Raw genomic sequence first — 288,358 nt, 5'->3', positions numbered from 1 at the left:
ATGTATTTGTACACATTGGTTGCGAGTGTTTTGGATCATTATAGCTATATGCCTCTTGTGAAGTGTAGGTGTTTGCATTCCTGACTTTCACAGAGCTGTGAGGGCTTGGAAAAAATAGTCTCTGAGCTAGCTTGTGTTGAATTGTGTGTGTGTACGGCTTTCTTTAGCAGAACCAGGAATCTTTGCCAAGCTCTCGGGTGATGAATGAGCTTGATGAAAGTAGAGGATGTAAAGGTTACATAGAAGAAGGAAGGTAGATCAGTGCATGTTTCTTGAAGGTTAGCTTTAGGGAAGTTCAGGGATTCAAGCATTATTCATTGGGTTCTGCGTATATTTATCATGGGCAATTATTGGGTGCATCACTGCTACCTTTAAAGTGCTGTGTCCTCTCTCCTCCTTCACAGTAACCCAGGACTGTGTGGTTTTTTTTTTCCTCATTCTCCTGTGGGAAGATAAAGGTTGTGCCCTTCCTATAAAGATCATGAAAAGGGTAATTTTCCCCTCTGGTTTTCCTTCTGTACTGCTAAATTAGAGACACTAGTATGACTCCTCTGTAGAAGACACAGCTCCGCCTCTTATTTCCACACTTCCTATACATAGAAAATCCACTTTTCTCTTTCTTGGGGAGCTTGGGGAGGTTTCTTTAGTGTTTGAAAATGAAACTTCATTTTCTTTTCCTCATGAGACGACCCAGCTTGATCTTTTGGCTACAGTGGGAAGGAAGGAGAGCAGTGCTGTAAAACATTCAGGGCAGGCATCATAGCCTTTTGATGGATGTTTCCCGAGTAGTTGAGTAAACAGCACTATTCAGCATCATTGCCTGGACCCCAGGTTTGCATTATTTTATACCTTCAGAGTGACTTTTCAGATTGGTTCTAAAGTTACCTAGCATGAATTTTAAAAGATAGGGCAGAAAAAAGGTGTAAGTAGACCACGGAGACCAGGAATTGTATAAATTTGGTGTTTTTTTCCAGATTCTTTAGCTTTTACAGTTATTGAGGTCATTCTTACTGAAGAAGTCTCTAGAATTTTACCCTCTTGTAGGGTTTATCTTCCATATGTTTGACATCAGTGTGAGTGGGATTTCACAAGTATCTCTTGTTGGCCTTTGGACACCATATTACTTAATCTTTTCATTCTTCCTGTGGTCAGTTGTAGTGGAGATTTGATTCTCCTTCCTCTTCACTGTCTCTTCTATAGAGCTTTGTTGTAGCATTTCTGCAGTGCTTTGGTCTTTTACGCTAGGAATATTTTCCAAGTAGTTCTGGAATAGCTAATACTGATTTAATCCCGACACTGTTGGTAATGGACAACTTGTTTACATAGATTATTTGATCATAAAGCTGCAGAACAGAAATATTCACATATTATTTCTTATAAAAGCAGTTCAGGTCTTTATTGTTTTTTTGTTTTTGTTTCTTTTTTAACATGTGTGCACACTTCCAAATACTAGGTTTTCTAAACTATGAACTGTACAGGGTAGCAGGCTTGCCATTAGCTGTGTTTGCTTGTTTGTCAGCAGTAAATAGCAAACTAAATATTAGACTGGAAATGGCAAACAAAAATTGAAAAGGGAGAATATGTGATACAAACTCTGGCTTCTCGGGAGGTGAAAGGAAAAAGGGAAGAAAATAAAATATCCAGATTTCCCAAATGTACATTTAATCCCTTTCTTGTCTCTTTGAATGTATTATAGACTGCAAATTTCTATTACCTCATATTCCTTTGCCTTTCCAGCTGCCTCGCTTTTTATGACACATGCTGGATTGAAATTAAGAGTAAGCTTTGTGACTCCTCTAATCTTTTATTTCATATTTGCATATAAAAAGTAAGTATACGGCCCCAAAAGGAATGCAAATATTGCATCTATGTCATAATAGTGTTAAGACATTTAAGAAAAAGCAAAAATGGATTTATGATATGCTATAAAACATTTTATTGAAACAGCTATTTATCATTACAGATATTAATTCAAAGTTGTAGTCAGCCGAGTGGTGTTTTTGGAGATTGCATACTAGGGATGAAGAGAAATAAGCCTCCCTTTTGTTGTAGGCTCCCTTTATGACAAAAATGGACTGTCTTGCTTTGTACTGTAGTCTACTAAGATATCAAATCGGATTTGCTTATTCATCTGTGTAGCAGTTATACTGTAAAATGTTTTCATCCATGTCACAGAACCATTAGTAACAACAAAATGCTGATATGTTTAATACTACAAGGCAGACTGTCTCACAGTTCCTGTTATTCTGAGAACTGTGTAGGGTCAAGGACACTCTTGTGTTCTTTTAACATTATTTCCATATTCTTTAAATGCTTTGCAAATTTATTTAAGTCTTACTTGGGTTTTCCTGGTTTTAAAGAAAGAATCTCATCCTGAAGAAACTTCATGTTCTCTTACAAATTTGTTTTAAGATAAAGTGACAAAAATTGTCTCCCCCAAGGAATTTCCTTTCAGTTAAAAAAAGAATCTTACAAGAATTACTTTTTGATAGGCTTTTCTCCAGGGCTTGTTAGCTGTACAGAAATCTGAGTAGGTCTGGTTATCCTATGAAGATTATGTTTCATGTCTTAGACTTTCCAAACTGCTTACTGCCTGTATCTTGTAACATTTTTGTGGTGAGGTGTACTGGGTAAATATTCCTGCAAGATACATTTCTTTTATGCAACTTCAGTACATGCTTACTGGTGAGTACCCTAAATTAATTTGGTTGAGTAGATCCACCACCTGGGGATAATGTAACCCTGCAGTGAGGAAGAGAAACATTAACACTATACTGTTTGTCATTTCTCTGTCCATTCCTTGGGAGTTGTGTTGTTGATCATAACACCAATAGTAGTAAAAATGCACAGAGGATCTTGTTGGGTGACAACGCAGTAGCATCTTCTGTGGTCTTTGTTTTCCATTTGTGCCATTGAGATCTTGTTTCTCATGGCAGTTGTATTAGGATTTGTATGGGAGAATCTTAGCTGCACTGTCCTGTCCTTGTGTTTTTCTTAAGCATCTGCATGGAGTCCCCCTCTGGTACATGAATTCTTATGGGGAAAATGGCTTCACTGTTCATTGAATCTCCAACTGTTGCATTTTTCTGGAAAGCATCTTTGACATCTGGCAGGGTATGCCTATAACAGCTAAGCTAGGGTGAGGGTAGGGAGAGAATCGTTCTGTTCTGATCTTTGCATTACCTGCAGACTTCACATTGACATTTTTCTCCTTTGAGGTGGAAAGGGACCACCTGCATGTGTTAATTCGATGACAAGTTTTGACTGCTGCAGATGGAGTGAACAGGATTTGACCTAGGAGCATATGTGTGAAAGGTGATAGAGTCTAGTGCCTATTCTTTGGGGACAACTGCTTTACCATATGATGAATGTTCAGCCAGTCACTCTTGATAAATGTTGTTGCAACTGACCCAGAACTTTTTTTTTGTTTCAGTTCCTTTTATAATCAGGGAGGCAGAAGCATTTGCTTTGATCAGTCATCTTTCTATTTTCTTCTTCCTTTACCCCCAGGTAGCAGCTTTTATCATTTCCCACAGCTCCATGCATACAAACACTATAAACAAGTAGTAAAGTGTCTGAGTCATCAGATGTAGTTCCTTGGGGAGTCCTGCAGAAGAGAAGTAGATCCCGATTTCTGGTGCTGTTGCTGTGTTTATGTTAAGAATCCCATGACACTGATCTGGTACTCGTTTATAAGAAACAAATTCATAACCAGATGAAGTAGTTCAGGAAAATCAGAATATTTGTAATCTTCTGGTGGATCTTTTATGCCTGCTAAACAACAGATACATATATAGCAGTAACTCTTTCCCATTGGGTTTTAAAGCAAAAGTGGGAAATAACTGCTGTCATTAACAACTACTAAATTTGCATATTTATTATATTATGCCAATGAAGAGCAGGACTGTGAATAAACTAATGTTATAACTGACAAGGGATGTTTTCTGGCTGGTGCCTTATGTAGAATCTTATTGCTGTGACAATTGCTGGTTTAATGCCTTCCCAAATGCTGCAATTTCAAATAGCTTCTTCCAGGGAAGCATCCTCAGAGAATTCCCTCCAGATTTGATAGCTCCTGCCATAACACAAATTACATTTTTTGCCTCCATTTGTACTCAGTGCTTTTTGTATTAGAAAACAGTATCCAAAGTCATACACGGGTGAAATACGGAAACATTCAGTGAAAGGTCCATAAAATGTGCACAGGCTATCCTCCTTCCAATCTATTATTTGCTAAGATAACCTTGCAAACTTGTGATGCGTATGTATTCCAGATGTTGTTAATTGTTTGTATTGTTGAAAGAGAATTATCTAGGAGTGTAAAATAAAGTCATCATCAACCCAATAAATCTTAAAAAAAGTACTTTTTATGTCCAGAAAGCATGAAGACAGATGAAGCACACTCATAGCACACTAGTGCAGCTGAAATCAGATTTAACATCAATATCATATGGTCATCAGAATCTGGTGTACTGTAAATTATTAAACCTAATCCTGACAGTTGTCCCCTGCAGCTTGTCTTAAGTAAGTGATACGAACCTTTAAACAGACAGAAGCCCTTGGCTTGTAATAATTTTGTAATGGCACTGAGCGTGCATTGCCCATGGCAAGGGCATTGACTTAAAAAGAAATCTAGTGAAATCCAGGATAGAGAGAAGAGGAAAAAGTAATACATATATCGTGTCTGAGATTTTTCTGATGTAAGTTGAAATTTACATGTGGCAAATGGAGCAAGAGCTGCAATGATAGATTTGCTACATATTTCAAGAATTCCCAGTATTGATGTTGGTTTATGTCGCTGGGAGAGCTCTACCAAAGGACATGAATGCTTTGGTCACCCGTTTGTAGTGTAGTAGTTTTTGAAGGCCAGCACTAATATGACATCTCCCTGTCCACACTGCTGTACACCAGATTGTCATGTTATCCATGTGGTGTGGAAAAAGTAAAGGCAGCTCTTTTCAAGTCTTCTGTTTTGAAGGGAACACCGCTCTATTTTTATCGTAATATTCATATCGCAGTCTAACAGACAGCTGTTTCAGAGCTTGCTTGACCTATAATGTCATCGTTGCCTTTTAAGAAGGGGTCAGTTAAGTCATTGCCTAATGCTATAGCTGATGATAGTTATTGGTAATTAGAAGCACTAGTAGCTCCAAAAGATACATACGTACCTGATGTGATCTTCATATTCATCTTCAGGACCATCATCCTAGTCTGAGGCTCTTGAAAACAATGCTGTTCTTCACAAGAGGCTTCATGTGTCTGTATGTGTGTGCACTCTCCAGACAGGTAAGTTTTTGGTTAGTACCAAATATCACTACGTAAATTTGCCAAAATAAGTTCTCACTTATAACTGGAAAGAAAAATCTAAAATAATGAAATTGTGAAATATGTGGTTTTCTAATAAAATTCAGGACTTTCCCCTATTGTTTGCCAGAAGTTTTTTAACTTGGAGAAACATTTTTTCTACGTAAAATGTAAAACTGCTTTTATTATGTGAAATATGCAGCATTCACTATGACTAACAAATGCCGGAAAACAAACATAGATCTTAACAGATAGAGATGGGCCTTTGCCAGTGCAGAGTGAAATCTATGGAGGACCCTGCAGAGTCTGGCTTGCAAGTGTGTGCAAGCAGGCACTGGGAAGCATTGTTGAACTGTACTAATGAATATATGGACCATAGCTCTGTTTACAACCTGAGGCAAGAATTTAGCTGGGAAAGCATTAAGGAATATGTTACCTTATAAGTAGCTTATTGATTGTTACAAGACTTTAATGAGGTTAGCAGAAGGAAGACAAGAAGGTTGAGATTACTCTTAAGCTTTCTAATTTGCTCTGTTTGAGTCCCTGGTAGTAAAAAGACAGCACTTGACTTTAGGATCATTGTTAATGAAACAGGGTAAAATGGAAAAGATACGAAAGAGTGAAAGTCAGATCTAAAAGTAACGATCTCAAATGTTATATTGGGCCACATATTTTATCTTTAATGGGATGATAAAAAATTAAGGCTATTGAAATGTAGTACTATGGAATCATGTATTTGTGGTCTAGCTCAGTAAAAACGTTTTTATGTACATTTTGGAATTTTATATATGTTAGTACTTGTACATCAAGTTGGGACTGCTGTCAGTGCTGTAGCTTTTCTTATTTTTTAAGTCAGTATGTTTGCACATCAACTTAATTTTTGTTGAGGTAGTAATCCTATATTAATTATACTTCATTTGAATAAATACCTCAAGCTCCTTGACTTCTGAGCACACAGCTTCTAAGAACTGACGTAGCACAAGTGCTACATTAGAGATAGGCTGAGCTTGAGATGGGAAAAGAAACTTTTTAAATGTATGGATAGCACTGCACTATTAACTAGAAATGTGTTCCTCTCAGTAAAGATCTCTAAATTTGATTAGGCAGAAGAAATCTTAACCAATATTCAGTTGATTCTTATCTTTCAAGGGAAACCTGTTGGTACCATAAGGGCATCTTAAAAGTATCTCTGAAGTTAAGACTTGAGTTAAACAGGTATGGAGTGTTTATCCATCATGCCGGATTTCAGAAATAAGTGGAAGGAAGTCCAAAAATACAATTAGTAGTATTTAAAGAGAGTAAGTGTATGATATGCCTTGACAGCAAATCCAGCAGGTGAGAAATGTTTGTTGAACTAGAAAATTATCGAGCATCCTTCCTACTTCTATTAAATTTGACATGGTGTGCCTGAATGTTTGCAAGCAAATTGCTTGTCATTGCCAAACCCAAACATGTAAAAATAAGTCAGGTCCTCAAAATCGTGATCAACTCAAAATTTTAAAGAATATTATTGGTGTTTTTTTCTTTACTTTTTGGGAATATGAGATAATGTGCTGCAGACAGATCATCTTTGTGGGTTATTTTAGGTTATTTTTAGCCAATATAGGGTTCAGAAACTTTAAAAGATAAAAGCTGAGGTTCTTAATGAATTATTATAAAGAATCATGTTAAGGAAACCCGCCGAAAAGAACATGTATATTCTCAATGGCTTGCACTCAACCAATTGGTGTATTTTTTTTCCTTTTATAACACCTTGGTAATGTACTTAGGCTAACGTTGTCTCTTTATCTAGATTACAGTATTCAAACATTTTCCAAAAAAATTTGTTTGATTTGTTTTGCACCTCTGGGCATAAAAATTACCGTGGGAAGCATGTGTCAGGGAGAAAGGTTGTGGAATCTCAGCTATAAATTGGGCTGGTGTTAGGGAGTTTTAGCAGTACACTAAATGTGGGCAGACAAGCTGTAGAATAATGCCATCTTCCTGTGGCTTACTTCTCCACAACCTTGTTATTTATGTGAAACAAGCAAACAAATAAATAAGAAAAAAACCAAACAGGGTTCTTTTTGCACATATGTTTTGTTTCCGACAAATTTATCGGAGAAGAAAGCAAGTCAGAATTTCTTAAGGTTTGCTTAAGGTAGGCAATTCCACTCAATGGAACCTGGTTCTAGCTTTAGGGGCTTAATAGATATAAATGACTTTTTCCAAAATTCTCATCTTGACAAAATGATTTGGCAGCCAAAATTTTGTATGTCCACAATATTAGGCCTCTAGGAGATGAAATACAAACCCACATCTCTCTTTTTTAATGCATGGATTCGTGCATTCTAAAAGTTGAAGACCATGGGTATACAGAAGCTATGATCAGTAGATGAAACGCATTCTCTTTGAACAAATAAGAAAGACCCATTTTAATGATATGAATAAAAATAACTTGCTAACAAGCAGATTCTTACAAAATAACCTTGTCCCCATTTGTTACAAAGGACTTAAAGCTCTGTTTTCAAGTGGAATGGAATTTTCAGAGTAAAATTCTAGGTTGTTGTAGATATTGGGACCTCTGTTATTTGCGTGACGTTTTGTTTCAGTTTGCCAACTTAAACACCAATAATCAAATGGCTGCAAAACAACATGGCTACCCAGAGTGCGAGACTAGTTCAGTGAGCCTTTTAATATCATTGTATTTTCTTTAACAAAAATGGAGCAATAAGTGGAACTGTGATCAGAGGGTGACAAAATAAGAATTTATTTTTCATAAAGATTTTATGCTGTGTGTCAAGGGAAGAAGAGGTTATGTGCTTATTTCAGCTTAAGTACATGCTTTGAGCAGGGTTTAGACAGATGACCTCCAGGGGTCCCTTTCAAAATAAAATTTTCTCTGTTTTGGTTGCTTGATGTATCAACAAAGCGTGTCTGTATGCATCAAACAAAGTGAAATCATATTTCTGATATCTTTGCAGACAACAGTATATACAACTGCAAAGAACCAGCATTTAGTAATATAGTAGTACAATGTTAGGGAATGTTCTGTTGCCTCCAGAAGAATTCTGTACTTGCATATTAACCTATCAGAACAGTTCATGGAGGTCCAAAAAGGACACACATAGACCGTGCTCCTTGATATAGTAGCAACAATTGTGGTAGGTTGTGCTAGCTTTCATGCATTTGTTAATTTAGCCTTTACAGGGTCTTCCCAGTCCAGTATCTGTTTAACAAAGCATAATATTGACAGTCATCTACTTCGTTATCCCTTACTCTAGACCATGGAAAGACACAATCTTGTGCACTTCTGCTCAACCTGCTGATGGGCTTTGATAAAACCTTTCCTTGGTAGTTGATATACTTTACAGCCCCTTGCTTAGTGAAAGACTTGTCACAGAGTATGTGAGTCTGGAATCAGAGTTTTGTCATCATTTATCTTGGACAGGAGTCTGCATCTTGGATCCTGGAAGTCTTAGGATGGGTTTTTTCGTTCATTTCTAATGAATTTCAGCAAACTGAAGTGACTGCCAGACTCTCTGCTTACTTGAGACTTGTGTGCATATGAATACTTTACTGAATACCAATGTGAAGGACAGTATAACCAGTCGCCATGTGACATAGGTCTGTAGGTGGTATATGAATATGAAATTATGTCAATGAGCTAAGGTTACTTCTTTTTCTCCAACACATCAATAAATAGAAGTATTACATGTGCTTAGAGCTCTAATGTGATTATGTCTCCACAGGATACCAGGATTTAATGTGTTGCGTAGAAAGTTTCACATATAGTATTATGCTCTTGCTTACTGTATTTGCAACCACCTGGAGGTATTTAAAAGACACGGAGATGTAGTGCTGAGGGGCATGGTTTAGTGGTAACTTGGCAGTGCTAAGTTAATAGTTGGACTTGATGATATTAAAGGTCTCTTTGAACCTAAACGATTCTATGACTCTAAAAATAACATACATTTCGTTTGGATTTTACAAAAGAAAAAAATGTTCGTTGATAGTCATGAAAGAGGTTTCACAGTTAATGAGGAGCATTGTAGAAACATAATTAGTCAGATGATGATCTAGCATATGCAGGTAGAATCTAACAATATTAGTGTGTCTGAAACAAGTTAATTTGGCTGCCTTAATTTATGTTTCGTATAATTGTTATGACAGAGAATGTAATCCAGTTTGATTTTAGTGTCCAGGAAGCCCAGAGAAATTGTCATCGTTTAAAAATTGACAATAGTTCAAATCAGTGAGATAATTAGCAAAACAGGGTCTTGCAATATTATTCTAGCCTCATTTTTCCAGAATCCACAGTAGTAAAAATTCCCAGGAATTTTGTAATTTGGTTATGATCATAAGCAGTCTTTAAATTGGTTTAGAAGTGAAGTTCCAGGTTAATGTGTCCTATTGCATCCTTTAGGCTTCTCTTTTTTTCTGTATTCAGTTCTGATAACACTATATACTGACAGTTCTTGTAGATACAAAGGAAAAAGCTATAAGGAGGGCAATGACTAGGTTCATCCTAATGGGTAGTTGCCAAAATTACTGCAGGTCATTGCCTGTTCAAATGAAAACCACAATATCTTAAGATGGGCATTTGAAAGTAGTAACGTGTAAATATTTTTGAAACATTTAAGTGTCTATGCCAGCATTTGCTTTCAGAAGTGCCACCTTTCATATGCAGATCCATTTTCTTCTCACTTTCCTTGCAATGTAAAAATAACCTATCTAAAAGAATTGCAGATTCTATATTATAGGACTTAAGTAAGCTGTACTCTGCAGACAAAATAACCTGCAGTTAATCACTTTCATTCCTGCCCCTTTGCTCAGTAGCAATGTGGTTATTGTAGTTATTGACCATCTTAAAAGGCATTATTCTGACACTGTGGAGCTCTCCAGGTATTTACAGTAGAGCCTGCAGTAGCTTTTCACGTGTGGCCGAGGCTGGCAGCTGTGTTAGGTTATGTAGTTCAGTAGCTCAGTTTTTCATGTTGCGTAACGTCATCATTGGTTGCAGAGACTTTTTCCCAAAGAATCCTGCTTTGACTGAAGCACTTAAATATGATGGAATCACAGAAACTAGTAGGGATAGCTGGTGCTCAGCTGACTTTGAAAACCCGGTCAGTTATTTACTGGAACAGAATGAAAAAAATCAAGTGGTTGTTATGGGAATTTTAAAACTTGTTATAAAAACATTTGGCAAATCTTATTTTCCCTAAGATAGGAAACCATCTTCTTCCATTGGTGCTCCCAAAATCTTCCCCTAGGTAACTGATATAGAGGACTAAAAGTGAGGGTGCTATGTTTGCATGTTTGATAAATACTCCTGCAGACACAGAACTTGAAAGATTTTTGTGCAAATGTTCTGGACCAGCCAAATTTTTATGCTGTCCTTTCTGAAACCATATATACACACTGTCCTCCACAGGTGCTGCCTTAATTTCTCTCTTCAGCCTTCAGGTGGATGGAATTGAGGTGAGACTGAGAGTATATTGGCACAAAAATAAATGCGTCAGGCTACAAATTCTTACATCCACAATTGTGGTGGAAAATAGGTTTTCTTAAATAGGAGCAAAGCTTGTACAATGCCTCTGTATGATTGGGATGTACTCTGCAACAGAGAAATGTTAACGCTTCCTGTTGCTTTTAAAATCTGTGCCTCATTTTGACTGTGGCTTTCAGTCTTTGGAACAAATGCTTTTGTTCCACAACTCACTCAATCATCTGGATTTCTTTAGTTGTTGTATTATACCACCTGGAATGGAAAGAAAAGGAAATGTTTACTGAAAATTGCTATCTGCTGGAGGTGGATTCTCAGATCTACTTTTCTTCAGGCAAATGTTGAAAGTATCTTTGTAAAGATTTTTACAATTTGTAGGTCATTGACAAGTTTAATCAATACTAGTGTGGAGGCTTTCAGCTGGGCATTTTTGCAAAGATCATTCAAAGTGTGAGAGCTGATAGAGAAGTCTCTCGTGTATGTTGTGCTAGATGGCAATGTTGAAGTTGCTCTCTGTGTCTTAAAGCAGACACTGATATGTTTAAAATAATGCATGTGTTGAACATAAGTATGGAAAGGGCTTTTTCCATGTGCATGTGTTTTCAAAAGAAATCTCCATTGCTTTTAGGATAGAGAGTGCTCTGTGTTGTGTGGCAGTAATCAAGAGGAACAGTGATCAGTCTCACACGTAACAGTCCAACCAGATGATCAACATGCTTCGTCAACTGACTTCAGCTGTGGAGCACTCGGGAAGAGTAGGGACTTCTTTGTCTTTCAGAAGAAGTATTGTAAGCCTGTGAACCAAACTGATCATCTGCTCTAGCTTACGCAGAAGGTATGGTGATCTGTAGTGTATCCATCTCAAAGCAGTATTTTGCTTTCTTGCTATTTCCTTTAAACGGTGTAATCCAGCAGAAAGTGGAAAACATGCTGCTGAGAGTGAAGTCAAAGCATATGATGAGTGCAACTCTGCAATCTGAAGCATACCTCATGGGGAGTTTCTCTTTGTTAACACAAAGTGTAATTTATGTGTAAAGATGAGGGGAGTTCTAATTATGCATTTTCTGAATATGATGTGTTATAAGATCATTGACAGCTAATTAGAAACTTCCAGACTTGTTCAGCATTCAAAGACCTTTGTATCTAACCTTATGTAGGTTCTGTTTTCAGTGACCTTTAATAAAAAGCACACCAGGACTTTAGAGGATTCAAAATGTTGACTAGTTTCCTCTTGCACTAATTCCTTTAGAGTAAGAACAAGAGCTTTTAGAAAAAAAAAGTTCAACAATTTAATTCACTAACCTGACATGTATACATAAATATATAAAAAGGATATTGATAGCCTTTATAGAGGATATATAGGAAGGATAGAAAGGATTTATAGGAAAAGATATAAAAGCACATATTTCTCCTTGATAAAGTTGTTATCCTTCTATTTGATAAAGTTGTTATCCTTCTATTGATGTTGAAAGAACAAAGTTAAAAGCTTGTCAAGAAGTTTTGGTTGGGACATGGCCGAGACATCACAGAGAGTACCTAACCTTGAATAGGATGTGAAACAAAACAGTGTGTCTTATGTGTTCTTCTGCAGTTGCTGCCTTAGACATAAGATAACAAAATATATAACTTCTGGACCAAAGTTGAGCCAAGAGTATATCCTAAACTACCCTTGGGTAATTATAATGCTAAAATACACCCCTTTGTGAATAATGAGCATGCTAATCTCCCTAAAAGTTTGGTCATGTTAAGGTCATGTTAAACATGACCTTAGATACATATGTATAGTTAGGAGTGGTGAACAAATCATTATTAACCAACCTGTTTTTTATCATTATAAAAGTTGGGTGGTTGGGAACATATGTGTGCTGGCTGTTGCTAAATGCCTGGCACCCAATTCTGCAGAATTGATATAAGTATCTTGACTCAGTGTGTTGATTGGCTCTTACACACTGAGTGAAGAACCCTTATTTAGGGACAACTTCATCACTGTTCTGTAGCTCACATAAGATAGCCTTGCTGTCTTTAGTTCTTGGTTTTGAGGTGGCCATTCCTTGTTTTCCTAACTGTCACTGAATAGTACTGTAGGTGAAAACTTCAGAAGTACACAAAGACTGAGGAACCAATTTCCCAGCTCTGGACACACTACTTTCAGCTTAGAACTAGCACATTTTTGCTGCTTGAGTGGCTCCTGCTGTTAAGAAAAGCTAGCACCGTAGCTGCTTGTCACCCAAACGAAGTATCCAGTAAGATTTTGGCTAATAGTGGTTAGTGACATGTACTTAGTGACATCACTATGGGGTAAAGGAAGCAGTCATGGGTTTTGAACGAGGCTAGGTGCTTGAATGAACTAGTTGACACTGCAAAATTCACAGTATGATTATTTGAAGAATGTATTACCCTCATTCTGAAGTGAGGTAGTATTATACTTATATGATATAATAATAATAATAATATATAGAGTATATAATCATTATATGAGTATTACTCTGTATTCAGGACACTGCAAATAACTTATTCATCAGTTTATCCAAAGAGTATTATGAAATATGTTCAATAAAATGTTCGTGTAACATTTGATTGGCCTCAGTTCAGAGTAGTAATGTCCTAATTTACAAGAAGGGTAAGGAAATAAAACCACTTCCACATGTTTTGGTTGATGCTAAATATTAGGTATTAAATTTTGCCAATACCTTTGCTACTTTTACACTGTGCTTAGTGAAATTTAATGTCCGGGGGCAGAGATGATTACAGGCTGACATGTCTGAATAACAACCCTTCCAGTTTGATACCAGGTCAAGTAATCAAATTAGGATATTTCAGAGGATTACTAAGATTTTCATTTCCTCCTCCTTTGATGTCACTTAGAAAGTGGCTAACAATTCTAGCACATCAAAATGTTTTTGAATAATGTTTCTGAAGGCTTTTAGAGTCTTAATTTGAGTGAAACTTGGTTCTACTTTGCACAGGCTGTAAGACTATTCAAACTCATAAGGCTTTTTTACTAAAAAGCTTTCTTTGATAAATGGTTATTTTTATCAAGACTTCTAAGTGCATTAAAATGTATTAGTCACATGTCTTGTTCAGTACTCATCGCTGAAATATTAGCTACTCAGGGCTGAGGTGATAAAAAGGTGCAATGCACTCGAATACTCAGTAGAACATTACTTGCTGTCATGGTACCAGGTTTCAGGGAGAGTTCAGTCAAGGAAAATTCAGTCTGTGAAAAAAAATCTGCCAGTCTATCCTTCCTTTTTTATTAAGCCACTGAACATGGAGAACTGGCTGGTCAATCTCCCCACCTATTTCTGGGCTTAGGTGTTAATTTAAAATAATTTTATTGAATCTACATTGACACCATCAGTGTCTGAATTCACAAGAGTCACTTGGAAACTCAGCTTATCCTGTGCCCTCTGTAATGCTTCAGTGTCTCGTAGTCTAAGAAATCCTATGCTCAGTTGGAGGCCCTGTAAAGTTTCTGCATGAAAACACTGGACATAATTTAGTTTTCTGGTAGCATTAAAGTAATGAATCAAAGATGAGCATAAACGTTGAAGAAAAGGTTGAGTTCTGCAGCTGAGAAATAAATGGTACTGATGGATGCGCTCTGTATTTTTATTATGTTAAAGAAAGCAGATTTCAATTTTTTTTTTTTTCCTTTACCTTGACAGTTCATGCGAACTGAGAGACTTCACAATGAAGCCTTTTTTTCTCCTGGCCTGGCAAACACTGACATGCATTTTTTTAAGAAAATGAGTGGTTACGATTTGTTTAGGCAAACTATTTGCTGTGGCCTTGTAATGTGTCGTACTACTCCAGTATTTTCCTACAGAGAAGACAGCTCATGTTTAAAGCCACAGACGGACTGACTGGTCAGTGCAGAATAATAGAGATGTAATTGGCATTCATCCATGAAGTCAAAATAATAATTTAAATTTTGTATTTTTTTTTACTAATAGCATTTAAAAGTATTTTGCTTAAATGTTCAGAGTAATTTCTACAAATACAGTCCTCGCTGTACTAATACAGCAAATTCTTCAATGAAATATTTCTACAGCTTGCCATTAGCATTGATATAAAGAGGAAAAAGAGGTAAACGTCTGAGAAGAAAGCTATAAAGCAGTGTCTTGAGACTCCCCAGAAACAGGTACGTGAGAGCAAAGTAAATTCCAGCAATTCATCTTCCGCTTGTTAAATGTATATAAAGAACTTTAAAAGAAAATTGCAAACTTTTCTCTCATCCCATAAGGCTGTAAGTTCAGAAGGTAAGAAAGAAACCTTATCATGAAGTATTTCATTAAGGATTTGTATACTCAATGACACTTCCAGAACTGTGTTTTTCCTCACTGGGATACAGTCCTAGATATCTTCTGTAGATTTCAGGGTAAGAAGAGATTTATTTCTCTTAATACATTAAATAAAAGACTCATTAAAATTAAAAATTGATCATATTTGCCAAATCATTCTCTTTAAATATGTTTATTATTTTGTAATAAGCAGTAATATTCACCAGTTAGTCTGTGGTGTGTTAGAAGTACATCATGGATGTGTACTAACACTACTGCTGCAAGTGAACTATGACATGTCATCTTTAATATTATGCTGAAAAATTTTGAGTGCTGCCATCAAGCATCAGTTTGATCTCTGTCTCATTAACAGACCTTTCTTAAGATGTCACTCATTCAGGTTTAATGGGAGGAATCATTAAATATCCTTTGTGTAGTGGTAGTTGAAATGGTAAGAAGCCACCAGCTGTGTGGGAGGATCAGTTAGAATTTGCACTGTACCTGATTGATAGATGAAGGTTTGCACTGAATGTGTGCTTGAAGCTCTATTTTTGCTCATCTTTGAGGGAGAAAGTGAAGACAGCCAGTGGAGAATGAGAGAAGTCATCTGTAGTAATGCAAAGGATTATCTCCCCAGGAGAAATGGGGATCTTTCCATTGTAAATAGACAATTTTATAGCAAAGAAATACTTGGCTTGAACAATCTATTGCTCCAGCTGAAGGAGCCAAATAATTCCCATATTGGCTAGTAACTTTACTTAAATAAATGAGGTCAACCTCTATCCTCCACACTGCAGCCATGGTTAACTGAGATTTGATTGCAGAGCTGGAGTTGGAACCTCTGTCACATCTCTGAGTCTGTCTTGACTATGTTGTCTGCTTTATGGCCAACTGGAATTTTTCTGCTAAGGCTCTGTCAGGCTATGTCCTAGTTTCAGAACAATATCTTCACTATGTTTCGGTCCCCAAGGGCAGTATCTGCACTAGATTTAATTAAAACTGGGAATGCTAATCAGCAGGTCTTCCTGTAACTGTGAGATTTCTAAGACCTTGACTGCAGTCACTGTCCCAAAGTTAAGTAAGTTTTACCTTCTAACATTGTGGGAAACAGAAATAATGCTCCTGGATTACAGATCCCGGAGTCTGCAGTGCCAACGTTCCTTACAACTGAAACTTCTGAATACAGCGGCTTCATTTGGGGATAGTATTTCTTTGAATACCTCAGTGTAAGGGTTGCATAATTGAATTCTATAACAAATACATTTGCAAAACATAAAAATAACAGCAAGATTTTATACTGATGAATATGTGTAAGAAAGATAAAATGGACCATGAATAATTTAATGCCCTTCTTTGCAATGAATTAGATCACATCTGTGTCTCAGAGCAGATAGATACCTGTTTCAAGGTACTGAGACCTTAACTAGGCAGATTTCCCTAACCAGGGCATGTCTGTTGTCCTTATGGCCTATGCAACTGGATCTTCTGCTCAGAGTGTGTATTATAGGAGGCAGGGGGAAGTAGAAGCATACTCAAAAGCTGGGAGGCAGGTAAATGTCCTGAAGCATAGCGGTTGCAAGTAATAGTTGAAGTCAACAAGGGGAAGAATTACTTACTTTGCTGCTTTAAAGAAAGAGGAGAGGAGTGAGGAAGAATGAGTCAAGTGGAAATAGTAAGAGGTAAACGTAAATGCCTAAATTTGTATTGCTATGATGTTGTCTAAGAGTACAGAAATTTCCTGAGTTATATTTTACTTCGACATGAAGTTTCGTGTTTATATTTAATTTCTAGGAACCCAAGGGCAAAGCAAAGCAATTAAAATGTTGAAGACTTAAAAATAAAATTCAGAAGCCTCAAGTAAAATACCTTTAGCTGATTAGTGGTACAATGCCTCTTAATGAGAAATAAATTAGGATTGCATTATTTCTTAGGAGGCTAAGGAGAGGCATTAGATATCTGCATTGATAATAGAGGGCTTAGAAATAATCTAACACTATGAGCTGCTTTTCTAGAAAAAAATAGGAAACTTCTGTATGGCCTAATGCACGGATAGGAAAAGCGGTAAATTTGTAAAAGTCCTTTCACTAAAAAGCTTATTATGAGGTGAATTTTAACATAGTCCCATCACTCTTTTGATCTGTTTAGACTCATCCCTTTGATATGTATCCATGATTCTCTATTTTTGTCAAATCGTTAGTTTGTCTTGAAGTCTGATTTTAATGCAAACTAATTTATATAAAAAGTGCAGACTGTAAAATTTAGAATTAATTTTGAATGACCCATATATAAAATACTACCTCCTGTATTTACCCACAGCAAACAAAATTCTGTTAAAAACAGGGTTCAGAAATACACTTTACAAAATATTTCTTCTCAGTTATCCTATTGTGGCAGTGTACCAAATGAAAGGAATAAGAAAAGTTCTTGATTGGGAAGATTGGCAGCATTTACGTTTTTAAATCAATTGAATTTTAAATATGCATTTATTGTCTGGGTTAAATTGCTACACAGTAAAAAGGAATGCTGTTCTCTAAACCATAATTGGTCTATTTCAGCTCTCAAATTGGGTCACAGTAACAGCATTCTCCATTCTTTCTCTCTTTTTCCTCGCTTCCTTGAAAAAAGTGATTGAAACTCTTAATCACTACTCTGTTGAAGCAGTGTACTCATAAAAATACTATTTTTCATGAAGGATAGATCCTCTTCCTTACCGCTGTTTTTGATGGTATTATATTGTAAAACACCTTGAAGAAGAATGTTGAAATCTGCAGTCTGAACAAAATATGCTGAAAAGCACTGAATGAGTACAGCAATCCCAGTTATTGCTGGAATTTATTTTCGGTAATGAACACTTCACCTTCTGTATGGGACTGTGTTAAAATGAAATAAATTAGAATGATTAATCTTACACTGTTTTACAGTCATTATATTCCTAAACATTCTTTCTAGTCAAAAAAGAAGGAGCTGGGGGAGGGTGCAGAGGAAATGACAGTACTGGGCTACAAGGCTCATGTGCCACATATTACTTCAGTTATATCTCAGATTTCTCTGATAATTAAATAGATTGGGTAGAGTTTTGTAGAAGGTCACAGCTGTTACCCTGTGAGTCAAAGCAGGGGTGCTTTGCGTTGGCCTGCTTTTTTACTGAAGTATGAGCATGCTTAAAAGGGTATGATGGGATCCGTGGAGCTGTAAGGAGCTGTACTGCCCTGGTTTGAACACAGTGATCAGGGCAATTGGGGAACGTACCTGTATGGTATATATGATGTATAATATTAACCAGTATTTATGTTGTTGATAACAGTGAAAATTTATTGATGTTGAGTTGCTGTGAGTATCTGTGTTTGACAAATGCCATATAGACCAGATTGGGCCACTTGCCAGCAGAGGTCTAGTCAAGTAGCCTGCAGGAGCACCCCACGTATCTAAAGAGTGTCAGGGAGAGGATGGTGCTAACATCCAGCTCAGGATGGTAGCCAGTAGCACATGACAGGTTGCTTCCCAATTCTGTTTCATTTCTTCCCTGTGTCTTTATGTTCTTTGACAGGCCTTCAGATTCACATCCTGCTGGATGGAAGGTGACTTCATGGGATGAAAGCTCAAGCCCTGACCTGCTGACTTCTGCCCTAGCCTTACTGCACTGAGTCTCACCCATCCTATCTTAGATTTGTTGTATAACTATGAGATAAGTCCACAGGTGTGGGAGAGCTTGAAGGGAGGTGGTGGCAGAGAAAACAGAGTGAGGAACTTCACAAACAGTGTCTATGATGTATAATGTTTGTACCAGCTCTTATCCTGCTCCTGCTGTTGCGGAGGGCTGGAATGAAACCTGGTGGGAATGGTGACTCCTTTCTGCAGCTTGGAAAAAGTGAAGGAAAAAGACGCAAGGGGAGCACCTATAGTGGGGAAGTCTTCCTATCCCACCTCGATTTCACTCTCACTGTGGGGAGGGTTGTAAATTAATTGCTAGACCAGTGGAGGGTAGAAGAGGTTGGGTAACCTGGATGAACTGTGCTTCAGTAGAGTAGTGAGAGTAGGAATCTTGGTAAACCCAAATCAGAGAGTGCTTGCTCATAAGCAGGGAACCTGAGGCATTATTGTCTTTAATAAGTGTCTGGATTAAAGTTCTGCTTTCTGGAATGGGTTTAATGTATGATACTCTACATTTCTTTGCAAATGTATGTGCATGTACTACTCCTATTGCATGCTTCTTAAGCACAGAGCTGTTGCTGCAAATTCTCTGCATAGCCGATGATCTGGGAAAAGGTACATTTGTGTATGGAAGGAGCAAGTGCTTTCATCCCAAAGACATCCCAAATCAAGTTGTGGTGCTGGCGTTGTTTAGACTCCAAAGCTATAAAAGATACCAGACGCAATAGTAAGTGTTTGGATGCTTATCATGTTGGTATAACCAGATCTGTGATTGCTTTTTGGCTTTAATTGTCCTCTTTGCACATAACAGCATTTTCTGTCATTACAGCCTAGGGCTGAATGGCTAAGACGACCTTTGTGTTGCTGCATATTTACGTTTTGATTCAAAATGAGAAATGAAAATACTAAATGTGAAAAAATATGAGTAAGAAAGTTAACCAATATTTTTAAAGTAAAACACATAGAATCATAGCGTGGTTAGAGCTGAGTCACCTAGATTATCCCAGTAGTCAGTAGAGGCAGCTTCAGGGACAATTCAGTCCATCTAGCTTAGACATCAGTTGCAGGATAGGATGAATTACCTGCTGGAGTTACATATCTCCCGATATAGGAAGGAATCTCGTTGACCAGACTGGAACACCAGCTTTTACACAACTGAAGTGAGGTGGCTCCATCTCCTCCTGATGGGTTATGACAGCCCAAGACATGGAATTAATAGAAGGGTAAGACTAAGTTCAGCTCAGCTTCTGTAAAAAAAGACAAACAATTCATTGTCTTTGCGCTGTGTGTCTTGTTAGCACCCTCTTGGCTTCAGTGCTTGCCCTGTGCTGGAATAACCATGTTCTTCTGTGGTAAATAGTATCCTTGTCTCACATGTATCCAAATGCAAGTCATTAGTTTCCCAGCTGGTGTGCTGTTGACACATTATGCAGAAAATTTCTGGACAGGCAGGTTGCCATACGTAGGACTGCTGATCTCGGTTCATTAGAGCAGTATGAATGAGAGACCTGCCTGTATTTCTGTGCCTTTTTTATGTGGAAACGGGTGAAAAGGTTTTGAATATACTTAGATAGCACCATTACCAGTCCGTTTAAAGGGCCACATTGTAATTTTTAACAACACTGTACCTTTCTAAACAGTGTTCAAGAAAGACAGGGATATATTTAGAAGATGGATGTTTCAATTGCTGGCTACCCAAAAGTGACACAACACCACTATAATTTTAAATAAGATGAGGCTTTAATGGGTCTCCTGGAGAGAAAAAAAGCTCTTTATTAGTAGAACTGTACTAAACTACCTGCTTTTGACAAAGTACTAATGGAGGCAATTACTTCTAGAGAAACAAATGAAAACGTCAATTAAAAAAAAGTAATGGCTCTCAGAGTTGTGGGTTGTGTTGGTTTTTCTTCTTATTTTTCCTTCTTAAGAGAAGTGTGGGGTATATTTTTCATATTGCTTGAAAACCTCTTGGTTTGTCTCTGTTGCCTTAGTTCTCTGGGTTATGTCCCGTGTTCCGTCCCGTCGTGTCGTTCCCCCTGTATCTGCTGCATCAGCATTGGATTTCATTTAGACTGGAGGCTAATTTAATATTCTGGTCTAATGCTTTGCCTTTCTCACATGTTTAATTTTTCCAAATTTTTTTTTACAGAGCATCTTCCAATGAAAAGGTGTCCAAAAGCTCAGCACCTGCAGTTATTAGCTTTGAACTCCTTAATCTTCAGACAACCAAGTAACAAACACTAAAACCCTTTTATGTTGGGGAGAATGGGATTAGAATGGGTGCAAACTACTCATGAGACCTTGCTCCCTTGATTGCTAAAACAGATAATCTAAAAAACTTGTTTGCAAGTCAGCTGTTAGTTGTGTGGAGCGGACAGTGTCCATTGTCCTTTCAAGCTGCCACTGGAATAAACTTAAATGTGGTGATGTGGCAGCTGCCACGTGGCTGCTCGCTGTCTGGGTGAATGGAGCTGTAGCAACAGATTTACATCTTGGGCCTTACGTGCCTGGCCATAAAAAGGTTTCTTGTATTTGCTCTTTTTTTAGTAAAGGTCTCATATATTTACCTATGAAATTTGCCCCTCTGCTGGATGTTACTTTGGTAGTGGTTCATGGCAACTGAGACCAGCACGCTAGCAGCCTAATCCACCTGGCTTTGCATTTCCATACCGGCCAGTGATGTCATGTCTCATATCTCGGCATAGAGGAGGAAGTGAAAGAAGTTCCTAGTAACTGTAGAATAGTATTGAAGTGGAAATTTCCTCTTTACAATTCCCTAATGCAAACAGGCATTTCTACGTGGTGACTGTTTATCATGAAGTAACAGGTAATGGCAGGGTTTGTTTGGCAGGCAAACTTTCTGGTAACTCCTGTATGTGTAACTGCTTCCCTTGCTTTAAAGGATATTGCTGCGTTCAAATGGTAGTCGCAAAGATGGCTTAATGAGAGCATCGAGGAAAGCAGCTTATTCACAGCATTAACATTAGCTGAATCAATGACGTGTTAGCCTGCAATGGCTTGTACAATGACATACGTCCTGTGGAATGGTGCATTTTTGAGCAGTGAAATGTTTAGTTTTTAATGCTTTGTATATTTGCTTATGTTAGATGTGTCTCTTAATTATTTGCTCTCATAACAGAATAAAAACAGCTACTTGAGGATAGTGTCTGGAAAAACCAGACACTAGAAGACAAGTCGCTGTGCTGAGGTAAGAAAGCAGTCATTGAACAGTGAACACAAGACATTCGGTCTGCAGCTAGGGATGGCGGAAGAGACTTTACGACTTTACCCATTCCCAATATAAAATGTGATTAATTTTTAACAATACACAAAGTGTTCATTTTCTGTCTGAAAGCTCCAGAAGTTGAATACTGTAGTCCTGTCAAAATACTGCCTCTATTACAATTTGCAAGATTAGATGCTGGAACCAGATGACCTAAAGGCAAGTAGTATGCAAACAGGGGGCAAGGCTTAACGACCTTTGTGGAAAGATTTGGAAGAAGGGTGTTCTTGAATTTGTTGCTTACGTGGAAACTGGCAAACCGAGATTGATCTCAAAGACAATTTTTAGTAGATTGCCTCCTGTTCATAGGTCTCCACCTCAGATTGTACTTAATTATGTAGTATTTGGGTTCTTTCAGAGGTTGCTCTGGTGTCCTAATATGAATTTTCCACATTTAATAAGTAAGTCATCAGGGGTTATCACAGCCTTTTAGCTGCTTGCAGGAAACAAAAATGAATTGTGGTCACTTGATTTTTTTTTACTCTCTGCCCAAGCCCTTGAATCCACAGAAATGCACGAGGACTCACTTGCTCTCTATTTCATCAGCAGTTAGAACTTTTAGTGACATCTTGCTTTAAAGTCAGTCATATCCTGACAGAGTTACAATTCTCAGCCCTGCTGAAAATACAAAATAACATCCTCAGCATCAAAAGATGTTTTCTTACACGATAATTAGTGTCTCCATGGGTGGATTGTTTCATAATTTAACATAATATGAATTATTTTTCTTTACATAACCAAGATGAGGCACTGTGACCACAAGGACCTCTGCCATTTCAAATTAGTTAAGGCATCAGTATTAATGCTAAATTAGCCAATTATGCTAAGAAAAGTGATCAAATGAAATTTGTTATTTATGCTGGTAAAAAAGCACATTCATATTTTATTTTTTAATTCTTTGCTTCATAAGGTAACGTCCAGCAACACTATGGTTAAAAAAATCCTCATGATTGTTTTGTATAAGTTCTGAGTTGTCATTCAAAATAAGAAATGTTTTGAAAGAACGTGCATTGTAAGGGAAATAATAGATTTTTTTTTTATTTTCCCCACGATCTTGCATTTTAGGATGCAAAAAGTTTAATATGTGCACTAGCTTAGACTGTGGTGGTCAAACTAAGACAATGGCAAAAGGACCAATTACTGAGATGCTGGACACCCCTTCCTATTTCAGGTTAGTGCAGGGAATTCTCGATTCACTGAAATAAGGCATGGGCTCAAAAAGGTCCAAATACTACAGAGGCCATTCCCTCATTTTAGCTAACGTAATGTCATCCGGGCTCATCTATCTAGTGCCGTAGACAATAACAGAAGGTATGTTACTTAGCGATCACCTGTCCTCACAACAGGTGGGACAGAAATCGAAGCCAAAGCCTACATAACGTGTAGCTACACAACACTCTCTTATCTTCCAAAATGCCGTATAGGACAAGATTTAATAAAAATCAGCAGCCCAACTTCACCATCTTAAAAAACTCCAAACTGAAATCAAAGCGGTAATATTTTTACACATGAACATAACGAGATATTCTTAGAAATCACTACATAAAGGAAGAATTTGGGATATAAAGAAACCTTTATTTTTTTTAACTGAACTTCAGCTTTGTACTTAAGTGATATTTTCATGACAAAATCCCATAGAAATTCTTATGGTGAAATGACACTTGAAAAAATAATTTAAAAATAAGACTTAAAATTATGCTTATATAAACATTTATTTTGTATAGTAGTACACTGTAACTTCAAAAATAAAATTTTAGAACACTATATACTGCTATTAACATTTTCATATTTGTTGGAAGACTTTCTCCCAAAGTTATGCTTCAATCTCCCAAGTTTCATATATTTAGTTAAATTCTATCCCTTAATAATCAGGCATATTAAAAAAACTGTTTAAACTTTTCCTCCATTCAGCTTTACAATGTTGTGCCAGAGCAGAGAGACTATTCCATGCTCAGACTATCTCGGGTCCCTCTGCTGAACTTCTTCAGCGTTATGATTTAAACTAACCTAAAAGATTTGATTCATAGAGAGACTGTTCTTTCCTGTGCAAAACATAAACTAGCATCATCTAATTCTTGAAATTGTTAATTAGCTGTGATTACTAAATAGCTTACAGCTATATAAGACCAAATTTTAGTAGTCAGTGGCTTAAAAGATATGTAAGTACACAAGTTTTTAAAACCAGCATCCGAACTAATGGGTGCTTAACTTCCAATGAAACTGCTGTTTGGGTACTTAGGTACCTACCTATTTCAAAGTAATCTAGCCTTAGGTTTTAGTTCTCATTTCCCAGATGTTCCCTTGAAAACAAGACTGTGAAAGTGTTCAACTAAGTGAAACCAGGCGGAGAATAAAAGCAAAATAATTTTCTTTCTTTCTGAATCAAGGTTATTGCCATGAGACGGCAGTCTACATTTGGTCCTGTCCATCTGCAGGTACAGCTGTTTCACTGGTGCACGGAAATGCTACAGAGGTAATTTTAGAATCTCACAAGTCTCACAAATCAAGCTTGAAGGAGCCTCCTAGATAACCTGTTGTGACTAAAATGTAATGAAACTGACTCTTCAGCACAGCATTTCAGGTCTCTCACCATATTTAAATATCTGTAATATCCTCTGGGGAACAATGTTGCAAGTGAGTATACATAAAAATGCATAAAATGCATTAGTTTTTCCACCAGTACCGTTTGTGTTCTTTCCTCTTCAGGTGCTAAAGCCGCACTATTTCTATTTCTATAACCCGTGCCACAGGTTATCTAAAGTGGTCAACTACTTAAAAAATAAAAATAGGTATGTGTTAATTACATGAAGTTTTTTTCTATTTAACAGTAAAAACATCAGATATACTTGCTAAAAAAAAAAGAGGTGGATTGCAGCACATACATTTCTTTTTAAATAATTTATTTCTAAAGTGAAGAAAATATACTTTTTAGGGTTTTCACCATACAGTATTGTAGAATATTACAGTAAGGCACTCTTACATTGCATTTGAAAATGAAAGCTCTCCCCTTGTCTAGGAATCAACAAAGTGACTTCTGATAACAGTATTCTGTACAGAATATTCTCCCCATGCAATCATTCCAACTTCTGAAGCTGTAAGCAAGAATATATGTTAATTGAATGGTAGTTAAATTTCAAAAGGAAAATAATTGTTCCGCGTTTAGTTTCTGTCAGTGGCATCTATATTAGCTTCATTTATAGACTCTTCATTACATAATAGGATAGGATATAACGGAAACCTAAGTTGTGACTGCAAAACAGAATGTGGTTGCTCTCCTATTGCTGCTGGCTCTGAAGAGCTAAGAAAATGGAAGTATGGGAAATGGGAGAAAATACAACCTCTAGGTAACAAGATCTGATCCAGAGATTGCTAAAAGTCAGTGGGAGTCTGTTGATCTCAGAGTTTTTGAGATTTGTTTTTATTGAGTAAAAAATGCCTCATTTATATTGTCCAGAGTGTAAAAGGAATGACTAAATGTATTGATTTTAGAACACCCTCTCAAATATAAAACTAAAATAGACTTTGAGTTAAGGGTTATCTAGAAGCTACAACTCTCACTCTTTGATGCACTTTCTCTCTAATAAGAAAGTCTTATCTGGAAGCAAAGTAAAAATTCTCAGAACAGTTTTTTTTATGATACATTACCATATTAGTTCTGCTAGTCTGCCATATTCCTCATAGGTCTCATTTTCAAAATGAGAAACATGTCAACAACTTCCTTGTTATTTAGGATGATGACAAATTGAGAGCTGTTTGGGGGCACGACGCACAATCAGAACTCTGTATCTTCAGCTTGGGGAAACTTTCTGAAACTGTTTCTATTTGTCTAATATGGAAAAAAAAAATCACATCATTTGACACAGCCTAATTTTGCTTAGCAAGCATATCTAGCAGCTCTTTCTCTATGCCTCGACTGCTCAGTTCATTTAAACTGTAGTATCTATGAACAATCTTTTCATCTGTGACAACCACCACTCGAAGCCCATGTGTATCTTCTCCCAGCTGACATCCTATTGCTGATGAAACCACCATTTCCAGTCCTCTGTAGGAGCCTCCAGCATTCCTGTGGTAATGTCCAGAAAATACAGCTTTAATACCTGTTGAAAAAAAAAAAAAAAGAAAAAAGAGTATATATTTAGTTAGCAGTTGCAGTATACATATAAACTGTGATTACAATAACTGCTGAGGTTATATGCTGAGGCTTACACAGCTGTTGGGGTTGTACAGGAGGTTCTATAGCAAGTACAGCTACAGGTGTCATATTTACCTTCATTCTTTAATGGTTCATAAAGCTTAAAAGTAAACCATTTACCTGAGCTTCATTTTAAACAAATAATTATTAAATAGCAATAAAAAATTCTAATAGTAATAAATAATAAATAATTAGTAAAAATGTTATTCTGCTCTACTAGTTCTGTTTAGGGTTACTGAACTCTGACTTCTTTGTGCTTACTGCAGGGTGTGTTTGTCATTCTTGGCAAAAGCACCATCTAGACAAGATGGCCCAGCACCCTGTCCAGCTGAATCTTAAGTGTCCAATGATGGGGAATCCACCACTGCCCTGGGGAGATTATTCCAGTGGCTGATTGTTCTCATTGTGACTTTTTTTTAAAAAAAAAACCATAAATGAGAAGATCATTTGTAATCTTTTCTCAAAGACATTGGGGGGGGGAGTGGGTATCACAGATGGCATAGAGCCAGGTACATCAAAGAAACCTAATAAGCAGAAGAGGTTGTGAGTTATAATAAGAGGGGAAGAAAGATAAGAGCAGCCAAAAAAGGAAAGGTTGACAGCCCGCAAGAGGAGTCAGGCTTGGTAATGACATAAATTAACATTTCTCTAGTATGGGGCACAAACAAGGTAGGCTTATTCTGATTTCCTCCGTATTTTTAATGACTTAAGGCTGTTCTTTCTTTTTTTTTTTAAATAAACTATTTATATTTTGGACTGTATTGGAGTAAAAAAAATCAATCCATTATAAACTTGAAAAGAAAGAAATACATTTGATCCGTTGCAGGAGACAACAATATGCTGTATCAAAAATTTCTGGGTGGTTGCATGCAAGTATTATTCAAGCTTGGTCAGAAGAAGAAAAGCTAAATGACAAGCAGCAGGTGAAGAGGACAAACATACTTCATATTTAAGGCTTTATAATGTACTTTGAAATCCTTGGCTGAATCACTGTCTAACTCATTAGCCAAACGAATGTTTAAAGAAGTCTAACCATTCTTCCCCTCCTCTCGGAATACAGTAATTTAACAAAAAATTAATTAAGTTTGCAAATGCTGTCTGATTTTGACCAACTTCTAAAGATGATCCATATGCCAGGTCTGCTTTCTTGCTGTGCTCCTCAGCAGCTATGGTATTTCTGCAGAAATTTTGAAAAAATTTCAAATTAAATGAAATTATGTCATCCTCGCCTCCAAACCAGTAATTTCTACTTTTTGTTTCTTCTGACTTGCAAAAATAAATAAGTTGGTAGAAGCTGTATTCACTACTCTGAATGGCCGTTCTGATTGTCTTTACAGGTCAAATTCATGTTACCAAATAGATAATTTTCCCCTCCCCATTTGAAGTTTTATAAATTTTAATCAAATAATTTTATTACTACAAAATAATGAAACCTTGTTTAGTCTCACGAGTCACAAAAGTAAAGAAAAAGTCATTTTGGTGCTAAGTACTTGTCTTTCATGTCAAAGTTTGTAAAACCATTTGCAACAGAGTTGCGAACCCAGCTTCTTCCTAAGAGCACGCTGTCACAGCCAAGCATTTCATTTCCGGGTTATGCCAGCATCCTTCACTGTTTCCCCATTCTGTGCACTGTTGATAGATACAGCTGAGCATCATAGTCAACAGCATTTATAGTTTGGCAAAAAATTATTCATCAGTTTTCTTGCTAATTTAAGATGGTGCATATTTTATTTTGAATGAAAATACAGAGTTAGTATAAATAGCTAATTTTACAAACAGCTTTTGGGATTAATTTTTGGCATGCTCAGTCTAAGATCCTTGGGTTTCAGACTATTACAGCTTCCTGAAGCTGCATCTAATATTATTTTATACTGTTGTGAAACAGAAAAATTACTGGATTGGATAGCTGAAAATACTGGGAATTTTGTTGTTTATCACCAACTGCAAAACATGTAAATTCATTTTATGTTTTGTTACAGAACATGTTTAGATCTGGTGTTGATTAACGATACTATTAATGACAAATAAAAAAATTTCTAATGCACCTAAAGGATTTAGGTCTAATTTCTCTATTGAAATACAATAGGTTGTGTGTTCCTTACTCATAATGACACTTTGATGGTTTTACGTAAAGCATCTGAAAATACATTAAGTTAATACTGAGCGACTCAGAAACCACACTACATATTCCCTGACAACTATGACTAGATAGCCAGCAGGTTATCATCAAAATAACTGGCTACTTAATGAAACTGAAGCTTTCCCATTATTTTGCTATGTTGGCTAAAATACTGCTGTGCTAGAATAGAAAAATATTTCGCTGGCACTATTCTGTAGATGCTGTACCTTGCTGAACATAATTTCTGTTTATATTGAAACATAAACTAACAAGCAAAGGTCTAACATGTGCCTGTTCCTGAGAAGGACAGCAGAGAAGAGTGAAGCTTCGCACACAAGGGGATGAGCACCAGCAGTTGTGGGCCGTGTGAGGTGCTCCCTGGTGGCACTCCTTTCCTCTGCACGCAGCCAGAGCCTCGCTCACCACCCCAGGCTAAAAGCTATCCCTTAATACGCAGCACTGATAATTATTACCTTTAAACCATTGTTTTTATCATTACAGAATAATGCACGAGCCTATAAGGACGCACAGGGATGGACACTGATGGCAACACCAAACTTCGTATCTTATTTTTCATACATTTCAGTCATCTGCCATCCCATGCTTAACACAAAAGGCAACACGCATATACTTACTCCTGTTCAAGCGGTGAGCTGGAAAATGGGTAATATGTGAGATACTATAACCTTAAATGACATTTAAAAAAAAAAAAAAAGCAACAACTGATTTTGCCTTCAGACAGCAGAAATTCTGGAAAAGAGTAGCAGCAATTTAAAGGCAGAGAGCTGTGATTAGGAACAGGCTGTAACTTTACAAGGAAATCGTTATTTCTCTAGCCAGAACAGCCTTCCACCCTTTCTCCTGCGGTAGATTTAGACCTCTCTCAGTGATTAAATGAAAAGGGAAGTAAGTGAACCTGTCTGAAGACAGTTGGCTACATCAATCCTTTGGTTTTGCAGGAGTGAGTGACTTGAAGACTGATATAAAATATATAAACTAGGCTCAAAGTATAGTTAAAAATTAAGCACCTTGGAAAGCAAAATATGAATTATTCTGCTGTGTGCCTGGTAAAAGCTACACAGGCTTTCATATTTCAAAATCCAAAGATTTCTCAAATAGTGAATGACTTAAGGTGGAAAACAGAGAATGAAGTTACCTTTACAATGAATATTGGTATATGGTCATTGTCAGCTAGAACTTGTCTGTTATCCTATTTTAGTTTATCAGTACCAATTCTCTTCTCTCAGTGTAACTTGCTTATCTATCTGGTGTATGAGTTACACTTCTAAGTAAGTCAGCATAATGACTCCGAGAGCTTGCTCTGACTCAGCTGCAGGAACCTAGCAAAACAGTTTGGGTTTTTTTTATTGGGAGAAACCCAGTCAGAATACCTCAAAAGGTGATGGTGGAATATAAAAGCCCTGTGACATAACGGGCTCTTTGCAGAGATTCTGTACTTTCTAGATATTATTTGAGTCCTTAAAATCATAACATAAAGATGTTTTACAACTGATGCTACAGTCAATTTGAGAGTGAGCAGTCATTTCTCAACTCCTACCACATTGCAGCAGACAATGACTGTCTAATGTAACATACGTAAGTAATTCAAGCAGCAGAACTAAGTGTTTCTTTCTTTCTCATTATATGCACACCTGTCCAGACCATGAGGCTGCACTTGCCTCCTCCACCCCCCAACCTTTCTGCAGTGGCAGACAGAATGTGCCCATCTAGACCTGCTTGTGGCATGGCTGGGCATTCTCTTCTCTTCCTTCCCAATACAAGAGCAAAACAACATTATGGGAACTTTACAAATGACATCCTGCTCGTTAAAGTGGGGCCCATTTTGCCTTGTGGCATCGTCCTTAAAAGAGCAAGCCGTGATGGGGTAGGAGAGGATGCTGAGTAGATGAGGCTCCTTACTGCAGCCTCTAAGTTAAGGCATTGGTGGGGAGGACGTAAGACACATGAAGCTTAATGTTACCAATTTGCTTTCAGCTGAGAGCCGGCTGTAATGGATCCACGTATGTAGCACGTTCGTGTCCTCCAGGCGCTTAATAAACAACCAATGGTCTCCAGCGACATTCTAGATGCCTCTCTCAGGCACACATCTAGCATGGACATGACTGTATCCTGATCTTCCCATGCAGAGTTAAGCGGCAGCTAAATGAAGGATCAAGGACTGAATATTTAGGAACCTGATGTTTGGCCTGCTTGATCACTGCACCAGCTAGATTTGTAATATACCATTACCAGCTTCCAGTAAGCGACAGTGCTATTACAGTAACAAGTTCTTTTCAGAATTTTCCACTTTTTCTGCAAGTAAGCAAAACTACTTTAGTCTATGAAAAAGTTAGGAAAAAGTACCAATCATAAAACCATAGTGAGGTGTAACCCATGTGACATACTTTATTAGTAAAGGAAGTAAGTGCTCTCCTTTTACTGGAAGCATCCATGTTCCTAAAGTAGCATCTTCCCACCATTCAGAGAATTTAACCTTTGGAATTAAAACATGAACAGAAGCCAAGAGTTTGTGTCATCATATACGTAAACCAAACCCCAACATACGGTTTCGGTGTAATTAGAGAAGGACAGAGGATACAAAAGTAATAAGCAACTTCAGTTATGCTGTAAGAAAAACAAAAATCTCCTCTTGTCTGAGAATTCAAAGGAAGATTTTGAGAAACCCATCCTCGACAGCAGAGAGACACTAGGTAAAAAGCTTGGCGCATGAATCATGCAGCTTTTTTTCTTCTTGGGCAAATACTGTGACTTCACCACAATTACATTTCACATGCTAACTGCCTACACTCAAGAAGGTATTTTGGTATGGAACTGAAGTAAAAGTGATTTGTAAGCAATGCAAATATGATACCTGAGACTAGAGAGGATGTGATTTAAAACCTCTTTTATGCCCTGTTGGCTGTAGGAGGCAGATGCTGCCTAAACAAGCTGGTGTTTATGGGTACCGTTCATCCAAATTCCCCCTTTTAGCATATGTATGTCATTCAGATCCTAATTGCACTAGAGGGGTGTTCAGTGAAATGCCCTTGTGGATCTAGCTGCTCAGTATCAGCCTCTGCTAGAATTTACTATCTGCTTTAGATACCTCGCTGTGAAAATTTTGCCCAGACTTAAGTTTTCAGGTACTCTTTATTTAGTGCTAGTATTAATTCTCGTTATTGTTGTGTTACAATATGTTACATCTTGAACAAAACCAGGTCACTGCTGTGTATTGGTAGAAGTCTAACTGATGTTGTTCTTCTTCAATAGCACTTTTTTGTTCACTCAACTGTATTCCACTCATTTTTGTTCGTTAGCATAAGAAGCAAATTTGAACCAGTCAATGCAATACTAAGATGACAAGCAGGCAATTTACTTTGCTCTTGCTTTTGATCTTAAACATAAAAAGAATCTTAGAGATGTATGCACTCAAATTTAATTTATTCATTTCAGATGTTTTTCTGAAGTAATTCTGTCAAGTTGCTAGCAACCCCTTCCCCTCCCCCCCCACCCCCCTTTTTTTTTTTTTTTTAAACTGTGAGAAAAGAACAGTGTCCTGGCAGGCCTTGTTTTTATAGCTGGCTTTAAGGTATCCTCAGGTCAGTTACATGTATCCAGCTATACACAAAAAGGTACAGTCCCTTCCCACTACAACAACAACAACAAAAAACCCCAAAAACGGTAGAGCAGTGATTTGTTTTGAATGCCTGGTTTCTGAAATAGCAGTTGGGAAAAGCTTTGATATAAAAGCTGTATGAAATACTAAAGAACTGCCGTGTAAATAAATGTCCAAAGGATGGCACCTTCACAAGCATTCATTATTTCATTTTTTATGAAATACATAGTGATTTGAATTTAAATGTGACTGGAGGTTTCATAGTATCCATTAACCAAAAAAAGCAGGATCCATTACTGCAAGCCACTATTCATACCTAATGGATTATTCATTAAAAGAGGAAAAAAAAGGATTAAAATCAGAATGAAGTAAAAAAAAAACTGTGCAGATAGTTAACTATAAAAAAAAAAAAACAACCAAACAAAACCCCAAACCAAAACAAACCACATACACTGCCTCTATGATCATTATTATCTTATGTCAGACTGCATAACAATACAACAGTTACTGAGTATCTGCTAGGGAAAAAAGACCCAAACTTCCAAATTCATTTTTGATCAGAGCAGGACTGGAAGCCCCAGACTCGGGATGGGCACCATCCAGCCTTGGACACCAGGTCTGCTCTATCTGTTCTAAAACTGCATTTGGATTAGGAAAACACCCAAAACTAACGAGTTTCATGCCTGCACACCAAACATGAGTTTTCAGAATCAATCTGCAAAAAATTAGTGTCTTCATAAAAAAAAGTTTAAATACAGGAATTGATTCCAATTTTGTAAACCAAGAAGTCCTCCTGCCAGCGTGCAATTTACCATCATTTTCTGATCAAGCACAAAAAGTCCCTTTTAGTTCTGATCTGACAAAGCTGAATCAGAAAGACAAAAAGATTTACTGTTTCCAAAGATCTGATCATAACTCTTTTTCCCTGTAGAATAATGCACTCCTACTAAAGAATGAAGTAAATAACTATTATAGTAAAAATTCTGTGAGCCCAAAGCAACCTATTTAGCATAAATAATTCATGACATAACAACCAACCAAAATGTGGATTGTTCAAGAGTCGTCTGTAGAGATGTAATACTTATATACATTGATAAATCTGAGACTCTTCAGTAGCTTGACCGTGAAATGAGTAAATAAATACTTTGTTTTATGCTAATTCAAGCACTGCGTTATGTCACTTCAGACTGTGAGGCTACACAGTGGCTTTGGCCAGGTAAGAGGTAAGTGCCGAGGAGGGTAATTAATAGCTCCTCCTGTAATTCAGCATGCTACCTTTGATGCTATCTGTATGTTCATTCATAAGCAGAGTCTTTAAAGCCCAACTTGCTTTTTCAAAAATTTCAAACAAAATTAATATTTTTATTTGGATACCTTTTTCCAAGTCAAAAACATGACATGAACACTTTCTTCATGGTTTCTATTGCAGACATTTCTCAATAGAAAATTCAAAAACACCTCTGAAGACTTTTTCCTACCTCCCTTGTTTCCAGTGTCTGCTTTCTAAAGCCAGCTCTCCAAATAAGTAGTCATTGCAAGGGCAAGCTCTTGTTAATTTGCACCTTTCACTGTTTAACAGCTCTAGTAAGGTGGACAATTTTTACCAGCATTTCCCTTTTTCTCTTGGTTCTCTCCTCAAACATTGTGAACCAAACCAGCACACCGTATTAAAAAGGGCTTCTCTTACAGAGGTGGTGTAATGCGTACTGTTAAATTGACTAATAGGGAAACTGAGCTAAACGAGTATCTGAGATTTGCTTCATGGAAAAGATCGGTACAGAACGGGATGAGCAGGCCAACCAGGCTCAGGAGCAACTGCACGTACACAACCATCACACCCTCGCAGACTGCAGCAGCTCTGATTTAGAAGACATTATTCTTTGTGATGATGACCATCTTACAGCACTTCTGAGTTCCCAGACAACCCAGAGCAAAACATTTGAGCAGAACATTATTCTGAAAGAAACCAAGTCCTATATGAAATATTCACCGCCTCTTTCAGGTCTGGTGATAGCGAAAAAAAATTGAAAGAAACCTTTAGCTACCCCAGTGTTGTTAGCATGCTGTTGGTTTTATTTCTGACAAGAATCAGATGAGAAAATAGTTCAATACGTGACAAGAAACTACATACTGAACATCCTGCAAAAGGCAGTTTGTTAGCTGGAGAAGCTAATGTTATTTTACAGAATTTTAAAAGCGCAGCATCTTCTTCCCACAAAGTATAGTTTATCACTCAGAGAAACCCTTCTAAACAACAGTTCTGCAGCACTGGGGAAAACGGTCAGCCTTATTTTGACATAATTGCACTGTAAGAGGACAAAGGCATTTAGCTGTGTCTCATGGATAATCCCCCTGAGAGTGATTACATCCCAGTCGTAGCTTATTGTGCAGTTGCAGTCCCGTAATTCCCAGACTCTTCTCCTTCACTTGATACTCTACCGCTGTTGTATTCTGTAGCATAGAAAAGCGCAAGGATGTGGAAGACTGGGTGTGTTTTCAACTCCATTTGGGGCAGGAAAGAAAGGGCACTATGGTCTGCCTTCTCTAAGTGGACTGGCAACCACATCTATTTTAATCTGTGTTTTGACCAGCTTTTCTGTTTAAGGAATAGTTAAGTCATTCTAAACCGTCCCTATTTTAAAAGTGAAACGCTACCCAAGTCATCTTTTTGCTTTATTAGACAGCAAGTATATTGCATAACATTATGCTACTGAATTGTAATGTGATTTTTTTAAAATTCTGTATTTTTTTCCCTTTTTCTCTGTGCTCTTTTCTTTTATTACATAAACATTATTAGAAATGCAACGGCTGGCCTTCCATCCTTCCCCATTAAGACAGGGCTGAGGGGAGAGAGGCGTTTCCTATGTGAGCGCGGGGGGTTGACCATGTCCCTCTCCCTGTGGGAGAAATCACCCCTAGGCCATGAAGACCCTGTCTGTGTAGGGGCATTCAGGATAACGTGACACCTGCGTCCAGTGACTGGAAGCACATGCATCCTATGCGTGCTGACTAAGATGCTGGTTTAAAAAAATAAATTAATAAAATCAGGCGTGCTCTTTGGAAGATCACTCAGCTTACACTGTTAAAGTATTGTCATAAGCATCAAACGTCTTCCCACAGAGTGGTATTTCAAGAACAACGTGAAGGAGAGACTTGCTTTTTACTGGCAAGATTTCCTCTACCAAATTGTGAATGTTGTCTCCAGCTTGTGGTAGTCTGAGCTCTAAACACTGGCAGAGTTCAACAGCTTGTAAGAATAAAAGAATTGTAGTGTAACATTGTACATGACAATATTAATGAGATCTGAAGTGACAGCACACACTAGCTTGCTGTATGAAAGACTAGGTGACAGAGAGGAAAAAAATCTCCAATGCAACAGTAAGATTTTGCGAAATACATCTCTTTTCCTAACTTCTTGAGAAAATTTGGTATCTGCTAGTTCAATTCAAGAAATACAGACTGAGCCCCAATCTCAAAGGAAATCTAGTTGCAATGATTACAGAAATCCAAAGAGGTTAAAACAGGATGGAAAACAATGCACCCACATTTACCTTGAAATATTAAAAATAATTTCATAAAGATACATGCACCTAGAGAACAATTTTTCTCACACAACCGGATGATACTGCGCTGGAATTCAGACTTGAACTAGTTTAAATTCCAGGGCTGTCTGACTCCAATTTCTACAATGACACTCACTTCCATGGCTTGCTTCCAAAAACCCCTGATTTCAGAAGAAGCCGTTGTCCAACTCTAGTTCCTAATGTACAAAAACCATTTTGAGGCAGGTTTGTTGTGTCCAAAATGCGACTGGCCTAGCCACAGTTGGAAATCAAAGTGCTCAACCCAGCACTACGGGCAGTGTAAAAATATAGGAAGAAAATTACCAATATAAAAATAAACCAAAGAAAAGCAAGCACATTTTCCAAATTAGGAAGAGAATGCCTGTAATAATCAGCATCGGCAATCAGTAGCAAGCTTTATTTAGCCTGAGCTTTCAATTAAATAAACGCTTTTCTCAGCAGAAGCAAATGTGACTGTAAGAGAACGCAAAGGCTAAATTAGTGCAATATGAATGACATAATAAATATGTAATGGGTACAGTACAGACCTTGCTTCTCCTCCCATGTGCTCCCTAAAGAATTTGGGGAAAAAACGTGGTTCTGACTGACCAGTGAAATTTATCACATAGTCCAGATTATCACCCTTTAATTGCTGATTAATGAACTATTTTTTACAGTAACTGCAGACTTGAATCGATGTTCACTGCATTTCATTTACAGATTTATGCCTCTCGATACAGACTACAGATGAAGTGCAAAGCAAACAAAAGGAGGCGTTTCTTCATATAGCTGTGAAACGTGAAACTCCCTCCCGCAGACCATTGTGAAAGCCGAGTTTTCAAAAATCAGCTGAACAAATCCATAAAAGAATCACTAAACTGCACTATATTGATAACATTAATATGATACAATAAGTCCCCGAAAGCAAAATTGTTGGACATAGGAAAAGTACTTGGAAGAAATACCATTATGTGCTTTGCTGTCATGTGCTCTTCCCAAGGGTTTGGCTAGTAGGAGAAGCAGGACACTGGGCTATAGGGATTGTCATTCTGGTCTAGTTACTCTACTTTTATGTTAGCTGTTCAAGTTTAATGATAAAATTAGGTTTAAAATAGAATTATGATTATCTAAAAATCACTGCTTCACTGGCCAAACCTCTCGCTCAATCAAGGAATAAAGAAAGAGGATATACTAGCAAAAGCTGATCCTATATATATTTGTTCCCAAAACTGCAGAAGCTAGAGAGGAGCAGCAGTAGAGCTAAAATGGAAGCAAATAAGTGGACACGCATTTCTGTGAAGAAATGAAATCATACTGAGTGAAAAAACCGAATGTTATCAATGCTCAACCCTTCTAGAGTTTTCAAAGGCAGGAGAACAAAATAAGTAGTATCCAGGCACAGGGAGATGCTACTATAAGAGACGTGTGTACACCCACACACATGTATGCGTAGATACATATTTTTTAAAAGGCAATGTTTCTGGCAAATACAACCATTTAAGTCACAAGGATAAACTGATCTCGAGCACTTCCCCTGGAGTATCAGGCACAAACTGGCTTTTCTTTCTTCCTTTCACTTGCAGCATACAGCTGTTTTGTGAAGTGCTGAACAACGTGGTTGGTTCAACTGTAATACCTGTTCTCAGAACAATTTTGCACTCCAAAATGATGTTCTTTCAGCTTCCCTACAAGAGCACACATTAACCATAGGCATTTTTTGCCGTACCTTTTTTCTCCCCTGGGCAGGTGGTGTGCATCATTTTTTCAAGACTCCAGTGCTACAAAGCGAATGATCGTATTTAGTAGTCTTTGTAAACAAAATCTCTTGTGTGGAATTGAACTGATTTTATCTCATTGCAATTTGAGAGTGCTCACATCACCCCATCTGCCACGCAGGTGTTACAGCAGCAAACAAAGATGAGAAAGCATCAGTCACAGCACTGTTAACAACTGTTCAATGCTCAGGCAGTTTTCAGACCCCCTTCTCAAAAAAAAACCAAACCCCAATCATTTAGCACCAACAAAGCTCCAGTAGAAGGAAACAGTCCCACCAGTAGGTGTCAGGGATCATTACCCTCCATTTCATAACCTCTTCAGTCAACCTTAAATAACAACACTACGGAATTATTTTGTGTAGCCCTTTAGAGGCTCTGTGTTATCTTACCTTCTTCATCACACGAGTTGTGTGAACAAAATAGAACTGAGTAATTAGAATTTACAGCGCATAGCACCATAAGCATCTTAATAAAAATATCCCATATACTGTTTGCAAACATGATCCTGCAAACTTGCATGAAAACTCTTCCTTAAATTCGCTTTGTAGACTAAAAAATCCAGAGCTTGACGCAACTGGTGGTCAGTGGGTCTGTGTAAGTGGCAGACAAGATAGTAGTTTGCACAGTATATCTATGTCAAAAGTATTTTTATATAGGAGAACACTGAATACAGCTATATAGAGAAGGATCTTAGTCTCACTTGTTTTTCCTATATAATCAGAGGACAAACGACAGGCCAGAGGGTGATTCCAGACCACCTAATTAGAGAGCTGGCCTAAATAAGCCTTTAGAGGTCCTGTCTGTTGAAGGTCACTCTGTACTTCAGATTAACTTTTGTGAATGCCTCTTGAGACCTTTCAGTGGAATTTTATTTCCTGGTTTTGCTACTTTTCCCATTTGAAAGTGAAGCTTTCTCATAGACCGACACAAACCCCGGCTTGCCATGTGATCTGAGGATCAAAAAGCAGTTTTTTATCAACCAAAACTACAGCCAGTGGAGAAAATAGATTTAAAAAAAATATCTAAGAACAAATATTACTTAATGTCATTATAAACTAAACTAAATAAATGTATTTTGTACTTGCTGCTAAATTTCTGAAAAATATGTCTATACCTGTGTGTATCTACATGCTAAAATTACATTATCATACCTGGGGAACAGTCTTACACTGTTCTTACCCAGTGACGTAGGAGATATCAAATTTGGTCACTCTACCTGCACCACAAGTGCATAATTTCAAGGTTGAAAGAGGCTGACCTAAATCACTGAGGTTGAGAGTATTTAAATTATCTTAAATGCTGACAAAGCGACACATAAGACAGCACTGAGATTACTCACTCAGTGTATGGGCTTTGCCAAAATCAAGGTCTCAATGGCAGGAAGAAGAAAATATTACTCCCTTGTCAACTTTGATTACACAACAAAGAAAATAATGAAACATAGCATATGTTGTCTGGTAAATTTTAGATACAACAGCTTTCAGCACTCCATGCTTTAATTTTGTGCTCAAATGTATCTCGGCTGTGGATGTTCAGAAAGCTTCTTTTCATACTACTCTCCTGTCATAACATTTCTAAGAGGAGAATGTAGGTATCACACTCTTTTAATAAGTAAAGGTGTTAGAAGTTACAGCACCTACAATCACAAATATAATGAAAAAATATGCCATTTAATAAAGTTAGATTGTTATTTTTCTCCATATGTACAAAAGGAGTATTTTTAACCACATCAGAAAAACTGCTTTGAAGACTTTTTAATTAAAAGAAGCTGGAGACTGCAGGGAATTCCCTTCTGTCTTTCATATCTATTATCTAGTGATTCTCCCTTGGATCTCTCACCTAGATAGATCTACTCTTCATCTCACTCTGAACCAAAAATTCTTTTCTCAACTTTGTTGGTGAAAACCCAGCTATTAATTTAGGTTTTATTCAACAGAGCTCTTAAACAAGTTCAGACATTTGCTTAAACGTTTTAGTTCATTATGGCCATTAAGAAACATTTATTGCTACATTGTGTTAAGTAATGTTAAGTAATTTCAGTGTGTCAGTGATACTTCTCAGGACAAAAAGTCTTTAAAGGATTGTCCATAGCTCAACAAAAACACCCATACTTTTCAGGTCATAGCAAAAATTTTAACATCCAAAGAAAATTATGCTGGAATGAGATATGCAAGAAGTAGTATGTCTTCTATTACATAAACTGCTTAATTTAAAAACTAATTTATTACTTACGTTTGTCAAAGACTTGTGACATGCAGACCAGATTTTTAGCTAGACCACTACCTGGATTCCTTATTTTCCCTAGAAACCTTTGAGCCAACTTATTTATATCAGCACTATAAAATTCTTAAAAGCCGAATATGCACTCCACGTAGCAGAGTGGAGTGACTCAAGCGGATCTCACAGATGAGAACGTCAGGTCAGCTCATTCACAGTTCTTGCACACAGGTTTTTTCTGTACCTAGCTTCTGTGCGTAGAGGAGGCAGAGCTCTGACAGTTGAGGCTAAACTTTCAAAAGTTATACAAATATGCTTTCAGAAATGTATTTTCATTTAAATGATAAACTATGTTCTCAACTGAGTTGATTCTCACTGTCACTGAAATCACTTTTTCAAGGACAATACTTGTTATAACGCATTTAAAGAAAAAATGGGCTAGAAGGATTTCTTAGACGTGCAGCTTACAAGTATGGTTTAACTTTGCATAGTAGTAATACATATTTACAAGTGCCAGATTTTCAATTTATAAATATTTATCATAAGGACATGATTTTATCTTTAATTAGCCCAACTGTTAAGGACACTTCTAATGTGAGAAATGTAATTCAGTATTTCGTACCAGATGTAGCCTCTACAGCTAGTCTTTTATCTCTGCTTGTAATGAGCGGATACTTAAACCAAAAACATTATGTAATATGTAAGTGATTAGAAGAGAATAACTACAGAAGATCTGGGCTCTGAATTTAAAATAATAACTTTCAGAAGTTGCATACCTCACTTTAAAACACCTGTGCGATATCACAATACTTTAAGTATCTGATTATTTCCTACACGTACCCATATGAATTTCTTTGTTCATGGGAAGACCTGAATTACTAGATTGTCCTTCCTTTCCTGTCTCTCTCTAACCAGATGAGTTATGGCTCTGTGTTTGATACTTATTCTAGAATAAGTATAAACACGAAAACTGGGGTAGTAACAGGTCTGATCCTGGGTTATCAGCAGCTGAACTATGATGCCCATCTAATAACATTGCATTGCCAAACATAGCAATCCCTAAAACATGCACATTATACCGAAATTTTTCATAATTACACAACAAACCTTCAGAGTGGTTGGAAACACTGAATCAGAGAGCGAGAGAGCAGAAGGGAGGACCTGGTGACAGGTCAGGCAGTAAGAATAGTAGCAGCCTGGTGCAGTCATTAAAAAGGCAGACTTACTTTCTTTTTCCAGAATAAACAGTTTTACCAAATTTCTAAATTAAGTGCTGTAGGGGGTTAGGCTTCTTAAACTGCAAGTCACAATTAAAAAACAGCAACACTACCAATGCAAAGTAGATAGGGATTTCGTTAGCAATATTCTGTGTTTTAATCCTCCAAGAATGTATGAAGTGAACTGGGGGATAACCAATTTCATGTCTAATGATATGCTGAAATTGATTATTCTTTGGGAAAGCAGAGAGTTGGAAAGTAAGTGGTGTCATTGCATATCTGTGCATCTATCCTACCACGATAACTGCCTGTTTGCAATCCACTGATAACATTTTGTGGTCTTACAAAGACTGTTGTTCAGTTGAATAATAAAATGGAAACAGAACGCACCCGTTACTAAGGAAACTCAGAGCCAACTTTTGATTCAGCTAATTTTTCTCAGCAGTCTGAACTGCTTGTTCTCTGTATTCATTTAATTAGCAAAATGTTTGATTATGGGATTGTGAATATTACCTATTGACTCATTTACTTATTGTAAAAAACAGCAAGCAAAAGATCAATGTTTTAACATAGTCATGAATGAACCAAACAACATGTCATTTTGGGAGGATTTTAAGTGACGGGAAGGAACGACACAACGAGAAATGATGGAAGGAAGGTACAAATGGGATCTTGGCCCAGACACGAGTTTGGGAATTTCTGCTGCAGAGTTGTCTTGCATTTGCTGGCTTCCCCCTCTTCCTTTCCCCATCATTTGAAGCCTACCCAACTTTTGTTTAAGCATCTGGATACACATTAGGAGAATCAGTCTGAAATATCACTTTGAGAAACATGATAAGGCAACAATGATTGTTATCGACTGTTTGAAGAACCCACAACAATTTATTGTTGTTTAGACAATTATTCTATTACCCGATGACCTCTCCTCACCTGGGAAGGGGAATCAGGGAAAAACAAGGAAACACAGAGGTTAAAATACAAACAGCTTTTATAGAATAATACTAAATAACTAAAATTAATAATACTAAGGAACCAATATTGATCCTGATACCAATATAAAATATACAAGGATTATAATCAGCCAATTATATCAGTATGAAACTCTGCACTCCCAGCAGTGGACAGCGAATGTCAGAGTCTGCGAGCGCTACAGCTTCGGGAGGAAGGGAAGGCCTCAGGGGCCGGTGTCGGGGCAAGAAGTTCTCAGGATGGCAGCCATCACAGAACAGAAAACTCCTCAGCAAAATTTCTAATTTATATTGAATGGGATGTTCATGGTATGAAATAATCCTGTTGGCCGGCTTGGGTCAAGTGCCTGGGTCTCACCTCTCATCCCCACACCTGGCAAGCTGAAAAACACCGAGACCTTGAAACCCACGTACCATAGCTGGCTATAAAGTAAATATTTTCATAAATTCAGACACTAGAGTCTTCTAAAAATGCAGTTTTCCCTAGAAGAAACCTCACTGAAAAAGGAAATTACTGAAAGAGAAATTAATCCTATGTTGCTCAAACCAAGACAACGATAAATGTTACAATGTTAACATTTTGCATAATCTTGTTTACCTCTTGATTCATTATATTCCCAGTACTGTGTTACCAAATGTTAGTAAACCACCTGGATGACAGAAAACTCTAGAACAGAACTGCTTTGTTTTCCACATTAATGCTTATTTACTGGAATACACCTGTATGGCAATGTCCTTCTGCTAACGTGCTCTCCAACGAACTAGGATGTGGTTTTAGCCAACAGTACATAAGCAGTCATTTAGCTGCCCAACTTTCCAATAGCAATACTTTCCACTATATTAACACTAGCCCCCAAATTAAAAAAGATATTATGAGGTATTCTCAGCATGTCTCCTTATGGGAAAAAAACCTCACTTGCAAGTCTGGACTCTGCAAATATATCAGTCCCCTGGAGAGCCCTCAAATAGCTGTGAATTTTGGCCCCACTGATTGGAAACAGTAGGAGATTCGGAGCTTGGAAATTAGGCTGCTTTTGGATGAGTCCAGGCTTAACAATTATACGGTAAATTAGGAACAGTATCATAAACAATTTGCATTGTTCAGTAATCCAAATAACGTGCGCTCTTACAGATGGAGAAAATGACACTCCTATGACAGGCTGGCAGGAAATTTTGAGGGAGTAGTACACCCCAGGAACCTGAAGGCAATTAACAGGAAACACCAGGAGCAGTATGGAGGAGTAGCTACCTACTGTGTCTGTCTCCAGGGCGTTCAAGTATCAGCAAACAAAGCTAAGGGATTTGGTACAATAGACTTGTTCAGTGCATGGTCCACCCGCCCTTCATCCCGGAAATGGCCCTGATTAGTAATGGATAATGCATTGATCTTAGCAGAGCAGGACTCTCTTTAACACTGAATAAATCTGGAGTGCATTACGCCCTTGGTTTAAAATTGGCTCAGTGTGGGAGAAAACCTCCAAGGTAATTCTGAATTCTGTTTCCATGTTTTATGTAAAACATAAATTCTGTACTTTTCTCCTATGGTAATACCTGATCTTCCTCTCCTTAGGTGAGAAAAACTCGGGTTGTCTTATATCTACCAGTATTCGCAAAATGGAATCCTTGCTATTTATTTTAAAGAGTTTTTCACTTTTAGTTTTTTATTTTTCACTTAAAGTAAACATTTTTTGGGGTACTTTTTACAGGTGGTTATTCAGTTGATAATTTTGACCTATGGGGAACAATGAGGTTTATAAGCAATATCTAAAATTCCTTAAAAACAGTAACATTTAAGTTAAATGTATGTTGTCTGGCAGCATAGCCATTAAAAATTTGAAACAAAAAGTCAAAAGAGGAAAATCTGAGAAAATACCTGCTTTATGAAACTTCTCCATTATCTCTTGACGAACTGATTTTTCCAAGTTGAAATAATCGTGGTCTTCATCAGGTCTTCTCAGAAACAGAGGGATATGTTGAAATACTATTATATGTTTGCATTTATGTTTTTCAGCAACAGCTAGTTGCTCATTGAGCCACACATCCTGGGTTTGCTTTAACTCGGGGCATTTGGAAGAATCAAAGTATAACTGAGAATTCAGCACAAGAAAGAAAACACCTCCAACCCAAAAGCTGAAGTAGTCATCTCCCCAGTTCTTGCAATAATTATCTATTGTTTCTCTTGTTGGAGTATTGCCAATATCATGATTTCCACTGACGAATACCAATGGGATATCCTGGTCAGTGTTCTTCAGAACATTCTTTAAATCTTGCTCTTGGTCCTTTCTCCATTGAGTTCCTACAGAAAAAAAACCCAAACACATTTTAGTGTTTATACTTTTTTTTTTTTTCTATCCTCATTGTTAGCTTTTGTTTATGGAACTATGCACAGTAAGAAAATATTCTATATTAGATGTGATCATATATTATGCAGAGATCTAGAATACATCTTCAGTTTAACACTGTATGTCCACTCAACCCTTTCCTCCCCACATCTTTCCCTCCCTTTTCAAGTTCTCAGCCATTTTCAATAACTTGCTTTATTAAGAAAGGCTCTGGATAGAAACCAACAAATAGCATAGCCGTAGGTGATATAACAGTGTTTTGCATCAAAAAATTTAGCAGGCTGATTCTTTTCATCTATAGACTGATGATGTGGTGAAAAAATGCAGCAACCTTGGATAGTAAAACAACTTTACACAAGGGTAAAAAACGGGTCAACCTTTCGTTTATGTTTTGTGGCTGTGCAAAGGAATTAAAGTTGGGGTTTTTTCATTACAAGAACTACTTTAACAGCAAAAATATAATTAGTGTCTTGTGGTGACTTGTTTATATGATGAGTCTGTTTTAATAATAAGCATGGCATTAATTTCAAAGAAAGGTAATTGTGTACTTTGCTAGTTTTTCCTGCACCTCTGTTTTTATACTAATATGCATACCCAGACAGTTACTCTTCTGTCTGGCTGTCAGAAATTTGTCCTTGTCTAGGACGGTTTATCCAATTGCTAGATTAATTTACAATTCCTGAAAAAAAAAAATTAGAAAGGATTTTTTTTAAAAGCAGTTATTTTATTCTAATGATGACAGAGATTTTTTTAAGTTTTCTAAAGAGCAATCGTTAATCAGAGGCCATTGATATGTTTATTATTCATGAATTAAATTGAACATTTATAAATTGTATTTTGTCCTATAATACATAACATATATCTAACACAGGCCCATTTCACAAATAACAGTTGCATTTTTTTAACCAAGAAGTTGTAACAAGAACTCCGAAATCAGATTTATAACATACATTAGCATACAGCTCTATGCAAATCAAGCATCATGTATTTTTTAAATTGTGTTCTATTTTTGTAACTATACATATATATAATATATAGAAATGTATTAGAGGGGGTCCTGTAATGTAACTATGAGGTAAGAGATTTTTTTCTCCATGTTTCTTCAAACTACTCATGATCAGTATGTTGACAAACACTGACCCTTAGCAACTACTATTAGCGAAAATTTCAATTCCACTTCCATACCGCTATAGATACAGGCTTAAGTACAACCTGCTGTTATTAGAATTCTACAGCTTTAGAACAACACTGGGAAAAAAAAACATATCCATGTTATGCCTAAATTATGTCTATATGTAAAGACAGATGTGAGATTTTATATGTGGTGCATCAAGTCAAAATCCACAACTCTTGTGTTTGACTGCTGTACAGGGTAGAAAGTTATTGTAGCAAAATCTTTGAGTTACTTGAGAAATACTGGGCATATGATACCCAGTGGAGTCTAGAAAGTAGCGGACAGCAGATCAGTTTGTGGGGTACCAGGACCGTGGTCAATTTAGGCTGTCCTTCCAGTTATGGCAATTATCTGTATTAATACTAGAAAGAACAGGGCAGATGACGTCTCATGTTACTTGGAGGAGCTGTATTTTAAAAAATAAAACAAAAAATGTAAATAAACCTGGCATACTGTTGTTCATGGGGTAGGGAATCCAGCTGAGAAAGCTGCTTTTCCTTCCGCTCCCTACCTTCCTATACAAAAAGTTGGAAATTTCAAGCTATAAATATGAAAATGTACAGGGGAGGGGAGTGGGGAAAAGGCGAGGGAGAAGACTCTGTTAAGATATATGTAAACACATTACACCATGTTAATCTCCATGCTATCACTTTGGGAAATTTAGCTAACAGTTCCAGAGTATAAAGACATTTATGCATAAGTTACAGAAATAATTTGTAGAATTATGTATACCTCTTCCCAGTGGTGAAATTCAAGCTCTAGAGACTAACACTTAGATTAGATTTGTCGACAGCAGGGCACTGGTTCCCTCATTTAATGCAGTATTATTTCTATAGCAACAGAGAGATATATTCAGTGTTTTATAGCAGAAAACAGATTGCTCAAAATGGAAAACAAGGTCTCTGCCCAAAGAGTCTAGGAAATCATACTAAGTAAAGATTATTTTAGGACAATTGTATCTTGGCTTGACCTTTCCTTGGTAGAAGGTCAAAGCAACTTCAAAAGATGAGAAGCCCATGGAGATAAAGGTGGGAAAAGGCAGAGTAATGTCTCTGTACTCTTTGGGTGTAGCGCTGGAGAGGAAGGGCTAGGATGTACGCACTAACCATGAGTTGGACCACAGTAGCACACACTGTTTGTGCTACATGGAGCCACTCCACTGAAGGGACCTCCCTCTAAGTTTACAACTGAGGTAAGTAATAGATAAAGAAGATAAAGAAGAAGAGATAGAGAAGTGATAAAGAAAAGAAGGAAGCCATTAGAAAACTACAGTGGTCACTGTAAATATCCCCTTTAAATCTCTACCAGGCACAGAGCCGGTAGAACACTTTTATTTGATGACATTATTTCTTCAGCTTAGACAGAGGTTTGCTGTAGGTGAACAGGAAAAGAATATAATGCCAAGAGGCAGTGTAAAAAAATAGTTTGGAAAGTGTCAGGGTAGATGTAACTGAAATTAATTTCTGTTCTGTTTATCCTGGCATCATGTGCAGTGACATTTTTAAATCCCAGGCTACAATAGTCTGTCTTTATCTTAGGTTCTGTAAATACAGTCTTGCCCTGAGATAAATGACTTCACAAATTAATAGCCCATAAAGGGCAGTTTGGCTTTTATGAAAAACATGGAAGCGAGAACTGTTGGTAGTGCAGTTGCCTACAATTTTCCGCAGCCTCCCAGTCTATCATTTTTCGAAGCTGGGAGACACGAACAGGAGCATAAAGGTGCAATGTCAATGCCTCTGTTACAGTGCATCTTTCTGTTGTATGTTATATCACTATTTGCCTAAACACTTCCAATATTCTTTCCTGCATCGTTTAAAGGAGTCAAGACAACCTGCCTTCACTTACTGAAAGAGCAAATTTCAAGAAAGAAAGTACTTTAAAGTGTTTTTGCTGAAGCTTGCTTCAGTCAGCAGAAGTAGAATTCACAGATTATTCTGCCAAAGAAAGAATCCTTTAGCTACTAATCCACAGTAACAGTTTCCTTTGGTATTCCACAGAATAGAGCACCTCTGTAACCAAGTGTTGGTTTGGTTTTTTTAATGCACTAGCTATAAAATCAACTTCAACTTAAAGCACTGTTTATCCCCAAAACATATCTCTGCCAACTGCAATTTTTGCATCTGAGAAAACTCTTCACTTACAGTAACCTCCACCAACATTGTAACTTTTGCCCCCAAAGTATTGCAAATGAAAAATTAGCAATGAGCGAACAATAGCACCCTGATATGAATTAGGAGATGGAAAGGGGGAGGTTATAATGGTATTATTAGGTGGCACCCCCAGGTGTTTCTGTGCTGGTGTTAGGAGAAGAACTCCAAGTACTTCCCCCCAGGGCAGGAGAAGCCTACCAGCCCCTGCGAGGGGACATGGGTGGGAAAAGCAGGGGTATTGGCCCAGATCTACAATTCGTGTTCATCTTCCACGAGATGGAAATTCTAGTGAGGTAATCCCACTTCTTTTAACAATCTGTCCTGGTCATAAATAAAGCTATTGGTCATAAATTCACAGAGAAAAAGACCATCAGAGGTCAATTACTCAATATTATGTGATGACGCTGCATTTCAGAGAACTTTCTACTCTCCAAAGATCATCTCAGAAGTCACTTTCAGGGATCTGGCTGGCACAAGCTGTCTCTGCCGCAGGGCAGAACTGCTGCAGCCAGACCTGTGATACTGATGTCGCTGCTGTTTCGAAACCTCCTTTTGGAAGTGGGTTTTCTCAGGAGCCAAAACAATGCCTCTTGTTTACCTGTTCTGCAAATCTTGACAGACAGTACTGTGTCATGGTTTGCTACAGCAAAGGCTATAGACATAAAAAAAAATATGTGAACCTAACATCTGGCTTTAAAAGTTTGGCAAGGGGGGCCCTAACTGAGCCAGAGCACATATTAACATCCCCACTGATGCTTTGCAGTAAGTTGTTGTGGTCTCTGTCTCTGCAACATCTTTGCTCAGCTTAGGCTGAGGACCAGGACAGGCACTTTTAGGATGAAGCTACCCAGATGTCTTCAGCCAATTTAACAACATGCAAAAAAGCAGCACCATCATTACCTGGATTTCTAAAATACTTGGTCTCAGCATTTCAATGTATCTTAAGTGTCCCAAACTTCAGAGGAGTTGCAAACACATTCTTTTTAAAGGAACAAAAAAGCACAAATTTTCAGTCGGAAAAAGAAGAAAGTTAAAAAGAGAATTGTTTACTATGAGATTTTATGTGATCAACACTCTTGAAAAGACCTGATGTGACAACTGCAATCTGCCTAACGTTTAACCCGAGAGACTGATTATCAAAGAACAAGTAACAGCTAAATTGTAGATTAAAATACTATACAAAATATCAAATAGAAATAGTAACTAAATCGGATAAAAGCAAAATAAAAATGTCAAAACACAACTGATAAAAATGGAATTTATAAAAACATTGGGCCCGTTCCTTCTGTAATTTATTATGATATCAGAAAAAATACTCTGACGTAAAAGACAAGTAATTATTGTTGGAAACAATCACATGATTCTTATAAACAAACAGAAGACAGATTTGTGCATTTTCCTGGGCCTTACAGTGCATCACAATTGCTTTAATCAAAGAATATAATTATTTTGGGCACTTTTTTGTTTTGTTTTGTTTTTCATCATGACTGTCTGCAGTTGCTCTACTCCTTGTGCATGCCATGTAGAGGAGCTTCCCTAGTAGTATTCCCTAACTTTCTAGACAAGAGAAGAGGGGAATCCCAGGCTGTATTCACAGCATGCTCCTTTTGTAAGCATGTCTACGGAAACAAATTCAACTGCTACTTCTATTCTTCAGTAGGAAAGCAGTCACCTCCTGTTCAAAATAGGATTGCCTTTCATCTGTGCTGTCGTTTTGGATACCTGGCTGTTCTGGTACAACTAAGCTCCTGCATCATCCCTCTCAGCATCTCTCAACTGACCCCCTACCCAGTGACAGCCCCATTGCTGCGCCTGTCACTTGGACGACAGCACAGGCCCAAAATCAATGGTTTCATCAAGATCAGAGTGTATCTTACAGACTACTTCTGCAATTACGTCTTTACTGCATCTAATTTTTACACACTACCATAAATAAAAGTCTGAGTTCTAATCTTGTCACATCTCAAATACTGATATACAGTTTTCTCTGATCTTTGCAAACACAACCCAGCATCCCTTCAAAGCACAGATGCACATAGATCTTTCCCACCCCAAAGCACTGACACTACTCCTAGCCATGCCGCCTTCTTTCCTAACCTTCCCCATCTCACCAATATGGGCGACTCCTCTTTATTGTCATGGCCAAATTCTTCCCCTCTTCTCAGCTGTTTACGTTACCATCCCATAAAAGAAAGGATTCTCTCATTGTCCATGAACACTTAGATCTTTTCTTTCTACGCCAGTGCCTGTCTATTATCACCTTTTCATAGCATCCTAGGAAAAATGAATGTGAAGTGGAGAGCGAGGTGTTTTTTTTTCTATCAGGCCACCCAGTTCACTCTTACTGCTGCCCCTGTTAGTCTGTCCTCTTCATTGTTTCTTGTTTTAAACTTAAAGTTTCCCCTCTAGCATCTGCCATAATGAAGTCATGCAATACACTGCATCATTCCAAATTACACGCAAGAATAAGCTGATCAATTTTAATAAACCCAGTATGGTCATGTTCTGTTTTTCTGGCTTAGTCTGTGCTATAATAGCTAAAACGTCTCCTCTCTCTTCATTAGCCATATATATTTCTAATATTCAAATAGCCTGAAAACAATTTTATGATGTGCAGAAAAAATTTATTACACAGTTTAAAATAATGTAAATATTACCATGTTAACTACTGGACAAACTGACTACTCAGTCTAAGTTATAAAGAACCTCATCTCATTAGTTCCACTGAAAAGCAGGAACTGCAGTACTCATTTGTCTACAGCTGTAAGCAACTGATTTTTTCGGTACATTAGAAACAAGTAATAATCTGTTCTGAGACACAAAACGTGATCACAGTAAAGAATTTCCTTGCACAAAAACACAAATTAAATTTATTTTATAACTTTGGGCTTTGAAACAAGAGGAAAATTTAACTCCGGTTTTAGCTAATATTTAACAAAAGTAATAAAAGTATATGATTTGAGACAATCGTGTAATTAATTACATCTCAAAAATTTTCATATAGAGAGAGTTACTGTCAACAGGATTCCTTAGTTCAGCTGTGGACTGGACTACAGATCATGGTCTTGGTCTAAAATACAAATAAGTATATACTTGCTGAAGATTAAATATTTGGTTCTGACAGCCGTATAGTTTCTCTGCAGTATGAGATCACAGTGTATCGTCAAACATGCACAGAGATTCTCTCGTGCTTCCCTACTCTTGGGCTGATTAGAGAAAATTAAATTTCATACTAAGCAGTTTGGAGGCTTTGAATGCTCCATTAGGTTTTACTAGAATCAGATAATTACTATTAAATGTTTATTTATGCAACCACAGTGACATTTCTTGAAATAGGTATTATTAGATGTTTGACAAATAATGTGCTACTTACCCAAATTCTTAAACATTATTAATTAACATTAGCATAAGAGTTTGGAGAAGAAAATAGCCAAGAATCCTTTTGGTTTGGGCTCCATCCTACTGAGCAAATCAAAGTTTTTGACAGGTTGCAACAGCAAAAGAAATGGCTGCAGTGAGTTTATTTAGATTAAGCTACCTTATTGTCAGGAAATTAGTTCAAACTTAAACACTGCTCATGTTATTTCAGGTGACAGTACAAAAAAAGCCCCACTGATCAGTCAGTGACATAGTTATAAAAAAATGACCTCACATTCAACAAATGAAATTTTTACCTACACCTATATACCTATGTATAATGTATAAACATTTCAAAGCCACTCCTTCTACCTCGACTTAAGAAGTCAATCTGTGCCTTTTCTACTTCGTGCTCTATTATAAATCTCCACTGACAAAGATTCAGAAATTGGGATTTAGCTGACAATTTTGCTGAAACCGCATATGACAGTAGAATACAGCTGCCTCCGCCCCAGCTGTGCTAGGCTGATGGGAGGTAAAAAAGCTACGGGAGTTAAAAAAGCTACACAAACTTGCTTTTGTTAGTAAACCAAGCAGCCAGTTCAAATGGCAAAAAAGAGCAAATATAGTAAAGGTGATGACAGACTTACAGTCATTTTTAAAGCTGGAACCATATTTTAAGATACCATATTTTAACCTGCTCATATGCTCGTTACACGGACAAATCAATCATCTGCATTCATGCTCTATGCCTTCTAGATGGGAAAGGGAATTTATTAAAGAGCTGTTATATTTTTAGTTAAAATTAAAACCTTACAAAATATCTCTTTATATACATGCTTCCCTTAAGCACTAGCAGAGCAGCTTAATTTTATGTGGCAAGTTGCTTTTAAAATTTAGGTTCCTTTCTTTTAGCAAAATGGGTTATTTAACGGTAGTTTAAAAGCAATAATAAGAGCAATTCACAGCCAGATTTACTGCTGTAAAATAATTTTTGGAGAAAGATATTAAGCATTATCAGGCATTTTTTTTTCCTTTGTAGAATATCTTACTAATTTGTTGTATATAACGTTAAGAATTTGTATGGGACCTGACATTTCTCTGTAATTTATTCAGTTCACAAATGTATAAATGGCAGCTTGTGCATTTGCATGCAGATTTCAGCATTACATTCATATCACATCTTGTGTGCAAAACCCACCAGCAGCAAATCTCCAAATCTCCCAACAACCCAGTTATTGAAATGTGAACAAGTTAGTTCATATCTGATGTAATAAGTACAAGTACACCAGTCTGCCTCCTAGAAAGCACATCAGGCTGAATCAACTGCAAAACAACTGCAAATTTACAAGTTTGTACATTAAACGTCTGTGAAATATTTCCTAAGAAGGAAGAACATACACATGCAAATGACCGTAGACTTTACCAAATATAATAAGAGTTCTGAAACTCAGTATTATCCCAATATTCCTTTTTAGCAGATCCACAACCAAAAGACAGGTAGGACTTCCTGGGAGGTACCAACTTCAGCTGTTACTGAAACCAAGTATTTGCTGACCTTTCCCGGTCAAGCCCAGAACTGTTTTTTAAGTAAGAGAATTTAGGTCATTCACAATAGATTTAAAACAATAACGCTTTGAGTAGGAGCATTTGCTATGGTATGTGCCTTCCCCTTGACTTAGAAAACTGAACAAGTTAAAAGATTTTTCTTAGAGTTACCCTTGTGTTCACAATTATATGCTGCAGCCTATGCTTTAAGGTTTAGTATCTATAAAAACTACACTTTTGGAGTGTACACTAATGCACTCAATATTTAACAGAAACAAGAGACAGTAATATTCTGGATTGTGGCAGTTGCACGTGAAATTTGGGCACAGGAAGGAGGCTCAAGATAATCCAGTTCTTAACTCTCTCAGGAGAGAGGATGCCTTCATTTTACAGTGATTATAAACAGAAATGAAGCCATACCGCTGTCTGGACACCAGAGCCATCAGCTCTGAAGCTGTCTATTCCGAACATAAGTAACTTTGCTCTCTACAGCGTACATGTCAGAACTTATAAGAGGTACTGATTGTATAAAAGCCAGCATGCCCAGTTCGTCTTGTATCCTGATCATCAAATTGTCAAGCAGAAGTCAAATGGAGAAGTGCTGGTTTGAAAATCGTGTCCCTTAATTGCTGCTTAAATATGAACTCAAGAGTCCCAATATTTGGCACCCGCTTTTAAAAATCTTGGTGCATATAATCGCCTGTATTATTTTATGAAAAAAAAAAAAAAACAACCCACCCTTTGCACGGGATAGGGTACATAATTTTGAGGCGACACATAGCCAGCAGTTTTGCTTTTCACGTAAAGCACGTAGTGGTGCCCAAAATTTTAATTATTCAAATTGTACTGAGATGCTTTATTGAGGCTTTACAGAGGAGTTAGAGTGTTAGTGAAAAGTGCAGAATCTATGGGGGGAAAAACATGCACCAGAGATGCATACACACACAGAGAGGACTGTATGCAGTCATGGGGAGTCGGCTGGCAGGTAAGAAGGCCCCAGAAGAGCTGTGATCCCTGGAAGCAACAGGCAGACAGCAGGACAGCCACACATCCCAGCCAGGCAGGCAGGGGCCCAGGATGCTTGAAGCAGAGAAGGAGAGCAGGCAAAGGGAGAGAGAAATAGGGAGGGACACTGAAGCAGCCAGTGCACTTGCATCTCCAACAATCTCACAGTGATTCTGTTACAGTGACATCTCCCTCCCAGCTTCGTGACCTTGTCTTTTTACAGGATACCAGACTTTCTACGTAGTCAATACCTTTTCACCACTGCATGTGGCATGGTGCTCAAGGGCACTGCTTTCCCTAGCTGCAGCAGGTGCCCTGCCCTGCAATTTGGCTGCTTTTTTCCCCCATTATGCTGAAAGCAGTCTTTTTCCAGCTCCCAAGGCTGCACTGCCTCGATGACCAGTAACAGACCATCAATGAACTGCTTATAGTTTGGGGACCTCTGTTTTCAGCTTGCCTTTCTATTGTCAAGGCCTTTCCCGCCAGTCCATGTTTAAACTGTTCGCAGTAACAACACACACCTGGTCCCAAGCTCCAGTTCGCACAGCAAGTTCCCATAACAAGCTGACAACAAGCCCTACAGGCAGGACTGCGGCATCGCAAAGTCAGCCCAAAGCACACTAGCTGGTGGCCTATAGGTAGCAATGGCAATACTCTTCTGACTGTGCTCCTGGGCAACAATGGAATTCCCACCTATACGTGACCATTCCATAATTGCCCAGGATAATTAACATCCCATCTTTAACTTGGGAGGTCCTGAGCAACAGGAAAGTATGAAATGGCATTCCCAAAGGATTAGGGGTTTGCCATGGGTTTTAAATTGACACTGACCAATTTACACCTGTAACTGGCTGTAACGCACCCATGGAACAGACTACGGAAAACTGTACCTATAGGTACCATCTCTCTGCAGAAGATTGGTGCACGTCACAATTCACTTTCTCCATCACGATCAGCAGACAGTTGTTCCCTCCTGTTGAGCCTATAAAGTTGTATTACAAACATAAGACTATGTATCTTCTATGTTGCCTCAGCATATGGATCTCTGTAGGATTAAACAGCAGTTGTTGCTACACTGCTATTCTTTTTAGCACATTTAAATTTTACAGACAGACATGGAAAAAAATGATGTAGCTGCCTCAACTGCAATTTAGACATCGAGACTTTAACAATCTCCTTTAGCTGCAGCCTAACGCCGTCCAGCTCCATAGGTGTACCCCTACTTTCTGTCTCAAAGTTCTTCTGACACTTTTTGTTGTGCTCACAGCCTGAAACATACATTAGTAAAACCATAAAAATATGGTAAAAACAGTAAAAACAAAAATATGTAACAGACACAATCCTGGAAGATCTTACAATCCAACTATGGCTCCATAGAAAGAGCAAGAGACACAGACAGCAAGCACACCAAGGAGAAGTAAGAAAACATTATCAAATATGACTGCAGCTCCATAAAGCTGACTGAAACAATTAATCAGATATTTTAACTTGTTCCATTTACAAAAGAGACACTTATAAAAGCATGTACGTTTTATCATGCTGTAAGGTACCAATATTCTGACCAACTCCATGCTGTTACCCTACCATAGAGAACTGTCCAGGCTTTGATTCACATTGGTGGGTTAAACTAAAGCTATCCAACTATCTAAAAAGTTGGACAAAATTGAGAACTATCCAGTAATAGCCTCTGTAGACAAGCAATTTTAAACATTGTATGATTAGTTTTGTTGAACAACACAGTTAAGTTTTAGATAATGGACTAGTTCATAACATCCCCCTGCACACGTTTCCATGCAATGTCATGGTTGGTAACAACCCCCTCTGTTTTCTTCTGCTGTACCATGCAGTCTAGGACAGTTTTGTTTGAACTCAACAGCTTCAGTTTAACTCTCTCCAACCCCTCTCTGTTCCTTAAGGTGCAAGCAGTTTGTGTCTGAAAAAAAAAATAATCAATTTATGCCATTTTTACTGCAGCGTACCATACTGAAAATACTTAAAGATTTGAAATGTATTTCTGCATGTATGTGAATGGATGGATACATGCAAAAATGTATGTATTAGCAAATAAAATAAGGACAATGTTTATTCTACCAGGCAGACAACTATTAAACATACATGACAAACCTGTCTAATGTTAATGAAACATTTTTAATAATAGAATACAAGAAGTTAATGAGTGCTTGCTTGTCTTTAGCCTGGATACAAAATTAATATTGCAATCATATGCATTCTACAAAGCCACTGTCCTTCCTTACAGACCCTTTTACTACAGCATTACAACCACTTGAAATAATACCGAGTATCTTGGAAAGACTGCAAGTATTCCAGATATTCTGGGGCAGAAGGAAAAGCCACTATAAGAACAGTGTATATCAGTTAGATATAATGTATTAAATGAAGCTTGTTCTTTTCTGTGCAACAACCTTTTGGAACCAGGTGTACCAGTTTGCCACTGCCAAGGTCCAAAATGACACAAAGCAGCTCTTAACTCCAGCAAACAGGAAAACAGCTCCTTGCAGCTTCCCTCCCTCCCCACAGCCTCTGCCTTAGAGGAGGGAGAATGCAGCACAAGTAATTCAAGAGAGCTAAGAAAGGTAAGTTTTAAAAAAAAGTTACTAGAAGTGTCTGAAATGAGGAAGATCACTTTAATATTTTTATCAGCTATAAAATGAATACAAATATATGCAAAAAAAGCCCCACAACACCAGACCTTGGTGCATGAATAGGCACTTGTGATCAAACTGGAAAGCAAGATGGACAATTGCCTCTGAAGCTAATGAGAGAAATGAAAGCATAGGCAGATTAATTAAGAAGGAAGAAGAACCATCACAGTTAATTCATTAGACAAGTCAGGAGAGTAGACAACAGAATTCTTGTATTGGAATTCAGTTTATTTCAAATACAATGGCTTAGTCTTCTGCCATCACTTCAAAAGCTGTCTACATTCATTTTTTTCTATGCAAATGGATATAAAAAAACAAGGTGGATCCTTCAGAGAAAAGACCATTGAAATAGCAGATGCAAGTGATGCGGGCATCCTCCTCCTCCCCACCTCTCAGCAGAACAAAGGAATTCTGAAGTAGAGCACAACACTCGTGGCTCTGACCTGTCAGACGCTGTTTCCACTCACCTTAGAAGAGCTAAAGGTTCCTTCACCAGAATTGTTTCAGAAATGTGCCATAAGTAACATTTTAAAAGCCTTTAATTAAAAAATTTAATAATATAAAACAAAGAAGAAAAAAAATAAAAATTTCATTACTCGGTCTTAATTGACTGAAAAGGCTGATGTCAGATTATGTAGCACTGAATGACCTGGGCACGAAACGTGTATATTAGATTATGCCTTCACTTCACTAAAGGAATTGGCACAAGTATTCACAGTGTACTTCAAGTGCCATAATACTCAACTCTAGTGATTTCAATTCCTTCTAATTAACATATACACACAAATGAATCTAAAACTGCAAGCATAAACATTACTTGCTCACTGATCCATTATCACACAGCTAACAGATCAAGCTTAATCAAGTTCTATCAGTTTTTTTGATTATACACATTATTAGACAAGTCTCGTTTCATTTAGTCTTTAAACAGCTACGTTTTATTACAGTCAGAGCTAAGTAAAGTTTGCAGGAGACATTGTCTTGTTCTTTCACCCATGTAAGCAGGGCAATTAATGAAAAATAATTAAACACCTGGTCTAAAGCTACATCACATAAAACACTTTTCTGGTTAGAACCGATGTTTATCAAGTTACAGACAGCAGTAGTATTAATAAAAAAATGCTGTTTAAACAATTTCCTCCAAAGGAATTCAGCCACAAAAATAGCTGCTAGATTCTCAGCTTAACAAAACAGTGTTTCTCCACGGCTTCAGCAGGGTGACCTTGGCTGCAAACAGCTGAGTTCTTTGCTGTTGTAACAAAAGATGCTCAAATGCAGAGGCTGTTTCCTGGACACCAATCTATACTCGAGGTATGGGATGAAGAAGGGAGCACAATGCTTCATGTTAAACTGAAAAAGTTGTGGATGCCCCATCCCTGGAGGTGTTTAAGACCAGGCTGGATGGGGCTTTGAGCAACCTGGTCTAGTGGAAAGTGTCCCCGCCTATGGCAGGGGGGTTGAATTAGATGATCTTCAAGGTCCCTTCCAACCTAAACCATTCTATGAAACAGGAGAGGCAAGAAAGAAGGCAGGGGAGTTTGCCCTCAATGTATGGAGGGAGCTATTCTATGTAACAGACACCATGTTTGTTGAGCTTGTGAGCCAGGACCAGAGGAGAGGTCAGCCACCAAGAGTGGGATTTTGCTACAGACCACCCAACAGGGGCAAAGTAGTGAATTAAGTCTTCTATAAACAACTTGAAGTCTCCAGATCACAGACCCTGGCCCTTACAGGAGACTAACCTCCATGACATCTCTGACAGCAGTCCAGGAGGGAGCCCGACAACCTCTTGACACAGATGGGCCAACCAGGGCCAACTCTCCTAGTCCTGCAACTCACAAACATAGAAATGCTAGGGGATGCGTTAATCCCCAACAGCCTCTGCTGTAGCAGGCACGAAAGTGTAGTTCAAGATCCTGAGGGTAGTAAGGAAGCCAGACAGCAGGTCTGGGGGGTCAGGACAACAGACTGTCTTATTCAGGGAACTCATATATAGGATCGTGTAGGAAGCAGCTCTGAAAGGCAAGAGAGTTTGAGAGAGTTGACAGTTGTTCAAAGACAAACTCCTCCTAACACAATAATGGTCCTTCCTGATACTGGGGGGGAATAAAGAAGTAGACTTTCAGGAGAATAACTTGGCTAAACGAGGAAAAAGGATGTAAAAGGGAGATGGAAGCAAAGATGTATCTGAAAGGAAGAACATTGAAAAAGAACCTGGGCATGAAGGGCTGGTGTTGGGAAAACCAAAGCTCACTGAGGGCTGAAACTGGGGGCATGATAGGCAGCAAAAGCTTCTACTATTACTTTAGCAATAAAATAATTAACAACGAAAATACAGGCCCACTGCTGAGTGAGGCAGTGACAAGTGACAAGTACTCAGTGCTTCTTTTACCTGTCTTCACTGAAATGTTCTCCCAGAGTTAAAGGAGCAGAGGAAATATCAGGAGTGGAACATGATTAAGCCAAGTATCTCCTGAAAAATTCCAGCCCAAGCAAGTCCACGGGACCTGGTGGGATGCATCCAAGAGTCCTGAGAGAGCTGGCTGATGTCACCATGAGCCACCTCTCCATAATCATCAAAGGGTTGTGGAGTTAGGATGTTGCAGTCTAGATGAGTGGAGAACTACTTGGGTAAAAAACTGTCTGGACTGTTGGGCTCAAAGGGTATTGGTTAATGGAACAATAAGGGAAGTTGTCATAAAACAAAACAGAAGGCTCCAACTCGACATGAGAAAAAACACTTTCAGAAATAAATTTCCAGAATTTTAGAAAAATGCAGCGAGACAAACACATTATCAAATCAACAATATTTTGCATTTTGCAGATTACCATTTTTGCCATACTAAGTTACAGTACACTAATTTAATGCACACAAATGTCTTCAGAAGTAAGTCTCATTATCATGGTGTATCTAGGTTTAAGTATTGAGTTTATAGAAAGTATTTTCAGTAACGCAGTTGCACTATAAGGTATTGCTTAAAATTCTTGATTATGTACCACAGTATTAGCGTTACCAGGAATAGATATCCTATTCTTGATTATGTAATCAAGAAAAACTTCTGAAAATAATATTCAGAGCACAAACTACTTTTAATCAGCAGCTAAATACCAAGATACTGGCACTGATTACTTCGTTGCTCTAATGACATCTGTAATGGATTCCAAGTGCTGTGCCTGATTGCTTCCCAGCTGATCAGGATTCTGTTCATCACTTCTAGCTGCTGGAATTCTGAGATTTCTTGGAGTTCCTTTGCAAAAGGCTTCAATGTTGCTTCAGCTAAACAGCTACAGTGTGCGCTTTAAAACAGTCATCATAAACTTCACACTTAGCACTCCATGATAAAAAGTATTAAGAGAAGAGAGGAAGATCTGGGTTTCCCCCCCCCTCCCCTTTTCTTGACAGGCATTGATTATAAAGCAGTATAATCCAAAGAACTTGACAGATATTGGCCAATGGATCATAAAATATAGCTGAACTTCAGTTGACCATAGCTTTCTTCAATAACCGTGCTGCAATAGTAACTGTGATACGCTTTCATGAACGCTGATGTTTTCAGTTTTAATATAGCTGATATACTCAAGTGATTTAAAAGGCAATTTGAAACATTAAATAAGATGCATGTACAAGCCAAATTCACAACTGTTAGACTTAAATCAATGTCTTGTCTCATGTCACTTCTGATTTTTGCCTACTGAAAAAATGAATTTTTAATCCTTCCTTTTATTGAACTAACATGATAAGGGAATTGACATAGCAATTACTCTTGGAGAGACTCCTCAGTCGAGAAGTATGAAATGATTACAGTACCATTCTTCTACAGACATGCACTACATAGGTCTAAGCATCCTTGGCTAGAACAGTGAAAATACTTAAATTACTCCAGGGAAAGAAATACGACTAGTGGTCTTCAATTCTGCAAACATTCATATGTTCAAATTATCTGAAAACTATTGGCTTAGATTCTGTTTGCTCTTTTCATTAACTTACAAAAGACCTCTTACAATTTCAAATTTTTGTTGTAACAAATAAAGTACTGGCAAATTTCAATATTACTCTTATAATTTTGAAATGGAACACTTTCTAAAATTTTTAAGAGTTTAATCAGTTGCTGACAGGTTTTTCTCTCATGTCTTCACTTTAAGTTATGATTGTTTGAATGGATTATGTAAAGACATATAAAATCTCAAGCACAGTATTAGTACTGGAATTAATGGAGAGACTTGTGCCATGTGACAGTGGAATATAATATCCTGCTTGTTATTTGAGTCATAATGGGTGCAGAAATACACTAGCAGTTCAAACACATACCCATGTAAAAGAAGAAATTTAAGAATTCGTTCCTCCATGAGAAAGAAGTCACCTAGAGTTTAGCAGGGAAAGTGCCAGAAATCTTCAGAATGTGACTGCAGTAATTCCAAGTTTTTCAAAAACTTTCACTGCAAGGCATGTGGAAAGTTTTCATTTCTAACATCAGAGGATTTCTATTTTGATAAAAGAACATGCAGCAAACAAGATCTTATAAGGCCAACATCTTGGCTTCTTAATGCCAGTGCCTTGCAATGCCTCGTATAGCAACAGCTATTAACACCCCAAACCAATGAAATTGTCAGTAAGTACCTTGGTAAGACACTTTTAAAACAGGATGTGGAGTTGCCTTGCTTTAAAATATATTTTCTTTAAAGTTTCTTTAACTCTTTTTGGATTTTGAAAGAGTTTCTATTCCAGAAGCTAAGTAAGCGAGAGCAAAAGGTAGGAAAAAAATCCTTTGCAAAAACTATTACTTCTAAGTGTTACTAGGTGATCTGTAAGGTCCCTTCCAACTCTCATCATTCTATGATTCTATGATAAATTCTTTTAAACACACACACAAGTTTAGAATTATCTTCTGTGAAGTATTTTTCTGACTCCGCGTTTCTGTCTCCCTTGCTGTATCACACGTCTCCCTGCCCTTCTAGGCAACTAGTCAGAGTGTTAACCTGCATGGTAGAGCAATTCACTTATCTCTCTCTCATCAGTTGAGACAGAAAAACAAATGGCTGACTGTAAAATTGTACTTATATGTACAATTTGTTAAATTGTACTTATATGTTTACCAACTCATGGCACAGCAAGCCATTGTATAAACACAAAGGCAGTAATGAAATAAATAATTGATCCAGTTGAATATTCTAAAATTCCTTTTAGTAGTACATTTCCTTAACTATTTTATATAACTGTATGATAACAAAGGTTTACAAAGTATTAGAGAACATAATTTCAATCAACAAGAAATTATTAGGTGAATTAAAATATGGTGGCTCAAGTGAGGTAATCAAAATCGTTTAGGCTGGAGAAGACCCTTAAGATCATCAAGTAATGAACTGCTCTATTGTGGTTTCTTGGAAATTGCACTAGGCTGATTCAAAATATTTATACAATGCACAGCACACACATCACCCAATGTAAGTGATCTCAGCAGTACAATACATTCAGTTTCTTTTACATGCTTGTTAGCAAAATGAATATATGATAATGTTTTGCACAACCCTGACAGGTTTGTATTTAAAATACTATGGAAGTCTGAGACATACACTGCTAAAAGGGATAATAATAACTACAGAGATCCATTACTAGGAAAAAAAAAAAAAAACAGGAAAACTGCCACACGCAAGACATTTATTGTATCTAGCCATGCAGTGCCCAGTAGAAGTCAGAAGACTGATGGCTCTCTGTAGCTGGCACTTACTCTCTATCAACAGAAAAGCCTTAGAATAACGTTGCTTAAAGTCAATACAGATAAAAGTACTCAGAACTCTGCATTGTTTCATGAGCCTTTGAGAAATACCCAGGTAAAATATTAATTTAGCTTCCTGGGTTATTTAAATTTGTGAGTGAAAGATCCTTTTCAATAGGAAGTAGAACACCTATTATTTGTCCTGAAATTTTCTTCCTCTTACAGGGGATACTGAAGAAAACATATTTGGAACACTTACACAAATTAGAAGTCTTAATTGAAATACTTACTAAAACTCTGCTATAGGAAGGCCATATGATTGTTAGGAAGAGATTATTTTATGATTCTGGGTCAAACCTGTACTTCCAAAATTAATGGAAGAACATAAACCAATAAAACAACTGCATAATGGCAAACCAAGTTAAGATCAAGCTACTGAGGTTTTACACAGTAGGTTCTATCAAGCTTAAATCTGTTAGTTTTTACACTTTCCCACTCTATCGCCAAAATCCATGTTCTGGTCAAAAGAAAGTCTGTAGCCTATAAATAATGTCAATCAATTTGACTTGTCAATTTGACAGCTAAGGTTTTAAAATCCACTTTGTGGAACACTGAAGGAATTAGTGAAAAGTCTCTAACATGCTCAAAACTTTGCTGTGCAAACAAGAGCTAGGAAGCATCACCTCAGACGCAAGTGAAGTGCAAAGTACAGCGTAGCATAAAGCACACAGGACGCTACATTTGCAAGCTCACTTGGTGGACTGTTATGCTGTCAGCTACATAGCTAAGGCTGTCTGCAGCTCTGCTTCTTATCAAGGCTAAGAAATGTAAGACATTGCTTAGAGCTGCTTTTGAGACCGCTTGTCAACTGGCAACATCACTTTTTAATTCACTTCCAAGAAAAGTATTTATCTTCTTAAAATCGAAACTATTACCAGCCCGTTTTAGAGTTGTAACTGTTAAACTTTGTAACCCACCTTTCTAGATGGTATGTTGTTCTTCCTCTGACTGCACACAGAAACACACTGATCTTGGAGTCTCACAGCAACAGGACAGAATGCTAAAACTTGAACTTCCTGACTTTTAGCATTTTAAGACTTTAAATATTGAAGCAGTTGAATTTACTAAGCATTAGAAAGCCAGAGAATTTGGAGCGTCCATCAGTACTTTAGGTACTCAAAAAGCCAGTTACTTTTTTTGTTCTTTTCTTAGTGTTTTTCCTCCAATCGCTGGAGTCCCTATTTGTCTTCTCAAAGCAATTTATTTAGAAAAAAAGAGTTGTAACGTGTCTTATCAGGACTTTTATTTCAAAGAAAATTTCCTCAGGTCCACTGAAGAAAAAAGCAACTATCAAAAGTACAACCCTAAAATGAGTGATACAGGAAGTCAGATGAAGAAATCAGAGTAACATCTCAAGAATCATCTACAAAGCACACTTTTTTCCCCCAAATACCAAAACAGTAGCATACCAAATCCTGTGAAAGAATATTATGAAGTTGAGGAAATTAAATTAGCCTCGTTGCTAATTTGAAAGACAAAGAAAATGGAGTTACAATCCCCATTTTACACTTTTAATTGCCTTACCTGGCATTCCATGGATAAGGTCTCCGCACAACACGAAGAACTTGGGTTTAGGGTTTAGTTTGTTAACGGCCTGAACTGCTTGCTCTGCTAATTTGATTTCTTCTCCCCATTCATCATCTCCATTGTTAGTGTCTCCAACTGCCCAAGCTTTCATCAGTCCAAACTGAGGATCTGCTCCTTGGATGAAGTAGAAGGGCCCTTTCCATTGGTACTCATCATCTAAGAAGAAAAAAGAAAAAAAAAAATTATAAGCACTAGAGAAACTTATAACGAGAATGAAAGTTTCCGTGCATCATTAAATTGATTGCTTTTCACCTAAGTTAGTAAGCTGAGCCCACTTTAATGAAAGTACAGAGTTCTGTAGTCATTCATATAGGACAAATGTAAAGGCAGAAGTACAACATTTTCCTCTAATGGGTAGCTGCAATAAATGAAAGTATATTAATCTAATTATACCACATGGTAACTAGAGACTGATTAGAGGAAAAGTATGTGAAGAATTCAGCAAATAGTGCTGGAAATTACAAGACTACGACACAGCACAAGTGTATAACATTAGATTTCAGTCAATTCTTTAAAGACTCCAATTATTGCTTCTTTAATCAACATACACAACACATTTCAGATTTTATGGTTCCAGTAGGCTTGTCCTTAAATTATTAAGGAGTTAAATGCTTTTTGTTCTTATACTTTCAGAAAGAAGTTGAACATAGCACATTCTTTGGAGTTAGAACTGAAGCTACTCAACAGGAACAAACAAGAAATCCAGCAACATCAGTTAGCAGCAACAATGAAAATCCTAACTTAGAACTGTCAAAATTGCTCCCAAGACCTATGATAAAAAGGTAAGAACTGAGAAAAAAAAACTTCCATTGGTAGAGTCAGTGCTGACAGAAGGTACAACAGAATTGATACTGCTACAATTTTCTTATATACTTGTTTCTCTGATACTATAACAAGTACCACAAAAGAAGCATGATATGTAAGACTACAAGCACATTAAGAAAAAAAATCTCAACATTGGGCAAATAAAGCAATAGTTGGCTATAAATTAAAAACAAAAATGAGTATCCGTTTCCTAGACTTGTCTTTCAAGTTGGAATTAAAGTATAAACACAAGTACACTCTGGTTTCTCCAGCTGTCTAAATGCATTCATTCACAACCTGAATATTTCAGTTTGACAGCTGTATTTGGCTTAATCCATTTAGTGTTATTGGGTTTAACAGCATTTAAACTGTTAAAAACTCACTGCCTACATCAATCTATATTTGAATCTAAAAAAAAATGATACAGCAAATTATTTCAAATTAAAATATAATCCAGAAATATACTCCCATATTATGTCAGTCTGATGTGAAGTACAGTTTGAGGCAAAACTAATCTTCCAATAACAGTACATAAGCAAGCAGCATATCAACCACATGGGTTTACTTTTGGTTTTCTTTTATGTAATCAAGAACAGGAGCTTCCTAGTTTGCAAGAAGGGGAGTATGGTTCTTTCAAGGAAGATTAGAAAACAGAGGTCAGAATTCATCTCTTGCACCATGGATATAGATAGGCTGGGGTGGGGGAGAAGGAATGTGGGCAACTCCCGAAATCTGCTTGCAATTGTCATCTGTTGCTATGGCATCAGATCATTTTGCTAAATGCAAGCTTCTACATTTTAGTTTAAGTAACATTTAATTTCTAAACAAAATTATTTATAATCTATTAATTCATACCAGCATCACCTTGTTCTAAATCATAGAATGGTTTAGGTTGGAAAGGACCTTGAAGATCATCGAGTTCCAACCCCCCGGCCATAGGCAGGGACACCTCCCACTAGAACAGGTTGCCCAAGGCCATGTCCAGCCTGGCCTTGAACACCTCCAGGGATGGGGCCTCAACAACCTCTCTGGGCAACCTGTTCCAGTGCCTCACCACCCTCAGAGTGAAAAACTTCTTCCTAATGTTTAATCTGAACCTGCCCTCTTCCAGTTTAAAGCCATTCCCCCTCATCCTATCGCTACATGCCCTAGTAAAAAGTCCTTCCCCAGATAAAATATATGATTTTTATTTACAGACAGAAACTTTTAGCCATTCATTAACTTTTAATTCTGAAATGAAATTGACTTTTCCAATTACATAACTTAGTCAAAGAAGTGAAATGATCCTTCTATCCACAAGTTTGCAATAGAAGTCTATGGAACCAGCTGAATGACACAAAGTAATTAAGGTTTTTCTTTTATGTCTTGCATGGCAAAACATGACCGCCATAAAAAACAGCTTACATGCTGCATCAAAGGCATAGTTTGTGCAGAGAAATCAACTTATCACAGTATCACAGTATGCTAGGGATTGGAAGGGACCTCAAAAGATCATCTAGTCCAATCCCCCTGTCAGAGCAGGAACACCTAGATGAGGTTGCACAGGAAGGCGTCTGGGCGAGTTTTGAATGTCTCCAGAGAAGGAGACTCCACAACCTCCCTGGGCAGCCTGTTCCAGTGCTCTGTCACCCTCACTGAGAAGAAGTTTCTTCTCAAATTTAAGTGGAACCTCTTGTGTTCCAGCTTGAATCCATTACCCCTTGTCCTATATATAAAACTATATATTATAGTTTTTATAAGTGAAAAGCAAACAGTTAACAAGAACAAAAACAGTTAAGGAAGCTTGCATTAGAAATCCTTTATGACCTATGCAAAATAAAGCTGAAAAAAGGGAAACTCTGCAACAGGAACTTGTTTGGGAGTAGTGGCACAGTCCTCAAACTCATTAAATGGGGAAAAAGCTCAGATCTTTGAACAACGTGGCAGGATTTTCAACACCTGTCCCTTTTACACCACTTCTGCAGACAGTATTGATAGCCAACGCTGAGAAAAATCTACTTGGTTTGTATCGATTAATCTGAAGCCAGTAATTTTTACCATAGTAGCCTAAGCAAAATACAGAGAGATTTATTTATTTTTACAGGAAATACTTAGAGAAGACAGCTAGTCTTTGTTTTAAAAGCCTGTATTTCAATTATGGACATATTGTGTTTCCCTCTCCAGAGCCCCAGGGATGGTGTCTGGTGGCCAGAGGCAGCTGGAGCACCTGCAGCAGGCCAGGTAGCTGTCAGGCAGGCTGGCTGGCACAGGCAGCAGGACTGGGCCAGGTCCCAGGTAATGAGGAGCTTCACATACAATGCCCCAACAGTGAGAAGCGTGGCAAGCAGACAGTGCACTGTCAGGGAGCATGCAGAGCTGATGCAAGACAAGTTGCAAGGCCAAACCAGGGGCTATTTAATATATGCTTCATGGATATTTTTTCTTCCTGCCTTATATTCATGCCAATACAGTAGCTCTCTAGGGTTAAGCACCTGAATGTTTCCAAGACTGTGCACAGATGCTCTTGTTTGAGTGGGTGAGTGATGGTCACGTGAGGCAGAGAGAGAGAGACACTGATAAAATGAATTTGCAAAGAGAAGTTCAGTGCACAGACAGAATCAAGAAGTGGCAGAAGAAAGGAGAAACAGAAGATGCAGGGGTGGAGGTGAAGAAGAGTGGGGAGAAGAGGAAAGAGATAGGAGGTGGAAAGAGAAAGGAACTGAAAATGATGCAGAGGTATAGGCCACATTCCCCTGTAGGAAAGAAAGATAAAATGAAGGAAGTGAAGCAGGAACAACAGAAAAGATCCAGGAATCGGGGCTACATAAATAACATTTACTTAAAATGTTAGTTTAATTAACTGGTCTTAGTCAAATAATCAATAATTAGTCAACAGCTATTTTTGTGGTATTTGGTAATTTATCAAATAGTTACAAAAAATAACAGTAAGGTTGAATAAATATTTTCTGCCTTTGTCTTGTTATTTGATCACTCCATCTAGAAACCCTATTTTAAAAAATAATCGTAGTACTTAAGCTAATGGAATTTGTTTTTTTATTTATCAGGCGGTACTTACTGATTTAGTTTACTTCTTACTGATTTTGTTCCCCATGAAACAAAATAATATATGGACACTCAGTCTAAACTTACAACTTAAGTCTTTGTTTATCAGAGACATGCTTCAATTACTATAAAGTACTATAAATAAAAGCAGAATATCTTTAAGAGAGCTGTATTGGTACAACACCACCGGTGCAAACTTGTACCCGCATCAGCTCTTAAAGCTGTTCGGAATTCAGCTTATCCAGGAAATAATTCTTAATTGGTCTCACTGGCCTGTCTGCAGACGAGTTCACACCAGTTTTTCCTTATCTGTGCAAGGCATAACAACAGTCCAGCTAAAGTTTAAAATGTTGCAACTAGTGCAATTTGGCTAATTTTGCCTAAAACTCCAGGAGCAAGCCTGCGTGAGTGCTCTTTCAACAGACCAATATGGTAAGAGGGTAGCAATGAGAAACAGAATGTAAAAACATCTTCCACTACCATAGATGGATCCAGAAGTCTTTTGGCTAACAATTAAAGGATTTATCAATGGACTGTGTTCAGATAATTATTAACAAAACTTCTGTACTCTACTTCTCTCCCTTACCAGCTGCTTGTAAGCACCCTCAAGCAGAACAGGCACTGCAGGCCACGCAAATGAAACTCGTCTGCTTAAGCAGTAAGTCAGGCATCACAAAAGATTGTTTGAACCATTTTTTTGGACTTTGCACTGAATCACAAGAAGAGTGTTCAGACAAATCATTCTGTTGCTATGCTAGGGGAATGCTAAAGTCTGGCAGAGGGTTAGTAACAAACAGCATCGGGCACAAGTGGTGGGAGGGGGAACAGCTGTTTTTGCAGTGATCATCTAGCCGTGATCCAGGTCCTAGATGTTACTCCATAAGGTTTCAATTAAATAACGCGTACAGCTGCTTTCTTCTCTTCAAACATAGCAAGCAACAACTTTTATCGGAATGCCATTAAAGGCATCCTTCTTGCTAGGAGTTTAAATTTTCAAGCCTTTAGATGCACTATGTAGTTGTATTAGACAAAGTGTACGGTAGGTAAAGCAACAGAATGTTAGGATTCAATTAATGAACAATTTTTTGTGCTTTCTCCCTTGCATCGCAAAATTGAACGGAGCTGAGAATGCCTGCGCATTGGCTCTTCATCCCTATGAGCATAGAGGCTGTTAGCAACTTTCTGAATTTACCACAGCAACAAGAAAATTCAAAGGCCAGTCAAAAGTCAGCACATTTCAGATAACTGATGTACATGCGGTTTCCATTTCTGAAGGACAAATGATGTCTGGAGCTGCTCTTACACACTGAGCCACACAAAACTGCTATTCCAAATCCATTTTGTTCCCAGGCCTCCTTAAGAGAAGCACAGCTGATCGCCACGGAGGAAGTCCAACTTCAGAACACATTGTTATGCCTCAGTTTCAATAGCTTCCCACTCTTTTTCTGTTCCCATGCATGCCAAGGTACAGAGAGAGGATCAATGCAATACATTTTTAGTAGCATAGGATGAAAAATGGTGCCAGCTTCTAATTTTATCTAAAGATTAATTCTGTGAAGGGCCAAAGTCCTCAGCAGCAATTCACAAGAGAGAACCTAAGCCATGTATTGTGCTCATGCACAAAAAGACACTTCAAGGACCTAGGTGGGATTTAAGCCAAACTTCACCATTTCTAGAGGACAATGCCTTTATTTCTTCCCTTTTTGCTTTTCCTAATTTCTCCTCCCTTTTCTTCTCCCCTCTGCAAGGACCACAAACACACATATATAGAGATTGCTCATACAAACCACTGCAAGCTGGCCTCTGACAGCCATAGAGTACTGGTTGGATTTCCAGTATTTCCCCGGTGGGATTTTTTTAAAAGTACATTGGTTGTTTTCAACAGTACATTGGTTTTCTTCTTCCTCTACACTCTATGGCATTTCACAGAAACAAATTAGTTATATGAAGTTCCTCCAGCCCATAGTCTCTCAATAGACACTATTGCAGCAGAGGAGAATGGACGTGGACACATGCCTAGTGCTTGCTCAGTATACCATGAGCAGTAATAAATACAAAAAATGCCCTCATTCTCGTGTTGGGTTTGCCAGGGGAATTAATTTCACTTATCTGAAAGATCACAAAATAGCAGAAATAGGTACATGGTCCCCTGCCCTGAGCTGTCTCTGCCTAGAAAGTGTGCCTGTGACTCTTTCTAGGTAAAACTGGACAAACCCCACAACCTTGGTTTTCTAAAGAAACTTTAGGCAGGATGGAAAATGGAATCTTTTAAAATGAAGGCAGTATTAATACATCATAAACAATACAAAAGGCAAAAACTTCTTCCTTGCAATTGTTTTGCAGTTTACCTTTAAAGGAATTTGTCTTCATTCCTCTCAATCCTGAAATAGCTTGAAAAACAATAAAGGACTTGCACTAAATCCTTAATAATTCCTTGTTTAACATCAAAACATTATCAATAACTATGGCTTCAAAACCACCATTGTTATTGGCTGTATATCCAAATAGTAAAGATCTCAATCTAATGAAATATGCACTCCTTTCAACTGTATTTTCCATGTGTAACTGAGAGACTACCGAAGATATTACTGTTGAGGGTTCTGCTGAATGACCACGGCAACCCATTATGGAAAAAGCAATTTTATTCGTCAGGGGGAAAAAAAAAAACCAAACACGTCAAAACAGGTATCAAAATACATTTTTCAGAGAGAAAATAAAAACCTTTAAAAGAGTAATTATTGTAGAAATGATGTACAGTGAGCCTAAACTACAGAGATAATGTTGGTAGAAACACTGACAGAATATAGTTTCTCAAACAAATTAGGCAGTGCTACTATTTTAAAAGATGTACTTTTAAACTTCTTAGATAACTATCAAGGTAGGAAATGCCCCCTCAGATGCAGTTTATTTGTACTGAGGGCTACAGAATGCTAAACTGTAGTCATGCGTTTATGCCCACCCCCAAATTTAACATGTAAACTCATTACAGAAACTTTACAGCCCAAGACTGTAGGTGTGAAGGGGGGTGGCTTGCATAATGACAAGGTGAAGTCACAGAAAGTTGCTCAAAACCCACGTAAAAATTTGCCTAATTCATATGAAAGTTGGAGACAGTATTGGGAATGGAATATGCTAGCTGGGAAGCAGTTCTGATCAGTGCTCAAAAATATTACTGTTGAAGAGCTCTAGAGCAGTAATCATAATGTGCCAAGATCCAACACTCATGTGAAAGCAAGAAAAAATAAGAAATCATAATTTCAGAGGAAGGCGAATTATATATAATTACGATGCTTTTAAAAAGTGCAAAAATCCTGGAAGGCAGCATGGAAACCATGCAAAGACACTGTCCCAGAGGCTCAGACCATATGCACAGCTTTTACTAAGAACTTCAGAAAGACCAAAAAGAATCCAGACTGACAAAACAACATCAGCAGCAGCCATAAGGATGCTAGTAAGAACAGGACAGCATCCTTCAGGAAGCTAAAGCATCCAAATAAAGAAAACAGGAAAGATTTTACACACTGGAAGGGTAGGTACAAAAGTCCAAGAAGTCAAGCTAAAAAAAAGTGAAGAACAATTGGAAATAGCACAAATCCAAAAACTAATAAAGCCCTTTTTAGAGGCACTAGGAGCAGGTAGCCTGCCAGACAATCACCAAGGCTAACACATGTTCCAGACATGCAAGATGCACCCGAAGATAAAGGCAGAGCAGAAAAACAATGTAAATTTTTCTATCCATGTTTATTGTGAAGGAACTTGTGAAGACCTAATGCCAGAATTCTTCCTTACAAACAGTGCATCAGATCTGTCTCAAATCAAAATACCAGTAGATGATTCAATAAATAGACATGAACAATAACAAACCACTCAGATTAGGTGGCATCCACGCAAGAACTCTAAAGTAAAAACAGCTAACCCCTGGGGAGTTACTGCCTTTGCACCAGAGGAGCAGGAAGATGGCCAGCATCACACCCACATTTAAGTAGGTTCCCTGAGCAATCTGGTAACTACTGACTGCAAAACTGGCATCTGTACAGGCAACTTAATGGAAACTGCAACAAAGAAGATAACTACTGCATTTACTCATTCTTCAGAAAGAGTAATCAACAGCTTTTACAGGGAAACAGGAAAACCACTTGATACTGTCTCCAAGGGGTATCTGACAGTTACTCACCAAAGACTCTTAAGGTACGAAAAGTCTTTGGTTGAAATATGAAAGTAAGTCCTTACATGCATAAAGAAAAATGGTAAGAAAAAGAAGCAATGGACAAGACACACAGATCCCACCTGAATCTGTACTGGAACCTATACTGCTCAACATATTCAAAACAATCTGTAACAGCAAACTGAATAGCCAGGAAGTGAAATTTGCTAAAACTAAGCCATTCCGCAGTATGAAAACAAGCCCTAGTTGTGAAGAACTGGGGACAGACTTCACTACACCGTGAGTGTTCAAGAAAGGGACGCAGAAAAGTGCAGGATAGCATGCACAGGAGAAACACCAGCAGCTTCATAAAAACAATGATAGTTCTAGCAAGCGCTACAAAGAAAATCACTGTAACATTCAGTAATGGCAAAAAAGCAGAGAAAGGAACAGAGAACAGAGCAAAATTAAAAATATGAGAAGCAACTGAATAAACTGAAACAGTTTGCGAAAGATTGCTGAGGGAGGCATGACCAAGGACCATAAAATCACATGTGGAACTGTGGACATGAGTATGCAAGGCTGGTTATCCACCCCTTCCAGATAAAGGCTTTGGAACCATTAGCTAAATCTAGCAAACAACAGGTTCAAAACAGAGACACTTATCAACCATTTAAGCAGAAAGTACTATCACTTGTTTAGTGCTGTACGTACTTTCACAGAAATGCCTTGCACAGCATGCTATTGGCATACCTGGGACAAAAAACACCACCCAAACCAAAAAAAACAACAACAACAACAAAAAGCATACACACACGACTTTTTGGAAGAAGTAGTGAAGACAGAATTTACCCAAACATATGGTCCTGTTTCTTCACTAAAATACTAATAAAAGTAGCAGACAACTGAAGCATAATTTCACACAGGTAGAAAAGACAAATAATTTATTAAAAGTAAATCCAAAGCATACAGAGGTCTCTTGCCAACAAAGGAGGGTATTTATGCACTGTTTGCTTCTACGCTCCATCAACTACATGGATAATTTAGAGCCCTAACCTTGAGCTTCTGCTTCACATGTGTCACATATCAAGAGTAGATTAGAGCAGGTTACAAGTAGAACCTCTACATCATGTGAAAGCAGACTGAACAAATTACTATTAGGGGACAGGGTTTGGAAGAGTGATTTTGCAGAAAGGGTAGTAAGAATAAAAGGAAATTAAGCTCTCAATGGTGACTCTCAAATTTTAAAAGAGAGCAGTGTGCCAAGCCATAGTACTGGTAGCGTTTTGTGTAGCTACCAGTTTAACAGAAGGAGTGAAACCTAAAGACTGAGGAAAACAACAAAACAGAGAAAACTGATTTTCATCTTAAATTGCAAGAAACTTTGCTTCAGTTTTATCAGCCCTTGGTTCTGTTTTTTTCCCAATCATTTAGTTATTAAAAGACTGTGTTGAACTTTAGCCTCTTAAGAAAGAGCCAAGTAAATTATTGACAAAGAAACATTGTACCCGAAGATGGTAGCTGGGCTACAATAGCCTAAAGAGTCCTGAAAAAGATTAAAAACAACCAGTCGGTAAGACACGTCTCAATTAATATTTAAAGAATACAAAACAAGAACACTTCAGGAGAAAGACAGACACCTGGAAAACAGATACCCAAAATCACATTTTTTTCTTCCATGTTTAAGGCAATTTTCAAGAAGTACTTAAAGCTTTTGTTCAGAATTTTTTTACACTGCTGTTGAACACTCCTTTTGTTACAATTTCACTATACGGTTGATATAACTAGATGGCTTGTCTGCCATCTGTCCCCTCCACAAATGCTAGGCATTCTGTTCCAAACCTACCACACCATCTGCAATTAATAGGTTGCCAGAATGACTGTATACATATACTTCACATGCTCAGAGTTGGTGATTTTTCTTTATTTGGCAACAAGCAAAGCCAAATATTTCCAATGAAACTCAAGAAAATACCAGAAAATTGTTGGGATTGAATAGCATTGCCCACCTCACCAAACTAACACCATTTGTAATTTATAAACAAATACAAGGAAATAAAATACCTTCCATATGTGGCAATAGAAAAAGATTTTTTAACACAGAGCTAGTTATGTACCTGAAAAACCTAGGCATACTGCAGAACCTCCACCCTTGGGAGAATTTTACAAACAGGTGACATACACACAGATATTCAACGTACTCTTCTGTTGGTGCAGCCACAAGACAAGAACCAGCAGTCAGCAGGTGGCTGCCATCTTAGGCGTGGCAGCAGCCTCGTTACCTCGTTCACCTGGGAGGAGGTAAGTCTAGAAGCACATCTCCAATGGAGGTCACCTGGGCACTACCAGCCGAGGGGGTTAACAGTGCTGCCTCTGCACAGAGTGGAAGCGCCAGGGGAGGACCTAGCTGTTGACCTCCACCCCGAGAGGCTGAAGCACCTTGAAGAAACTGGGATTTTACCTTGTTGTATCCCTTATGGTACACCTGGCTTTCTTTTAAGTAACATAAACAGTGAGCTACCTGTAACCTGTTAGGTCACCCCGGTAGGTACAAACACATAATAGCATAGTGCTGGCACTAACAGTTTCACAAGCTACAGAGATCAGGTCTAGCTGCACTGATAAGCATTTTAACGCGAATCTGGTGTTGGACACCGCTGGCCTCTTCTCCACGGGCGCCGGAGCCACCCGCGCTGCGGACAGGCGGCGGGCAGGGCCGCGGGGGCAAACGCTTCAACGCGCCGCTGCTCCCCAGCGACCGCGGTAACAAACTTCGGAGGCTCCAGACGCGCCCCGGCACAGCAGCAGGAGGGCAGCGAGCTGCCACAGCACCGCGTTCAGCCGAGCGCCCGGCAGCTGCACGTCGAGCGCCGCCGGCTCCCCCGAGCAGGGGGCTCCCTATCACGGGCTTCCTGGCGCCAGCGGACGGCCCAGGGCCCCGTCCCAGTCCCGCCGAGCGCCTGCCCTACGTCTCCCCCTCCCCGGCCGTAAGCGCTCCTCCCGCTGCCGCCGGGGAAAGCCCCGGGCCTCCCCTCCGCACGCCCCTCCCGCCCGGCTGCGCGGCGGGGAAGAGAGCCCGCCGGAACCCGCAGCCCGATGCCGAGGTTCCGCCAGGCGCTCCCGCCGCGGCGCAGGCCCCGCGGCGCGTACCTTGGCGGAAGGCGGTCAGGGTCCTGCCCCGGGCTCTCAGAAACGCGTCCCCCTCCGCCGCCATAGCTCCCGCCCGCCGTGTGGCCGCTGCCGAGAGCCGCCGCCCGGCCCCGGGCCGGCGAGGGGGCGGCACCACCTCCGCCGGGGGCGGCGCCTGGGCGCGGGCGGGAGAAGCCCCGCCGGAGGCTCGGCAGCGGCCCTGAGCAAGGCGGCTAGCGGCAGCGCGGTCGGACAGCTAGGGAGGGAGAGGCTCCCCGGGGAGAGGCGGGGGCACGGCCCCGGGCGGGGGTGTGTGGTGCGCTGCGGGGTGGCTCCCCGACGCCGCCATGTTGGGGAGGCGGCGGGGGCCGGCGCGGCGAGATGGCGGCCGCAGGCGGGCTGGCCGGCGTGCGGTGAGAGCACAGCCCCCGGGAGGGGGACCGGGCGCTGGATTTTAAATGAATAATAATAAAAAAGGAATATATTTCCTTCATTTTTAACTATTTCCTAACCTGTGAACTGAAGTAAACTGATGACCTCTAAAAGCGTTGGTGGTCTTCATCTGTACTGCGGGTCATGTTCTCGAGGTCAGATTTCACCTCGGCGTTAGTTGCACTCACAGGATTAAACATCACCACCAACTGCTCTTTGAAAAAGAGAAAAAAAAAAAAGTTACCTGAAGAAAGCAAAGGCCCGGTGTCTGTGTGCCCCCAGCGCCTGCCCTCGGGCCTGGCCCTGCCTTGCCCACGCCTGCAGGTAGCCTGGTGGGCACCTACCATGGCCCATGCGGCTTCCGTTGCTCTCAGCACCAGGCTACACAGTTCGCTAATAACTGAAATACATAAATACTGAAAAGCATTGCAAGGCAGTGTTTTCTTAATCTTTTCTGGCCTGGATTCCCTTTTTGGCCTAACAATACAGAAAGGAGAACACAGCGGTGCTTTTCCATTCAAACAGGCAGGGCCCCGTTACTCGGCCCTGAGTGATGTGCACAGTTCCAAGTGCCTCTTTATTCATTTCATTAAATCTATAGCGAAGCACTAGATAAGGTTCCTGTCACCAACTAAAACGTGTTCCAATGGCTGGATTATTTTTCCATCTGTAAAATGGGGATATTATCCACAAACGAAAACCGTTTCATTCCTGCTTGTAAACTGCTTGATGATCATTAGATGGAAAGCGCTAGATGAAGGTTTTTTTATTAAGTCGTTTTTGTCAATTCCCCTCTTTATGAGGTAGCGTTTGGTGCATTAAGCAAGTAAATACTAAAGTGTATTTTTGACTCTCAGGTGCAGCTTACCTAAATATCCTAACATCATCAGTAGGAACAGGTGATCGTGGTCTAATGCTGGAACCACTCGTGCTAATAAAGAGCAATTGGCTGAATGATCCAAAGAGATTTTTGATCTATTCCATTTTCTTCTCATCTGCTTAATAGGGCTGGGCAGTCATATACCAGAATATATGACTGCTGCATGACTTCAGCTAAACTCAGGATGCATTTTGCAAGTGAAATACCATCAAGATCGAGCCAAAAAGAGTAGAGAGAACATTCCTGTTTTGGCAAGACAGCATACTGTGGTTCTCTAGCACGGGGACGTGAGCTTGTGATCAGCACGCCTTTGTCTTAACCTGGATGTGTTGCTAAAGGCAACCAATTTTCTTAAGGTATGCACATCTGAAAAACTGAATCAGACCTGGCAGAGATGTGGATTCTAAGATCTAGATTTACCTAAATCTCTGTAATTTCACAGCTCTTTTTTTCTGGGGGGAGGGGGAACTCTCTTCTAGAAAATTCTGTTTTCAGTACTGTATTTGATCTCTGCAGGATGGGTCATGAATGAGCCTGAGGATGCTCAGCTCTTTCTAGATGATAAGTATGGTGAGTACGCAGTGTGCCTACATTGTCTCCTCTTCAAATGGAATCTTATGATACTACATCAGCTTGAGTAGTGTCTACTGTAATAACGATGTCAGAAGAAATTTCCATTTTGTAACTTAAACACATTTTCTGGTGATTTTGCAGCCTGACTGCAGAAGTGTTTTCATCTGCAGAAATAAAAGAACATTTGCATATAAACGTGAGAACTGCGGATGGGGAGTGTGTGTGCAGGAGGGGGATTTCTGCTCTCTCCTGCTTCCTTTTCTCTGCCAAATTTGAAGTATGCATTTTTGAAGCCAAGATCATGGACCAAATGCTATGCAGCTAAACTCATTTTACTATGACTAAATCTTTTTAAGTTACTACTGATCTATGTTAGTTTAATTATAGATTTTCATGGACTTATTCCAGATGAGGCCTAGATAAAGCAGCAGAATGTTGTCATAGGACTTGATTTGTTATACCAAGTGTCATGAATATAATGACACTGAATAAATAATTTACAGTATCACATGTCTGGTCTTATTTATAGACTATAAATTGAGAATAATTTTACTAATTTAAAAAAGTTAGTGTGAGCATGCAGAGAAGAATATACCGTTCTGGAACAGCATGCAGTATATTGAAAATAAGATTGATAAAAACTAAGAAATGGAGTCTTTGAAAAGGAATTGCTTATATAAGGTTTAGCTTAGTAATGACTGATTTAGAATTGTGCAGATCTGAGGAGTCCAGATCTTCTAAGACTTATTCTAGTATGCATTAGATCATGCTGCCAGTCCTTACAGTTCTTAACAACTTGGAAGTTCTGAAAAATCCAGTAGCAGACACTCTACTTTATTTCTACTGCAATTTAAAGTATGATTGTATGCACTTTGGGAGACCTAGATAAAGTTCTAATAAAACGAGTACGTAATTCTAAAATTTACTATATCTGATGAGCAATTCATACAAAGAGCAAAATAGTCAAAGCATTGGTTGAAGCAAGAAAGCCTTTCTCTGTTCTCAGCAAATGACAAGAAGACAACAAATTGCAAAAATGGAAGAATACAAAAGGTGAAAAGGACAGAACAGGGTTTCTCTAGACATTGGAAGTAAAATTACAAAGCACAGACGGATATGCAGAAACGAAACCATTTTAATCTTATACATAGAATAGAATGACTATCTCCCATCTGGAATTCAGGAAATCCGATGAAGGTTGGAGGTGTAAACAACACACACAGTATTATCAACATCTGTTTTCAGTGCACGCTGATCTATATGAGTCCTTGAAGGAGAAGTTAGAGAAAAAAATGGGAATGAATAAAACCTGATGATATAAAAAGGATCACATCATTGTATTTGTTCAGAGACAATATGGACTTACACACGCTGAAAATAAATTATGCATACAATGTATCAAGTCTGTTTTCTATTAATCTCTTCTTCTAGCTCCCATAAACCCTATAACAGGACAGCATTCCTAACAGATGTAACATTTTGGAAGGTTTGGCATATGATATCCCTCCTATTCTTCTCCCCAGAAAAGCAAATGGATAAAAATTAGTAAGTTTTGAAAACTTACAGTAGTATCTCATACTAGCCTACTCGGTCTCTGTCTCCTGTGCCATCACTGAGAGTAAAAAACTCCAGGATGACTATGCCAGTAAAAATAAATTGAGCAATCTGAGCCTAAACCATTACAGACTATGGTAAAACCGAAGGACTGCTCCTTTGACATTCTGTAGGAACATAATCTAATTAATACACTAAGGAGTGCTTATTAATGTTACAAAAAAGGTCCTGTTAATATTTGGTCTTGATACCAAATGGCTTTCCATTTTCAAAGACCTCACAAAACAATATAAAAATATTAAAAATGTTTTGCACAAACCAACTTAAAAAGATTGGTTGACCAGGAACAATATTTGGTTGCTAGGAAGGGAACAATGATGACATTGATTATTGCCACAGTTAAGAATCCACAATGTAATTGATTTTTATCTGACTCATTTAGTGTGGGCAGGCTCCATTTGTTCAAGAAACCTGTAATATATTCCTTGAATCACTGTAACTATGAGAGATATAAAAGTTGATGTAATGAGTTAAACACACTATTTAACTCAATTTGTTTTGCACACTGAATTCCCAGTTCTGACACAGATACAGGTTCCACTGATCGTTTTTGTAAGATGCCTCATTCGTTTTGTGTGCTGCCAAATATTCAAGAGTTCTGCTTTATTCGGGGTGCCTCTGATTTTGGATTTCATTTTCAGGTACATTGAGTACTTGCAGCTTTCATTGAGTAATTGAGACCTGGGCTGCCAGCAAATTCAAAAGTCATGGCCTATAATGACACCAGCTAAACTAGAAGCAATTTTTTGATCTAGGGCATATTTTTGACACATTAAGTGTCTACTCCTGAAGAGCCATGGACGTTTGGGTTATGAGTTTGTATTGAAACTACTAACACAGAAAAAATGGAGTCCATCAGGGCTAGAGCTAGGGGAAAAAATCAAGGCTTTAATTGAAGTACCTGCTTACAAAATTATGCAGAAAATTTGTGATTGACTGCCACCTTATCCTGAACTATGTAAGAACGTTCTGACTTAAGTGTTCTCCAGTATTATTCCAGTCAGAATTGGACAGCATTTACCTGCTATCTAAAGTTTGTGATTCCTGCTGCTCATCAAGACCTGTCCAGTCACAAATGGAAGAGAATTAGGCATATAAGTAGATTTGAAGAAATTATTCAGTATATATATATACACACACATATATATGTGTGCGTTTTTACAGGCTTCGGGTATATACTATGGGACTTGGTCTAGGAAGAAAATAGAGATTTAAGAGCTTTTAATTCACATCTAGATATACAATTTGGACTTGTTGGACTTTTCTTATTTTTAAACAAACAGATTTTCCATTAATGTACAAGCAAAAGCAGCAATCTGGCAGAAGAAGCAGTATTTAGTTTATGCATCTGTATGCCTGACTTTCAGATTCCTTTCTCCTTCTTTGCTGATAAATGACATCTTATTAGGAAAAAAAATAAAAACCCCAGATGATCACTAGTCATAGTTGCTATTTCTGCAAAAAAAAAAAAAAAATCAGAGAAGCATCAATCCTTCAAGTATTAAAATTCAATAAACAATCAGAGCACTTAGATGTTTTTTCAGCTAGGCATACAACAAGGACATTCTTGTTTTACTGTTACATTGGTTAACTCAAAATGCATTGCAAATGTACTGGGCAAATCCCTTTGTTTCCTTGCTCAAAGCAGAAAATTATTTTTTAGATTGGAAAAACTCATTTTTACATTACAGGTCACATGCAAACAATTTGGGTTTTTTTTTTGAAAAAAGGATACTTCCTTTTTCTTCCTTTCTTGTATAAAGAGAATTAATCCTCTTTCATAAGAGGGGGAATTTTTTTTTTTTGGTCACCTAAGTTTTAGCAGGCAGACTCTTTGCAGCTCACTTGTTTAAACAGATATATATTTGAGAAGCATGTGTACATCACCATTCTGACCGAATAGAACAAACAACATAAAGAAATGCATCAGATTACTCTGAGAAAAAAAATAGTCTTAGAGATTACAAAAATACTGTGAAAGAGGAACCATTGTCATACCACTTTGCAAAGTTGTAGTGTCTGCTACAGAGTGGTTTGACACCACGGAAGTGGTGTCTGTGTAAGCGGAAACTGTAGTTATACATCAGTCAGGCAAGTAAACCCTTTTGTTGATTGGCCTTCACAGGTCCCAGAATACCACTACTCTTCCATCAAAATACAGTCTTACCAATAGATTGCATCAGCAGTTGAGACAATCTTTGCTGCCTTAGAGAATGATTTATGTCCACTAAAGTCTTCATAAAACTCTTCTACACATTAGTATTCACTAATGTTGTGTGCCAGGTTTTGCATGTGAAATAGATCTCAAAATTGACTTTACCATCTGTAATGTCACTAATATAGCAGTCACTGAACTTCCTGAAACAGGATGACTATGAAGGATGCATCCATTTTGCCACAGATTTCTATAAACAAAAATGTTTTTCAGTAATTAAAGCTGGAGATGAACAAAGAAGGTACTCCAGGAAAACCACAGATTAATTTAAGCATAAATGACCCATTTAAGTTTTTTTTTCACTAAAGTAATGACTGAAGAAAATTAGTTCAGAGACCGATGAAGGATGCTGAATAGGTAATTATTGCTATTACAAACCTCTTAGTTTAATTTGTAGGAAATATGATTTGAAAATTAAATAGTACTTGATTTTTTTATGTTTCAGTGTGGACTCCCTATCAGCTGTGTCTAACACTTTTGTTTCTCAGTATTTCAAAGACCTTTCCTTTTCCATTAATGATAGTATTAGATAACCAGAAAGATCCATCTTTCAACAGTATTATCTCAGCAATAAATTACATTTTCCACTTCTCTCAGGTTCCTGGTCTGAAGATCTGTAGGTGTTTTACAGGCCTTGGGTAAAAAGAGAGAAAGATCAAATCTGGACACAGGTACAGGCACACAGAGTCTGATTTATGACTGAAAACATAACATGCACCACAAAGCTTCTGCTTTCAAAATTAATAATAGATGAGGACAAGACTGTATGCCCTACAAGGCAAAAGTAATCCACCTGTTTTGCACTAGCCCTTCACTTCAACTACTCTCCTCCTTCACTGTGTTTGCAATGATTTTTTTCAGATTTCTTCCAGTTGTACTTATTCATAACAACCAAGTCTGTGACAGCAAGCACTGTGTGTATTCCCATAGTGGGGTTCCTTTAATATTTTAACCTTCCAATATTTTGTCAGATCCGTTACAAATGTAACGGAGTCCGATGACCAAATATAAAAAAGCAGACTTTAATTGACGATGAAAAGTGGCTTTCCCACTCTTTGAATTTTTTCTGGTTTTAAAATAATGGAGAACTAAAATTTTATTAGTGGAAATATTGCTTGGTCTTATCAATACATTCCTACATTTGCTGAAGGGTGATCACAATAAAGATATGTCTCCTGTACAGCTGGCAAAATAGAAATTAACTGAAGTGTCTCTTCTCCAGATGACTTGGAACCATTAAAGACATTTTGATGTTTGCCTCTTGGTTGCAGGCATGTGCAGTAGAGAACACATAGAAGCTATATGTTTTGTACATATTTTTAGCCTTCTGTAGGCTAAGAATGAAGAGTGCTACGTTCAATGCTTAGCAAATTTACTCTGTGGAAAATTTACCCAGTGACCTTGCAAAATGAACTGCTCCATCCCTTTTTGTTTCAGACACCCTAGCTTTAAAATCAGATAAAATTATGAGCCTACTACTATGAAGCCTAGTCAGGCTTGTTCAACAAGCATGGTGTAGTCACAGAATGCTGTTGTTCCAGAGTGGGCCTGAGAATGGGAAAATTACATGCCAATCCAAAGAAGTAGAGGTACTGAAGGCCATTTGTCTATAGGGATGCACTCAACAAGCAGAGATGTAACGAAGCATGTTTAACCATGGCATGTTGACGACACCCATTTGACAACACAGTCTAGTTACAAACCTATGGTCTTAAACCTATGCAATGGTCTTACTTTGTAGACTAAGCTACTGGGATGAATGATAAAACAGGAACATCCTAAAAATAGTGAAGCACGATTAACATTTTTGTTGAACACAGTGGGATGGATTCATCAACCATAACAATTTTTTGAATAATTAACTGTGCTGAATTTTTCATTAAAAAAGCACAACATTCATACGGTGTAATTATTACAGTGTGAAACACGTTTGAATTAGAACAAGAGAACTTTGTCATTGGGTAGGTAAATTCATAGTGTCAGGAAATGTTCTCCTCCCCAGGTTCTAGGAATTATGTTTCTAACATTCTCTTGCAGCACACAGTACAAGCTACTATTAATAATATATCTATAGCTGAACATAAGGTATGGAGGGAGTATTTAAAATGTTTAATTATTCAAATGAAGGAATTAATTGACTGTGCCTTTTTTGCAGTTCCACAATATTTCTAAACATTAGAAGAGCTCAGCATGCTAGGAAGAATATAATAAGTGCCTGGGAGGAAATAAAAACTAAAATAAGTGGAAACTGAAAACTTTTCTAATAACTAAAGCTATGGCATACACACTGTATACGGTGTCATTTGGAGTTATATGCATAAATCAAAACCATGATACATTCCCATGTATTTGGGCTCCTGAATGGAATGAAATCAGGTAAGAAAAATATGAGCTTATCATTCCTAGTGGAGTGTAGGCTGGTGGTGTTTGCATATTAACAACCTAGCCAAGGCTCTTGCAGAAATGGCAAGATTGCTGATTGGTGTTGGTATTTACCAATTAACTTTAATATCAAGAAAATATAAATTTACTTTTACTGTCTTTTAATTAAATCTGTAGCACACGCAAATTCACAATAAGATGAGAGGTTATGCACATGTCTCTTCCCTATAAATCTTTTTAATTTTAGTATCTTGGCATGAATGGAAGAAATCTTTCCAGGGAAAAGGTACATCTCATTCAACTGCTTATAATTGTAGTACAAGGCTTTGATCTTTGGTGTTTAGGCTTAGACTTTCATGGAGTGTCTCCTTACTCCCATTTCATGATGAGTTTCCTAACTCAAAATGTTTTCAGAGAATGCAGTCACCTTTTGGGTTGCAGATGTCATAGGAATTATATTGTACTCCAGTGAAAACCTTGAAGAAAGGCCTTGAATGTGAACAAGTAATCACTGATTGGAGAGCCAGTGGAGTATATCTAGTGTTGGTGTAGTATTCATACTTGTCCTGCCACTTCAGTTTTGAAGAGCAAAGTGAAGTCCAAATGATTCATATTTAGGCTTTCTGTGACAACTGTCAGCAAGATGATATTCTGTTCACCAAAGAACATCTTCTTTCTTTTTCTGTTCTTCCTCATATTAATCTGAAGTAGCTTCTTCATCTCTTATTAATGGTTTCTGTTAAATAAACAAAACGAAAACAACAGAAAGAAAACAGGGACAAGTTCTTCTTATGCTGAGAAGATGAAAGTGGGATTCAGAGTCCAGATTCTTGAATTGATTAGGAAGAGGCACCTTCTTGCTATCTGCTGCTAGCTATTTAACCTCCACAGAAGAGCACTGGGTGAGACAGACCTTCAGGTTCATCCTTCTGAGGCATCTAACCCTCTACATGTCCTATAGAGAGAGCTTATGTATCTGAGTCTGTATTTGAGATTCTTCTCCGAAAGACAGGCATTATGGAAAAAGAGTTAGAAGTCAGGCATTTGGAACAGAGTAGCCAGCTTTGGGGAAAAAGCCTATCTATGTATATACAATGTGTGTGTATATATATATACACACACAGAATATGTATATAATATATAAAAAGTGTGATTGACTAATCTGATTCAGTAGGTGAAGATCTTGATATACTTTGCCTATTTGACATAAAAAATGTGATGTAATACTGTATCAACAAGCTGCACTTCACTACAATAATTACTTCTGTATATGACAAATTTCTTTTATTCCTAATTCAAAAGTGATGGTACCTTTTTACCTTCATCAGTTCTCAGCCAATTTTAACCTAGTCTCCTCTGCCACCATGTTTGATTATTTCTGAGAAAAGTATTAACGAATTCCGAATTGGTGAGAATTTGCCAGTGCTGAACTTTTGGCAAAATAGCAGTCATTATTATACTTCCAATCTTACCTAGATGGAGATCATCACATTCCTTGTTGGAACAGGCTGATGGGATAGCAATTATTCTGTTTGCCTCTCTAGAAATCTTGAAGGCTAATTTGGCTCAAGAGAAGGTCCAACTTAACTGGAAACCAGGCTGATTTACATATTCATTTTTCAGGCAAGCTATAGTGAAAGTTTAAATATTGTTAAATATAAAATGTATAGCCACATGGCCTTGTTTGAGGTAAAACAGAACCAATTTTCTTTTCAATAATCTTACTTTTCAGTTAAGCCTCTTCTAACTCTCTGAAATTAATGGCATGTTTTTCAGACCATGTCCACTTCTAGCAGATAAGGTCCGATGTTTACAGTGAATACTAAGGAATGGTATACTTACTGCTATAACAACTAAGGTCAGCTAATTTTGTTATATGTCATGTTGGAGGGTTGGAAGCAGAAAAATGTAAAGGGGTCACACCTATGGGGAAGAGCAGACAGAACAGGTGAACCAAAACTGACCAACAGGGTATTCCATCCCATCATGGTCAGTATAAAAGCTGAGGGATCAAAGGGTCAGCTCTCTTTCTTTGCTGGCCAGTGTCCAAGGAGGACTCTGTTCGTCTGTCTTTGATCTTGATCTGTGCATTCCTGAAACTAGTTCTTCAGTTCAGCTCCCATCCATTGCTGAGTCTAGTCTGGAACTTTCCCGGAAACATTTCATTATTTTCTTATTAATATTATTATAGTTTCTTTTTATTATTTAATATTTCATTAAAGTAGTTTAGTTTCTTTTCAACTCATAAGTCTCTCCCTCTCTCTCATTTTCTCTCCTCTACTCTGAATGGGAGAGAGAACAAAGAGAGCATCTGTTGTTCATTCAGTGGCTGGTCCAACCCAAACCACGGCACCATATAAACAAGTTATTTAGGCAAGTCAGCATATTTTCAATCATCTGGCAAAAAGGATGCTAGAATCCATGCAGAGAATCAGGATAACAACTGTGTATAACTTTTGTCTGCCCTAAGCCTTCTTTTGAGAATTTATTTTGGACTGAACTGTCTTTTTTTATAAGGCTAAATTTTTTGCCCAGTGCAGGTTTTGTAAGCCAGTATTGCCAAACTGTAGTAGGGATCCTCCCACTGGGCATTTTTAGGCATTGAGAGATCTGTACATGGTCTGTTCCTGCACTTGATATGCTACAGTACTTCAAGTCCGTCTACTGTAAATAAGGGCAGGACAGGAACCTTGTCTAGGAACAGGCTGGGAAGCCCTGACCTGAAGAAGCATCTGTTGCCTTGCTGTCAGCCAGAAATAATGATATCATAAGCAGACTGGTACTGGAATTTCTAGTCTTTCCTCTTGGCTTCCAAAGGCAGAAGAAAGCTGTAGTTCTGGTGTTGCACTCTATTTTTCCCCTTCAGCTCCTCATTGGGCAAACAGGCGACCTTTGTCTTAATAAAAAGAGTGATCAGTTTTTTACTAACAGCCAGCAGAGAATACTTGCTTCTAAGACTTCTGCCAGGTTTGCTTAATTGGACTCTTTGGATGAAAAAAGATAGCATAAGGCTATGCTTCTAGTCTCAAAGCTCTGATTTTCACACTTTAGCACTAATTTGCTTCAGGATAAACTTTGGTTAATCAGATTTCTGCAACTCAAGCAAATAAAGAGCGAAATTCACCCTGGCTGAAAGGAGCCCTGGTCCCATTTAGAACAATTAGAATTTAATCTACCAATATTATCCCAGTACTTACTACTTCATCCAGCTTTTGAAATATAATTGTTTTGGAAGCTTCTAGGTATGTACACAGATAAAGTGTTTCAGTAGCTAAAATCTGTTCAAAATTAATTTCTCAGTGAAAAATGTTTTATCCTTAACTCCTAATATTCTGAATAACAGATTTATAAACCTTGCAGACTAGCATCTGGTTTCCCCATAACAACAGTTCTTCCACTTACTCCTGAGAATACCTTGTTCTACTTCCGCAGGTGAAAGCTCTCCACCCTATCCATACCCACTCAGACTTTGACTTATAATGATGCTGCCTGTAAGGACACAAAGTAGTGTGAAGTGCAATAGCATTCTTGTACAATGCAGCTATTAAGAATTTGGAAACTGAAAATTGCAGTGCTTACTATTTGAAACTTAGAATTTAGTAAATATCTTGAGAAAGGTTTTGTGAACCAATGAGATTGCTATTATTTTTCACGTTTCCTTTCTTGAAGGAAAGAGAATTGCAATATTTCTGGGTTCTTACACAGCATAGTCTAGCAAGTATTTGTCTCATCTTCTAGATAAAAAAAAAAAACACAACAAACCAACAACAACAAAAAACAATCCCAAAACAAAACAAAAAATTAATCCTTGTATAAATCCTATGTAAAGAGAAAAAGTGCAAGGTAGAAGTTAACTTAGAGGACTTTCTGTTTGAGCTTCTGAGCAATAAATCTCACCTGAACAAACATCATAATACCGTTCTGGGTAAAACTTGCCTAACATGACTGAGCAGACAGAGAGGTATATAATTTTTTTTTTTCCAAGACGAAGAACTTAACATTTATTTATTTATCAGCTAGGGTTTTAGAGGAGTTTTTTATCAAGAGAATAACATACCATATGGGTGTAATTTCTGAAAAAGTCATGCACCTCTCTCATATAGTCTAGACTAAATCAAAATGAAGAGAGCGTTTTGCGGTTTCTGCAAGTAAATTCATAACGACCAACAAGACTCAACAGATTTTTAGGACAAAATCATAAACTTGTTGTGGTGAGCACCATGATGTGTGTGGGAGGAGGGAGAAGTGCCAGCTGGATCCATCATCTATCTTGGCAATTATACTGTGTTCATCACCATGGTATCAGAACACCTTTACAAGCTCTAAGAGTAATCACAATAAAGGATCTCTAGTTTCTCCTCATGTCCTAGGAGGGATGGCTTTGTTATTCTCATTATTAGCACTGTGGAAAAGGTAAGTGAAAATAAGAGATTTTACATTTTATTCTTAAGGAGCTGAGATTTGTAATTGTTACAATATCTTCAGGGAATGAACTCCACAGCTGTATGACAGCTGCCAAGAAAATTTTATCAGTTCATGGTCTAGAGATGACTCTTCTTGTGTCCCAGAAGAATGCAGCTACAGTGAAAGGTCATGAAGTCAGCGAGAAATAGCCTTCATCCTCTTACACTGTCAGGGCACAGAAAAGTTGCTTAGGATGGATGTGGGCAGGAAGGTAGAAATAAGGATTGTTGAATAGACTGCTGATTTTGATTGGCTTCCCTAGTAGGGCAGGCAGCTTCCCTCAGCATATGTGCTGGAGAGCTGTCCTTATCACTCTGCCAGCACACCATGCCTCCCTTGGGCTTCAGTGTACTGATGGACATAGAGACCAGAGTGCAGTTTGAATAAATTTTGAGCAATATATAGCTATCTGCACTTGAGCCTAAAGGTGCACCATATGCGAAAATATTTCCTTAACTATTTCCAAATTCTCTCATCCAATAGGCATCAGAATGTGGCCCTTATCATTGTTAGTTTTGTCTTTTACTTTTTCTTTCTGTTTTTGTTTTGTTTTGTTTTGTTTTGTTTTCTGTATCCTTTATTGTTAGATTTTGGGTTTGCTTTCATTGTGAATAACGCTAGTATTATAAAATGACCCCATTGAAACAAATGGAATTTTATGTCCTATAAAGAACATCTCAATGAGAATAAACTTATTAAATCTTGGTTCCTCACAGTGGAAACTTCACTCCGTTGAATTTAATTGTAATATTCCTCTTAACTCCAATGAGTCAAGACTTTGTCCTTTGCATACAGCTGTCAATAAGTAACTAATGATAAGCAACAGATCTAATACTAAAAAAATCCTTTGCAATGAGATGAAAAGACTGAAAACTGGACCCAGGTTCAGGCTTTGCATGAAGGATCTATTTCTGATCCTGCTGTGCAAGTGTTTTTTTTTTTTAACTTGAGCTAAACAGTATGACAGAAACAAGTGATATAATTGGGTATTATGAGATATCTGCTCTTTTTCACTTATGGTCATTTTATGTGTTGAAATACTTGCATTGTTTATGTAGGAAAGTGATCCTATTGTTCAGCCATCTAAATTGTCTGTTTCTTCATCATATTATCAGGGCTCACTTCAACTGTTCCAGTTTGCATAGAAATTACATGCAATTTCCTTTTTAATTTTGTTATTTTTTCTTTTTAAAGAAGAACAATCACTATATTCACAGGGAGAATTTGTTAAACTGAAAAATCATATTTAAGACTTCAAGGTGTATATAAATTGACTTTAAGGAGGCCAGCTTTCTGTCAGGTGTGTGGGAGTGAATGACAGACTAATTCCTACACACAGCCAAGAAAATTGTGAGTTGTCCTTTTACTAAGTATTCAGTTACAACTGGCCCTATATATATGTATTATTTCCATATTATATAGAAGTATTCCTTTTGCAGCTTCTTTAAATTTTACTCCAATGTTACTTGCCTGTATAAATATACAGATCAAACAATCCATTCTGAAAACTGTACTGTCAGGTGCCAGTGTTTTGTATTAAAAATGTGTTTAACCTTATTGTACTCTGCAATAATCTCCTATATATGTGTTAAGGAGCAGATATCCTAAATATGTTATTAACATTAGCTTATATTTAGCAGGTTAGAGATAATCTGCTGATTTAAGTAAACACTACAACAAAAAGATAGCACTAGAATCTCCTGTCAGCATCTTTTTGCACCACTTCTCAAGACTCCCTGATGTGCATTTCACATTACAGTTAAAATCCTTTTATTTGACCTATTATTTATCCAGCTGTGGGATCACTGCACTTTCACAATAATAATAAAAAAACAACTCTAGGCAAATATATGTTACAAAACCACAAGAAAAAAAATTATCAGAAAATGTTCTGCTGCACATTATTTACTTTAAGCATTTACTTTTCAGTTTATTATTGACAGGATGCAAAGAGCAAGGAGATTGGATTGATGCCTTTTCATTCAAGACAGGTATAGCAGAATACCTAAATAGATATTCTAGATAGATATTCCATATATGTAGGTATAAGAGAGTTGCACAGTGCTGAGAAGTGTCAGTGATGAATCCTGTTAACATTATCAGAATGCTCTCTAAAAAGAAAACATAAGAAATGGCATTTACTTTTCCACCTTGAGATCTTCATGGTTTTTTGACCCATCTGTCAGTATACCTGGTTGATAGATTATTTCTTCTCACTGGCTATCATGCTAGAGGACAGAGAAGCAAATCCCTTTGGAGCCAGCTTTAGTACCGCTCTTTACATTGGCTGTCAAGTGGAGTCAAGAAGGGACAGTTGTTACCATCTGTCTAAAAGCGTGGTCTGGAACCTATATATGTATTTATGCACATCAACAGTTTTCCAACATATGTGCCTAAATTTAGTCTCTGAATTCATTATTGGGCTTTCAAATACGCGACCCGGTTTTCAGAAGTACTGACCACTCAGACATCTGGTGATTTCAGTGTAAGTTGTGATTATTCAGCATCTCTTGAACAAAATCACCCAGTGCAGTTTCCATTTTAAATCAGTGGAAAGGCAGCAGTTGAATTTAGTAGATACTGAGTTGGCCTGTGGATATTTAACCTTTGGCAACCACACTTGACAGTCTTGGCCAGGCATGGTAATCACAAAAGTGAATCTGATAGTCACATGAAAACTGCGGTGTCATATAGTATCAAAAAAGTATCACAGAACTCGGACCATTATTACTTCTCTGTACCTCTTATTTCATCTGTCTTGTGACTTACTGTTTTAAAATCCTGAGCATCTTTTAACAGTTAGCATCCTTTAAAAATGGAACTATCAGAGAAATTTTCTTCATAAATCTGAAAGTTCCTACATCTATATATTATTACTATATGTAAGATATACATCAAGCCTTGGATGGGCATGTTGTGACAATGATATGGAGAGACATCATTAAAGCTTATTATCAGGGAAGCACACTAAAAAGGTCTAATGTTCAGTAAGAACTTTTGATTTTGGTTGCCTGACAGTACATTTTGGAAGACACGCAAAATAGATGGTGGCTAAAATCTTTTGTTAGTTAAGTAATACAGCAACTATACATTTCTGTGAAGAGCAAGTTCTTCACTTCTGAGGTTTACAGCTCACTTCTATAGCACTTGAAGGTTAATAGTGCTAAAACTGACAGACAATAACCGACTCACTGTTATGCCTTCCTCCTGTTCTGGCTTCCATCCATGGATGTTCCAGGTCTGGGCTGGCGAATGTGCATTCTAGACTAAAACTTGTCTACCTCTTAATCTCAGTTACCGAGAAGTTTTTGGAAGAGGTATTGGTTAACCAGCTGCTCTAGCAGACGCCAGAGTCAGACGGCAGAGGATTAGAAATTTTTTTCTGCTATACGTCCTCTTCTATGTCTAAGCGCAGCTCAGGCACAGTATTATACTGACTTTAACCTTGAAAATTTTTAATGCTATTTTAGGTATATTTAGAAAGGCTTCCTCTCTACCTTTAAAAGTTGAACTCATGGGAACAAAGGTGGTTGGATTTTCAGTTGGAAGGATACAAAAGCAGTTCCAATTTTTTTGATCCTCTGTAGCTTTTCTTTTCTTTTTTGTTAACAAGACATAAGGATTTTATTGGCATGAGTTTGGAATGATCTACAAAGTCTTCTTTGCCAGTTGCAGTAATCCTCAGACACCTGGCCAATCATTTCAGATCTAAATTCCATGGCAGTCTAATTTATAACAAGCAGAAATATATGTTGTTCACAGGTACTTGCAATATTCTTACAATTCAAAAGTAACATCAATTTTGCCAAAGAGAGAAACTGACTGGCAGTTTTCCTTGTTCAGAATCAGAGGAATAGCTGTGCAACAGGCAAACCTGAGGGCACAACTTGTTTTTCAGCTATACTGCTGAAAGCTGCTTTAGACATTTTGGCACTTTTTTTCCCACTGCTGTATACTGAAGACGTTTGCAGTATACATGTGTTGCCTCTTGTATATTTGCAAGTGCGTCATTTAACTTCTAAATTTATCAGGTTTTTTCTGAATTTCCTTTGAATTAAACTAAAGCTACAAGAACTCTCAGAATTTCATTAAGTCCACTCCAAATGTGAATGCTATTACTGCCTGCCCCAACCACAGCCCATGCAATTACTACAGTTGTGATTTTACAAGAAGACTGAAGAGAAAAATATTAGGTGATAAATGTAATTTCTACATTGTAGAATTGCAAAAAATTATCTTCCACCTCAGTGAGCCATGAAAACAAGTCTCTCATGTTTTGTCATTCATGAAGCACCTCTTAGTTCATTAAGATCTCTTTGCTATGTGCAAAGTGTATTTTTTTCAGACGTGATGACAATAACTAAAAAATGTTCAATGTTTGTAAGATGTTCTAGTTAAAGTTTCTATGAACTCATGATATTGCACGAACAAGCTCATTCTGTCCTAGCCTGTATGTGCAAAGGTTAGTTTAAAAGATGTGTGCTCAATAATTATAAAAGGAGAAGTATATTTAATGTCAACACACTGCAGGCTGGTATTTCACACATTGCTGCACTGATATGATACTAATGATTGCAGTTATTGGCGAAAAGAACAAAGGCTTATGAGGTGTTAGCTGTGTAACTAAAAGAAAGGTCTAGAACCAATTGCGTTTTAACCAACCATCAAGCCTAATACCAATGGAAAAGCATACTCCTCATAGAGGGATGACAAAACTTAGTAGAAGCAAATTGGGGTGGGTGGGCTATGCTGATTCAAGAATGTAGAGGTGTTCAAAACAAACTTCTGTGTTGTGTCATTCAGGGCTGTTTACAATTTTTGTAAATCATGGGACTGTTTTCAGTACCTATAAACCTCTTGTCGCTTGTAGCCTCCTTGTTAAACACATTTTGCTTCTTCAACTCGTGTCTACTAAGGTATTTCTTGCATGTCGCAAGCTACCTTGTTGCTCCACAGCAGATATCCTCTAACATTTAACTGTACTTTTAACGACTAGTAATAGCAAACATGCTGCCAGTTGGCCTGCTATTCTAGAATCATTGTCTCTTTTTTTTTTTCCAGCTGCGATACATTTTGCATCTATACATCCAAATATTCCATTACAGTATGAAATAACTATCAAGGAAACAGACATTGACTGCTTCAATCCAGTTCCCACATGACATTTCTTATCACAAAATACCTTTCACATCAATACTGCCTGAGATCAGGCCTGTCGAGCTGCTTTTTTGACAGATTTTCACAGCTCTGGAACGTCTGTTGATTGAGCTATATGCAGGAATTAAGAATTGGCTAGAAAGCTCCATTGACTCAGTGCTCAGCGAAGGACTGTTCTCTCTAGCAGGTAACCAGTCCCTGGGAAATACTCAGAGGTTGCATCAACATTGTTATTATTAACAAAAATGAAATATAGAATTTGGAACATGATAATTGCTATTGCCCTATATGTTCTAATTGTTCTATATTCTTCAGATTTATCACCACCTCAAATTCAGGTTAACTCATTAACTTTCTGTCCTAATTTTCAAACTCTCTTATTTACATAAAAAAACAGCGAGAATCAGTTCTAAGAGTATGTACAATTAAACACAGAACTGAACATGTATAATGCACACATGCATATATACAGTATAAGCATGCATGCATTTATATAACTTCCACTGAAACCTTGCTATACCTTGCTACAGGATTTATCAGAAAAAAAACACCTATTTTCTAGCTTGAAGTTGAACAAGCATTGCCATTGATCCACATGTGAAAGTCTCAGTGAAAACAAGTGAAAGACATTAGAGGAAAATACAATAGGAATACTTAATTTTATATAAGGTCTGTGCTTAAAATTAAGTATTTCACTTAACTAAATGGATATACACTTGAGTAAAGACAACTCTGCAGGTTCTAGTGGAAACATTCATCTTCTCAATTGTTTCAGAAGCAAAATACATTCCTTACAGGATAAAACTATAGAAAAGTAGGTTATTATTACTTACCTTAAAGCAATGTCAAAAAGAGAAGTCTTGAAAGTGGAAGGTGATGGTGCTAAACTGGGAAATCTTTCTTGTCTCTCAACTTGGTAAAGACAACTGAAATAAATCAGAAATTTATTGACTGACTTCGTTGAGAAAAGCTTTATTAAAATTACATAATGTCCCAAGGTGTGCCTCAGTGCTGTGTGTAATACTAATTTCTCTCAACTAGTTTTCTTGTTTCCATTACTATACTTAATGGTTTTATATTTTGATCATGGAGGTGTTCTTACGACTACATGCTATGAAGCTATTAAAACACAATGCTGCAGGTCTAGTAAAAAAGGTTCATGCCCTAGTCTAGAAAAACTCTAGTTCATTATTAGAACTCTAAGACACGGTACAGGTAAACTAACTTCACTGCTAATATGACTAACAGGCACAGAGAGCATAACAACTAGAGTAACTCACAATTAATGAGGGTGACATGATTTATGGCTTCTGGGTTCTGTGGGTCTGATTGAAAGTCTTATGGTGCCCCAGGAAACATTTTCTTTTAAGGAGCTTCAATCACCCTCCTGTTTTCCCCAGTTCTGGGCTCTCATTCCAAGCACATGCCACTTAGGGTCAGATTCTGATCGTGTGGACTTGAATCCTGCAAATGTTAGATTCTAGCCTAAATCCTTTGAGATTTTTTGCTATAGGGGAATTCTTAAGGAAAACCCCAGGAACTCAGCGAAACAAGAAACTTGTACCACAGTTAGTCAGGATTAATAGCCCATAAAATAAATCATTTTTTGGATGTTATTATTTCTGCACATGTATAGCACTAATCATGCAAAATATTTAAGCAGCTTTTTAGCAGTCAGATCAACAGGGAAACTTGCATAATCTTAAGCGCCTGACAGGACTGGACCTTAAATGTCTCTAGATGCAATAATAAGTATGGAACAGATTCATTTTGTGCAGTATTTTCAGCACAAACTGCATCACAAAGTGTTAAATAATAAATAATAGCAGAGAGAAGTATACACAAGGGAGGAATGATATGATTTCAGAGGAGACTTGAAAGGGGATGTTGATGAGGTAGAGGTTTTAAGAATTAAATATTAAAAACCGAGAAGGCTGGTTTTGGCTGGGACTGATTGTTTTTCTCTGCTGAGAAATAAAGGGGCTTTCTAACCTACCTCCTGGACAAGGATGGAAGGCTTACTGTCAAACTGTTCAGTGGAATCATCACTGTACTTAAGAGTCTATTTTTAAGAGAAGGCAAAGGATCGCAATTAGCTAACTACAGCCCTCTCCGATTCCAAATGTCTGCTTTGTCCTCTGCCTCACCTTTCTGTTTATTTACCACTTAACAACTCGACACAGAATTGGCCGAAGTTCCTGAAGTGTGGCGGCAATATAGCCCCCTCACAAGAGCAGGTGGGAGAGGCCATCGCGGAGCGCCCTCGCACCAGCCCTTCTCCCCAGAGACATCCACAGCCCGCAAGGCCAGAGCGAGGGTATCACAGACGTGCCCCCGAGGAACGGGAAGCTGCTTGAACCACCAGCCCACGCTGTTAAATCACGGCATAATGGGCCTATTTCCTACATTTGGTGGCAGCATAGTATTCAGGATAATATTATCGCTACTTGCACAGGTTACTGCCAAACCAGAAGACGGAGATGAGAGAGTTAAATAACAGGGATGGGGAGTGAATCACTAAAAAGTCTTTCCCAGAGTCAGTTCTCTGTTTTGGGGGAAGTTATTTTAATTCTGTGTCTCGCAAACAACCCGCAGCCTCACTGTGTCCTCTGGAGCCAGCCTGACTGACATTATAACAAGATTTTAAAATAAAAGATGTGCAGGGGCAGCTCCCGTTTAGCAGGCATATAGGTAGCCCCGCTCTGAAGCACGCAGTACCGGTAACGCTGTACCTGTGCACGGCGCGCCGGGCTGAGGGCAGCGCCCGCTCTCGCCCATGGTTTAGTGGCGGTGCGGCCCCATGGACACCGCTCCGCCGGGAGGACCTGCCCTCGCCTCGCAGGTAAGCGAATCTCCGGAGAGCGCTCTCCTGTGAGGAGAGCAGTCACCGGGAGAAGGAGCGCTCCACTCACCGGGCCCCGCCGCCCCGCTTTCCTCCCCCGAGGCGCCCACCCCGGCCGCAGCCCGCGGGGGGGCTCTGTGGGGTCGAGGCCGCCCGACGCCCCCGCTCGTCTCCCCCGCTCTGGCCGGCGCGCGCCGGCCGTTACCCCCCTCAGCGCGGCGCGGGGGGAGGGGAGGCGCTCCCGCGCTTTTGGAGACGCACCTGTGGGGAGCGCCCGCCTGGGCGGGAAGTCTCTTATGTAAGGGATGGCGGGGAGCGCGGCCGGCCCCGCGGCGGGGCTGAGGGGGGCGAGGTGGGGGCCGATGGGAGGGGGGAGCGCCCCTCGGAGGGGCTGCTCGGGATGGGGAGGGTCGCTGGCCCCTCAGAGGGACTGACTTTGGGGGGGGCGGGCAGGTCGGCGGGCGGCCCCGGGTCTCTGTCGCGCAGCCTCCCGCGGGCGCCTCGGCGGACGGGCTGTGCTCGCCGGGCTGCCTCGCCCTCGCTCTCACCCGCACGGCGCCCGCCAAGGCGGATTCCCCTTAGGCGGCAGCCCTTCCCCGCCGGCTGGATGCCGCGGCGAGTCCGTCCAGCCTCCCGCGCTCTGCCCCGGCAGCCGTCGCCTCCCGCGGGCTCGCCCGGCTCCGGGCGGGGCTGGGCGGGCGCCGTGGCTGGCTGAGGGAGTTGTGCGAGAGACCGCGCCGGGCTCCGCGGGGGAGCGGAAGGTGGGTGCCCCCGGCGGTGCGCGCCGGCACCAGGCGGCGCGGAGAGGCTCCTCGCTCGCCCTTTCTCCCCCTTCCCGCCCCTGCAGCGCCCTCCTCTCAGCCCTCCCGCCTCGTGGCCCCCTCCACGCCCCTCTCCCCAGCCCGCCGCGCAGCGCGCTGCCCCGCGCTCCCGCCGCCACCTCCACCCCTCGGTCCTCCTTCTCCTCCTCCTCCTCCTCCTCCTCCTCCTCCTCCTCCTTCTCCCCCCCAGCTCCCGCCCGCTCCCTCTCCCGCGCACTCCACAAGTGCCGCGCGCTCGCTACCCCGGAGCGGAGCGGCGAGGGGCTGCGGGCGCTGCCCGGGGGGCGGCGGCCCCGGCCCGGCCCGCGTGGGGCTGTCCGTGGTGCTGAGGGCGAGCGCGGGCTGAGCGGACGCCCGGCCCCTAACGGAGCCCCTTTATGTTCAGCCCCTGGCGCAGCGCAGCATCCAGCAGCTCGAGCGGCGGCGGCGGCAGCGGCGGCAGCATCGCTGAGCCGGGGCTGGGAGGCAGAATGGAAGGCTTTATTCGGCTGCTCTTCGGCTACTTGGTGGCAGACCTTCTCACGCTGGTGTGTCGGGCTCAGGAGAAAGCTGGCCAGCAGCTGGGGAGCTTCGTGGTGCTCTCGGGAGGAAACCGCTCCAGCCTGGGGGAACAGCTAGACCCCTCTGAGCCACCTCCCAGCCCGGACTTCTGCAGGGGCTACTTTGATGTGATGGGGCAGTGGGACCCCCCCTTTAACTGCAGCTCGGGGGAGTTCATCTTCTGCTGCGGCACTTGTGGCTTTAGGTTTTGCTGCAAGTTCAAGAAGACGAGGCTGGATCAAAGCACCTGCACAAACTATGAGACGCCGTTATGGATGAACACTGGGAAGCCTCCTTCCCGCATAGACGACCCTCTGCACGACCCTACCAGGGATAAAACCAACCTCATCGTCTACATCATCTGTGGGGTTGTGGCAGTCATGGTGCTGGTGGGGATCTTCACCAAACTAGGGCTGGAGAAGGCGCACAGACCCCAGCGGGAGCACATGTCCAGGTAAGGCTGAGCGCCAAGCAGCAGGCTCCCCTTCCCCTCTCCCTCCCCTCCCCCCCCTTCCTCCTAAGGAGAAGAGAGTAGCCCATGTGTTCCTGTTAAACGAACAACTCCTGCCAGGCAGGCTGCATTGCCCTGCAAGGAGACTGAGAGAAACCAACTTTGGAGAGCAGAGCTCCTGTGGTTCCCCAAGCCCAGGTTATCAAAGTACATGCATACTGAGGAAGACCAGAAATAATTGTATAGTCTGCACAGACAGTCCATTTTTATCCGCAGTGCCTGACCCTCTCCCCAGCAAGATCCAGCAAGTGTTCCCAGATATACTGTGCATGAATAGAAAAACAAAAGATCCTGAAATGGGCAACACTGAATTAGAGAAAGCCTGATGGGTTCCCTCTTCCAACTGTTTCAAAGCTTGGAAAATGTTTTTACTTCTCAACAGAAGGATGTAAACAAATGTCATCTCACCCTCCCTCTCCAGCTGCAAAATGGTTTTGGCAGGACCTTCCCTACTCCCCCAACCCTTGCAAGTGTGTGAGCTATTTGTAAAATTTCTAAGCTGTGAAAATGAGCCAGGGTGGAAGGGAAGAGGGAGACACAAAAAGGAAAAAGCTACTGTAGAATTTCTTAACAATTTTTTCAGTTACTGTTGAGAGGTAAAAAATGGAATATGAAAGTCATATCTCATACATATATGTGTGTGTTATAGCCATTACACTGTGGATACAAGACTGAGTTATATCAAAGAGAACCTCCCCCACCCAGAGTTAGGCATGCTGTGTACTGTCTACTCCAGATACTGTCTGCCTAGTGGTGGATAGGCAGGTGGACAACTCAGGACAGAGCCCAATGGCTTTAACAACATATTCCAAACCACGATTGTCACAGCAGTTCAAAATCAAGGCATAACACATTTGTCAAGTTTGCAGTCTGTCTGATTCTTTATGCTAATCCCAGGCACATGAAAGTGAAGCAGATGGGGGAAAGGCATTAAAAAAGGCAAATAGCTCCATTAAAGAGTCAAAATAGATTCCAGCATATTGGGCAACTTTAGTGATGAAATGCAATTAAAAGGATAGCTTCTACTGGACATGCAGTGTGGCAGAAAGTTTCCTCTTGCCTTAACTGATAATGGTGTAGTTCGCAATCTTTGAAGCTTAGATGAAGAGTCATCCTTTGAAAGATAGTGCAAGAGATCAACTCAACACCTGGAGCCTTATTTTTAACTGAAGTTTCTGCATGACTTTTTGATTAACTGCTTATCCTGAAATGAACAGAGAAAGCCACAAAAATACTCCTGCAAATGCATCACCGGTTCACTAACAATTACTTGCTATTTATAAACTTGCTGGTATGGTTATGCTTTTACTACTGAGAAACAAAGCACATTGCAGAAATTTTAGTCAACTTAATGTTGTGTCAGTGATACTTCTGCAAAGATGGTTTTTGTTGAGCAAGGTATAATAATTCTTTAGACATTTTGAATATTCTCAACTACTAAATTGAGAAAAAGAATACATGGGTCCAAATTTCTTTTTAAAGTCTTAAACTACAGAGTTTGTTTGGAAAAAGCTCTTCCTTGCTTCAGCCTCGTTCTGTAGTGTCTTCATGCAGGCAAAAAGGCAGGGCTCATAACAGTTACAAAACCCAGGGCACAGTGAAGTTGTAGCCATGCCTGCTTATATATGGCTTAGATAGGTCCTGTTTCTACTAGCAGAAATATTTGGTAACTAAAGTACAGGTGTGAAGTATTCTGAAGGATATTCTGTCTTAGTTTATTGAAATAGAATTATAGGAGATTGGAAAATCACTCTGAAATCCTTCAGTCATGTATGCACAAAGATTAGGTTTCTGAAGTGGTTCTTAGAAAAGGTCGTCTGTTACCCTGATTACTTAACAGTGTCTGAGATCTTGTACTTTTCTTGCCACAAAAATATTCAAGTCAGGATTATATAGAAACTTGGAAAGTCATGATCACATGGAAAAACAGTCACCCACTCAGTACACATAATAGCTAGTCATGTTCTGAAAAAGCAGCACTATAGCTTTTTTTTTAAAAAAAGTTCTCACACTCCTATTACAGCTGTGGGGTGGGCTTGCCATTAATTTGAAAAGGAATTAGATGTGTAAATCCCTTCAGCAATCTAAAAATCTGTTCATTGAGTGAGGAATTGAAGTAACCTTTTTGTCCTCGAATGTGTGTTTAACTAAAATATTCCATCCTAGCTCATTTTACACGACTAATGTTCTGAAAAAAAGGCTGCAATGCTTAAGAAAGAAATAATTCATCCATTTAAAACGTTAATAGTACCAACAATTAAAATAGTATGTAGCCTATATTCATATTCCTCTTCTTTTATAACACACATCACTATAATATAAAAAAAAACAACCCAAGCCAAAACAAAAAAGAACACTTTCTATGTTTTTTTTCTGTACAGAACCTTATTAATAAGCAAAAATGTAATGCACTGAGAGTGTTTGGTAGGCCAAACCAGAAGTACTAAGTGTTACTCCATTTCGGCTGGCAGCAATAAACACACAGAGGCTGATTTGTCATCTATTTCCTCATCTAAGATTGTCTCCTTTCCCTTCCCTAGCAATGGCTACATGAAACACTTGAATCCTCTTCATTCCTATGAACAAATTCACCTATGGAAGGGATGGTACTGCTTATCAAAAAGACAATGCATAATGTAAACTGTTCTTTTTTTATGAGGGCTGATTTTTTTTAAAAGAGTGGAACAGAATGCAACTGGTGTAAGTTATATATTTCCATTTTTGATTTACTAAAAAGATTTAAAAATACGACCAGAAGCCTGACACGTGGGAATAAGAACATGACTTATAAATAGGAAGCAAAACTGTGCCACACTTACTAATTTCTTGCATTATTTCATCTTGCAGTCAGTGGATCTGCTGTTGAAGTAAGACATTGGGGTGTGTAAAAGTGGTACAATGTTAATAAAGGAAACTTCACAGGCTTGGCGAGTGTAGTTTCTATGCACTCGCCTTTCATTACATTTTGTTTACTGCTATACCAAACCAAACCAAGAACATTTCATTAATTTCCCCGAATTTTCCTGAAATATTTGGTAATGAAAAAGCATCAGGGAAATGTATTTACTTAGTGAAAACAATCCATAGGAAAAAATTTCTATTGGGCAAGTTCTTTTAGGGAAAAAGAGTCAAAATTTGTCCTTTTTTAGAGAGGTTGTTACTTCCCTTTGTTTTGAGAAAAAAGGCCAAGTGTGGCACTGTTGACATTTTCTTTCTTGTTAGATCAGTGCTTTTCAGTAAAACAGTCTCACTGTTGGCATGGAACTGTAAATTTGGAAGATGAAAATGGAGAGGGGAGTACAGCATTAACTCTATATGGCACATTTTGCTTTAGATATCATATGATAATGTTTTGTTTATATCATTCTTTTCATTTTTAAATTTGTTACTTGACATTAAAAGGAGATAAATATATCCTTCAGCTACAGTGTCCAAGAACTAAGCAGTAATAGTAGTATCCAAACAGAGTAACTCTTCCTTTGCCCTCCTGCTTTCTAAGAGAATAAGGGAATAAGCTGGTGTATGTTATCAGATAAGGCAAAGGAAATGCATGTGGCAGTATTGTGCCTAAAAGGAAACAGAATTGATTTGCCTCTTGAAGCAGATCTAGAAGCTGTTAGGCATATGAGGGCAGCATGGTCTTGCTGCTTAAGCCTACATCAATGGGAATTCCAGGCTCCGTCAGTTAAAGTGGAGAATCCTCACTTGAAAATGAGTAGAAAAGTGAAAAGCTTTACTTCTGTTTCATGGAGGATATTTTTCTGCAAATAAAACTGCACCTTTTCCCTCTTTCCTGATCCTTGTGGAGAAAGTGCAAACAAACCAAGAACTGAAAGGACAACGTTTACTATCATGCTTGTATGCTATAGCTCCTGTTTTTTTGAAGCAGTGCCTCTGACAGTATGTTAGCAGCCTTCCAAATATTATGAACCATCTGAGCTCTTCTGTCTTCCTTCACAATGTGCTGAGCTCATGAGTTAAGTCTTTTGTTTGTCATTTGAAAGGCATGTACCTGGGGCCAAAAATAGTCTGACTTGCCCAAATCCTGAATCCTATGTGTGAATTTATTTCCCTTATGGGTTTTAACCCAGTTTTGGAGGCAAAAAATGACAAGTGACCTTTCATGAAATAACCTGCATTTCAGCTTCTTCAAGCTTGTACCTATAAGTCAAATGCCTGGCTCCATATGCTTTATAACACCCAAAAATAGTATTACATATCCAAAGAGAAAAATCTTATGGCAAGAGAAATGTTGAAGTTTTGTCATACTTTGGTAGTTCTGGGCAATGAACTCCTATGTAGGTAACATTTCTCCACTTTTGTAATACTGCAGTCAGTATCAACACACAGGACCTAATGACAACGCTACCTGATTAGAAGGTTATCTTGTATTTTGCATTTCCTTAAAAAAATCATTCAGTATAGCAAAAGTATAGATAAAGACCCTCTATGTATACATAATTTTTCAATGTGACTCACTCTAACGATTTCTTCAGATAAGGAACAAAATCTATGTGACAATATTCAGGTGAGACAAATGCATGAAGGTATTATAACAGTCTGTTGGCCTATGTGGAATTTCTCAAAGCAAACTTCTATTCAAGGATTTCCTCACGTACTGGGACGCAAACCTCCCTTTATCCATTTCATGATATGGGCAAATCCCTAAAAGAACAAAATGCAGGTGCAGCATTTCCTTTGTACTTCAGTGATACAAGCTGCTACACATTTTTAACTCTCCCTGACATCAGTGGAAGATAAGGACAAGCTCTTTGTTATACGAGCTATTCTGCCCTGAGAAGATTGTACAACTTTGGCTAACACAATATAAACATAGGTGCTGTGCTGTTAGAAATAGTACTTGATGGTGAGCAGTTCCTTTTTTCTTAATATAGTGGGAGTTGGACAGTTAATTCCTTGAAAAGCCATCCTAAAATGGTAGAAAACTTAGCTGGCAGTTTCACAGACAGGCAGTAGTTAATCTGCTATCATATGGGGTGTTATTTAAAGTCTACAGTGAACAATATTTGCCATCAGATTAAGAGCAATGAGGAAAGCATTTCTGAAAACCCATTCTCACAAAGTTGGGAAATACTAATCTGTGTATTAAGAGAGCTCACAGTTTTAACTCCCACAATGAAGTTAAGAACTTTAATTTGCTTTTCTTCCCTTCTCAGAAAAATGTGTTCACTTGCCTCTGGAATTAGAGTTAATATTGATGTCAATAATTTCCTTTGTATAGAAACATATTTGCATAAATTGACAAGATACTAATGGTTTTGATCTCCACTTATTTTAAACTGTATTTTGCAATATAATGCTTTCTTTTTGCATCATTTTCTACATACCTTTGTGAGATCTCTTCTATTGAATTTTTATTATTCTGCTATGTAGGCCAGCTCTGCTATTTCTGCTGTATAAGCATTGCTTCAAATGGGAGCATTGCTCTGATACCATTAATCATTTGGTTACTGTCTTCTGACCTTTTACAGTATCAACAGAGTATTCTGTAACATGTTGATCACAACTGTAACTAATATTTTAATAACATAATGCTAGCCATAAACACAATGAAACATCAGTATCGTTCAGCTGCATACCAAAGCAATGTTCCTGCAATCTGAAAGCAAGATCCAGCTCAGGATTCCTCTCTGTCTGTAACTTAAGTGACGCTACAGTTTAATATTTAAAAGCACAGTGCTTCTTGATCAAGAAATCATCATGTCACAGTGGAGGAGCTAGATGGCACTTGCCATGGGTTTCACCAGTGAATGTGCTTATTTTTCTTCATTTATTAGTTCATAAACTAATCTTTCTTGATGCAGTATCTGGGACACTGTATATAATTTTGCAGAAAATTAAACTAAACTGGGCACAGTGCCCAGAAAATGCATCCATTCCCTTAAAAAAAAATAGCTTAAGGGGTCTAAAAATTAAAACTAGTAAAACAAAAAGGAGGCAAGTAATGGTCAGTGATGCATTGACCTGAATAGAAAAGACTTGCGTTGAACCCTGAAGACACTGGTAACACATACCATACCTTTCCTTTGCCTAAGGCAACAACTTCTGCAGGTGGGCCAATTATTTTGTATGGCACAGTAGGTCAGCAAGTGGCTATATGGCATATGCCTAAGGGCTAATCCTGCTCCTACAGAAGTCAGTGGTAAAACTCCATATCCTAGAAGCACAGACAGAGTTAGATGTTGCCATGCTGAGAGTTTCAGAGCTTAAAACTTAGTCACTAACTCTGGATCCACAAGGCTGACACAGGTGTGTGTGCTTATCTGTATGTCTAAGAATGGACTTAGACTCAGCAGGACACTCCGCAGTGAAACTAGTCCTTAGAAAATACACCAGAGTGGGATGAATCTGTCTCTCTCTCAGATGTAGTTACTGCCTGCAGCTCTGCAGAAGTAGTCCGCAACCAGCAGCAGGTCGGGCCTGGCCTGACTGTTAGGAATCCTTTTGCTTACTCCCCTCCCTCTTTGCTAGCATAAAGCTTTCATCCTGTTTCTGGACTGGCTTCAGAGCATCAAGGAGTGTTCCTGTGCAAGCTTGGCTCCATCTTAATGACTAGGACACTCATACAAGTTAGAAAAGACATTTTTGATCTCCCCTTCTGGATGGGAAAAGCTTAAATCCCTGATCATGAAGAGTGCCATGCCTACTGGATTTCTACATGAAAATCAGGTGACCTTTCAACGTTGGTGACATTTTTAAATGAAAATGACCAAGACCACTGCATTGTGTGGTGCTCTGTGCAAATGCATGTGCAAGAATTTCTTTTGACAGGCCCCGCTGGTAATCTATGTGTGAAAATAACTAGTTTGTGAAAGCTATAGACAGGGGCTGGGTGCTGAGGTGCTCAGCTTAACCAAGATGGCAATGTTAGTGAGCACATGCAATGGCAGAACTCCACGAGTGTCAACAAGCTTAAATTATGTTCCTATAAAGCCAACACAGCTAAAGAATTTAATGTGTCTCTGTGTATTACTGCTAGCACGCTGCCTAAGACAACCTAAAAAGAGCCTTAGGTGCAAAGTCTCACAGTGAATCTGATTCCCTGATTTTGCTGTGAATGGAGCTGGTTTCTCCAGCAGACATGATGACGGACTGCATCTCAAACTAAAAAAAAACTTGGCATATATTGGTAATGCCTTACAGATTGTACCACAAGTTCATTCTGATTTTGTTTGGTTTTCAGGGCTCTTGCTGATGTTATGCGACCTCAAGGTCCTTGTACAACAGATCATATGGAAAGAGATCTAAACATTGTAGTACATGTGCAACATTATGAAAACATGGAGACGAGACCTCCAAATAATTTACGTAAGTTGCATTATAACTTTATCAGTATCTGGAATGCTGGCACTAAAATGAGCATTATGAAACAACTATTGCTGGATGTCAAATGAGGATTGACAGACGTGGGTTCTTGCAAATTAGAAATATTCTTTATTTCAGAATTAGAAATGTTTAGGATTTCCTAGTGCAAATAGTGTAACACTAAGAGAAAGGCATTTTGAATAGAAGAATTAGTTATTATATTTATTTTTAATTAGTTGTCTTGGTTGACTAATATTTGGTTTGTATCTTTGTCTCCTTCTACCTGGTGTTTCTGCTCAGCTCATCAAGCTATGCCTTATTTTATGTTTTGTTATACCAAAATCTAAAAATAGTTAAGCATGCAGCAAGATTTAACAAGATGTTTCATAGTTCTGTATCACCCAATAAGAAAGCGGTCTCATTAGGCTGTTAAATCACATCCACTAGTGAAATAGTTAAATACTTTCCTGGAGAGCACAAAGTTGTATGTGGTTCTCACTTTCTCATACTTTTGTTCTTTCTAAGGGAAATGCAAGAGGAAGATTATGATTTTAGGTTTTAAATAATATTTTTATTCTGTCTCTGCTATTACATGTTTATGTTATAGAAGGCAAGGAAAAAGTGCACCTTGGAGGTTCAGAGGAAATACAGTGACATTTCAAGTGGTTCTCAAGTCCTAGGCAACTTATTTTGCAGTCTTGTATTAGACCACAGTACAGATCTTTCTCATGCTCAGATACATTTTCCTTTTGTGATTAACAGTTCCACTGCAGTTTGAATTTGGATATATATATGTATTTTATATTCATCTATATTTTAAATATGTACGTATACATGCATACAAATCATAGATACTATATTTACAAATTCAAGTTCAATATATTTATAAAAGAAAAGGGTATAATTCAGGAAGGTTTAGATTGTTAGGCAGTGGATGGCTTTATTCTGTGCTGTAGATCAATGCAGATGTGCATTTTACTGTAAATATACTTTTACTGCACTGGTATTTGGATTTTGAAACATTTTAAGTATATGCACTACTCCTTATCTTTCTGTAATGGCAGAAAGCAGAAAATTTGTTTATATTAGCACAAAGAGCTTTATTTGGACTGCACTGTGTAGTTATTGTGAGATTTTTACTGCTTTCTTTTTGGGGAAGGGTGTAGAGACAATGGGAGAAAGAGCAGATTCATATGCTGCATGCACCCCTGATACTTGTTTTGTGGTAGAGGCTGACTGTGATTTCTTATGCGCGTGGTTACAGAGTAATAGGAGAGAATTAAAGCTGACCTCTAATAAAGATACCACGTATAGTGAAGTGTGACATCTAATCTGTCTGCACTGCTCTCCAGCAAAGTACTTCCACCTGGGCCTGTGCAGTTCTACACTGCAGAGGGGGAAGTACATACGTACTGCAGCATTACATCCCTAATGGTATAAAAACACACCACTTCTGGAGGGGAACTTCTCTCTCAATTGCTTCGCTCTCAATCAAAGGTCCTCTAGCCCCCTGGAGCTGAACCCTGAAGACACTGGTGAACTTCTGAAGGTTTAAGGAGAATAGGAATATGCACTCTCTCTCTCTTTGCTCTGAGTATAAGCTCTTTGCTCATCTCTGATCATTTTTGTGACCATGTTTTCAAGAAGAAATATGCCAAATGGTAATGAAGTTAGGATACCATCCTTATTTTCTCTTAAATGTGAAATGTTTACTCAGAATCCCAGTAAATGAAGGAGCCAGAAAGTAAAGAGATCCTTACTGCACTGATTGTATCAAGATTTTTGTAATCATCACACTGAGATATTTTGCTTAAAACTCTTTGTATACTACAATATACACATAACACAGCAGGTCTTTAAACTCATTGTTTCTTGGATTTAAATTCAGATTTAAGCCTTGCTTCTGTAAACTCTTGCATATAAATGTGACTCAGAGCCACATAGTTACTGCATCAAGGAAGAAAAAGATACATTTAATAGTACCTTAGGATGGTGGCTTATGATGACCACAGACATCTCCACCACCTCTATCTCAGAATTTGGCCCTCTGGTACAGACGGAAGAATTATTTGTGAAACAGCTCTTGCACCACTGCAATTTACAACATAGAAGCAGTACTGCTACTTTGGAGCTGTCTTAGTCCATTGGGTAATGAATAGGAGCAGTCCCAAGACTGCTTCACATGCAGCTCAGGCATTCCTGCTACAGATGGAAACCTCAGAAGCCAGCAGCTACGATGGTAACTGTTTCAGTCTTTAATCAACTTTATGGATTAAGTCAATCATTTTAGTTTGTTCAATGCAGCCCTTCAAGTGGTGAAATTACTCAAGGCGTCCTATAACCAGTATTACATACATTTACTTCATAGCAAGTAGATCATTATTCTATATTGGTTGCCATTCTATTCCCTCATAAAGTCATCTAAAACATCACTAAATAACCTACTAGAATTAGCCAGAGTCTCAGAAATGATTAAAGTCTGTTGAGAGCATGTGCATTTATGGTGCAGAAAAAAAATTTATAATGAAAAATTATTGAGACGAATTTTCCAAGTCCCGTATCTTAGCAATTTGAAATTTTATAGTGGAATTCTGAAACATTACAAGAATGGATATTACTTGCAGAAACTTTGGCAGTCCAGTGTTACCTTCTTCTAGTCCTGGAAAAGTGACAGGCTTTTTTGGATATTTTTACAAGCAAATAAACCAGAGTGAATTACGGCTTCCATAGAAATTCTATTCTAGAGCTTTATCTATACAGAGAAAATGAAATGGTACAAAATTGTAGCATCAGACACTTTGATACCTTTTTTTTTTTAAGGTTTCTTTTCTAAGTTAACCACTTTCTATCTACTAGGCATCTCAAAATGAGACGTAAAATTTGAGACTGAGGTTCTTTTCACATAGGTCCATAGATATAAAGAGGGCAGGAGGAATTTCTTAGGCATTATGTACCCCTTCCGTATTGTGTCTTTCAGAATACTGAAGACAAACTATTTAAGGCCAAACATCATTAAAAATATTCTAATTTGAATGTTCATTTACTGTTTCTGCTCTCTTGAAAAACATTTTGCTGATGCTGCCAACCCATTCTGAAAGTGTTTTATGAAGGGAAGCTCTATAAAAATGACAAACTTTGCATGATCTTTGACACTGAAACTGAGTGTGTTTTTGTTTCTGGACTGTTCGTTACCAGAGGACAAAGATTTTCTAAGTTGCCTGCAGCTAGCACAGCTATTTGCCAAAACTAGCACTCCAATGGAAGGCCAAAAGTAGAGATCTCTTTTCAGCGTCTTACAGTTTACTTGGTTTCTCCTCTGCTATTCAGAAAGGAAAAGCCATATTGGAGTTTTGGAAAAACACATTTTGGTTTTTTTTTCTTTGCCCATGTGAATCCAGACAACCTAGATGCTTTTTAGTAAAAGCTTTTTTGTCCTTAGTGGTTGTTAGTTGTCATAATTTTCTTCCAGCACTGTGCTTTACTTTTCCGTTATTTCCCTTCATACATTAGAATGTAGTGGTGCTTTGTAAACAAGCAGCAGATATCTACCAAGAATCATAGCATTCAAGTTTTCTAACATGGAATATTAAATAAAATGAAATGAAAAAAAAAAAGAGGACCTTTAAAAGTTATATTAAAAACATAAAGCCAAATGGTAACCTTCCTGCAGAATTTGTGTTGTTTTGTTCATCTCTGACTTTCATGAATCTTAAGAAAGCAGCAGTATTCAAGATTTTATTTTCTCTTCTTTTTTTCTTTCTACTTATTGTGTTAGAAGCAAGCAATTTATTTAACTTGTTGGGATCACAACACTGGTGCAGTGGGAGTCAGAAGGCTTTGTAGCTACATCCTCATTTCCAAAACGTGATTACGGCTATTATTTCTAAATCATAATCTAAGACAGCAGAGTGAAACAAATACTTAAGTTAGTGCTATCCGCAGACACTTTTCCTAATGATCAGTAAAAGCTCTGTTACTCTCTCCTCAATAATAACTAGCCTTGCACAAGTACATTTAAAGCATTTATGTAGACTCCTAAGATAAAGGTGACTTTAAAGGGAAGCCAATTCTAGATTATGGAGGTTTTAAGATGAAAAATGCCAGCTTTTAGTTAGTTTGACATGTATGGATTATTTCTTAATTTTGAATTTAACATTAAAAAAAGTGAATTGTAAACACACCAGTGAAAGAAGGAAGTGTTGCACTGCATCAAATGGCCAATTTTAATAACGGCCAAGGATTTGCAGCACACGTGATTAAAATTACTTTTTCTTTTCTTAAATATATGCAAGGGAATAATGTGTTTGCTGCTGCGTTTGATTGTCAGTTGTCCTGGATACTTACCGACTATAAATCCTAATGCCGAACACAAAGCTAAGACATTTCTGTAACTGGTGCCTTATGATAAGTTAACTTTTGTTATTTCTTTGTTTTTGTGTTAGGACAGTAAGCATTTAAATAGGAGGGTATTTTTTGAAGTTCTCGCATATTAGAATAAGCGTTCTGTATTGCGTATTCCCGTGCTTTCCCCCATTTCTGTAAATAGAAGCTCAGCCTCTGTTTTCCAGTGAGAGAAACCGTCACTAGTTTGACACTGTGGAAATACAATTAGAATTTGCAAGAATTTTTTGCAGTCTCTTTCTTCCCTAGTGAATATGCTTGTTGCTGTTGTTGTTGAATACAGTGGTCTTTGGCAAACTAATTATTTTTATGTTTAACATACATAAACATGTTTATATCAGATGATTCATTGTATCACATTGCCTAAGCATAATTCCTACTGTTGCTTATTGCAAATAAGCATGCAGGCATATTATGAAACTTTAGTAAAGAGGAGCCCTTGAAGTATATAAAACACGATAACTAAGGTACTTACACAGTAACTGTTGTAATTCATGCCAATGAATTGCATAATATTGAAGAAGTGGTCATTGAGAACGTGCATGTATTACTGTAACAATACGCTTCTGGTGACAGGGGCCTTGAAATGCTACTAAAAACCTTGTTCAGACAGAGGGCTGCAAAATCCAAAGGACTGAGCAAATAACTGTATGTTTGGCCTTGTTGGTATCTAGGTGGCTTGATTACAGTAAAACTTTTTTTAGGCTTGGCTATGTGCACGGGTCTGGCCCAGAGGAACTGGACTATGTTCTTCATAAATTTAGGCTGTTCGCCTCCTCACTGAAAAGGACAAAGTACAGTCAGAGAAACTGAGCTGTACAGACAGGGCTCCAGCCATGTTTTATGAGTGAAAAGATGGACAATATTAGTAAGTTTTCAGCCAAGAAAAAGATAGTTTTAGCACAGTGACAGAAGGAGAAGTGGAGAAGTACTGCTGATGGAGTGCTCCGAGACAGTGAAGAATGAAGGAGAATAAAATGGCTAGCTTAATTGGAGGACATACTTAGTTCGCAAGAAACTACAGTGCTATGAATGAGGAAAGGGACTGTAGTCAGTAAGTCCTGGGAATTTGTTTCCATTTAAAGGCTTAGTCTTCACTGCCAGTATGCAAAAACTCATTTTACTGGGGTTTCCATGATCTATCCAGGAAGCACTTTAATACTATTCCAAAAAATCTGATAATTTAGGTTAAATTCCTGAGCAAAAAAGCTAGTAGACTTAAGTTAACCCTGGGAGAGGGCTACTTAATACATTGTGATTGTAATATACAACAAGGAGGACAAATTCCACGTTTAAATGATATGCTTTACAAAACTAATCATCCAAGAAAAAGCCCCCACTACCATCACCGGCTCTGTCAAAAGAAATATTGTATTTTTTAAGTATCATTTCTGTTTGAGGTTAAAAGCTGCAAGCTGCTTTGTCATAGCTATCTTGAGACCACTTCTTAAACCACTTTAAATTAATTTCTAGATACTGACTTCAACTGAAATTATGCTACCAGTAGAACTTCAAAGCATTAGCAAATTGGTGATAGAATTTTTGTTAATATAATTACATCTATAGCAATGCATTCCAGAGCTCCAAAGCTTCCATGCTGGAAACAGAATTTCCCATATAAACTTAGAATATGAGGATGCATTTCTTTTGCAACTCAGTCAGTCGCTGGAAGACAGTAATGTTTAATCAGTTCTGAATGTGTGTTTAGCCTCACAATCATTAATATAAAAAAAGTTTCTAATTTAAATTCAGTTTTTAATTCAGATGCATGATGCTAATTTATGAGAAGATGCTATGAAACTTCTTGAAACACCAATGAGTATTTTCAAGGAAGTTAATTACAACCTGAGAATGAGAGCTTCTGAGTTCATTTTGGAAACACAAAGTAAAACAAGTGAAATATCTCATTTGTCATTGACTGATGTACATTTCATCAATTAACTTTTTTTAAAAAACAGGATGATTTTGAAAATGTTAATATGTATCATGCACAATAGCTTTTTATTAATAACTACACCAGTCTTCACCAAGCGTAATATGTCAGAACTCTAGCAATGCTCCTACTATACAATTAATTCCATGCCTTCAGAATCATCCTGTTGGCTTAATCTGGCAAATGAGAAAAAAAAAATTAAAGCAAATAGTAAACACAAAATTTTTGCATGAGCAAGGACTGAGGGATTGCGTCCTGGGTCTATAATCAAATAAACTGTGACCTTAACATCATTACCGATGTTCAGTGGGTTTCTTCTTTATTCTAAAATATTTCTTGTTAGATACGATTTTATTGGAAACTCTGAGAATGCTATGCATCCTACCTACAATTTTAGTCAGTGGGATACGTTCTGAACTATACTGGGTAGGTCTTCATAAGCTCTGCTTCATGTAACCATTTCCATTAGGAGTGAACAATGAAGTTTTCACTCTATCTTTCTTCATTTATTGTACAATAAGAACAATTAGATTAGATTACTGCCTTGCATCCTATCATTTACTTCTAGTCAGCTTTTAATTCAGACAAATTTGTGATAACTTAATAAAAATATTCATCAATGTAAAATGTATTTGGGAGAAATACAGTTAATCACTGACATTATCCTTTAACAGCAATAATTAACAGTATAGTAATAAAAATGATTTAAAATATATTTTTACACTTTACAGTGCAGTTATAAAGGCTGAATGATTATTTAATAAAACAAAAATTATTGTCATTACAGAAGAGAGCATTGCTGTAATAGACTATTATATAGGCGGCTTTAAGTCACACAACAGCAGACTTGAAAAGCACATATAAAGGATGAGACTAATTTTTCTGTCATTGAGTGCAGGTTAAAGTACTTTGAAACGTTGCCCAAAAGTAGAGGGATGTGTTTACCATCTACAAGATGAAAAGTTCAGTATCTAAATGTAGTTTAGCTTTGGAAAACAGTTATGTGTTTCCCTTATGATTCCACTTTTACTTCCATACTATCAGCGTAATTATTTTATAAGGATTTAGTTCCACAGGTGTTTGCTATTAGATATTGCTATGTCCTGTCATCAAAGAGTCACCTGAAAAGAAAAACAATGCTTAGAAGAATAAGCATCCTCTACTGTTTTGGCACTTTGCAATCTAAGTTTTACTTACTAAAATTTTTAATGAGGTGCTATTCCCATATATAGTACTCAATTTAATATCTAAAATTGTATTTTGTCTTTGGACAGGCACACTGAATAATGTTGAGTAACTTCCAGTGCAAAATATTCCCACTATTAAGCACAACTGTCAGCAAGATCAATCATCAATGCTTCATGCCTGTTGCAATCTTTCATGTCACTGGGATTCTGGATGTCAAAAACTGGTATAGAAGACAATGCCAAACTAATAAGAATAATATTGGGGAAAAAAAACCCACCAATAACACAGCCTTTTAATGATTGTATTCTGCCAGATTTAAGCTCCTTAAAATGAAGAGGATAGAGACTGAGCTAGTTGTTTTGTTGTTTTTTTTTTTTAATATGGCATGAGTCACCTCATTGAAAGGCAAACAAAAAGTACCTTTTGCTTTCACTGTTGGTTTGCCAACGCCATCACACAGACAAACTACACTTGCCTTTTCCATGCCAAAACAATATTGCTTTTAACTGTTGACTTACAGCTTAATCATCTCTCTAAATCCATTAACTCCCACTCTCGTATTTTGTCTCAAAAACCATAGATTTGTAACACAAATGATAAAACATAAATTCGTTAATACATCAGGTTTTGTCCATGCATTCACGTGCAAGCACTAACTATTGCAAACTGATATGTCCACAGGGAAACACATACATTTTTTATCACTCTGGCTGTGTGAAACTTTGATATTTTATTTTAGATGTTAAAGTGCTCTTATCAGAAATTTAACATTCTGTAAAATGACTTCCCTCTTCATTTTTTAATCAGTCATATGAACTTTGCCAAGCCGAATCAGTACAGTGGTTACAAAATAAAGTAAGAGAGGTTGGCTGCATACGCTAAAAAGCTTATGAATACACATCCCAGTATTACGAGGCAATTGTGATACGCTATTCAGTGAGAGATATTTTCACAAATTTCAATCTACAGTTTCAATCATAAATGTTTTTTAGTACCCTTGTTCTATGTTTTCTGATTTATATCAGAACTTTCTTTGAAATCTACACATCGGCTCTGACTCCAGTACTTTTTATCATAATATAAAGTCAAGAAGGGAACTCAGTGTGTTTAATATTTATGAAATACCTTTGTTCTTGATTTTTATAATAGACAAAACAGTTGAAAAAATTCCCTGGAACCATGATACAAAACTACATTGATAATCATTCCCAGTTGATTACAATGTGGATTTTACAGTTTTCTTACTTAGACTAATAAATTTAATCTTTAATTTTTAGTTACCACAGCTAAATAACTTTTAAAAATGCTCCACTATCATATTTTTGTTTTTAACTCATACATTTAAGACATGTGTCCGTGCACCCAAGCTGAAGGTTATAACTATACTTCTGAATCCATAATGGATTTGTAACATAATCTAAAATAATCCAATTGTCTTTTACCATCCACTCCTTACCAATTAAAGGAAACGCACATTTGATAAATAGTTATTTATACCCACACATAAGCATACACAAAAGAAAGTGTGCATGACAGAATTTGGACGCTATTGGAGTTAGCAATTTGCTTAGCTGGAAGTTTTCACAGTTAAGTGTCTCAAACACAGATCTGTTTTTTACCCTGAAAAGTTTGTTCTTACTGTGTTAGTTGACCTTTCACACTCTACAGCACGAGCCAGGGAAAAACACCCAGCCTTTCCCATGTAGACAGTTGCTCTTCCAGGGCTAATCTGATCATACCTTGTCACTTTTGAACTGCTTTATTGTTTTCTTTTAATATTTTCTCCATGCATACTAAACCTTGTGCTTCCTATTGTTGTCTCTTCTGCTGCCTATGACAAGCTGGTCCTCCGTGACTACAAATACTGTTTGATGATGCTAGTTTTTGTTGGTTTAGAAAGTCTGTGGTCAGCCATTCTGGACAGCTTATGAAAGAATACCACAACATAGAAAAGTATGGCAAATGTCTACTAGCACTTCATCTTATCAGTGGGACACTGAAGATTAACTACTTTCATCCGTAAATTACAAAATGGTAGTGGATGCAATTCAGAGGTGGGGGTAAACACAGCCTGTGAGCCTCCCAACTTAAGTAGGATTTTGACAGTGCTTACAGTAATGGCTACTTTAAGCCAATTAGATGAAATTCTGATTGGTCAAAAGTCATAGTAAAGCATTCACCGTCTTTAATAGCTCAAGGATTTTACCTAGGGGCACTACAACTCACTTAGGACCTCATATATTTCTTATTGAGGGGAATTATGTTTTTGTTATTAATCTTAAATAAGGAGAGAGATATGCAGGTAAGGGATATGCAGGTAATTTATCTTAAGGCTTCACAAAAAAAAACATTATACAGCTTAGAGAGTTCAGTGTTGGAGAAGGAAAAATGCACGTTCATTGCCAAGAGTAATAAAAGCTAGTCAGGGGAAGTGCAGTGAAAACTACCAAATAATTTACCCAATTAAACCCTCCTGAGAAATGTTTTGAGAAGCCAAGAGGCTAGAAGGAGTTTCCAGATAGCTGTACTTTGCATTTTTGTTCTGATTTCAGGAAAGTTTGGGGGTCTGCAAATGAGGAAAATGCCCATGCCCTTGGTGCGCAGGAGAAAGGGAACCTTTCGTGCTCTTCTTCCACGCTCCTCCCTGTTGGCAGCACAGCTGCTATAGTTGAACAACTGCTGTCACCCCCAGTACGCAGAGCAGGCCTATGGGAGGGCTTGTGCAGATACTGAAGTCTCGAGCTCTGAACCCTGGCATAAAACAGAATTGCAGGTGGCAGCTTTCACTTACATAAATGGTCTAAAATTTCTCTGGAACCTTATGTGAGTAGAGGACTGAGCACGGTGGAGATTTGTTTCACTGAGGCCCTTCCAACACATTTGCGAGGGGGTAACTGGCCAAGAACAGACTGACTGGTCTGCTAGTCTGGCCAGGTGGGTTTGGCCTATGTAAAACAATATGCTTATATCATTCGGCAGCATATTAATAGATGAATTCTGGAGCATCCCTATGTTAAAAAAAAAGAGGCCTACCAACAGTATTTTATAAACAACTTCCAAAAAGGAAAAGTAGTCCTTTCAGCATCATTCTCTTCCAGGAGAAAAAGTAAGGAAGCTGATGGTGGTTTGTATATTTTTGCTCTTTCTTTTATACATCTGAGGGCCCAAAGGAGTTGCTGTGTGACACGCTCTCAGCAATTCCTGCTGGGAGCTGGGGTAAGAATCAGGAATGTGATTTTTTCCTAAAAGCTTTGCTCTACCTCATCAAATGACTAATTCTAGTTTAAAGAATATATTTTGCATTTATAATAATGGATTAAGCTATTTCTAATTTTTTTCCAAAGCCGTAAGGTTGGAGAACTACATTTCTCCTATAGCAATCCAGATTCCTGTTAAAGTTTCAAGTTAATTTCTGAACAGCCAGTGGTACTGTGATGAAATGTTCCTTATCCTTTGTCGAAACAAACCTGACCACCATTTCTATTTGAACAGTTTCAAGTTTCTAGCCATAGCTCTGTAGTTAAATTGCCATTAAATACTTTACTTGGTTAAAGTAACTCCTAGAAGGATTTTTTTAAGCAAAATCATTTACATTTATGATTGATTACTTCTTTCTCATCATTTTAACACTTTATTTTTCTTTGGTTCTTGCTTTTCCTCCGTGCTTAAGGACCTCCACTTAAGAAAAGCGGTCTGTGAAAAGGAATAGTTTCTCTTGGAAATAATTGGCCCCAGCAAAGATCTTCAAGAAACCACAGAAAATCAGAAAAAAAAGCATGCACTCTGTGGGATAAGATGATTGCACAAGGTTTTTGCATAGACGTTCAACTTGAATAAAGATCGCTTTAAGAGCAGTTATGAACAAAATTCACTTATAACAGCCGTCTCCTTATTCTCTAGTATGTGTCTGGGGTTTATCTTGTGTCTGCAAGTTCTTGCATCAAAGTCAGTAAACGAAAATTTTACCTTGGGAGTCCAGTATACTATTCCTTAACCATGCAAATTTATGATTGTGATGATAGAGAGGCCAGGGGCTAAGCCTGGATAAAACTGTAGAAAAGCAGTAACAGTTACCAGAGACTTCTGAATCTTGAAGAATATGAAAAGTAAAATTATTTATGCTTCTTTGAAGATGTCCACATTTTAGCAGATATATTATAGAGGATAAGTATATAAAATACAATTTATATTATTAGGGTAGCTCTTTCTCTGACTTGTTCATTGTGTCAGTAATTTAATGCGCCTATCTAAGAATTACCTAACTCACTAATTCTTTTTCCGACTGTGATCCTACACCTCTTACTGAGGTCTAAATAACTATATGCAAATAGATTAGGCTTATTTGCTTGCAGAGTAAGCAAATTACAAGAGAGAAAAGAACACCAGTGCTGCAGGATTCTTTTCAAGTGCATACGAATGACACACTTTACAATATAATGGCCTTACATTGTCATAATCTAGCATGTTAGAGCCATTAACATTTACATGTGAAAATCTGATTTGAAATATTTATTTGCAAGCTATTTACTTGAAAATACTTTACTTTGCACTTTATTTACTAGGTGACACCATTTCTAGAAATATAGAGACATACATGAAGATTTCTCTGGAACCAGAGAGACAGAGCTAGAGTTATGCTGGAAAGTGTGAATCACCTATCTGCTCTATGCATAGGAAAAGATTTTCAGATTTTGTAAGCGTTAAAATCACCCAAACATTTTTAGAAAGGAAGACAAGTGGTCCGTGAAAATCTGGTCTCTGTAACTTAGTGCTTTACTCTGCTGAAATTGTCCACTGGAATAACACTCGCATTCCCTTTTCCTCTTTACCACCGCTCATGTCTGTCCATCAGGAAGAGGAAAGGTTGTGCCGCTCCACTCCAATGCCTCTCTATCTCAATAACCCATACACAATACCTCAGGTTCCTCTTGCGTTTCTTGATTTTGTCTGGACAAAGAATAATATTCTCTGGCTTTTTCAGAATTATCCATTCTGGTATACATATACTGACTGATTAGCAAACAGAACAAACCAAGCAAACAACTATAGAGTTTGTACGTCAGGCTTTTGTTTCCATTCAGCCATTTGTTTTCCTAACAGCTGTAGAAATGTCTCATCCTTGCGATCTCAGTAACACCAGAAGGGGCAAATGAGTTAAAAGTTACTAGAGGGAGTAACAGATAGCTAGACAAAAAAAATTACATTAGCCTTGTTCTCTTTTAAGAACAATAAATCTCGAGTTAGTTATTGAGTGCAAGAAAATGCTACAGGGCATTGTTAGCATGAAATTTGGATCCATAAATCAACTAAGTATCGAGATGCTGCTCTGAGAGCCTATAATCATCAAACAGGGAGATCTAGTCATCAGAGGTTGGGAATGCCAGGAAAACAAGAAAAGAAGGGTAGAATAATCTATGGCACGTCCCCTTCCCCATGGCTCAAAGAAGTTATCTATCAGGATGATGCCTGGTTTGTAGTGTCTAATTTTATTGTATAAGAAAGTCTGAAGGGAGTCGGGATATGTCAGAAGATCAGATCATAGAGGAAAATAGAAGCTTAAAACTTGGCAGATGATTTATTAATTGCTAATTAATCTTATTTCTACTTTACATGATATTAAGTGCATGCTAGAAGCTTCCAAGTGGAAAATCCACACGATAGTTAATGCAGTTCAAAAGCAGCATTAATCCTCCTTTATGGCTTGCAAGACTCTTGGGAAAGAAGATATTGCACAGCTTCAGGGATGCAAAGTCACTGGTATTAAGCAATCTGAGGCTAACTAGCAGATTACAAAAGGAGGAGTCCTAAGTGTGTATTTCTCTGTGTGAAATCTACGTATGTAGAAGTGGATTTGCTTTCCCCATATACATGTAGCCTATACAGAGTTTCAGATCAGTGCACCCTGGAAGTTGGTAAGCATGAGCTACTAACTTTGAGAATACTCTTCGCATATTGTTACTGACAAGTCTTTTCAGCTTTGAAGGAATTAACAGAAGAGGAATAATTTTATCTTAAATATCATCCCAGTAAATCAAAACTAGAACATACGCGCATCACAGTTCAACATCACAGGCACGACTGAATCCTGGCAGTCAGTATGTCATGATCAATACTCTTTACCATCCGAAGAATCCTTCTGAATTATTCTCATAGTAACTTGCAGCCACAGATTTCACTGGATTTGACCTGTGTGAGATAATTGCAAGCGGTATGCAGACTGCTTGCTCCAGCTTGTGAATTTGATACCAGTGACAGCTTCTAACTCTGTCATTCTCACCAGCTTTCCTTTGATTAAGACATGGAGTGCTTTTTTACATTGTACACAGGACTAAAACAGGCACACGCTTTCTCTTGCATTGAAACAAATCCTGACACCCCCTCCATTTAAAAAATGATGATGCCTTACAGATGGAGCTATGTCCACGTAAAGCAAACCTGAGGGTTTTTTTTCAGTCTGACTGCATGCAAGCTGAGTGCCTCTGAGCATCCCATTATCTTTGTGCTTCATATTGTAGAAAGGTGTTGCAGAGGCCAGTGCAGAGCCGGCTGTGGCCCAGCAATAGAACATTACCATATTTACCGTTAGATACCTACAACTGGATAGCGTAGATTGCTGCTGCCACAGCTGTCTGAAGTTGTATCCACAGCTATCACTACCAGTCAGACTGAACTAGGTTTGGCAAACTACAGTATACGCTATCAGCAAGCCTGGCAGATCCAATTCATGAATGAGGATCAGCATAGCCTTAACATAAAGAAATGCCAGATGAAAAGGTAACTCGCTCAGAGCGGATGTATTGAACGTATGGGATGAGAGAAACTGTCAAAGGAAGACTACAATGAGGAGCCTCACTTCACAAGGAAGATGTCAGAAAGCACACAGATAGAGTGGGTTTGATTTAAAATGCTCCAGAGTTTCTTTTTCCAAAAAGGATTCAAAATTTCAGAACTAGGAAGTGTGTAACACCTGGAGCTGCCTACATAGCTCACTGAACTTTCAGAACAGAGAGCTGTGTCTGCAAAACAGTCATTACCCCCATGGGTAAATTTACCTGGACTGACCATTTGGTGCTGTATAAACTTAACTCTTTTGGCAGATGTTTGGATGTTAACCGTATCCTATTTTTCTTTTCAAGCCACAGATAAATGAAAGAGAGTAAGCAAAAATGAGCCTGAAAACCAAACTCATTTTACAATAGTAATAAGAACTTAATGATTTACCCAGCTGTGACTCAAAAGCCGGCCAGGCGAAGTCTCATTCTCCACACCCCGAGGAATATCTAGTGGATGATACCATTGTTTCAGCTCAGTCTCTCTCTTTCTCTCACTTATCTCTTTCTCGCCCATCAAAGCTTTTCTTGCCTTCATGTTTGTGATTCTGCTTTTCTGTGCCTGACAGTTGTAATGAAGATATGCCACAGTTAGTGACAAGGCAAGTATTCTAGAAAAATACTGCCAGAAGAGATGAAATGAAATAGCTAATACCTGACACCGGTTTCTGGAAGTGATCAACAATATGTAAATTTATGTCATGCTCTGTAACTTACAGAAAAAAAACAACTTATTTGTTTAAAGGTCATCATTAATTAAAAAATCAATGAAAACACTTATAAATGCGTGGAAGAAAATAACTCACTGTTAAAGTGTCATTGCAGCATAAGGATCCATAAAGGTGATATGGGAAAAGACAGCATACATTTGTCTCGGTTTCAACACCAATTCTAGATGAAAAAGTGTTATGGATTTTTAAAAGCTTGAAGTTGTGCTACTAGACTTAGAATAACAAATACGAATTTTTTGAACAAGTAATTGTGTTTTCTTACACACTTTAACATTCTTAGCACTTCAAGATACTGCAACTCTATATATGCTCTATGATGGAATATGACATTCCTGCTCTCTCTCCATCAAATTTCTGAATGTAGGCCACTTATGTACAAAGTATGTGTAAGCTGCCACAGTATACATAGCAGCATACATTAATATTTATACCCCCCACATGCGCTATGTAATATGCAACATGTATAGCACATTGTATTCTCAGTGCACCATTGACATTGGATCAAAAGGGTAAGTAGAGAGTAACACAATGCATTTTTTCCTCAGCTGTGTAAGCAATCCTCATCTTGCTATCACCTCACTTTTAAGTATTAGCGGGGGAAGAACCTGTTTGTTATTAATACACCTTTATAGGAATATATAAACAAAAAGTGCCTTCTGAGAGATGCCTTTTCTAATGTTATCCTTAGTTACTCTTACAAGATTCCCCGAACTAACTCATTGCACGTTCTGAAGAGCTAAGAAGCGAAGTTACTGAACAAAATTGGTTCTGTTTTACCTCAAACCAGGACAGCAACAAATGTATTTTAGCAGCAGCAGCGTGATCTCTTCACCCGTTATTTAAATGCTTTATAACTATGGTAACAATTAACTCTACAGGCACAGAAAAGTCAAGAAATCTGTATCTTCGGATCTTAGGAATTAGTGCAAAATAATGTGAAAGTTACAATAGTATACTGATCCTGATACAAAAGTGGGGAAAGTCAGGTATTGTCTTTCATTGTCTTTGACAGTCTTTGAAATCCATCCAACTATGTTTTAAATAAATACGCTTGAGATGCGACAGTATAATTTGTGTCAGCATGACACTATAATAATTTCAGAAATATAATACAATAAACACTATCATTGTTTACATAATCAAGATATTCCCATCTCATAATCCAAGGATGCTTGTAACAATCTGTTGTATCACTTACATTAACATTATTACCTACCCTGGGTACACTGAGATGTAATTTAAAACAGAAACAACAGAGTACTGGGGATAAGGAAATGCTGATCAAAACCTTAAGGATTTCTAGAGGTCACAAACATCCCGGCAGTCTGCCAGGATCACAGTTGCTGACTAGAGAACACTTTCCAGTTTCCCTGCAACTCCAGGTTAACGCAGTTATTAAAATAAACATTTCAAAAAAATTAAGAATTAGTACTAAGCAGAAGCTCATTTGGGGGGGGGGAGGGGAGAAGAATGGGAGAACCCTAAGTTTTCTAGTATCTATAATGCTTCAAATAAGAGTACTAAAATATTTTAAAAAGTAAAATGACTACCCAGACTAATTTGTTAATCTTTATGCAATTCACTAAAGAAGTTAGCTTAGTTAAGCAATGGCGGTTTAAAAAATCAGATATAGAATCTGAGCGTACATAAAAACTCTTTCTGTTGAAGTGGACGTAGGCATTGACAAAAACATACTGTTGTGAAAAGAACAAAGCCTTAAGGGAGTGGATGGTGATTAAACAGAACGTGGAGCTAGTCACGTTTGGATGCCCAGTTTAAATACAGTCATAGCCAGCATAGCAGTGGCCAGTTTGTTAGTTTGCAGCCCAAAATATCTGTCTCTAGATTTCTAATCCTTTGAGCGTTAAATAGTCTGGAAAGAAACAGGTTTGCCAGTTTCTTAATAGTGTCAGTAACCTGTTCTCTTAAGCAGACAGACCTGCTAAAAACAGAGGTGAGAGCGTTTATTAGCAAATGTTTAATTTATGAACACATTTGGCCTTACCGAAGAAAAATAAAGGTCTTTTAAACAGAAGCATGTTAGCTTTATTGATTGACTGAATTTCAGGTGGAATCGTTACTTGGGGAACTAATTCTGTGACAGCCTGCCAGAGTAGCTGGGCTATCTGGTAAGGCAGAGTGCCTCTGCTTCCTCTTCTCTCTCACTGTTGCTACAACACGCTTCGGGCTAAAGCAATGTCAGTGCTATCTAAGTTCTCTCGCTGTGGGAGAAAAAATGGGAAAAGTGAACAGGCAAAACTGTGATCCACCAGCAATATGCTCACACTGGCCAACCTCCATCTCTGACCAACTCTTAGCTGCATGGATTCATAGCTTTTTTAAAAAAAATTAATTCTATCAGATCTATGAGAACACAGACACCCCCTGTATAATAGAAGTCCTATAATTTTACCCAGCAGCTCCTGTAATCAGCATGTGGGCTGTGAAGCCAAACTGCTGCTATCCTTCTGTACTGAGGGTGGTATTTCAGTCACTTTTTTTTTTTAATGATAAATGCTTGTTTAATTTTTTATTGACTTGCTTTGGTATCGTATATTAATACAAACCAGAAGTGTAAAATATGCTTATAATCCTGAGAGCTCTGTTAAACCCTAACTGATAGTAGGAAAAAGGAGAATACTACTAATGGAAATAGCGTATAGTGAAGATTTTGCTTTCATGTGAATGCAATTAGAGCTTTTCCCTTAAGCTAATAGGATAAGTAACTATATGAGGAAATCCACAGACACTGCAAATGTGCAGGAGGGAGAGAGTAGTGTTTGCTTGGTGTTCAATGGTCCATGTGTAATAAGCTGGCAGTTCCATCTAGTTCCTACTGGACAAATGTCTACATCAGAAATTCCTGTTTCTGCCCTCTCCCAGTTGCACATTTGGAAGTTTCAGCAGTGAAACCAAAGGCTGAATTAAGAGAGACAGGAATACATTTTCAAAGCTATTTTATTTTTCATTCTATAGATAAAGATGGCACACAACTAAATTCCTATCGCATATATGGCAGTGAGATTCAGGACATCAGTTAATTTCTTGAATATCTGTGCATGACTTATCAACTCACATGCCTTTTGCCAAATTATTCTGAGATCTATTCTGATATTCCTAAACTTTGATCTTCTCCTAACAGCATTTGCCAACCTGATATAAACAGATTAATACTGTGTCTTTTGAGAGTAATATAATTTTTTAGAGTTTTCAGTAGTTACTCTGATTCCTGGATGACAGACTTGTAATAAATGATGTACAGGATGGATCACAGCTCTAATTAATTTTTTAAAAGATGTTAAAATGATTCCTTAATACTGGTAGTTCTTCTATGGAAGATGTAGAATATACATAGCATAACACAAGCAGTGAACATGTGATAGTTTGGTATGGCACAATTATTGCTGGCATTAATTTAGGATGTCTTATTTTTGGATTTTGCCTGCACAAACAACACATCTGAAAAACAATGTTGACATAACCTCTGCAGCAAACCACAGTTACATGTAGCTCCCATGGCTCTCTATACAACCGGCAGGAGAGTGTCAGTCTTACTTTCATCCGTAATATTTTAGCTTGATCTTGGCCAGGACATGGACCGTTTTTTGCAATGTACCATATACAAACTATGGAAAAGATTGTCAGGCCCATTCCTGCCCAACTGCACAGCTTGGGGTGAGAAGGGCCAGGAACTGGGTGCTGTTGGCAAGTTCCCTCAAATAGCTAGAGCTGCACCATCCTTTTTAGGAACTGTAGCGAGCACCGGGGATTGGAGCACTTTTACAAGGAAGAAGAATAGGGTATCACTGAAGCTGTCCTTGTAACAGCAACCTCAGCCAGAGCTTTAACTCACTAGGAGCCAGGATGGCTGGCATAGCTTTGAGGCTGCTATAAAGCACATTGTGACTGAAGAAAATACAGAATTAGGATGTAAATCATGGAAATACAGAAGACTCTTCAGCTTTTCCTTTTGTTATGGACAGTCCTTAATGACAATGAGCTCTAAATACTATATATAAAGTGCTACGGATTTATGACTCAACAAAAGCTAGAAGCAATCTTGCAATCTTTTTTTTTTTTTTTAAATCTTGACATATTGGCAAACCATACAACTTAAAAAAAATTCTTAATGGAAAGGCTCTTTTAATATAAAAAGATTTCAAGCACTATATATGTGCAAAGATGATCAGAGGGTTGGAGCACCTCTCCTGTGAGGAGAGGCTGTAAGAGTTGGGGCTGTTCAGCCTGGAGAAGAGAAGAAGGAGACCTTATTGCGGCTTTCCAGTACCTAAAGGGGGCCTACAGGGAAGTTGGGGAGGGACTTTTTACAAAAGCACATAGTGATAGGACGAGGGGGAATGGCTTTAAACTGGAAGAGGGCAGGTTCAGATTAAACATTAGGAAGAAGTTTTTCACTCTGAGGGTGGTGAGGCACTGGAACAGGTTGCCCAGAGAGGTTGTTGAGGCCCCATCCCTGGAGGTGTTCAAGGCCAGGCTGGACGTGGCCTCGGGCAACCTGGTCTAGTGGGAGGTGTCCCTGTCTATGGCCGGGGGGTTGGAACTCGATGATCTTCAAGGTCCCTTCCAACCTAAACCATTCTATGATTCTATGATCTAACCCAGAATTTATACTTTTTGCCCTCAATACCTGCAGGTTTAAGACAACATTTAGCATAGTTGGAATGGAGGACATTATAATCATACATCCTCGTTGCTATAAATGGTCCCTACTATATGAAATGTGTTTTAATTTGTGGGCAATATCTTGGTAACCTAACCAACTCCCACTTTCCTATACAATCTCATAAACCTTAACCTCACCCTGTGCAATCTCTGTAATTGTTTAGATGCATAGTGACTTGTCATTTGCATCCCATGAAGCTTTTATAACAATAGCAACTTCAATTACACTATGCCACTTGGCTTCATTGTACTTCCCCCAAAATATCTTTGCCATCAACATTTCTCAGAGTGGCAATTCTCCCCAGCTTTCCAGAATTTATAGGTCACAGGTAAAACAGCATGTTCTCTGCAAATGTTAATGAGTTTACAAACTGCTGAGTATTATAATGATAAATTTGATCATATTTCTCTACTGACTTTACACAGTCTTGGCACTGCAGTATTTTTAGCTTATATCTGCTCTCAAAGGGCCCAATCCAAAGCTCATTGAAGTCAAGGAAAAGAGGTGTATTAAGATCAGCAGCTTTTGATCAAGCCTGAGACAGTCAGTGCTGTAAAAACATTATCTGCGCACATCCCTTGTATGCAACTGACATCTCCTTGCACCACTGCGAGTTACTGAATTTCATTTTCTTTGTAGCTTTCCACCTGATCAGGGAATCTATTGAAGTCCAAGCAGTCAAGGCAGCTGTCTTGAGTCAGATAATTTCCAGCTTCCTAAATAAAGGGAACTAATAGAATATCTACTTTATGCCCACATCACCGTCGTAACTCGCATGGTGTTGTGGAGGGTTTTCAGAGACGAGGAGGGCAGAGTGCAAGCAGCAGTGGTTTCTAAAGGCCTGTCCCTGGTCAGTCCTCTGTTTCTGCAATAGGCTCCCTCCCCTGCTTTGAGAGATATTTTCAGCAACCTTCTTGGGCACAGTTCACTTTACAAATTAATTGCTATACCTCTTAAATGTATCCTTTCATACCTGCAGGGGCGTAGTGCAGACTGTGGAGAGGAGAGAAGGTTGCATTGCTGTTTAGCGTCTCTGCTGACACCGGCACAAACACAGAACTGTGCATTCCTGGGCATTTTAAGATATTTACAGATAGAAAGGTGACCTTTGTTTAGAAAGTCTTTTTGTTTCAGAGGGGTGCATTTTTTTTGTTATGGTAAATGATGGCATTAATATATAGCTTTTGAAGTGCTATTTTCCTCTATGATCTGATCTTCTGACATATCCCGACCTGGCACTACTTTTAGAGAGAAACAAAACTGTTTACATCTGCTTTGTTGAACAATCTTCTATAACAAGTTAACTTAAAAATACAGGTGACAAAACTAACATTTTTCAGATAAGAATCTCCACAAAATACAGACCAAAGACTGAATATACCTAGTGGTAACATATCAGCTATCCTCGTCACTGAAAAATGTGTCTTAAACCCCAAAGCCCCTTAGGTTAGTCTTCTATCAGAAGGCCAATCACAAAATCACTAAAGCCGTGAAGGCAATTGTTCACTGTTGCTTGAAGCTATTAGTATACATGTGTGGAAAAAACCTGTTATTCAATAGTTCAGTCAGATACTCTCAATTATGTCAAACTTTAAAATCCATGTGACCTTTTTTGGTATACGAAATGATTTAAAATCTACCTTGCCTCTGACATTTAAATATGGGGGACTATACCATTCATTTATTTACCAAGATAAATAGAGATTAATGGAAGATGAACAAAGTAAAGCAGAATCTTACAGAAACAAATTAAATTGTTCGAAAGGAATGAATAAATAGGACTGCTTCTGGATTTTTTCTTTTCTTATTTTTTGCAAGTCATGAAGTTTACTTTTACACAGCTTAGGGACTAATAACTAGATAGAAGTTACTCTAAGCACTTGTTACCTCTGCCAACTATTCTCTGTTAATGAAATAAAATTTGGTAAGAGTTTTGGTATCATTCTGCTGAATGTCACTTGTGGAAAAGGTTATTATCCAACAGGACTAAACGTTACCGCATATACTAAGTCTTATGCAAGTATCAGAAACTTCCCTTCACGTTACCAACGAACAGGATTTTTGTTGCTTGGTTTAGACACTTGGTGGACTGCTTTGGAGGTCCATTGAACATTTAAATAACCGATTTTGAAGTTGAAACTAGTTTTAAAGTACTTTAGTTTGCGGGCCCTGGCATCGTCAGGTGTTTATGAAATTCAGTTATATGACTATTTTACAGTTTCCTATGAAAGCCTGCTCTCATAGTAAGAAAAATACATAGAAGGTGACTGTTTCCATTTACTGTTTTCCATTTTTCGCTAGCACTCTGGGAAAGCGAGTAGCATAAGCAGTAGTCCTTTCTATGCAAAAATAATCAGAGTGCCTCCTCAAAGGATAACGTTAATGCATCCCTCTTCCATTCCACACAGCTACATTGATGAGCTAAAATACAAAATTACCCAAGTCCTCAATATTAGACAAAACTAAAAATACATTTTCTGACCTCAGACCCTTGTATTTTTCTTTTTTCCAAAGTGTATGCTCTAGTCAGTGTAATGTAACATGTAAAAACACTCTGTACACTCCATGTACTTTCTAAATACCTGGTGAAAAGGCTTTTTGACTTTTTCAGGGCATAGGATGAATGTGCAGTGAATTCACAGAACAAGCTGTATGTGAAATTTATGAGATGATATTGATAGGTGTAATTTATTTTTTATTTACAATTTCTCTGGCCCTTAGTTTTCTTTTCTTTCCTGCTGTCTGAATTCAATATCAAATAACTTTGCAATCCCACAATGCTGCTTCAAGCCTTAAAAAATGGACTACAGCCAATGCCAATTTTGGGCAACTATCCAAAATTACACACCAGCTACATAGTGCAAAGTAACTTTCATTACCTTTGTATCATGTAGCCACAACTTTCTTTTTCTTCTCCCTATTCCCGTGAGGAATGACTTCCTTGTTTGGATTGCTCCCACCCATCTAGGAAGTGTGCTAATTGTTATTACTTCACTTCCTAACATGAAATGCATTTAAACCTATGCCAGTTAAGCGCCTGAACAGTAGTTTGATTGTATATCATGTACTGTTTGGAAATGTAAAGCATAAGCACTCTTCACGGTAGCATATGGTGCATGATCTTTTTAGCTCTTTGTTTTGAAGGTGAACTTCTGGAAACCGGTATCCATTATTTTCTATTTCTTAATGTATTAGAAATTTCTGTCCTAGTTTTGGAGATATTCTAGAGCCTACTGGCCACAATTCTGACATCTTTAAACACAACTTCATTAAGGAACTAAACAAGTCAGCAACATAGACAGCAACAGCTACGCTGGCTGTTTCAAACACGATTAGAAAGTGTGTGCCTCAGGTCTCAAAATCTTAACATTTGCAATATACCAGTCCTAATTTTGTACACACAAATAAATACCACAAATAATCTGTTATTCCAACATATACTTAAAATATAATGTATTGTATAATGAATTATTTGAGTTAAAATGAGTGAATAATTGCATTTCATGAATGATCGGTGGATTTAAAAATATTTCCAAACCAGCAATTTTTTATACCCACTTTATATAGCGATATAATTTCATAAATGGGAATATGAAATAAGCAGTTTAAGGTCATATACCATGTACTTCTGAAAAAATTTATGGCTGTAGTTTACTACATCAGTGACATTACTATCAATTCATTGTTTCCAGCTACAGTGCTCAAGGCATCATTTTCAGTACGAAATATCAGAAGAATTATAAAAGTGAAGAGGCACAAATATTTCTCAAATGATTAAGAGGCTTTTCACAAAGTCTGTAACAAGTCCGTATCTACAAAATCAATAGTCAAATGACCCTCAGACATACAACTCGAAGATTAGCTAACAGATACTCTGCTTCACAGTAACTGATACTTCATATCTTAAGAAAAAAAAAAGCTCCATGGATTGCTAACATTTCAGCAGAACATTGTTGTAAGTTAACTTCATGAGGCAATGTAACCGAAAATATTTCGGCACGTCTAATTCCATATTATACATGGCAATAGTGAATATAATCCACAAGCTGAATGTCTCCGCCCAAAGCTCTTATATTTGTGTCCAGTCCCTTTCAAGAAATAAGCACTTAGACTGGCCAACAGTTCATAGGGAAACTGCTGCTGGTTCACATGGGAGTATGCAGGTACCCTGTTCAGTAGGTGCCAGTGATGCCCATACCAAAAAGCTATTCAGTAGGTCAAATTAGGAAAGAAGTTGAGCTGGAAGTAGAAAACAAGACTTTTGGAGTAAAAAGAACATGTTTATGTTGGGTTTAAGAAGGCCATCCTGCTCACATTGTGAAACACTAGCGCTTCTCCTCCAGCTCCTCCTGCAAAGCGAAGCAGAACTTTGCTTTTTTGTGTAGATTTTGTCGGGGACTATGAGGGCGTAGTATGCCTTCCATTTATAGTACACCCACAGGTTTTGTTATTGCTCTTTTATTAAAGGCATGATAGACAGAATCATTAGCTGTGCAAATTATTTTCTTACATAAGAAGAAGAGAGTGTCATGTTGTGATGGTTCAGGGGTGACTAGCAGCCCTGGTACCACCTGCTTCTGTGTGGGTACTCCCTCCAGCTGCCAGGCCCTGCTTCTGCTGGTGGGTCATTCTATCTTTACTCTGGATCTCAACGCTTTGAAATCACCCTATTCCCACCATCTTGCCATGAGAACACAGTGAGTGGTGCCACAGGTCTCTGGCAAATCCCTCAAAACTGTCCTCTCGTGCATCCTACCGTCCTATTGCTTTTTGGAGAGGCAAACCTCAAAGTTTTCCCGCCTAGGTCCAGCTATCTCACAACTGCCATTTTTGCCATACACCATAGTCTCCTCTACAACTCTTATGATTACAATAATCCCTAGTAGCTTCTCTGAAACAATGCACTATCCCTTAACACAAAAAGCAGAGAGACCTGGCAAAAATCTTAAAATTATGCATGGTTTGTGTGCCTGGTTCATTTTTCTTAATACCTTGGTGACCCACATGCCTCAGGTATATCCCAGGAAGCCTGTGTAAGTTGTATCCTTCTATTCTTTGTGGCTGTGGTATCACCAGACAAGATTTTCAGCAATAACACGGCGCAGAGTGCGCTCATGTCAACCCCTAGCCATTTTGCTTCTCCTGCCTCTTTATTGAGGCGTACCCCCCTCCTCCTTCCCACCAATTACAATAGCATCGCTACTTCATGGCTGTCTTCTGAGTCAGACTGATGAGCTGCTACAACTTTAAAATAACTTAGCAAAAAAAAAAACCCTGTATATGTAGTTAAAGCTAGCACGGTTCCCCTCCCCTCCCCTAGTCCTCAGTGTGGCTTCACAAAATGGGGCTGGAGGAACGCCGGCACAGCCGGCTACAGCTTGGGGGTATGAACAAGCTCTTTTGTTGGCATCCCTCCATTTTTAGCTGCAGGCAGCTCATATTTCCTCTGTAGACACAAGGTTTGTTTTCAACAATTTAGTGTCCTTCTGGGTTTGAAATATGAGAGAAATAAGCCTGCTAATCAGATTTGAGCCAGGAAGTGGGCACCCCTAAATTAATGGCTATTTTCTTAAGGACTCTTAATTCTCTTAAGGACCTCTGATTTTCATTTCTTGCTGATTTCTCAATAGCTCAGAATGAAACAAAGCAAATCCATTCACATATTTCAATATACCAACAGAAGTTGCATAGTGATAAAGTAATTGTACATTAATCCCGTGTTCTTCACGTATGTATACAGACATAATAGACTAGGCAAGTAATTCTTCCTAGAAGAGCTAATCAGAGGTTTTAATTTAATCAGTTCATTTTATGTTCATCTTTTCTGTTTTGTCAGCCTAATACACATAATAAAAATTTAATCTCTTCGTTGTTTTAGTAATGTGAACCACTATTTTACAATGAGTACTTGACTGATGGTCATAGCTAAATGAAACAACATGTTTCCTTGCCCTCATAGGGATTTTAAATAACTGTTTTAATTCTATGCCTTGAATAAAATAGTTTCTTTCCTCAGCAGCTGAGGGACAAACAAGAGAAATGTGAGGCTTGTGTTGATTCCCACTCCCCCACCCCCCCAATCTTCTGATACTGGCTTAGAAATCTTCCAGTGTAAATAATTCCCAGTATACGCATAAATTGTCTGCTATGCTGTGGTTTTATTGAGTCTCCTAGGAGATCTGTGGGGCAAGTTTGGGAAAGGTAGTGCTATAAACCCCCCAAAAAAGTGATTTTTCTTTCATGGCCAATGCCTTTCATTTATGGTCAACAGAGTACTAGCAAGGTAATGCAAGCTTGAGAAACTACTATGAGGGCTATGCGCTCCAGTGCGACAATGCTTTGCCTGTCGAAGCTTTCACTGAACACACTGAAAATAAGTAAATGATCTCTCTGCTATGGACCCCATAAAAAGAACTCTTTTCCTTGCTTCCTTTAATCTTGGAAGATGCAAATATGGTCTTTTTGATTATTTTTGTCTTTTCGTTCAGTCTATACAGGCAATCAGGCAACCCTGAACTCAGCATCTCAATGGTGGGAAGGAGATATTCAGCCTTTCCATTATAATGTTTTACACGATGATGTTTTCAAAATATGATAGGTTCCTTTCTCCTCTTTTTTTTTCCTGTCAGACAAGCCTTTGTAATGGCATTTTTATAAATGTTGGTAATTTTGAACGTATGTTTATACCATCATTCATAGCATTACCATTATCACCACAGAACATACTGGTGAGAGAGCATCTTCTTTCCATAAGTCTTTTCTAATAGCAAATTTCATAAAGATATTGATTTTAATTAATTGAGCAGAGTAATAGCAGAACATTAAATGCATTTGGCTGATGGGTTAGAGGAAGCCCAATAAGCCATTTATAACTTATCCCAGGATTCAGACTAATTCAAGACCTGGAGAGCTGAAAGCCTCCTTTGTTCTGGATAAAGTCAAGCTACAAGATGCAGCCCCTCAACAAAAACAAAATTACAAACCTGCTGCGTTTGCTGTCAGAAAAGCTGCCTGCAATTAAGATCTTTGGCTACCAACACTGACAATAAGAGTGGAAATAGGAATACATTCAATGACCTTTGAATTTAGTCAGGTATCATTATCCCTCACATTTTATTTATTGCTATGAAAGAATTAAACCTGCTTGTCTCAAAAAGAAAAGTTCTTAAATATATGTATGTAGTTACTTGATACTATTTGCATTAGCTATATAAAATACATTAAATCACAAAATACTGTACTCCAATGATGTGTGTACACACATATATATTTTTATATAAATGTATATAACAATAATCCTACTTAGACTTCAAAAGATGAACTTAACTAGATTTTAGAGAAGTTACCAATCCATGGTCAAAACATGCCACTTTATAAAAGATTTTTCAAACTGTAAAGTGAAGCAAGGGAAGGGCACTTTGAAACGACGTACATATTTAAAAATAAGACACTTCATTTCTTGCTGCTAATAGGCTCTCTGTTATCTTCTAGTGGTGCTATATAAAATTGTCTCCCACATTTTTCAACCCTGATTGTAAAAATGCTATTTTTTGCTTCGGCTGGCACAAGATTCTTTTGCTCCAGCCTTTATAGATAGAACAAAAAGAACCAGCCTGATGAGAAAATTGTCCCAGTGTAGGACTGTAGAAAGCACACTTTAAAGAGTATGCTGAGAGAGCCTCACTATGCTAAGTACGAGAGGCTGTGGAAGAAAAACAGGCATTGTAGCCAGCTAGGCACTGCCACCACACTTTGGCATGCACTTTCTGACAAGCTGGAAGTCTTCTTAACGCCATGTGCCTGTCCTAGGAATACAAGGCTGTCTTTTGAGGTGTTCCTAAGGTTCTTGTTACTAAAACCAATCCATCTTAAGACAGCTTTCCAATTCTCCCCTTTCCACAGACTCTCCTCGTTACAGAAAATGCCCATAATACCAGTAAAATATGCAACCCAGGCACATTAGCTAGCTGAGCAGATTGAGACCACTGATTGTTATTTAACAACTTTGTACAGGTGCTACGTAAAATAAGTGATTTAATAGCTTATAAGAAGAAGTTAGAAGGCTTGACTTCAGTTCCTCAAATTTTTATAAAGACTTTATGCTTTCTAGTAATGCTGAGCTTGTAATCCCATTAGTCAGCTCCCTTTTTCATGGTACACTAATTTGAATGCTTTGATTATTTTTCCTGGAATATGTGTATTCTGCAGGCACAGTTTCAGGTCCTTTCCCATTGTTTCGTGTTGCTGTGCTCCTGCAGCTGGAGATGGCATTTCTGAGAAAGCAGGTGTGTGGCCAGAACATCCCCATGACTCAGTAATCTCTGGCTGCCAGAACTATCCCATAGGACTTTTGGCTGCCAGTTGTAATTAACTTTAAATCCATTATTCTTTTTGTGAGGAAAAACCCCTCAACCTTCCCAGGCTGGACTAGAGATACACCTATACAAACAGATCAAGTTTATATATCATATGGAAGGGAAGTACATAATGGTTGTATTAGAAAGGTTGGTCGGTATCAATTTAGAATATTCACAAGCGAGCTTTAAAACCCACTGCAAATAGGGATCCAATATGACCAGAGAGGGAGGAAAAGTAGTGGACAATTTTCTACAGGACACTTGTTTCAAGACTGGCTTTATTTCTGTATTGTGATGCACAACAACACATGGAGGGTCATAGTACCAACCCTTGCCATGAAGTCAATTATTTCAGGGTTTTATTGCTCATTATTTTAAAGGAGGATCTCTACATTGCTAGAACTCATTCTTTGAGATTACGACCCCATTTTTTAAGGACTGTGGCTTTTAGAGCCTTTTCTTATCTCATATAGTTAAGGTTATGCTGTCTTGTTGTCTCCTAGAAGTTGCACAAACACACTGATCAGTATTTTAGTGAGAAATTAGAGAAGTTATAAAACATGTTTGTGTCACTACCCTGGAACTGAAGTCAATGAAACAGTCCTTTTTCAGAGTGGGAAGAGTTTTCTAACTCACAGAAAAAAAAATAAATAAGGTGACATTGCAGTAACCATCCTACAGATTTCACATAATTACCTAAATATAAATCTAAAACATGCTGCATTCTTCAAAGTCTTCATACATACAATAAGCAACATACAGTCATAGAATCAAAATCTGGGGTGGAAGGGACCTTCAGAGGATATCTAGTTCAAATGCATGCTTAAAACAGGTCTAAATAGATTAAGTTGCTCAGGGCCATGTCCAGCCATGTCCAACCGAGTCTTGAACACCTCAGAGGACAAGATTCGGTAACCTTGCTGGGAAACCTGTTGCAATACTTAACCACTTTCCTGCAGAGCCGCATCCTTGCAGCTTGTGCTGTTGCATCAAATTCCTTCACATATACAAGACCTCATACTTTCACTTGTTGAATTTCTTGAAGTTCTGCTCAACCCACTTCTCCAGCCTGTCCAGGTCCCCCTGAAGAGCAGTCCCCTGCCCTCCAGTGTATTCACTGCTCCCCCTAGTTTTGTGTCATGCACATACTTGCTGAGAGTGTACTTCATCCCATTCTCCAGGTCATTGTTGAAGAGGTTAAATAACATTGGTCCCACTGCTAATCCCAGAGGGACCTCACTAGCTACTGGCTGCGAGCTGGACTTAGCCCCACTGCTTACAATACTTTGATCCTAGCACTCCAGCTGGTTTTCCACCCACCCTGACTATTTATTCCATCATTTTCTCATGAATTTGGTGATACGGAGACTATGGCAGACTGGGCCAAAGGCCTTACTGAAAATTAAGGTATACAACATCCACTGTCCTCCCCTTCTCTACAGGGCTGGAAACCTCATCTGAGAGAGCGCAATGAGGTTGATCAGGCATGATTTGCCACTTTCTAGATCCCTGCTGGCTGCTCTCAATCACCTTCTTGTCTTGAATGTCTTTAGAAATGGAGCTAATCCCCATAAAAGCCATAACTTTACCAAGGACCAAGGTGAGGCTGATCACGGATTTTATTACAGTAAATTGAGTTGTTACCGTTTCATTTGCATTCAGTGAAAAAAAAAAAAATCTAACATAGAATAAGTTACTTAGTAAGTTTTATGTACTTTAATGCTACAAGTCATTGGCTTCAGATATGGGGAAAAAGCTACAAACCTGTTTGTGCCAAGAAACATCTCACTGACTGAAGAGGGATGGAAGCAGCATATTACCAAATACACAAGATAACCGCGAGTCAGTTAATTTCAGGCTGCTATAATGGAGGTATTTTGCTACTACTGTGCAAAAATTATTGAGGTACTTTATTAAAAAGTGGATAAATTATATCCCATTTCTTTTCTGAGGATGTGTAAATAAGAAACTCGGTTAAAAAAAACAAACTAAATCCCTGTTAGTCTTTGGGACTCATCCTGTAAAGTGCTGAGCAAACACTTACTGAATAAAATGAGCCTTACTGAATAAAATTCTAATTAGAGTAATTGAGCTTTGATAACTGCTATGTCATTAAACATAAATTGGCTTTAAACTAATTGTATTTGCTTTATATTATGATTTCTATTAATGAATACATTAATGTTTATACTCTGGAAAGTCTTTTGAAGAAAATATTAAAGCCTATACCACTTAACCTGAAGTGAAATGCCCTTTGAATACAAACCTGGCATGGCACTAGTGGAAAAGTTTCCGTAAGGAATAGGGTCCAGATCTTCACTGTTTATGATTAAGAGCAGAGGAAAGGTGCCTGTCGCCTCTTTGGGCTTCCTCCATTCTAGACAAGAGGAGCTGCCTATTGCTCTGTGCAGTGCAAGCTGGGGTACGGTGTGGGGTCTCTCTAATTTGGGCCAGCTGCCACTAATCCTGCAGAGCCTATAATGCAGCCTCACTAAACTGCTGGCTCTACCTATGCTTCTTATTCCAATAGTAAACTGTGCAGAGGGTCCCAGTAGTTTTAGATATGGTGAAAGATAGAAAAATCATACAGCTGTTTTCCACTTAAAAAGCAGAACCCCCATCAACCAAAACCAATACAAAGTATGGAGGTAAGAGATGTAAACTGGTACTGAATATATCATCCCTGAACTACGCAATGCGTTTCTTTTTGTGGCACTGAGAACAAATACCACGAGGTCAGTGCTAACACAGACCTCTCCCGTTGGGCAAGTCAGGAAAACCCTATTCCTTAGCGATGCAAGGTCCCATTGCCAAGCCTGACTGGCCTTGTCTAGGGAAAAAAAAAAGGCAAACAAAACCCCAACACACCAATCCAGCCTTATGCAGTTTTAACCTGAAGGGGAACCTGAGGCCACGCATAGTGGTGTGTTCAGAATGGCTACCAACAACTAAATATTTACTCTGGGAATTCAACTTTACACATAAAGCCTCCTTTTGTATAGACGGTCTTGCCTTATTTCATTTCAGCTGCTATCAACAGACAATAGTCATAAGAATTATTTGTCTAGTTGGACTCAGAAACATGAAGCCTGCGTTGCTGTTCCTGTACCTGTGGCATATAACTTGCCACTGCTCTTTGACCAAATTATTACAATTTCTACTATAAATTTACAGTACAATATGAAACGGAAAAAAAAAGTACTAATCCTCTTAAAAACAATTCTTTTCATCGATATTCCTAATGTTGACCTTATTCATTGGAGTATTTGCAGAAGGTAAGACCTGGGAGAAAAGACCACGGACACAAACTTGTTTAAATATTGACACATGAACAGGTGTGCATTATTTTCTTGTTATTGCTTCCATGAGGAAAATGGTGCAAGTAATGAAAATTAGACAAAGTTCAAAAAGCACACAGGAATAAGAGTATTAGGGAAAAATTCTGAGTTTAAAATCTGCTGCTTTTCTATTAAAAATTATTGCCTAAGGCCTACTTCCAGGAGTCTGCATTTCCAAATTCAAGTAAAATAATAGAATTGATTAATTATATGCAGCTGACCATTAATATTGTTTCATAAACCAAATCATCCAATTTTCTGATTTAAATACGTTGAATATTCAGTGACATCCCATAATTCTGTAATGGAAGGCAAGGATACGAAGATCACTTTTTTGTCTAAGTAATTCTAAACAGCTGGCTATCTGAAACTCCATTTGTCAGACACTCACGCATTTCCAAGAGTTTACAATACCTTACAGGCTACAGGACAGATCTCACTGTTTCTGTCCTGAACATTTGCTGGCGTTCAGTATTTCTGGTAAGCCTTTCAAGATAATACTAGTTTAACTCACTAACTGATACCGCATTAGCACTGATATTTGGACTTCCAGAAATTTGGTGTCTGCTGTGATTTTGCCTAGACAACTACTGCAAATATTTTACACCATGCGAGTAGTTGCTCTGTAAACCCAGACCAAAAATTAATCCTGTATGGAGGTGAGCTTTATCTTCAGGGTTTGGCTCAAAGCCGAAGGTGAACTTCTCTGGAACTTGGGGTTTGCAGGGAGATTTTGATTTATGCTCAGCTGGTATCCTCAACCATGTGAGGAGATAAGGATGGTTATTACTGTCCAAATGATAAAGCCGAAGGTAAACAAGGGAGTCTCTTGACAAAGCAGCGCCTTACATTTTGAACTTTAAAATGGAAAAAAACCCCAAACATTGAATGTTGTCTTTATTTGCTACACGCATTTTACTTGCATAGTTTGATTACCCTCTCAATATTTTTGACAGCTTTATAGTGAAGTCTAACTCATTCAAGTCACTGCATAAAGTGGTGTACAAATGAGGGGCACCTATACGCCGGCTCCCTGTAATGAATGATGTGTTGCACTTTAGGCATGCAGGTACCTGTCTTGGAAATCTCAGGAGAAAAGCAGAGGTGGACATACTGCTTAGCAAGTCTGATGCCTTTAAATTATGCTGAACTCACAGTGCGATTTACTGCTCTGTGCATGCACCTGTATTCCTTTTAGGATGAGTTAGACTTACTGTAGACTTGACTCCCTGCTTGACTTCCAGAGATCTGAAAATCTAGGATAATATGATAAATCACTCTTTTTTGTCTTAGACAATATTTATCAGCATCTCCACAGAAACTCACTGCTAAAGAAGTTGTGAATCTCCAGACGGATATTAAGAAATAGACTGAGTTAAAGTGGTGGAACCACCAAGTCTCCTAGCATTTTTAGAATGACAATTCAGATGTGTCCAGTGGGATAAGCATACCTTTCATACCTACCGAAAGGTCAGGTTGTCTTCATAAAAAGGCTTTCTTTTCTAGAATTATGCTGTATATTCCACTATAAAGCTTTGCATAATTGCATAGTATCGGTTCTTTTAAACAAATGTAATGCAACGTAACCAAATATAATACTGTAGTTTAAGTGTCATGACTTATTTTTACTTTTTCTGCTTTCAACATCTGGCGATTTTTTCTGAAGTGCTATCGGTCTAAGACAGTGCTGGGAAGTTATTTTTCAAATTAATACCTCATATGTCAGAAATACAAAGTGCAGTTTACTTAGTTTATTACAGTGCTGTATGGATGTCCATTTAAGTGATTCTTCATGTATTCTTCAAATATGCAAATAGCATAATCCTTGTTTTTAAAGAAATAGTTATACATACTAATTCAGGATAAAAATGTAATCTTACTGCAGCCTGATGAAAAACATCAAGCCTGCTACCCTACAGTATTCAGTTTTCACCCTACAGTTTTCAGTTAAATCTGTTGACTCAACTGAATTTACAGCAGTGTAGGAAAAAACTGTGACCAATATAGCTCATACAGCATAGATGTAATAAAAAAATGGGAAATGTAAATGGTCTGTACAGTGTTCTACAAAGATTAAAGGTGGCAGAAATATATTCAAGTTCAACAGATTGTCTTATGATGCAAAATAACTTTGTACAATAGCTTAAGTGCTGAATAAAATGTTTTGCGACAGAAATTTCCTACAAAGGAAAAATTGAAGGAGGCATGTTTCCAGCGCGGGGAGCATATATTTGACATACTGTAAAACTCACAAGTATTTAATTGTTGTATTTGTAAAATATATGCAGTGAGCTCTCTGCAGTTTTCAGCCAGTGTCCTGTCTGATTACACTATTTAGAGCTAAATGTTGGAAAAGGCCCAAGCAGCATTTGCTAACTGCTCATCTATAAATCAGCCATACCTATGTGATTATCAGTAACTTCACGGGCTAAAGCACTATATGCCTTCGGAATATTTACCCCTCAGGGCTTTGCTTACACTGTAGTTACCCCTGCATGACTTCTCGCTCGTTTGCAAAGGCAGATGACTACACAACTTGTGGGAACCTCAGCTCTTGCCTAACAGTTGAAATTTGACATTGATTAGCATCATCGGTACAGGGTTTGTCCTTTTCCACTCTAGTGTTCGCAATACCCTTACATCATCTGTATTTAGGAACTGTAACAACTTCTGTATGTATACTGCTACATCGCGTTAAAAGGTCTGTCAGAATCTCACCCTCAATCTAATAGGTACAGTGTTATGTTATCACCCAACAGCACAGAGTGATAGAGAGGGAAAACTCTAGCTTTTCAAACAAAGCTGAGGACAATTTAGTTTGGATCGCAAGCAGGATCTACTGGTAAAAACTAAATTTCATCTAACCTTTGGGCATTGCACTTTGTACGTATCTTTGGGAGGAAACAAGAACATAACAGATTATAAAGAAAATAATGCTCCTGCCCGTAGATTTTCATTCTTTTATTAAAAGTGTCATGACCGGTGGATTCAGATATAGTGTTTTGTAAATGTAATTATTTTTTCATATCACTATTAGGAAAGAAAAGTAAACAGGATTCAATCTAATTTATGAGACACTTTAGAAGATTATTTGAAGCAGACTGATTACAGTGTATCAGTCTTAATTACAGCATATATAAACTAAATAATATGAAATATTAATCTCCTGTTTTCAGACCAAAGAATCAATACACCGAATGGAAGTTAATTTTTTCCGTGCACTTCAGTCAAGAAATGAAGACAGCTTTAGGTAGTTTTAGGATAGTTCTGGAATTTGACAATTCAATTAAAATCAAAATCCCATTCCTCCAAAATAAAAGCAGGAATCTTCAGAACTAAGCACTTGACTTTTCTTAATTGAATTTTTAAGTCTAACCTATTTTTCACTTGCTTCTTGCAATGCTAAATAAAAGCATAAAGAATTTAATTGAAAAATTAAATTACGGAGAATCAATTTGTGGCAGATTTATGAAAGCATATAATGGCTCTTACAGAATATTGAGCAGCTATACTTCTTACTTAACAAACAGATTCCCTACATGATCATAATGAATGATTCCAGAAGTATTACATATTTTCTTTTAGTTCTCTGGTTCTGGGATTCCCTCTTCTTATTGACACCCTAAAACCATACCTGTAAAGCTCAGCCCTGTCTTGTGCCCTGCAGAAGATTCTGATTCAAATGTAGAACTTCTTGATGCACAGGGAAGATATTCTTCATACTGCAGCCTATTTTTTCTCTGAGTTCAGGACTGAAACTCTTTTCGATAGTGTTGCCCCTGGACACTGAATACAAGTTTCAGTCCTCAGTCTCTATGATTTTAAGACTTGAAGTAATCCCCCAAATATGTTGAGGTGCTCTTTGTGCTCTCCTCCCCTGCCACACCAGTGGAACAGCGAGCACCACACTAAATGCGCTACAGAATGATTGGTCTCAAAATGCAGCAGAATTTCTTACAAAGAGAGCTAAAACATTCAGGTTTGAGTTTCTAAAAAGTACTGTATGAATCAGTAACTGAAAACCAGGATTTCACTGTGGTTTGAAGTGGTAGGGAGTGAGGCAGGATAACGCAGACAAGTTGCCAAATAGGCAAGTCGGATTTTTCAGCACAGACAAGACCCTTAAGCTTACAACTATATGAGTAAACAGAATGAACTTGGAATAATTTTCTGGCTTGAGGTCAAATGGTATGGCAGAGCACATGCCCACACAGGTAACTATTCTCAGTTCTCAGACAGAGTGGCACCATCCAAACTGCCTGCTGGGAACAGTTTGTGGCCTGTGCTGTCACCCAAGCCACGGGGGTCGGTGCTGCTGGCTACACCAAATCTGCAGAGACTGTGTAAACCAGTGAACGGTATGGGCAACTGTGTGCTAATGCCATGGCTCAGACAATTCAACATTGTCCTGTTGAATCTACTGTTACAGATTGAACCTGAAGGATTCACACTTAAGCAGAAAGGAGGTCCAAGCACATTTCAGCCAACAAAGTATAACTACAATAGCCTAAAATTATCCCAAGTTAATGATAATCTCAAGAATTTTGTGTGCAAGTTTTGTGGCTTTCTGGTACACAACATCTCAAGGTATGCCTGCATGTTGGGCCAAATTAATCAGACTCAGGGACAGCACATCTCCCGTTCTGGAGGAGATCACTGGCAATCACCCTACCCCACGCTCTAGCAGCACCAGCTCCTCCCGTGTTGGTAGAGGATTACTCTACCAACGCTAGAGTATTGTGTGGCTTCCACTGCCCTCTGGGGCTGGCAATCATGATGTAAAACAGAGATGTGATGACAGTGTTGAGCCTGGCTCCTCCAACCTGCTCCAGTCTCTTCTCCTCACATCCGTTTACTGCCCCACAGCTTCTGTGAAGGTCAGCCATGCAGCCTCCAGAGCACTAAGATTTTGTGACGAGGATTTGGCATTTAAATTGCATGTTTATTTTATTTTCAAGGCAACGTTTTTACTTTTTCTCTTTGAGTATTAGTTATTCAAAAATGTCAAAGACAGTTTCCAAGCAAAACCAAAAATAAATCTTTTTTCCTCTCTCCCTGTCTCTGTATACACACACGGCTATTTCTCTCTGTATTCTTTTCTTATACCGAGGACAAGCATACAGGTTGGGGTTATTGGTTCATTTGTTCAGCCAATTTTGCAGAACTGTCCTTGGCATTCAGGGACAAATAATTCTTTCCAATCAGCAAAAAGGAGACAAAAGAGATAATCCAATACTGCATTAGATTTGCAAGCAGTTCAAGGTCTTATCAGGCTTAAAGATCTTTTTTCAAAGAGATGTAGGGGTTTCTCAAGTAAATATATAGAACATTATAAACTTGAAGTAATAGTTATAGCAGTGGAGACAGCAGAGCAGAGGCATTATATGATTTCCTTTCAGATTCTGATGACCTTGACACTGTAATTATGAGCAAACAGTCCATTATTGTTATGTCGTTAAAAAGACAATAATTGCCTCTACATTTCTTGATTGCCAAGAAAAGGGATTTTGATACTCATTTATCAATTACTTGGAAACACCTAATACCAAGGTTAGTTCCAAATTCTGAGTTCAATTTGCTGAAAGAAAAGATGCCAGTAAATTTTCAACCTACCAGCTTTGGCCCAAGATAGGTCTTATGATAGCACTTAAAAAAAAAAAAAAAAGATGTAACTGCTATTTCCTATCTACCAACGATGCAATTTTGTATTTTTTCTGCATAATAAACAATTTCCCTCAATTAAGGGCGAAACACATCACTGATTAACATGGAAAGAATTGCAGGAAAGGAAGCAAGAAGGAATTGTTTAGAGAAAGATACAGGGACTAGGCCTGAAAGTGCCAACCATCCTTTCTTTCTATTGGTTTTAGTGCTCCGCATTTCACAAGGTTTGACCAGGGCCACATTAGTCACTTGAATTTAAATGCCTGCATTATTTTACTCCAGTTAATGGATGCCATGCTTTAGCATGAAGGCAAGCCTGAAGAGAATTGCATCAAATAGAGTGAGAGTGCAAAAAGTAGTCTAAAAACCAATCAGATCCTGAAATTAAATACTTGCTCTGTCTCCTACCTGCTAATATCTGCAAATTTTCTTTGAACTTCTAAACATAGAAAAGATCAATTTAAAGGCAATATAAACAGAGGTAGGAGTCAGTGCCTGCTCTTAATCTATTAGAATAGCCATACCTCACTTGGACAAAACTCGTATTAATCTCAAATCTCAAATTCTGCGTGAAAAAGAAAAGTAGGCATTGGGATGGCTTTCACCGCTGGCTTGTGTTGATGGCCAGCGTAAGGTCCGTGCATCAGTAATTTCTAAAGGCAGGTTTAGATGGAGCTGAACACCTTCCCTGCTGGCAACGTGAACTGGCCAGACACGAATCAGCTCCTGTCAAGAAGCTGTGTATTCCATGAGCCATTGCCTGCTACATCAAGCCTGCTGCACACACAAGCTTCTGCCATTTTTAATATTTTTTTACATAAAATGTTGAGCTTTTTTTTTTTTTTTAAGACAACATCCTTCAATTGAAACAAATGAAAATAAAGCACGAGGTGGGAGATTCTAAGTCCCCTTGTATGACTTCCCGTAATTTCCACTCCCTTTATGAATGAATCTTGCTCTTTTTCATGTGTCTATTGACATAGTATTAAACAACAATAACCCTGCTTAGCAAAAGTCTTAACCTGCAATACCAAGCAGCTAGAATTGTACCTCGTAAAACTAGCTGCACCTGCTTCCAGGGAAAAGAGGTCAATCTGCGAAATGGGTTTATAAAGGTTCGCATGCTTTTGCTACACCCCTCTCTCAGTTTATAATTCTCAAAGACATATGGAGAAGCCTTCCACCTTCAGGCCTGCATATTTGAAACACTGAAATATAGGTATATGAAATTTTCTGATTATTTGAATCGTACATTTGAACGCTTTTACCAAAAGCAGCGAAATACTGAAATAAAATAATTCTTCAGACACAGATATTGTGAGGCAGATGCACATTTGCAGCATTTTAGGGTTTTCATAGTTCCTTTGATTCTTACAGCCTGACTCAAACACTTCATGTTAGCCATGTGTATAGAGTACTTTTTAAAAAGTAGGCCTAAAGAAGAATTCTTTGGCTAAGAAAGACTCATCCAATCTTCCATTTATGAAATAAAACAGATCCTACCTCAGCCCTTTCTCTTCTGAGAGACAGAAAATTCCTGTTTCTGCTTGTAAAGAGACTGGTGTCAGAGAAGTTTCCAAAGAAACGATGAGCTGTAACAAAACATATTCCTTGTGAGATGAAGTTCATAGTCAAGAAAGAACAATACAATTTCCAGGTCTCCTGTATCAAGCTTTTCAGGTAAAACCAAATCTTCTAGTACCAAAAATAAGATTCAGACACCAGTCCTGCAAACAAATATGAAAGGAAGGATGGTTTCACATGTCAGTATTCAATACCATAAAGTTGCTAGACTTTGCAAGCACTTGCAAGATGTGAATAAGGTTTAAAAATCCCCATCCTTTTAAGGAGCAATTACTTGTTTTAAATTTGCTTAATATTTGAAATAACAAAGATTTGGCTTTATTTAAGGCGGTGGCTTAAATTGATTTAAAAGACATAAGAATACTTTTATCTACGGATTCAAAAGCGAGTCCATCAAACTCAGTGGAGATACGTCTTTTCTTCAGGCTTTGGATCAGGCTTAGTTGCCAGTTTGATAGCAAAGACAGTGTTTTTACTGAGAGCACTCTAATACTACCTTACTGCAAACAGCTACAGTTTTAAAAAAAGAATTACAACTCTGCAATGAGCAGAGAACCCTCAAAATAGCGTAGTAAAATTGTGATTCTGAGCAGATTTCTGTTGGCATGCATTCCTCTCATTTGCAGAGACTTGGATGTCAGGATTCGGGTGGGCTCAATGCTTCCATCCCTGCCATATAAAATCCAGTTTGCATCCCAAGAAACCCAGAGTTTTATCAGCGTTATGTAGTACTAAATTGTATCTTTTAATAAGCAAATCTGGAGTTAAAATCCTTGGCTTTTGCACCCACCGGTGGTTTTCAATATTACTTTGATCCTCTTATGTCCATCCAGGATCATGCCTAGGCTTTTAGTGAGCTCTTTGTTTCTTCTGCTGATCCTGGAGTTGCTATTACCTTCAACAGCATTGTTTGTTTTCACCAAAACCTGAGTTTGACAGTTACATGCTATCACAAAATCTCATTCAGCTCTTCATAAAATGGATAAGTAATACAAGCTCTGTTGAAGACCTTGGTATTTTTGTCAGCTGGTTGTAACTGTGGGCAGCTCTGAGAAGCCATGTGCCTCAAGGGCTTCCAAAACTTTTGCCTCCCCTGGGCAAGGAGATACAGTTTGTCTTAATGGTTCCAGATGGTTACTAGAGATTAGTATCGCTTAGCTATATTGCATTGAGGATCATTCTCAGAGTAGGCAAGCAGTAATTAATTGATTCCATCTCTATCTACATTTGGGCAGAGGGTGATTTATAATGACCATTGCTACACAGCAACAGAGGGCATATGATTAACAAGTCAGCTCTGATGGGCTATAGTGGTTTCGAGAGACTGACAGAACTGACAAGGCTTTCCATGAGAACATTAACATGCGAGTTAAGCTATTGCAATGAACTTACTATAGCTTGAAGTTTGAATACAGTATATGTAACCTTGCTATGCTATTCAACTGTAAGAATTACTTCATGACAAAATTTGTCCAAATACAGAAGCACTGAAAGTAGTATCTGAAACTGCTATTGTGTCATTTTCAGTTAGAAGGTCACATCACCTCAGATAAGTGAAGCAGTTTCTATTAAGGTTTACCATTTAAAATCGAACCAGAGATTCTCTGTCAGCGACCTATTTTAGGAAACACAGAGTGCACATACTGAAGTTGTCTTTCATTATTCTTTTCAGAGTACCTATTATTCTATTCTGATAGGTTATTACAATTACATAGTCATGAAAGAACAATATAATTTTTCTGACTGCTACAAAGGTTCCGGTATTTACTGTAAGCAAGGATCTTCTAGAGATCAAAATTCAAAGACTGTTCAAAACTTAGTCTCGTAACTGTCACCATATGTGGTCAGAGCTATGACCCATACCATGTAACGTTCTTATTCTGACTCATTTGCGAGATGTAAAGGACTTTATAGGATTTGCATAAGAGTTCTCCAAATTAATATTTTTGGAAGTTGTTGCCTTGGCATTGGGAAGCCCACCAGAGAGCCAAGTTCTTCCAATTCACCTGCTTAATCCAAAAAAAGATGATCTGTGGACAGTTCCTTATTTCCGTAAGGCGCTTTCTACAGTATTGAATTACATAGTTTTGATGCATTTCCTTGTTTGTTTCCATAGATGTGACTCACTGTATCAGAAAAGAAGCATTTGAAGGACAAATGCAGAACTGTTCTTGTTAGTGATAGCAGTTTTTCCTCAAAGAAAAACTTGCTGAGATTATTGCTTGATTATTACTAATGGGTGAATCTCTCCTTGTGAAGAATGGACTTTGGTTCATCATATTTTAAATGGGTCTTTCTGAATATTCTATACACTTTGAAATAGAAGTCTAATGGATTCTGTAAGTGTATTCACCTGATCACAAACCTGCTAAAAAGAGTCAGCAGAAAATTCGATACTTGAAAACAAGTTAACTATGTGAAGGCCAGCACTCTTTCTTTTACAAAGGCAAACATAGCTCATGTTATTATTTACCACTATTTTGCAGTCCCAATACAAAACAAGTGACTGTAGTATTTCAGTGTAGGCCTATCTATAATTAAAGTAAACTTGCAAGTCATCTATTCTGGTTATGCTGTAGTAACAGCTGTCAGATTGAGCAGCACTTTGTAAATCACCTCCTGTTTAACGTGCAAGCGTTAGAGATATTTATAGCTATACCACGTAAACGTCACAAAGGATGTTTGGTGATTCACAGATGACAACAAAGAACATACTGTGGGACAGACATAGGAGAGAAAGGAGCATGTTTTTTTAGACAGAGTAATTTTGAGTTCTTCACACTGTTCCTGAGCAGTCCCCAAGGGCATCGGCATCGCCACTGGACTGGACTTCCACTCACTTTGCCTGAAAACCCAGCTCTGCTGAAGCCAGCAAGATTTTTGCCCTTGTTTTTCTAAGAGCCAAACTTTCACTGATGGCTTTATGTGACAGTTAATACTATATTAGCGTAGAATAACCAAGTGAAAATTTGAGTGTGGCAGGTTTGCGTCAAGCACAATAATTCCCCAGGTTCTAGCTACCTCTGAACCATCAGGTACTGCTCATACACGACTAAGTGACATATATGCTATTTTGCTAAATATGTTGTAGACGACAGCAAAAAAACCATCCCAGGGGTTCCACCAGCCTGACAAAAAGGGGCAGGTTTAAACCTGTTCTGGCAAACTCACCTAAAACTGTGCAAAGCAAACATATTTCTAATTTGACAACTGTAATCTCTTTAATGTCAGGGTTTTCAAAACATCCAAAAAAATTTAAATAAAAATTCCAAGTCTGTCTGAATGTCCTAGGAAATGAAGCCCCGTGCTGTTTAAAGCTTGATAAAACCCAGGTTTCAAGCAGATTGGCTCCTCCGTTCAGCTTTTTGACCAGAGAAATTATCTGCTCCAAGGACCTTCATACCATTACGTAGAGAGCTAACCTTGGAGTTCACTGGTAAGTGCACAAGATAATTCAGGACAACTCACGGGTGTTTCCTTAGACTTTCCAAATTTGTCTGTTGCTGACTCCATGGTTATATGTTGACGATTGTTGGGGAAGCATCATTCCAGTCTCAAGGCCCCTAATCACACTTCGGTCTCATATAGCTTACATACTTCAGAATGTAAGAGAGATTAAGGTAGTACAGTGAATGAGAAAGAAACAGAACAGAGATTTTTTTTTTTTTTTAAATATCTGTTAAAAATTAATTCTTATTAGCTGTTTCTAACCAATAGCACATTAGTATTTGCACTACTTTCAAATCAGTAGGGATATAACATTCTGGCGCTTATGAGTATTAGAAACAATTGTTAGAAGCATTCCCTAGCCACTGAGTGAATTTAATTCTCTGTGGTTGACAGAGGTAGTTTTGACTGTAATTACTGGAGATGGCATTGCGGATGATTTCAAGGGTAAAAAAATATTTAAGCCAAAATTTACCGATGGAAAACAAACTTAGAAATAGTATCAGACCTGCAGTTCATCCATGGCCATTAAAATTTTCTTTATGATTGTAATGTAATAGAAAAGCTACAGCTGCATCCAGATCTTTTTATTTCCTTTCAACTTTAGATTTTTTTTCCTTTTACTCTTCTCTTTTACTCATGTTTTATAGCAACTCTCAGAGAGAACATATTACAATAAATTTGTCTTTTCAAAGCACCTCTAAAACCTCATAGCATTACCTGGTAGCTAATTCAAATCTAATCATCTTATCTAGCATAAGTTTGCATTGCTTGTTGAAATAACAGCTCACAGTTGCTCTTGGCCAACATAACTACTGTCTAAAAATTACAAGCTCCAAAACCACCCATAAAACAAGGCAAGAAAGAAAAACCACACAGGCTTTATAAAGGCAGAAATAGTCAATCGGATCCTAACAAAACACCATATAAATGTTATGTTTATTTAAATTCTTCACACTCTTTGAAATGAAGAGGCAGTGTCCACATATCCTTCACAGTTCATTAATCTTACCAGGATGCAACGGCACATTAATCAAAACTAGTGAAAGGAATGCTGTCCACAGCTGACTGTAATATACCCAAGATGTCTCATTGCATTTCTTTAGAGAAGCATGTTTATCCAGCAGAGCATCCTTAAGGCTTTAATTCCAAACAGGCATCCCTAGCACTTGTTTAAATAAAAATGCAAAGGATCTTTTGCCAAGAATTCCTTTGTTTTACTTAAGGTAACTTCGTTGTTGAGGAAAAAACCAAAAAACTTGGAAAGTTCTCTGTTACACCTCTTTAAATTTCACCCAGGATTTAATTTACAACTTCAGCGAGATGGGGAAAATGAGATGAAATAGAGACATCTGCTGAATGAACGTTTCACAACTAAAGAAAAATGAAAATGAATATTAGAAAATTAGAGCTACTTGCAAAGCTTGACAATTGAAGAATGTATATGAAAATACGCAACTTTGGAGCGTACCCTGGAGTTAGCAGACTAACTACAATATAGAAGTTTGGGAAGAATAACAATAACAGATTCTTTGGCTCGGCTTTCACCACTTTGACTGATGGCTAGAAATCAATACCACAGCTGCCACAGAAAGTAATGCCATTGACTGTGTGTTCATTGCGTTTTCTACCTTCAGGAATTAGATTTTTGAAGTTACGTGTGATCAATCATTGGTTTAATCATTGTTTTGTGTTTTATCAAGCAACAGCTATTGACCTTTAAAGTTTTGAATTTTTAATACAGTTTTAATTCATAACAGTTCTCTGCACTTACAGATACGTGTATTTTTCCCACACCGTTATAGTTGCAAACAGAAGCCCATATAGCAAATCTAGAACGTGCCCGTGAAGCAGCCACATTTGAAGCTTTGAAACACTTGCTCAGAACAAATACATTTTAAGTATTAATAGCATTAAGTAACATCACAATAACAAAAACCTTAGAACTAGACTTTAAAGAAACTATATGCACACTTTTAATTCTTGCCATAGCATACTCCAGGCTGTGTTTAGTTTCTTGTATTTATTTGGTTTAAAAACTCTCCCTTTCTTGTCTCCTTCCCTCCCCATTTGGAACACACATTCACTTTGCCGAAGTATGCATCTTTCCTAGGAGATCTAACTATTGGTCTTGAGCAAGTTCTAGTTACAGGCATTCCTCAAACCGTGTTAATAGCACAGTTAATGCACTTACGGTAATAAGGCATTTTCAGTGCTTTAAACAAAAGCCCAAACAACAAAACCAAGAATAATATATATAATTTTCTAGACTTTTCAGATTTAAATATAGGTGTTAAAATTCAGAATCCACTTAGATATAAGGACTGTGCTTTGGGACAGGTGTTGCAGCACTAAACTACTAAAGTAAAAGTAAAGTATAAGTTCGGAAAATACCCTACCAGAGATGAATTCTGATGATAACTGCTTCTCTGACTCCGAGTTTCTATGAACTGCTATGAACTAAGGAAACCATTGTAGGCATCCACCCAGACCCTGCAGGAAGTGCTCTCCCCACACTCCCATCACAATCCACCTGACAGATAACTGGGGCAATGGCTTTAAATTAGACTCAGCCAATCCTCCTTGAGTGGGAGGACTATGAAGTCTGTAGGCAATAATTAAATCAAAATAGCATTAGGCTTCCTCTCCTTTTACTGAGATTTGGGAGACCTTGGGAGTGAGTAGACAGACAAAACCGAGGCGCAACAGGAGAAAAACCAGTATGAGTTAAAACATATTTATAAGAGTTATATAAAAACAGGTCTGCAGTGTAGAAGTAAGGTAACATATCAGGTGTTTGGGCTGTTTTATCTGACCTTTGGAGTCTTTATTCAAGGAACATTCTGCCACCAGCATGGACTCCATACTCCCATTCTGAGTAATGGGAAGATTTGGAAACTGAGAACTCATCCTTAAAATATACATATTAGACAAAATTGGAGCATATATAGGTGTAATTTTTTTATAATTTTCTCAAAACTTTAAGGAATCTGTAGATCAATATCTGTAGGAATATTTTGTATCTTAAATATTTTTTGTATTTTCCCTTCAAGAACAAAAATAAAAAGGGAAAAAAGTATTAAATTTTAGTTCCTGTATTGTTAGGATTAACCGATTCAAAAGATGTACGTGCCAGAGAAGACTGTTTTATGGTAGGAATAACTGGATTCCTTTCCATGTTAATCTAACTGAAGAACAACTCTTTCTGATGGCAGCTCTTTCTTAAAAACTGTGTCTTAAATCCAGTTCCTCACGAAAAAAGAATTAGTAGAGCAGGAGACTACGACTGTTCTAAAAAGCAGTTCATGCACTGCATTACATTAGACTTGTTTTCAAAAAGACAAGTAACAGAATCTCTTACACTTTTTGCTGCTATGCTGTTTTGCCTCTTTAGCATAATAATAGGTGTATATATCTTATCCCTTGCAGATTTTTTTAAGGACTAGGGAGTGCTATTAAGCAAATGCAGTAAAACAATGTAAAGCAGGAGTGCGAGGAATGCGGACAAGATCAACTCCTGTTTTAGTCATATGAATCACTGTTTTCTGTTACTGAATTGTTAATCTCCAGTTTGGTGTTAATCTATTGTTTGCTAAAGAAATGTATTTGTTTTATGTGCAGGCCAGAAGAAGGGATGGGGTCAGGTAACCCATTCCTTGCCTAGTACGGGTCTTTGCAAAAGAACCAGGAGCACTTACAGCCCTGGCACAGCTCTGCTGCTTCTCACCCCATGCTCAGAACATTATTCTTCCTCCACTATTCTGTAAAAGCGGATAGGAGAGCTGTCTACGCACTAAGGAGGTACATGCTGTACCCCTTCTAAGTGAATGCAGGAAAATGTCCCTGTATGGGTTGAGTCCCCTACGCCGCAGTTGAAGCAACACGGTTTCTGCATCCGCAGCTCAACACTACACACGTGGGCCCTCATCTGCGGCCTGTTGTAGTCAATGGGAGTCACCACAGTGACTACAGTGGGCTTTGAATCCAGCCCTGGAGAGGAGTTAAGGCTTCACTCGACAGTGTAAAGAAAGGCTGAAAAACCTATGAGCAACACAATTGCTTTGAAATATTTCTTCATTAAATTCTCATAGAAGGGACTCTGGCTGTCAAACACTGTGTGGCGTAAGGAAAGAACAAGACTCTGTTTCCCAACTCATGAATCGTCTGTTCAACTACTGGGAAATAGTCAACCAAGTCCCCAGTCAACAAAAATAGTTGCTAAATAGCAAATATTACATAAAAAATCACACTACATTTAGGCACGTTGAATAAAGAAATCTATGTTTATGTGTTACTGTAAGTCTCTTGTCTTCCGATGTTGTTTTATTTCTTTACTGTATGTTTTTCTGTTTACGTGACAGTGTGCTTGTAAAACAGCAGAGATTTTAGCCAACTATTACATATATATTCACACTAATTCATGCTGATTTTTTTTTTAAATCCATATTTCAGGAAGATGAATTTTTAATATGGCTAGTACTGAATTCTCTCATATAACCTTAGGTTTTTTCATTCTACAATTTTCTGCCTTTCAGCCCTGCAGTTTATTTGTAGTTACTAATTTTATCTGCTAGTAAAACTTACCCTTAGGTCCTTTGTACAAATAATGTCTTGGGGTAATAATAAAAAATAATCTGATTCCCTTATCAGAAATGTAAAATGTTGATGTTGCTGTATGGTTGCCCACAAAAAATGGAAAAAAAATAAGGTCAGTCATTTAATGGAAACAAATATTCAAAAGAGAGAAGTGCTACATTATGCCAAGGATTTGGTTCTTGTCAAACTCCATTTGCTAAATAAAAACATTTTAAAGTGAAATGACTGAGGAAGTCCTCCTAACATGTAAGAAGTGAGGTATTATTGTTTCCCTTTCACAATCCAAGAAAATAGTTTCACTGATTTTAAGTTATTCCCTTTGCTTTCAAGCGTTGGACAAATCAAATGCATCCACATAAAACCCCACACTCATTCTGAAACAAACATCATTACAGAGGGTTGGAGATAATAGATGCAAACTATGAATACTTAGGAATTAGGACTCCAGAAACTACTTGCCAGAGGTAAAATGGTCTGCCACAGACAAAGGACATTTAAACATGAGTTTAAATTACTCACAGAGGCATCCTCAGGCTTTGTGTCTGATTCTCCTTTGTGCTGGCCAAAGATGAACACTGGAGCACAAATGAGAGTTGATCTCAGCTCATCCTTATGTATCCTCACCGGCACTCTGGCTTTTTTTCCATTTATCTAAGCAAAAAGTTTAGAAAAGTTAAGTAAAAATCTCTTAATTTTTAAATTGGAACTATAAAAATATTCTTTCCACCCACAAAGAATCTACTGCATCTACTCCTCAGCATCTTTTTGCCAAGGTATCTTTTTAGCTAGTACAAAGAATACCAACAGAAGAAGGAGCTGCTCTTCCCCACAAACAGACTAACATGTTTCAGAAAGTGAAAGCTTTTAAGAAAGAGCACACAAGTCAAACATTTCAGATCTTAGTCAGTATTGATCTTCTTGGGCTTCTTTATTTGAGGTGAAAAATGTTTTAGAAAATAAAACAATGATAAAAAAATGCGTGGATATTTATTCAGGAAACTTTTCATCAGCGCTTGCTTTTAGGTGGTTCTTGTATGGAACAGGCAAAGCAGGCAGCTGCCCAAGGCAGCAACCTGGGACAGTAAAACAGCTATTGCCCTCCTGTTTACTCTTCCTCTATCAGAGCTCTGAAAAACAGACTGGGTCTGCTAGTAACGATATGCTAGAGATTTTACAAACTGATGAAGGAAGCCATAACAGCCCACCTTACAGAATGCCTTTTCCTTCCAACGGGAGAGGATTAAGGCCGTTAGAAAGAGGAAATGAGTCAGAGTTTGAAAGGAAATTTCACGCTGCAAATACTGGAGCTTCCACGGAGAGAGGCCATTCCGCAGCGCTCGCTGGGCTCAGTAGGAGCAGCGGACACCTCAGCTAACGCCGCACCCTGGGATGGGGAATGTGCTAGCAGAAGACTAGGAGCTGGTTCTGGCAGTGTAGTCCAAATGCGTGGAGGGAGACGTGAGGATTCACGGAGGGCAGGGCTTACACATGTCTCTCTCCAGAGACAGGACTTTGGGATCTGATTCAGAGCCGAGGCCGAAGGAGGAGACATTTGCAGCAGCCCAGTGCAGTTCCCAGAAGAGGGGACTGCAGCAGTGTTTGGGATGGGAGCCTGTTAAGCCCATTTAGTTGGTGCTATTAAATCAGCTGTCCAGCACTGCCTGATGGTTTTTCCAGCACTAATTTCACAGAGCTAGGAAGTGGGAATGCGTCAGAGGATGGCTCCTCCTGCTACCCACCACTCCCGTGAGTGGCTTGGTACACCATCCTTCGGGGTCTTGGGAGGGAAAGAGGAGCGTGCTGGAGATGGGCAACATTTGCTTTTGTGTTTTTATTTTCTTTTCCATGTCATGCCTCTGTATGTCTCATGGGAGCTCCAACTGATCAGCCACAAACTCTGGCTGATGATCCCTTTAAAAGCAGTTTGCTGTGCTCCTGTAGAAAACCAGACTGTCCTTCAGGCAAAGCAGCGTATACAAAATATGATATATTTGCTAAAAATGTGCCTTTCCCTCTTTGAAGCTGCCTGTAATTACATATCTAGGGAATAGTTTGATGTTTACATTTTCAAGTGTATGGCTGGTTGTATTTAGCATAATATTTTTCATCTTTTCCCTTTCTTGTTGCACTTTTTGTGGTCATAAATTAAATTATATTATGTTACAAAAAGAATGAGGATTGAGAGCGAGTCACAGCAGCCCTGAAACAAGAGGCCAACAACCAGTAAGGCATTTTTAGGTGGTGGCCATCTCCCCTGAGCCTTCTGAAAGAGACGCCAGCTGTCTCTCTCTAACAGTTACCATTCAGGAGAGAGTCTGGCTATTTCCCATGATGTCTGATGCCCAAAGGGATCTGCTGAATAGCCTGACATCACTTCTTGGGGAGAAAAGCTGGGCAGCTGCCACAGCCTCTCCCCCCTGCAGCCAGACCAAATGTCTCTCGCTCAATAAAGCTGGCTTTGGGCCCTTGGGTTACATTCTTCTCTTGGATTTAGGAGCACAGATTCTGAAAGCCTTGGTTGGTTTCAAAGGAGGTATTCCAGATTTACACCAGTTTTCCTGTGATCGGAGGCCAAAGTGAGGTCTAGAGTACGTAAAATAAATCCAGGCTTTTGGTCTAAATTTATAAGGCTTCTTTATAAAGCCTTCAAAGAAGATTTATCCTCTGGTTAAAAATATGTTTCACTTGACTTCATCCTTGTCAGCCATTGAACAACATCCTAAAAATCTTCTTTTGCCACTAACACAGCATTTATTATTTATATATGTGTATACATGTGGACAGTACCATGGAAATACTTTCAACTATAAATTTACTGTCTTCTTTTCACAAAATAGTTGTGGCTTTATGATTTTTCTTGAATTCATTTATTGTTTTCACACACATTCTCTAAAAATTTTAATAGAGTAATTTATATTCTTTGGGTTGGTAGTTAATTTTCTTCACACAAATAGACTGTTAATGCAACTTTATAGTTGCATTGTTTATAGCTCCAAATAATGGCCTCCCAGAGCTACGCGCTGACATCGGTGGGCGTTTCTGGAGGCCAAATGTCACTCTATGTTATTAATTTTTGGGCAGTATTTTTTTGCACATTTTGGTTTTCAATATCTTAGGCATTAGAATTAGAGAACCTTAATGATGCATATTATAGTTTAAGTCTCTGAATACTTAACATATTCATTAAGTATTTGCATGTATTTCCTGGAAAAAATCCGGCATTTTTATCAGGTGCTTTAGTGGATAGTTAGTATACCTGCTATTTTGTGCTACAATGGACATCAGCTGTTTGCGACAGCATTTAGGAATCCTGGACATTTTTAAAGAGTTATGCTATTGGCGTGTTAGTAGGTCTGTCTCTTATTAAGGTTGCTTAACACTGCTTTGTAAAGGCGCGTTTTCAGTTGCAAGCACTGAGAAACTTCAGCCACGTGAGTTGTATTTTCTATGCTGTCTGCTTCAGGCTACTTATTTTTAGCTAGAGAAAGTTTCAGACAAAGCAGTTCAGCCTTTAAAAAACATTTAGTCTAGCTCAGGAAATAGGTGGGAGAAGGGCATAGGAAGTGGCAGTGGGGATGGCGAAAATTTGGAACCCAAGGGAAGGAAACTAATTTACGAGACAGTTACTGGGAAAGGGAAAGGCAGCTCAGAGAAGGAGGATGGTGGAAAGTATTTTCCTGACCAGTCAGGTCTGCATTAAAGTGAATGACAGAGATGAGTTTAAACTGGAGTCTTGAAAAGTGAGCTCACAGGGATAGAACAGAACTGGATAAGGAAGCAGAAACTGAGGAAGAAAGTTTTTGGAGAGACAGGGCAAGTCTGGGAAGTGGTTTCCAGGAGGGCTGGCTCCATTACCTTCCCATGGATTGTGGTGAGGCTAATTAGCCGGTAGTTCCCTGAATCCTCCTTCTTGAAGACAGAAGTGACATTTACTTTCTTCCAGTCCTTGGGAACCTCTCCTGATCACCATGATCTTTCAAAGATAATAGATAGTGGCCTTGCAATGGCATCAGCCACTCCCTCGGCACTCATGAGTAGAGCCTGTCAGGTCCCGTGGTCTTGTGCACATCCAATTTGTTTAAAAGCTCCCTAACCTGATCCTCTTCCACCAAGGGTGAGTCTTCCTTTCTCCAGACTTTCCAAGTGGTCCCAAGGACCTGGGATTCCCAAAGGATAGTCTCACCGGTAAAGACTGAGGCAAAGGTTATTGAGTACAGCAGGCTTTTCCATGTCCTTTGTCACCAGGGTCCCACCCAGCAGTGGGCCCGTGTTTTCTCTTGTTTTCCTTCCATGCTGATATACTTGTAGAAGCCTTTCTGGTTGCCCTTCATGTCGCTCATCAGATTCAACTCTAGGTGGGCTTTGGCTTTCCTAACCCCACCCCTGCAAGCTTGAACAGTGTCTCTATTTTCCTCCTGGGTCACCTGTCTCTGCTTCCATATCTTGCACGCATTTCCTTTATGGTTGAGTTTAGTCAGGAGCTCCTTGTTCATCCATGCAGGCCTCCTGCTGCCTTTGCTTGATTTCCTGCTCACAGAAACGGACCATTCTTGAACGTGGAGGCGGTGGTCTTTGAAAATGAGGCAGGGAAGTTGCTGGAAAAGAAAACACATCCAGAACGTTAAACGCGGCCTCAGAAAATCACATTATAGCTCTGCATCTGTCAAAGGTTTCCTGTCCTCCTCTCATTAAGCAAGGCACTTAAACCAAATCTTTCATAGCTATTCATTTCTTATTTCCTAGGTGTCTGTCCTGAGCTTAGGTTCTGATTGACAGAAACACTGAGCACTATTTATTGCAACTGGGGTGAATAATGATTTGTAATTTGAACATAAAGAGCTTTATTGTCCTAAAGACCATGTTCAGAGCGTCTCAATAGCGCACCTCCAAGTTAGGGGATACTTTTGACCTTCATTTCTCTGTGCCTCAATTAAATGCCAGCCCTTATCTCGCAAGAGTTTGTGAAGTTAAATTAATTAGTCATTGTGAAGCCCTCAGAGACAGTAGTGATAAATGAGACAGAAAAGTCTATGCGGGAACTATTTCTCCTCTGAGATGGTTTGAACAGTGAGAAACAAATAGGACTGGTGCCACACACGACATAAAAGGTATCAGAAGGTGCTGAACAGCTTTTTGTGAGAACTGTTCACCCTTGGCACCTAAAAAGGCAAGGATCCTATGGAAAATGTTCTGAGAGATTATGAAATGTGTATGCATGAAGAATATAAATACAGCTACATAGACAATCTTAAATGTTGGCACTTTCCAATATTTAAATGATGATTTTGCAAACTTTGAAGGGTTTCTACATGCAGTTGTGACAGTGTATTTGATACCTCAGCAGAGTAGGTGGTGATGTCAGAAGGTTTTGTTGTTTGTCACAACCCTTCAGTTTTTCTTTACTTCGTGACTCATATTTTTATTAACATGGTTTCATTATTAACACTCAGAAGTGTTTTCACTAATGAAACTACAAGAGTGTCTCTGGTAGTATAATAGTCTCATTAGCAATATCATTTCTTAGACAGAATACTGAATGTGGTATATAGTTAATTATCTTTCCATGTTTTTCTCTGAAGTGAAATATATATCTTAAATGGTCTATAATCACACATTTCACCCAGAGCTTACACTGTGTGCATATCTTGATTACTGAGAAAAGAAGGTAATGGAAATCATCAATATTGCAAGGAAAAATACATTTTCATTAACATAATGGAACACATTTTCTATAGAATTATGGTACTTGTAACCACTGCAGCTTTGTCACATATTTTGTTACATTCCATAATTTTCCCTGGTTTAAAGCTTATCTATGAGCCTAAGCTAGAAAATGAAAACATCGACACTCTCCCCTATTATCTTTCCAAAAAATCAGATTCTCTAGTGCCAAATTTTTAAGTTCCAACGGCACAAAGTTTTCTTCTTTCTAAAAGATGGGACATGCACTTCTGATCCAATACTTGCCATTCAGACAGCAAAGTGGGAAACTTTTCTCCTATTCACTTCAAAGAAATTTAGAATTAATGGACTTCAAAACTGAGAATTTGATAAAAATTTCGCTGTGATTAAAAGCCAGTCAAAATCATGGAGTCAGCATGGTTTTACAGCAAGCTGAGACTGAAACAAACGGGATGAGTCAGTGCCCACATGCTGCTGGGCCTTCAGGACTTCTTAAGTCCTTCTAAACATGCGTCTGTCTGACACTACTGTGAGGTTGTTTCACAACCTAACTTCTCTCCTAGCTAGAAATCGGCTTCTAATTTATCTGTTGTCAGCTTGCAAACAACTGCTTTTGTGCTGTCCCTTCTTCCTCTCTGGTATTTACTTTGCTAAAATAAGCTAAATGAGCTAAACTGTTAAACTGCCTGTCACAGAACAGACTTCTGCCTGGTCTTTTTGGAATGTCCTCTCTCTATTTCCTCTGTTTTGAATTCAACATTTTGATATGGCTGTCCAGAACAATAGTGTAGAGAAATTCTTGCAAATACTTGCCATAGAAACACTGATATTTCCCCTTTTCCAGCTGCAAAACACTTCATCTGTACTTAGAAACACTGTACCACCTAGTAAAAGTCATGTTTACCACAGCTGTGGCACATGGAGGTTTACAGGCATGCTAAATCTAGCATATCCACGTCTTTTTTCTCATCTGCTATTCCAGCACAGAAGAGGAGACCGGGACAGTGCCTTGAAGCAAAACTGTCGGGAACACAAACAATATACAGTGAAACTCTCAACCAGACCTAAATTCTTCTCACCAGAGTCAAAGCAACTCATTCTTTATTGCAAAAAGAGCAGAAAAGAGCACATAAACACATGACATACAGGAATATTCTGTAATGTTACAAATTCCTCTGAAAAATTGCTATTACTGCCTAGTAATGCTAAGAGCAAAATTGTAGAAATGAGCTTACAAGAAGCCAGTCGCATTTCTGCAGAATGCATTGGAGAGATAGGGAATGGTGGGGATGGGAACAGGATTCGAGTTCCACTGCTTCTATTTAATTTTGGGCTCTCAGGAACACACGTAGCACAGCTCCTCAGGCACCCGGCAGTCCTGCAGCTCTCTGCTGCGCCAGACCCCGCGAACATTGCCACCTGCCCCTCTGCCAGCAGCCCTGGGTAGAAACTTGTGTGAATTATTTCTTGTGCCTGGAAGAGGCTGCAGGACTAAATGCATCCTCTCCGTGCCACCTTGCAAGCACCACCAGTGAAGAAAAGTTTACGCTATTCTTTGATGTCATTTATACACTGAAAACTACTACTCTGAGTTGTGACAACTGTCAATTTTCACATAATTAAAGAGGACTCGACGTAGCAAAAAAAGATGAACATGTTTGCACTTGTGCTCGCTCCCCTCTGCCCCCTCCCGAGAAAGAACTATTTAATTTGACCAGATTGTTTATGAGGGCAAAAGTGGTACTCAGAGGCAGCTGGAATCTGATTTTTCAAGTTTTAACATGACAGTGTAAAAAATAATTTTTTCATTAAAGACAATAAGTATCTGCTTGATGTGTCAGGTACTTCACAGTCTGAGATATTGTTAAAAATGTAACCAGCCGTGCAGGTTTCAAGAGGAATCTGTATATATGGCACGCTCCAGTTGATGACAGAAATAAATCTTTTACATACAATGTCAAAGGCAGAATTCTTCAGCCTACACAGACACAATGAAAAGCAGGATGATCCTAGGTGATATTTTTAAGTCTGTACCACTATTCAGGATTATGCAATCATTCATTTACTTAAGGAAACGAGAGGTACAGAGATGAGAAGACCAAAGAAAGGGATGAGGTCTTCACAGCTGACCAGTTTATTAAAGGTACCGAAATATTGTCTGAAAAGGCCATACAAGTAAGAGAACTAGAGAAAAGTGAATTCAGTGAACCAGGAAAAATATGACTGTTTCTTTCAAGCTCCATAGTTCTCGTTTAACACTTGTGTGAAACAGTTTTCCTTTGTGGGGGCTTTTTACATTTTTTAATGAACGGTCACAATTATTTTCATTCTTTACAAAAACTACATATCCTGTGGGCAGTAAGGGCACAGTTCTCTCTTTGGGAAAGAACTCTTAAGTGTTCACAAATTTCTTTTATATAAAAAAAAAAAACACCTTTGCAAAAACATTTTGCTGCTCTCAACAGGTTTTAGTGTTGGGGTTTTTTTAAGTCAGTACTGATTTTGGAGGTTAAATCATAGAATCATAGAATGGTTAGACTTGGAAGGGACCTTAAAGATCATCTAGTTCCAACCCCCCTGCCACGTCCAGGGACACCTCCCACTAGACCAGGTTGCTCAAAGCCCCGTCCAGTCTGGCCTTGAACACCTCCAGGGATGGGGCTTCCGCAACTTCTCTGGGCAACCTGGGCCAGTGTCTCACCACCCTCAGAGTAAACAATTTCTTCCTAATATCTAATCTCAATCTATCCTCTTTCAGTTTAAAACCGTTACCCCTCCTCTTACCACTACACTCCCTGATAAAGAGTCCCTCCCCATCTTTCCCACATGCCCCCTTTAAGTACTGGAAGGGGCTATAATGTCTCCCCGGAGCCTTCTCTTCTCCAGGCTGAACAATTCCAACTCTCTCAGCCTGTCTTCATAGGAGAGATGCTCCAGCCCTCTGATCATCTTTGTGGCCCTCCCCTGCACTCACCCCAACAGGTCCTCGTCCTTCTTATGTTGGGGGCCCCAGAGCTGGATGCAGTACTCCAGTTGCAGTCTCACCAGAGTGGAGTAGAGGGGCAGAATCACCTCCCTCCACCTGCTGGCCACACTTCTGTTGACGCAGCCCAGGGTGCGGTTGGCTTTCTGGGCTGTGAGCACACATTGCTGGCTCACGTTGAGCTTCTCGTCAACCAACACGCCCATGTCCTTCTCCTCAGGGCGGCTCTCAATCCATTTTCTGCCCACCCTGTGTTTGTGCTTGGGATTGCCCCGTCTGACGTGCAGGACCTTGCACTTGGTCTTGCTGAACTTCATGAGGTTTTCACAGGCCCACCTCTCAAGCCTGGCCAGGTCCCCCTGGATGGCATCCCTTCCCTCCAGTGTGTCGACCCCTCCACACAGCTTGGTGTCATCAGCAAACTTGCTGAGGGTTCACTCAATCCCACTGTCCATGTCGCCAAAGATGTTAACAGCACCAGTCCCGGTACTGACCCCCGAGGAACACAACTTGTCACTGGTCACCACTTGGACATCGAGCCGTGCAGAAGTACTTTTTATTTTGGTCAGTCATGTTGTCTGGGAGTGACAGGCAGCTGTGGATTCCGGCAGGCCTGGACTGGGCACTGACATGGTGATACCTGGATGGCCATTTTATCTGGGAGGGTGGTCCCACGGCACCCCAGGAAAACACGCTGCTTGCCTCGCTCCCACTGGTGCAGAAGCAGGTTCTATTCGTGTGATATGGCCAGATGGGTGGGTTTGGTTTATTGTTTTGCTCCAGCTATGGCAGTCAAGTGCAGGGCTGCCCAACAGATACCCTAGACTGCACCAATCCTATGGTTTGTGTATTTTAATATCCCTTTTTCATTTCCTGCCTTATTACCACTTCCTCTGCTCTAGTCTCCTCCACAACACCCACATAATTACTTTTTTTCCCCATCGCTCCCAGCTTTGCTATATCCATCCCAAATTTGCCAATTCGGATACCATTACCTAGGTAATCTCGGCCTTTTGTGGTCTTAGTGATGGTGCCTTGCAAGATGTTACTCCCCCAAAGGTCTCCAGAACACCTCCCCAGTTATCTGTGAAGTTGGGCCTTCTGTTCCATTTCTCACAAAACTCCCCCTTAACCACGTGTGAAACCCAGCCATCCATGGTGCTTATCTGTAACTTTAGTCATTTTCTCACATGGCTATCAATCACATTCAGCACTTTCTCATGTAATGTCCAGTCATCTTCCACATTCTGTTCCCTTACCTAACCTCAGGCCAGGGCTCAGTCAGTGGCCTAGTTTTTGCTCTAATGTTGATTTCCTAAAATAGGTTTTCCATATTTCTTTTTCCCATCCTTCACTCAATCCAGACAGATCCTCTTAAATTTCCTTAATTTTGAAATCCCACTGCATCGTTTACCTTCCTTAGCTATCTTCCCCTCCGCTCAGCTGATCCACTTGTTTCCTGGATTAGGGATGTTACAGGATGAATTCTTTCTCTTCACCTCCTCCTATCAGCCTGTTAAATCTGAAGACAGTTGCTGGCCTGAAAGAAATTTAGTTAACCGCAGAAAGGCTTCGGCAAAGAGAGGAGTCTTACTGTCAGGCAGAAGCGAATGGAAGTGCTTGTCTCGAAAACAGGGGTGTAGCACTAGTTCTTCCTAGCACGCATTCTTAACCAGCTCCCACTGGCTATTCTTGAGTACAGAAGCACAGACTCTGATGCGGGATGATAGCTGTATACTTTTACATGCATATTACAGGGAAGACATACTATTGGCTTGAGATAAAAAAAATTAGGTATCCTTAACCTGAAGCGCTTTGAAACACCTTTTTTTTTTTCCCCATAAATTTCTACAATTCATGGCTCTTCGAAGGATTTCAAGTTAGGAACCCCAAAACTGACATATCCACAATAACCAGAAACTCTAAAGATTTTGTTAATAACAGCGAACTATTACAGACATAGTCTTATGTATTCCCATCACAATGCGGTAGTGAGGCAGATACAGCACTCTGCATTACAGCTTTTTGGCACTTCATATTCACTGTCTACTCAAAGCTAGATTCAGCCAGCGCTGTGAGTCTCTGCCATGCTGAGTTGAATACAGCACTCCAGCAGCAAGGAGAAGAACTGCAGAGTAGGAGGAGGCAACACAATGTGTTGGGAAGTAGATGTTGTACTGATGGGACTACTTGGGTAATTAAAGCAAGCAGGGAAACTGAAGTGATAATATAGACATCAAGATGACTCCGGTGCATTGGAGATTGCTATATTGTGTTGGGATGAGGCTTGTCATTTTCCCCTTTTCAGTGCTCCCCCTCAAATTTATGCAGTATAACAAATAATTGAGAAATTAATGATTCCAATTTCATTAAGGTCTTTTGGCTATAAGCACACATTTTGAAAGAAAAAAATTACAACTTTTGGATGGTCTGTAATGTTGCGGGTTTTGACGATTCAGAACTTTCAGTTGGTTTCATACAACTGAAATCTCAACCGTACCTACAACATTTCATATACAACCATATATTTCATTTCTCCACCCTGCTTAAATCTTCTTGTTTTTTAACAACCAGTGCATTTTTTTCCCGTTAGGTATGGATTTACCAGTGCAGCACGTACTCCCTTCTATCATGTCAAAGTGGAGCAGCCATGAGGTGGTTCTGCCTCCTATTCAGATCATCCTTCTCGGTCTATTAATTATTCAGAGCTACAAGAACATCCCCTGTGTAACTGCAGGGTTAAATTTTGTCACATTCTGAGCAAAACCGCATTAAAACCCCCACACTAAATGGAAAGTAATGCTGTTCCGTCTTAAATGTGCCTGGAATTTCACTACCATGATCTTTTTATATATTCAAATCTCTTGTTACTATCCCTTATTTACATTGGGCTGGGGGATAAAAATGGAATTGAAAAAAAGAATAAAACAAATTTTATCATCTTATCTTCAGATTCACCAGCCCAAATCTGCCTCTCAAGTTCTCCCAGCCTGCACAAGACAAGGTGGTTGGTATAGTAAGAGAAATCTCCTGAATAGAATGGCTTCAATAAGAACAAATCCAGAGGCACCTAAGGCTTTAAAACTTCATGACAGCACGGTGTTCTCACACACCTTTCATGAGGGCAACCACTGTATGGTAATGGGGATGGTTGTAGCTTTGCCTAAAGCAATCCTGTTTCTTCTCTGAAGTCAGCTAAAAGCTAGATCAGGAAACTCCGGAAAAATGGTTCATCGGTAGGCGGGAAAACTGACATTAGCATAGAGTTAGGTGCCTCGGATGAAACAAAGTGCCACCAGAGGTTATACAGGACTGGAAGCTTTGATGTAGCTGGAGCGGGGCTCCTTTGTTTTCTGTTTGTAAAAAGCTCCCCCATGGAGTTTTTGTTTGGGTTGTTAAAATCTGTTTAACTCAAAGAGCTGACAATAAGCACTTGGGAGCAAAACTATCTCTTTGAAAGTCTTTTTGTTGTTCAACTGCATTGGCCAGCCCTGCCAATTTATAGCTCTGTTCACTCTCACTGCTCCGTAGGCTGCTTAAGCAAGCAATTAAGCTTTGCTGATCACTCTGAGCATCAGAGTAGTGGAATATGGGCTTTCTCTATGGCCTAGAAGACACCCAGAACAAAACCGTTTTCTCACTCTTTGTTCCCCATGCCATGGTATTAGGCAGCTTGAGGTTTCTGGTTTTAGCAGTCAAGGGCAACTTATGCTTAGCAAGGACTTCATTTCTGACGTATCAGAGCCCTGGCCTAAAAACAAAGCGAGTATTAAAGGCAGGTGTCGTTTTACACTTAATGTTCCGTGAGTAAGGCCATCTCTGTTGAATGCCTAACGCAGTCAGCTTTGGTCACTGATCAAGGTTGTTATGTTACCCTCACATCAACTGATTTACTCATTATTTCCAAAATAAACTAATGTGGTCCCTGCCTCAGGCTCACTGCATTAGCTGCCTCTTTCTTTTGCCAGGACCTAAATGATGGGCACAAATGACTGTCTCACCGCTGGCTGCACCTTGTGCATTTAATCTGAAGCAGGAGAAAGGTTTAAACACAGCACAGGAGCCCGATAAAGTGATCCTTGCAATCCAGGGGACCTGTATGGTGGGATGCCTGCGTATCACGTCAGCTGTCAGACTGGGCACCTCCAGCATGTGATTCAACCTACAAGCATGTGCCTGTGCCGTCCCACTCCTACCTAAAGCGGCCTCACAGAATAAGATTTGGGATGTCTGTACAAGCAGAAAAAACTTTACTCTAAGGTATATGCCACAGTGTGCGTTATCAAAACTTACTAGATTTAAATGGTTCACAGACCAGGAATCTATTGGGCTAGGTTCAACGTAACAGTACAGAATTAAAACACGGTCTAGAAAGTTTACTGTTTGTTCTGTTCTGAAGGCTTCTGGGGAACTGGCGAAATCTTTGCCCCTAAAACCAAAACGACTGAAAGATAAGCTGCATGAGAGCACCTGATATTATATGGAAAAACATCTTTCAAAGAAAGGAAGCCAAACTTTGTCAAGTTTTTGAACCAGTTCTAAACTAAATATTTAGTAAATTCCATCTCTGCTAGATTTTAGACTGTCTTTTTCTTTCAGCCTGAGATGTCTAGAATACTATCATTCCAGCCAGGTCTTACGGCTTCTCCTCCACACTCTTCCCTACTCCAATTTGCGCAGGTTGCCATGGCTGGAAAGTTCGTGGGCACGGTGTAAAGAACAAGCATCTCTTACTTGCTTTGGTACCAGTGCCACTTTTTTCCCCAAAAACCAGTAACAGAAAGGAGTGATTGAGAGTGAACTTTCTATGCTGCAATTCTCTGTGTAAATGAGCAAAAGGGCCCTTTGATTTTGTCTCTGTGCTCAAGTTCCCGTACAGATTTTAAGCATAGCTAACTGCTTTTACTCTCTTGCCAGTTAAAGAACCTGTTCCCCCTGCAGAAGACACTGGATGGAAAGTCAATACATAGCAGTTGTTTGAGAAAAACAAAGAAATTTTGCTTAATACAATTATTTTATACTGCTTTTATCTACCAAGAATGGCAGCACTTTTAAGAACATTTGGAGAAGGCAGGAGGTGTTTTGTGGGAAGTAGTAATGAAAAATTCATGAAGGATTAAAAATAGTTGGATTTTTTTTTGGTTTAATTCAGAATCTCTTTATATTTCCCTTCGTTTCCTCCCCTATTTATATTGAATATAAACAAAGAACTTGTTCTAAAAAAGTTAGATGAATGGGAGTGAACGAGAGTGAAATAAGAAATAAATCCAAGCATTTCTAAAGCAGGTGGTTAAACTCTGGCCCCTACATCCATACTTAAGTGTCAAAGTGGTATGGTTTGTTTAGATATTCAGACCATCCACAAATTTATCCACAGTTGCAAGGAATTTGTAGGTGATGAATTCCCTGAGAATCTGTCCAATTTCATTTTTTACCTGAGAAATGATGGCCTGAGACGTTGTAGTTGCATTTAGCTTTATCCAAGCCTTGCGCTGAGCCCACACTCCTTCTCTTTCACAACTGCTTGAATAAAGTGTTCCTACAACACAGGGCTGGGGAGGCTATAGGGAGAGGAATAGAGAAAATGCAAGAACAAATAATCGATGTTATTCTGAATCATGTTATCTGGAAGATGTCTTCAGCTGTAGCCTGCTAGATGATACCAAGAGGAGCACTTAAAGTGCAGTTCTCTAGTGCTGGCACCCTAATGCACTCTTTTACAATTATTCCTCCCAATTTACCCAGGCATTTCCAAGCTTCCCAAAGACTGCAGAAATGAGGTAGCAAGAGACCAGAGAAAACACTGCTGCTCCTTAAAGGCATGTAAAGCCCCTAAAAGAAGACTGCCAATACATTTTGAGCCAGGTTTGCATGATGCCAGAGTCTAGGGTGACAGGACGACGTCTGAGGGGTAATTTCCAAACTGCTGTCTTTTTCTATGACTGCACCTGGGCTTCTGCATCATGCCCAGTGCGGTTAGGTCTCCGAGGAGCTAGGCAAACATGCCGTCTTTCTCCTAACTTTCTTATGTTAAAATCAAGTTGTATTTGGTCACAGTGGCCCAAAATAAAACTAAGTATTTGGTAGTTTCATATAAAGCTGCAATCAAAAGAAGAAAACTTCCTATTCCTACCTTCAATGACTATTTCTCTGGTAACACGTTCAAGGATCTTTACAGACAGCTATGAAAAAAGAACCCTGACTTAGGATACTCTTTCAACCTCTAAATTTCAGAAAGGTTTCAAGGTTAATATTATTTTTGCTTGTTTTCTTTTTCTCACTATAAATACGATGAGCAGAAAGATGTTGCCATGGTGAGATTTTATAATGTACTTAAAAGCACTTGTTACAGTTATGTACCACAAAGCCGCTTTCACTTATGTGTGAATTGTAGATAGATGAAAAATCCCCCCAAAGCAGCAGATAGTCTACTGTCTCGCATGTTTGCAATACTTATTTAAAGTACAGATGTCACAAATATTTTCACAGCCACTGTATAATTTGAAGACCCATACATTTACAGCCAGAAATGAGGAAAATGACTGAACAAAATCAATACACCTTACGCCTAAAGTGTCATCATTACCTGAAGTCCAGCTTTGTAGAAAGCTGAATTACAGATTACAAATGAAAAATAACACAGAGCCCTTGCAATCCAAATTATCCATTGCTACACTATGTGCTTGAGGACATTTTTGTGTAGACCCATGTGAAATACAATGGGTTTGCTTTGAGCACTATTTTGCCACTGCAAAAGGCAGAGTTTTCACGAATTACTGAGGTACGGCATCACAGATCCTTCTCTCAGGAAAGCAGTAGCCTGGGGGCCAGCGCTGCTCTTCAGTTAAGTCTGTGCAGCTCTGAAAATAGCAGGCTCTGGAGCCTGGTGTTACGGTGTTACCGTGCTCTGCCTCCTGTCCGTTTGACTTTCTTACTGACATCTGGAAGCATACCTGTGGGCAGTGTGCCCAGGCACTGCTGGTGGCTTCCTCGTTCCCTTGACGTGCTCAGGCACATGAGTACCCAGCAAGTTCTAATCTTCCTTGTGCCTGAGCTTGAAGGCTCGCTGGCCGCATAGCTTTTAAGTCTGAGAAAATCCTGGGGCTCATCTTAAACAGATAACACGAGCTTGTGCCCTGGAATTCCTCCAAGAACTTTAGAGCGCTTAAATGTCTGGCACACCTGTAGCATGTCCATACTGCTGATTTGTCTGGGATAGAGCTGAACAGCTCCCACTAGAGAGGATAAACTTTAATTAACATCTTTTTTTAAATGGATGTTTTAAGCAGACACAGTAAGGCCTTCTCACTAGCCCCAGAAGGAAATATAACCCATCCTGAGCTTATCACTAGCTGAAATAAAATGTCACACCATTCTGAGTCCAGTTGGGAAAGGGGAAACAAAGCTCAAAATAGTCTTTTCAGAGCTGGATACAGTTATAGACTGAAGAGGGCTGTGCAATTGCTTTCTTGATGTGTGAGTGCTAGTGTGTGCCAAGCAGTGCTACTGGAAAGAATTACCTCCCTGAATTTCCAAAGAAGTGCCTCTTCTGAGGTTATGGGCTCAGCTGCGCATCCGCGTGAGCTGGGGCAAGAGCAGAAGGCAGCACTTCTTACACAGGCCACCTCACCTCGGATAGCATTTTGCATAGCTAGAGAGAAAGGCGTCACATTGATCGCCTTCGTTTCACCAGCACTAACTCTTGGCTCCACGTCGTCACAGTGAGGCAACCAGCTTAAAATGCCAAAGTACTGAGCGAAAATCCCTTCAGTAACCCACAGTCTTTCACTGCCAGAATCGGAGGCTTCACAAGCTCCAGCAGAATTATGGTGATATACAGAGTTTATGTGGATGATGTATCCCCCTGTACCAAACTAAAATCCTGTGTATACACACACACATACAAATATACACACACATAATGTTGTCTACTTTATGATATATAATATTGCATGTATATATATCTGGAATTTACTCAGATTTCAACAGGTTATGTAGACTTTTGAAACCAACATTTCAAAAGTAAACACTGCGCTACAGCTTAGAAAAAGTGAAAAAGGTGCTAAAGAGACTTTCAGTACCACCCTAAAACTGTAGGATTTTTCTGATAACATTTCTAGGGTTGCCTGGTCTGTATGCTGTATTTTAGAGTTCTGAAATAGTTGAATTAAAAAAAAAAAAATCAAATCACTGGTTACAATCATTTTCAATACTTATGAATCATTTAGTTCAAAAGCGGGTACTCAGTTAATGACTGTATGGGATATACCTCCTGTGAAGATAAAACCTAAACACTAATTATTGTTAATAAGTTGTGTTGTATAGTAACATTAAACGTCCTCCAAAGGATTACAAGCGGGTTTAAATATTCCTGAATGCCTGTGATCAACTGTGGTTCCAGTCACAAAGCGACAGGGATTGTTCTGTTATTGCAGTCCAGTGACATGAGACAAAAATGTGCTCAAAAGCTAATAGCTAAAAAGAACAAAACTATAATTTTAGTGGTAGGGATTGTTTTACTTGTATATGATGGCTCTGCACAGATACAGTAAAGTCATCATACATGAACGTAACCATCCATACAAAGACAGCTACTACTATAGCTACATCCATAGGGGGATGTGGCTTTGCTGGTACAGTTCACTGGTACTCCCATACAAGAAGACTGCTGCTTTGTTTTGGAAAAGCTTTGGTTTCTACATAATATTTAGCATTTGGAATCTGGATAATTACAAAATATTTCTATCATCATGCACTATGGCCTTTGACCTTTCTTCTGCTGGAACCAGTAAGAAAACTGGTGTGGACCAGTCCTAAGAAGTCAAGGCATAGGATGAAGGCCTAAGAGATCAGCTCAGATTCTACTACCAGACAAATATGAAGTGTTGCATTTAATAACAATCTTTGTCTAACATAAATGAGAGCACCAAATGTGCCTAGAAAAATGAGAGTCACAAATCCTTTTAGTTTTCAGAATATATTCATATACCATTAAGAAACCCTAAATGTATTTTTAAATATTGTCGGGACATCCACAGTTTGAGACACAACGTTTATCTTCTGTCTTTTTACTGACAATAATAGTGTGGCAATCATTTTTGCATAGTATGGGAAAGACATTCTCTATAGCAGATCTGTAGAATAATTATTTGTTAAAAAGCTTGCACATATCCCAATAAACTGCTTTGAACATTTAGTATAAAAAATGTAGTACTGTGAACTTTGAGAAACAAAGGAGGTTCATGTCAAACCAAGATCAAGAGTACCATCTGATAACGTGGAGAGAGACCACAATAAGAATAACAGCAGCCCTTCTCTTAAATTGTCCTAATTCACCCAAATCCGCCGTCAGTTTTATCCCCGCACCCACCCTCCCCCCAAAAAGTTAAGGAAACATGGCTCATAGCTGTGCATTGTTGAGTCCAAACACACTTTAACTCTTCCTGATTATTTGCAGCCTATGTTTGGTCTGAATAAATACATTTATAGAGTGCTGTAGCTAAAGCAATAGGAAACTAGATCATGCGTTTTGAAAGCAACAGGAAAATATTTTTAAAATTCCATCTGAACACACAAATAGTAACTAGCAAGAAGAAGAAAATACAAGTGAATAAATTGAAAAAAAAGAAAGAGGAAAGATAAAGTGACAATAATGGTTATGTAGAAGAAAACTATGCTCAGCAGGATAGGAAGTTTTCAAAAGTTCAGAACTTTGTATTTCTTTATAAAATATGTATCAGCTGTAACAGCCCATTCCTAGCTACATGCAGCTGTATTTGAAGTATTAAACCAAGGACACTTTGGAGTTACAAAAGAATAGAAACAGAAAAGATCTTCAAAAGTGTGAGTTGATATATTTTATTTATGGCCATGAGTCTCAGAAATGGCTGCATTGATTTTTTTTTTCCAAAATTTTAAAATAAGTCACTTTTGAAAGGGAACCTTCCATACAGCAACAGAGTTCAGCAGTTTTAGTAGGCTGACAAACGGTCAGTGGAACTGCCGTTACACCCCAAGCTGCACTGTGGTGGTTCAAACCATTGCAGCAATGCCCGGCGCTGCTACACGCACCACCCGCCCGGTCTCACGCTCAGCCTGGAGATCTGCATGGTGTCTTAGTGAAAAACAGCCTCTTACTCTCATTTACAAACTACCTTCAAATGATACCTTCTGCGTTCTGACTGCCAAAACCACTGAGGTATAGTGAAATTGAATTACGGGCTAGGATTTAAATAGTCTGTAATTTTAGTCTTACATTTCCAACTTCCTACCTAATCCCTCTAACACGTACTTGCCAATGTACCTTTGTCAAACTGGCTGTGGGTCCAGCTCCTCAGGAGGAGAAAGCATGACACAACCAACAAAAGGTGAAAGGACATCTCTCTCTTATGCTCCATAGGCCCTATTTATCTCTCATGCCCTCTGTCCCTCTGGAGGAGAGACGAGTGAGACAATCCCTAGTTCATTCAAGGTCCTTACTAATGTGTCTGTGAAAGCCCTCCCTTCTGCTCTGTGTGCCAGACTCTTTAATGTCTCTTCTTCCTCTCTGGTGGAAGAACGGCACCTATACAAGAACATGAAGACAAGAAATAGCCTTGTGGAAATTAGAACAGCAAAATGGAATACAAGTTTGTTCTGCATTGCAAAATGCAAATCATATTTTAACATTACTGTTGTTTTAAACCAATAATCCCTTTTAAATAGACTATTGAAATAACCGTATATATACACACATGCAAACACATGCAGAAATAGAAAAAAGGAACACGTTATATATAAAGAAATAAACCACTCTATCTCAGGCATTCACTTTTTTCAATTGCTTAGACTAAATCAAAGCCATGAGCCATAGCATCTTATATACAAGTATTTATGGATACACTGTCTATTTTCACTGTGACGTACGTGTACGTTTTTGTACTTGTAATTTCTACACATATGCATTAGATATGTGCCCTATTTTTATCCTGTTGTACAAGTAAAGGAAAAGATAATCACGAAGCCATTTCCCTGACAAATGAAACAGACAGAAACATTATCTCTGCGGCCATCCATCTTGTGTGTTATTTGGCAGAAATGGAAATGTTTTTCAATGTTGCCTTTTTTTTTTTTTTACACTGTGTTTTAGCAATTTTAAAGTATTTTTACAAGCGGAAAAACTGCACGTTTTTTTCCCCGTGTTTCATCCAGTGTGTTGCAGTGGGTTTCCATGGCTACGGTATGTGTGGTTGCCGTGGGGACGGCGGAGCAGTAGTTGGCATTGGCTCCCGCTCCGCCGATGGCTGTGGCTGAGGGCAGAGTCTGGAGTGAGAGCGATGTGCACACCGGAATCTAACGCCCGAACGCAGAAGTGTTTTCTTTGTAATATACAAGAAGTTTAATTGAAAATTAAGTGGGTTCTTCTTTTGAAATGAGTTACGTGCTAGTGGATTAATTTTGCAGGAGCAAGAGAGTTCTGATTACAGGGAGACAGGAGGTATGAAGAGATGAATCGAATAAAAGTGTTGCGATGATTCAGTATCGGTGCAGATTTCTGCATTGAAAGCTTTGCCCATTTCTATAGTATTGATTGAAACAAGGACTACAATGGAATGCTGCTACCAGAACTGGGCAAGTGAGCAAAAGCATATTGGAAAGCATACAGAAAAGCAATAGTACGAGAGTGTCGGTTGCACTGCAGCAGCCCTTTGAAACGAAAAGGCTGTGGAACGTCGTCCGCCACTTTTTACGCAGGAACTCATCTCAGAATCAATCTGTAAGGCAGCAATGCTCTCTCTGAGGTTACCTCCAAGTACACCAAGCAGGTTAGCATGTGATTTTGTAAAATGCACTAAATATTTGGTATCTTCAAGAAACTTCATCTTATCAAACTGCTGCATAGAGAAACACGTGATTCTTTCTTTGCCCTAAGGTTTTTTTTTTTCCTGTGAGCAGATCTGTTTCTTCCACTGAGTTTTAGTGGATAGTAAACTGTAGCTGGATGGCAAACTCTTGGGGAAGACATTATAAAATCAAATGCAATGAGCCTTCAAAATGGCTCGGGACTCCTAATTGCTCTGACAATACTCTGGCATTAAGATAAGTAATAACAACAGATTGGAAATGCTTTTGAGCAGAACAAGGAAAAATAACGGCTTCAAAGGAAACGGATAATGAATGCTGCACTAATAGAAGGTGTCTCAGCTGCCTCTTCTTGTGAAAAAAAAAAGTTATTATACAATTTCTCCATCTTACCCAAATAGACTGATTCAAATAAGAATTTGCATCGGGTGACAATAATCAATGTTTATGTCTCCAGCCTCCTTTACAGATGCCCCAGAGTACAGTACAGTACAGAATGAATCTCTACTAAGAGCTACGAAGACATTCCATGAAATCATTGCAAGTCATTATCAAGTCAGGATTTTGCCAGCCTTCTAAACCCATCCTGAGTACTGGCACAGCTGCATGCTGTTGGAGAAGCATTAGAATATTTACTTATTCTTTAATCCTTGCAAGCACCTCCCCAGCAGTATTCCTGAGGTCTTCACCCTCATTTTATCATTTCCACTTTGAATGCACACTGCTCACTAGATGGTTTCCAAAACACACAAAAGGTGTGTCCCTGTTTGAGGAGCTTGCAACTGAAAGACAGATCCTTTAATCTATTTTCGAGGAATCGACACCGGACAGTTTAGACATAGTTTGAGTTTGAAATAAGAGTCAAATTAATTCCTTATCATTAGAAAGCCCAGCACTACCATTGTATCTATGTTGCTAAAGTTGGAGTTTTGTTCTTTTTATATCTCATATTTTGGCTTTGACAAGCCAGCGTAGTTCTTAGAGCAATATTGCAGATGTCCTTTGTGCAACATGACCCAGTCTCAAACTCTTGCATTGCCTTTGGCAATCAACAGTGAAATAAATATATACATATGACTCAGTATTGTAACTGTGACTAGTGTGCTAACCTCACTCATTCTTTCTGTCTGTCTATCGTAGTTATTTCTAGGGCACCACACTATCTGAATGCTAAAAATTGTCCTTGACAGGAGCTGAACCCACACATGCTCAGTTTCTGAAGAAGCAGTCTAATTTCTGGCACCAGAGTGCTAGTTCTAATTAGGGAAGAATAAATCTCTCTAAATAAAGTAATTGACCAGCACGCTAGCCCCACACTTGAAGTGGGCTTAAACCAAAACTTGGTTGCAGTCTTCAAATTCTAGAAGCTGATTCAAATTTTTCATTTTCCCTCCCACCCCCACAACTCATTTTTCCATTTTAGGATCAGGGAGGGGACCTAAAATACCATCAAATACATATTTCTGGTAGGTCGGAAATGAAGAAATACAGGAAAACTGAGGAGTAGTGGGCTGCAACCCATATCCTGCAAATTTTATCTAACACTCCATGTAATTGGGTAGTTCTCTGGACATTTTTTAGATCCTCACATTGGTATTTCTTAGCAAACTTAAATTTGGGAATATGCTCAGAATCCTAACTTGTTTTATCTTTGAGAATAGCAGACACAGGAAAATAAAAAAAACCCACCATGTTTGGCAATAAAAATAATTGGTACTTTATGTAGCATATTCCCCTAAGTTCAGATATGTTCATACTTTGATGATAATGGAAACATGAATGGAAAATGGGCAGAGGCTTGTGCTCTTATAATTTTAGTACGCTCTAAAAACAGTTATGTGTGTGTCATTACAGAGGAAAATTACTCAGCTTCACAGACCTTGTCTTCACTCAACAAAATGATTTTTTTATTGCAGGGTTAACATATGAAAGATTTTATGTGTTATAACATTATTGGAGAAGGGACACTTGTAGCAGGGGAGGATAAAGCAGCATCTCCTATTTGTTTTACAGCAGAAATGATGTGCTTGGGTCATTTTCATGATGGGTTCGATGCTTATTTATTCTGTAGAAAAGGCACACCTTTTCCAGTCTATACACAAGTAAGTGCTGTCCTAATTTGCACGTCTAGCAATCATTAAGGAGGAAATTTTGTGCAAATAAATTGCCATTTTATGTACCCAATGTGGTAATTAATATCACAGCTGTACATACAGTGTGATGATTTTAAAAATAAAACCACATATTCTAAGTCATATTGAAGGAAAGCTAGTCATTTTGTTTACAACTTAAAACCACTGAGCAACGTTAAACACCCGGCTTGGCTGTAGGTATGGGCTCTTTCCCTAGACAACAGAGAGAGATGGAGTCCTTAAAACTTTGATTGGGAACTGGAGCCGTCTTTGGAACGTACTTGCTAGATGTCCAAAATGATTGCTTTGAACCTGCCCCAGATTTTAACCTGTGTTGCATGCTCCTCTTGTTATTTTGTAACCCTCCGGTATTGTTACAATGAAATGGCAGCAGCAAAATGACTTAAGAAACCAGAGCTGTTACGTTCTGATAAAATTTTTGAGAGCGAGTAGGGAAATTTTCAGTTAATAATGCATACAAGTATAGCCTATGGAAAGAAAATCCAATTTTTGAGGTCAGGGCTAATAAACAGGCAGATGTGGATATAAGAGGAAAAAAGAAGCTTTTCTATATGCGTCACAATATATTGCTTGATAATGATCTGAATTTGGATAGAAATTGGCTTTCCTGGGTAATCAGGAATGCAATCTTTGCATGAAATCCACACAGTATTGTATTGCTATTGCAGTGATAAAGTACCTCTGTACTGCTTCATGCCTGTACAGTGAACTAGGCTGAAATAAGTCCTGCCTTGTTTACGCACCTCCAGGAAAAGCTACCCGTAGCCTTATCTATCCATAGCCTCAGTTCATCAGTTTACAGGTTGCTCATTTCTAATTTTGGCCAAAGCCCAGGGAAGCTGATGCCCAGGGTTACTTGTGCTGGTGCTAGTGGGCTTTTCTGTAGGTCCCAGGAGGAGGAAGAGAATTAGAACAGACGTAATTTACCTCATTTTTCACTTTCATCACTTTTTTACCTTCACAAGTTACTTAATTTTTTTCCAATTCTGTACAATAGCCCCCCCCCCAAATTAATAAAATATTTTCCAATACTGTTGAAAAAAAAAATGAGAAAGAATTACCAAAACAAAAAAAAACATTGCCAGTCAAAAGTGAATGAGGTAAGTCCTCGGGACGAGCTCGGAAGCCCTGCGGGCCAGGTTTTATGTCAGGACCCAGCCTAGAGGGAGTGTTACCAGCTGGCACAACAGAGGAAACTGAAAGGGATAACATTTACGGCACTAAATTTGAATGTCACTCATACTGACATTCAAATACACCAAACATACTTATTTTTATAAAGGTTTGAATGCTTAATATCTTCTTATCGGGGAAATAAAATACACAAATTTCACCATTATATCAAATAACATGTAGAACAAGTCCAAACCCACTGATCACAAGAATGGAATAAAAATCCATCGTGTTTACAAAATAGTGTAAAATATTATGCTGAATTTTATGTTGCTCTGAGCAATAATGGGAAATATAAAGATCTAAAAAATATTTAACAATTCTGATACATGCATACACCAAGAGCACTACTATGGATAGCTCAGGAAGAGCGGCTAAGCTACGTTAGTAGGGACTATTCCACCCAGATCTTTAGGCAAAGCTGCCAATCAGATACAGTTGCTCAAGCAAATGCTCCATTTCTAAAGAGGCTGCATAGACAGAAAAATGAAAATCAACATGAAACAATTACAGCATTAAAAAAATATACAATATTCACAGGTCCCATTCTCTTAACCATGGGTATAAGGCAATCTGTGAAATAATGAGCAGTAAAGTAGCCAATGATTTTTTCAGCAGGGAAGCAGTTGCTCCGTGTGGTTCCGAGGGCCTTTCTGCACTTCTACTCCATATACTTAAATTTCTTTTTTTAAAAACTGTGCAGTGTCCTCTGCTCTTCAGCAATGGAGACTGCATGATGAGTAAAATCATTGCTGGTGGAACAATCTCAGCTATTACTTTAGCTATTATTTCATAAATAGAAGTTTACCAATATTACTCTCTACTTGCCAGGCCCATTAGATGAATGCAAAGAAGAACGTCTTCTGACTCTCTTTCTAAAATTTTACTTTCAATTTGCCTAAATTCACTATAAACATGGCAGACATTTTAATTACTGATGATCTTGAATTATAAACAGCATGAGACGAGGAGTCAAGGAAAGATATAGAAGTGTGAGATGGTCAGAGAAAGGTAGAAAGACAGACAACTTTACACAAATATTACTGAAAGGGAAAAAAAGAGATCGAACAAAATGACTAAGGAAGATGCTTCCGGATTTGAATGATGTACAGGGAAGAATTAGCGACAGCCCCCTGAATTTGTTACTATATTACTTTAGATAATATTTTTATGCCAATTACATCATTCTATAAGCAACAGGGTTTTTTCAGAGGACCCACAAACTCCAGTCAATATTTATTCCAGTTGACATTAGGCTGATCTACTTACAGTGAATGACGCAAGAGATGAAAGGAAAAAATAAAAACACAACCCCCAAGAAATCCAAACTAAATCAACCTCCCACTGCCCAAAGAACAGTTCTGGCAATGGAAAGTCTCTTGCAGAAGGCTGGCAGAAATGGATAGAGCCAAGCGGTGCTCCTGCAAGAGCACATGAGAGGCAGGACTTCAAACTCAGCTGAGGTTTGCGGCCTGTGGCACAGATGCAGGAAGCTGCCAGAGCGGGGGGGGGGCAAAAGTTGAGCATGAATTTGTATCACCTGCGTGATCAGCAGTCAGTCAGCTTGCAGTAAAGCATACTGTTTTGCATCTTGCTCAGCAGCCTCCTGGACTGAAAGAGGGGGTGAGTCTTGTGCTTTCTCCTCACTTGCCTATTGGAGAGGAGTAACCCCTCCAGAGAATTCTGCCGCAGCAGCTTAGCAATAGATTGATCTTAATTTTTTCAGTGTTTAAATGAGAAGACATAAAGTGAACGTTGTTCTTCTGGTGAAATAGTAAGATTCGTTTTCCAGTTCGTACAGAAGATTTTGAAACAATAGTAAGAAATGTATAAGAATAACGGATTCATTACCAGAAAGTGTTCGGAGGTTCTGATGTTATCAGACATTTAAATGAGCAGTTCCTCAAACTTCCCAATGCCATCAGCCAGATGTGGCAGCCCAGCATTCCTGGGCAGCATCCTTTGTAACTTTTGCACTTGAAAACTGAAATCATCCATTAGGGCAGATAAAGGAAAAAAGTGATTTGTTTTTCATGTATGAACATCGAGTGCATGTGGCTTCCATAACCCTTCTATCTCATTGTTCCATGCAGAAGCCAGAGCAGGTGAGTAACTAAGATCACCAAAATCTTACCTCCCTTGTAAAGAATGACATTGTATTTTACAAACAAAAAAAACCACTTAGGCTTTTTTTTTCTGAAAGCACCAAAAATCTCTTAGAATTAGCCACACATTTGGTGCTGACACACCAGGTTAGAAGAGACTGCTAAAAGGAGCTGGCTGGAGTTCCTATGAACAATAAAAAGACAAAGCGTTGACAAAAAGAAAGAAGGTGGCTTCTGAGCTGCATCTCTTGAGATGCAACCACATCAGCAGCGGGCTGTAATGTGGCGAGAACCTGAGCAGCAGCCACAGCAGGTGGAAGAGTTGGCCCAGCCCCAGGAGGCTGGAGAGCAGCAGCCGCTGGCTCTATGGTGGGCAAACGAGTGAATGTGAAGAGAAGATTGGGAGCTAAATCCTTGGGGCAACTAGCATAGTATAGTCTGGTTATTGTGAAGGGGAAATTTGTGTGGTGGAATGGAAGGGAAGAGAATGTAAAGTAAGAAACGTCAATGGTCAGATGCCTAAGATTCGGTCTTGGTCAAAACAGCACTAGAAGATTTGCCTGCGGCAAGACATAGGCCAGTCCTTCAACGAGCTTTGTGTGAGGCATTCCCACGCATGCCAACTTTTTAAGGTTGCTTTTCTCCCAATGGCAATGTCACAGGTCTTCTCTCAAAAGTGTACTTTACAAAAATGAGCACAACCCAAATAGTTCACAACTGATTACGATTCCATTAGGAAACATAATCTAAAGACAAATCAATTCTAAGTATATTAGTACTTTTAACATTTCCAAATTCTGAGTTAAATGCTTTACAAATTACAAAATCCTCATTTAATTACTTTAATAAATCTTGTTTACAGATGACTGTGAAAATCGGTGAAAACTAATTCACTTTGACTGTTCTGTCTACAGTGCTGACAAAAATAGAACAAGTTTCTTTTTACTATGGTCTGGAAAGGGGAGAAAAAAGCTTTAATTGAATATAATCACAATATGCTAGCAGCACATGTTATTTTCCCACTATTATAACTTGATATTTTTAAGTTTGAGGAAGGAATTCCTTTTATGGGAAAGGACTTTTGTTCCATTTATTATGGAAAACAAATGTTGACTATAAACTTGGTAACATATTTTATTTTAGCGTAAAAGATTTGTCTTTTAAACACTGTTATCTGTCTTACAGTATCAATGTCCAAGACATTTACTGCACAAGTTCATCTGTTGTAACAATTCGTTAATGGTTAGTGATCAAAATACAGAAGGATTTGGCCCAATATGACTACAAAACATTGGCAGCCCCATGGGCTATACAAACCAGTTGAACACTTTGATCTCGGCTCTCTGGAACCAATTTAGCGGAAAGGCAAGGATGCCACTGAAGTGTAGAAGAAACACACAACACGATCATGAGTTAAACGGCACTCAGAAATCAACAAGTTCACCATTCTTGTATTGTCCATATTCTTAATTGTCAACATGCTAGTAAGAAAATGATTAATTTCTACACTTTCAGTAAATAACTGAGCAAGATGGGAGGCTTCTTCATGGCTTTTGTAACTGATTCTGAACCTTTGGGTGAGATTTTCTTCCCTTTTAGAGTTTGATCTAGAGCTCACCACGTTCTATAGAAGGATTCTCATTGACATTGCTGGAACAAAGACCACCCTTTAATCCTTAGAAGAATACAGCACCAAGTTAAATGTTGACTGTAAAATACACGGACTATTTTCCACTTGGGCTCATTACTGTTTTTCCTTCTGGAACTCAGTTAAACTGAAATACGCTTTTCATGACATAATACAGAGACAATAAGAAAAAGGTTTTACTATATGTACGTTCATAAAATGTGAGAATTGAACCAGGAAAAACCAAATTCCATTAGCATTCTTTTCAACTTCCTTCCTGATACATGAATTAACAGCTTACCGAGGAACCCAAAGGATACTCCCCTCCTCCCCTCCCCCCCCCCCCCCAAAATGGGTGGAAAACAGGCTTGTCCAGCTAAAATTAATAAGCACTATCTCTCCAGTAAATATCAGAATAAATCTCCTGGTGTGTGAGATATGCCTAAGGATAGGAAATGTAGTCATCTGTTTATACTGACATTCATCAAGAAAATATTATCCAAATCTCTCTTTCTCTCTTTTGGAAGATATAATTTCTGGTGCTGTATCTTTGAGAAAGGAGGATCTCCACTATAATAGCCTTCGTCATTTCACAGTCACGTAGATACTCTTACAGTACATAAATTCAGAAGACAGAATCTTTCAGTTATTGCCTTCTGATTTAAACTATCCAATTATTTCAACTGTTGACTTACAATTTCTTATTGACCTAGTTCCACCTGAAGCAGATCTGTTGCCAGCACTGTCTTTATCAGAAGTGCTCCTTTTGAGGGCTTAATAAGAATAGTTCGAATACAGTTGGTTTCTTTCAATGCATTTGAGATTATTTCAGCATACAGAAGGTTTTTTTCATAAATGAAAACAGTATCAAATTAATAGCTGACATATTCTTGTATGTAGTAAGGCACAGCAAACACACACAATATGTTTCCTAATTACTGCACAGTACTATTAACATCACACTGGATGTGCAGTATCAGAATTCAAAAACATTTTAAGCAGTCTAATATTCTTCAGGCTTGGCACAGCTCTTTTCTTTTGATTCCTGAAATGTGAACCCTGATCTGAGGAAGTGAGGGCTGTGGACATTTCCATTGTTCAGCAGTGAGGAACAGGATTTGCATTCAAATGAACCAAAAAAAAAAAAAAAAAAGAAGAGAAATGGTCTATAATTAAGACAGTGCATACAGAGATTCATTGATAAAAATTCTAAAAGCTGATGATATTGTAAAAGAATACATAGCAAAAGAGAGAGTTCAAGGATGCTAGAGCCTTTCCAGTCAAGTATTTGACAGGATACTTACTTAATTAACCCAGTTGGAACCACTACACCTAACCAGGCTAACTCATGTGGTGTAGATGAGTCTAAAAGCTGGAATTAGCTGCCCCCAGTGCTATTACTAAGTTGAAAAATTGGGCTCTGCAAACTAAAGAATATCAATATCCAAGTATTTAGAACATCTGGCAATGATAGATCCCCGTTTAGAGGAAGGGAAGTCGGAGCTTTCAGAAATAAAGAATAGCATAACAATAGTTCTGAAACTTGATGTAAAAGCTCATTCTCTTGAAAAAATGTCATGTTTGAGAATAAAATTCCACGAGGACTCTAGAGGTGGGAGGAACCATTACCACAAGCCTGAGTGATCAAAGTTGTTCAGAAAACTATATTTCTTGAATATGGTATGTAATAAAACACAATTAAATGGGACCAAACAGTTTATTCCACCAGAACTCTTGCCACTCATACAAGCTAAGGAGAGGAGAGCATTATTTGGAAAATGAAATTTGTCCTGAGAAACTGTAAGTCTGCTTTGCATCTGGGAGGAGGAAGAATCACTATTGGTCTGCAATCACATATACCCTGACACATCAACATATTACATGGTGCTATGAAGAACACTGCTCCAAGCAAAGACTGTGACTTTCAAGGAGCTAATAAGAATTTGAAACAGTAGCAAGACTGTTGATGTTTAAGTGTTGATAATTTATAATCTTTTCATTCCTTTTTTTTTCTAGGAAGACCCTGCTTTCTGCAGCAGGCAGTATGTGTGTGTGTGTGTTTTTGTTGTAAGTCTGTGTGAATGCTTTCTGTTGCATCAGTCAGAGGCCATTAAGCTGTCATAGTAGAAAATCAGAGCGTTATCTTTTAAAGGAGCATTTTTTTAACCATTACTTGGGTATTTTCCTTCTCCTTGCCACCACCAGAAACCCAGGATCCTGATATTTAATTACTGATTTCTTGTAGAATGGACCTGTGTAACTAAAATGTCCTGATTAATTTTAATGATAGGCTATAAGATTTTTTGCAATAATATTTTTCTTCTATTCGTGGATTATATTGGCTTGTTTGACCTTCTTTTAGAGAGAGAGTTGAAAAGCTTTAGATGTTATTAATAGCCATTATCTCTAATTTCAGAGTGTGCAATACACATAATACTGACTGAATTTCTTAATGATTGCTGAGCCTGTGCATCGGGTCAGTGGCCCCTGAGGTTATTTTGTCTATGTGTAGTGGACGACAATTTGGTATTTTCTCCCCCAAATAAAATCCTTTAGACCTGCCCGATTTCCATATATTGTTAGTTGGAAGCCCACAGAGTACAAGCCAGTTCCCGTAAGGCTTTGGCAATCCTAAAAAAAAAAGCAGAACAGTTTGCCAACACGTGTGGGAGTGTAGGAGGGATATTGGCAATCGTGGTTTGCACAGCTATACTATTTCATCTACATGTGGGCAAGTCTGCGCCTCACTAACTGAAGCGAGTAGGACTGTAGCCCACAGACCATAGTCCTGCCGCTATCTTGCTACACCTAGTAAATAAATAAAGATATAGCTAATAAATGAAAAATACTACTTTTAAGAAGAATGTATGAAGAAACATATTAAACATATTCTTTGACAATTGTGAAACATCTTAGTCCTCACTTGGAATAACACTTGCAGAAACTCTCCTGTGTTCCAGTTAGATCAGATTTTCCTATTCCTATTCCCTAAACAATACTGCATATTTGTGCGCTTTTTTTCCACTTTGAAACTCTGCATGAAAGTATTGCCGTTTTCATAAATTACATGTTTGCAGTTGGAGAAAAGCATCATTTGCACCCCTTGTATAATCCGAAGAATTACTCCATCCAAGTTAATCTCAATGATCAGTGTCTCCGGAAAAACAGTATTGCAGAGCTCCGTACGAATTGTCTCTATCATTCTTCTATCAATTTCAGTTACAAGCTGGTTTTCTATCTTTCTGTGGTTTAAATTCAGACTATGATACGGCTGTTAGGCTTTTTTCTTGATCCAAACTTTAAAAGCAAAAAGATGCTTTAAATGCAACATAGTGTTTCCACCGAAAACGCATTAGCCAAAATAGCATTCAGTTCTTTCTTATGTAGACACGTTATTCTGTTAAGAAGAAAACGAATAAAATGTGGAAACAAATCTGTTTAAAAAGTTTCCAGCTCTGCTTGGTTACTCAGTTATCCTTGCTTGTATTCTAAATTCCCATAGTTTCACTTTATATACAAACTGATCTGCAGAAAACTTGGATTCAGGTAAACTTGGGAAAGTGGAGACATCAGAGTTCATGCTTTCTCCAGAGTGTGCTGGAATAGGTCTCAGTCCTGGCCAGGTCAGCGCCCATCAGGGAAAACAATGACCATGACGATATCTACCTTGGAATGATGTGTTTGCAGTGGGCAGGAGAGGAAAAGGACCTCTGCGCTAGATGCAATACCCCTCCTGCTGGGGGTTAATGCTCCCTTGTCAGAATTGAAGCGGCAGTTCTAGACGCTCTGTGTCGCACTTTAAATGGCTGAGGCCGCTCTCTAAGCCGGACACCAGAGCTAAGCGTGCTGACAACCAGGCTGGCGTTTGTCACGCCCATCTACAGCAGATACTTCTGCCATGTTTGAGCATGTTGAATATATTACAATTAAACAAGCCTGTAATTGTTTCCATTTTCAGAAATAGCAAGTGTTTTCAAGCAAATGTTATTTGCATATTACTTCTGGGAAATTTGGATATAGGAAAGTTAAGTGAATAGCATGTTCACATTTGTTAAGTGTATAGCAAGAGAGCAGAGAAAATTGTCTGATGTTTTGATCACAGAACCACCCATCTGTTCTCACAGAAGACCGTTATTTATTCATCTAGATTTGGCTACCATAGTTAAGAAAGAGTAACTCGCTCCTGAACTTTGAATGCTTCTTACTGAACTCGAAGATAACCCCGTATCAAAGAGCAGCGGAAAACACTGAGACAGTTTGTTCCTTTAAATCCTTTCCTAATGCATGCTTATATCTGAATTATCCTACTTTTCATTTCATTTCTTTCAGCAGCTCTCACAGATACTACCTGTTGGTGGATTTATGATAATCCCATACATTATTAACAACTCAAGTATTTTTCAGCAAATGAGATGTTAAGTACCATGATATTTGGAATAACGTAGTGCAGTATGTTTGAACATCCGTGTTTTAGGAGCTGTTGATCTTCCTATGAGACACTGTTTCTTCCACTGATATTGGAGAAATTGTATACGGGCATTATCTGCGTTTAGTTTATATGACCACTGTATATTACAATAGCGCAAAGACAATCGATTTACTTAAATAGGGTACACGTATGGGATTAGCAACAGCCCTATATATTTTGCTCTATGTTACTCAACTCATCATAAGCAAGCGCACAAAAAGTGCACCCTACGGATTCCCTAAAACTTGAGCAGATCTCCACTGTTAGCATCATTCCCTCTTCCTTGGTGCCCTGTCGGTGATTTATATCAGTAAATTTATTTGTGCGTTTGCTCCCTCATTGTGGAATATTTCCTAAATGGATATGAGATTTTACTCACTAAAAACATGGAGCTGAAGGTAAGTTATCAGCTCATGTAAATCAGTCAGGCTCCATTAACCTCAGAGGAACTGCATCAAATTAGCCAAGCTGAGGACCAGACCCTTAATTATTCTCTCAGTAATAGACTTCTTTGAACTTCTACCTTAAGACTATGGCCACTAGACAGTTTTTAAACCTCAGCTTTTCATAAGCAACTGGGATTTCACTCAGAGGAATTCAGATATTAAATGAAAATTAAAATGTGTATTGGGGATTCTCACTGTACACTTTAAACATCTAATGAAACATTTAGACTTTTAATTCTTGCTCAGTTGAAAATAATTTCTTTCCTTACCTGTATAGTTTACTTGAGGTTGCTTCTTTATAGAATCATAGAATAGCCTGGGGAAGAGACTTTAAAGATCATCTAGTTCCAACCCCCTGCCATGGGCAGGGACACCTCCCACCAGACCAGGTTGCTCAAAGCCCCATCCAGCCCGGCCTTGAACAGCTCCAGGGATGGGGCATCCACAACTTCCCTGGGCAACCTGGGCCAGTGTCTCACCACCCTCACAGTAGAGAATTTCTTCCTCATCTCTAACCTAAATCTACCATCTTTCAGTGTAAAACTGTTACCTGTTGTCCTATCACTACACTCCCTGATGAAGAGTCCCTCCCCAGCTGTCCTGTAGGCCCCCTTAAGTACTGGAAGGCTGCTATAAGGTCGTCCTGAAACCTCCTCTTCTCCAGGCTGAACAATCCCAACTCTCTCAGCCTGTCTTCATAGGAGAGGGTTTTTTTACAAAGAAAAATGCTTTTGCCTAAGATTTAAAATAAATTATCACAGTCCTGTTGGCTTCTCAGAATTAAATGTCTCCTTTTATTTCTTAGACGAAATAGCCAGTGCAAAAAACTTACTTAGCAACGGGCAAAAGAGTAAGTAGTTCCCAAAGGATTATGTTTTAGGTACTTTGTTGAAGATCGAAGAGCTGTAATGTCATCAGATAAACTTCCAAATTATCAAGCTGGTCAGGTTTCACTGAATCATGGATTACAGAGTGTTCAAGTGTTCTAGGCATCATCTGACCTGGGCCTCCGTATGTCGGGGAAATCGTGCAAGCGCAGCCCCTTCTGCATTGCCAGTTTGCCTTCTCCCTCTTTGAGCCAGGACCCAGATGCCCTGATTAGCCTCACCATGTTCATGCTAATTCACTCCCAGGTTCCTTTCTGAAATGACCAACCGTTTTTCTCTGAGAGGGCACCCTGTCACAGCTGCTATGGTATTTTGCTCTAAAATCTACTGAACAGGCAATGTGGATACTGATCCTGCCATATTCTGCTCGCTCCTCCAAGGACAGTTTCTCAGTAATAGTCGTCGTGCCCTCACAGCATACCGAGGGACATGCAATACACACCTGGCATCATACGATACAAGCACACTCTTAAGAGCATTGCAGGCACTTTGAATGCAAAAGACGTTAAATAGTAATTATGTCCCCAGGTCACAAGGGTACTGCATAGGAACCACTTGATCTGCTTCTGCTAAATAAAGGAGGTCTGAGGACTGATCCACGGTGCCAATGCCAAACGGCACTCAGCAGCTCACAGCTACGCTGCGTAGAGCTAGTCGGCTGGAGAGCAGAGGAGTCAGAGAAAACTAGCTGGAATGGTCTGTGAATTAGAGAGCAAGCTGATTGCTAGGAAATGGAGCAATCATGGGCTAGTGCCCTGACTATTTTCAAGTGTTACCCAGGAGAGATAGAGTTAGTTTAACCCAGTAGTTACTAGTGCTGAGCATGGGGACATAATTCAGCAGCAATTGTCCAAAAGGACAGTACTGAAGCAGCATGTGAACAATCAGAGATGTGACACATCCACTAGAGCTGCTAGTCATACTAATTTAGGGCATATAAGCCATGAGTTCCTATTTTGTCTATGAAAGTAGTTACCCACTCTTCCATGAGCACTGCACACTAAAAACTAATAAGTGGCATGATGCATTTTAAACCAAAGTCATCTTTTTTGTTATGAAGGACAGCCGTTTCTTTTGCAAACTGCTTAAGACTAATGAAATACTTTCTCAAGATTTACATGCTAAATTTAACTAGTATCTTTCTGGGAAAGGACAATTCATGTTTTAGAGAAAAGAAACTAGAGTTCAGCAAGGCAAAGCAAAGTTTCTGATATGATACTACATATACAGCTACTATTTAAGATGGAGAAGATGGGGCCAGTTAGAAATGTAGAGTGGATAAGAACTGCAGGTCATCCTGAAAGTAACTGTTGGGCTGCAGGGACTTCACATGGAGAATTCCTCAAGGACCAGTGCGAGGGTTGAGCTTATTTGATCTTTTCGTCAACAAAGACGTAATGAAAACTAGGAGTGTGCTAATTGAATCTACAGATGACAAAAGCTGAGAAGCAGATGCCATATGCGAGATAGCAGTATCGTGCAAGAAGAGTGATCCTGAGGATACAAATAACAAAAATCAGACAGATTCTGCCAGTATAAAATTGCATGCCAGTACCTGGCGACTAATATAGAGTTCTGCTAAAATCTAAAAGCTATTTGATGACACATGATGTATTCATGCCATGATCCAAGGCACCGAAAAGGCTTTCTGGTTACTACTTGATAAATCTCTTGTCATCTGGTCCTGCGCGAGTAAGATACGCTAATTCAAAGTGCGGGAAGTGTAGAGAAGGACTATGAGAGAGGTCAAGGAGGAAAAAAAATATCTGTTTTACAGAATAAGATTAAAAGGAACTGGTGTGGCAACCCAAGCAAAATGACAGCTGAACAAGAGGCAAAACTGCTTTTGGCATAGGTGTATTGGAGGGAAACACCAAGTAGAAGAGGTGTTTGGGCTAATGAACAAAGTTGGTACAAATACAAACTGCTGTAGACCGGCTTTGCATATACAGAGGTTGCAAAAAATAGAGTTCTAATCAAGGAGTGAGTTCCCGAACCAATATCTCTATCGGAGTAAGGAAAGCAATTAGCCTCAAAGCAAATGTGAGCCATTTATACCATAGTTGCCTGAGAAAGAAAGCAACGGGATTTGATAATCCAGAAAGTCCTATCCAATCTTATTTTCATGTTCCTGCCGGGGTAATGCAGTGATGAGAGAGATGGTTTCATTTAAATGCCACAGAGTATTTGTGATATATAAATGTCTAAGTTCATGTCTAAAATCTTGGTCACAGGAGGAAAATGTGGAACACCTCCTGTTTAGGAGCTGAAACTCTCTTATGTATACATTTAGATTGATACAAGGTTATTTCACTTCTAAACTAAACTGAACAGCAGCAACTTCTTGTCAGGACAAATTAAGTAGAGGCAAAGATCTAGTTTATGCATCAGCTATGTATGTGTTTCTTACTGATGCTATACTTACTAAAAGCTAAAATAGCACAATATGAAACGGAAGCTGTCAGGTGGTTTATGCCCAAAATTCAAATCAACCTTAAAGGTTGTACAGAATGTCCTCCACATTTAAACTATACGTATTTTAAATTCATAGCCTTTTTTCTTAGGGAGAAAACCAACTGGCAATAAACACTGCTTGTATTTTTTATTCTGCTACTGCAGTAACTGCAGAAGGTCTCTCGACTGACTAAAAAAACTACCCTGACATCATCGGTGTAAACGGAATAGCAAAGGGAAATTACATGCATTTCTAAACAACATCTGACACCTAGAATTCTCTGTAGAGGAGGAAACCTCTAGGGATGTCTGTGCCACAGAGCAAAGATCCTGAATCAGTACTGATGACACAAACCCCGGGACTGGACGCAGTTGTAGCAAACTGACGTTGTGGACAAATTAGCCACAACGTGGAACCCAATCTACATACCTTTACGTAGGGCCACACTAATATATAGTCACACTGCTTTTGGAGCGTGAGCTAATACTCAGAGGTACCTCTGAAACTGTGGGGATTTTGAAACTGAGCTCCACTCTGTGAGGGAAACACGCCTAGTAAGTTCAAACAAAGGAACCTTTGGACTTGGATCCGCCTTCAGGTCTTCATTTGAAATGTGTAGGCCGGGTTATTTTCCACAGTTTTTCACGCACGGGATCTACTTGTCTGATTAGGAAAAAATGCCTTTTTGAAAAATTGCTATATCGCTGTCCACAGGAAAGGAAGCGGAGCCACCAATCAGACTACCCAGGCAAACCAGTCCTTTTGATACTATGAAGATTCCTTAAGAAAGTTGTTATTGTCAGATTTCCATTTTATTTTCCTCCTTTATGCTGAAAAAGCAGTTTACTGTACCTCCTTTGGGAGCTTTGGGACAACGAATATGTGGGGAGGTATGGCTTCAGTTAAGCTGTGTTAGTGAGAAGCAGCGGCAAAGTCCTGCTGTCCCTACAGCAAGGAGTCCTAGGAGAGGGCAGAGGCAGACTGCAAAGGAATTTCCTAGCATAGTATTTGTTATGTTGTATATAAAAAAGCAACATAATTTTCTCTCTTACTCCCAACTTGCTGAGGAAACAGCAAGAAAGAGAGAATGAGGAAAAAAACTAAATCGCAGAAACATTTTAACAAGGGAAATCCAAGCTCAAGAGATGAATTTAGGGACAAACTGAATGAAGAGCAGGGGTATCTAGAGGGGAAATGAGGCAGAATTTCAGCAACTGAAACTAAAGGCGAAAGCAGATGATAAAAAGAAGAGACGAGCCTGTTCCAAATGCGAAGTATCACCCGTATTCTGAGAGAACCTAACAGACGCTTTCTTTCTACTTCACTGCAATGCAAAGTCTATCAACTGCACCTAAACCACCTTCAGCAATTCAGACCGTACACAGATCAGGATAGGGACACTTTTTTCTGTCTCCTCTTGAAATTGTGCACTGTAAATAGGAAATGCAGACTCAGAGGGAAATCACGACAGTGGTTAAATGTGTAAGTTATAAATTTTGCAGTAGGGAGCTGTTGATGTAAACGGCGTTGGGAACAATACTGGGTTTCCTATAAAATAGGCTCCTTGCAGATGTCCACACGTGAAGTTAAACCACAACGGGTTCTGCGCTGCCAGTTCACAGTGTAAGATATCAGGCACATAAACTGGCCTGCGAACAAGCTAGTTCTTTACATTGTTCTGAGTGATAAAGAAGCATTAATATTCCTCAGAATTTAATTTACAACTATTTTAAGGGCATTTTATGCTAACAGAGCAGTCCAAGGGGCCTTTAATGTAAACCAGGCCCGATGTCTCAGACACTACTTCAGCTCACTCATCTGTACAATAATAAATACTTAATTAACTTAATTGTTTTGGGGCCTAATTAATAAAGTGTGTACAGTGCTCTGAGATCCCTTGAACGAAAGACAGCACACAAGAACAAAGCACAAAATGTATTTTGTGAAACATAATGTCTTATAAACCAAAATAAAGCAAAGAGCAAGGATACCAAACTGACAGGCACGACTTGTTAGTTTTCATATCCCCTTGCCTTCTCCACTGTGTGCTTCTGTTTCTTATCTATTACAACTGGACTTTATCGTCTTACGAGGAAAGCACGGCACAGGTGCATTCAAGCCTGAAAGCGTTGCATGTAGAAATAAGTATTTGGAAAGCCATGGGCACAGTATTGTAGAATATGAAGGCTTTTGCTTTGTTGCTGTGCACATTCTCTGCACGCTCAGGCATGCAATCTACAGGAGAAAAAGCCCGATTCCCTGGGTTGATGCCTGCCTCGGCACTCCTACAGCACTGAGAGGAAGAGAGATGTGTCTTCTCTGCAGTGGAATTCTGTTGGAGGGGAAGTGCCTTCCCTAACCTTTAGCAAGGTCAGCAAAAAGCTCCCTTTCACATCTAAGTACGGTTTGCTTCTCTGCCCCCCAGTTTCTTTGGTGCTCTTCTCACAATTTCAATTTGTAACTATTTTTATGACCTCTTATCTCGTAAATGTAGCAACCTTAAGACATTTTCCAAACATTCTTAAAACCTAAAAATGATTTAATTTTAAGAAACAAACTATATCACTGGAACATAGGAAGACAGGCAATTCCTGGGTCACCGAGGCCAGGTTGTCTACCTAGTCATTCATCCATTGAAAGAAATACAGCTCCATAAAAGCCTGAATAATAAATAAATTTAAAAAAAAAAAAAAACAACAAGCAAAACCACCAACCCAACCAAAAAAAAAAAAAAACCAGAAAAAACCCCAGCCCGTTTTTTGAGTTTTAATAGATGTACCTATCTTATGCTTTTATGTGTATAAAAACAGTCTCAGTTATAAATGATCCATATCAGCTCCTGTTACAAAGTACATCATTGTGATTCAGCGGAGGTGAAAGGAACAGGGAGTACCAGGCGATAGACTACACAGAGAGGCTTTACATCACACTGTCAAGGTCAGCCCCTTTGGGTTCTGTTCTATCAGCTGTGATGCCATGTCTACATGGGGAAAGATAAGCAGAAAAGCAAAGCAGAATTATTTAAATAGAGATGTAAATTTAAAGTATCTTCAATGCAGCCTTGAGTTCATGTGGATACTGTAATTCAGAACTAAAGCTTTAGTTGACCAAAGTAAAAAGAATTTACTTACAGAGAATTTGTTTCTGATGAGAATATCACAGAAAGGGATAGTTAAAATAAATGTATGAGTACTGCAGTAAATTAATTTAGTTTAATTTTGCTTAGGTGTCCCTGTCTAGACATGCTTTTAACTCACACCCCTGTAGTAAACCTGTAGAACAAAAGATCTTTTTAAGCCTTCCTATGCATTTCTTAGCCTTTGAATAACAGCAGGAGAAGATGGAAGTACAGTCACATTCAATGACTATTGATATGAATTGTGGTTGGGGGAGGGCTGATTTTTAAGACACCTGTAATTTTGTAGGTGAAATTCTGTTGCCAATTGTATTACACTAAATCAACATTTTGCCTCTGCAACTAAATGTGGATTTAACTAACAAGACAAAAACACAGCCCGTGAAAGTAGAAATTGAGAGTCACTGAAAATGCATCTTATGATTCTCCTCTATATATCAGAATAACTGCAGCAGTTCTGCTAAACAACACGCTCTTTTGTGAGAATGGACAGAAATCACCAGCCGTCAACATGACTTCGCAAGATAGGGCTGTGTTAAAGATTTCACACTGTACTCTGGACTACTGCTTAAATTAGATGGGCTTGGTCACTAAACATCTTTCTGACCCTTTTTATAAGGCAAATCTGTGCTGCTTTCTTACCAATAAGTATTTTTTTATCTTGGTATAAAGTAAGGCAGTAACACTGAAAGCCGAAGCAGTGAGACGACCGACTGCAGAAGCAGGAATGTGCAGGCGGCAGAAAGGCCACCCGCACCCACCCCTCCCCAGTGACTCCCACAGGAGGCAGTGACCACTGCTGTACTAATGGAGCATTTAGGACCAATCTCACCCAGGCTGGCAAAATACAGCGAAACCTTTTGGAGCTGTTCCACAGTTTTCAAGAAAGCGTTTCACAATGCGGAGTATGTGCAGGATCCTTTCAGAGGCAATGATGAAGTGCTGAGCTTTGCTAAACCTCAAAAGATGAAGCACCCTGTAAGTTTATTGTGTGGACTGAGTAGGAAAGCTTTTCTCTTTCCAGCAGTCTGATCCCATGCTTGGTGAGGTTCGCCGGGCAGTTTATATATTCATAGTGAAAGATCCTTTATAAAGAAAAACTCTGTGTTCTCATTTACATTGATTTGAATGAGAAATAATGCTATAATGAGGTTAATGCAGAACTCAGGACACGTGTGTGAAATACCATTTTCTTTTTTTACGACAAAAATGTTTAAGACACATCTGGTGACAGGGGACTGAATCTTAATGTAACATGCGATATGTTGGCTAGACGAACCAAAGAGAAAAACAGAAGGAAAGGAATAAAGAGAATGATCCTTGCGGAAGCAAGGTCATTACATAGGATCAATGCCCATTTGGACAACTCACAAATGCTCCGATGCTCATACGTAATTCATTTGAGTGGTTTAAAAGACACTCGAAAATCGATACATGAACATTCTGTTAAGTGCTTAAGTGGATATAAGGAGTGCGCATGCTGTTCTGAAGCATTTGACATGGTAAACAGGCAAAAATTTGCTTCACTAATGTCACCAGGTAGTGGTAGACAGCATTTATATATATGGTGTCTTTTGGTGGAAATGATTAACCCTGTAAAATCTGAGATGAAGAGGCGGCACAAGACTACATCACCTGCTATAGAAGGTATTAAATTAGTGAGTAATGGAGTTGTCGGAGTGCTTTTGTGTTAACTGCAAGGGAGCCGTGCTACTGCTATTTTGTGAAAACTCAGAAGAAGTAGTAAAATTGGTCTGTGTATTTATTTACCTTAGGCTATTTCTGTCACTTACCACAACTGCAGTGACATGAATTTCCTTTTCATCAGAAAAAGAAAGAAAACTCACAACATGGCAATTTTTGGCAAGCTTAACCAAGTACAAGAAAAGCTTTTCTTGTTACGTTTCCAGGTCTTTCCATAGTGTTATCTGTATAGTAGATGATAACAGCATGTGCCATTTACAGCTGCCTCATACAAACAAAAATACATACAATAGCAATTGTATGCTGAAAATATTCAGTGGAAAGCTTTTTCTATCCAATTAAGCTGTGACAAAGCAGCTGCTTTCATTTTCAACTTCACAGAAGTATAACCCCAATATTTATAGAGTTCTGGAATTTAATTTATAGTGTGGATCACTGTATGTAACATACCTCTTAGGCACCATTGATTCTTGTTACAGCAAGCCCTTTAACTCTATTTGATACATTGTAGATGTTAAAAAAATTGAAATAGGATCAAAGATTTTTTTTTGTAACAGAAAAATAAATATTTATGACAGTCAGTGCTTAGACTCTGAGTTTAGCTTGGTTGTATTAATCCTTAAAGAAGCATAAGTCAAATTATGAAGACTTTGCTCTTGCAGTTGCAATTCAGACACACAGCATATAATCCTTATAATTAAACTGGGAAAAGGTAAATAAAGAAACATCAATTTTCATTAAAATAAAGCCAGTTGTATTTTTAAGTTCCGTGGTTAGTTTCAGGTTTGATTACCTAACACATTAAAAGGCCGTTCTAGGCTCTGTGTTTTACTGCGAAGTGAAACGCTGTTTCAGGCAACTATGAGGAAAAAGCAAAAATCACACAAAGAAACCAAAAAGTTTTGCCCAGTTCTGCCACTGTGTACACGTATGCAAGCAAACAGTTCCCCTGAGATGAGAAATATTATTTGTGTGCATAGTTACTTTTGTGTGCAAGTGTTTGCCCCATTGAGGGCTTAGATGTCGATAAAGGTGAGGCTTTCACTGCACATAAAACTCGTTGCTGGTATCTCAGACGCTGCTTGCTAAAGGTGTCCCAAATGCAGGTTTTAGTCAGTATTGTGTTCATTGCTGATATGATACAGATACGTGTCACTGATTTCTGGACCAAATTTTAAAAATAGCTGTGTAAATATACCACTTGCTTGAAGGAAGCACCTCTCGTATGTCTTGATGGGCTGTATTTTAAGATCATGTCATTCACTTTAGATAAGCACAGTTCCCTCATGGACAGACAATTGTACACATTGTTTAGTCTACTAGAGTAGCTATTAAATACAGTGAGGCTCATTCACTGGTGCCATCACTTTGGCAGTCATTGACCTCTCAAAATGTGCGCAAATAATATTATTCTGATCTGTTAATCTTCTACATCCACTTTCTTACATGCTAAGGATCTGATCAGAGAACTATACTCGTCTTGGGGTTTCCTACTTCATTTCGGTTGAAATCTTTTCTACCATAGCATAATTTTTTAAATTTATAAACAATTACTAATTTGAAGAAGCTGTAAAAAAATACAATGTTTTTTACCCTAAAAGCAGGGTCAGTAGGATTAATCTTCAAATCAAGAGGATTTTTTAAAGTAACGTGATTTTTTGAGCATACATTTCACGCTTCATAACTTGAAAATCAAATGCTACAGATTCTCTGTCCTAGTTCAAAATTTTGATGTAGAAGCAAATATTCTTAAAAGTCAATCTAAAAATTTGATAAAACTTAATGAGAAGAATAACAAAAAAAAAAAAACAAACACCCCCAAAAGAGAAAAACCTAAAAATGCCAAACTCTTTACCCCCAGAAAATCCTACAGCTGAAATATCCCAAGCATTTTCCAAAAAGGAATTCAACATCCATGGATGACCATTTCATTGGACATAGACAAGAACAGGAAGAAAAATAAAAAAGCCCTATCTATCATACAAACAAGACATCAAAAGGACCTGATCCCGCGCAAGACTAACTGAGGAGGCTTATCGATTCTACTGGCATTAAGCACATGAAAATGAAATTGCACAAGTGTTTACAGTACAAAAATTAACGGCCAAACTAATGCAAATGATTAAACACTTCGTCGCTAAAGATTCTCAAGGGCACAGAATGGCTGTCAGCACTGCGGTATATATCATGAGCGCTTTCATATTTCAGTATGAAGCTTCATCGTATTTCTCTCTTTCTTATGTAGGCTATTATTGATGCTCCCCAGAGGTGTCAAATACAGCTCCACTCCACCGCCAACTTTCATGTATATAGCATGCCACTTCTGCCAGATGATTAACGTTCAAATTCTTAAAAGTAAACGCATTTCTCTGGTTCAAATTCTATACCAGGAGATAATATTTCAAAGGATGGCAGTTCTAGTTATTTGCAGTTACTAAATGCATTCATCTTTATTTTTAAGGAAGGCTTGAAATTTAATAATGGTGCATGGAGGGAAGCGAGAGATTTATTTACTTTGTTAGGAATGATTTATGGAAGTCTTGTTACGGGAGAGAAAATAACTGCAACTGAAGGTGAACTATTGTGCACAGTTTAACCGCATAACATCTAAAGTACCTGTAAAAATTTAAATGACAGCTTTAAGGTTGTGATGGAAAGAAACTTCGCCGAGATCGCCAGTCAGCTGGGAACATATCAGTAATGTAAGTTTCTCCTGAAGCTCAGACTAAAGCTAAACTTTTCCTTAGCTTCAAACTAATTCGATGAATGTTCTTCCTTTTTCTCCATCTGCTATAACATGGAAAACTTCTCTTCCAAGTTTCTAACCAGGACTTTAGGAAAGATGTTTTTTAGGTAAAATATTTCAAAAGCATCCTAGATCCCTGGCCACCGGAGCAAGCCAGCAGTTGGGGAGTGCTAAAATTCAGACCTGCGAAGATTATTCCTGGGACTACCTACTATACACATCAAGGACTAAAGACAGTTCTGTTACCATTTCTTGTTAATGAAAGACTGAAAAAAGAAAACCTCATAAAATTGTAATGCAGCTACAGAGCACTGTCTAAAAGGCAACACGTAGCTAAGAACCATCCCAAGCACCAGCACTTCCCAAGAGTGGCATTCGTCCCGCTAGGGAGCGAGGAACAGGGTTGTCAGCGAGGTGAAGTGACAAAGAGAAATCTCCAACAGCCGGCGCAGATCACAGCGGGACGGCTGTGGACTGTTATGCAACAGGAGAAGAGAAGAGTGGTGCAATGCAGACACTGCCTGAACAAGGCATTAATCTGGGAAGTTAAACAGTCAAAGGGATTTCACATGTTTCTTAGCATCTGCTGGTAGAACTTCATGTTGCTTCCTGATTAATTAAGGTCTTAAGTAATTAATTACCTTCTCTTGTAATTATTATTATAATAATAGCATCTCATCTGTGATTTTGAGTGAGAACAGGTATGGCAGGAAGTCCAGGAATCTTCAGTCTTCCCATTTGCAGCTTACAACAGTAATGCCCATTCTCCTAACAAGAAGACGGCAATCACAGATGTCAAGAACAGCTTGATGCAATATATTGGCACACTCCTAGGGAACGATACCACCTGCCTTTTCATTCCTTCCAATGGGATTTTTATAACTTTGTTTTATTGTAACATAGTGGTTTCCTAGCAATATGCCAGGTGAAGAAAGATTCCACACAGCATATGAGCCTTTGCTTCTGCTCTTTTACTTAAAGAGGATGTTTTCAACCGCCGAAAACCACCAGACAGGCAGAAAGATGAGCAAAACTGTTGCTGATGCCGTTATTGTTCAATGACTTGGAAAGGACAGCAGAGGGAGTTTTATCATCTTAAAGTGTATTCATGCTGTCTCTGTCCTTCTCCCTGGTATGTGCTTTAGATCAGGTTTTTGTAAGGCTGAAGAAATTCTGAACAGAACATTTTTTCAAAGAACATAAATATTAAGAGATGTAGCTGCTGGAATATGGAAGGAAAAAAATAAAACAATGAACAGACGAGCTTCTGTAATGTATGTGAAGTCTGCAAGTCGAGAGCACAGATTGCATTTTGAATAATGCATTTTGTATAGAAAGCACTCTAAATAACTCAGCAGAGAACACAGTGTGTAAGTAAGACGATTAAGCAATTTTACCAATTAAGCTATGGTCTACCTCAAAATGAGAGTCATTATTTACAGCTGAGATTGAACACCGATAGTATTTATGAAACAACACATTTAAAGGGGACTGGAAGAAACCTATTTCCTTGTAATACATGTAAGGAGTACACCAGCCTTCGATATGAAAAAAACAATAGGCCAAACCAGTCTAACCTAGATAAATAAAATGTGTTCACATTCAAGGATCCTACTACGTAAGTGGCCTAATTACATTTTACAAATCCCAGGGAAATAAAAGAGGAGCTTCACTCAGCATCTTCGAAAGTTGTATCATTTTTATTTACAATGCCTAAAATGGTATTTCTAAACTATCAAGGCAGCTTCAGAGTGTGCATTTTGCGGGAGCGTGGCTAGTTCACTCAAACAGCAACTGAGCCGGGGCAGTACTTTGGAAAGACACTATTTCTGTGCTCCCAGAAACACCAGCCTGTTGTGACCGCACAGTTGTGATCTGGAGTCAAAGAAGTCTTCTGCTCCTTTTGCTAAATCTATTCTTAGCACAAAAGAAAGCGTAGAGAAGTGAAGTCTCAGGTATTTATTAACTTCAATGATAATCAGAAGGGGTAAATTGATAGGCTCTTCCAGAGTCTAGCCAAAGTACAAGAGGAATAGCAAGACGAAACAGCAAGGCAAAACCAGTAAGTTCTTAACGAGACAGAGACAATAGGTGTCTTCCTCTTATCACTTTAGATGATGAAACAATGCTAAAGACAAGTTAGAAAAAAAGCTTAAGATATTAAATCAGTCAGTACTAAGTATCTGCTGAACTGCATGTTTTAAAACCATGACTTGATATTTAACTGTCGTATTATATGATTGCATGCCAATAGCCAGGCACATGAATACGCTACTTCTATTGACATGTCTTTAAATAGAGAAGATGGAGCATTCGAAAATTCATATAGAATATGAAATTATGAAATGAAATAATGAACTCTTGCTTTTCAAATTCTATTTTTCATAGTTTCCTGGACTTTTTTTATTTCCTGTTTTGTTTTCTTGTCCAAACTAACTCAGGTTTGGAGATCTTTTTATTTTGATTTAAAAATCCATTTTTTGACCCAAAAATCTTTTAAACAAACAAATCCAATCGATTCTCTAATCAGGATACCAGAAAGATATGAAATTCACAGAATACTGAGATTTATATAGAGAGCAGTACCTTTTCAGAAAATGTAAACTAGCAGATGCCAGACTGACATTTAACCTTTTCATGATTTCACACAGTGGCAGAGACTAGAAATAAACTAGTGACAACAAACAATCTTGAAATGCTTGAGAACACCTGCCTCGGGACTCTTCCCAAGCTATAATTGTGGTTCTGAGATTAATTAATTTGGAAGTACAGCCCCAGATACAGGAGTCCTTCTGGAAACCTTTTGTCCTATTCTGCCAATCCAGAATAGTGAGTCCATATGGTCAAAAGGAGGAAGATTGTTTCTGCTGAGAAATTACTGCTTCTTTCTTCCTGTGGCTGGTGGAGGAGCACAGTGGAAGGATAAGATGCATATCCACAGTTTCCCCATGGCCTATGGATTACAGTGTACCTCTGAAAGGTTGTTGACGGAAACCTCAAGTTATAATTACAATCAGGTTGGCAAAACATTGATGCGCTTTGCTGGCAATAGCACTTCACCCAAAATATCTGTTTGCGGTATCATAAATCTCACTGGAATTAAGAAAATAATATTCTCAGTATCAGAAGAAGGGTGAGTCCCTCTTCCTTTTTCTTTCGTATTTTTATTTTATGTTGTATATTAGTAAATATTTAATAGTCACATGTTAATAGCTATTTCACTTGAACAGGTCTCTCTGCCAAGGAGCGGTACAGCAATTTTCAGTGCAGTAAGCTTCTTATCATACAATCACAGAATCATAGAATGGTTTGGCTTGGAAGGGATCCTTAAGTGTCATCTAGTTCCAGCCCCCCTGCTGTGGGCAGGGACATTTTTCATTCTTGGTGGGGGGACACTCGTGAAATACAAAAAATGCATTCCAGTGCAAGTATTTACTTAAATGCTCCTTGAATAGAGGATGTAAATCCTTTTAGCTGGCTCACAATTTAGGAGACTTCAAAAGGTAGTCTTTGAAGTTTAGAAAAGACCTTTGAAGTGGCTGAATATGCAAAAAAGAAATTAGAGTGTTTAGCACAAAGTACTGAACTTCATGAAGTGTTTTTGTCAATTAGAAAATACAGCAGTTTTTGCATAGGAGAGGAAGAAAATGAGGGTATCCTGTTAACAAAGACTTCAGATATCACCTGACAGAGCCTCTGAAGTTACCGAAGGGCTACAAACTAACACGCAGCCCCATTAGGAATATACAGACTGGACACAAAACTTCCCTTTGGAGATTCACCTGGCTGTCAGATAAAGATAATAATTTGTGTTCTTACCAGCCAGTTCAGTATGTGCTCCTGCCCATGGGACAGAGCCGCAGCTTTGTAGTGCCCTGTGTAGTGCCCTTACCTGCATTTGTTTAGATCAGGGCAGCATCTGCATCTGACACAAACACTTTGAGCTGTGAACTGTAACTGTGGTCATGCTCTGATAAATCTGAAAGCCTGAACAGATTTCACTTTCGTTAACTCCCTCTAGGAGATGTACTTGAAGATGCATTCTTTTTTGCATTTCATTAAACATATCTTGTCTCTCTTGTAAACAAACACCAGTAGGCTTAAAGGTTCCTTATACTTTAGGTTTCGACTAATGGACTTCGTGAAGGAGTGCTGATAGCATCTAAGATGGAAACAGTCTACTGCCCGGGTACACATACAAAGATAATAGGAGTAAACTTCTCAAAGAGTAAACATGAGGACGGCTACGGGGATGAAGTCTGTGCACAAAGATTTACCATCTGCACGCACGTGGTTAACAAGCCCATTGTAAGCTCTCAGAATGCGAGGGATATCACCCTGCCTGACAGAGGCTAAGCTAAATGTTGAACAGTTTCAAGCTCAAGCCCTGATAAATCAGCTTGCAGTAAACAGGACGTCCCTTGCAGAGGGCAGATACCATGAAAGTCTGTTCTTTTCTCGCTTATTCAGTCATAACGTACTATGGGGGAAGAGGCAGAACTATCTTCCTACAAGAAACCTTTAAAACAGAATGCAATTTACATTGACAGTTTCCGTCTATAACTCATTGGTAGCTATGAATACAGGAGTAGCTGGTGAATACTGTTATTTTGGACTGGGAAACTTTCCCAAGCTGGTGTTTCTGTCTGCTTGATCAAAGTTATGTGTTTGGGCTGGTTTGGTCTGCTGATTTTAGAGCTTCTAATTCTTTCTCCCTTAAGTAAGACTGGGTAAATGAGACACATTTGCTGATGAAGCTGCTTCTACCAACAAAAAAAGAGAGATAAGAATGCTGTTATTGTTGATCTGTACATTGTATTGCTGTAGCACCTACAAAATCATGAGCAGGAGCTGTCACAGAGAATACCATCTAGGCATAAGAAAGAAGCAACAGATGGATTCAGGAAACAAATGGGGAGTCCAATATAACAGTGAGACAATATTGGGTGAAAAGAAAAGGAGAGGTCAAAGCATACCAGCTGCATAATCACTCAGAATTTTCTGTTATCATATGGGAAAAAAGGCTTTAGGAAGTGATATGAAGGCAGACAACAATTAGCTCCGTGAAGCTCGTGCTAAGCGTGCAAACCCGTGTTTGAAAATATAACAGATGAGTTATCAAGCTGATGTTGCTGGTACAGGAGAGGTTGGCAGCTGATGTATTAAGAACATCAGGGCTGACAGGTGAGACAAGGATATGGCATAAAAATTATGTGATACATGTTGGAACATTTTAAGGTTTTCCCAGGTGGGATCCCTTGATAAATAAAGAAAAAAGTATTAAACATCAGTTCTAAAAGGAGGAAAACAACATAGCCATAAACAATCACTTGTTCGAGCACTGAAATAGGGAAAATCCCCCTGATAAAATGAATACTGATCCTTCAGATTAATTTCTTGCCCATATGAAAATACCTTTTAGGGGGTAGCCAACATCTACATAATACTTGTTTTGTCTGTTGACTGTCATAATATTTCAGGCTACAGCTAAGAATAGAATTGGCAGACCTGAAAGGCAGCAATAAAACAAATGTTGTATTTTTATGACATTTTAGTCCAGACAAGAGTAGAAGACAAAAAAGATCCCAAGGTTTTCAAACCAAGGTTAACGATAGCTCAGGTTAGCCTAAGTAGATCTGAGTTCTTGACAGAACCAAATCTTGGGAAGTTCAGATGCAAAGGTCTAAAGATCAGAAGCCGGAAACTAAGATGACAAAGGGTCCTCTCATCATAGGCAAATCTTCATCCCCACTAGAGATGAAAACCAAAACTCGTTAAAGCATCTGTTAGGTTGTGCAACACACAACACATGCTTTTAGGCAATCTCCTACCACGTAAGCCTTTACCAGCACCCACACTTAGACACTGAGTCTTATAAAGCTAACTAAAGAGAAAATAAAAGAGGTATTTGAAAGTAAAAAAATAATTTTGGTAACACCAGAGGATTTTTTTAATGTTTCAACATTTTAATGTATATAAATACATATGTAACTTTGGAAAGTATAGTTTCATGGAAATTTTTGTAGAAAATAGTAAGCTAGCCTAGCAAATGAACAAGGGATTTAGCTATGACTTACACATATTATATAAATTAAGAGTTATAGGGCCAGAATTTCAGTTAGTGCAAACTGCTTCAACTCCAGTGACTTCATACATTATATGCCAATGGAGCAAAGATGCCTTACACTCACTGAAGATCTCACCAGCACTGTTCCCAAATTTTTGGAGGAGTCAGAAGTAGAAATGCTCTGCATCTGAATTTGCCCAGTGGCAACAAATGGGTATTTAGATCTTTCCAGGCACTTGGATCACAGAGAACACCATTTGAAGGACATGGATGATATGTTTTCCGTAATTGCCATCTAATTTCAATCTGCCTCTCTCCATTTAGCTCTTTTTTATTGCTTCCTCCTCCTCCTGTCATTCCCACCCTCGGCCTCGGGGACCTTTGTATTTCTCTCCTTGGCTGCCCCTCCTTTAATAAGGCCATGCCTTGTTATTTTATAACTTCTTAAGTGTTCCCCTGTGTTAGGGAGCATCTACTCTCCAAATCCAACTGTATCTTCTGAAGCCGAAACAGGACAGTATTTTGACAGGATTTGTTATGAAGAAGGTGAAGACACACAGTTGGACTGGTGATCAGTTGGCTGCCTGAAAAGTAGCCATTTCTGATGTCACCCGATTAACCAGACTAGATTTTCTGTGGAAAAATTAGTCTATTCACCCTTTTAATCCTGTTGATTTTTATAAGTTTTTGCTTGCAGATATATTGGTTCTTAAGAAATATCAGGTATAGCCGTTCATATTATTCAACATCTGGAATACTCTACAAAGTTAGAGTCATGTCCTACTTACATTTAAGTTACTAACGGTTATGTCACTGACTAATAAATGCAATATGAGACCCTGGTATATTATTTTTGGTGAACCTATATGTACTTTGGTGTAAACGTACACAATACATAACAGTTTCGCTGAAATTGCCTTACTTTTTATACAGCCAAATTATATAGCTCTGACTGCTCAGTCTCTCCAATTTTCAAGGCAGCTATATCTACTTTTTGACTTTCTAAGCTTGCTGAATCATTGCAATGTATGAGTCATACTTGGCATTATTGTATTATATTGTCAGATTTGAGAAAAGAAAAATAACACCATTTATCATAAACAAAGATTTTAAAATTGATCACATATAAGCAACGATTATGTATTCTCAGTAATATTGCTTTGTATCAGAAACTGTCACAAAACGATTTTACCGATTATAATAAAAACTTTTAAACTCTAACCAAATAATTGATACATTTGTAGGCAATAATCCACCATTTATCTTTGCCACATCTTAGACAGGAGCATTTGAGATCCCATGTACTTTACAAGGAAGTGAGGTTGTGACTTGGTATCCTAGGGCACATCTTTTCCACTCTTACAGTGCTATATATACTTAAGGTCGGCTTTCATCCCAAAAGCAACTGCCTGAATGTAGCAAGGGAAGCAAGCGTTACTTGTCTACAAGCCCAAAAAGTTCACAAGAGTATTTTAGACAATTGTTGTACCTAAAATATGCCATTTCCTTGAGACAGTACCGAAAAAATGGTCCTTAAGGAAGAAAAGGGAAACTTTAAAAACTTATTACCCACTGGATGGTTCCCATGCGTCTAATTCTTTCCTATTTGACTTTGGTTTCAATTGCTCGTTACTTTTTGGAATTTTTACCATTCAGACTCATATATAAACCAGATATAAATCCAGCTAGTTCTCTAATTCATGTTATAGTCATACTGACTCTTGTTCCATGCGAAAATTCCACTGAAGAAATATAGTCATCCATTTCTAAGGAAGCGGCGTAGGAAAAACAGACTGCTTGTCTCCTTAAGGAGGTCCAGTATCTTAAACAGAGATTTTTATATTTTAGGAGGAACACTGGCTTACGTCAGTTATCCCAGCCCCACTTGCGTTACTCAGCAAAAGTTTCCCAGACATCAGGATTATTGATCTGTACAATCTCTGCAAAACCCCTCTGCCAGGAACCTGCTGTGCCACCCACACAGTGGTGGCCGAGCTCTCCCTCCCCGGCAGGCAAAGCACGAGCCATTCCACAGGACTCACCCTCCCTAAAGGCACACTCAGACTTTTCCACCAAGATTTCACTTTCTAGTCTTTAACAGTCTGCTACATTTCTCAAGTATTATGTATAACACAAGAGGGATGTAAGGGACCCTACTTAACGAGATCCTTCAGGAACAAGGAAAAAAGAGAATTTGCTTTCCACCCAGCAGTCAGACAGGCCAAACTCAGACTTATTGGGACAATGCAGCACTGAACAGGTTAACCGTTTCCTTCCTCCACTCCCAGATTCTCCGCTATTTAATTAGTAGATATATTTTACCCCAGCTTCACCTGAAAAGCTGAATGAATTGGCAGCACTAGGAAAACATAGAAAATACAACATGTGATTGTGTGATTGAAGATTCTCTTTTAATGTATTCATGTTAACTGGATAAAGGTACTTCTCAATTTCTGCACGCTTAGTTTTGCAGCCTTAAAAATCTTTCAACATCTTTGCCTGTAGCCTTTTCTGAAGCAAAAATGTCTTATTGAGTGATAATTATCGAAGCGACGATGGTATTATAAGCATTTATAAGGTAAGCCATCCTGTCCTAGTTGGTCACAGTCAGTTCATCCTTATCATGCCTAAACCAGCTTGATATTTATGCTATTACTAAATTGTTCTCGCCTTTTCACCAATAGACAACCAGGGTTATTACGAACCAGGAGAATGTTTTCAGCCTTACACTTCTAAGAAGCATTTCCAAGAAAGACATTTAGTCATAGCCTTGCGCGCAGCCCAAAGTGACAGTTGTAACAGCAATACTAATATGAGCAAGCTTCTCAGACTTTGACTAATTGCTGGCTGCTGACTGCTCAGTTTGTGAAGTCTGAGCTGAGCTACAAACATACATACATCTCTGCAGAGATATGAATCAGAGCAAGAGCAATTAGTTAAAAAAAAATATAATCAGAAGCTGTTAAAAATAAAACACGTGACACTTTTTTAACTTAATTGTCCAAAATTATGCATCTTCAGTCCTTGCCCTGTATTTAGTCACTCATAGAACCAAACGCGCATCCGTTTTCTGTGTGAAAATAGGCATTTGTGTCTGGAGGCTTGATTTGCACGTGTCGGTTAAGGTTTGGATGTTGAAAATAGAAAATGGCGTGTGAACACTTCTGGCTCTAGGCCGTGACTTTTAGCTACTATTAAGATTCATAAATGATCAAAATTGAACATGAGACATGATAAATAGCACAGAACTAAATCCCAAGACATTCACGAAAAAATATGCTACTAGATTGGAAAAGAAAGAGGATAAGGAAACAAGAAATCCATGTGACATTTAAGTACGGAATCTCAAAGAAAACCGAACACCTCGTCAGCTAAAACAAAGTTAAAGACTTTAAGTTGTTAAAGTTAAAACGGCACAGTTGCAGCTGAACACTTTGCTGCTGGACAGAAAACCAAATAATATTAATGAGGGTCATACCAGAGGTTTCTCATAAGTTTTCTCTGTAATTTAGGGAAACTCTTTGAGGAGTACTGACTAACATGTAAGGTAGAGTCAGGATGCTTGAGGGCAGGGCTGCCATTCAGACAGTCTTAGGATTGGGCTGGAGGACTGGACCAGAAAGAACCTCACGAAATGCAGCAAGGACACGTGTAAAGTCTTGCACCTTCAGACAAGCCTCCCAGAAAGCTCTGCTGGAGAGGATCCGGGAGTGCTGGTGAACGGGAGACTGAGCGTGAGCCGGCGTGCGCCCTCGCAGCAGTGAAGGCCCACAGTACCCCCAGCCTGTATTAACAGGAGTGTCTCCAGCGGATCAAGAGGAAGGGGTTTTCTCCTTTAGTTGGAACTTGTCAGACTGCAGCTAGACCAGCGTCCACCTCACGTACCAAACCCTCTGCATTATGGGAAATAAATCTGTTATGCCCAGAACAAAAAAGAAAAAAGAAAAACAAACCAGAAAGATTGAAAGCTGCAAAATATGAAAGTGTTATTTGAGACATGAACATTAATCCCTCGAGGTATTTTCCTACTTCAACCTCCTTTCCCCTACTTTTCCTCAGACTTTCAGATGCTTATATGAAAAGGATGAAAAAAAAATCTTAAAAGTTCTATTTTGGACTGAAAACTCCTTTCTTTCTCATTGCCCCAGGATGTATTTGATTCCAATAAGCTACATGAAAAATCTATTTGGGATTTTCTGATACTCTCTCTGTCCTGACCTATTATTGTAGCCTCTTTCAACACTTTGTAGAACAGCAATGTAATAAGTGGATATTCAGAGGCTCCCCGCATACATGGAGCTCAGATGCAGCTGCTAACCAGCGACATTCAGGGTATTGCTCACATTGAGAGATGGGTTTTTTGTTGTTTTGGTTTCTTATATATATATATAAAAGGAGTATTCACACAAGGATAAAAAAAAGCTTCACTAACATTAAGTAAGACTTCAGGCTTCGTAGATAGCTATCTTGTCTGACAGGGAAGGTTAGAACAGACTTGGTCAGAAATTCTCAACTTGTTAAATTGGAACTTGGCAAACCATCACAACTGTTTCAACTCATCTTCCAGTTTAAATTTAAAGTTTAATTTTAAACTGCGTTTCCCCACATTAGGAAGAGTGTGGCCAGCAGGTCAAGGGAGGTGGTGATTCTCCTCTGCTTGGCAACCAGATCTGGAGTGCTGTGTTCAGTTCTGAGCTCACCAGTGCAACAGACACGGACATCCTGGAGTGAGTCCAGCAAAGGGTCATAAAGATGATTCAGGGGCAATAAACAGGCAACAGCAAAGCTGGGAACTGAATGCAGGTTCATTTACCAAGATACATGTTTCAACATTCATACACTTTAAAACTGCAGTCTATGCTTGGATGTAAAGAATTTTGGGGGTTTTGGTGGTTTTTTTTGTGTGTGTGTGCGTGTTTGTTTTTTTTTTTTTTTTTTTAACATAGCTTTTTCCTAAACTGTACTAGCTGTAGTATTTCTAAGATTTGAAATTGCTGATAAGCAGGGAATATATCCATGACAGGTCTTTCAGCTACCTGCATTCCCATCCCAAGGTTTGTGCGAGCTCTTGGAAGGGAATCTTGGGGTTAATTCTTTTGGGGTTTCTCCTCACAGTATTATTTCCACAGTGCTTCTTCCTAACTGAAGGTCAGGAGTTAGTTCCATTATCTTGCAAAAGTGTTTGTCCTCAAACAAATATTCCTCGTCACCATCTCCAGTTATCTTGAATAAAGATAAATGAAGTTGGCATGAGAGTGTAAGGGAGGAGAAAAGTAATAAATAATAGAGCATAAAATAAATATATTTAAGCACTGCAGTATGCAATAGGTCTCAGAGAATTTATTGCATTTTCTCAAAAAAGAAAGAAGCAGTTTTCTGAAAATAGCTGGGTGGCTACCGTCATCTGATTTTTCTATGCATTTTCAAATTAACAAATACAAGTTTTGTGTCGCTTGATATAAAAAATTAAAAGTTCAATTTAAAAATGCCTATATGTTTACCGAAATTGACTTTTCTAGTTCATTGTCTTCTTTGGAATCTTCAACATTTGAAAAAAAAAAGTTATTGTCAAAAGATCAACATTTGGAAGGAAATTGCTTCGTATGCGGATAAAAGTGTTTCACTGCATTTAGTTCTCCTAGCTAGTCTGTGTGTTGTCATTCCATGTTTCTTGCTCTTCAAGTCCATTTCTCAGAGGCAGTGCTCTGGGGAAGGTCCATTCAAATATCTCTATAGAGAATTCCCTGACCACACTGGAGCATCACAGAAATTCTATGTATAACTGCTTGAAAGTTCACGTTTTTGTATGCTTTTTTTGTAATTTGAGATTTTTTTTAATGTATCTATTTGAAGCCTTTGTAAGGCTAAATACTAAGAAATATTCACTAACATCTTGCTTATTGCAGATCAGCTCACTCAGTTATTGTCATATACATAAAATGTATTTACATGTATTTGTGTACACACACCCATTCACACAAATCCTTTCTAGACACACTTCTGGGAAATAATATATTCAATTAAGTTTTAACTCCTTTCAATTTTCATAGGCATTTTAAATGTTTTGATTTTAAAAAAAACTCTTTGAACTCATGCAAGGGGATTAGCCTTTTAAATTGAAATCACACATTAGGTGCATGTGAATTAATTAGCAATGGAATACCTTTCAAACGGAATTGATTCCTTTGTGACAGATATCAAAAATCTCCTTTACAACAGGTTTTGGGTTTTTTTGACTTCTTCATTCTGTTTTTCTCTTTTTAGCTCTTGCAACTGCTCAAATATGACTTTTCCTACTTAACACACACCACTGGGGCAGAAAAGTAATTTGCAGAGAGACTTGACAACTTATTACACTGCACCGATACAAGCTCTTGTTTACAAAGATGCTACAAGAAAGAGTCCCACAATTTTGAACTTTGCAAAAACTAGAGAGCCTAAATTGGACGTGCAAGGAACAGGCGAAACCAAACCCTTAGATCATGGTCATTGTGCAAAACTATGGCTATATACACAAAGATTTTAGGCTATATTTTTAAGGAAACATTGTGACTCAATGCAATTTGGAAACCCCCTTACTCCTAGAATTTGCAATAAAAACTAACTTCTTACGAGTTCAGTTACAAAACAGTTATTTTATTATCAACTATTCAGTGCCCAGTATATTATCACTTGGAAAGTGAAGTATTTCGGGTAAAGGGAGTCACAGAATGTGCAGGCACCAACCGCTGAGAATGTAGTTATTTACAAGCTTGATCTGTAACATACAGCAATCAAAAACCTTGTTTCCTTTCTCTCAAAACACCAAGTTTTGTTTCCACTGAGAACAGTACCTTAGGTCTATGTTCTACTCCATTTCTTTTCTCCTCAACAGCCCACAGAGCTTCCCTGACCAGTGTGTAGGGCTTTTTGCCTTCCGTGTTCTTTCTAATCTGTTCCACAGTTCTAATTTCGCTTTGGAGACCATCAAGAAAGCAGTCCATCTACACTGTGACAAATAGGTCATGATAGCTAGTATTAATTTACATTAAAATACACCTACGTATTTGAAATTATTTTTTACTAAGTTCTCATGTCCACAAATATTATTCTTATTTTTTATTATTCATTTAGATATAAAATATTAACAGACTTTTATTCACCAGGTGGCTTTACTCTGAGCATCTGTTCTCAGGTAAAGGATGACAGTGAGGAAAAAATGTTCATTCTGATGTATTAAGCCTGATGTGGTTTATAGATTAAAACAAGCATTTTAAAACTCAATAGAGATGGAGGTTTCAGGATCCATGATCGCCGCTAAGCTATAAGCCCAGTAAAAGACTGACTTTACTTCCAGTATTTCCATGTTGCTGCTTCTTTAAATCCACTCTCAGTCCCCTGATCTTTCCCGAGCGGGACGTTGGGGAGCTCACCCTGATACTAACTGAATACTGACTGAGACAGCAAGCTATCTCACCAGCGTTGCATAAGCAGGAGCTAAGGCTCCGCTGCGGAGGGCAAAGGTGGCCTCATGGGCACATTTAGCCATCTGGGCTAATCCAGCTTTCTCAGCAGGGAGCAAAGCACGAGTGTAAGGCAGGTCTGTTGTGACCGGTGCCCAGTCTACTACACCAAGTGTAGGATCCCGCCATGATAACGCACCGGGCAGGGTTGACACAGTAGAGCATGTTGAAACTATGTGAATCCCTCCTACAAAATCCTGCAGGAGGAATGAAAAATCGCACCAGTCACAAAGCTCTTTGGAAAGACAAGTATGATAACATTTCAAAAAATCCTTCAAGTCAAATGCAAAATTCACATTCAAAGTCATAGAAAAGGGAAAAGGAAAAGGGAATAACGTGATGAGTTTACCAGATAAACAGAACTGTTAAGAAAGATGACATAGTACTATTACCAAAGTTATGATTCATTTTGGAACATAAGTGAAAACAATCTGACCTGCTTTCTTTTAGCCCCGTTCTTGTAAGTCCGCTTACTGCTGAGAGGTTCCTGGGTTGAAAGAAATCCCTGCTTTGACACTTTATCCTAGACTAATGTTACTCTGCCAGTCAGTCATATTGTTTCTATGACATGCTACGATAAAATATGTTGGGAACACAAGAATTTTTAAAATAGAAGTAGACAAACATCTCCCAAAACTAGTCCTCTTCAAATTCTGAGGAATCCTGAATGCCATGCAACTTGACTTTTTCCGCGAGGTATGACTTGACCGCTGAGGTTGCTGATATGGGATTTAGAAGACTTACGTTTGATTCGTGGCATAGATACAGATCCCTGATACGGTTCAGCAGAAGTTATTTAACGTCCCCAGTCTCAGTGTCCTATCTGATGAAAAGGAACAATCACACAAGCAAGTTTAGAAACTCCACTGAATATAGCGCAGCACTGAGAGAAACAAGGATGCAAACCCAATAGCTCCCTAGATAGCTCCGTGTTGATTTGGTAGCATTCCTTTTGAGCTAAGTAGACAAATGTTTCAAAATCTGATCGTGTACAGGAGTGGAAGCTAAGCAGCCTTGGTGATGGTCTTTTGTTAAGCATTTCTAACCTGTCTCATGGATAATCTGCCTTAGTGTAGTAGAAGCATTGCAGACAGTGCTCCATATTATAATAGGGTACTGTATTAGAGACAAGGATTGTTTCTTAAGTGAAAGCAGCAGCCAACCTCCAGGAAGTGGAGAAAGACTCATGACTCCACAATAACCCAGATTTAAAATAGGAGGTAACAACTATGTAGCCTTGAACAGGCGAGAGTTGAGTGAAAATACAATTTCTTATGAGCCAAATTAATGTTGTGCAGAGCAAGGTGAGTAAATGCTTTTCCACAGTGGAAGAATTCCATAGACAGCAGAAGCATTGCTTTAAGGACAGCTGATGACAAGAACACCACCACTCAGTGGATCCCTACTGATTAAAAATTCAAACAAAAATGTGAAGCAGAAGAAGGAAGCATGGAAAAGTTATAGCATTTAGGAAAAAAAAAATTGAGACATTCAGGAAAAGTTGGTATGCTGCTTAATTCAGGGACAGCGAAATAACTCATGCTTATAACAAGAGATGTTTAAAGAAGGAATAGGACCATATGCATAAAGGGATAAAAGTAAAAGGGAAATTAGGAAACAATGATGATGGACCCAGTGCAGTGACCTTTGCTGTTCCAGTAATTACAGTTATTATGTTCCTAAGGTATGCAATTCTCTCATGGATGTGGCTCGTATTCTATGAATAGGATCCTCAGTGTTAAAGTAAATCAGGACTTGTACTATTTTTGGTTCTAAGCTAATAATTAAACAAACTAAAAAAACCACCCCAACACTCTACATTCAAATCCTTCCCCCATGCTTGAATAATAGAATGAGATACAAGCTGCCAAAAATGGAGATAGGCAGACATGAAGCTGCTGCTTTGTGCTAAAATCTTCCCATTGCCTGTATATACTTCAGCAGGAGGGTAAGTGATTCAGGCTGGGTATTTAAGAACATAATGTTGCCAAAGCCAAGGTTTCAAAAATTAGCTGGGCCTCAGAAAACCCACAGAACCCCACTAGATCAATTTAAAATACAAAATTTTAAAAAAGCATACATTTTGGCAGGTTTTGTTTCCTTTTTAGATTTTTAAACTTTAGGATATACTTTCGTAAAACTTTCAGTCTTTTCTGTGTAAGTAATGTCTGAACATCTGTGCTACCGATCCCTCCTCTCCTTTGCTCCTCTTTAGATGAGTTTCTTCCAGACAGGAGCCGGGCTTCTGATACAAGTACAACTTCAGAAATCGAAGCTTTAGACTTCAGATTTTTAAAGACATTTAGGCACCTAAACATGAAGCCAAAATGCTAGTGTGATTTTCTGCCTCTTTAGGCACTTAGATATTTTCAAAAATCGGTCCCCGATGCCTGTTTACTCATATCAGGGATGCTACAGCTACAGTATAAAAGACAAGGGCACATCAGACCAAATGAAATAATTCTGGATACAAAAGTGTGAACAAAACCGGGTGGTATCTGTATTCAGCAGAAGGTGCAAATACTAGGACAGTAGCCTGCTTTCTTCTTCATTGCAGTCCAGTCAGGTGTAGGAAGCAATCCTTTGAGAAAGCCCGCTGTGACGGGGCTGCCAGCCTCTGTTGGCAGAACCAAGGTTTCTAACCTATGCTGAAGGGTTGCAGGGGGAGAGCAGTGCCTATGGCACAGTGCGGGGAGGGACCAGGTCACCACGTAAAGGTCGGGAAGGGCTGAGAGCGGCACCACTCAGATCGGAGGAAGAAATTCAGGTAATGTAGTTGGAGACAGGACAGATGGGCAGATGCCCCTCCTGCTCTGCTTGCTGCCTCTCTCTGCCCCACACAGTAGAGAGCTGAAAACACTTTAGTACATACATTTTACTCTTGAGTGGACCACTTCTTATCCTTTCTTGACATTGGTAATGCATCAAAGTTAGGATTCTGGGATTATTTTAAATTACATAATAGAAAATTAATTTTCAATAACAATAAGGTCTGTTAGTGATTTTAAGGTAGTAATTAATCTGTATCACAGTGCTGCAACTCCCGCTCTATTTCAGCCTTGAAGAAAGCTGTGGGTTTCCCATTGCACCATTCCCACCTCAAACATATGGCAAGATGCCTGAGGCCAAGACTTTACTGGGAGCAGAAGTAACTGCCAAATGAGCACTTTGTCTGAACAGTTACAAAATCTGGGCTCTGCTGAGTCATGTGTAACACACAAACAACTTATTTTTCTTACTACAGGGTGTCTTTTTTACTATTATTATATATTCTTCCTGCTACATGAAATGGTTTTGAAATCAGTGGTGCAGAGGCTCCATTCATTTCAACAGGAATAAGTGAAAGATTGCAAATAGTACGTAGAGAGGTATCTGCTCAAACCGCTGAAGGAAGATTATCCCATGAGATGAATCAGGAGCTCCATTATGTTTTCAGGCCAAGTTCTTATTATACAGTTTCCTGTTATAACTGTAACACAGATGCTCAGCGAGTAGACCCAAAGATTTTACTTCAACACAACTAGTTGTTATTTTGTATTTACTTTTACTTTAGTTATTTGCAAACGGACCTCTGAAGCTCCCAGATCTGATCCCTCACCAATATCTTTCTCCCTTCCTATCAGCAAATACAGCGCCTACTAAAAGCACAGCAGATGCTTTGTCTGTTTGTCTGTTTAGAAATTGGATTAGTTAAAGGAATTGACAGTCTGGAGAATTTCCATGTTGACAGAGCTTTTTAGTTTCACATGAATGACAGGGTCCACGGAACAGGGCCTGTGCATTTAGGGGGGTCGAGAGGTAGAGAGAAAACGGAACAAGCACTTCCTATCTTCTGTTTCTATGCAGTTTAAAAGTATTTTGACTGTTTCCAGACCCTGTATCACCCATACAGAGAACATTTTTAGGCAGTAAGTTTAAAGTACAAACAATACGCTGTATTATTGTTATTACTATTACGCAAAGTCCTACCGAAAGGCAGCAAAATTTCCATTAATTTCAATTACACCTTTCCGTTTACCATTTTGAAAGTCAGTATGCCACAGCTGACTGCACAGAAAGCAGTCTTGTACAGTCACAGAGGCTGGCAATTATACAATGTTACACATTAAACCAGTTTCTTCAAATATGCAAATTCTTTTAGGTGATAGAAAGATGCAAAGGTAGTCTGTAGCATCAAAAAAACCCGTAATTGTGAAAGCACACGCTCATCTGTGAAATCAGCTGTGATACTTTAAAGTCCTACAGTACATGTCACTGAAATATTGGTATGTGTTCCCAGACCCAGAAAGGTACAAATTCACCTCAGGTGGCAGTCATCTGACGCAATACAATTCTTTATTGCTTTGGTTTATCTAGAGGGCACAAAGCGCTATATTTCTGAGAATTCTGTTTTGAAATCAAGCAGTGTATCAAAAATGACTGGAGAACATTTAACATTTTTGGTAAAAGTTGAATGCAAATTGCACCACAATGACAATCTGCATAGAAATTTCAATCCAACATGACATATACCAGCTATGATATTCTTCTACTTCCATTGTCACAAGAGATACTGTATAATGTAATGCCATACTGAGTCCTTAGTACAGCAGTATTTACAATGGGTGGCACTGTAAAAGAAAAAGGTTGTAAACTTTATACCACAGCATTTTCAAATTGACAGAAGTGATGATTTAAAAGAACTGCTACAAATATTACAGCTGTCCAAAGACATTCCAGGCAGTCAAACATTAACATTGGGAGATCGTTTATCTGGATAAAGCTTGACATTAACTTCTTTTGGCTGAAAAAATAAAAGCTCTTGAGATGCTTTTCTGCAAAATGAGATCCAGATTTTTCAAACAGCTCAGCTTTTATCTAGTCTTTCAAATAAACTAACCAGATATGAAGCACTCATTGAGGAAAATGTAAACTGATAGCAAAACAAGGCAAGATGCCTACCCCCAAAAGACCTTTTAGTCTGCATTAGAAGAACTTGGGAAAAAAGTACAGAAGTAGAGATGGTCAGACCCTTATGAAAACATATTTATATTGACACTGAAACCTTTCCTAGTACTGACTTTTTTCCAACTCATATTGCTTCTCAGATTCAGACTGGATTCAGGTAGGGTTTTTCATATGCCAGATGAATTGGACTGTGCAGCTGCTAAATACTCTGGGATGAAGATGAAGCTGATTTCTATTTCTGCAACAACCACCAAAAAAAAAAAAAAAAAGGCAGTAAAGGTTAACAAAAACTTATCATTTGTCATGAATGAGATTTTTCCATAATTTCTTATTTTAGCCAGCTCTGACTGTGGAACAGAAGGAGAGATGAGAGAAAGGAGAGGAAAAGGTTAAAAGAGAGGTAGCAGTTCTGCCAAGAACAGCAAGCACACCCATGTTTTGGAAAAATAGGGTAATATTCCATTTATACCCATGTATTTTCCAACTGAACATTATATTGAGCATGATTTAGCTCATGTCCACACAGCAGTATAATCTCATTCCAAACCTCACAGGTTACAGGAAATACTCATGACCCAGGACTGCACATCCCAATACATTCTTCCTCAACTTTTCCTTACTTCTATGGGACATCTCTGGATTTCCTATCAAAGCAGCAGATAAAATAAACAGCTAAAGTATTTGTCTTTAATAATATATTCTGCTGTTCTGTAAGAGTGTATTGATAATAGTAGGAAAACAGCTGGGAACGTTCAGTTCCTGTGAAAGTGGATTTCATCAAGACTTCAGAATTGTTTTCTAGATTTCTTAGCACTCTGTATTGCTCTGTGTGAGAGAGATTTCAGGACAGAGCAGAGGTTTGAGAAGATGCAGATGTACTGAAGGGGTTTAGAAGCAAGAAATCAAAACATTACAATAACTGTAGCAGAGTGGTTCCTGTGCAACAAACAAATAATTAAAATAGTTAAGCCAGCATTTTCCAAACCACAGGGGCCGATTAGCTCCTTTTCTCTCCCTAGAGCTGGAAGAGGTCCAAGAAGGAGCAAGTGTATCGCTTCCATTTTCTACACTGGAGCATTCTAATTGATATTTGGAGAGCGGGACAGAGGAACAGATTTATTTTAGGAACAGGCATAGGAGAAAAGTACTTAGGGGAACTTCAATGCCTTTCTTTTAAGCACGGTGACCGCATCACCATTCTTAGCTTAACAATGAACATGTCAAATCTGCTCCTTGTTCTCTGTCCCCCATCCAAACAAGCAACCTCCCCTCTGCCGTAAAGCTGGGACAGAGGCTAACCCTGAGCTGCTGAGCTGCACATAACTCCAAGGTTCAGCCAAAACACCAAAACCAGACCCAAAATTCCAATCTCACAAGACTAAAGACAGAGGCAGGAAATAAGGTACATAAAAGCGTTGCTTGAAAGGGCAAGTTAATTTTAAAAGGAAAATGCTTGAAATACCAATGCATGCATAGCCTGCTCTAGGAAATTAGTGATATAATAGATTTTTTAACTATTTTCATCACTTACTATATTTACTGTATAGGCTCCTTTGGGATTTAATATTATATTGTGTTCAACTACAGCAATTGTTTGCAAAAGATTTATTTCAAAATACTCTTCTACCATTTAAAGAATTTTAATAACGCACTAATTTCTGCAACATGACCTGATTTGGCTATGGTATGGAAACTCATAAGTGAAAAGTACAAACAGTTTGTTGTATATAGTATGGTGACAGCTAAAATTTAACCTTTTAAATGAAGCTGGCCAGCCAACAGGACATGTATATGTATGCCCTTCGAAGACTAGTTGGTGATGCTGTCTTGAATGTCTTCTACTTAAAAAAAACCCACTTTTTCTGGGAGGAGATTAAAATGTTGCCATGCAATGATGAACAATGGAAATGATGGCATTTTTCCCAGAAAGTGGAATTATTCAAGGATTTGTCTACCCAAAGGACAAATAAATTATTTGCAAAATCTTTGTGAAAACCTCAATCTGATCAGAAATCTCAGGATTCTGTTTTTCCTTGGTAAATGACACATCTTAAAATGAGAAGCAAAGCTCTATTTGTCAAAATCTGAATGAGTGACTGCACTTAAAATGTTTAAAAAATGTGAAAATGTGGAGGCAATACAGCTAATGAACCATGCAAAAGCATTTGACAGATCTCAGTTACTTACTGCTGTTCCTTTTGAAGAAAAAAAAGAGGTGTTGTCAGGACTCATATACTTGAATAATAGTGGTATTTGTATAGACTTCCCTTTGCATTTCTCAAGCTGTGTTTTATTTTTAAATCTCATTTTATAGAAAAAGATTTTCATTATCAAATTTCTTTTGTTTATATCAGATTAGGTACCATGGAGGAAGTGACTGAACGGACATTACTTCATATGACTAATGCGGCCAACTCATGCCATACGCTTTAGTATTATGCACTCATACTATCTTAGGCGACTTGGATAATTACCTTCAGAATTGTGAGTTAAACATTAGAGCTTTTAAGAGGTTGTGTCAGTTTTCTTTAAAATGAAATTCTAGCAAAAGTACTCAATCAAAATGTTTCTGAGTAAGAATAACGGGGCAAAATTAAGATGGTGCCCAAATAGGGTTGAAGCAACTGTATGAGACAAGAAGTAGGAGTGTTCCTTGACAGCATCCACTGAGGAAATGAATCCCACCTTCATAAAATTAAATAATTTAGTTAAATTACTTATTTCAAATTTATTATTAAACACCGTAGTTAATGTATAACACAATGTATAACATTTGGGATAGGAACAGTACAAGAACACTATAATGGACAAATGTTGCAGTTCAACAACTACACAGAACTTTTTTGCTATTAGTTCTTTAGGATTTTTAACCGGAACAGAAGTGGTTTTTTTGAACTGCATCGTGAACAAGACAGCACTAAACTGCATGAAATGTAAACATTCATTAAAACTTCGTGGAAACGTTGCAAAAAGCACAGCAAACAGCCATGGAAATGTAACAGCTGCAGTAAAACTGTGAAGTCCACTAAATGCAAGTCCTGAGGCTTGTATTACTGATTCACCCAAAAACTTTGAGTACAAGCATCACACATGAGGATACTACGTGATATAATTGCCCACTGAGAGTCTCTGAAAGTGTTACAATAGATTTACTGGACCAATACACACGTCATAGTTACACTTATTTAATTTCCCAAGTGAGCTCTAGCAGAGCACACTTATTTGAGTAACACTGACAACTTGGAGCTCTAAAAGCTGAAGAGTCATGCAGCGATTTACCCGGGAAACTTAGTTAAAAAGATTGGAATTTATAGCCAAAACATTACTGCACTCAGTTCTGATAGATCCTGAAGCTGTATTGCATTCCTCTTTGGGATCAGATTTAGGTACTTCCTTCCAGTACCTAAGGGGGGCCTACAGGAGAGCTGGGGAGGGACTTTTTACAAGGGCACGTAGTGGCAGGATGAGAGGGAATGGCTTCAAACTGGAAGAGGGGAGATTTAGATTAGATATTAGGAAGAAATTTTTCACCCTGAGGGTGGTGAGGCACTGGCCCAGGTTGCCCAGGGAAGCTGTGGCTGCCCCATCCCTGGAGGTGTTCAAGGCCAGGTTGGGTGGGGCTTTGAGCTACCTGGTCTAGTGGGAGGTGTCCCTGCCCAGGGCAGGGGGCTTGGGACTAGATGATCTTCAGGGTCCCTTATAACCTACACCATTCTATGATGTGGAAAAAAAAGGAAGCATGTGCAGAGGCCTATTCTTATTCAGGTCAGTATTCAGAATTACGGAGTAATTCAGGTTGGAATGACCTTCAGAGTTCCAACCCTGTGCTCAAAGCAGGGTGAACTTAAATCCTGTTGCTCAGGACCTTGTCCAGTCAAATTCTGAGTTACCTCCAACGACAGAGATTCCACAACTTCTCTGGGCATCCTCTGATGTTACATCCCGGACAGTGAAATTTTTCGTCTAACCAGAGTATCTTATGTTCCAACTTGTGCTCATTACCTCTTGCGCTATCATTTTTCTCCCCTGAAGAGTCTGGCTCTACCTTCTCTCCACCCTCCCATCAGGGAGTTGAAGATGTCCTCATAGTCTTTTCTTCTTAAGGCTGAACAAACCCATTCCCTCATGCTCTCCTCACACTGCGTGTGCTGTAGCCTCTGACCACTTTGGTGGCCCTCTGTTGAACTCAGTCCACCATGTCAACACCTTTTGTGTACTGGGGAGGCTCAAACTCTACATGATAGTCCAGCTGTACTTTCCCAAGTGTGAAAAAGAGAGGAACAACCACTTTTGAAAGCTGTTTAAGTCACTGCACCTGTCACAGATATGCAGGGAAGGCTTTTGCAGCCAGGCCTATGGTGCCTACTGAATAAGTGAGCCGGTGAAACGGCTGCAGTAGTTTTTGCCTTTCGTCAGAGAGTGACAGAATGAGGAGACTCTGCAACAGAGAAAAAAAAAAAGGCTCAAGTTCTGACTTCTGAAACGGATTCCCTTACAGGAAAACTGGAAGGTCAGAGCTACAACTACTCCTCAGCTCTGATACCTAAGGTGGAATTAATTTTCCTAAGCATAGGCATCTCTTACCATTTTAGACACCTTACAGCAGCTGACACCTTCCTGGGCCTGGCAGACAGACACAAGGCTTACAAGACCTTTGCCCTTCTAGAGAGACAGATGGAGGCGAGGCTGGAAACCCTCAATGCCAGAAATGGTGTCTGCAATAGCCGCCTGTGGTTACTGCAGATCAGCTGTGGACTCAGGGTGGCCACACAGACCCACCCACTGAGGACCACTCTGACTTGTGCTGTGTTCAGCAAATACAGCTGCTTTGGGGCATGTTTGCCTTTGGCACGTTCACAGTGCATGGATCTGGTGTTGAACGTAGACAGCACATTACATTAACTCCAAGCACAGATACGTGAGAAACTCCTCAGTTGTATAAATGGCAGAAAAAGCACAGCCCCACAATTCCCTGGTTACAGCAAACATCACAGCTGCTCGGTCCTACAGAAGAGAGACAAAGGAGGGGAATGGCTCAGCCCTGTTGTAGCTTCTTTCCTCTTGCCCCGAAAGGGATGGTATAACAAGGAGGCTGTCGCCTTGGGAATTCAGTTGTCTCACCTGACTCCACCGCACCAAGCCACATCTGTGCATCTTGCGCATTTAGCCATTGCTTCAGAATTACATCATGAAGATAGTAGCTCATAAGCACCTTTGACATTTGCCTTTCACAGTAATATAAGTACTGTATTTGAGTTGCTATTTTTTATGCTGCTTTAAATGACAGTAGTATCAGAACTGTGCACTGAATGCATCAATTTACAAAAAAAAAGTTACTTCAGAAAAATGAAGACTTAAGAGCTTACAGCAATCTAAAAATAGTTATTTATCCTATAGATTTATTCTGTGTAACTTATTGTTTATGCTCAGTTTAATAAACAGTTTACAAAGGATGACTAATACCAAATAGTTCAGACAGTAAGATGTCTCACAAACTACATGTTCCTGAATAAAAGCCCTCATGTTAAAAAGCTAAGCAGTGAGTATAAACTCAGACAGAAAATAAAAATCCACCCCCTTTCCTCCGCCTCCAACCAAGTAGCTATATCTGAGCAACTAATCAATAACCTGAGAACGGAATACAAAAAAGTCACAAAGACGGTATACACAGACAAGAGAAGCAGCAGCATATTACATACTTATTTGATTATCACATGAATAACATTTTCATGAGTATATCTCAAGAGAAGCACTTGCATTTTTAAAGTCTTAATCCCTTTTGTACAGTACCTACACTGATTTTTTTCAGTTTCACAAAAAAATTGGTCATTTGTATTTTAATTTCAGAGCTTCGGTCACTTTGAAAAATGCTTTCAATCAGCATAAATCATATAAGATGTAACAATATCTTTTTAGCATAGTAAAAACTACCAGGAAGATGTAGCATAATGCAGAAGACAGGAATGTGATTGTAACTTTCCACAATTAACAGTGACGGCTATAATGGGTTCAATGCAACTGTGGTGCACTGATCCCTCTTGGAGAGACACGCAAGTTGAATTCTAAAGGCACCGAATCATAGACAGTTCTATATAAATGTTAGAAGTCTGGTAGACTTGATGTTTATTTCTTAATCCAGCAAGCATTCCCGCAGCAACAGTTTCTCACCAGTTGATACCTCCATCCAGAAGGGATTAATTCGTAAATAGTGATTCTCAGTAAGCTTGAAACACTTGCTAAATGTAACTATCTATATAGGTGAAGCTGCAGACATTTTGGTTTTCCTGTCAGGATCATGTTCAGGTTCAGCATCTTTTTAAAACAAAACATTCTTGAGGGCCACTAAAAAAAGGCCAGGATCAATGAAACTCCTGGGAGTTTCACTCACTTCACTTCCAAAATTAATAGGTTTATTAAAATCTCTTCCATCTGAACAGTTATCTCTCTGAGGTTTCCAGTAATTACTGAGTCACATCGTATTAGAGTTTACAAAATGCTTAGGAAGGGATTTTAAAACTTCATTAATCTCCTGGTCCCATCTTTGCCATATTACGGAAGCGTTTAGGGGCTGGCAGTCTCCAATAAAATAGCGAACTCTGAAACTACAGCAAGTTACACTTGCTAAATCTCATCATTTACGTTTTGTAACATGCTGGAACACAATAATGAAAAAGCAGTTAGATAAATTGCACTTAGTCTAATAAGCACGCAGTCCATTCTAATCCTTAAGGAAATTCAGTGTGGTACACTGACAGAGCTGCCTTCCAGGACAACTGAACACCAGTTGGAGAGAAAAACAAATTCTTGAGCTTAAACTTGGATCTGGGACCAAGCTGCTATCAAAGCAGTGAAAAAACAGGGGGGATTACTCCTGGCTTTTTTTCTTCCTGTCTCAACTGTTCTTGTTATCAACAAAATGCCTCCACCACATTTAAGCGGTGCATATAGAGAAGCACATGGATACAAAATGGGCAAAGAATCCCTTGTTCCTCTCTCTGCCCATTATAGGGGAACTAATATCAGCAATAAATCCAGCAAATCTTTGTCTACGGTATGTCTCCTGAACTACTGGGCAAGAATGCATTTTCCTTTTTCCTTTCCTTCCAATTCAAATCTGAGATTCAGACAAGATACAGCCTCATGTTTGCAAATGCATACCGCGTAAAAGCTCGGCAGCAGAGTTAGTAATAAAATACATGAGCTATTCCTAGCCCACTGCCTTATTCCAAAGCCTAACATTTTTCCTCTCTTTCCTCCATGAAAGATGGACGTAGTCAACTTTTAGCCGTGAATGAATTACGGACATCATCAAAAGGACAGATTAGGCTGCTATTCTCTGAACAGACGCACTTACAAACTCTACTGACCTTTGACAGGGAAATTTATTTTGCTAAGCCACCATTTACTATGCTTCTTGTGCTTATCAATGCAATAAAGCTGCGATTTGCCTCCTAGAATGTCAAGCTGCAGGTCTGTGGTCAATGAGCTCAAGCCCATCCTCCTCTTGCTTTGTTACAGTAGCTGTAAATCTTGCTGTATGTATGGAGCTTGAGGAAATGCATTTTGTTGAACCTAAATAGTGGGAATTTAGTCAAGCACATAACACTTCCCCAAAGAGCAGTGATTTCAGGCAAGTAAAGTGAAACAAATATTTTGAAACGTTGCTCAGACCACACAAAGTTAGAATGACTGCCGGCAGTAACTGCATTTGTATGGGAAATGTATACAGATATTTTTTTCTGCTTAAAGAACGTTCCATTTTCTTTGCAAACGTAGAGTGGTTTTGGCTTCCCTGCTACTCAAACAGCTCCTTTTTTATATTTATGATCCCTATTCAGTCAAATACTGGCAAAAAGAACAGTGAGGCAAGAGCAGAAGATCAAATATTAAATAAACTTGGTATGAGGCTGCTTGAGCTCTCCTCCCTTATGGCTCTGCCTTTTTGCTTGATGCTATCCCATACCTCTCTTACACCAGCTTTTGTCTTCCAAGAATTTCCAGCGATCCCACAAACGTTCCCACTAACACCTAACAATACTGACTTCCAACTCAGATCCCTTTCCAGCAACTGTTCAGTTCCAGTTCAGCTGCCAACTTCTCTATTGCTTCCTAAAGCCCGTGCAACTATTTATAACATTAAAGAAATAAATGAACATGGGAAGGAACATTGCAACTTTAGGTATGCTAATACCAGATGAGATCCTTTGTTAGTCACATTTGTTTTACTTTTTCCTGTAGTGTTCCTCATTTTATTCTTTAAACATTATAACAGACAAATTAGATCTGCACAGTGAACTTCGGTCTCTCGGCTTCCTGCGCTCTTTTGTTCTCCAATTCATCTGTCTCAGAGTTCTCTACCAGCACCCGTCACCATAGAAACTGAGCACGTTTCAGTGATTATGTTTGGTGTATTATATAAAACTTCAGATATAGTAAGAAAGCTTTACGAAAGATTTGTAGGTGGGCCTCAAAGATGATCAGCATCTGAAAGCCCATTCTGCAGTGAGCCCAGCCCGCCGTGTACCATCACCTCAGGTTAGCCAGCTACTGGGATTTACTTCAGCCCAGCTGGCATGGTAAACTGAGATCTGCTGCTGCAGCATCTTAACCTGGTGGTCACTCAGAAGATTAAGATCAGAGACAAGAGAGGTGGCTAGGAGCCAGTAGCTGGATCAGAACACAAAGTGGGATGCACATGGAAACTATCTTAAGAAGACATCAGGCCCCTACCTGCTCTTGAAAATACTGTAGCATCGTCGTGAAGGGAGCTGCATTTGTCAAAATGAGTAATTCTATGACTGTCAACAGTATGCTGGCAATCCTAAAAAAAAAGGTATTTTCTTTGTGGCCGCCCATTGTTACTGTTGTCACCACTGCTCTTGTTATGAAAAAGGATGTTAGCCATTACAATAAAGGACTATCTCCTCTTAGTTATCTTAATTTAGTTATCAGCAGTTCCTCGTTGCTAATACTGAAGCTATTGAAAGGTCAGGCAGACTGTGCTGGTTTTCAGACTCTTCTCTACAGCCAGGAGGCAACAGACTTTTATGGTGGTCTCTGCGTTACAGCTTCAGTTTAGCAAGGTGTTTAGGCACATGCTTGACTAAGCAGATGACTAATACCACCAACTTCAGGCTCTTCAATGAAAAAAAGCCACAAGAGACCCAGCTCTGCTACTCTTACCAACCTGCCAGAAGTATTTGCTTGCTGAGAATCAGAGTGTAACAATAAAATAAATACTAATGTGAATATTAATTGTGCAATCAGGCCCCAGGTATGCAAAAGAACTGCACGGGTGGGCAACTACGTCTGCTCTCACAGGACCCTGATGCTGTGCATAGGTGCTGCGTTCCTGCACCTTGCCAAAAGCTGTAGGAGTAACACAGCCACTCATATATTTCATCTTAACAAAACAGATAATCTCAAGACTATTATTAAAATAATTTGAAGTGGATGTAAAAGTGATCCTTAATTAATGGGAATGATTCAGTGTGTACTTTTGTGGAATACCAGTCTATACTTATTTTTGAACCATAAGAGGAAAAATGTTAGAGTTGCGAAGTATGTTGCTTAATTCATCTTGTATGGAATATATTACTTAGAACAACAGAAAGATGAAGACAAAAATTATATTTAAATAGGAATATATGTCAGCGTTTTATGGTCAGGCACATGAAACTCCCCCAGTTTGGCACAATAGGTGTAGGAACACCAAGCTGAAATGCTCCAGATTTTTTATTAGAAGTAGATCATTCCACACGGGACATTTTAACTTTTTCTGGAAATATTTTGTATTGCACTAACAGCATAGATATTTTTTAATATCTTTTCTACACAGCCGTTTTTCCTGAGGCCATTGTTGTGCGAGCCAAGAAAATGCTTCATAAGCATTAAGGAAAACCAGAGGAAATATAAAAAAAAAACAACTTTTTGCTCATCTACTAATTCCCAACGAGTTACATGGAAGTTCCATTTCCCATGGGATTTTACTCATGTCGCCAGCATTTATGTAATTTACTGGGCCAGAATCTGCCCTTATCCGAGTTCCCTCTTTTCTGTTGCGTAAATGAGAGCAGTCCAGCTCTGGCTGAATGAAAGTAGGAACTATTCTAAGCATAGTATTGAAAGAGTTAAACAAAGTGGGGAAAGATAGTATTTTAACGCAGAATCCAAAGTATACTAAGGTAAACAAATCCTGGTTTACATTTACCATTTTACAAAATAAAATATCTTTACTTAGACATTTTTGATCGTTCATATTAGTGAAAGAAGTAAACGTTCTAAGCAGCCGATTTTAAATACCTGTCTCCAGGGAAGAGGGTATTTTAGATATAGGTCAAAAAAATATCCCACCACACCATAAAACAAGCCTTGGGTGCAAAACGCAGCTATATCAGCATCTGACATCCATTTCGTACTGACATGAAACCCACAAGATTTAGGGCAATGATTGAGCAGTGTGTGCACTTAACACACACTGCTCAACAGAATATACCACAATATTTACCCCAACAAATGCAGCATTGGAGTGGCAAAGACTAAGGATGCCTTTTCTGGTGGCAGTAGGAAAAAGGACTGAAGAGTCTTCCCATGGCTCCCTCAGGAGGGGAATTGAGCCCACGCTCAGACTGAAGCAGCCTTTGCTCAGCCATTCACAGAGGCAGTACAGGCTGGATTGGGAAAGGCAAGGCACAAGGAGCGGCAGGGTGACGGCACCCTCAGAGTAAAGGAGAAAGGACCACACTGATAAAAGCTAGCAAGGACTCGCTGTAGCTATTGCTCTCTCAGTTCTAGTGGGCGAGATTCCTGGAGTGCTGTGAACAGTCCCAGCTATTGCCCGTGCTTCTCTCAGCGCTGGGAACGTGGGGTTGGTATCAGCAGTCTGAGCCGCGTACTCTGATCCTTTTGGTTGCTTTTCCAAATGAGGGGTGAGGCAATAACTGGGGAACTGCCCACCCTTCCTTCCTTCCTTCGGGAGGTGGAGGAAGCAGAAGGTAGAATCTCTCCTCCCTTTTGCTTTCCTTGTGTCCCTCTTTCTCCAGTTTGTGAGATGGGATGAGGCAGTTTCAACTTAAATTGGACCTTACACTGAAGCTCAATGCAATTCTCAGTGAACACAAAAATAAATACCTTCTAACAGAGTAAGTAGGCTTCAGATGCCTGTCTGAGTGCAACAAGCCCCCAAATCTGCCTGCAGGAGTTAGCACTGCAGAAGTTACGGTGACGTGGACTCCAGTCTGTCACAATGAAGTACTGCAACCATTGAGGCAAATAAAACCAGTTTGTTTACAGATTGTGGATATCTAGTGGATTAAAAAAAATAATCTTTTGATTTATACTTCAAGTTGGATAGCATATATTTGATGTAAAAATTGAGGCAAAGTTATTGGATGTTGTAGAATCACCAACTATAAAGTATTTTTAGCAATTCAGAGCAACAGACATGGAAGTTTACAACAGATCTGTATCTCTTAGTGCTATTGTTATTGTTACCTTAAAAAACTTTCCTAAAACTACCCATTTCATCATACTCAATGCCTAACAACCATTTCTTCCCCCTCTTTTTTTTTTCCTTTATTTGCACTTAGAAGTTAACTGTACTGACAATATCATTACAGGGAATCAGCAGCTTCTGATCTCTGCTTTAAAGATGCAAGACCTCTTGCAGAGAAATTAATCAGCACGAAGCAGGGACCAGAAACTATTTGGGTAATATGCAGAAGATGGACAGCTGCCTTCAGCAGAGAGACTAATTTTTCTATGTTACAAATGGGTGATTACAGAGCCTGAAAAAGGAACAAGAGAAAGTAAAAAATCAAAGCAGAATGAAGATTATATTGTAGACAGCCTCAATCTCTTTTTCTCTGTGTAAGGGAAGATGGTGTGTAGGTCACTACACAAGACTCAGGTAGAAAATGAGCTCCCTAACTTCCAAAAAAGAGAGAGGAATGAAAAGAATGGAGTTGCAAGGCACAGAGTCTGGGCTCTGGTAATGCAAATCACCTATAAATTAAATGAGACTGAATTTCCTGTAATGACATGGAGAACCTTTTGCATTATGCATCGGGAGACAGAGGGAAGCTCACAGCAATTCAATTGTACAGTCCAAAGCAGAATAAAGCAACTAGAGTGAGTTTATTGATCTAAAGAGAAAGATAAAGCAATAGGTGTAGATAGGAACATTTCTCTTTGTTAGTGTCATCATTCCAACACATTTACTGACCATCCAACTTAGAGACTGTCTTCATTATTGCCATAACACCATTCCACTTACACTCATTACTCACTTTGACACAGTACTCTCTAGATGCACAAAACAAGGAAATATAAATATCCCTTCCATGCAATTTAACAGCCTTTTCATTTGTCTGCCTAATGTGAGGGACTGATTCTCCATTCTTGCTGATATAGAGAAGGAACAGTAAATCTGGATTGCTGTGCAGCAGTAAATTTGACACTTGGTGTTAGAAAGCATGATGTAACAGGGGTATTGATGAGTCCCTCTGGGTTTAGAAATCTTTTAGAAACACCCGCCCCCCCGCCTTTTTTTGTGTAACAGCTTAAAACACAAACTAGTCACTCACCCAGACGTTTTATCAGCACTTGCTGCGTTTAAGTGCAAGTCCACCTGCGACAGCATTTTGTCTGCCAAGAGTACCTGTGTCATATGATTCACTAGACAGAAGACAAAAGAATAGTTATCAAAGGGCAATCTCAGTGTTTCCTGAGCAATAAAACTCAGCCTCATCAATAACCTGCACCCAGAGCCCCCAAAACTCTCCCAAGAAACAAATAAAAAATCATTGGCTGTTGAATCAAGGTTTGATAGGATTGCCAGACAGAACATTGCAAAATAGAGAAGCTAAACAAAAATCAGATGTTGTTCACAATTACGCAAGGATGAAGAGCTCACTGGGGTTAGGCTGATTTCCTGCTATCTTCCTCATCACAACAGGATTCTCATCACAAAAAATAACCTTGTTAGATAGAGCTCTGTAAAAGAAAAAAAGATTGATCCCACAAAGGAAAGCAAAATAGTACTTATTTTTTAAAAGGAAAAAGGCTCAACAAAGCAAAATAAAACAATGATAGCATGCTAAGCTCAGTCCTGCAGGTATTTTGTAGAAGAACTTCTGATGTTATGCAGTACATAAAGCACCCATGGGAACACACAGCATGTACTGGAAAATGATAAAGGAAATGACAAACTAACATAAGGGAAAGACAGGGAGCATTGCTGGAAGGTGCAATTCTTGTGGACACCTTTACTGATGCCAAAACCAGGTCCAAAGTTAGTATGTCATCTACAGTCTCATTTTTCCCTGTGCTGTACACTGCAGCAGTGCATCACTGATAGAAGTGGAGATTTAGTTTCTGCCACTAAAAGATAGATGATTAGCACAGAGACAAAACCCAACTGCTGCTGCTGCTGCTGCTCCCCTAACCCCCGAATCTTTAGAATGTAAATATGCACCAAGTAGCAAGTGCTTGGTTGGCACCTATCAGGAAGGGAATGACTCTACCATCAATATATGTGATTTTGTCTTGCCATTACTGTACTATGCTGTAGTAGCTATTATGGTACTGTCTGTACTATGAGCACAACAGAAGAGTTGTAACTGATATAGGTGTAATTCCGTAAATAATTTTCACCTGAGAAGCACAGTTGACCTGCTCTCGTCCTCATCACTTTCTCCTCTCCCCTCTGTTGCTCTTTAAAAAAAAAAGGAAACTTCATAACTTCATGACCCATTTTACTGTGTAGATCCACAAACAGTTGTTATCTCTACAACTGAGCGGATGGTAAAATGCATCAAGGCAGGAGAAGTAAGAGACTGGAGAAGACTGGGAGATTCTGGGACAAGAGGAAATGGCCTCAAGTTACACCAGGAGAGGTTCAGACTGGGTATCAGGAAAGGGTTGTCAAGCATTGGAACAGGCATCATTGTCAGGCTGCCCAGGGAAGTGGTAGAATCGCCATCCCTGGAGGTATTTAAAAGATGTGATGCTTAGAGACATGATTTGTGGTGGTGTTGGTGATGTTAGGTTGACGGCTGGACTAGATGATCTTAAAGGCCCCTTTCAGCCTAGACAATTCTATGATTCTACATGAAATAGGCTTTGGTGGCAATACGAGTTGCAAGAAAACATACCAAAGAAGTGAGCAGAATTTTACTTTGTCTTTTTTCTTTCTATTAAGATGAATTATGGTAGAAGTGAAAAGACGAACAGGTGAGAACCTCCAACTATGCCAAAATCCAAACATTTGAAAAATGAACCAGGGGAAACAGGTAATTACACTCCTTGTGCATTAACTGTGACAGCATGTTAATCTTAACACACAGCTCAGGATGAATAAACAAGCACAAAGAATGTAGACGTGAATATAGCTAAAGAAAGAAACACTTAAGAAAACTGCCCCGTATATCAATTCATTATTTGCTCAGAACAGATATAATTCCCACCAAGCCTTCTAAAAGCCCAGTTTGGATCTCAGAACAGGTCTAGGAGACAACTTGCTTTCTCAGAAACTGATGTGAAACTGGAACATTTTGTTTCAGAAGTTCCGTGTAGGCTGAACAAACTTTTTTGAGTGATACTGAGGACCAGTGTTAGAATTACTACAAGTGCTGAAGTTTCTGGTTGCTAAGATGCACCTCTCTCAGGAAGCACACTGATTATCTGATGTATTTTTCAGAAAAGCAGGGATGCAAAACACAGCCATTTGGAAATTAACATACAGTCCTTTCAGTGGAGGAGTTTCAGATTTAAGAGGCTATAGCCCACTAGGTAAATGTCACCCTCAAACGGGCATCAAAACCAAATCTGAGGAAATTTGCTATTTATTTCTGTCTCCTATAAAAATTAAGGGCTTGGTAATTCATGTTGGTTGTAAGTCTTCTGCCACCACTTATGATAACTATGCTTGGCAACTAATAGCATTTGGGGAGCAGTTTGTGCACATTCTGTATCAATGTTATGAAATTTGTAAAGCAGATGGAGTCTTTCTGCTACCGCAACTTAAACACCCCTGTGGCTCATATTTGTCAAATACACACATTGCACAAACATCCTGATTGCCTCTGTCATCAAGGAAATCAATAATATCCCGAGTCCTCAGCAAGAGCCCTTCTCAGTCTTTCATAGCGTGTCGTATTTGTGTGACTGAGGCATATGAGCGGAAGGTGCTCATAGAGTCACTGGCCAGGCTATCCAGCAGCCTATGGATGAACACTTTTGCTCGACAGAAGATTTCTCAAGGAACATCTCCAATAATAAGATCATATGAACAAACGGATGAAACACTGTGTTTTTACTGTAAATTTGGGTAGCTGAGCAAATGAGACAAAGGTCCAATGGGTGAGTGTATCACCACTTTATATGCCACAGCTGTGTGGCTTAATAGTTCTGCTCTCCACAGCAGGCTTAAGATTTCCCAGTTGACTTTACTGCTATATTTAACCAACTAAATATAGAGAATACTCGACTCAGATTTGTAGAGTGCCAGTGTGCTATTTCTCACGAGACGTCCATGCTAGCAAATACAATTTATGCCCTGGAACAATGCTGTGTGAGGTGTCTGGGTATGTAACCCCAGAACTGCCCTTGGGGTTCTCCCCCGGCGGCCAGCGATGTGCCAAGGGACGCGGAGGCAGGGATGGGATGTTTCACTGCCCCTCCAGATACCCCTAGCCACCGTCACCAGGGAGACTCTTATTCTATTAAGTGAAATTCCGCTAATCTAATTCTAGTAACAACATTTCCAATGTTTCTAATTGTATAACTATCCCCCAGACCAGTTACAGGGCAGGGTTATTTTTAATTGGATGGTAGCTCTTGGTAGATTTTTAAAATTTTGATTAGTATTTCTCACTATAGAAAAAATAATTCTTAAAAGCACTAAGATTTGTCACAGTTTTGCCTTAATTATAAGTTCAGGTTTTCTTTTTTTTTCTGAGGAACTTACAATGAAAGAAGCATCATATTTGAGCTTCTTTTGCTTTTCAGCTGTGGTAGTATCAAAACATACTAAAACATCGATATATTCTGTAACATGTTGTAGCACCTTGCTGTTCTGTACTTTTCTTTAAAAATGAGATAAAAAAGAAAATATTAATGTCTTACTTGGAGCATATTTTATGCATTAAAAATACCACAATTCAAAAGGACTCCTTTATTAACAAACCCTTAGGGACTCACATGGTTAACAAGGTAACTAGATTTTTCAGACTCAGGCTCTGTTGGAGCAGGAGGAGTGTGGATTCTGTGTTAGCTGGAAAAACGCTAAAGGTAATGCAGAGAGCGAATGCAACACAGACATGAGGCAAATTTCTATGTATCTGTATCTGGATCTAACAGTGGATGGGCTCCTTATATTTCTCATATATTAGTATCACTGCTGTACACTTTGTTTTACACAAGGAGATTAAAGTAAATCACTGAGACGAGTATCAGCACAACTTACCAATTGCACTAAACTTCACATTTGATTTTTTTTAATGTTTAATGTTATAACATTTTATTTTAACGAAAAAAAAATTAATATTTTAATATGAGCTTTAGGTCAAATTTGTGACATATCCTGGCTAAACATGGTTCCATGAGAAGAACTTCCATTCTGGAAAGCGGAAGGCAGACTGTACCTTCCACGTGATTTCATATAATCCAAATGTCGCACAGCAATGGCCATCGTATTTTATAGAGCATTTGCTTGAGTTAAGCCTGGGACTTGACTCAGGTGAGAATGCGGTATCAGAATATATGACTAAATGACAACAAAACATGTAATGTGTTATATTTTTCTATGTTTCCTAATTCAACTGATGTAAAGACAGGCAGTCCTAAAAACCATGTAGCCATTAATTAAAGCATATAAGCATAAAACATACTGCAAACAAATCTTTAGCTCTCACAACACTGTGCCTCCTGTCCATCCATTTGTCAAATAAAGAAGGGAAACTGCTTTATAACCAGAAAAACAATAGTCATATTGTAGGCTGTTATATTAATTGTTATTTCTTTGTAAAAGTCCAACTACTTGAGGGCATTTGTAAAGTTAAGTTATATACCAAAATATAACCTAAGCATAACTCAAGAAATAAGTTCTGCTAGAAACTGGAAAAATCAATATCCACTTAGACAACAGAACACTACCATGTGACTAAGGGCAGGATATTCACTCTTAGGAGCACAGAGCTTGAGGGTTTCCAGGACACTCTGAGAGAGTGGTGACAGAGCAGCGCTGAAGCTGAAAGAGAGATCAGGAATGCAAACACACTGCAGATAAATCCCTCTCCCACAGAATCATTGCCTTATCAAAACTGAATTAACCTCTGACTATTGGCACAGCCTAAGTATCTATTTTTTTCAATGCTCCTAGTTTCTTGGTAACATTTCTCCCTACCTGTGAAACATAGTCGTTTTTCTAAAAATAATGTGAAATCCACCAAACTCTTTTCCTAACTCACTCATGTACCTCAGGGAACTAATACTCAAGATATAACTGTAGGTACTTTGATACTAAGATACATCTCTCCAACATACAATATATACTTCTCAACAATAGATTTCAAAAGAGCAGCAGGACTTTCCTCTCCTTCCAACCTGTACTACTGTGATAGCTTTTAGGTAGTCGCTGAATAGGTGGGGATGGCTCACAGTTTCCTGATCTGGTTAATTACTTTTTCAGTAAACACTTATGAATTATTTAGCAGTGGTTTAAAAATTAAAACGTCTTTGCTTTTTTGGAATAAGAGATATCTGACTTCAGCGTGCCACTTACAAGTAGGAGTTGAAGCAGAGATGAAGTAGATGCACTTCTGGAGGAGATCACAATTTTCACTGAAGTGGCTGCCAAGCAGAGGAAATGGCACCAGTGGATCATTCACCACTGGGAGGACTGGGGCCATAACCCACTCGTTAGCCCATTAGCACTTCTAGGCAGCACTTTGTGTCTCATGTGTTTTCATCTTCACAGCTTCACCTACCCCTGTACAGAAGCCATCAATAAATGACTGGGAAGGCTACTAGGTTAGCAAAACTAATGTGCTTTTCTCCTCTTCTGGTAGGAGTAGAAAAGATTCACCAGGAGCAAAGGTCAGTCAGCTGGGGCACTTCTTGCTTTTAAGCAGCAAATATTTTCACATCATTCCACCCAAGTACATAAAGCAGCAGTCAGACTTAAGCAATTAAGCTTCATTTCGGAAGTAGCTACATGATTCAGAAGGAAAAAGGTTTTTTTCTGAAAGAGTGCATGTGGACCTGCTGTAGGAACATGCACAGACTATCATAGGAAGAAGAATGGTTACAATCCATGTATTTTTAACATAGGACCTTCATTTTGACATGCCGTAAAGAGAAATCAGATAGATTTCAAAGAAAACAAATGTAAGAGAAATAAGTGGAAGAATAAAGAGGAGGGATACCCTAGCAAGTTTATAAACACCTGCTCCAAAATGGAATCAAACTGTTGTACTCTCTTTAAATCTGGTTTGGTTTAAGCATGTTGCCACCATCCTGCCCCTCTGCAGTCTGTGAATAAACCCACACATAAAAACCTACACTTCCTCACTCTCTCTTTTTCTGGAAGTCAAGAGGTTTTGTTTTTTATTTAAAAAAGGTAGCGTATTGTCTAATGCTGAATCTTAATAAATACTTTGTCAGAGAAAAATGAACTAAGTTTGAAGCTGAAAAGATATTTTCCTTTTCAGGACTCTCTCATAAATTCTCTTTCCTCTCATAGTCCATCCTATCCCTAAAGGATAATGTATCAGACAGAAGGATAAGGAAAACAGAGATTCTACTAACGGAGAGAGATGCTCAGTTATCCAAATAGGGTGGCTGCCTGTCTCTGGTAAGACGTTCACTTCAAGAAATTCTAAGAAATCTCTAATAAAGAGATTATATAAATTTCAATACGTACTGTTGCCAAAAACCATCAAATGCTGACATAAAAGAGCAGGTATAGGGCAAATTTCAGTGTCTCTGAAATGCATCTTTCACGTACGATTGTTCTGTATTTATTTATACTTCAAGACGGCTGTTCCATTAACTTAGATACATGCCAAGCCCCACAAAATGCTTTTCTGCTGTGTTTCAATTTATATGCTGATGTCAAGTTAATCTCAGTTCACCGTGTCCCTTCATACATGCTGTCAATCATCTTTATGATGTTTTTCTCAGCTTGCTACATCATGCTTACCTGTACCTATCAACTTATCTCTAAGGAGTGTAAGGGCTGTGTATCCCTACTGCTGTACAGAAATAATCTTTTTTTTCTAGAGAATACAGATTAATGATTTAAAAAGTCAAATGTATTTATAAGTATAAACCCCTTTTTTTCATTATGTTATTATGTTTGGGCAGCAGCATTTCAAACCTACAAGCAACAGTAGAGAACAGGGTTATCCTACTAAGAATTAAATTTCTTTTTATCAGGGCATGATGCTGCATATAGATGCAGGGCTCTCTTACCTTTTGGGTTACAAGGATTTAGCATTCCACATAAAGCTTCTACTTAGAGCTTCCTCCTTAGATGGACTATTCTGAGATTTTATTCTGTTATTATATTAATAATCAACAAAGTCAAATTCTAGAAAGAATGCAGGTTTTACACAAGATATATTAATCGGGGAGGGGGGGGAGAAGGGGAGGTTGGTCACACATTGACGTATCAAGTTTCATAACCAAGATTACGCTAGAGCGCAGACGTGGACTTCCAAAGAATATATCTTTTCAAGTTTGGCTAGGACCAAGTGATGTATACAAGCAAGCATAATAATATGAGCCTAAGAGCCTTTCCCAATGGAAAGACTCAGAAAACACCTCCCCCATATAGTCACTCAGCCCACCAAGAAAAATAAAAAAATCTTGTTTAGCATATCTTTTTCGTCATTCTGCAATATTTCTGTATATAGTATCAAGAATCAAGGCTGCTGCTTTTTTCCTTTACGACACCAGCTTAGAAACTCATCTCTCTTCAAGACAACACTGTAAAGCAATATGCATAAGTGATTTCTCTCGGGTGATACAACAGATACAAGACTTGACAAAGAACCGGTTCAAGCTGTTACATGGGAATTGTTACCCAGCTATACCAAAAGGAGAAAAGCGTGGTCCAGAATGAATGTGAGAACAGAATTGAGAATTCCTTGGGCTGCTGCCCATGAGGTGAGCCCACTCAGTGTGAGCACCAAGCAGATTGTGTCAGGAGAGTCTGTGCTTCAGTGTTCAGCAGTCTCAGGTAGAAAATGGAAATTTCACGCCCCTTCATTAGTTACGAATGCAGTAAACCAAATCTTGCCCTCTAGCATTCTGGTTAATACAGAGTAACTGCAGAAGTCAACAGAACCATACCCGGTAGTGGAGATGGGAAAATTTGGCCCTGATAGCTTCAATAGAACCTCAGTCACCAGCAGGAGCTCAGACACGGAAAACCTTTGTTTTGGGGGGGAGCACTAATTAGTGAGCCTTTTTAATATTTAAGAATATTTCCTTCCTGCTGTAATTTCTCAGGGGTTTTGTTTGTCTTTCGCTTTTCACAGTAGCAAGCTCCCTGTCTCCTCCAAGCCCCAACCTTTCCTTAATTTTCTGCAGTGGACCAGGCGGTGCAACAAAAATGGACAAAGTCTTTTGCATTATTTTAGGTACAGTTGAGTATAGGGCAGAAGAGCTACACTTTTTCCTTAATATGCCTTCTTGCTGTAAGAGAAGGAATCCATGCCATCTCCATGTGCAATAGGCCAGGGCAAGCCGCAGTGATAGGGGAGTCAGAGCATTTACCCAGAATTAAAGCTGATTCAGAACTTCCAGGCACATACATATGTTTTCACTGAAAATTAAGATGCACTCTAACACAGTTTGCCCTCTTTTAACTTCAGCAAGTTATAGGTTTTATGGGGGAACCTTTTCCAAGGAGCAAGTGAGTTGTGCTGATGAATCTCAATTATTTGCTAATGAGACGTGTAATTCCTGAGTACCACTTTGAAAATGTACCTCATACTGTTTGAATGTATCCTTGCGTTCTCTAAGGGTGAGGCGATTTCCCTGAACCTTGAAATGAGCTGGTAGAAGGAACCAGTACTTCACGCTTTCTGGGAAAAACCTAAATCACATGGAGCTGTATCAAAGTAGCAACTGGTGTGGGCAGGGAATGATTATAACGGTGTGAGGCGGAAAACTTTATTTTAGACTCCTGCGTAATTGCAACAAGATGAGAATCTCAGTGACATGAGCCTGAGAAGAGGCAAATGTGAATGTGCTGATGTGTATTTATTTTTAAATGGAATGGACAGTTCAGAAATTGAATGGTTGTGCACAGCTGGCAAAGTATGGCAGGGAAGGGAAGGGAAGGGAAGGGAAGGGAAGGGAAGGGAAGGGAAGGGAAGGGAAGGGAAGGGAAGGGAAGGGAAGGGAAGGGAAGGGAAGGGAAGGGAAGGGAAGGGAAGGGAAGGGAAGGGAAGGGAAGGGAAGGGAAGGGAAGGGAAGGGAAGGGAAGGGAAGGGAAGGGAAGGGAAGGGAAGGGAAGGGAAGGGAAGGGAAGGGAAGGGAAGGGAAGGGAAGGGAAGGGAAGGGAAGGGAAGGGAAGGGAAGGGAAGGGAAGGGAAGGGAAGGGAAGGGAAGGGAAGGGAAGGGAAGGGAAGGGAAGGGAAGGGAAGGGAAGGGAAGGGAAGGGAAGGGAAGGGAAGGGAAGGGAAGGGAAGGGAAGGGAAGGGAAGGGAAGGGAAGGGAAGGGAAGGGAAGGGAAGGGAAGGGAAGGGAAGGGAAGGGAAGGGAAGGGAAGGGAAGGGAAGGGAAGGGAAGGGAAGGGAAGGGAAGGGAAGGGAAGGGAAGGGAAGGGAAGGGAAGGGAAGGGAAGGGAAGGGAAGGGAAGGGAAGGGAAGGGAAGGGAAGGGAAGGGAAGGGAAGGGAAGGGAAATAGGCCTCCTCAAAATACAGGAGGTCCAATGTGGAACATGCACGACCTCATAAAAGATAACTAGAAGAACTAGAAATAGGATCAAACAAAAATAAAGTCATATTGTTAAGCAATCTGACACTAATTATTACTTTGCTCATTGGTTAAGTACGTTTGCATAGTAAATATAGTTTTATACATAAAATAAATGGAAACATTTTGGCTTGGTTATATCATAAAAAGACAGTAGCATCTGAAAGCTGAATTTGGCTGCTGTACACTTCATTCAAAGTGTCTTCTCTTCTGATGTGTCACTGTTGTTCAAACAGCATGCCCCAAAAAAGTAGCAATCACAGGAAAAGGGAGAGGTCTAATAATTAATAGCAGAGATGTAATTACATAAGTCTGTTTCTTTAGTAAGAACTAAAATGTCACTAGGAACAAAGGCTTTGCAATTGACTGTTTAAACAAGTTAAATAGGTTGAAATAAGAGTGCTTAGAATGAAACTTCAGAAGATAAGCGTTAGTAACTGTATGTGGCTAGAACAATTTCTTCAGTATCTGCATTATCCCAACCAATTTTCTTTGGAGGTTACCCTGCATCTGTTTTGCAGAACCATCAAGAGAGTTTCTGGGAAGGGAAGATCAAGTATCAGCAGATTTGAAATTATCTTGGGGATGAGGCCAAGATATCTGAAGGAATCTCTCTCTCTAAAATCACAGCTTGCTTTCAGACTCTGGTATCAACATCACCATATATCTGTCTCATGTGTGAGTCCCCACTAAAAATTGTTCTAGAGCACTGTAACTCTCTTAGAGAAACAGGACTGCTGGGAATCTTGTCTCCTCCTGTTCACATTAGTCCAAGTTTGCCCACACAGTAAAATTAAGTAATGATATGTTTTTAAAATGGATGAAAAGAAAAAAAAAATAAAGTTGTACTACATGTGAATTTGGAGGTGATAAATGCGATAGATTAAAGTGAAACCACATTTATCCTCTTCTGTTTTCTATTTGCTAGCTGTTCTCATAGACATAACTTACCCTGCAGAAATCTGCAAAACCAAATTCATGCATGTTTTTTCACATTCTACTTTTAAAAACAAGTAACTGTCTGTAGGGTTAGCTCCTTCCCTAGGGCTAATTAAGAGTTAAACTAGTGTGAGACGCTATCTTCATGAATTATAGCTATTGTATGCTATTAAATGTCAGTTACTGGGGTAAGCTGCTTCCTACTGCATATTTATTAAGATTAATTTACAAGGTGTATTGAAGGAATTATTGAACATTTAAAAAATGTTAATAGATACAATTACTAATAAATCATCCTGACAACAAAAAAATCCCTCCTGTTCTTCAGTAAGTCCGTGAAGCTCATTAAATCTTTCAAATGAAACTATGACTGTTCTGTCAGACACAGAATTAGTGTTTTTCAGCTATTGCACCGAAACAGAAAGGTCTCAACGGCACAGGGATACTGGGTAGCATCAGTGTGGTAATTTTCAATACATATAATGTGCTGAAGAGTCTCTTGCCTCTGGCTGGCTGCCATTTCTGCCTGCATTTGGTGATATCTTGCTGCCTTCAAAATTCCCAATTCATATTTCTGTAACAGGGGAGACCAGCCTGAAGGGATGCAGAAGGAAGTGCCTCTAGAAGTTAGCTGACAAGTAATGGCATAGGAAACTCCAATGTCAAAGTTGAAAAATTATTTCCGAAGTCCTTTGTCAGAGTAGATTTTCAGTATTTATTCAATTTACACATGATAACTTGAGGACACAGATGACTCTGCCATTTTGTCATTTACAAGCAACCCCCCAACACCTACAATAGCTGTTCACAAGAAAACACGCTGTCAGGGAGCTAGTTTTTTCATTTGTTTGTTCATTTTATTCTTCTTTCATTGCTATGACCTTTAAAAATAATTATTTGTGTTGATTTTCATTTGATCCCTCGTGAGTTGCCCTCTCATCTGTTCTTCTTTCCTTCCTATTTCCTTCTAAATCTGTACACAACATTATCAGTGGGTGCATTCCTCCGATTTTTCTGTTGGCCTTCCCTCGAAACATATTTTCCTAACATTTGGTTCTCTATTAGCCTATGTCCCTGAAAACACTAGCAACATGATTAATCAGCTACTGATCTTTTTCTCCCGCTCCCTTTATTAAAACATTTGGAAGACTATTCTCTGCTGCCCTGGTGACTGCTCTGCAGCTTGGAGCTGGCAGCTCTAGTTGTTTTTCCTAGGGTAATTCATCTTCTTGCTTTCTATGCACAGTTACTAACAAATCAATCAAACTCCTACATTTGAATTTAGTAGAGGCCTCGGACAGCAGGCTACGCTATTTCAACTTGTATCAAAAAGGGACACGTGGAAAAGAGACAGAACACTTCCCTCATTTTGTTTCAATGGAAACAGCTATTAAGTCTACAACTGCCTGTAAATCAGAAGCATACTTAATAGAGAGAGCACAATCTCTTTGGTGTAGTAATACTTAAATTTACCATTAAATTTTTTGGAGGGTCTGGATATAAAGAGGAATCCCTGGGATGATGATAAACTTGTTAAAGATTAATTGGTTATAAACATGGACACAGTTAGGGAGTATACAGACTACCAGCACATTATGTAAATATGAAAAACAATTCCATTTTAGGTGAGACGATTACTGTAGGTGACAGGATATGTTTCCTTTCTTTTCATCAGTCGCGTCAAAGTAGCAGGGAATTTAACATATTTCACTATAATATTAGGGCACGCGTTAAGAAGCCATGAAAGAAAAATATTTCTCTGCGGTATCAATTAGAGAGACTTTGGTTTATGCTCATAAACCTTTTGCTACTCTTTCTTAGAGAGGTCATTCATAAAGAGCGGAATGTTTGCAATTCTGGGTGCAAAAACCTTAAGCTAAAGGGAGAAAGAAGCGAAATGAAAAAAATTGAAATAAAATGGTATTTTTCATCAGCTGTTATATGATACTTCTTCAAATATACAGCATGTGGGAGAAATAAACGCAATTCTCCCCTGCCTCTTATCAGCTATTTGTAAGGACAAAAAAGACAATCTCTGACAAACATAGGAGTCTTTTGCTCTTTACAGGCATTCCAACGTCCCCAGTAGGCGCAGAGAAGCTGCGTTTCCTTCCTTCCCCACAGCAGCCGCTGGAGCGGGTCAGCCAGGCAGGGACAGGGGACTCAGTGTGCGTACAATGAACCTGAAAAGGACCGGGCAGCCTCTCCTCTAGGGCCTCGCAAAAGACCTCCTGCGGTTCCTTTGCAGCAATGCCTTATTACCCAGAGTTGCGCTGCATCGCTTTCTTTTCTGCCATTCTTCTCTTGTCATTCCGTTTAAAAAGAAGTGGAGGAAGGAAATTGGGTAAAATGTAGATTCACACCACTGCAACAGGCATAATACTTGTTACTGTGACTCTGACCCCATCAAAATAACTCTCGCACTCATGTTCTTGTGTACGCTAGTTGAAGAAAAAGCCCAGCTGGCTCCCTTCCCACTCAGCCACCCTGTCTTTGCATCACTGAAACAATTTGCTCTAGCAGACTGAATCACCCTCCCAAAAGCACTGGGTGTACCTCAAGTGCTGCCTCGTGTTCGTAGCCTTGAACAGGCTCTTCTGCCACTGCTGTGCTTGTTGGCGGGACACAAGGATCAGAGCAGCTCTGGACTCGTGTAGCCCAGGGCTAGGAGGAACCTGGTAACCCCCTACGTTTCCTCTGGCTTCTGGGGCGAAGAGTTCTGCCGAAATGCAACGCATTCAACTGCTGGTCCATCCCAGCCCTCCTGGGCTTTCCCATGGGCTGCTCTGTGCCACAAGGACCGAGTTCACATCCAACAATCCATCTAAACACAGCTACACTGCTAACTGCACGTGAGCCCATAATGTGTCTGAAAATTACTCCCGTATGCCTGGGAAAGAAAAGCCGCTCCGGTGTAGGGGATGCCGGTCAAAACATACCGAGAACATTTACATAGTGTATAAATAAAACTCACTTGCCAAATGGGCTACGTGTCCACTCCATTCTCAAGAGAGAAGCTCCCCCCAGTTCACTTTTACACTAAGTAACAGAGATGCCCTTTGACTGAGCTCCCTAGGAAGAGCAGCGTTCGGCGATTCAGTGGTACTGCTCTCTGTCTTCCAGGAACTAGAAGAAACAGAAATCTAGAAGCGTAATAGCACATTTCCTAACAACTACCTGCACCACATGTACATCTAGCTGTAAACAACCTCTGCTACCACAGCAGTGTGTCCGCAACAAAAGGACCGCTTACATTCGCTCCAGAAAACTAATGAAGTTTAATGATCCAGTTATGCCTTTGTCTTTAATGAAATATAGAAATAATTTTTTATGCAAGCAGTACTTTCTCACCTACATTAGCATTGTTTGGAAAAGAGCTGATAATAAGTTAAACTAGAAAACTAGACTCAGAAAGCCAGTTTCTAGTTTAGAATATTGTGCACGACATTTTTCCTTGCTGATTATTGTCATTATTCGCTTCGAATGACAACGGGGTCCTGACTTGCCCTCTCACACATTTTCAGGTAGTAAAATTGATTTGAAATATTTAGTTTCTTCCATATTCGTCTTTTTCATTCTCTGCTTGGAGGAGGCCTGGCTGGTCTGAGGGCTTATAGTATCAGACACTGTCTGTCACTCCTTGTGATTCCTTCCTCTGTCACAATTTAATATATTCTGTCCTGCTAGCCATTATGAATCAGCAGCTCAATTTAATTGGAAAGGAATCCGAACCAGTGAGCAAGTGTCATTACATAATGACCAGCTACAGCTGGAGTCTGGGTTGCTGTTGTTATTGAGCTCTATAGGTAATAAATGCTTTCTTATTATGTCTCATACCCTTGTCTGTATAGCAAGCAGCAGTCTACCCTGTTGCTGCTTATAAGCATATAGATCAAAGACATTCTTCTCACTCATACATATATATATATATGTACATATGTGTGCCTATAAGCAGTAAGGCTGTATCCTTCCTGCTTCATCAACCAGCTTGGCACAGTGGGGTTCCTGGAACAGAGACAGCGTCTGGTTTTGAATGTGTAAGCAACAATAATTGCCAAGATTACCTTTTTATTATCCTCATTATCTTAGTCACGTGCATAGTTTTTTTCAAGCAGCCTTTTGTTTGTGAGGAAATAGAAGTAATTGGGAAGCTGAGAATTATGGGAGACAGTATAAGATCAAGCTTGGTGCCTACAAAAAATCAAAATTAAGCCTCTGCTCACAAAACAGATCAGCCACAAGTCCGGTGTCTGTTTGCGACAACTGAATTAGAAACATTTTTCAAACAGTTCATTCCTACACATAAAGGCTAAACTTGTAAAGGTCAGCAGAATGCTGAATTATTTCCTATTAAAACTTCAGTTGCTGAAGGATGCTTTTCCAGCGCAACTAGATTTTCAACAGATTATGCAACTTTGCTTATATGAATTTTTTTCTGCTTATGCATTTGCCAGGAGAATATCTTCTGCACTTTGGGGTTGTTTTGGAGATAGTAGCTGCAAGACAGAAAAATTCTGGATTCATATAATTGCTCAGTAATGACTGAATATGCATCCCTTTGTTGTTGTTTACTACCAGAAAAAAACCCACAACAGTTACAACTAAGATAACAAAGTAATATGAGCAGATCATATTTTGTACTTGGAAGGGGTTTGAAATTTCAGAATTTGCTTTAATTCTGGTTTGGATGAAAACGAAGTATTTTGGCACTGTCTGCAAAAAGGCCGGTTCAGCACTGACGCTCTGGCTGTCCTGCACCTCGCTGGACGGGACACAGCTGTGGAGCTGGGCAGCCGACTGCTGAGGAGCTGCAAACTGGAAAGCCAAAAGCCCAGTGCCACGCTGGCGCCCCAGGAAAGCTGCACAACAGCCAAGAGCTGGAGCCATCTCCCTGGCAGCTCGTCAGATGTGCTGCAGAAGATGAGGGAGTTGGTGAGCGGCTCTGAGCTTTCGCCTCCTCAACTGGGCAGGCAGCAGAGGTGCTGGGCAGATAAGCTGACAGAGCCTGATATAACTTTGAAAACCTGTCCATTTTTCATTAGCCTTTGGTTAAAACCAAGTTGCCCCTGGGTAATGCTTTGATCTTCACAAAGCAGCATTCTCCAGTCAAAGCATTTCTGACCAGCTTTAGCTGAGGCTCCAAATCACAAATTCCACAGGAGCTGGCTGCCTGTCTCCATCAAACTCCATTGCAAATCCACTCTTCTGAGAGCATAGCATTCTTGGGATGCAGGCCTGATGCCATGGGCCTTAATGTGTTCAGGATTAGAGCCCAATGGATTTCACACTAAGAATAACCAAAAGATAAACAACAGCATTCTTTAAGACTTTTTGAAATAGTCTGTTTCTGAAGACTCGGGACATGAGCAAAACGTTGTATTTACATGAAATTACAATATTTACATTTTTATTCTTCTTGAAGAACAAAAAAATTACTAAAGATTTATGCTATTTAAGTGTTGGAAAAAAAACATGAGTAATAAATGTCATCAATGCCAGCAGCAATTATAACTGAATTGCCCACCGACATTTATTTCTGCTTATTTTTCCCCTCACTGATGCTACCTACAGGAAAACATGAATTCACAGCTGAATTTGATCTAATTTTCACAGCTAGAATTAAGACTTAATATTTTACTTACATGAGGGTCACAATACTTGTATTAACGACAACATGCAATAGGCTGTTCCTATTGTACGCTGTTTTGAAATCAGAACAATTCATTCAAGACTCATCAGTGCTGAGCTATGGGCCTGAAGTTTTACTACAGGCTCCTTCAGGTGTTTTTGAAAATAAAAGTGAATTCAGAATTTAACAAATCATCAATTATAGTCTGTAGTTGCTCAGAATTATTACCTTTTATTAAAACTTCTAGCTTTGGTGCTTTGAAAAAAAAATAAATCATACCCCGAATCCAGGATTCAACTGGCTTGTTCTTGAGAGGGTAGCTAACCTTCCCAAGCAACCACTTCTTTTACCTTAATCTTTCCAGGCTATGTATTTTTAATTCTTTCTATGACTATAACATTCATACAGTATTCACAGCTGTGTTCCACCGAGGCTGAAATTTTCAAGTTTTCCTATATATAAGCCCAGTAGCATCATATTCTAGCCCAGTAAGCCAGCCACTGGGACAGGCAACTTGCATACGCCTACTCTATTGATTAACCAAGGGTCAAAGCTGGACTTTCGTATACAGGCAAAAACTCCTGTGAGTTTTACTTAGAAAAGTTTACTCCTTTTCGAGAGTAAATATATCAGGCTTTCTTCCTAAACCGAAAGTGGCTGCAGTTTATTTCAAATCACTTTTATAACGTATCATTCTCTTCATGTCGTAGTTACAGGTAAGATACGTGGAGTATCAACACTATCTGTATAGCAACCCGTTACTTTGCCCATCGGGGCAAAGTAATGACGGACTTTGGCAACCAGAGCCTTCCAATTGTATTGCTCTCATGTAAAATCCATTACCCTGTCAAAACAGTGATTTTCTTATGAACCAGGCACATGTACAATCACTGGCTACAATATATCAACACATTTAAACATGTTTAGTATTACACAGGTACAAGTGTAGAAGTGGGTGGTTGCCTGGTTCACATATAACTGCTGCTAATGTACGATAATTGCCGAAACTGTAGAGGTTTAGCACATCTCTCTCGATTCTGTTTTTTGAAACAATCACAACAATAACATACAAAAGCAATATAATGATTTAGATTATTAACAGACACTGTTACTTACAGCTAGGTACAGCTATATCATTTTGCGCTGTCGATATTGTCTCTGATATCGCTTAATTGAATTGTACCTAAAGATAGGTGTGAACTAAAGGTATTTGGAGGAGGATATATGAAAATTTTATAACATGTTTCCCAGTGCCTCATGCAAATTTTGGCTATTTCCCTGCATAATCAGTTTGCATGGTTGAAGGTTGAACTGCAAGGGCTGAATCCCGAAAACAGCAATTCCTGCAAGTAATGTTGCTGAAACCTGGGGTTTTCTCCAAACCCCTCTGCAAACAATGGAAATGATCCACCATCAGGGATTAGACTGAAGATATGTGGTCTTTATTCAGAAAAAGACTTAGGTGCCTGCATAGTGCCATTGTATGGGAGGGCTTTAGATGTTTAATACATTGTGCTCAAGCACTTTTTATCAAACGGGTCCCACATGGAAAATAAAATATTATGGGTGAAAGCCTGCTCTTGTCCCTTCCTGCCCTCAACAGGGCTAGGACTTCACATGAATAATGCGTCTACTGCACGACATGGTTATGTGTAGTACCTGACCTAGCTGGGAACAGGCTGGCTTGGCTTTGTAAGCACCGGTGCCGGGGTCGTCCAGATACAGCTGTCCCCATGGAGCTATCTGTATGCCGAGGCCCTTCTAACTCAACTGAACTCCTGCCCAGAGCTGAGATTTTACAGGGTCAGATTTAAAATGCAAACCCACTGCTTTATTCTCCCCTTTATACTGTTGGTGTTATCCTGTTATACACTAGATGACATCAGTGGCTGAGCAATGCGGCTCCCCAAGCAGACTGGTATAAAATGAACCAAAAGTCAGCAACCTTGCTGCTAGCAGAATAACTCACTCGTTACAAACCACAACACCTGTTCTCACCTTCACTCCATAGAAAAGCCTCATCACATTTTAATATCCTGAAGCATAGTACGGATAGTTTACTTGCAAAAAAATACTTCTGGAAAATAGGTGTTTATTTCATTGTCTCTTTCTCAACTTCGGACTTAAGTGGTAGCGTCTTTAGCTAAGCAAACTCTCACAAGCCTTTGTTTGAAATGCACAGCAGGAAGTCCAAGTAGCAAGGTGAACAAGTGCTATTCTCTAAGGAAACCTTGCTAGGAAGTGACAATAGATAACATTCCAAAACAAATAGATACTCATATACATCTACAAGACAGAGTGCCTACAACATCAAAACTGTCCCCCACTTATATTCCCTTTACCATAGTAAAAGTCAGGTCCTTTCACCAATCTCTAGTCAAGTGGATTGATGCATGTATAATAAATTACAGAAATGCCCTTTGTGCCTCCTTTATTTTTTGAAAAGCAATAGCTAAGCAAAGGGTGCTCACCCACCCATGAGGAAAAAAAAATAATAATACGTAACAGAAAAATCTTTATTCCCTTCTTATTGAATTTCAAAGAAAAGAGACAGAAGTCCTATTACATTTTTTAGCCCTGCCAGGGCCAATCAGACTCATAATTGGCAGTTAAGCACATATTTTTCTGCCTTCTGGGTCTGTCTCCAATCTGAAGAGTGAAAGATCTTGCAATTTATGTCAATAAATGCAATAACTGTTGACACACAGAGGAGGCATTCTTATGGTATTTATTCGTGGGGCAAAAGTCTGAGAGTTGTACAGCTTTCTCCATGTTACACTGATTGCAGGCAAAGCACAGATTTTTGCTACGGCTTGGGAACACATCCAAGTTTCTTCCATTACAAACATGTAAATAAAACCCAAATAAAAATACGGGGAGAAGCTGGACACACTTCTAGTTTCCAGGTTCTGTGTGGCTATTGCAACATTAATATCCGTAACATTCGATGAAATATGTACAGTGTACACGTACATAATGGTTTTTTCCCTTCAATTTTCTGCAAGATTTTGGATTAATGAGCGTTTAGTAATCACAACATAAGTCAGATGGAGTATTCAGAAGAAAAGCTGTTCTGATGCCCTATCCTATTTCTGTGTATATAATGTTCTCCAATTTTTATATTCAGTTGCTCACTCTAAATTGCAAGGACAACTGCTATTTAACAGAAGGCAAACTCTGTTTCAAAGGTTTTTCACTTATTTGGGGTTTTTGACGTGAATTCACCTAAGCATTAGAGCACGGAACAAATCATTAGTGGTTCTCTGTGGAAGTAAGTGATTCTCCTAGACATGAAATTTAACGGAAAAGATGTTGCTGCTGAAATGAAACAGGGAGGTTACTTGTCCATATACTTCCTGTGCACTAAGAACACAAGTTCTGTTAGAGGCACCTGAGTCGCTAGCTACAAAATTGTACCGTGTGTGGATTGTACTGGATGTGGAAGGGCTCGATACTGAATGTGCTGTATTAGAATGGCAGAGCCCTTTGTCTTGCAGACATTATTGCTGTTTCTTTGCTTATAAAGTTCTGTCTAACTTGATTTTTGCTTCCAACTGTTTGATAAAACAAGGCTGTAAGATATCATCATACATTTCAACCATTTCTTCCCACTGAAAACTGAAACATTCCTACTAAGCTGCCTCGTGATAATATCTAGTTTTCTGACCGTACGTGAATCCATTCTGCCAGGCCCGTGCAATGTGCACACGCTAGCTGCTGGAAAATCTGTACAGACTAGTTAATCAAAATGAAAAAATGTTGTTGTATTATAACAATTCTCCACCTGCAAATGCAAATAACACTGGCAGAAACATATGAAGGGTTTCCAAGAAATATACTAGACGCACTGCTTACATTGCAAGTCTTTTGGTGACTTCACTGTGCGTACACAAGGCCATTGTGGCATAGTCAGGAACTGAGGTGCTGGACTCTGAGACCATTACTACTGTTTAACTAAATGTCTGCTTGTTTTCTCCATGGAAAGAGAGAGAAAGAGAGGCAGGTTAGTTTGCCAATCAAGTGAAGGAATCACTACAACTATCAGCAAGAACCACCCTTGGGTTGAAGCATGACAGTTGTTTAATAGGACATAGAATTACTTCATAAAAGATTAGAACATGGTCCAAAAATCCATAATTAAGATAGAGAAGGGAAGAGTAAATTATTGCTGTGTGATTTATCTTTAATTATAGTGGAAAGGAACCATTAACCACAGTATTTCTGGCTGTAAATATACAATACAGAGAGAATTTTCCTGAAGTAGCATTGATTAAAGTTGGAGGTAAAATATAATAAAGACAAAGGGAAACAAATTTACAGCATATTGAGTTTCTGTGGGAAGTTTGAGTAATGATCCATTACTGTAAACAGAGATTATTTACAGTAACATGCTGTGAGAAGCAATAGTTCTGACAGAATTAATACAAGGACGTAGCCTTTGGTCACAGAGGAAGTTCACAGGCATCCAAATATCAGAGCTCCGAGCAGGCTCCCCTTGGGGCAGGGACTGTGCCTTTTTCTGCCTGGCAAATTCTTCACTCATCAGGAATAAATAAATAATAATAAGATTGCATGGGAAAGTTTTCATAATAATCTATGTAACATGGAAAGAGTTCACTGCTTCAGTCAGCTGCGCAGGAAGCTTCTTGCTCATGAGCAAAGCCTTCCAGGCAGGTAACAGTGCTGGGGATGAAAACCTGACCCCGTGTCCAGCTCCTGTTGATATTGCTGAGCCTAGAATTTCACCCAGTTCTTCCAGGGGCTATTCATTTAAGCTGTCGTAAATGAAAGCCCACGGAAAACCGGGGCCCTCAGCACCTAACTGGATTTGACACTAAGGCAGAGAAGGTTGAGGCTTTGGCTTCTCCAAGTTTTAGAGCAAGACGCAACTGAAGGAAGTGTAGGAAGGTTGTTGCCAAAACAGTTTTGCTACCAACAAGAAAAGAAAAGGACCGCACACAAATCATATGTGTGTGTGCTTGGCAGGAGTCCACAAAGGCTTGTTCTTGGAAAACATTCTGAGACATCTAAAGAGGCATTCAGCAATTCATTAAAAATAATGTATGCAGAGTAATAGGTTATAACCAGAAATGTCTGAGAATAGAAGCATCAATTTTTACTTTTCCTTTTGGGCTTGTACGTTATCTTTGAGATGAAGAACTGCACTGTAAAAGACTAGTATGTGACAACAGTCCAGCTAATAAGGAGGCAGAAATGATAAAAAAGGTCATACTATAAAGGGACACATATTGTCTCCCCTATTCAGCCTGCCTTCTGACACATTTTCCTTTAGGCAGGTAGCATTGGGCAGGCACTCAAAATCTGTCCTGGGTGTTGTTCAGATGCCAAGAGGCACTTGAGTTCAACAGCACTGTTAATTAGCATCATCGCTAAATAAACTGTCCGGGTCCCCCATTCATCATTTTGTATCAGCTAATGATGGTTCTTAAAGGAACCTACATTTGATGTGGTGGCACTGTAACAAATTACTGAAACCCAACACCCTGTATTTCTGTTTGAGTATCAATTTATCAAGAGGGAATAGGGCCAGTTTTGAAAGGTTTCTCACATTCAGTAAACCCATACAATTTAGCCCGCTGAAAGGTAAAGGACTGTGAGACAACAGCTTTTTTTTTTTTGGATTGCAACTAAATAAACGAAGTAAAATCCTTAAGTCAGAAATGTCAGTCATTAGTACATTGCCTCATTTAGGAAAGATAATACTGTATAAATACAGTTACTGGTGAGAGTGGTTATATACCAGTCTCAAAATGTTCCTACGGTTTAATGAAAGACAGAACCAGAGCTCAGGGAACTGTCACAGGACAACAATAACCCCACCTCCAAGGCATCAGTACACACATAACCCACATTCATTTGCAAAGGACCGAGAATTAATTTAACAACTAATTTCTATTCAGTGGCTTTTGTAAAAAGCATTGTTGATCTCAGTCACTTTCCAGTGACCACATTATAAAACACAGCTCTGAAAGAGAAACTAATAAGAAGTTGATTTCAGGAAGGTCAAAACAGATGAACGGAGTGAGACACTCTCAGTGAGGTCTGGGGCTTCTGCGTGAGGTTAGGGCACACTGCACTGAGAAGCACAAATAAACACACCGACATGTGCACTGTTTCGAGGACATAAAAGGTACCGTGAATCTAATTCATCGGCACATTTGTAAATTAAACAGTGATGGGGCACCACTACAGATGATATGCTGAATTACTGCAATTCAGTTTCTAAATATTGGCCTAACTCCATTAAAGTAGGTGTTCATAAAACACGTTCAGACAGAGCTTCGGAAATGTTCTAAATTTGCCTGATTTTGCTATTCTTGAAAAGTCTGTTTCACTGGGAACAAAGTAAAGGCTAGCCTGAGCACTGATCAAAACTTTGCCCTAAATAAAATAGTTTCAAAATATCAGATCTAAATTTTCATACTTTTGCCTCAACTTAGAAATTACATAGTGCACCAATTTGTAATGAGTGAGAAGAATGCATAAAATAGTAAACGAATAGAGACCATAAAACAAATAACCTAGCAACTGAGAGACTTCATTAATTAATTATTTTTTTAATTCCAAAGAAAAGAAAAGAAACTGTCCAACAAATGGTTTATGGTGGCCAGTTTCTTCACTTTAGACTCACATTATAATTTATATTATAATGATAAGAGCTGGACACCTTTTATTTTAAACTGATTTAGCAGCAGTTAGAAGAGAATAATCATCTTCCTCTATTTTCTTGTTGTTATGCCACAGAAGAGTGGCAATTGCCTGTAACTTTGTCTTCTCAAACCAGAAATGTGAAAGTGAGAATAGAGGAGAAAAGAAAGCGTATAGGAAATGTGTCTGGTGTGACTGTTCTGGACACAGCTATGTCCATGGAAGCACTCTCATGCCTGCAGCTTCAGGCTAGCTTGGCATTGTCATTCTTCTTCAGGACCAAGAAGTACTGGTATATATATTTTTACCTTCTCAGAAGACAGAAGCAACCAGTGTGGTATGTGGAGACAAAAGTATATCTTCCTCCTGCTGTAATAGTCTCCTTAAATGCAGCCATTAAAAGGAACAAGACAAAATGTTTGGAATGGAATAAGGGACCCAGAAGGCCTTCTCCAGCCACCTTTCCAGCATGGGCGGTTTTTGCAGCCAGGACATAAAGGCCCTTCTACATACGCCTTCAGTGATGGAGAGTGCTGGGTTGGGGTGAGATGGTGCTTGTAATCTGTACTGAGGTAGAGCGAGCAACAGCCCCCCAGATAAGCTGGCAGGAAGAGGACAGGACTTCTGACACTGTTCTCTCTCTGTCTTTCCTTTTTTGGCTACAGCTATGTTTCTGAGGAGACTGCAGTTACCTCCAGCTGTGATGGCCCCTCACAAGCCTGGGATTCTGTCCCAGTGGTGGTGCCAGAGGCTGTTCTGGAGTCAGTGTACCTCTGCCTAGGCCAGGGTGACTGCAGCGCCTGGCAGAGACCTCATCCAGCACCAACGATGCGTCTGGACGCTGAGACCGAGCAGGGGATGAGGATGGCTCCAGAGCCAGTTATCTTGGCTCTCCAGACATAAGGTGGAGACCAAAGAGTTAGGCTGAAGATAATTTCATGGATCCATATCCTATTCCTGCCTCTCTGAGATAGTAGAGGCACCTGCAGGGAGGATGTAGCACAGGGAAATGTAGCACAGACAGCTACAAACATGAAGAGAAGGCATGGCTGAAGAGGCCACACAGCCAAACGTTCATTCCCTGCCCAGATTATAGGGAGGAGGAAGACACAGAAAAGGGCCTAACTTAGGATAATGTAGAACACAAAGAAGCAATAAAAAAGAAAAGGCACTGAGAGAGACCGGAAAACACAGTACAATTCTCTGGCAGGAAGAACTGCAGGTCTCAGCTTTCCCTCTGGCATGGCGGTATGAAAGAGGATGGTGCATGAGCCATAAGCACATGCCCTCGGGACACTGATCTGACATAACAGTCCCAGCTGTAGCACTTGCAGCACTGATAACAACAGTGTTAATGTACATACGCACTAAAAAGGAGAAGTGTAGGGCATCTACAGCTCATAGCAGAACAGTTCACAGAAGTTCTCATGCCCAGCCTCACGTGACTAATCCATTCTGATTTCCACCACTGGACAGGTGGAGGCTTTTTCAAGCTTTCCCTTCATGTCAGCTGTATAGCCTGAAGAGTATTCTTGACTAAGCAACTTGCCTATGGTAACGTAGGCCATTATGCCTTATTCTCAGAGGAACAAAGCGCCCTGTGCCTAGCCTACTGCGGTTATTTTGATAACTGCTTTCAATTTGGACTACTTGGAAGAAAATATTTGCATTTTGGCAAAAAGGTTGTAATAGGATGGATAATCTCAACTTCTGTTCAGGTGGCTGAAGTCTTTTAAAAGCCATTGAAATGTTCTTCTTCAAAGCAATAGGATTTCCTCATTTATTGAAACATATGTTCATTGTTGTCCCTTTAACAGTAGAGTTACCACTCTACAAAACGCTGTTAAAATGCAAAAATAGAACTAGGTCATCTTTATGCTACATGTCAGTGTATGTGCATGGATGTTATTGATCACAGAAATTACACCTAAGAGGTTCTTAAAATAACGTGGGGGTTGAGACAGCAGCTATCCCAGTTGCCTTTTATGTCTACAGGTCCAAATAAAATGGGAACATTACTAAAATGTTAAAAAGGAAAATAATGTTCCTGTTGATACAGCATTTTCTATGTCCCAATTACGGAAAGAATTTCTCTTTTGTCCCTTTCCTCCGCTCTCATATCTACTTGGCACTTTCTTCAATAGGTCGGTATGTACACCATCAGTAGAGAGGATCAAATAATGGGAGGACGAAGGAAGTCACTTAGTATACTTTTGAGTGATCCTTAAGATTATTTAGAATATTAACACTAAATGACATCTGCTAATATGAAGTTCCTTACAAAACTGCAATTTAAAACCAAATAAAAAACCTAGGAATAAGTCCCTTCCCCTAGTAAATACCTGGGTGATAATTCCAGGAAAAAAATGGACAGATATTCTTCCCCTGTTTCTTCGCATATGTTCTGAAATCCACAATTTTAAGTGCGAAAAGGAAAGTATATTTTTAAATCTATTTTTCCATTTTCTCTTCCTTCTTGTCTCTAGTGCCTAAGCATGAAACAAAGAGTTATTTCAACTCTTGCTGAAATGTCATCAGTAGCTACACTAGGAAACATTTGGAAGTAATGAGAAAGTTACAAACAAGCAGTAACCGGTTTGTGGCCAGTGTCAAGTACGTAGCAAGAGTTATAACCTAAACACCTGCCACACGCTGGTAACAACGCCGTGACTAAAAAGACCAGTGAAGCTTGTAAGCTGACAATGCATGCCTCTTCTCAAATCATAGGGGGTTCTAGTTATGCGGGTTTTTGTCTGGTGAGAATGTCAAGCTCTGTAAACAGGATATATAATTTCCAGTCAGACCACCTATCTGCAAGGTACCATGAAAACTTCTCTCCTAGGCTGCATGGTTAGAAGTGATTTACTTTAAAGAAAATTATTTGGACAGTTATCAGCTTTATATTTACTCTTATAAGATATACTTAGTCTACTTTGCTTGCCTTATTATATTTCAAGTTTCACTTCAGAGGCCTAAAGCAAAAGAGATGGGCTAAAAATAAAGGAGAATTTAAGAATACACCATTCCCCCCCCAAGATAGCATTTTCTTTTTCAAAAGAAGCTATTTGTATGATCTTGTCTCACCTAATTTTCCCCCCTAAAACTTTTGTGCATATATTTGGATAAAACAACATTATCTAAATAGAAAATAATTTGAATCTAGCAATTACTGAAATAACAATGTGGAACACATCATAACTAAGCAGCTAAATGGTAAGCTATTATTCTACAGAAAGAGCCAATCCAAATTACTGTGGCTCTTATAAATGCTCACTTACATAAGACTTGTTGTTGATTACAAGAGAACCATATATAGGACTCCAAAATACTTCATTTCTGTTTAATTTTAGTTATTAAAAGCTAACATCTGAGGATTCAAAGAATCAAATTGTTCCTTTTCGAAGACAGTGGCAAAAAGGCAGCAGTTTCAAGGAACTAACCAAAATTAGCATCAGAAAAGGGAGCGGTCACCCCTGAGGACAGGAAGGGCAGGTTTCAAGAGCACTTGGAAAAATTATAACCTGTTTCTACTTGATGGTCCAGAAGGATTCATCCAGCATACTTAGAGAAAGGACTCCAGTTCTCTAAGCGCCATGATCTTTAAGAACTCACCCAATGGATGAAGTTCTGTAAAACTGTCAAAAACAAAGGTGCGTTGTCGAGCCTTAAAAGAGAAGAAAGAACACAACTAAAATCATTTAGTAATCATTTAAGTCATTAATTAAGGGACAGAGGAAAGAAAGGGAGGAAGGAATAGAAATCAACAGCTAATTCATCAAACAGAGCATCTAGTCAAAACATAGTCATGAATAACAACTAATAAAGAACAAATGGAGCTAAACCTAAGCAATTTCCTTCTGTGACAATGTAACAGATCCTTTGGATGGAGGAAAGCTGTAGATATAATAAATCTTTATTTTTAATAAGATTTCAGAAGCTGTTTCTAGAAGGTAGGTGCAAAATTGTATAAAAGCTGCGTTCAGAGGATAGTCCCAAATGGTTCGTATTTTTTGAAACGGAAGGATAGACTGAACAGAGTTCTGCGGGGATTTATTCTGTCTCTGATATTGCGCCATATTCTCATTAATGAGGAGGACAATGGGACAGAGCGTACATACACTTATTAAATTTGAGGACAACACCAAGCTGGAAGGGGTGTCAAGTGCCCTGAATTACAGTAATAGAATTCAAAAGATCCTAAAAAGCTGGGAAAAAATGCATGAAAAAAATGGTGCATCCCTATTAAATGAGATGCAAGGTTCTATGCATGAGATCAATCATCTAAACAAACACAGGATACAAATGAGATAGTAAAGAGCAGTCTAACATAAAAGGATTTCTGGGCTTTAGGGGATCAAAGGCTGAAATGGATCAACACCATGCTGATGCCAGAGAGGAAACGGTATGCTAGGGTGCATAAATAAGTACAGATCCTGCAAGATATGAGATATATGAGAAGATACGAGATGCCAAACCTCAAGAAAGATGTGTTCGGAAAGGCTGGATTTCTGAGACAGAATGCAATCATTTTGTATGAGAAGACTGAAAGCTATTGAAGACTGAAACACTATTCTGTAGCGCTGAGATTTCAACATACAGAAAATGCTGAGCACAAGTGATTGTAATCATCTGCTCCCCCTATCCTTGGAGTATAAGAGAACTAATGGACTTGAGCTGCCTTAAAGGAAACGTAAAACAGAAAATAGGACAAGTTCTTTAATGGCGAAGATACGGCTAGAATAGCATTAGAACTGGACCAGATTGTGCAGGTAGGCTGTGGACCACCTCACTGGAGGCTTTTTAAAAACAAGCCTAAGATCTACCAAGAGTATAGGCAATCCTTCCTGAGAGGAGTGTGGGATAAATGAGATAATCTTTTGAAAAGCCAGTCATTTGTATTTTCCGTGATTCTATGCAACAAGATAACATACATCCTACTCTGTAATCAGTAAATTTTGTTCTCCACTATTCTAAAAGACAAAAAATTATGACCATTACTCTGAGAACACAATTCTAATTCTTCACTGCCCTTCTGAGTTCTTTCTCTGAGTTTTTGTTTGCTTAACAGAAACTAACAAAACAAAAATGGCACTGACATTAATACAACTTGCATATGCAGATTGGGAAAGAAGAGATTCATAACTGGATATTACAGCTTCACTGTAGCATGCTGATATATTTTCATCTGTAGAGAGACTCTAAAAGAATAAACTAAATTATGGCAGAAAAGAAAAAAGCACACTCTTCGCCATTGCTGGGTCAGGTATATCAGATTATGCCACTGGGATATGCTCAGGTGAGATACATATTTAAGTAAAATATTTCTCAAACCCACATTAGCTAGATGATTAGCTAGTGAAATTGTCCCCGTTCTTTGCTAACTGAAGGGGAACTTCCTTCCGATTTCAACTCCTCTCTCTGCCTTAAACCTTAACTCTTCAATTGCTTTTGCCCATGAACAACGTGAGAATCCTGCAGGCAATTTGTTACCCACAAGCTATAGGTAGGAGACCACTAAATTACTGCTTAGACAACAGTAAATAACAGAGACATGAAGTCGGTAACATATTTGCTTTTATAATTTTTATACTATCGAGTCTTTTCCTTCTAAACATTTGGTATACTGGGACAGCTAATAGACAAACTAGTGGAATGCCAGAAGTAAGGGAATGGTTAATATGTTCAAGTTGGACAAAAATTTACACTTATAGGTCAATAATAACCATCACAGTAAGGGAAAACAGTAAAAAAGTAAGGCATATAAACATTTAGAAGTAATACTATATTTTATAGTAACAGGCACATTCCCATTCAGTAAAAGTATTTAATTGTTGGAAGAAAAGTAATTTAATTGAAAGACAAAACAGGCAAAACAAAGAATCTGAGCTGGCTGGTACATCTTAGCAGACTCTTTTCATTTCTATGAAAAGGTACAGAAGTGTTTGATTTGTAAAACAACTGATACCTTATGGGAAAGTGTAAAGAACATTCTTCTGGGCAAAAGAAATTCTGCCGTGTAAGTCAAATTTGCTGAATTTATCTTTTCTTAATTTGCATAGCTAAGGATATTTGCAGTGCTCAAAGTGTGTATAAGTGGTGGGTTTAATTAATTTCTCAACTCTGCTACTTGAGGCAAAAGAAGATGAAGAAGACCAGAACTGTGGGTGGGAGTGAGAACACAGCACCGCTCCCTGCCCTCCCACAACTCAAGCACTGGAAATTGATATGAAAGCAGGGTCTTGATATCGCAAGAGTTCATCTGCTTATTGCCTTCTTAAAGGTTATAATCCTCTGTTTGTGAAACCACAATGGGTTGCTCTAGAGAAGATTATAATGTCACAAATCCTATCAGAGGATTATAAGTCTGTCAGGTTGTGAGTAATTATGAAGGAAAAGCAAACCTTCAGAGGACACAAAAATAACCTTCATAAAAGGAGATATGGTGTCACATAAAAAAAGTCTACATGGAAAACCAACCTCAGACTGTAGTGCTTTTGCAAAACAAAAGCCCAGAAAATATTACAATAATGTGAGTGTGATGGTACAGCATGGAGCCCAAGGGAAGCGAAAAGCAGAAGAGAGAGGCTTCCAGCCGGTTTAGTCACAAGGCCAGTGATATCCCACTCCCACCCTCCTCGGATGGCGGTAAAACAGTCAACTGATTTCACAGAACTCTGCTCCTACACACTTGGAGTCTAACCAGAAATGAGGAGCCCAAACCTGAAACATGATGAAGGCCCCATCTCCTAAACCACTGTGACCAGAGAGAATCCAGCACCTCACAGCATCAGAGACTTCATCTAGAAGGCAGTGGGAAGCTTCAGTCACCAGTTCTTGAATTTCACTGATAAACAAAGATGCAGTTGTCTCCTTCCCCATTTGTACCTGTCACACAGAGTTCAGAAGAGCTCACAGGCATAAGATTCTTATATAGATACATAATTCCCATAGATTTAAAAAGAAAGTGGCAGCAGCACACTCAGTAAGAAACAAGCCCTTTTACAGGAACATTGTGTACTCTTCCCTGGCTGGACTCAGATGGCGGTGGAGCCCCACACCTCCTTGGCCACATTACTACTAATTTTCCTTCTTTTCTGTTTCAACCCCCCCTAAAATAATTATTCAAAGAAATATAATCTCTGACCTTCACATAGGTAAGTGCCTGAAGGATGAAGATAGAAAATTAAAGGGGTGAAAGGGTGAGGAGTTGTATTGTGAAATTAGTGCTGTCCCCATCTGCACAGATAAACGTATTGAGAATAAAGAGTCCATTGGTTTTCGAGCGTGTGTAGATAGTATTGCCTTCATCTGACAGCAGCACAGAATTCCACTGTGCTGGAAGGAACCTTGGGAATTTTGCGATTTAAAAACAGGCACGGGGCATTGCTCGAGCAACAACAGTGCTCTGACTACACAGCTCACTGGCACGTCTCTTCAGTTTACCTCTCCTGCCAGAAGAAAGTCAGTTCCTCCTAAGATATGCACTAAGGGCAGAGCACTGTGGATTTTGTGACCCAGCTCCTTGACCTTCTTTACCATGTCGAGATGAGTGGCATTGTCTCTGAACATCAGCCCATGAATCTCCCTACCATAATGCTTTCTCATAAAGACTGCATCCACAATAACCTTGTTCGTGAGTGTCTCAAACTAGTCAACAAGGCGCTAAGAGTTGTTATGCCATCCTCTCTTGCCAATTTTCAACTTGAACCAACAGGAATTTTGGTGTCAGTCAGCACTACAAACCCTGCTGATTCATAAATGCTTGCAGCAGGGGATACGCTTCACTTGCCTATGCTCCATGCTGTCAGCGCAGCCCACACCACCACTGTCATAAGGAATTTAATACCTTTTTGAATCTGACTGTAACTGGAGATGTTCCTGGGTCCGGCATTTTTCTATTTTGGGCAAAAAAGCTTCTCCTCAGAAATCCACCGAGGATATCCATATGTGAAAGACCACGCAACCTCTACCATGGAAGACAGCAACAGACCAAGAGGTTAATCACGTAGGAAGTGAACAGAAACCATACAACACTAGACGCCAGTATGCTGAGAGACACTTGCATTCAGAGGCACCATGGAGAATCAAGAGCATGTAGCACGGGACTAACTCCTACAATTGCTTGATAGGACAGGGGAAGGCACAAGACTATGTTTGATGACAGGCATTTACACTGTAGACTGTCACTTCCATTAAACAGAAACATTTTTTTTGCTGGATGAAACGCCATCCCACTCATCTCAGATCCTTTTTGTGATGGTGATTAGACGGGTAGGTTGTCTGTGTTACAAGAATGTTTTTGTGATACGGTGCAGAGACAGAACAGATAACTGGCTAGCATAAATTGCCATGAAAAATATGTGTTGTCTCAGAGCTATCACATTTAGGGAAAATACGACTACTCACGTGACTCATGCATCACTGATGAGAAGACAAAAAAGTCTGCATATCATAAAGGACAGACACTTGTAGGGATGACTTATGATACCATTATATACAGAATAACACAACTCCGTGTGTTACCGTGGGTAGAACCTCATCTCAGAAGCTGTATTGCAAGGCTACAAGTGTTGAGAAATGGCAGTGGTAATGATCAAAGCTTGGAAAGACTGTCAGATGAAGAAAGATTGAAAGAAGTTAAATTATTTATTTCAGAAAAGAGACAAATATTTGAAAAGTGGGAAAAAAGCATATAAACTATTGAGTGGTACAGAAGTTGGACTGTGAGCATCTGTTCTTGCTAAAATACTAAATCAGTTAAATTGTAAGGCAGAGAAATTAAGATTAGCTAATAGGAATACTTCTTAGTTTAGGGCTTGTCCTAGGCTATGGAAAATTTCGCTGCAGAGCACCATTAATTTAACAAGTAGCTGAAATACCATTTTATGACTATGTAGAGAACAAGACCAGGCAGATTTATAACAGTTAATATGAACCAAAAGGTTGCACACACCTTTCAGAGACAATTTTGCATATAAATACTGTTGTGGCCTTTGCACCCTTCTGTCACACATCTAGTACTGCACAGAGAGTGGCTACTAAACTGGATGGACCATGCATATTATGTATATATCTATATGTGCACAAACAGCACATTATCTACCGGGCGTGCAGCCTGATTTTGATGGACCAGCTGCTGCAGAACGCACACTTGTATGCCCTGCATGCAATGATGCTCTGGATGTGAATGAGAATATCCTTTAAAAATACAATATTTAATGTAAATCTGAAGGAAGGGGCAAAGAATCTAAATAAAAAGACAATGACAATGGCAATACAATACCTACAAATAGAGAAAAAACTCAAGTTATGTAGGTGTAGGAAAATGCACACACACAAAACCTCAGGGAGGGTCAGTTCAACTGCACTGGGACAACCTACAAAGAGGCAAAAGCAGGTATATAGGCCAAGGATTTGAGTTTCATCCCAACAGGAGGCTCAGTCCCATGAATGGAGAACAGTTTTATCATCCAGGAAGGAACGGATCTGAAAGGAAATTAGTTTACAGGCATATGTAAGTTGTTAAAATCCCACAGCTTTCATCATATCTGGGATTTTTCAGAAATAGCACCTGTAGATTCTGTTGGTGAGGCTTGTAGGAATGAGTATGGATTTTCAACACCAGATGAGCTAGTCTTATAATTAAGTATAACACACTCAAGAACAAAGAAGCAAATATGCATGTTGGTGACTGCAGTTTTGGATGGGAGGAGAGCAATTTTATACTGGTATTCTCTGATCACTCAGATCTATCCTGTTTTCATAGCTGTTACTTTCAATTTTAGTTAGTTCAGGGCATACCTTTTTCTCTTGAGTATCTGAAAATGCTTGGCTATTATTATATTTTGCTCTGAATTTTCCCTTTTTTCCCCCTTGACTTCCCAGTCTTCTTTTGTCTGTCTTGTTCTCCTTTCTTTTGTATGCGTGTCTGCAGGTGGCTTTTATAGCAAAATCTCATTTTGCTTTCCTGCCCTTCGCCCATCCTCTCCTGTTTTGTTACTACATCGCCTGTCTCTTTTGTGCTTTTCCTTATGCCTGTAACTGCTCATTTACTAATAGATTCCATTCTGTGCCTATGGAGTTCTTTAATTTTCCCTGTCTTCAAGCACCCAATCATTGACTTCATGGGTACAGAAAGGAATGAATCCCCACGCCGCTCTACAGAACAGGTTTCACTCTCCCATGGCTGAAGAAGAGAACGATAGTGGCTGAGCTTAAGGGATGTTCGTGGCAGGTTGTCGGCTCTCAAACAGCGAACAAGCTTATTATTGCTAGCAGCCTACTAGCATCCCTTCCTCTAACCCTGAGTATTTCCTGTAACCCTGGCAGCTTCTTGACAAGAATAATCAAACTAGGTGAACAGCACAATATAGCCTATAAACAACGCAGAAAACCAACCAACCAACCAACCAACCGGTGCTGGGGCTTTTGCCTTGTCTTACCACATTCACACATGTGACCATGATGTGTCAGGTGTTTCCACATTCGGTTCTTATTTGTATTTAATAATTGCTGAGATGCCCATTCCTTGATTTCTGAATAAAGTGCGTAAATTAGATATGACACCATCTTAATTGGATAGAGTGCAGCATAACTACAGCAACCAACTACATTATTCTTGTCACTGCGATGCACACTAAAGCAACTACAAAATTCACAATCAGGGAGGGGTGGAAACACTCCAAAAAGCATTTTCACTTGAAAAATGCAGTAAGCTGTTAGCTGTGACATCTGGATACAAGTTTCAATTGCACAGGCTGAGATATAGGTCAAGACAATAAACAGATAACGTAATGATCAGTCTCCATCAACTACTGGGACTGTGACCAGGGCTGATGCCTTAGCCATTTCCAAAGGCTCGCTGTTGGTGGCTGGGACATAAACCCCACTTTCGCTAGCTATAAACTGGTTTTGGTGCAGCTTCCTTCCAGTTGTTATTTTCTGCTCCATTTGCCTCCCACAAGCTTTTCTATACCCAGACCTCTTAAGGGGATAACAGTCAAAAGCACTCTTCAGCATCTGAAGACCTTTTTTGGTTTTCTTTTTTCCTGTATGTCTCATTTTCTGTCCAACAGACATCTAGCTTTTGTGTGGTGAGCTCCAGCATGCTTTTTCAAACTCTTCCTTTTGGGCTAGTAGTAGGAAGACAGAGAGCAAACCACTAACACAACATCCAGAACGAGTCCTCAAAGTCTTGGGAGGTTAGGAAGCAGTCTGGCATATTATTTCCTTGCTTCAGCAGAAAATAAGATAGGTTGTGAATACTGCAGGTTTTTTACTATATCACCAATCAGGTCTGACTATTCATGCTAGAAGCTGTGGTACAAACAGTTTGTTGACTCTTTGTGATGTTCATATTCTCTGTCTTTTAAAAATAAATACATAAATTGGCAGTGGCAGAGCGCAGCTGGTTATATGGAATACTGTGCTGGACAATGTACCAGTGTCAGGTTGCCAAAAGTAATGTATCAGCACAGCCACAGCTTTCAGGTTAAAGTTGTCCCCACTCAGTGAAGCCAGCTATTTGCAAATACCAATCACAGAATAGTTGGTTTATAAGTATAAAGGATTTAACTTGGCACTAGAGAGCAGTGATAAAGCTGGTAGGGATTTTTCTGGTTAAACTTTCTTCCAATTGCATTTCTTCCCTTGCATCCCAAAATATTTTGAATAATCCAATAGATTATTATTATTATTTGCTCCCCCAAATTTAACACTTGCTATTTTTTCCAATTTCAGGAAAAAAGTCAAAGTGTCAAATTGAAAAATCTCAAATTTCACATTGAGATCTTGTGAAGTAGTTGTCGACAAATTTATTTATTTCCTGAGAGAATCCCTATTCAGCATTGCTGACACTGAGGCAGTATTTACAAGTATAGGACAACACTGCCGGGGCCAATACCTTTGTTAGTTATAAATGCGAATTGCCCCCGAGTAGGCGAGGCAAGTCCTGTTCAAAACCTCCCAGTTGCTCACGGCTAAGCCTGGGCTCCCCCCAGTGGTTAGACTTACACTCCCCATCACCGTGCCTGCCGCAGAATTTGCATTACACCATTGTTAACTTCAATTACGAACGGTTCCTAAATAGCATCCAAATATAGGTGAATTTACCCATCGTCATTGCATTAACTATGTGTGGAGAAAACAACGCAAGTGTCCCATTTGGTTACTTATTTCTAGAAACCCAAAGATAAGGAATCAGATCCCACACAGTTTAGCTAGCTTGCAAAAAAATGCAACATTCACCAGTTATGGCCAGTTAGATTCAAATTTAGTATGATTCAGATTTAGAAAGATGTATATATCAAGCTGAGATTTTTCTTTTAGGCCCTAGGAGTGCATTCCAATTGGAGTCTCTTTATAAATAGGAATCTTTCTTCAATATAGTTCAATGCACTTTGCCAGTTTGGCCTTTTGCTTGATTTACTTTGTGCAAATGGCCAATTGAATGAGTAATTTGAACTGTGATGACTTAGTCTTGTGTAAGTATCTGCGTACAAGTGAGGGGCACTGTGCAGTCAGCGCAGCGGTGAAAGAATGACTGTCATTAATTTGCTTGAAATTCATAATTCAGGAGAGTTCTGGGCTTTTAACAAGACAAAAGAGAAGTCAAAGATGATCTGGAAATGGAAAACATATTTCTTTACATCTTCATAATCACTCAGAGAACCAAACCCCAGCAACATCAGCAACCCAGCAACCTAGTAACAGCATAGTCTGCCACTGAACACCTGCATGAAAAACAACTACGCCTACTTAATTTTCCCCAGTACCTTTCTAGGGTAACTTTCTTTGCTACGTTTAAAGAGATGAATGAGTAAAAATGGTAGGTCTAAGTAAGAGACAGAGGTAGAAAAACAGTCCTGGTTAACTACACCTTATTTGCATTGTCTTTGCAAGTCTCCACAGCCGCAAGTCACTTTGGCACTGAGTGTAGAAATACTGGTGCTCACAATACTGTCATCACAGTCAAATCATGATGTTTTGACAGACTGAATAATAAGAATTGCCACAAGGGAACTTCGTGGCAGTAGCATCTATGAAGGGCTCATTTAGATCTGCTCAGAAAAAAATTAGTGAATGTAGTGGTAAAAGGTTGACACCTTGCTTGTATTAAAGGTCCCACCCATGCTGGTATCTTTAGAGCTGCCCTGTTACGGAAATACAGCTGTGCTAGCATACCTCCTCAAAAGTGTATTTGTAGATGCAACCATAAGAGAGAGAGATTTGGAAGATACAGATGGTTCGGAAAGAGTGGTCAGCTATTTTATGGTTCAAGCCATTAGAGTAAGAGGCTTTCCTTAGCTGTACTCTAAAGAGAGAATGGGAACGCCATACAATTTCGTGGTTTCTTGCTTGAAGAGAAGAGTCACTCCGCTTGAGCACATCAGACATGCTGGTACTATAGCTGAACAGAAACTTACTGAGAGCTTTTATTTACTAGAAAATAGCAATTCATTAAAATAACAACAGTTTCTGTGAAATGCTTGACTTAAACTTACCCTTTCAAGGTAAACCTACCCAAATAGATTCAAAAAGTGTTCCAATATTTTTTGCGGAATTCTGGAACAGAAAAGTTTCTGGTTTTCAATCCAAAATAATATTTCTCTCTTTAAAAGTGAGCCAACTTATTTTATACATATACAATTTCTAATCATAACAAAATGTTTCTCCTGATCTGACCCAATATTTGCGAAGTAAAGCCCAACTTCAGATTTCATTTGTCTGGTAAAAGAAAAAAAACAACTTACTGAAAACCTCTTGTTATGGGAAAATTATTTCTCATTCAGCGCTACCTACTGTACACAACCAGTTTGTTCCCTATTAATAACCAGTAACAGCAAGAAGAATCCTACTGTTATTAGATGCCAGCACTTCTACCATTTTTCTTGAGTTGCCTCAAGGTGCCCTCACAACTTGTTGGTATGTGTCTGTGATGTGGTTACACTGCTCTGCGGAGGCAGCACAGCCTCAACCTGAACAGCAGAGACTGCACCAGGCAGCAGCAATGGTGAGAACAACAAAGTTAAAAAATGCCTTAGCTTTCCTTTTCTCTCCCAGCAGTAAATCTGTTAACAGTCTTCAGAGCTCCTGCTCGTGCACTCAGCTTCATTAATGAGCTGTGGAAAGCCAAGTGGCTCAATTCCCTTAAAATCCTGGCAAACTGCAGGAATATTCGGCTCCTGCCCAATCCTGTGGGCCCTTGGGGGGTGGTCCACTCTCTCCATCGTAATAAGCCTTCTTTCCCCTAACAGACCAGCTTTCTTTCTACATGATCATAAGCCTGTGCTTGATGCTGTGGGAGTTACTGTAGTGTCACCAATTCAGCACCATGGTTTCATTGCAGGAGAAAAATGCACTGGTCTGTGATTTCAGAAGCCATGATAAGGTGCTAGGATTGACAAGCAGCTCCAAATATCTCAAAATATACAGCCTGGATAAAAACTCAGCAAAAAAAGATATGCTGAGCTTGTTGAAATCTGTTGAAATTCAGGTTTGCAAATTGAGTGCAGCGTACAATTCTGACCAAACCTTTTAGAGGCTGGAATCAAACATGAAAAACAATTAATGAATTATGGTATATCCTAGAAAGAAAAGTATCTAGGCTGTATTCTCTACTATAAAGGAACAGATCAACTGCAGAATAGATACGGGGTGAGTGCTGGTATAAAACTGCACATAAGCAGTAATTAGCTCCTGCTTTTAGGTACGTCTGCTACAGAAAATGTTATCTTGGTATGATATTGTGATACCCACTGTTGGGGAAAATGAGAAAACATAATGATAAAGTGTAAACTTTGAAGAAATTACCTAATGATAGTCATGAGCCAAAATTGCACATTCTGCACCGTGGGGCACGTCTACAGAACGCAACATAACGCTGTGCAAATAACCAAGCTGGTTCTGGTATTAAAAGCAGTGTAAGTGCACATATGCAGCAGCCTGCCTAAGCCAATTCAAATTAGCCCGGCTATTTAACTCCACAGAGTGATACTACTGCCCTGTATTCAAGCTACCTTGGAATAAACTTCAAGTTTCGGTTTGTATCCTAATGCTGCAGCAAATTCAGTCTTTGTGTTGGTGTTCTATTGTTTTGAAAACCTGTTTTTTCATTCAAAGATCTGTTTTATACGAAAGTGAGCATGTATTGCTACAAACATTCATCAGCCTTTAATCATGCCATTAACTGTTTGAAGTACAGGTTTGCTGTACTCAAACTCCCACTTTGTAGTAAATAATGCTTTGTTGCATTAAATCTCATGACATGTCTAATCTGTACTGGGTAATGACGTTAAAACCTTAAGACCGATTTCTTTTTTTCTTAACGCTTGTTGATTTTCTTTAATACAGATCCAACACAGATGAATAATGTCATGCCAACATCTCCCCTCCTTCCTCAAATGGCACATCAACATTCATATCCCAGCCTGGGACAGATCACAAATCCATATGAGCAACAGCCCCCAGGCAAAGAGCTTAACAAGTACGCCTCTCTAAAGGCAGTCGGTAAGTAAACAACACGACGCACGACTTCTTTAGATCAGTATGTTGCATTTTCTGTTGTCAGCTGACATTCTGCTTCAAAGTTAAAAACAAAGTCTTGCTCATCTAGACTACTTCATGATAGAGTTTCATACAGAGTATCATGTTAGTTGGAAATATATTAAAAATTAACAGGGGGACTACAATTAGTAATAAGAAAATTACATGTAAGAATCGATCATCTGCATGTGTGTCTATATATGCATACAAAAGTACACCATGTCTACTGATACACCATTTTTCAGTGAGCTTCACCTGTGTTGTATGCATAGTGTTCAGCCCCAGTTCTTTATGCCCTGAATATGCCTACCTATGCATTTCGGTATGAATTTTCCATACCTATCTGCACAAATGAGAGAGAAAAACATCAGATATGTTGCAAATTTAAAACATATAATTTAGACTAATTTAGACACGTGCAAATACTTCCAAAAAGAGCAGATGCTTGTATGCTTCCAAAGTAAGAGCTTTCACGTTTTATGCAGGATGCGCATTAGTAGGTCACTGGAAGAATATTCTGAAGCCTTGCCATTTCAAACTATTAGTGCATCATAAAGCTCCTGATAAACATCCCGGTGGTGGCTATTTTCTGTGACTGCTATTATTTTAAGCAAATGGTGGAACATCCTCAAAGAAACAGTTGTGGGGAGGGAAAAGGACAATCGGGGGTAAAGATTTCAACGTAATGTTCATATTTGAAGCATAAGTTGATAATACTTTTCAGGAGCTACAAATACCTGCTGCACACCATGTGAAGACAGAAAGCCTTTAATATCTTACATTTCAGGCTCCTTCTAGACAATACTAAATTAAGAACTAGGGGGGTGTCCATTCATAAACAGCTTCTCACTAATCCTTGCTCAGCTTACACAGAGGAGGCCCAGAGGAGGGACACCAAGATGATCAGAGGGCTGGAGCACCTCTCTTATGAGGAGAGGCTGGGAGAGTTGGGGTTGTTCAGCCTGGAGAAGAGAAGGCCTTCCAGTACCTAAAGGGGGCTTACATGAAAGCTGGGGAGGGACTTTTTACAAGGGCACGTAGTGATAGGACAAGGCGGAATGGCTTCAAACGGGAAGACGGTAGATTTAGATTAGATATTAGGAAGAAATTTTTCACCCTGAGGGTGGCGAGGCACTGGAACAGGTTGCCCAGAGAAGTTGTAGATGCCCCATCTCTGGAGGTGTTCAAGGCCAGGTTGGATGGGGCTTTGAGCTACCTAATCTAGTGGGAGGCGTCCCTGCTCAGGGCAGGGGGGGTGGAACTAAATGATCTTCAAGGTCCCTTCCAACCTAAACCATTCTATGGTTCTATGACTCTGTAGAGGTTAAGAACATTTCCCCATGAATTTAGAGCAGTATCACACTGCCTGTTTTCAGACAGAGCTATTTGGTTCAGAAAAACAGCGGAACAGCTGAGAAGGTTCTGACTTAGGAATCTAGTATTCATCACACAAGACAAATTTTTCATCACAACCTGACATTCCTCTATCCGAACTTCAGGAGAGCAGACCTCTAACAAAACATACATCAAAGTCCCATCTCAAATACTTTAGCTTTGCTTTAGCTTACCGTTTCTATATCTCACAAGTGGCCATTTTTAATCTGTTTATAAGACACAAGGGTTAATAGCTTTCTGCTAGTTTTTGAATACAGACAGAGTAGCTTTACAATTCCTTCTTCAAAAGGTGATACTGTGTAATGATGTGGTGATTATCACAGATTTATGCACTGATATCAGGCTTCTTTTTCGGATGTCAATTTAGGTCAAGCCAACCATCAAAGCTACAAGGTACTTAAGCATACTAAAAAGAGAGATGAAACACTCAAAAGAAACTTCTCTTATCTGCCCAAGAGCCACTGAATGTACTTTCTTTTAAAAATTATTAAATTAGAACTTAGACATTTCTTGGGTGTCTGAGTACAAGTTTTTAAAGCAGCTAGATTATAACCATACAGTTAAATCAACCTTGAAAGATTGTGCACTTCAGCTCCAGAAGTTGTATAATGCCTCTCAGAATCTTAAATTAAATTAAACATAACTTTCAGGCACATTTTCTTCCAGGAGGATTGCACTACCTTCCCTTGCTTTTCCCCTGTCCTTCCTATCTCCCTCTCTATTTTTTCTCTGTAGATCTACTAGTCGTTTAGATGCAGGTGAACTTTCACAAGAAAAGTACAAAAGTGCTGCATTGTTATCCAAACATTTTAGCAGAAAACAATAGAGATTTTGAAACTGTTATACATTGACACCTTCTGTCTGGACATATAGAGCAAGAGTTATGTTTGGTTTTTAACAACTTTCAGACTCTCGAGGCCGTGATTCCTCCCAAGAGGCACCTCTTGAGTTCACCCCAAGCTCACAAAGCAGTTTTTCCATGATGCCAGCAAGGCCTGGGTTTGTGACCACGCTGTCATGAAGCCAGCCAGATCACACGTTGAAGAGTTCATATTGACTTTATGAGAGCTCTGAGAGGAAATAGCAACTGGCCTACATCGGGCCCACCAATATAAATGTAACCTGACAACACCTTTTGAACAAATAGGCATAGACTGAGTTCACCCCGATCTGGTATTCATGTCACAGACTGATGGCATTTTTCACATGCTAACATTCAGAGTTGCATTTACTGATCCCCATAGCAGGTTAATGAGCGTGGGTAGTCCATTTCCCTTTGCATTCATTGATAGTGGCTTGAGGGTGGATTTATTTGCCGCAACAGAAATTTAATAAGGGATGTGTTCTGTATTTCTCCATGTGTTTGAGGCAAACCATATTCATTTAAGTGCCTCTTACTCTTCATGATCCTGTTGTTCGGGTATAGTCCACTGTGCTTAACTCTCTTCTTTAATGAGGGGTGGGGGTGGAGGAAGAAGCATTCCTATTGCGTTGTAGCAACTGTAGCTCTAGTACATTAATATCGCTCATCATAATGTGGCCATAAGTGGTAAGAAGTTTAGGTAACTGAAAAAGTGATGCTTTACCAGAGGCAGTGTTAAATTAATTTCCACACAGCTGCTTTCTTCTGAACTACAGATGTCCTAAAAATTTGGCTGTCTAATTTTAGAAGTGAGCTACTCATCCCTCAGTGACTGGCTGCTGTGAAAATTTAGTTCATGGAAAAGTAGCGAATCACAGTAATCTCTCTTCTCGATCATGTTCGGGACCTGCATTAAATTCAATAGGACTCAAGTGCTTGTGAAAACAAGAGACAACAGTGGCACTGCTATTAATTTGCATTGTGCTACTGAATAAGAATGACCAATACATTGGTAGTGAGGTGAAGTTGATCCCCAGGAAGCTATTTTAAAGCTACAACCTAGACACCGAATCATATAGCTTAGCAGAGTGCAATTTGAAGCTGAACTGTTCATGCATGTATGCAATGCAACGTGTGCACTGCAGTGTCTGATTCAGCACAACAGGGGAGAAGAGAATTGAAAAGGCCAATGTGGATGTATTTTATTTAAAAAGCAAAGTATTTTTATGTGAACCAGTTCAAACTGCACAACCAAACCCTTACACACTCAATGGAAGAGGATATTTTCCTCATTTCTGGCTAGGAATTTCTGTATTAGTAGCTGCGTCCAGAATTCTGTAAGTATTGACCAGCGGCTACTGACCAATTTCACCTTTTCCTCTTACTGTCTACCGGCATTTACATCTCTGAATAACACGAGGACATTCTGTGCCTATTTTATATTCTCAGATGAGTTCCTGGAGTACAACAAGGTAATAGTGAGTTGAGATTTACTTACTGTTTTCCTCACCACACCAGAATTTTACTCTCCTTCTACCTTAACACATACACCACAAGGGAATAATCAGCAGAAGATAGAGGACCCCTTGGAAATGAGACAGACCAACATGCGCTTCCTGAAAGAACAGATAAGCAATCCATCTCTTAGTATCTTGAGCCTATCTGACTGACTGATGGGTGCACTCTGTTCACCCATTATTTGTCCATTTTTGAGCCAGAGAAACTTTTTTCAACAATGGTAAATTTGTCCCACCGAGGAATGTCAGAGAATGTATCTGAGCGAAAAGGGTTAAAAAGCTCTAAGACCAGTCCCACCAAAAGTGGTCACTGAATGTTGTGTGGCAATAAAATTCAATTTTCTGGTCGCCTGAGATGACATGATCCTGGTTCCCTTTGGTGCTTTTGCAGTATTTGATTATTTATGTGAAAAGTGCAGAAAGAGGTTTTTCTGCATAAATTATTCTTATTTCCAGTTCATCGACCATGTTTTTACTCCATGCTTAAATGGTTATTGCTCATTTAAGCAATCCTGACATGCCTAAAGCTATAAGTGGATGAAGGTCTTGTATCTAAACACCTTCATGAAATTCAAGTCCCAGGACATACAAAGGTAGCTCATCACACATTTTTATACGCATCATTTGGACACTCATTCAGAAAGCATGAACAATCCAACTTCAAATTCCACTCTGCTAAGCTGTAAGAGTTGGAGTCCATCCTGTCACTTAATAAGAGTTTCCTTGAGCTCAAATTGGCCTCACTATCCTGAGATATGTTATATCTATTCAGTCATTCACACTGTTCTTCAAGCCTGGCTCAGTAACAGTTAATTTTCTTCCTTGAGTTTCAGGGAGTGCAAAGTGACTATCTTTCTTCAGAACTTCTGCAAAAATTAAAAAATACCTCAAAGCCAACTATCTAAAGTCCTGCAGGACTGGGAGAAAGATCACTCAGCTGCTGGAGAGGTGCACACACATACATGTAAAAACAGGGAATACAAGTATTTCTACAGTTTAACATGATTTTATATTTTTCATAAACTTTCTTCTTCCCCTCCGTCTCACACACATACACACACAAACCTTTGAGGAACTGACTGGGCACGGCTTAAGATAACTCAGCCAGTTAAAATTTTTGCCAAAAAAAAACCCCAAACAAAGGACAGAATTCCTCCCTGAAACGCAGACCCAGAAAGCCTTCAGTGATGCTGGGAGTTGTAGTCTCCTGTGGGATGAAATCAGATCTAATTGATTTGATATAGTGAAGCTAGAAGGAGTATATAATTGGCAGCAGATTCGTCATCACATCTCTGAGTCTACAGCTCCCAGCATTTCTTGAAGCTTCACAGTTCTTTGATCCTGTTGGAAACCAGAGCTCCAACTCTGCTTGTAGCTGCAAAACTCCAAAGTGAGATTCTGCAAATACAACACTCAAAGAATAAATATCTCCTGTTTAGGTCAGCCTTACTATGTAGAAAATATTGTGGCCGCAAGTGGCACCAATGCACAAGGCAACGTGTCCCTCAAAAAGGTGAAGCATCTGAGAAAATTGTTTGGTTTGTTTGTCCTGTACATCTACGCACAGAGAAGGATCCAAAAGGGAAAATCACCATAAGGGTAACTCTGAGGTGTTATCTTTGAACCGTCCTCCTGTCTGACGTGAAATTTGGTGGTGCCTTCTGTTAAGATCTTCGATTTCCATAGACATGATTGTAACTCTATGCTGATACAAGGTCTACTTTATGAGAATAGAGGTGACTTCACAACTGCCCCCTAAGAATGTGACACCCATCTCACCAGAAGATGAGATTCTGTATCGTCCCCCATAGTTCACTGCACTCTGCCTCGGTGGCCTCTGTACAAAGACAAGGAAGCCTTGAAAGAAATACTCTAACTGGAAAAATGGAAACACACAACAGGGAAAACAGCCTGCCTGTGCATTCTCATGGGTTGAACAATCAACTTTTTAGAAAAAGTAGAACTACAGAATTATTGCAAACAATACATTTGTTACTTCACTTTCCTATACCAACCACACTGTTACACTGACAGGTAAATATTCATGTTTCTTTGGAAGGCTTAAAAAGGAATTGTACTTTCTTTTCAAAGATTAAAGAAATTTTCAGCTACTACTTCCATAAGCAGTTGCACAAAAATGGATTAAAAAAATCTGGGACATGAGAATAGCTCCCTGGAGCACCATGAAAACAAACAGAGAAGTACAGATTAATGCATCATTTGTCATATCCAGAGGGTGATTCAGTTAACGATACTGTTCAACATCTTTGTTGGCGACATGGACCGTGGGATCAAGTGCATCCTCAGCAAGTTTGCCGATGATAACAAGCTGTTTGGTGAGGCAGACACGCTGGAGGGGAGGGCCCAAGCCAACCTCATGCAGTTCAACAAGGCCAAGTGCAAGGTCCTACATCTGGGTCAGGGCAATCCCAAGCACAAATACAGGCTCGGTGGGGAAAGGCTGGAGAGCAGCCCTGAGGAGAAGGACCTGGGGGTGATGATTGACGAGAAGCTCAACATGAGCCTGCAATGTGCGATCGCAGCCCAGAAGGCCAACCGTATCCTGGGCTGCATCAGAAGTAGTGTGGCCAGCAGGCCAAGGGAGATGATTCTGCCCCTCTACTCCACTCTTGTGAGACTCCACCTGGAGTACTGCATCCAACTCTGGAGTCCCCGACATAAGAAGGACATGGACCTGCTGGAGCGTGTCCAGAGGAGAGCCATGAGGATGATCCGAAGGCTGGAGCACCTCTCCTATGAGGAGAGGCTGAGAGAGTTGGGGCTGTTCAGCCTGGAGAAGAGAAGGCTCCGGGGAGATCTTATAGCAGCCATCCAGTTGGGGTTGGAACTAGATGATCTTTAAGGTCCCTTCCAACCTAAATCATTCTATGATTCTATTTTTTTTTTTTTTTAATGCTGTAGTATCATAGCCACCAGGCATCAGGTTTTTTTTTTCAGCTTCTCTTTCCTCTTATACTTCTCCAAATAAGCTGTCAGGGGAAGGACTTTTGGAAACATTAACTGTGTGCATTACAAATCACGTTATTGCTCTTCCTCCCTCCATGCCTCCAGCCCTTTGTTATTATAGTATGAATGTGTAGGAGTAAAGCAATGATCTCTGTGGCTTTTATCTGTCTAATTTCTCTCTTAAACACATTTACTGTCTTTAGAACATCCTTTGCAGAACCAAAATAGCAGACAGATAACTGCTGCTATTTATATGATGTTGTTAATAAGGGATTCATTCCTATCAGTTGTCTTCATTGGTATTCATGGGTAAGTCTGAAGAACATCACACTACTGCTTTTGATAAATATCCATGCACAAAGTTGAAGAGTATTAAAGTTTTTGAGTTTTTTAAATTTGGTTAGAACCAAAAGAAGTCACAGAAGGCAAAGGCAGGGACTGGGAGAATGAAGAACCTCTCACTGTAGAAGAAGACCAGGTTTGAGACCAGCTGAGGAACCTGAAGGTGCACAAATCCATGGGAACTGACAAGATTCATCCGCAGGTCCTAGGGAATTGGTGGAAGAAGTTGTTAAGCCACTGTCCATCATATTGAGAAGTCATGGCCATCCGGTTAAGTTTGCACTGACTGGAAAAGGGGAAACATAACCCCCATTTTTAAAAAGGGAAAAAAGGGAGACCCAGGGAACTATAGGCCAGTCAGTCTCACCTCTGTGCCCAGCAAGATCATGGAGCAGATAATCCTGGAAACTACGCTAAGGCACATAGAAAAAGAGGAGATGATTGGTGACAGGCAACGTGGTTTCACTAAGGGCAAAGCATGCCTGGCAAATTTGGTGGCCTTCTATGACAGGGTTACAGCATTGGTGGATAAGGGAAGAGCAACAGACATCATCTACCTGGTCTTGTGCAAAGCATTTCATTGACACTTTTCCACATGACATCATGGCCTCTAAATTGGAGAGACATGGATTTGATGGATGGACCACTCGGTGGATAAGGAATTGGCTGGATTGCTGCACTCAAAGAGTTGTGGTCAACGGCTCATGTCCAAGTGGAGACCAGTGACAAGTGGCATTCCTCAGGGGTCAGTACTGGGATCGTGCTGTTTAACATCTTTGTCAGTGACATAGAGAGTGGGATTGAGTGAACCCTAAGCAAGTTTGCTGATGACACCAAGCTGTGTGGCACGGTCAACATGCTGGAGGGAAGAGATGCCATCCAGGGGGACCTGGACAGGCTTGAGAGGTGGGCCTGTGAAAACCTCATGAATTTCAACAAGGCCAAGTGCAAGGTCCTGTATGTCAGACGGGGCAATCCCAAGCACAAACACAGGGTGGGCAGAGAACAGATTGAGAACAGCCCTGAGGAGAAGGACTTGGGCGTGTTGGTTGATGAGAAGCTCAATATGAGCTGGCAATGCGTACTCACAGCCCAGAAAGCCAACTGCATCCTGGGCTGTATCCAAAAAAGAGTGGGCAGCAGGTGGAAGGAGGTAATTCTGTCCCTCTGCTCTCGTGAGACCTCACCTGGAGTACTGCCTCCAGCTCTGGGGCCCCCAACATACAAAGGACGTGGACCTGCGGACAACAGAGCTTTTAACTATTTCATTCAAGTCTGCTGTGTTTACAATATTTATGACATGAATATTCAGATTTGGCTTGGTAATTTTAAGCACTTATAAAGATTGCTTTGTTGCAAGTCAAGTTTACCTAAGTGAACAAATAATACTGTTTTCATAGAATCATAATAGAATTATTAGAGTTGTAAGGGACCTTGAAGATCATCTAGTTCCAACTCCCTGAGCCTTCTCTTCTCCAGGCTGAACAGCCCCAACTCTCTCAGCCTGTCTTCACAGGAGAGATGTTCCAACACCTTCCACTAGACCAGGTTACTCAAAGCTCCATCCAACCTAACCTGGAATGCTTCCAGGGACGGGGCCTCCACAACTTCCCTGGGCAAATTGTGCCAGTGTCTCACGACCCTCAGAGTGAAAAATTTCTCCCTAATAACTAATCTAAATCTACCCTCTTCCAGTTTGAAGCCACTCCACCTTGTCCTATCACTACATGCCCTTGTAAAAAGCCCCTCTCCAGCTTTCCAGCTTCTTCTAACAGTGCAAGTTTGGCAATTGCCAGGGAACACTATTTCTTTTCAGTTTGACACACAACTCTGGTTTGGAAAATTCTGAAAATTATGCACAAGACTTTAATAATACAAATGCCACACAGTCAAATAGGAGGGAGACAGGAAGAGAAGGAAAGGAGAAGAAAAAACCAGAACTGAATGTGCACACGTACAGCTATGGAAATACTTCTGAATTTTTTTCTCTTGCTTAATAACTGTCTCTTGAAAAGGAATCCTTCTGGCAAAAATAATAGAAAAAGATAACTTTCTAATAGAAACAACTTACACCACAGCTAATTTTGGAAAAAAAAAAATTACTTCAATCCAGAATAATTGCTAAAAATTCTTCAAAATTATAGGAGTGAAGAAACAGATTAAATAAAAATAACTCCCACAAAAAATAGTTATTACATCAATAGGACTTATTTTCATTTTAGCAGTAAAATTCAAAAAGCCTCCAGGCCTCAACCCGTATTCAGAAATGATGGTGTAGATCTAGTATGATGCGAATTGAAAGATAGAAAATACAGGTTTGTTTCAGCACTAAAACCACCTCTTAATTACGTATTCAGAAACCTGAACCGGGTCTTCTGTGTCCTCATGCAGCTTTTTACATCATCACAACTACAAGTATTTGTAGCAGATTCAGACATATGTTTAAGAGTTATACCAACAGTATACTAAAAGAAACAAAAACATCTAATAAAAAGTATTAAAGCTGAAAATGAAATTCAGTACACAGAAGAATGCCAACAGCAATGTGTGAAAAAAATAAAATCAGGCTCATGCTAAGAACAGTTATTACAAATTAATGTGGTCAGGAACATAACAGCTTTTTCAGTCAATGTTAAATAAGATCAATTGACACCTTAAGGAAAAACACACACATTTTTAGACACTGAGTCACATTGCAGAATACCGTGAAATTTTTTCCAACGTGACCCACATACTACTCAGTATGCAGCCTGCCAGGACAGTCCACCTGGTTTGCAGCCCACTCCCAGGAGCAAGGCACATGGCTGTGTGGTGCGGACTGCCTGAATTTCTCTGACTGCAGTAGTAGGGCCTGTTATTGCACATGACTGCGCACTTTTTCGGCAAATGTACAATGAAGCGGCGCTCCTGGAATAGTGAGGTAGCCCTGCCCTTAAACAAACTGAAGGTCCTCACTGACTCAAAAGGTTACAAACAATTTCATATCATTGTTGATGTATGAAAGCATTGCTGCAAATTTTTGACACAACCAGGTTTGTCCTAACCGATTTGCTTGAGAAGCATTAAAAACTACCCAGTGAAAAAGCAAGCAAGATTACTGAAAGAAGAAGTGGAAGAAGCCTTTTAAGCAAATCTCCTAAGTGTTAACCTCTTTGGCTTTGGACAGCATTTTTAGAAAGCAAGCCAAACCCTCATTTCCTATAATCAGTTTATGCCGCAGTCGTGCTTTATTCAGAAGTTAAGCGTGACAGCATGACTACTTAGGTAGTTTCTATTTGCAAAGGCAAGTTTCCTTACCACATATAAGGTTTCCAGTAAAACTCAAACTGATAAATATGCCTAAATGAGATAAAACTAAATAAATATTTCACAGTAGAACTTTTCATATTTATTTGCCATTGTAGATGCCATGAAAGGACATGAGCTTAGAGGCCTTTAGGGAAAAAAAAAAAAAAAAAATCAGATTTACAGTTGCAGGACAGCCACTGGCTGCATTTTCAAAGAAAAGTCAGAGATTTGAATACATAATTCTCTTAGACTTCTTTTACAATTTCATCCATTGGTTCAAGAATAGATCTGGCAATCTTATTTCCTTCTCTAGTTCATCATTCATTGCACCATACCGAACCAGCAATTTAACATCTTGATGCCTGAATTTAAAATCTGGAATCACTAGAGGATTTAACAAAGTACTGCGTGTGATCTTTGTCTATCTGCATGCAACAGATTTCAGGTCTTCTGAAAATATTTACAATAACATGATGTAGCCACCATTTGTTCCCATGCTGACAGAACCTATTTATTCTGGCAAATCAGAAAAGCTGTTTTTCTTACACTGGTTAGATACAAGTATTCTGTATGTCATTGGTCTCTACATTAGGTACAACGTGTGTGCGTCTGGAATATTTTGACCAAAACCAAATCTTGGTATCATTGCAGCACTTTGCAAAATTGAATCATAAATATTGCAAGTTAATGCTATGTAAATCAATACAGTCAGCTGCAAAAGCCCAACTGGAAAAGCTGTTTTAATGTCCGAAGAGAAACTTGCCTAAACTTAAACAGTAAATAAATGTTTGTAAAAAGAAAAAGAAAAAATAGACTTTGCAGCGCTGTGCTTTTTCGGCACGTTGTCAGAAGAGGGGTGCTTCTGCGCACGGACGTGTGGCTCCTCTTATGTTCCAGGGAACTGCAACCCTGTACATGAAGTACCACACGTGATGTATGGTGCCTGAGGAGTCAATCAAATTCTGTCTCAGCGTTCCCAGCCAAGCAGCAGCATTTGCTGCCTGTAGTGGATAAAGAGAACATTGCTGAGACTGGAGGCTTTACTTACCAAGTCTAATTACATTCCTATTCTAAACCATTCCTAATGCATTTCAAACCCCAGAAATATTCTGGCCTCTTCAGCCTTTCAGAAACTGTCATGAAAGTAATTGATAGAAGAGATGAAAAGTTTGGCCCTACATATTTATGTTTCATCGTGTCTCATATCATGAAAGTAGAATTTTCTTTCACTGGGAAAGCAAAATGCGGTCTTGTGTCTGGAGGTGGACAAGCTCCTTTCAAACAATGTTTGCAGAAGAAAAGGTTGATATGATATGTCTTTTCAGGCTTGGTCTCTCTCCAGATCACTCTAAGAAATGAGTAAATAGGTAAAGTGGTAAAGGGGGCCAGAGAGGAATAACACAGACCCACAGAAAGCAGGTTCTACCAAAATTATGAAAGTAATTTATGGCTGGTTCTATGCTTTATGTATTTTTCTTTACTTCTATCAGTAATAGGGTATAAAAACCATGAGAAAGAATCCACAGACATAAAATATTATATTCTTTTTCAGAATGTCTTAAATAAAGGCAAACCAGTGTTAGAACTTTTGGGGGAAGACAGGCAAACATTTAGGATAGAAACCAATGCATTGCAGCCCACAGGCTGAATTCTGCATTCTCAGAGCTCAATATAAGAATAGAGAAGGACAGATGCAAAAATGATTTTAACTGGCCTTCTCCCTTTTCTTAGAATTCAGTATGGTTTAAAATTGCCCCACCTTATACACAGCCACTCCAGTGCCCATGAGATAAGAACAGCTAGTGACCAACCATGAAGTAGCTCCATTCCTTCCTCTTGGCGACATACAGATCTATCATATCATTCTACCCACTGCTGGCATTATACGAACAGAATCGTGTCTATCTGCAACATCTACCCGTATTCTGTTTTCCAATAGACTTCATGTTATGCAAAGCAAATTCTTCTACGCTCCATAATGCCTGGTGAGCCCCTTCATTTAAAAGACAGGTCATTAGATATTTGTTTTACTGGATGGAACGCACTTTCCAGCTAATTTATTGGAGCCAATTCATACCCAGGGACAGCTAATCTGAACTCAGTCCACGTTAATTTTTTCCCCTCACCCAAGAAAAAGCTTGTGCTAGTTTGGTAATGATACTTTGATTTTCAGATGAACTCCTGCAAAAACGCTCACATAGAGTTGACTTATATCTTGGAAGCCTTTGAACATACTGTCTTAGATGCCAGCTTAGAAAAGCAAATGAATAAGCAATCACACATTCAGACAGGATCAACAACAGCACCACCAAAGGCAGCATCCTAGTATTTCCCTAAGCAAAATTCTCATGTCTTTGAGCCAGGATTCATTACCCTTTTGTCTTTCCTTCAGTTTTCACTTTCATTACTTACAGAGAGAAACGTAAGGTTCCCATAGCTTCAGGTAACTACACTGACGTCTCAGCGAAGTCATGGCTGTAGAAGCAAAGCCTTGTTATTAACTGTTAAATATTACATAGGGATAGCTTTACTGTTACACAGAAAACACGTACAAATAGGCAGTTAGTGTATTTTAGCTGTTAGTGGTGTGTCACCGTAGTCATTTCATTGCTATCCTGTTCCCCAGCACTTTCCATTGGCTTGCTTTCTGTATCTCTAGCCCTAAATTTGAAATACAATCTCTTTGTCGCTAGAATAAAGCTCTATATTTCAAAGTAGTTCTTAAAATATGTTCAGATAAGAAATAATTCTGTGAAACATCTACCAAGAAACAGGGTTCCCTATATCTATTTGTATCTTCTGATTGTGACTGCAAGCTGTCACTGAAGCTTTTTTTTTAATGTCTTTAGAGCTTTTATAAGGGCTCACTCCTTTGTGGATTCTCGTCTCTCACTTCAGAGGTTTCTTCCCACTCCTAGGTGCCTACTTTCACAAAAGCTGTAGGACATAATTGTCCTTCAGGATTCTACACTTCTCCCATAGCTGTAAGAAGCGCTGCAAGAATTCAGAGCCATTTGATGGACCCACAAAGATAAGAGGATTGTCAATGAGGAAAAGTAAAAAATACTGCTTCAGAAGTACCCAAGGCCTCCTTATTTAGCTGTACTTACTACACAGAAATGCTTGTAACTGCGATATCTTACAAGAAAAAGAAAGCATTATACAATGCTAATGCGTGTTCACACGACTCTTTATGCCAAAAGTGGTTACGCAGCCATCTTGGAGACTACTTAACTTAGAGAGCAGAACAATATTACATAGCTTTAGGGGCACCCCTCAGCACAGACAATATAAACTCAAATAAGCACACTGAGAAATCCTGGCCCTATTACAGCCACAAGGATTTTTGCCACTGATTTTCAAGAAAACGTGTTTCCATCCATGGTATTTAGTCTATAAGCGACTCACTGGTCTACATGCTTTTGCTATATAACTGCAGATTATGAAGAAATATGTGAAACTTCCAAGTGTGGTCATGGCAAATCATCAATTAGTGAAAAAAAAAAAAAAAAGCTTTTCTCTCTTAGTGACAGATTTAGGCGGAATGGTGAAACTTGAATAAAAACATACCATTGAACGCCCATTCCTTTCTGGCCACCTCATCTAAATGAGCCTAAACTCACTGAAATTTTCCTAGGTATTCATTCCCATGACCTCGCTATCCCAAGCAGCTTGGTAGCTGTCACCTTTCAAAATCAAAATTCAAAGAATAACTCAAGGGTCCCAATCTGAGACATTTGACACCGGTACTGGCAAAGTCAAGATCAAAAATAAAGCAGACAGTTGTGTTCACTTTAAGGACTGGATTCAGATAAGCGTGAGGAGTGGATTGATCTGCCTTTTAGATGATAGGCTCATGTTTGTACAACTGCTCCAATGGAGTGGGATTTAAATCTACATTCCCTACCCAGCAAGGTGCATCCCAGCTTCTGCTAGGATGGTGCACCCCAGATTCACATCCTGATGAACTTGTGCTGTGGAGCAGAAGAAAATTCAAGATTTATTAGTGTAGAAAGAGAAAGGAAGAGCAAGTACCTCTGTCTTAATAGTTGAGAACTCAGCTGGGAGGGAGAAGTCCTGCTTTTGATCCTTACGCTGTTTCTATATTTTTTCAGTTATTCATTTGATGCACAGCAGGAACAAAAGCCCAACTTCTCCCCCCTCCCAGGCATGCGCGTTAGGTTGGAAAAAATTCGTATTTCAACATTTTTTCCAGATGAACAGCTACAACAGTAACTAAATTTGTGGGTGCATTACCTTAAAGGAGTAAAAACCTTACAAAAATATTGAAACTGAGAAAATTTGTGTAATTAGCTGGCAAAACTGGAGGAAGGGAACAAAAAGAGTAACACTCAGAATTAAAGCCCTTCTTTTACTATTGTTCGTTTGGCAATTTTGCAGTTCTAATTCTTTACTCATTTCGTAAACATGACAGTTATATCTTTAAATCCTATTTTACTGATTTATATACCGAAGTCAATGCAAAAGGCACTCCTATAGCACCTTTCATCTGAAAACTCAGTATACTCTACAAATAGCAATTAGTCTTTGTAGCACTTTACCTCCTCCAATGTGTTAACAGCTCATGTTACAGCTGGTGAAACCAAGGCAGAGCACAGACATGTACCCAAGGTCACATAATAAATCCACATGTAACTCCAAAATGTCTCTTTGCATGTTTAAAGTCCACAAAATATTTATAGGGGCTGGTTAAGAAGAAAAATGAACTTCCTGAGGTTCACAGTTGATTTTTAAAGTAGCTGGCATCAGGATGCTTTTCTTGATATCATGATCAGGATATGCTTTTCTTGATAAAATATTTGTTACGATACCATGCTCAATACTACTCTTCTGACTCTTTTCTACTTTGAAATTCAGAAGTAAAAAAACCCGTTCCTGCACTATAGTAGCATCAGGTCACTCACACTGGGGCACAGCACACTGGTATGATAAAACCTATAATCTAGTCAGTATGCCAGAATGAGGACTGCTTCGAGGCTTGCCACAAGGTCTTTTGAACGACCGAATGATATGGTTTTATCAACGCTTTTTTTGCTACATATTTCCTACAATGGTATTTTCCCCCACCCAATTCTGGTACGCGTGCCTATGTGTAAGCCTGCATGTGCACGCTGAAAGAAGACCATTTTAAAGAGGTGAAAACATTAGATAAAGTGGCTGGCTTTCACTGTTAGCATTTAACTCCTAGGCATACATAAGAAATTCTGAGGCAAAACCCTGCAAACCATTATTTGATCAGGAAAAATACAAACAGCAGCTCTCCCACACTGTCACTGCCACACAAAACTCACGCAATCAGCCATTCATCATATATTTGCCAGCTTTCTGCTTGACTTGCTGACTTTGCCTGGTTTGTTCTCTTCAAGCCCAGTCTCCAGACAACAGTTGAGAAGTCCCTGGAAAGGGACTGTGGACTAAATTAGCTAAAGAAACTTTGATGTAATCATATGTACAGAACTAATCATTTCACTTACTGTATTATCTTCCACAAGAAACAAATAGCGAGCTGAAAATTTTACATATAGCATAAACAAGAGCAAAATCAATCTCACAGGTGTGTCATAGGCACAGTCCTTCTGAGGCTGTCTTCACGGAATCACGGAGCTTCAGAGTTGGAAGGGACCTCTAGAGATCATCTAGTCCAACTCCCCTGCCAAAGCAGGATTGCCCAGAGCAAAACCATGCTTAGGTTTTACAGTAGGGGTGTTGCTTATATGCAACAGTAATACAATTTACCCTTCTGTGAGGACATCGATCTTGATGTGTTTGGAGATCTGAGTAACATATCTAATGTCTGACAAAATACAGAGATCCAGGACCATTACTGGCCGTGGGAAAAGGTGCGAGTGAGAAAAAATAAAAAGAAACTAAGGAAGTAGCTTGAGCTTGTTGTGGCCTTTTTCACTTAGCCATACAAAAGAGAAAAATGGCACGAAAAATCAAGCAATGCAAATACCTGAAATTTTTGGTCATTATTTACATAACTGCATCACCACTGTTATTTTTCTAAACAGAAGTCATCACTTACCTTGTAATTGATCATCACAGATCTTGAGTTACGTAAGACAAATTGCTGCAGCTTAACTAATATCAAATTAGAGTACAAACTTACAATTTTACTCTAACCTTACACAAGATTAGCTTAGTTTTTAACTTTTTTATGCAAATTAAACCAATTGAAATGTGAAATAGGCAAATGTATCTATATTAGGAGCTGGACATAATTAACTATGCTACGTAATTATTAATTAAATTACATAAGCTATTGTGACCTTTCTTATACAGACAAGGGCTAAGTCATAAGATATAGAAGCTTGCTCCCCTAACCAGCTGACTGCAGTGCCTTTGATATAAAAATTTATACAAATGAATACTTGTGTGGATATTCACAGTGCCTTTTCTACAGCTGTTTTTGTCAATTGTTGATAACAGATTATTGAGAAATTAGCAACACAGACCGCATTTCCCTCCTGGTTTTATTCAACTTATATACAATATTGCTTTGTGGCATTCGGTGAATATTAGAAAATTAAAAGGACAAGCCACATTTAGAACTGGAAAAAGCTCTTCCAAGGAGAAACAGGTACATCTTCTTGATTATTCAGATTACAGATCTCTAAATGAAACAAGTCATCCTAAAAATCAAAGCAGAACTTAGCAGGTTCTCTTTGTAACACAATACAGGTCTATCAGCAACTGCACCTGCACATCCTGTACTGAAGTTAGGCCAGGCCATTATCTACATTCTGCGATTTGTTTAAAACAGAAGACTACCACATGCTATAGAAAAGCATTCACTCATCGATTAGAAAGAGACGGATGGAGATGGGCAAAACATACAAAGCTTAATTTTACAGCAGAGACAAGAGCAATTTCAGTTCATTGAAGAAGAAACACCTCTTTAACGACAAAATTAAGGATTTAAAATCAAAATCCAGTCACACAGTCATTATATAAAAAACGTGATGAGATGATAAACAGCAATTGCTTTTGGTAATATTCCTCCCTATTTAGGGGCCAGGACAAGGGGGATGCAGACCTGAAGCCTGATCTTGAAGATTAACGTGGTGCTTATGGGAATTTCACCACCATGCATAAAGATACAAATCCAGAGAGAAGGAGAAAATTCAGAGTGCAACAAAAGCCTCCTAGCAATACTGGGGAGAGAGAAAAAGAAGGAAAATAAACAAAAACAGCGCAGGGAATTAAAAACCTACTCATCATGAAGGCAAGAGGAGCTGAGCTGTACAGACAGCTACTTGTACAAGACTTCTGCAGAGAAGCCTTACGTGGCATAGCTTCAAGGAAGATGGATGGATCTAGCCAGGGCACAGCAAAAGTCAAATCCAGGCTGACACAATCATATATTCAAGGCACACCACTGCTGATTAACCAATCACCGTGTTAGTTGATTTACATATTTGGCACTATCTTAAATCAAAATCTAGATTTCTGAAGTGCGTAAACCTTCTTTACATAAAAGGCAAGATCTTAAAAAATGAAATTCAGTTAAGCTCCCCTTAAGCCCCTGATACTCAGTCTCAAAATCTAAATGAGTTGCTGGACTGCTGCAGAATGCCTTCAGCTTCCTGAGCGTGGTTCACACTTTTAAGCAAGGCCAAATAAATGCCAGCGATGACAACAATCAAGCCTGAGCAAAAGCATGCACCGGAAGACACTTGTCCAGGACATCGCAGAGGGCAAAATCCTAAATTGAGAACTGCAATGCAGTATTTGTTGGCAGGGCTATTGCTGTATTTCTTAGTGGCACTGGCCCCAGAAAATGATGTCAGAACCTGGAATTTAGGGTTTTCATGGTTTGTAAAATCACAGGGTATATACCTAACCTTCAGCAACCCAAAGTATTTTCAGCCCCACAAAGCATTAGTGAACTTCCAACCATTTGGAACAGATCTCTTTTTTAATTTTGCCCTAAGGCATTATTCAACACGAACAGATCCACCTTATACACCACTGGACCTTCTAACTGGCTTGGTTAAACACCCTCATGACACTTTGCATTTCAAGAGATGTGCTGTCATATAACAGGGCATCCCAAAGATGCCCAAGTATTTCCAAGTCTGTATACTTCTGAACACTTCCTAAGCTTCCCATATTATGTGAGATGAGCAGCAATGAGATTCATAGGACCTGTCCTCCCCATAATGTGAATATCAGCACAACCTGAGTGATTTGGGGCAGGGACAGTCTGTTGTTAAAGGGCAACAGGTTTTTGTCTGCATATACAAAAAGCTTAGCATAATGGCATCCAAAACTATACTATAGAGAGAAGATAAGGGGTGGGAGGTGGCATGGATTTCTCCTACTGATGTACCTGTAACTGTATCTGGTTCACAGATGCAATTGTGCATGACCTACTATAAACTGTGTAACGTTTTTCTTGTGTCTAACTGATTTTTTTGTCCCCTCCCTCCTTTAAATCCAAATAGCTGACAAAGTCAACGATGACTTCTACACCAAACGCCGACATCTTGCCGAACTGGCTGCCAAGGGGAGCCTGCCACTCCATCCAGTGCGCCTAGATGAAGACAGAGCTTACACAATCGACAGCGGCTTAACCAAACAGAACGGGCAGAAATCCAAAATTGCAAAGATCCACACACACCCATTAGGTTACAATTCCCACTACAAGACCTGGGATCCCAATGACCAGTCTCTTAGACGGCAAGCATACACAAACAAGGGGAAGCATGGTATGGGAGACCCGACGTTAAGCGACCCACTGACAACCCGGAGCCAGCATTATTTGGGCCCACAGCCATACTTCATAACTAACAGCAAGACAGAAGTAACTGTTTGAGTTTGTTTCCTTTTTTTTTTTAAAAATGAAATCCTATAAAAACCACACACAAATATACACACAACACAAACACTCAACTGAAAGGCAAAAAATAAATTTAAAAATAGAAAATAAAAATAAAAAAGCAAACGGAAGGAAGGAACTACCTGGACACTCTTGGTATCCAGCCAACTGTAGGCCGAAGAGTGGGTTAATACCATTCAGCAATACACACTGAAGGTTGAATTATAAACTCCATTTGTATTTCACAATGGAACACAAACCCTTGTGACTAAATTTTTTTACTTGAAACTAAAATCCATGATGAGAAGTAGCACAATCTAGAGAAACCTTATGTCTGCTTAAACATTTACACTATGTTCCTGCCTTGAGACAGAGGAAGAAAGAGAGAACGATACACTGTAATATATTATTTCAGAGAGGAATTTTCTATACAACCTACTAATAATCACTAGACCTGTGGAAAGCCAAGACCAAACATCTTGGTACAAACCCTAACATCTATTATTGTACTTTCACACCATCCCATAGAAAGCGCAAAAAATATACATACAATAAGGGACAAAGACTCTTTCGCAAGGAATTTATGAAGACTGTTATGATTAAGAGCATATGGGACCTTTCTGGCTGGTAGAGAATTCTGCAGGATGATAACAAACAGCAGAAGATTTTATTTCGGTTTACTTCGTTTGATTTGAAATTTTTGGGAACCTCCAAAATAAGAAGAGACATATCATAGGACACAGAAAGCTACTGGGGGAATAAGGGCATCGGAATATTTCCTCTCAGTCCTCCTGTTTTCGGGCAGATGGTAACAATTCTCACTTTGCAGACTGTCAGGACTTTTTCTTCACCTAAATGTTTTGCCTATCTTCAACTGCTTCAGACTGAAATTAAGCGTGGGTGGTGCCTTTACTGTATTACTATTGTTCAATGACAGTCTTGTTTCTCAAAGTGACCCCTCTGTTCCTTTAAGCTATTTCCTCATGTTTTGCTAAGGATGACAAGGGTTCTGCCCTGCTCAGCCTCCTCTGTTTGTCCTGAAGGGAAACTGGACTACATCTCCATGCAGTGGTTGCACAGTCAAGACTATTTAGTTAGCCCCTCCATTTTCCCAGTTTAAACTTTTTCCCTCTAGTCTCTCATTTTGTATTTGCTTTTAGCCATGGTAGTTCTTCGTAGTTCAAGTAAATGTTATATGGTATATTGTCTCTATCGTTTGGCTTTCTATAGTGGCGTTCCCTCTTGGTGGACTATTTGGTGGAAGAGGCTAACGGACTAGCCTCAAATGTCAAAGAGATCTGGGTTTAAACTAAACAAACAATTGGACTCGTGGTCTTGACTGTGGTTCAGATGAGCAGGATGCCTTGTTTGTATGAGTAAAACCACTCTTGAATTGGGCCCTGGTAGCAGACTTGCAGTCCTGGGCCTGTCGAGGCTTCGGCACATCCACAAAGAGATAACCAGAGTTGGGATAGGATGGCAGTGCTGCAACAGCCTGATGGTAGGCAACGCACTCAGTCTTTCACTTAAATTCCTGCCCTTCCCCCAAAACAAGTCATTTGGCTAAATCCTAACAAGCTATCTTACTACAGTTGCGTTCTCACCAGCTGTCAATTCTTCTGGAAATTAGTTTTGGAAGAGTACGCAGGCAGCAGTGAGAACTGTTATGTTGTAAGAAGAACTGGAAGTGGCATTTCTTACTGTACCCAACTGACTGGCAGTGCTGCTTCTTAGTCAAGGATGCAAGGGCTAAGCATTTGAAATGTGGTTAAATGGAGAGACCATTTTTTTTAGCTATACTGAGATTGATTTGCATCCTGAGAGCACCGGCATCTCTCCATAAGCGTGCTGCTAAATTGTATGATCATATATTTTAAGACTATCAGAAACGGACACAGCCCACGGGACAAATACTTTGCACACAACCCAGATTCTCCACTATCTTACTTTTATTCCTTTTATCTTTCTTGCCTTCACAACTGGCTGACTTAATTTGACCCTTTATGGAATGTTGCTGTTAATCCATATGCTTTAGATACACATTACAGCTGCACTCTAATTCACACAGGTTTCGTGTAACTTGAGCATATTTTATGTGGAAATATTTTAGTAACTGTATGTTCTGTAAGTAAACCCGTGTTAATACTTGTTAACTACAGAGTTTATGATACCAATAATACTTCCTACAATAAAATGTTTGTTCGTTTTTTAAGAATGTTTATTTGTAAACATGTATTCACTATATTAATATGAATTTCTTACCTGGCAATAAAACTGATTCTATGTGAATCCAACTTGCTGGCTCATTCCTAAACTTGTATCATTGGGCCAATTTTTGAGTATTAACTGAGCTTCTGGAGCCTCTCACTGCAGCCAGTGGGGTTAATCTCAGCACAAACGATGATTTCACTCTGACATTGGCAATCTTGTGAACAAGCGGTTCTTTGGAAAGCAGCTGCATATTGTATGTGTTACATACGTGCAATGCCTGTTACACGCAATGTAACATAACACACACAAGGCATGCAAACCTTTCCAAGCTCCATGTGCCCTGTAAGCCTCCAAGCACCACACACAGCTTGTGTCACTTGATCAGTCAATTACAGTTTTGAAGAGATAAAAAAAAGGTAAGCACGTACAGGGCCAGATCCTGGTCCTCGTGAATGCATGGGAGTTCTGCAATAAGCTTCAGCCACATCCCAGGATTAGAACTTCCCAGTAAAAACAGATGAAACACTGGTGTATACCACTTCAAAATTTTTATATGTTCATTACAGAAAAACCTGTACACAACATTGGTGTACCAAGTCTGCTGGAAGAGAAATTTCTTTACAGGCTCTTCGTACTGCTGATGGATCGTAAACCTGACAATGAACAGAACCTCAGAAAAGGACAGTGTTTGGGTAGCTTCTTTTCTCTTTCCTTTGCTGCAATGATAGTGGATGAATTTCAGAAGAAGAAATGAAGATTCAGGATACCTAGCTTCAGAATCAACTTAGTGCATGACTTGGTGCAAATTCTTTAGACGATCTGTAGTTCCTAGGAAGCCACGACACGTTATCAAAGGGAAAACTTCAATTCAGAAGTGGCTGGAGTTAGCCATTTTAAACAATAGAAACGTCTCATTTTCATTATATGCCCTTATGGGTGCCATGAAATAGTCAGTCAAAGCCCTACTTCCGATTATAGGAGCATTTCCCTGCCTCAGGCACAAATGCAGAAACAACCCCATTCTGCCAGGGGGCTCAGGAGAGACATACGGAGAGCGGCCACAGTGCCAGAACAGTTCTGGGCAGCCCTGCAACCCACAGGGAAGCCTGGGGAGCCCAATGGAATATAAGCCTAACCTATGGTAAACACAACACTGTTACAGCTCCACCACCAACCCATCTAATTCACATGTTGTTTCTATCAGCAAATTCCTGACTAGAATCACAGATGGCAGAAAGGACACCGGTTTCGCTAGCATAAGTGCCTCTGCATAGGCTTTCATTCTTCCACATAATTGAAAAAAAAAAAACCTCCAGAAAACTCCCTGCATCTGATTTTGTGTCTCTGCATGTTTTTTTCTCTTATGTTAGCCTGAACCTTTTGTCACCATAAGCAAGAACTACACTGGGTTCCCATAAGCATTTCTTCCATAAGGCTCTTTGATATTAACACAGAGGCACTGCACTACAAACAAAAAGGTGCATTGCCAAGAAACGAAGATGTTCTGTATGCAGAGCTATGGAGTTTAAAAGTCTAAAGGTTATCTGGTTTAGACCCCTTTACCCTGGAAACATCTGTTCTCGTGACTAAATCTTTTGAGCGCGATCCTCAGCTCACACAAACTGAAGACGTGGTGACTTACATGAACAGAGGATCAGGTCTCATGACATTCCACACTACCTCCAAAGCGTCTCCAGGACTCAGACTTTAGATTTGAATAGGTATGGGAAAAGATTCAAGCTTTGCTCTATTCTTATAGAATGCTTATTGAATTTTGAGTACTAAATAAATAACCCTAGTCCACAAATCCCTTTTGCACACAATCCTGAGCACTTTATTTAATCCTGGTCTCTATACTTGAATACATGAAGGACTTCCAATGATAAATATAGGCTTTACTGTAATTATATCATCTTTCTATTTGGCATTGATAATTTTATTTTGCTAAAAACAGTTATGACAGGAAGCATTATTGTATTAGATTATATCATCTCATATATCACCCAGTGCTGACAATGTGAAAATAGGATGAGTACCACTTTGCTAAAAAGTGAGCATTGTTACTTTTATGAATGGGAAAGTCAAATTATTGTGTCTGTTGATTATATATGACTTCAGATAACTTTTTTCATTTATTTCAGCATTAATATAATACATATATAGTACTACAGATGCCATGCTAACTTGGGTATGAAACCTGTTTTTTGCCAAAAAGGACTGAATGGAAGTTCTATTCATTTCAAGTTATACAGCAACTTGCTCTATGTATTGTTTCTAAAATACCGTTACATGGTCAGTAAGAAATAGCTTCCAGGATACATTGAAATCCCAATTAAAAAAAAAAAAAGAAATTAAAAATACCTACATTAGTTCAATAACAAAGTCCTAAAGGGGTAAAACTATTATTAACACTATTGGCTATATTAAATATCAGAAACTACTTAGAAAATTCCTGGTAATTAATCCTCTAGAAATGAGACTGGTTTGAGAGAATAAAATCTGAGGGTTCCTACTTGTAGATAAAATTATTGATTTACCATAGTTTGGCAGAAGATATAGCATATAACGGCATCGTCCCAGGTTACAAGATGTGCATTACATTTACATTACAATCCTATCAGGTTCTGACCACTCTGTCCTGCTGCTGCCCACCTGAAGGGGAGAGCTGTACAAGATAATCCTTCATGCCATATTCTGCAGTTCCCACTAGGCTGCCCATAGGAGAGCACAGAAGTCTAACCTGACAGCTTAGGATTCAAACTCAAGCTTATCTCTAGTGCTTGCCCAAGACATGAACAGTGTTTTCTCAACAACAGGCTTAATGTCAAGGGGTGACATTAGAAGAGATGAAGAAAGAGACTGTGCAATGTGAATTTGTCATCGGCAACTTGGTTATTATGCACAGAGTGCACCTCTTGTAGCACTCGTGCTCTGCTCTAGCACACTGAACAATCAGCCCAGCTGGCAATCCTGGTATACATTGTGTAGGACCATGTTTAGGAGGGCAACAGCAGATGAGCGTGACTAATGAGGGAAGATAAACTTCAATGCTTTATGCTAAACTACTAAATCAATTCATTTGAAAAATGTGACATAATAACACATTTATCTCAGCCTACAGATGGGAAAAAAAGAGCCAGCAAATGCTATTACAGCTAAAACCCCAGGGGAAAACTTTCAATGTAAACACCAACATACAGCTCTAATTTGAAAAGTGGCTGTAAAAAACAATTCTGGGAATTCAGGCTTTAGAGATTTCCAGACTCAAATTTGCTCAGCCCGTGAGTAAGATGCGTCCTCATACCTGCCAACTCAATCTGGAACATGAGCGTTAAA

The 288,358-nt window shown here is 39.0% G+C and overlaps 2 protein-coding genes across 2 annotated transcripts; one reads left to right on the top strand and one right to left on the bottom strand.

Moving 5' to 3' along the window:
- Nucleotides 1–24,891: 24,891 nt before the first annotated feature.
- On the bottom strand, nucleotides 24,892–74,489 carry CPPED1 (calcineurin like phosphoesterase domain containing 1). The gene is made up of 4 exons (XM_082490484.1): nucleotides 74,417–74,489; nucleotides 63,214–63,432; nucleotides 43,547–43,969; nucleotides 24,892–26,103 (listed from the first exon to the last, which is right to left on the bottom strand). Exons 1-4 carry the CDS (start codon nucleotides 74,478–74,480, stop codon nucleotides 25,871–25,873), a joined length of 939 nt encoding a protein of 312 aa, XP_082346610.1. The 5' UTR covers nucleotides 74,481–74,489; the 3' UTR covers nucleotides 24,892–25,870.
- Nucleotides 74,490–95,998: 21,509 nt separating this feature from the next.
- Nucleotides 95,999–282,808, top strand: SHISA9 (shisa family member 9; the record flags this gene model as incomplete). Its single annotated transcript, XM_082490400.1, has 4 exons — nucleotides 95,999–96,769; nucleotides 104,031–104,155; nucleotides 263,404–263,559; nucleotides 282,438–282,808. The coding sequence occupies exons 1-4, from the start codon at nucleotides 96,153–96,155 to the stop codon at nucleotides 282,806–282,808; spliced, it is 1,269 nt and encodes a 422-aa protein (XP_082346526.1). The 5' UTR covers nucleotides 95,999–96,152.
- Nucleotides 282,809–288,358: the final 5,550 nt, after the last annotated feature.

This window comes from Vanellus vanellus, assembly GCF_965231255.1.
Source record: "Vanellus vanellus genome assembly, chromosome: 14".
Taxonomy (NCBI): Eukaryota; Metazoa; Chordata; class Aves; order Charadriiformes; family Charadriidae; genus Vanellus; species Vanellus vanellus.
The sequence above is the reverse complement of the archived record's forward strand: the minus strand, read 5'-3'. Positions and strand labels throughout refer to the sequence as shown.

Excerpts from the sequence above, each read along its gene's own strand:
- CPPED1 (XM_082490484.1), bottom strand. The coding sequence starts at position 74,480 with ATGGCGGCGGAGGGGGACGCGTTTCTGAGAGCCCGGGGCAGGACCCTG. Across the intron at positions 63,433-74,416 it reads CCTGACCGCCTTCCGCCAAG|ATGATGAGTACCAATGGAAA; the intron begins GTACGCGCCGCG and ends TTTTCTTCTTAG. Across the intron at positions 26,104-43,546 it reads GGAGAAGTTTCATAAAGCAG|GTATTAAAGCTGTATTTTCT; the intron begins GTATTTTCTCAG and ends TTTTTTCAACAG.